Genomic DNA, 229061 nt, shown 5'->3' on the forward strand with positions numbered 1-229061 from the left:
CCCAGCGAGCACCCCAGGACCACAGCGAAGACCTCAGGATTTCAGTCAGAACCCAAGGACCCCAGCGAGCAACCGAGCACCCCAGCAAAGCCCCCAGGAACCCTGGGAGCACCCCAGGACAACAGCGAGCACCCCAGGACCGCAGCGAAGCCCCCAGCATCCCAGCAAAGTCCCCAGGACAACAGCGAGCACCCCAGGAACCCAGCGAAGCCTCCAGGACCACAGTGAAGCACCCAGGATACCAGCGAGTACCCCAGGACCACGGCGAAGCCCCCAGAAACCCAGCAAAGCCCCCAGGACCCCAGCGAGCACCCCAGGACCCCAGCAAAGCCCCCAGGACCCCAGCGAAGCCCCAAGGACATCAGCGAGCACCCCAGCACCTCAGCAAAGACCCCAGCAAAGACCCCAGGACCCCAGCAAAGTCCACAAAACCCCAGCGAAGCACCAGAACCCCAGCGAGAAACCCAGGACCCCAGCAAAACACCCAGGATCCTAGCAAAGCCCTTAAAACCCCTGCAACCACCCAAGGACCCCAGCACAGCTCCCAAAACACCAGTGACCACCCCAGGACCCCAGCAAAGCACCCAGGACCACAGAGAGCACCACAGGACACCAGCGATCACCCCAGCACACCAGCAAAGTACCCAAAACATCAGCAAAGCCCCTTGGACCCCAGCAAAGACCCCAAGACCCCAGCGAGCACCCCAGGACCACAGCGAATTTTCCAGCACCCCGGCGAGAACCCCAGGATCCCAGCAAGCACTGCAGGACACCAATGAAGCCTTCAGGACACCAGCGAAGCCCCCAGCACCCCAGTGAGCACCCCAGGACTCCAGCGAAGCCCCAAGGACCCCAGCAAGCACCCCAGGAGCCCAGCAAAGCCCACAGGATACCAGCGAAGCCCTCAGGAAAACAGCGAGCACCCCAGGACCCCAGCAAAGACCCCAGGACACCAGCAAAGCCCCCAGGACACCAGCGAGCACCCCAGGACACCACTGAAGCCTCCAGTACCCCAACAGAGCCCCCAGGACCCCAGCGAGCACCCCAGGAGTCCAGCGAAGCCTCTAGGACAACAGCGAAGCCCCCAGGACACCAGCGAAGTTTCCAGCACCCCAGCGAGAACCGCCAGGATCCCAGCGAACACCCCAGGACACCAGCGAAGCCACCAGGACCCCAGCGAAGCCACCAGGACCCCAGCGAAGACCCCAGAACCCCAGCGAGCACCCCAGGAACCCAGCGAAGACCCCAGGAAACCAGCGAGCACCCCAGGACCCCAGCGAAGACCCCAGGAAACCAGCGAGCACCCCAGGAAACCAGCGAGCACCCCAGGACCCCAGCGAAGACCCCAGGAAACCAGCGAGCACCCCAGGAACCCAGCGAACCCCCAGGACACCAGCGAGCATCCCAGGACCCCACCAAAGCCCCCAGGACCCCAGCAAAGCCTCCAGGACCCCAGCGAGCACCCCAGCACACCAGCAAAGACCCCAGGACCTCAGCGAAACCTCCAGCACCTTAGCGAGCACCCCAAGACACCAGGGAGAACCCCTGGACCACAGTGAAGCCTTCAGGACACAGGCAAAGCCCCCAGGGTCCCAGGGAGCACCCCAGGACTCCAGCGAAGACCCCAGGACCCCAGCGAGCACCCCAGGACCCCAGCAAAGGTCCCAGCACGCCACCGAGCATCCCAGGACCGCAGCAAAGACCCCAGGACCCCAGCAAAGCCCTCAGGACACCAGCGAGCACCCCAAAACACCAGCGAGCACCCCAGGACACCAGCAAATCCCCCACGACCCCAGTGAGCACTCCAGGATCCCAGCAAAGCCCCCAGGACCCCAGCGAACCCATCAGGACACCAGGGAGCACCCCAGGACACCAGCAAAGCCCCCAGGACCCCAGAGAAACCCCCAGGACCACAGCAATCACCCTAGGACCCCAGCAAAGCCCCAGGACACCAGCGAGCACCCCAGGACCCCAGCGAAGCCACCGGGACCCCACCAAGCACCCCAGCACCCCAGCAAAGCCCCCAGGACCCCAGCGAGGACCCTAGCACCACAGTGAAGACCCCAGGACCCCAGCAAGCACCCCAGGACCCCAGCGAAGCCACCAGGACCCCAGCGAGCACACCAGCACTCCAGCAAAGCCCCCAGGACCCCAGCGACGACCCTAGCACCACAGCGAAGACCCCAGGACACCAGCGAGCACCCCAGGATCCCAGCAAGCCCCCAGGACACCAGCGAAGACCCCAGGACTCCAGCGAAGCCACCAGGACCCCAGCAAGCAACCCAGCACACCACCAAAGCCCCCAGGACCCCAGCGAGGACCCTAGAACCACAGCGAAGACCCCAGGACACCAGCGAGCACCCCAGGACCCCAGCAAAGCCACCGGGACCCCAGCGAGCACCCCAGCACACCAGCAAAGCCCCCAGGACACCAGCGACGACCCTAGCACCACAGTGAAGACCACAGGACACCAGCGAGCATCCCAGGACCCCAGTGAAGCCACCAGGACCCCAGTGAGAACCCCATGACCCCACCAAAGGCCCCAGCACACCACCGAGCACCCCAGGACCCCAGCAAAGACCCCAGGACCCCAGCAAAGCCCTCAGGACACCAGTGAGCACCCCAAAACCCCAGCGAGCACACCAGGACACCACCAAAGTCCCCATAACACCAGCGAAGTTCCCAGGACCCCAGCGAGCACACCAGGACACCAGCAAACCCTCCAGGATCCCAGCGAAACCCCCAGGACCACAGCAATCACCTCAGGACCCCAGCAAAGCCCTCAGGACCCCAGCGAGCACCCCAGGACCCCAGAGAGCACCCCAGCACACCAGCAAAGCCCCCAGGACACCAGCGAGGACCCTAGCACCACAGCGAAGAGCCCAGGACACCAGCAAAGCCACCAGGGCCCCAGCAAGCACCCCAGCACCCCAGCAAAGCCCCCAGGACCCCAGCGAGGACCCTAGCACCACAGTGAAGACCCCAGGACACCAGCGAGCACCCCAGGACCCCAGCGAAGCCACCAGGACCCCAGCGAGCACCCCAGGACCCCAGCAAAGCCCCCAGGACCCCAGCGAGGACCCTAGCACAACAGCGAAGACCCCAGAACCTCAGCGAGCATCCCAGGAACCCAGCGAAGACCCCAGGACCTCAGCGAAACCTCCAGCACCTTAGCGAGCACCCCAGGACCCCAGCAAGAACCCCTGGACCCCAGTGAGGCCTTCAGGACACTGGCGAAGCCCCCAGGACACCAGCGAGCACCCCAGGACTCCAGCGAAGCCACCAGGACCCCAGCGAGCACCCCAAGACCCCAGCAAAGGTCCCAGCACACCACCGAGCACTCCAGGACCTCAGCAAAGAACCCAGGACCCCAGCAAAGCCCTCAGGACACCAGTGAGCACCCCAAAACCCCAGCGAGCACACCAGGACACCACCAAAATCCCCATAACACCAGCGAAGACCACAGGACCCCAGCGAGCACACCAGGACACCAGCGAGCACACCAGGACACCAGCAAATCCCCCACGACCCCAGTGAGCACTCCAGGATCCCAGCGAAGCCCCCAGGACCCCAGCGAAGCCATCAGGACACCAGGGAGCACCCCAGGACACCAGCAAAGCCCCCAGGACCCCAGCGAAACCCCCAGGACCACAGCAATCACCCCAGGACCCCAGCAAAGCCCTCAGGACATCAGCGAGCACCTCAGGACCCCAGCGAGCACACCAGCACACCAGCAAAGCCCCCAGGACCCCAGCGAGGACCCTAGCACCACAGCGAAGACCCCAGGACACCAGCAAGCACCCCAGCACACCAGCAAAGCCCCCAGGACCCCAGCGACGACCCTAGCACCACAGCGAAGACCCCAGGACACCAGCGAGCAACCCAGCACCCCAGCAAAGCCCCCAGGACACCAGCGAGGACCCTAGCACCACAGCGAAGACCCCAGGACACCAGCGAGCACCCCAGGACCCCAGCGAAGCCACCGGGACCCCACCAAGCACCCCAGCACCCCAGCAAAGCCCCCAGGACTCCAGCGAGGACCCTAGCACCACAGTGAAGACCCCAGGACACCAGCGAGCACCCTAGGACCCCAGCGAAACCACCAGGACCCCAGCGAGCACACCAGCACACCACCAAAGCCCCCAGGACCCTACCAAAGGCCCCAGCACACCACCGAGCACCCCAGGACCTCAGCAAAGACCCCAGGACCCCAGCAAAGCCCTCAGGACACCAGTGAGCACTCCAAAACACCAGCGAGCACACCAGGACACCGCCAAAGTCCCCATAACACCAGCGAAGTTCCCAGGACCCCAGCGAGCACACCAGGACACCAGCGAGCACCCCAGGACACCAGCAAACCCTCCAGGATACCAGCGAAACCCCCAGGACCACAGCAATCACCCCAGGACCCCAGCAAAGCCCTCAGGACCCCAGCGAGCACCCCAGGACCCCAGCGAGCACCCCAGCACACCAGCAAAGCCCCCAGGACCCCAGCGAGGACCCTAGCACCACAGTGAAGACCCCAGGACACCAGCAAGCACCCCAGCACACCAGCAAAGCCCCCAGGACACCAGCGAGGACCCTAGCACAACAGCAAAGACCCCAGGACCCCAGCGAGGACCCTAGCACCACAGTGAAGCCCCCAGGACATCAGCGAGTACCCCAGGACAATAGTGAAGCCCCCAGAACCCAAGTAAATCCCCCAGCACACAATCGAATCTCCCAAGACACCAGCGAGCAACCCAGCACCCCAGCAAAGCCCCAAGGACCCCAGCAAAGCCCCCAGGACACCAGCGAAGTTTCCAGCACCCCAGCGAGAATCCCAGGACCCCAGCAAGTACCCCAGGAAGCCAGAAAAGCCTTCAAGACACCAGCGAAGTCCCCAGCACCCCAGTGAGCACCACAGAACTCCAGCGAAGGCCCCAGGACACCAATAAGCACCCCAGGAGCCCAGCAAGCACGCAGGACCCCAGCGAGCCCTCAGGACAACAGCGAGCATCCCAGGACACCAGCAAAGACCCCAGGACACCAGCAAAGCCCTCAGCACACCAGCGAGCAACCCAGGACACCAGCAAAGACCCCAGGACCCCAGCAAAGACCCCCGAACCCCAGCGAGGCCCCCAGGACACCAGCGAGCATCCCAGGACCCCAGCAAAATCCCCAGGACACCAGCGAGTACCCCAGGAACCCAGAAAAACCCCCAAACCCCAGCGAACACCCCAGGACCCCAGCAAAGCCCCCAGGACACCAACAGAGCCGCCAGGACCCCAGCGAAGCCCCCAGGGACCCAACAGAGCCCCCAGGACCCCAGCGAGGACCCCAGGACTCCAACAGAGTCCCCAAGAGAACAACAGAGCCCCCAGGACTTGAGTGAATTTCCCAGGAACACAACAGAGCCCTCAGGACACCACTGAAGACCCCAGTACCCCAACAGAGCCCGCAGGACCACAACAGAGTCCCCAAGAGAACAACAGAGCCCCCAGGACTCAAGTGAATTTCCCAGGAACACAACAGAGCCCTCAGGACACCACTGAAGACCCCAGTACCCCAACAGAGCCCCCAGGACCCCAGCGAGCACCCCAGGACCCCAGAAAAACCCCCAGGACACCAGCGAGCAACCCAGGAACCCAGCAAAGACCCGAGGACCCCAGAGAAGACCGCAGCACGACAGCGAAGCCCCCAGGACACCAGCGAGCACCCCAGGAACCCAGCAAAGCCCCCAGGACACCAGCGAACTTTCCAGCACCCCGGCGTCAACTCCAGGACACCAGCGAGCACCCCAGGACTCCAGTGAAGCCCCCAGGACCCCAGCCAGCACCCGAGGAGCCCAGCAAAGCCCCCAAGACCCCAGCGAAGCCCTCAGGAACCCAGCGAGCACCCCCGGACCCCAGCAAAGACCCCAGGAACCCAGCAAAGCCACCAGGACCGCAGCGAGCACCCCAGCACCCCAGCAAAGTCCCCAAAACCCCAGCGAAGACCCAGGAAACCAGCGAGAAACCCAAGACCCCAGCAAAACCCCCAGGACACCAGCAAACCCCCCAGGACCCCAGCAAATCCCCCAAGACCCCAGCGAGCACCCAGGACCCCAGCAAAGCACTCAAAACCCCAGCAACCACCCCAGGACCCCAAGCACAGCCCCCTGAAACCCCAGCGAGCACCCAGGACCCCAGCAAAGCACCCAGGACCACAGCAGAGCCCCGAGGACCTCAACAGAGCCCGCAGGACACCAGCGAAGCCCCCAGGACCCCAGCCAGCACCCCAGCACACCAGCGAGCATCCCATGACACCAGCGAGCACCCCAGGACCCCAGTGAAGCCCCGAGGACCCCAGAGAAGACTGCAGCACGACAGTGAAGCCCCCAGGACACCAGCGAGCACCCCAGGAACCCAGCAAAGCCCCCAGGACACCAGCGAAATTTCCAGCACCCCGGCAACAACTCCAGGACACCAGCGAGCACCCCAGGACTCCAGCGAAGCCCCCAGGACCCCAGCCAGCACCCGAGGAGCCCAGCAAAGCCCCCAGGACCCCAGCGAAGACCTCAGGACACCAGCGAGCACCCCAGGACCCCAGCAAAGACCCAGGACACGAGCGAGCACCCCAGGACACCAGCGAGCACCCCAGGAACCCAAAAAAGCCCCCAGGAACCCAGCCAAGCCCTCAGAAAACCAGTGAAGTTTCCAGCACCCTGGCGAGAACCCTAGGATCCCAGCGAGCACCCCAGGGACCCAGTGAAGCCTTCAGGACACCAGCGAAGCCCCCAGCACCCCAGCGAGCACCCAAGGACTCCAGCACAGCCCTCAGGACCCCAGCGAGCACCCCAGGACCACAGCGAAGACCTCAGGATTTCAGTCAGAACCCAAGGACCCCAGCGAGCAACCGAGCACCCCAGCAAAGCCCCCAGGAACCCTGGGAGCACCCCAGGACAACAGCGAGCACCCCAGGACCGCAGCGAAGCCCCCAGCATCCCAGCAAAGTCCCCAGGACAACAGCGAGCACCCCAGGAACCCAGCGAAGCCTCCAGGACCACAGTGAAGCACCCAGGATACCAGCGAGTACCCCAGGACCACGGCGAAGCCCCCAGAAACCCAGCAAAGCCCCCAGGACCCCAGCGAGCACCCCAGGACCCCAGCAAAGCCCCCAGGACCCCAGCGAAGCCCCAAGGACATCAGCGAGCACCCCAGCACCTCAGCAAAGACCCCAGCAAAGACCCCAGGACCCCAGCAAAGTCCACAAAACCCCAGCGAAGCACCAGAACCCCAGCGAGAAACCCAGGACCCCAGCAAAACACCCAGGATCCTAGCAAAGCCCTTAAAACCCCTGCAACCACCCAAGGACCCCAGCACAGCTCCCAAAACACCAGTGACCACCCCAGGACCCCAGCAAAGCACCCAGGACCACAGAGAGCACCACAGGACACCAGCGATCACCCCAGCACACCAGCAAAGTACCCAAAACATCAGCAAAGCCCCTTGGACCCCAGCAAAGACCCCAAGACCCCAGCGAGCACCCCAGGACCACAGCGAATTTTCCAGCACCCCGGCGAGAACCCCAGGATCCCAGCAAGCACTGCAGGACACCAATGAAGCCTTCAGGACACCAGCGAAGCCCCCAGCACCCCAGTGAGCACCCCAGGACTCCAGCGAAGCCCCAAGGACCCCAGCAAGCACCCCAGGAGCCCAGCAAAGCCCACAGGATACCAGCGAAGCCCTCAGGAAAACAGCGAGCACCCCAGGACCCCAGCAAAGACCCCAGGACACCAGCAAAGCCCCCAGGACACCAGCGAGCACCCCAGGACACCACTGAAGCCTCCAGTACCCCAACAGAGCCCCCAGGACCCCAGCGAGCACCCCAGGAGTCCAGCGAAGCCTCTAGGACAACAGCGAAGCCCCCAGGACACCAGCGAAGTTTCCAGCACCCCAGCGAGAACCGCCAGGATCCCAGCGAACACCCCAGGACACCAGCGAAGCCACCAGGACCCCAGCGAAGCCACCAGGACCCCAGCGAAGACCCCAGAACCCCAGCGAGCACCCCAGGAACCCAGCGAAGACCCCAGGAAACCAGCGAGCACCCCAGGACCCCAGCGAAGACCCCAGGAAACCAGCGAGCACCCCAGGAAACCAGCGAGCACCCCAGGACCCCAGCGAAGACCCCAGGAAACCAGCGAGCACCCCAGGAACCCAGCGAACCCCCAGGACACCAGCGAGCATCCCAGGACCCCACCAAAGCCCCCAGGACCCCAGCAAAGCCCCCAGGACCCCAGCAAAGCCTCCAGGACCCCAGCGAGCACCCCAGCACACCAGCAAAGACCCCAGGACCTCAGCGAAACCTCCAGCACCTTAGCGAGCACCCCAAGACACCAGGGAGAACCCCTGGACCACAGTGAAGCCTTCAGGACACAGGCAAAGCCCCCAGGGTCCCAGGGAGCACCCCAGGACTCCAGCGAAGACCCCAGGACCCCAGCGAGCACCCCAGGACCCCAGCAAAGGTCCCAGCACGCCACCGAGCATCCCAGGACCGCAGCAAAGACCCCAGGACCCCAGCAAAGCCCTCAGGACACCAGCGAGCACCCCAAAACACCAGCGAGCACCCCAGGACACCAGCAAATCCCCCACGACCCCAGTGAGCACTCCAGGATCCCAGCAAAGCCCCCAGGACCCCAGCGAAGCCATCAGGACACCAGGGAGCACCCCAGGACACCAGCAAAGCCCCCAGGACCCCAGAGAAACCCCCAGGACCACAGCAATCACCCTAGGACCCCAGCAAAGCCCCAGGACACCAGCGAGCACCCCAGGACCCCAGCGAAGCCACCGGGACCCCACCAAGCACCCCAGCACCCCAGCAAAGCCCCCAGGACCCCAGCGAGGACCCTAGCACCACAGTGAAGACCCCAGGACCCCAGCAAGCACCCCAGGACCCCAGCGAAGCCACCAGGACCCCAGCGAGCACACCAGCACTCCAGCAAAGCCCCCAGGACCCCAGCGACGACCCTAGCACCACAGCGAAGACCCCAGGACACCAGCGAGCACCCCAGGATCCCAGCAAGCCCCCAGGACACCAGCGAAGACCCCAGGACTCCAGCGAAGCCACCAGGACCCCAGCAAGCAACCCAGCACACCACCAAAGCCCCCAGGACCCCAGCGAGGACCCTAGAACCACAGCGAAGACCCCAGGACACCAGCGAGCACCCCAGGACCCCAGCAAAGCCACCGGGACCCCAGCGAGCACCCCAGCACACCAGCAAAGCCCCCAGGACACCAGCGACGACCCTAGCACCACAGTGAAGACCACAGGACACCAGCGAGCATCCCAGGACCCCAGTGAAGCCACCAGGACCCCAGTGAGAACCCCATGACCCCACCAAAGGCCCCAGCACACCACCGAGCACCCCAGGACCCCAGCAAAGACCCCAGGACCCCAGCAAAGCCCTCAGGACACCAGTGAGCACCCCAAAACCCCAGCGAGCACACCAGGACACCACCAAAGTCCCCATAACACCAGCGAAGTTCCCAGGACCCCAGCGAGCACACCAGGACACCAGCAAACCCTCCAGGATCCCAGCGAAACCCCCAGGACCACAGCAATCACCTCAGGACCCCAGCAAAGCCCTCAGGACCCCAGCGAGCACCCCAGGACCCCAGAGAGCACCCCAGCACACCAGCAAAGCCCCCAGGACACCAGCGAGGACCCTAGCACCACAGCGAAGAGCCCAGGACACCAGCAAAGCCACCAGGGCCCCAGCAAGCACCCCAGCACCCCAGCAAAGCCCCCAGGACCCCAGCGAGGACCCTAGCACCACAGTGAAGACCCCAGGACACCAGCGAGCACCCCAGGACCCCAGCGAAGCCACCAGGACCCCAGCGAGCACCCCAGGACCCCAGCAAAGCCCCCAGGACCCCAGCGAGGACCCTAGCACAACAGCGAAGACCCCAGAACCTCAGCGAGCATCCCAGGAACCCAGCGAAGACCCCAGGACCTCAGCGAAACCTCCAGCACCTTAGCGAGCACCCCAGGACCCCAGCAAGAACCCCTGGACCCCAGTGAGGCCTTCAGGACACTGGCGAAGCCCCCAGGACACCAGCGAGCACCCCAGGACTCCAGCGAAGCCACCAGGACCCCAGCGAGCACCCCAAGACCCCAGCAAAGGTCCCAGCACACCACCGAGCACTCCAGGACCTCAGCAAAGAACCCAGGACCCCAGCAAAGCCCTCAGGACACCAGTGAGCACCCCAAAACCCCAGCGAGCACACCAGGACACCACCAAAATCCCCATAACACCAGCGAAGACCACAGGACCCCAGCGAGCACACCAGGACACCAGCGAGCACACCAGGACACCAGCAAATCCCCCACGACCCCAGTGAGCACTCCAGGATCCCAGCAAAGCCCCCAGGACCCCAGCGAAGCCATCAGGACACCAGGGAGCACCCCAGGACACCAGCAAAGCCCCCAGGACCCCAGCGAAACCCCCAGGACCACAGCAATCACCCCAGGACCCCAGCAAAGCCCTCAGGACATCAGCGAGCACCTCAGGACCCCAGCGAGCACACCAGCACACCAGCAAAGCCCCCAGGACCCCAGCGAGGACCCTAGCACCACAGCGAAGACCCCAGGACACCAGCAAGCACCCCAGCACACCAGCAAAGCCCCCAGGACCCCAGCGACGACCCTAGCACCACAGCGAAGACCCCAGGACACCAGCGAGCAACCCAGCACCCCAGCAAAGCCCCCAGGACACCAGCGAGGACCCTAGCACCACAGCGAAGACCCCAGGACACCAGCGAGCACCCCAGGACCCCAGCGAAGCCACCGGGACCCCACCAAGCACCCCAGCACCCCAGCAAAGCCCCCAGGACTCCAGCGAGGACCCTAGCACCACAGTGAAGACCCCAGGACACCAGCGAGCACCCTAGGACCCCAGCGAAACCACCAGGACCCCAGCGAGCACACCAGCACACCACCAAAGCCCCCAGGACCCTACCAAAGGCCCCAGCACACCACCGAGCACCCCAGGACCTCAGCAAAGACCCCAGGACCCCAGCAAAGCCCTCAGGACACCAGTGAGCACTCCAAAACACCAGCGAGCACACCAGGACACCGCCAAAGTCCCCATAACACCAGCGAAGTTCCCAGGACCCCAGCGAGCACACCAGGACACCAGCGAGCACCCCAGGACACCAGCAAACCCTCCAGGATACCAGCGAAACCCCCAGGACCACAGCAATCACCCCAGGACCCCAGCAAAGCCCTCAGGACCCCAGCGAGCACCCCAGGACCCCAGCGAGCACCCCAGCACACCAGCAAAGCCCCCAGGACCCCAGCGAGGACCCTAGCACCACAGTGAAGACCCCAGGACACCAGCAAGCACCCCAGCACACCAGCAAAGCCCCCAGGACACCAGCGAGGACCCTAGCACAACAGCAAAGACCCCAGGACCCCAGCGAGGACCCTAGCACCACAGTGAAGACCCCAGGACACCAGCGAGCACCCCAGGACCCCAGCGAGGACCCTAGCACCACAGCGAAGACCCCAGGACACCAGCGAGCACCGCAGGACCACAGCGAAGCCCCCAGGACACCAGCGAGCATCCCAGGACCCCAGCGAAGCCACCAGGACCCCAGTGAGAACCCCAGGACACCAGCAGAACTCCCAGGACCCCAGCAAAACCCCCACGATCCCAGCGAGCACCCCAGGACCCCAGCGAAGCCTCCAGGACCCCAGCGAAGACCCCAGGACCCCAGCGAGCACCCCAGGACCCCAGCGAAGCCCACAGGACACCAGCGAGCACCCCAGGACCCCAGCAAAGCCCCCAGGACCCCAGCAAATCTCCCAGGACCCCAGCGAAGCCTCCAGTACCCCAGCGAGCACCCCAAGAGCCCAGCAAAGCCCCCAGGACATCAGCGAAGCTCCCAGGACCCCAGCAAGCACCCCAAGAGCCCAGCAAAGCCCCCAGGACCCCAGAAAAGACCCCAGGACCCCAGCGAGCACCCCAGGACTCCAGCGAGCACTCCAGGACACCAGCAAAGTCCCCAAAACACCAGCAAAACCCCAGGACCCTAGCAAGTACCCCAGGACCCCAGCAAAGTCCCCAGGACCCCAGCAAGCACCCCAGGACCCCATCACAGCCCCCAAAACCCCATCAAGCACCCCAGGACCCCAGCAAAGCCCCCAGGACTGCTTTAGAGCTTTTTTAGGCATCATTTCATCTCTGCTGCACCAGCCCATTCTGTGATGTGAGAAGTATTTCTACATGACATCTTGTGCAAAGAGCGTCCCAAATACTGCTTAAGCATGTCCGAAATTGTCATTCCTGGCAGTGTGTGAGCAATGCAGCCTGAAACATCTGCCACATGGTCCGCTAGAAAATCACTGCCGTGGTTCATCTGCCGGGGAGGGGAGGTCAACCAACTAGTGAGAGATGCAGCCCGAGTCTGTTGCTGCTGATCTCGGTTATCCAGAGATCAGCTGGACACTGCTACCTGGTACAAGGCTGGAAAAATAGTATGAAGAAGTAGATACAGGTAGTAAGGATGGAAACCCAGATATGAGTGAGGTTAGCTGGAGGCATTGTTTAATAAGTATCGGCCTGTATAAGACTATGTGGGTTTCTAATCTTATTTCAGTAAAATTATTAATGAAGGAGCTACGTGAACAGCTCAAAGGAACTGAATGGAGACAATTGTGGCTACTTCTGAGTCAGCCATTATCTCTATTTTAAGGGTTTCCTAAAAATAGTGTACTAGTCCTATTTTCAGTGCCTAAGAATCTGGGAGATACTAGTTTATTATTTTGCTTGGGAAATAGTGAACAGTAAAATGACATTTCCAAGTGTTACTTTAAATTCAGTCTGCTCAATACATTTCAGCAAGGTGCAATCGAAAATACAGCCAGATCCCTCCAGTTGCATCCCTTATCTGCTGTAGGGGTGTGTATCAACCCAGCTACCCAAATCTTGTCTCTGGGTGGCCTGATGTAGCGTGATGGTCGTTCTCAGACTGCTCCTTGAGGCCCAGCCCCAGGGAATCGAGCCCTGAAGTCTTCATCGGTGCCTGTTTGGTAGGTGGGGGTGGTGCCGCCTCTTGCTGCCTTGGGGCTCCCGTTCATCTCCTTTCCTTTGACCTGTTGCAGAATGATGAAGGTTCAACCCATGAAAAACTAGATTTCAAATTGCACTTCAGTTGTGCTTCATACTTGATCACGACGCCTTGCTATAGGTAAGTGCCATTTAGGGGGCACAACATTGGTGCTTTTGCCGCCCATGTGGAGCTGAGCTTTGGCTGCAGGCCGTCTCTGCAAGATACACAGCATGCTTTTGACTTTGGCTGCTTGTGATTGCTTTGGTTACAGTTCAGTTATCTTGTGTAATGTTTGACTGTTAAAATATGCCCGGCAACATATTTTGAGAGATTCTGAAGAAGGAGCTCTGTGCCCTGTAGGCTGCCAGAGGTCGTGTGGAAGTAGCTCTGGTTGAGGTCTTAGGGTACTCCAGTGGAGTCTGGAGTATGGTTCACTTACTTGCTGTAAATTCATGATCCGAGAGCATGGTAGTACTTAGACTTCTGCATCCTGAGATGTCTCAAGGTCTGCATGGGGCTGGTGTGGCAGATGACACTTGAATTTCTAGTCCGAGTGTTTACTTTCCTTCCTGTTTTGCAGTGATGCGTTTGCCAAGCTCCTAGAGTCTGGAGATCTGCACATGAGCTCTATTAAAGTAGATGGAATTAGCATTTCTTTCCAACATCTACTGGCAAAGATCTGTTTTCATCATCATTTTTCAGGTGAGTCTTCCTTGATGCAGAACCTTCTGTAAAATTCTGTATTCTAAAATTCCTGCTGTGCTTGGCAAATGCAACACTCCATGGCCTCAACAATGACAGAAGCAGGTGAGGTCCAGATGAAATAAATTTGGGAGAGGAGTTTTTTTCCGGTTTTGTAATACATTGGTATCCTCAAAGCATGCAGTGTTCTTCCAAATGAACTCTCCTTCTGTCTCTGTGGCTTTCCGCCAGTCCAGTGAGGCATGTGGCAAGTATCACGGGAGCAGCTTGCTTATAGTTTGGGCTGTAACTGTTCCCCGGAGGGTGTGTTTGATCTTCAGTGCTTCAGCCTGCCTCTTTCCCCAGTGCTTCGTTTCAGTAGAGGGGGGCATGAGCTATTCAAGTTTGGACTTAGTAATTAAAACACAAGTACTAGATGAAGCAAAACAAATGGCTGTTTTGTCGTGCTCTGGTGTATGCATCAGACATAGCCTCACTGAAAGTATTTCTGGGGAAGAGATCTACTTTCTTGTCAGCATTTTTGCCACAAAACATTTGCAGCTTGCTTAAAAGACAAATGACTAACCTCATTATTGTGAAATATCCCAGATAGGAGCTGGGAGGAGCCAGGCACGTACATCGTCTTTAACCATGGCTTCCTTCTCCCTCGCTCAGTAGAAGCGTCTGTTCCCTGAGGCCAGACACAGCAGTAGTTCCTCTTCACGGGAAGCAAAGCTTATTTTAAAAAGTTGTCCCACTAAACGAAAACTCTCGCTTTCTTTATAGTTGTGGAACGTGTTGATTCATGTGCATCCATGTACAGTCGTTCTATCCAAGGCCATCACGTCTGCCTACTGGTAAAAAAGGTGAGAGCATTGTACCGGTCTGAGACAAGACCTGAAAGAAGCTGAATCTGCAGCCTTTCCTGTCTTAACAGAAAGAGGGAAATATCCCTGTCTAAATCATCCAGGGACACCACGGGCCGTTGAATTCCTCTGGCCCATCTAACAGTTTTCCTTGTGCTCCTACTGATCTTGTACCTCCCCATGGGCTTGCTCTTGTCCGGCGCATGCCTGGTGGGTAGTACGAGCCCTGACAGCTTCCCCCAAAGGACTGCTCGGCTCAGCCTGCTTCGTTCCTGTGCAGGCTCCACTGGCTGTTTCCAGTCCCTGAGCTGGGCTGGAAATAAAGCTGTCCCTGCTTAGAAGAGGAGCTAATGGATTTCTTTTTTCTCTTTCTTTCCAAGGGAGAGAATTCTGTACCCATAGATGGAAAATGTAATGATTCCACCCTGCTTATCAACTTGTTGGATGAGATGAAAGAGACATTGTCCAAGTGCTGAATATTCCTTACAAAATACTCCAGCGACAAGAAACACACCTAACGTGTAAAGATGAGCAGACCCACGTGTTAAGTTTCTCCCTCGTACGCATGTACTATCCTGGGGCACGTGCTTTTCAGTTAACTCCACCATTCTTTGCAGTTTAGACATTTTAAGGCTGTATGTTACCTTTTTATTTCAAAACTTTTTACAAACTGTGGTGTTAACCCTTTTTAGCCCAAAGAGATCCTGATGACATGACTGGAGGAGGGAGGGAGGGAGGGGTGAGGCGCTATTTATTCAGCAGCTCGTGACGATCCCGTAAACCTTGCCATCTGCGTGGGACGGTGGACTGAGCAGAACTTTATCAACAGTAGCACAGAGTCTGCCGCTTGTGCTGATTGCCAGGAAAGGCGGACTTGATCCTTAGCCATGGAATATGTCTTCAGGGCTGCTGTAGTCGATGTATATTTCTAGCAGAGGCTGGTGCTGGACCTGAAGGCCTCTGTGTTGTTTTTTTTTAATATGATTTATTATTATTATTATCTCAAGATCTATTGTGATCAGCGTATAAACATCCTCTGTCTCCTTGAGCTAATCCAAATGAGCCCTGTGAGAACTAGGATGGTTCAGTTTCTGTTTGTAGTAGTTGCCTTGAGCCTTAACCTTCTTTTAGTGACAGGTGAAAGAGTAGAGAGTGAATGCATGAAACAGGCTGAAAGGGTTACTCTTTGGTTCTCTGCTTCTGTTGACCACCCGTGCACGTGGAGTCTGTCACGCCTCTCCCCTTGGAGCAGTCTCTGCTGATGTGTTTTGTGAGTCCACTGAAATTTCACATTCCGGAAAAGTTAGGGTGTAGCAAGAAACTGGAAATCCAAAGGGGTCTGTTCCTGCTTTTTTTTTTTATATCATTTTGCTCACCAGCGGAGGTTGACCACTACCAGGTTAGAGAAAGGCCCGCGTGTGTAATCCCTTGCACTCTGAACAGTTTGCAGACACAGCCCGGTCCCCTCCCTCTGTGCTGTGGACTCGGATATGCCGCGCTGTCTCGGTTGTCCCCGTAGCTCCTGGGGCCCTGCCCTCGCAGCAGCGGGTGTGCATTCATCAGCACCAGCGTGGCGGGGTCCCTGCGTGGCGGGGTCTGTGAGTGTCTGGGTCCCTGCAGCAGAGCTCTCCCTGCCCGGTGGGCAGGAGGGTGGGCTTGGGGAGGAGCTGCACACTCTCTCTGCAGGAGGTGACGCTGGGGGGAGGAGAGGGAGAGTCTGCAAAGTGGAGCCCATTCTGCACTATTGAAATTTTGTGGAATCACAGACTGGAAAGGGGCGTCACTGTGTCCTTCAGAGATGCTTAATTGATGTTCTTCCCCCAAATCTCTTGCTTTTGATTCCCCCTCCAGTTCTTTCACTTGCTGTTCCGTACCCAGCAGACTGAGAACGCACTCGAACGGTTTTGCTTTGAGGCACAGGTCAAGAACTGTTTGGTTGCCGTTACCGAAAGGGTCCCCAGCGAGGAGCTGGGTTGCTCTGCACTTCTCCAGCACCGCCACCACTCCGACATGGCCAGCGGGCATTGCCGACCCCGCACTAAAACCCTGCGCAGGGAGCAGGATGAAGCGTTGATCTGATCCTTTGGGTGAACGTCCTATACCGTAAGCCTGTCTTGGGCTCTTTCCACTCTTCCCACGTTAGGGTGTTTTTGCGAAGGTGCTGCCCTGGTTTTATTGCTAGGACCAGCTTTGTCCTCTGACCGCCCTTGTGCGCAGCAGGAGTTTGTCTGCAGCAGGCTTCGCTGCCGGTGAAGCGGTAAGTTTTGGTGTTGGTCAGCCTCCCTTGGTTAGCCAGTTTGTGTATTAGGAACTGAACATATTAAAATTGTCTTAAAGGTTAACGTTCCTCAATTACTGTTTTTTTTAATTCATGGATGAAAACTGTCACTTTAGCATGTAGAGTCTTCTCTTACAGAATCCTGTGCAGTGATTCTAGAATTTTGAAACTGTATGGTGTGTTACATTCACAAATTTATTTGCTATCAACATTCCCTTAAAAAAAAAAAAGAAAATAAGAAAACAACATACCACAAGCTGCTGTAGTGATTTTGTGTCAAGATGATCCAACAAACTTTGAAAACAAAGTTAAATTTTTGGCTTTGTAAATAGTCCTTTTATTAGACCCTTCCAGTTTGTATGGCCCTGCAGACGTGAGGTGGATGCGCCCCAGGTCTAAATGCTCCTGTCTGGCGGAGGTAAGAGGGATCTTGTTCCAGAAGCTCTGGAGGAGGTGAGGGGTCCTTTCTAACCCCACTGCGGGGGGCGGGGGGTTTTATTGACTGGGGACTGGTGTGTGTCAGCGAGGGGAGCTCTGCCAGTCCTGTGTGCCCCCTGCACGTGTGATGGACCCGCTCTGTCAGCGCAGCAGCTCCAAGGCATGACGTACATGAGCAGAAAAGTGTAGTGAGGAAGACTGGAGTGATGCCATTCTTCATCTCTTGTATTTTAAACTGACCTGATTTTTACAGGCACCAAAGCTTTGGTTCCTACACGCTGTGAATAACTAAGTGGTCAGGCTGTTGGGTGTTAATGCTCCTTTGGAAGGCAGCATCGCAAGCAACAGTTGTCATTAACGCAAAAATTGCGGGGAAAAAAGAATTCTGACAACCTCAGTTACAGCTGCATGGTTTTTTTGGATTGCAATTGCAGCTAAAATCTCAGCGGTTGTGAAAATCTGAGCTCTGGTCCTAATGAGATGTCTGGAACCTGAAGGACAGAGATCAGCCACTTCTGTCCTCCTCTCAGCCTGGCATCCAGTACAACTTGTGATGGAAGCACGGTGGTGGCAATATGAGGATGAAGGTCCTGTCACAGCACGAACAGAGACAGTTATTCTTGCTGATGCTCCCGGTCGTTGCCAGTAAGACCAGAACCCGTGAAAATCATCTCTTGGGACAGAAAATACCCACGACTGCGTAGCCAGGAGGTACCAGCTCTGCATGGAGAGGCTCCCGTGGCTTGCGCTGCCTTCCCGAGCGGCCCCGTGGTTGGTAGACAAGCTCCTGCTGTGGAAGGAGGGAGGGAAGGACCAGGTCATTTGTTCCCTGCATGTGGGGCGAGTCCCGTACCCCAACCCTGCGCTGGCCTGCAGGGAGCTGCCCACTTGCTCTGCTGCACGGCGAGGCTGCGCAGACCTGTCGGGATGAAAACGATGACAGACCCCGTCTGTGCCAGCACAGGGGGAAAAACCGAAACCCGGGAAGCACTTGGAGTGAACATGGAGTGGTAACGAGCTTACAGAGCCGCTGGCACTGGGTGCTTCTGGCTTCCAGCAGCCAGACAGGCTCTTGCCCTGCTCTCTGCGCTTCCGTTGTGTCAGAATTCACTGAGCAACTGGACGGAGAAAATCAGTCCTTACCCTAGTGTACTTTTGCCCACAGTATGTTGGGAATAAGCACCTAAAAGAAACAGCGCTCTGCGCCATCCATGCAGGGAAAGGAGAGGGCTGCCGCCGAGGCTGGGGCTGCAGCCGTTCCATGCCGAGCCTTGGGCAGAGCAGCATCTCTTCCTTGGAGGCACCAGCCCTCAGCAGCCACCATGCCGGAGCAGCTTCCCCAGCTCCTCCATGGGCAACAGCCATTCCCTGTGCTGGGGCTGCGGCCGCCGGCTGCCCTCGGGAGCATCCCCTCTGCCGGAGGCCCGGACCAAGGAGCTGAAGCCGTCGCCCCTGGGTGCTGTCCCACGCTCCCGGGCTGGGGGCACTGGGAAGGGCGAGCACCGACCTCCCCATGGTGCCGGCACAGGAACGACGGAGCGCAGGATGCGAGGGGCCGAGGGAACTCCGCGGGCCCTGGGGAACGGCCGTGCTTCGGGCACCGCTTGGCTCTGGGCTTCCCAGGGACTTGGCGCCTGCGTTTGGCTTCCCTTGTTCTGACGTCTGCGAAAATTTCCCTTTGAAGCAGCAGCAGCCACCTTTTCCTCTGCTTCTCCTTTTTATGACTTTAAACTTCGAAGTGTGTGCAGATGGCGTCAAACCGAGCCGGCTTCAACCACGCCGGGGCCAGAGCTGGATCCAGCCGCGAGCTGGCCGGGCTCTGCCTGGCTTCGCCCTCTCCCCGTGGTGCCAAGGCCCCACGCCAGCTCCTGCCCTCGGACAGGCTCCAACCCAGCACTCCTGGGCTGGAAAGGAGGAAAATGCGGGAGTCAGGGCAGCGCTGGAGGGCAGGAGGTTGGGCTGGAGGCAGCCGCAGGGGGGGAAGATGCTCCAGGGAGGATGAGCGCAGGGGTGGGGGTTGTTCACAGCACCCTGGGGCCCCCGGCATGGACGGGGCCCGCGTTCCCAGGCTGCAGGGTCCGGAGCCAGCCCTGCTCCTGACCTTACGCCGGAGCTGCTGCTCCGTGAAACCTGGCTGGACCCGGGCGCTTCCCAACCTGGACTTAATTTTTGCTTCATATTTCTGAGCATTCCAGCTGGTTCCAGAGCCACCTCATCACACTTTTCCCTCCCACTGTCTTGAAAAAAATGCTGGCAAAAGCATCCCCAGCTCCCGGTGCTGCTGTTGCTGCTGGGCTCCGCAGCTGGGCTGCACCAGTTCGAAGGGGTCGTTTAATGCCCCCGAGGGGCCGAGCAGGAGGCGCAGCGGGGGCTGCAGCGCCCGGGCTGGGGTACAGCCACAGTGCCACCGGCTGCGCCTCCTCCCCAGCTCCAGAGCAAGAAAAATAATAAATAAAAAACAATAAAGGAAAGGAAAAAAGCAAAAGGGGAAGGGAAGGAAAAAGGGGAGGAAAAGGGAAGGAAAGGAAAAAGAGAAAGGAAGGGGAAAGAAAAAAGGAAAGGAAAGGGAAGGGAAGGGGAAAGAAAAAGGGAAAGGAAGGGAAGGAAGTGGAAGGAAAAAAGCGGAAGGAAAGGAAAAAAGGGAAGGGGAAGGGAAGGAAAGGAAAAAGGGGAAGGGAAAGAAAGGAAAAAAGGGAGAGGAAGGGGAAAGAAAGGCAAAAAGGGGAAGGAAAGAAGTGAAAGGAAGGGGAAAGAAAAAAGTAAAAGGAAGGGGAAGGGAAATAAAAAAGTAAAAGGAAGTGAAGGAAAAAAGTAAAAGGAAGGAGGTGGAAAGGAAGAGAAGGAAGGAGATCGAAGAAAGTAAAAGAGTAAAATAACACAGAGTAGAGAAGAAAACAGAGTTCCGCAAAAGAGAGCAGAGTTTAAAAACTCCAATCAATAACTGTCCCCGCAGCACCGCCCGCGCTGCCCGCCCCTGCCCGCAGGCCCAGGCCCCCTCCCCGGGCGGAGCCGGCGAGGCGCGGGCGGCCCCTTTAAGAGGAAGTAGGGCCGGCCGCCGGGGCGGGGCCACGCGGGCGAAAGCGCGGCTGGCGGGCGGGGGCGGAGCGCTGCGGCCGCGCGAGGGGAGCCGCCTCTGCCAGGGCCCAGCGGCGACCGGCCAGGTGCGGGGCGCGGAGTGCGGGGCGCGGGTCGGGGGCGGCGGCTCCCACCTCTCTTTTCTTTTTATTTTTATTATTCATGGGGGTTTATCCGCGGGGGGAAGGTGAGGGGCTGCAGGGGGGGGGCGGCGGCGGCTTCCCTGGGCCGCGCCCCGGCTGAGGCCTCTCCATGGGCGGGGGGGTGGGGGTCGAGGCCTGCTGGGACAGCAAAGTCCTCGTCGTGAGGGGAGAGGAACCCGCGCGGAGAGCTGGGGCTGCGCCGGCCGCGCCGTGCCGTGCGGGCTGGGATCCCCGTGAGTTTGTTCCGTCTCTTCTCTCTCCCCACCCCCCCACCCCCCCCCCCCCCGCCTTCTCCGGCTGCGCTGAGAAATGGCTTTGCCGTGGGGAAAGCGTGGGCCGGAGGGTTCAGCCCCCCCCGGTCTGTGAACTCCCTGGGGGGACGGGGCGGGGGATTCTCGGCTTTTTCCCGGCGCTGGGGGGGCTGCCTGGGAGAGCTTGGGCCGCTGGGAAGCCGACTGCCGCCCTGCTCCCCTCGCTGGCTGGGAGCGGGGGAACGCGACGCTTGCGGCAGCTGCCTCCGCGCTGACGGTCTCGACGCCTGCGAAGAAAACTGCTCCAGGACGGACGGACAGACGGACGGACGGAGAGGGCAGGGAGCCGTGTGGGGGAGAGGAGAGAGGGCTTCGGAGTTGTCCAGCGTGCGGCACGGGTGTTGGGAGGAAGCGTCTCTGGCGTGGACTCTGATCTAGCGAAAGGCAGGAGCCCCCTGCTCCTAGCCTGGAGCTGAAGAGCGGCCGCGCTTCCTCGATCTCCGTCCCTGCTTTGTTTAAAACCTCTTCCCGGCTGGGCAGTCTGCTGCCAGGTTGCGGGCCCCGGGGATTTCTGCCAGGAGAAGTAGGGTTTCTCCAGCCACTTGCTTGTCCCAGTCCCCGGGGCTTTGTCCTTGCACTCTGCTTCCTTGCCAAGCTTCCGGCTCGCGTCCAGCTCTGTGTTTATCTGTCGTCGTTTCTTGGACTGTAGATCCCATATTTTAGATTCGCTTTCTGTCTTAGTCACGCACTCGTGCAGTTATCGTGGGCAGGAGGGCGAGCTGGTAACCTTTTAAAATTCCCGGAAAGGGAGGAGAGGAGTGCTCGGTGGTGCGGCAGAAAAAACGGGTGCTGTTGGTTTGCACGGAGAGGCCAAGTCGAGGTGCCGAGCAGGGAGCCGGTTGCTGGTGCCTGGCTCACCGTTCGGGATCTGGGATCACAGAATCCCAGCATGGCAGGGGTTGGCAGGGACCTCTGTGGGTCACTCACCCCAACCCCCTGCCCAAGCAGGGTCACCCAGAGCAGGCTGCACAGCACCGCGTCCAGGCGGGGCTGGAATATCTCCAGAGAAGGAGACTCCACAGCCTCCCTGGGCAGCCTGGACCAGGGCTCCGTCACCCTCAGAGGGAAGAAGTTCTTCCTCGGGTTCAGCTGGAGCTTCCTCTGCTTCAGTTTGTGCCCATTGCCCCTTGTCCTGTCGCTGGGCACCTCTGAACAGAGTCTGGCCCCGTCCTCCTGACCCCCACCCTGCAGATATTTAGAGGCATTTTTCAGGTCCCCTCTCAGCCTTCTCTTCTCCAGGCTGAACAAGCCCAGCTCCCTCAGCCTCTCCTCGTAGGAGAGATGCTCCACTCCCCTCCTCATCCTCGTAGCCCTCCGCTGGACTCTCTCCAGTAGCTCCTCATCTTTCTTGAACTGGGAAGCCCAGAGCTGGACACAGTACTCCCAAGGGTGCTCCTTCCTGTGCTTGCCTCCGTCAGCACCCGCTTACGAACCCTGCAACCTCCCTCCTGTCGTCGCCACGGGGTCTGGATTGCAACCCTGAGCTTGGTCAATGGCATGCCCATAGCGGTCAGAAAATGGTGGCCTGGGCTTCGCGCTGGGCATGGCAGTGGCTGGCAGCAGGCAGCTGCCCGATGGGCTCTGCCAGAGCTGCTTGCATCATGTGGGTCTTCTCCCAGCCCAGTGACTTCATTTAATTAATGACTGAATTTCACAGGGCTTTTCCCTTTATTAGATAAACTAACTTGACTTTAAAATTGGTCTGAATGTGTGGCCTTTCAGGGGTGAAAGAATATACCAATTGACGCCCAGCAGAACTATTTTTGGGTCTTTTATTATGCTGTTTCCTTTTCTTTTGTGTGTGTGGCGATGCGGCTGGGCTCGGCGTTTGCGCGGTGTAGAGGCGTGTGAAAGGCCTGTCCTGCTCCTCAGCGAGCCACGTGCCGGGAAGCGCCGGGGAGAGGCTGTGTCCCCCGTGTCGGTGGAGTTTCTGGCCTGGGAATTTCCACGTTGTGCAGCAGATTGAATACACAGGGGGGACAGCGATCAGCGGGACTTTCTTAAAACTTTGTGGTGAAATACAAAGGGCTCTCTGTTTGGCTAAGCCTTGGGAATTCAACATTTGAAATGTGTGTTTCTGAGCGGCTCTGCGAAGTTCGATGCGAAGGCTGCTACTAAAAGTGGTTTCAGAAAGAAAAACGTAGATATCATCCCACAGAATAAGGAATGTGCCGTGTCGCTCACCCGCCCTGGGGCCTCGCTCCGCTCCTTTGGCTTCGGAGCAGCGTCGGCGAGCGCGGAGGAGAACTGGGGAAGGGTGATGGTGGAGGTGGCACCGGGCTGCTGGGCAGCTGCTCTCCTGTGCAGCAGCGTGGGGCCATCTCGGAAGGAGAAAGCACGGCGGTGGCCTGGATCCGCTCCGCTCTCGGCACACCAAAATGCGGTTCCCATCTTGGGTTTTACAACTGAAAACACACAGCCCCTTCGCCGGGCGGGAACACGATGGCAGAGCTGATGGAGGGGAGCGATTAGCTTTTGGGAGACGGCTGGCAGCGTGGAGGTGCCGCCTCGCCGGGGTTATGGATGGCCGGGCGTGCCTGCCGCAGCCGCGCTCGGCCTCCTCCTCTGCTCCTCGCCGGGCCCGAGGCAAGCGCGGGGACAGACTGATGCTTCTCATATCATAAATCCAAAGAGCAGCCGGAACCCTGGTCCCGCCAAGGCGAGCTGTGCTGGAGGCTGCCGGGCTGGCTCGGAGGCGCAGGGCCCGGCTGTCGTTAGTGCCAGTCCAGCCCCGCTTGCCCGAATTGGTCTGATCCTCGCTCTCCGTGTTGAAAATCTCTCCTTTGATCATAGAAAACCAGGATGGTCTCGTACCGAGAAACCGAGCTAGCGCAGAATGGCCGTGGGAAGGTATTTGTGAAGGGGCAGGGGGGAGTGATGGAAAAAATGTGCATGCGTGTGTCCGCCTGTGCCGGTTCGCTGCTCGGTTCTGAAGCAGCTCGGCCTCTCGGGCGTGCTCTGTAACTTCGGTTTTTGCGTGAAGTGCTCGCTGCATCTGAGACGCAGTGGCTGCTTGGTCAAGCACGATACCTGCTTGATAAATCTGGTATCATGAGATTTATTTTGGCACGAGTGGTTTTGTTGGAAGCCGTCGCCTCAGCGATGGCGCTGGTGGTGAGTAAGGATGCTGAAAACCGTGCGAGGGGAAGGCGGGGGTTCGCTGCTCCCCGCTCGCTTCCGGGGAGCCGTGGGGACAGGGTGACAGGCACGGGCTCGTCACCGAAGGGCTGCCGCTAGCCGCAGCCGCAGAGGGAGCTGGGCTGGGCTCGGTGGGAACACGGAGCAGCCATCCCGTGTTGGCACCGTCTCGCAGGACGGCAGCGCGGCTTCCCGAAAAGGAAACGAGAGCCATCGGTCATTTTGAGAAACGCCTCGCTCGCTGGGGTTTGCCGCAGGGCTTTCGCAGCAGCGAGGCAGTGGGACACGAGCCGCCCCGGCGCTGGGGTCACCGGGGGGGAAGTGGCCGCGCGTCTGAGCCCCCCTGGCCGGCGGGAGACTTCCGGCTGCAGCCGCGCAAGAAACGGGACCTTTTTTTCCCCCTCCTCTTTTGAAAAAGGAAGCTCTTTGCCTCAGCGCCTACGAGCGCTCGTAGGAGTTGCAGAGACGGGTGAGCTGTTGCAGGAGTCATCTGCCGAGGCCAGAAACGCAGGTAGGAGCTTGCTGCTGCGCCGGGTTGGGGATTTCCCCCCCCCTCCCGAGTGTTGTCAAACCCCTGCTCGGTGCTAGCGGGGAGCGCTGGGTGTTGCTGGGAGCAGTCGTGGGACTCTGGAAGAGGGTTTTGGCTGTTCTGCCGCTGCGGGGAGGGTAGGATCCGACAGGAACGCTGCTCGCACCCGGAAAGCCTCGGGACGAGGCAGCAGGCTCCGAGGGGAGTTGGTTCCCCGGGGTGCTGGGGGAGGTGAGTGTCTCTCCTTTTCTCATACCCACTCTGAGCGGTGTGTAGAAGTAACCAGGAGCTGGGGAAGCAACCGGGCTCTGCCCGGAGCCTGGTTTTAAAGTCAGGCAGCGCTGCGTGATCCGCCATTCCCGGCGAGGGAAGAGGGACAGCGGAGCCCTGCCCTGGCTTGCCACCAGCGCTGGGACTGGAGCTGCAGGACAGGGAGAGAGGGGAGAGCAGGAGCTTTCGGGCAGGGCAGGGAGGGCCAGGCCTCGGCAGCCCTGCCCGGGCAGGCAAGTCGCCTCCTGAACCCGCACCACGCCGAGCCGCTCCCCTCGCGTCCTTGGGAATAGCGGAGCAGCTGGAGGTTTGTCCGTGCTCCAGACAGCCTGCCGCGGCGTGGGGCGTTCTGCGGCAGTTGTGGATCTCGGAGGGGTGGCCAAGGTCCTCTCGGAGCACCACTGACATCTGCTGTAATCTTGGCTGGCTGCGAAGGAGGAGTAAGCAATATGTCCTGCACGTCTGCTTGGGGAGGATTTTTTTTCCCCCCTCACCTTTGAAGCTTGCGAATACCGTCCGGGTGCGTTGCACGTCCCATTCCCTAATGGTTCCCAACCAGTCCTTTCTGTCCTGCGTGAAGGCCGTGTCTCAGTGCTGCCCGCGCTGTGACTCCTGCCCGCGGAAGCAGGTGTTGTACGTGTGAGATCGTCTTCGAGCAATGTCAGGGATGCTTTTGGTCCCTCTGCCTTTTTCCCTAGGGCTAAATGTTTCTTTCAGCTCCGTTGCAGTCAAAGCCTGTAATTAAATAGGCTGCATCTGCTTGGGGTCTTAGCTACTCGTTTTGCTAATGCCTTCAGACGGATGCTGCTGTGTCAGGCTCCCCACTTCTCAGGAATGAGCTCTCCGTAGGAAGAGGAAGTTTGTCTGTAGGACGGGTACTGCCTTGATGCCGCAGGAGCCATATTAAAAGCCTCCTCACCCTGTTCAGGTGACGATTTCTTCTGGAAAATGGTCGGTGTTCGCTTCTTGATGCACGTGGCCAAGCCCAGGGGATGTTTGGGTTTTTTTTCCCTGCAGTTTTGCCATTCCGTGTCACCCCCTCCTCATCTCTGTGCCGGGCCCTGCAGCCACGGCCTGACCCCAGCTCGAGAACTCGTCCTTGTCCCGCGGCAGGGCTGGTGCCTGGCTGCAGTCTCGGGCCGGCTCGGATGCGAGCGGAGTCGCTGGAATCGGACAGATCTTACAGAAAATAAGCAGGAACAGAGTCGTACCGCGCTGAGGATGCTGCCAGTCCTCCGGGAGCCGTGTGGAGGGCGACGCTCGTGCTGCTTTATGGTTTGTTTGTTTTAAAGGACGTTTCTTTCTCCATCTCCAGCATAAGGAAATGATTGCGTGCAAATGCATCCCCGGGACTGATTTCCTGCTGGGGATCGCGGCAGGCTCGGCACCTGCTGTCCACATTGTTGGTGGCTTGGAGCAGGTCCTGCTTCGGCTCCGGACGTGGCACCGCGCGGAGCGGGCGCAGTCCCCGGGTGCCTCTGCCTCGGCGTTTTGCTGCAGGATGTGGTCAGGCTGTGACACAGCTCTCGGTAACCAAAGCTGCTGCCTCGTGCCCAGACGTCCCGCCGCGCCGTTTGCTACTTCCCCTAACCACGCCTGTGCTGTGGTCACACGCCTCCTAAGGACACGTTTTCGAGGGTTTTCTTCTTTTCGACTCTCACTCAGGGTCGCAGCAGCTGTTTTAGCGTGTGTGGCAAAAGCACGCGTGCCGTGAATTCACCTTGCAGCCCAGAGTGGATCTCGCTGAGCCGCGTTAAAATCGGGTTTTGGTTTCTCCCGACGCGTGTCGTGGCCCGTGTCGCAGCAGGAGTTTGGACCTCTGCTGTTACAGAGGTTACTGAGCCCGTTCCCGCAGGAAAAGCAGCGCTGGGAGATGTCGAGCCTGCTCTTAGTGGGATGAACTGAAGTGGTTTGAGTTTTCTTCCTTGCCATAATTAAATAAGAAAAACAAGAGGCCTTGGTTTAAATCTTTGTAATCTTTCTCCGGAGAAGAAGTGCTGATTAGCACGCTGCAGCATCCGTCGGAGACGGGCTGAGCTGCGCGAAGGTGGACTTGACCTTGAATTTGGGATTTTCCTGCCAACATTTGAGGGCACAGATTACTTATTTGAACAACACTGTGGCTTCATGTAAACCTAAGCAGATCTCTGCTTGGTGACAGGTGGAAGAAAAGAAGGTTATCAGGAGTAGTCAGCATGGATTCACCAAGGGGAAATCATGCCTGACCAATCTGATAGCTTTCTACGATGACATGACTGGCTGGGTAGACGAAGGGAGAGCTGTGGATGTTATCTACCTTGACTTCAGCAAGGCTTTCGACACAGTCTCCCATGATATCCTCCTGGGGAAGCTGAGGAAGTGTGGGCTGGATGAGTGGTCAGTGAAGTGGATAGAGAACTGGCTGAATGGCAGAACTCAGAGGGTTGTCATCAGCGGCGCTGAGTCTAGTTGGAGGCTGGTGACAAGTGGTGTCCCTCAGGGGTCAGTACTGGGCCCAGTCTTGTTTAACTTCTTCATCAACGACCTGGATGAAGAGTTAGAATGTACCCTCAGCAAGTTTGCTGACGACACCAAACTGGGAGGAGTGGTAGATACACCAGAAGGCTGTGCTGCCATTCAGCGTGACCTGGATAGGCTGGAGAGCTGGGCAGAGAGGAACCTGATGAGGTTCAACAAGGGCAAGTGCAGGGTCCTGCACCTGGGGAGGAACAACCTCATGCACCAGTACAGGCTTGGGGTGGACCTGCTGGAGAGCAGCTCTGCGGAGAGGGACCTGGGTGTCCTGGTGGATGACAGGTTAACTATGAGCCAGCAGTGTGCCCTGGCTGCCAAGAAGGCCAATGGGATCCTGGGGTGCATCAAGAAGAGTGTGGCCAGCAGGACAAGGGAGGTTCTCCTTCCCCTCTACACTGCCCTGGTGAGGCCTCATCTGGAGTACTGTGTCCAGTTCTGGGCTCCCCAGTTCAAGAAGGATGAAGAGCTACTGGAGAGAGTCCAGCGGAGGGCTACAAGGATGGTGAGGGGACTGGAGCATCTCCCCTACGAGGAGAGGTTGAGGGAACTGGGCTTGTTCAGCCTGAAGAAGAGAAGGCTGCGAGGGGACCTTATAAATGCCTACAAATATCTGAAGGGTGGGTGTCAGGAGGATGGGGCCAAGCTCTTTTCAGTGGTGCCCAGTGACAGGACAAGGGGCAATGGGCACAAACTGAGGCACAGGAAGTTCCGTCTGAACATGAGGAGGAACTTCTTCCCTCTGAGGGTGACGGAGCACTGGAACAGGCTGCCCAGGGAGGTTGTGGAGTCTCCTTCTCTGGAGATATTCAAGACCCGCCTGGACAAGGTCCTGTGCAGCCTGCTGTAGGTGGCCCTGCTTCGGCGGGGGGGTTGGACTAGATGACCCACAGAGGTCCCTTCCAACCCCTACTATTCTGTGATTCTGTGATTCTGTGATTTGTTTGCCAGCTTCCTTACAAAGTTATGGAAACTCTTTATTTGCCCGATTAGGTAAGGCGTCAGCTGTACTTAATTTCTGTTACTTGATTTGTTTCTCTGTCCAGCACATGTGAAATAATATTTTTTGGTACACATTCTGCCCTAAACTTCCATCAAAGAGCAGCTCGACACAAATTATACGAGGGGATGGATGTGGGAACAAAGGAGGTATAATTAGCTACAGATAAACAGAGCTGTGCTGCTTGTCAGCATCCTTTCAGATCTTAACTTGTGTCTCACCCTCTTGGAGCTAATTCTTTGCCACAGACTGGAAGAGGAAGGTGAGCTTTCCCTGGTCTCCCAGCTTTCAACCAGCCTTGAAGTCAGCTAAACTGAAGTGAAAAGTATGTTTATGGTCTGTCTGCAGCTGCAGAAGAGGCTGTGGCTGCGCTGAGAGCTGGTGTTATTTCAGGATACTCTCTTTCCAGGTGCCTGAGCTGTGACTTCTTCTTCTTCTTCTTGTTCCCCTCCCCCAGTTTGTGCCCGGTTCCCAGTGCTACGGCAGCGCGCAGCCCCTGCTCGCCAGGCGCTTTCGTTGGTGTGCAGCTGGCCGCGGATCTGAGCTTTGCTGGAGGTTGGTCGTAGCCTCACCTTCTCGGCAGGCTGATTTGCAAAGAGGTGGGGGGGAAGCGGAGGTGAAAAATCTGACCCAGGTAAAACCCAACTTGTAACTCTTTGGTGTGTCGGAGCTGAATGGGGGGGGTCTCCTTGTTTCTGTGGGGTTTGGGTCTCAGCGTGCTGATGTCGGGGTGAGCAGCAGCGATCGCCTGCAGAGGCCACGCTGGGGAGGACTGCGCCCCGACGTCTCGCTCTGCCCCTTCCCGTCGCGCCTCTACCCTCTGGGGCTGGCCCCTCCGGCCCCACGCTGCGCGAGGGAGGCCTTCCAGGGGCAGCTCTTCGTTCTGATCCGCCGCAAGCTGGGCTGCGAAGAGGAGGGGGAGGAAGGAAAGCTGGCGTCGGCTTCCCCCGCTGCTCAGATCTGGGGCAAGGGCCCAGATGGTATCCCAGATCTCTTCCTATGGGATTTAGGCAAGGTTTCCTGTTGAGAGCACTGCTTCTAATCGCTGCCCTTCTGTGCTGCCTTGCAGATCGGGACCAGATGAGCAGAGGGAGGTTTCTGTGAAGATCAGAGCCCCGGGAAGTGGCCCAGCAGCGCCACGTCTCTGGCTGTCATCGCTACAGACCTGGAAAAGCAAGAAGAGAAGCAAAATGTCCCACGCTTTAAAGCAAGTGTTCAATAAAGACAAAACCTTCCAGCCCAAGTGCAAGTTTGAGCCGGGGACTCAGCGGTTCGAGCTGCACAAGAAGGCTCAGGCCTTGCTCAGCGCTGGCCTTGGACTTGAAAGTGGCCATCCAGCTGCTGCCGGGAGAGGAGCAGAACGACTGGGTGGCCGTGCACGTGGTGGACTTCTTCAACCGCATCAACCTGATCTACGGCACCATCAGTGACTATTGCACGGAGCACAGAATCACAGAATAGTAGAAGCAGTCCTGCCCTGTCGTGTCGGGGGGCCCCAAGTACGAGTACCAATGGCAGGACGAGCACGAGTACCGAAAACCCACGGCCCTGTCTGCTCCCCAGTACATGAACCTCCTGATGGACTGGATTGAGGTACAGATCAACAACGAGGACATCTTTCCCAGGAATGTTGGTGAGTTTGGGCTGGGGGGGGCAGAAAGGGGCTGGTGCAGAGCCTTCTGCTTTGAGCTCTTGGGTCCCGTTCCTGGTCCGGGAGATGCCGTTGCACAGGTCACCCACAGAATCACAGAATGGTGGGGGTTGGCAGGGCCCTCTGTGGGTCACCCAGCCCAACCCCCTGCCCAAGCAGGGTCACCCAGAGCAGCTGCACAGCACTGCGTCCAGGCGGGGCTGGAATATCTCCAGAGAAGGAGACTCCACAGCCTCCCTGGGCAGCCTGGGCCAGGGCTCCGTCACCCTCAGAGGGAAGAAGTTCTTCCTCGGGTTCTTCCACTGCTACCTGAGTAGCAGAGCTAGTTCCTTCATGCTGCGCAGAGGCTGGCGGCGTAGTAAGCTCTTCCAAGCACTTGAGAAACTTCAGAGCTCTTGTGGAGTGCTAAAATACCCCGAGCTGTGCCAGATCCCCTGTGGAGTCCTGGATCCCTCGAGGAAAGCCGAGCTGAGCCTAGGCAGCGAAAACAAGAGGCTGCTCTTGGAGAAGTCGGTCTCTGACATGACTCTTGCATCGTTCATGCTAGATGTGGTCTCCTGACGGACGGCTCTTTCGGAGCTGATTGCTAGCTTGGGTTCGAGGCGCGTGCTCGGCATCGGCCTGGTGATGGTGGCCGCGTTTCCATAATTAGCCTCTTCATTATTACAGGCTGGCGTTAGCTGACTCTGTCCTTTCTAGCTCGGGGCTTCCTGGCGTGCCCTCGGCTGTTTGTTGCAGCGGGGTGGGATGCTGACATGTGCGGGGAGGGAGGGGCAGGGTTTGATCTGTTGCCAGGGTGATGGAAAGGAGAATTTGGCCAAAGACACCTAAATCTGCATATCCAGGCGCAGTTTTGTGTACTGGCTTTGGGACAAGGATTGTTGGCTTTTTTGTTTATTTTGTGCTGAGTAAGACATGAGAACTCAGTGTCTAACGCGTGAGGTAAATATGATTGATCCCATCCAGAGCTTTCATCTTCTGGGATGCCAAAGACAAGAGGCAGCAGAGCTCCCTCCCTCCTGCCCCGGCGTTCATCCCGTCGGAGCTCTGATGGGACGAGGTTGGCCTCTGACAGGGACACGTCTGCCGCCTCTGCCACACCGGCGTCCGCGGAGCTCTGCCAGAACGCTGCTGAAACCCGGCGTGAGCGGGCAGAGCGGGGAGCTGGGCCGTAAAGAGCCGGTCCTTCAGACAGCCGCAGCGCTGCAGTCCTCCCCACCTGTTCCTCCAGTCGCCCAAACGGCTGCTGCCTGGCTTTGGCGTTGCTGTTTCCAGCTCCGCTTCTACCAGATTCCTCGCCCTTAAGGCTGACTGACGTGCTGCGGTTCTTGCGGAGCGCTGAAAGGGTCGAACTAATCCCCGCTCCTCCAGAAGCAACCTGTGTGGACTTTAAAGTGTAATATTCTGCAGAGATGGGCAGCTGGCCAGGCCACTCCGCTGCAGGGCCCTGGCTATGCAGATCCTGAAGCGCTGCCACCTTTAAAGGGGACCTTAAAGTCTTTCATTCTTAACCAAAGAGCTAAAGACAGACCAAAATACGAGATAACTGTGAGGAGTGAACAGCACCGAGTCTTGCTTTTGGGAAGTTGCTGCTGGAGTGGAACTCGGTTGTGTCTGGTGTTTGTGTAAACACGACGAGTAGGAGTAGAAGAGAGCTCTGTCAGACTGCAGCAGCTGCTGGGAATCTCCGAGGCTGGTCTCTTGCTTTCGGTCGCTGGCAGCGATCGATGGCGCGCAGCGCTCCGTCGCTTAAGAAATCTGTGCTTTGAAAAATCTGATCCCAATGGAAGGGAAGAAGGAGAGGGGAACTGGGAATTACCAGGGACAGAAGCCCTTTGGCCTCAATCTGTCAGTTTCATCAATTTATTTTAGCCCCGAGGAACTGGTTTTGACTTGGCTGAAGGTTTCTTGTGGTCGTGCCTCCCCTCCCAGGTACTCCCTTCCCCAAGAACTTCCTCCCAGTGGTGAAGAAGATCCTGTCCAGGCTGTTCCGGGTCTTTGTCCACGTCTACATCCACCATTTCGACAGGATCACCCAGATGGGGTCGGAAGCCCACGTCAACACCTGCTACAAGCACTTTTACTACCTCGTGAAAGAGTTCAGTCTCATAGACACCAAGGAGCTGGAACCGCTGGTGAGTGGCTGCCTGAGCTCGGGGCACGCGTTGGTCTGTCAGGGTCCGCAGCCGGTGGGGTGGGCTGGGGCTGGAGGGGTCGCAGAGGTCTCTGGAGCCTCCTCAAAACCAGTTCCCCAAATTCAGGCCATCGGTTGGCCTCGCGGTTTTACTGTCGGGGAACTGGGAGTGGGGACGTGTGAGCGCAGCTGAGCCGGGGCCGGTTGGGCATCGGTTGGGGGAAGCTGACTTGTTCCCCAGCAGCCTCCTTGCGTTTCTAGCAGCTGGCTCGCCGTGGCTGCATGCGCAGAGGGAAGAGTGGAACCTCCATCCCTGCGCTTACTTCCCATGCTGAAGATCAAGGACAACACCACTGCCTTCACAAGGAGTCTGGAGGGTGGGACCAGTTAGGCCTGGGAGGTGGTGATGGTGTTTCTAAAGCCGTGAGCAGCAGAGCTGACGTGCAGAGCCGTTGGGCAGCGGTGCCTGGCCACGGGGGGAGCAGGGACCTGCCCAAACTGGAGCTCTCGGTAGCGTAGAGTCGTAGAATCACTGAGGTTGGAAAAGACCTCGAAGATCAAGTCCAGCTGTCAACCCAACACCCCCATGCCTGCCAAACCATGTCCTGAAGTGCCACGTCTACACGGTTTTGAACCCCTCCAGGGATGGGGACTCCCCCACTGCCCTGGGCAGCCTGGGCCAAGGCCTGACCACTCTTTCAGTGAAGAAATTTCAGGAAAGCAATAAAGCAGTGTCACCACGTGCCTGAGAAGGGCATTTCCGACTACACAAAGGTGAGGCTTTCTCATCTGCACCCTCACCTGGCAGTCTGGATCTTCATTCGTGGTCCCTTGTCTTCTCTGTCCCTTTGGCAGAAGGAAATGACCTCCCGGATGTGCCACTGAGACCAGAGCTTCCTGCGCCCGCCTCGGCGTCTCTCCTGAGGGCTCCGAGTCCCGCTCCTGCGCCGGAGCCGTGATGCAAGCGAAGAACAGAGAGACGCTTTGTTAAAGAAATCTATATATTTTTAATGAGTTTCAATGTAAAACTGTGATGTTGCAGGAATATTTTTTTGAAGATGCTCTAGATAAACTAGTTTTTTTATAGTAATTTCTATTAAAAAGAAAATATATATATTTTGGGCTGCTTGGTGGAAATGCTCGCTGTTTGGGGAGGGAGGAGCCGCCCCGTGCTGCCTCTGCCTCGTCCCCTCTCTGCAGCGGCACCAAGCGAGCCGAGCCGAATGCCTCAAAGAGCCACGCGGTGTGGCTGGTGCTGCCGTGGCAGCAGTGCTTCCCTCCCGACACCCATTTCCCACCCGGGAAGGGAGGTTACCTGGGGACCGGGGAAGAAACGCCAGTGTACGTGGATCCCCTGCGGTGCTGTTTGGTTCCAGCACCTCTTCCACCGGCTGCGAGTCCCGTTTTGGGACAGAGCTGCTTTTGTGCTCGCCCTCCGCTTGGCCTCCTGTCCCCGAGGCTTGGCCCTCCTTGCTTTCCCTCTGAAAGAAGCTGACCTTGGGTTTCTTTGGTGGCGAGGCCAGCGCTGCCACCGCTGATGGCGTCCGAGCCGAGCTGCTCCCTTCGCTCAGCCCAGCGGCGGGGTCCCACGGGGGCTGGGGAGCCGCGCTGGCAGCGTTCGGCCGGGCTCACCTGTGCCTGGGGGGAGCGAGCAGAGGGAAGGCGCTGGGACAGGCGTGGGGAAGCCGCTTCCCCATCTCGTGGTACGCTGACCCTGCTGAGAAGGAACTGGGCCGCTGGCCCTCCGGCCTCGCTTACTGGCGGTGTGGGGGCCATTTTCTGCTTCCCAGCAGGGTACGGAGCCTTCTCCCTCTTCCCGAGCAGCACGGCCCCCCGCAGCCACGCGCGTCTCGTAACCAAAGCTGCAGACCGACGGCCCTGCTGCTGCTCGCGCAAGCGACTCGGCGGCGTGGCGAGGGCTTTGCAGGGCCCCTGAGGTAGGTAGATGGGTCTACCTAGGATCCGGGCAGGAGGGTTTACAGTAGGAGAAAAGGTTTCTATGAACAATGACCAAAACGTACCGCTAACCACTTCTTCCTTACAAAGTTTTTCTGTGTCCTGGAATCTCTGTACGTATGTGACTCTCATTTCTCGTACTGTCGGTTGGACACTCGTACCAATACCACTATAGTTCTCTGAAACAGAACAATAAATTATGTCGTATTTACATAGCACGCCCCGATTGCTGAACGTCTCGTGATTACGCGTTCGCCAGAGGGGTTTTATCAGCAAAATAAACAGGGTGTGTTTGGGCTCCCCGGGAAGGCCTCTGGAGTTGCTAAAAGCTCTTGGGCGAGCGCTCCTGGCCGTGCTGCCCTCGGGTTTGGTTCTTCCTGCTCTGGGGGGCCGGGGCTGCCCCCAGCTCCCCGCGCATTCCTGGGGCCGTGGGGCAGAGCACGTGGGCCTGGAGCACAACCAGCGGGCTGGGGTTGTCCTGATTTGTCTTTCCAATGTCCCTGTACCCAACGGCTGCTTCTCCCAGCCCTAAATCTTGGGTGGATGTGGGCTGGAGAGGTGAACTCGAGTTTCCCTGCTTGCTGTTGGGCTCTTCGCTGCCGAGTAGCCGTGGGGCTGACGGGCTGCACTGGCCAAGGCTCTGCGTTCGGGGTCTGCAGGCTGTTTTCCGGAGGGGGAGAGGAATCCTGGGCTCTGCAGCCGTAGCTCCTGCCTGTCCCGGACCCAGCCGTGCCCTGCCTGCAGCACCAGGCCCTCCCGCTCCCCTGGCGTGGCTGCCGCAGGCTCCCTGCCCAGCCCAGCTGCTGGGCCCCCCCAGCCCCCTCCCGCCCCTCTCCCGGGTTTTCGTGGGTGCAGCTCAGTCGCAGCCCTGTCTCCCCCCGGGCTGGGTGCTGCTGGAGGGTTCGGCGTGGCTGCCCGGTGCTGCGACCCGAGCCCCCCGCGGAGCTGAGACCCAGCGCTGCTGGGGAGGGGGGGCAGCAACCCCCCAGCCCCTGCTGCCCCCGGGAGCGAGCGAGGCAGGATCCTGCACAGGGGCAGGGAAGGGCACAAACCCGCAGGCTGCGAGCGGGCGCTGAGCGGTGCCGGGTCACCGTGTGTCGCTTTTCACCTGCTTTGCTTTTCACGCCAATGTCGAGTGCCATCAGCGCCGCGTCCCATCGGCTGCCACCCCCGGCGCTGCTGGGCGCTGCCTTCCTCTGCCCCTCTTATTCTGGAGCAGAAAGATCTGTCTGCATCCACGCGAGACTGGCTCGGACGAGGGAGGAGGAAGAGAAAAAGCACCTTTGGGGGAGAAGCCGCTGGGCCCAGGGTGCTGCCGCAGCTGAGCCTGTCGTCGCGGCGCGCGGCAGCGCAGGATGTCGCCCAGACGGGTCTGCAGAGCCGCCGCGGCTCGGCCTCGCGCGACTTCGGCCCCTGCCTTTTCCCCTCCGCCGCCCCAGCAGCACCCCGCTTCCGTCTCCCTGCGTGGGGGCTCGTGTGCCCTCGCCCGTGAGCCGAGTCGGAGGCTGCAGCGAGCGCCGGACCCGTCAGCAGTTTCATCGCTGGTCCGCCCAGTGCCAGCGCACCGTGCAGACCGCGGTGTCATGAAGGCTCCGGCCAGACCCCAAAGGAGAACAGACTGGCAGACCTCCCGCGCTGCGGGGCCTGGGTGGAGCGGGTGACGTGCCTGGGGCTCCGGCAGCCTCCCCTCTGCGGGGCTGACCCCTTCCCAAAAAGCACAGATGGCCTCTGCCCCGGCGCCGGAGCGGGCGCGGGCTGGCGGGCTGCGGGGGCTCTGCCGCGGCCGTATGTTCGAGGGGAAACATCTGTTTTCTTTGGCTCAGCGTGGCGTCGCCCGCTGCTCCCGAGGAAAGGATCGCTCGCCCTGTGGCCTCTCCCTGCCGGGCTCCTCCAGCCCCCAAATGTCGCCGAGCTCCGGAGCTTGGGGACCTCAGATCCCATTCGGGTTTGCTTAAAACTGGCTGCTGGTTCCTGAAGCTGGGGAGCAGACCCAGCAGTTGCGCGGGCCCTCAGACACCGGCCCCAGGGGAGCAGGGTCTGGGGGTCTCCTGCGGCATCTGCAGCCGCCTGGCTCCAGCCAGGAATCGCCCCTGGGGTCTGTGCAGGAGCCATGTCCCCACGGCACGAGGACGGCGATGTCCCCAGCCACTGCCACCTCCTTGAGCAGCAGATCCTGCTCGGAGCATCGCTGCGGCTCTGCTGGGACACGGCCTCGTCCTTTCCCCCACCCAGCTCACCGCTGCTCACCGCTGCTCTGGGCACCGTCCCATGGCTGCTCCAGCACCCCAGAGCCATGGCGTGAACCCCCCCCCTCCTGAGGGGCCGCGGGCTGCGCTTCCCCTCCCTGGGAGGTGCTGCCGCATCCCGTCCTCGTCCCCCCTCGCACCTTTGGGGCAGGGGGTGGCACAGGACACGTCCCCGCGCAGCCCTGCCCTCACGCTCGGCTCCCCCCGACCTTGGGAGCCCTGTGGCCGCCTGCTCCTCCGTCCCTCGTCCCTGAGCGGGCAGCCGGCAGCTTTCCAGATTCCCCCTTTGGAGCAGCCCCCTGGCCCCGAGCTGCTGCCCGCCTCCCCCCGGGCAGGGAGCGGGGCTGTGGGTTTGCCCCACTCTGGTTTTGGGCTCTGGGGCTTCGTGGAGGGGGTGACAGCAGATGCTGGGACGAGGGGACGGTCACCAGCACAGCACGCGCTCCCCTCTGCCTCGTGCGGCGTGGCCAGGCCAGCGGCCAGCGGCTCCCCGGACCGTGCCGGGGACCGGGCAGGACCTGGCAGATCTGGGAAGGGGTCGGAGTGGGGAGCGTGTCCACTCCCCGAGGCTCGCAGGCGATACCGGAGGGCGTCCGCTGCTCTGTGCCCCACGCTGTCCCCAACAGAGGGGACAGTCCCTCGCTGCCTTGCCTTACCCAAGCGCTTGGCCAGTAAAAAAAGGGGTCCTCGGGTTCATTTCTGCCCCCTGCGAAGCCAAGAGGGTGCCAGGATGCGGCTGCCGACCCCAGCGTCTCCCAGCCCCTGCCGTGGCTCCGATGCCCTGTGCGGGCAGCGAGGGTGCAGGGGGGGTGGTGCTGGGGGTTTGGGACTTTTTCTGCTCCTGGGAAACCGAGCACTGCGCCAGCCTGGACCCCCCCTCCCAGTGCACCCCCCCACTCCTGGGGTGCCCGCAGCGAGCTGGCCGCAGCGCGTCGGGGATGCTCCTGCGGATTTCGCCCCTTCCCAGGGAATCTGGAGGATGGAGAGGGGCAAAAAAGAGCCCAGGTTGTTTAAAAGCCACCTGGAAATGCTTCTCCCATCTGCTGCCAGCGAGCAAGGTGGGACCCCCGCTGCGGCACGGCGCGAGCCCCCTCACCCCAAGCACCCCAAAAGCGCAGCTCCCGGAGCTCCCGGCCCGTGTTCTGGGGGTGCAGGGGTTTCCCCTCCCGCAGCGACTCGCCCCATCTTCCCCATGGACGCCCGCGCTGAGGCCCCGCTCAGCCCCGCCATTGCCAGCTCCTCGCGCCCTGGGTCTTGGCCGGTGCAGAGCAGTGGAGCCAGGGCCGGTCATGTCCCCACGGGGCTGCTGGGGGCCGGGGGGTGCTCCCCACCACACCGGCGTCTCCCCTCAAAGGTGTTTTGGGGGTGAAACCACCCTGTGCCATGTTTGTGCTCTCCCTCGGGGCCACGCTACCCGGCTGCTTCGGCTGCGGGGTTACGGCTGCTCCCTAACCCCAAGGCACCTGGCTGGGGAAACTGAGGCACGGCACCACACTCCCTGCCCCGTGCGTGGCCGCCCTTCCTTGGGCAGCTCTGCCACGGGGGGCCCTGGGCTAGGAGGAGGCACCCCCAAAATACGAGAAACCCAAGCGGGGTTTGGGGACCGGGGACATGTCCCTGGCGGGGGGGGGAGTGCTGGGATTTGGGGGTGCACTGGCACCCCAGGGCTCTGTGCCCACAGCGGGAGCTGGGCTGCGGTCTGGGGGCTGCCTGGACTCCCCCGGCAGCGTTGGGGCCAGGACGGAGGCCGGGGGATGCGCCGGCGCGTGAACGGGCATGGCCATGCGGCCATGCGTGCCTCGGACGTGTGCGTGTCCCCTGCATCCCCCGTGTCCCCCGTGACCCCCGTGTCCCCCATGTCCCCATCCCATCCCAGCAGCAGACTCAGCGCCGGGAGAGCCAAACCCCGGAGTTTCTCCTGGGCAGGAAATTCCAGGTTTTTTGCAGGGTTTTTCCCGGCCTCCCGCTTCCCGGGGAGCCGAGCGGGTCCTCCCCACACCGGAGAAATCACACGTGGAACAAGGATTGATTTTCTGGTTTTCCCCTTGTGAATGGGAGCAGCGGGGCAGGGAGGGGGAGCCCAGCGCGTCCCCCGTCCCACGCGGAAGCGGGGGTCCCAGCACCGGGGCAGGCCGTGCGCCCCTCGGAGGAGCAGTGAGTGGGCGGGAGGGGCCTTGCTGGCCCCCAGCCCCACAGCAGCCGCCTTCAACTCCCCCGTTTTCCCTCGGCCGGTGTTGGTGCGGGGGGCTCCAGGGGGGACCCCTGGCCCAGTGGCAGCAAGGGGACAGGTGATGCCACGGGGTCACGGCTGCCTGGGGGGTCTTTCATTGTTGGGGTATGCCAGCGAGAAACGGGGGGCACGGTGGGTTTGCTGCTGCCCACCCTGGCCTTGCAGCCCCCAGGATGTGAGAAGGAGGATGAGGAGGAGGAGGACATCACCCTGCTCGCTAGGGACGAGCCCAGGCTTGGCGTGCCAGGGTCAAGGGTGAGATTGACAGCCCAGCTCAAGTGTGTCTGTACCACAGCGAAGTAGCACGTAGCATGGGCAATAAACAGGAGGAGCTGGAAGCCATTATACAGCAGGACGGCTACGACTTGGTCGCCATCACAGAAACGTGGTGGGACAACTGGCATGACTGGCATGCTGTTATGGATGGCTACAGACTCTTTAGGAAAGAGGCCAACAAGGAGAGGTGGTGGAGTTGCTCTATATGTGAGGGAGCAACTGGAATGCATTGAGCTTTGCCTGGGGGCAGACGAATGAGTTGAGAGCTTGTGGGTTAGAATGAAGGGACAGGCTCATAAGGGTGACATCACTGTGGGTGTGTACTACAGGCCACCTGACCAGGAGGAGGAAGTTGCTGAGGCCTTCTACAGGCAGCTGCAAGCAGCCTCACAGTCACAGGCCCTGGTTCTCATGGGGGACTTCAACCACCCTGACATCAGCTGGGAAGACCACACAGCTAGGCAGGTGCAATCCAGGAGGTTCCTACAGAGCATCGATGATAACTTTCTGATGCAAGTGGTGGAGGAACCAACAAGGAAAGGCGCGCTGCTGGACCTTAGTATTAACAAACAAGGAGGGACTGGTGGAGGATGTGAAGGTCGGAGGTAGACTTGGCTGCAGTGACCATGAAATGGTCGAGTTCAGGATCCTGCGTGGAGGAAGCAGGGCGATAAGCAGGATCAAAACCTTGGACCTCAGGGGGGCTGACTTTGGCCTTTTCAAGGAGCTACTGGCAGAAATCCTGTGGGCCAGGGCTCTCGAAGGCAGGGGGGTCCAAGAGTGCTGGTCGCTCTTTAGATGTCACTTCCTCCATGCTCAGGAGTGGTGCATCCCCCTGAGCAGGAAATCTAGCAAAGGAGGCAGGAGACCTGCATGGTTAAACAAGGAGCTTCTAGCAGAGATCAGGTGGAAGAGAAAGGTCCATGGAATGTGGAAAGAGGGGCAGGCCACTTGGGAAGAATACAGGAATGTTGTCAGAGAATGCAGGGATGCGACGAGGAAGGCCAAGGCCCACCTGGAATTGAAGCTGGCAAGGGATGTCAAAAACAACAAGAAAGGCTTCTTCAACTACATCAGCAGCAAAAGAAAGGCTAGGGACAATGTGGGGCCGCTGCTGAATGAGGCGGGTGTCCTGGTGACGGAGGATGCGGAGAAGGCAGAGCTACTGAACGCCTTCTGTGCTTCAGTCTTCAGTGCCAAGGCGGGCCCTCAGGAATCCCAGGGCCCGGAGGTAAGAGAGGAAGCCTACAGAGAGAACGACTTTCCCTTGGTCGAGGAGGACTGTGTGAGGGATCGCTTAAGCGATCTGGACGTCCACATATCCGTGGTCCCCGTTGGAATGCACCCACGAGTGCTGAGGGAGCTGGCGGATGTCATTGCTGAGCCACTCTCCATCATCTTTGAGAGGTCCTGGAGGAAGGAGAGGTGCCCGAGGACTGGAGAAAGGCCAGTGTCACTCCAATCTTCAAAAAGGGCAAGAAGGAGGACCCAGGAAACTACAGGCCGGTCAGCCTCACCTCCATCCCGGGAAAGGTGATGGAGCAGCTTATCCTGGAGGTCATCAACAAGCAAGTGGAGGAAAAGAAGGTTATCAGGAGTAGTCAGCATGGATTCACCAAAGGGAAATCATGCCTGACCAATCTGATAGCTTTCTACGATGACATGACTGGCTGGGTAGATGAGGGGAGAGGCGTGGATGTAGTCTACCTCGACTTCAGCAAGACTTTGGACACGGTCTCCCATCACATCCTCCTAGGGAAGCTCAGGCAGTGTGGGCTGGACGAGTGGTCGGTGAGGTGGATTGAGAACTGGCTGAATGGCAGAGCTCAGGGGGTTGTCATCAGCGGCGCTGAGTCTGGTTGGAGGCCGGTAACCAGTGGTGTGCCCCAGGGGTCAGTACTGGGCCCAGCCTTGTTTAACTTCTTCATCAGTGACCTGGATGAAGAGTTAGAGCGTACCCTCAGCAAGTTTGCTGATGACACCAAACTGGGAGGAGCGGCTGATACACGAGCAGGCTGTGCTGCCATCCAGCGTGACCTGGACAGGCTGGAGGGTTAGGCAGAGAGGAACCTGATGAGGTTCAACAAAGGCAAATGCAGGGTCCTGCACCTGGGGAGGATCAACCCCAGGCATCAGTACAGGCTTGGGGTGGCCCTGCTGGAGAGCAGCTCTGCGGAGAGGGACTGGGAGTGCTGGGGGACGACAGGGTGACCATGAGCCAGCAGCGTGCCCTGGGTGCCAAGAAGGCCAATGGGATCCTGGGGTGCATTAGGAGGACTGTGGCCAGCAGGTCGAGGGAGGTTCTCCTTCCCCTCTACACCCTAGTTAGGCTTCATCTGAAGTACTCTGTCCAGTGCTGGGCTCCTCAGTTCAAGAAAGATGAGGAGCTCCTGGAGAGAGTCCAGTGGAGGGCTACGAGGATGAGGAGGGGACTGGAGCATCTCTCCTACGAGGAGAGGCTGAGGGAGCTGGGCTTGTTCAGCCTGGAGAAGAGAAAGCTGAGAGGGGATCTATAAATGCCAATAAATATCTGCAGGGTAGGGGTCAGGAGGACGGGGCCAGACTCTGTTCAGTGGTGCCCAGCGACAGGACAAGGGGCAACGGGCACAAACTGGAGCAGAGGAAGCTCCAGCTGAACCCGAGGAAGAACTTCTTCCCTCTGAGGGTGACGGAGCCCTGGCCCAGGCTGCCCAGGGAGGCTGTGGAGTCTCCTTCTCTGGAGATATTCCAGCCCCACCTGGACGCGGTGCTGTGCAGCTGCTCTGGGTGACCCTGCTTGGGCAGGGGGTTGGGCTGGGTGACTCACAGAGGGCCCTGGCAACCCCCACTATTCCGTGATTCCATGAGTGTGCAGGGAGCGTGCAGGGAGTGTGCAGAGAGGCCAGGCGTGCACAGGGAGCAACTCGCGAGCGTGGAGCGTGAGCAGTGACCATGCAAGGAGCACGCGGTAACTGTGCATTAAGCGTGCAGTGAGTGTGCAGACAGGCCAGGAGCATGCAGGGAGCTTTCTACAATGGCATGACTGGCTGGTTAGATGGGGGGAGAGCCGTGGATGTTGTCTACCTCGACTTCAGCAAGGCTTTGGACATGGTCTCCTATCACATCCTCCTAGGGAAGCTCAGGCAGTGTGGGCTGGACGAGTGGTCAGTGAGGTGGATTGAGAACTGGCTGAATGGCAGAGCTCAGGGGGTTGTCATCAGCAGCGCTGAGTCTGGTTGGAGGCCGGTAACCAGTGGTGTGCCCCAGGGGTCAGTACTGGGCCCAGCCTTGTTTAACTTCTTCGTCAGTGACCTGGATGAAGAGTTAGAGTGTACCTTAGCAAGTTTGCTGATGACACCAAACTGGGAGGTGTGTTAGATACACGAGCAGGCTGTGCTGCCATCCAGCGTGACCTGGACAGGCTGGAGAGTTGGGCAGAGAGGAACCTGATGAGGTTCAACAAAGGCAAATGCAGGGTCCTGCACCTGGGGAGGAACAACCCCAGGCACCAGTACAGGCTGGGGCGGCCCTGCTGGAGAGCAGCTCTGCGGAGAGGGACTGGGAGTGCTGGGGGACGACAGGGTGACCATGAGCCAGCAGCGTGCCCTGGGTGCCAAGAAGGCCAATGGGATCCTGGGGTGCATTAGGAGGACTGTGGCCAGCAGGTCGAGGGAGGTTCTCCTTCCCCTCTACACCCTAGTTAGGCTTCATCTGAAGTACTCTGTCCAGTGCTGGGCTCCTCAGTTCAAGAAAGATGAGGAGCTCCTGGAGAGAGTCCAGTGGAGGGCTACGAGGATGAGGAGGGGACTGGAGCATCTCTCCTACGAGGAGAGGCTGAGGGAGCTGGGCTTGTTCAGCCTGGAGAAGAGAAAGCTGAGAGGGGATCTATAAATGCCAATAAATATCTGCAGGGTAGGGGTCAGGAGGACGGGGCCAGACTCTGTTCAGTGGTGCCCAGCGACAGGACAAGGGGCAACGGGCACAAACTGGAGCAGAGGAAGCTCCAGCTGAACCCGAGGAAGAACTTCTTCCCTCTGAGGGTGACGGAGCCCTGGCCCAGGCTGCCCAGGGAGGCTGTGGAGTCTCCTTCTCTGGAGATATTCCAGCCCCACCTGGACGCGGTGCTGTGCAGCCTGCTCTGGGTGACCCTGCTTGGGCAGGGGGTTGGGCTGGGTGACTCACAGAGGGCCCTGGCAACCCCCACTATTCCGTGATTCCATGAGTGTGCAGGGAGCGTGCAGGGAGTGTGCAGAGAGGCCAGGCGTGCACAGGGAGCAACTCGCGAGCGTGGAGCGTGAGCAGTGACCATGCAAGGAGCACGCGGTAACTGTGCATTAAGCGTGCAGTGAGTGTGCAGACAGGCCAGGAGCGTGCAGGGAGCTTTCTACAATGGCATGACTGGCTGGTTAGATGGGGGGAGAGCCGTGGATGTTGTCTACCTCGACTTCAGCAAGGCTTTGGACATGGTCTCCTATCACATCCTCCTAGGGAAGCTCAGGCAGTGTGGGCTGGACGAGTGGTCAGTGAGGTGGATTGAGAACTGGCTGAATGGCAGAGCTCAGGGGGTTGTCATCAGCAGCGCTGAGTCTGGTTGGAGGCCGGTAACCAGTGGTGTGCCCCAGGGGTCAGTACTGGGCCCAGCCTTGTTTAACTTCTTCATCAGTGACCTGGATGAAGAGTTAGAGTGTACCCTCAGCAAGTTTGCTGATGACACCAAACTGGGAGGTGTGTTAGATACACGAGCAGGCTGTGCTGCCATCCAGCGTGACCTGGATAGGCTGGAGAGTTGGGCAGAGAGGAACCTGATGAGGTTCAACAAAGGCAAATGCAGGGTCCTGCACCTGGGGAGGAACAACCCCAGGCACCAGTACAGGCTGGGGCGGCCCTGCTGGAGAGCAGCTCTGCGGAGAGGGACTGGGAGTGCTGGGGGACGACAGGGTGACCATGAGCCAGCAGCGTGCCCTGGGTGCCAAGAAGGCCAATGGGATCCTGGGGTGCATTAGGAGGACTGTGGCTAATTGGGGTGCCCTCGTTAGCAGCGCTAATGTGGAGCGGGGCGCTGATTGCCCCGGCTGCGAGGGGGGCGGGATTTGGGGGGGCTGGGGGGGTCGCGACCCCCCTGCTGTGGCCCCACCGGCACTTTGGAGGGGGGAGGCACACCCGGACTGCGGGGAGGGGGGCGGAGCGTTGCGTGGTGCCCGGGAGGGGAGGGGGGGGGATGGCGGCTCTGGAGGGGAGGGGGCGAGCAGCCAATAGGCGACGCGGGCAGTGACGTCATGCGCAGCCATTGGCCGAGGCGCCGCCGCTCGGCGCGTGCGTTCTCAGCCCGGGTCGGCGTCACGCGAGACGTGGGGTGGGGGGAGGGGAGGGGGAACACCCGCGCCGTGACGGGCTCCCACGGTGCCACCCAGTCGGGGGGGGGGCCCGAGGGAGGGGGGTGTGCTGTGACCCCCTGCCGCGCGCAGGCCTCGCGGCTGAGCACCGCCCCGCTCGTGACACGCGTGGGCTGCGGGGGGGGGACCCTGGAAGGTGCCCCTGGTGCTCCCCGCACCCCGCCCGCTGCAGCGCGGGGGGGGCTGGGGGGGTCCCCGCCCCTGGGCGCAGCGCGGGGGGTGGGGTGGGGGTGTGTCCCCGCGGGGGGGCGGTGTCGCGCGGTGGGGGCGGGGCGGGGGAGGGGCGGAGCCGCCACTATAAAGCGGCGGGGGGGGGGCGGTGGTGCGTCCCCTCCCGGCGGTGCGGAGCGATGCGGAGCGGAGCGGGCTGCGGTACCACCGGCAGCGGCGGCTCTGCGGGGCCGGTGAGCGCCGGGGGGGCTCGGGACCGGGGGGGCTCCGTGCCACCGCAGCCCCCTGACACCCGCCCCCCCGGGCTCCTCTCTCCGCAGGTTTCGGCCACCCCCCGGACCCCCTCCGCTGGCTCTGCCCGCTCCTCCGCATCTCTTCCCCCCCTCCCGGTTTATTTTCCTGTTTTTGTTGGTTGCTTGGTTGGGCTTTTTCCTACCCCGCACCCTTCTCTTGTTTCTCCCTCCCCCCCTCTCGCAGCAAGATGGTGCAGAAGAAATCTGAGATCCCCGGTTTCCACCGCTCCTTCAAGGTAAGGGGGTGCTCCTCGCCCCCGTGATGCTCCGGAGGGGTGGGAGGAGGGTGGGGGGTTGGGGTGCGGGTCCGCGGCGGCCGGATCCTGCGTTCTGCAGCGCTCTGCGCCGCATCCCCTGCCCGGAGTGTGGGGGGGCACGGACACACATCAGCGACCTCCCCCCTTCCCCCCCCCTCCCCCCCGAGGAGGGAGGGGAGCGCCGCGCCCGGGGTGCTGCCACCCAACCTGGGCCGCAGGACCCCCCTGTCCCCCCGCCCCGGGGGTAGGGGTGCTCCTCGAGGGGGGGTCAGACACCTTCCCCCCCCCCCCCCCCCCCCCCGCAGCAAGGCTTTGCTCACCCCGCTGCAGCTCCCACGGGTGCCCCCCGTGGGGTGGGCGAGTGGGTGGGCGGCGTGTGTCCCGTCCCCCCCCCCCTCAGCTGCACCCATTCACCGCACGTCTGCGAGCAGGGGGTGGGGGGCTGCCGGGCCCAGCCCGGGACCTGTTGTGCGAGGGCCAGATCCTGGCAGGGGGGGCTGCGGCCGGGGCACCAGGACCCCCGTCCCTCCTGGCCGCTGTCACGCGAGGGGGGTGCGAGGGGGGGGTCTGGGTCCCCCAAACGCTGGCTCTCGTCAGCCGGGCACCTTCGTGGGAGCTTTGTTTAGTTTGGCTCCCGGCGCTGCGAGGGATGCTGGGAGCTCACCCGAAACCTGCCCAGCTTATTTTAGCTGACACCTAATCCTGCTTTGAGGACTTGTGGCTGGGGTTTGGGCCCCCCCTCCATCTCCCCCACCCCGGGTGGTTGGGGACCAGGCCGGGGGGGACACGGGGGACACCTTGGATGCGCTGCTGGAATCGCCGCGCAGCGTCTGCCCTGTGTGTCCCATCCCCCAAACCTTTTGTGCGCCGGTGCTGCGGCAGCGGGCAGGGCCCCCTGTCCCCCGTGTACCCCCCGGTGCCCCCCCCGGGAGGCCTCATCCTGCCCGCGGTGCAGGGACTTGGGCTCGAGCCGCTCATCCCCGGGGAGCGGGGGGCTGGAGGGTGACACCGCACTCCGCAAACCCTGATACTGTCTTTTTTTAGGGGGGGGGGGAAATCTGGCCAAACGCTGCGCAGGAGCGTTTTCAGGCATCAGGAGTGGTGCTTTTTCGGGGGGGGATGCTCCTGGCATCCCCACACCGCGGTGGGGACCCCCTGGCCCCCCGAGAGCCGCCCCGGCAGCAAACAGGCGCTTTCGGGCTGTTTCTGGTGGCGGTGGCCGGGGCTGGCTGCTCCCGTGCCGCGCTGGGGCTGGCAGCCGGCCCGGGCACCGGGGCACCGGGGCGGGTTGGGGAACGCCGCCGGGAGCTGCTGCCTCCACCCAAACAGATTTCCTAACCCTGCGGAGGACGGGGCCCCTTCGCCTCCTGGCCGGGTGCCCCCGGCACTGCCCCATCCCACGGTGGGGTGGCTGGGGGGGGGGCTGAAGGTCCCCATGTCCCCTTTGGGGTGCTGTGGCCGGAGGCGCTGGGTTTGGGGTGAGGAAGGCAGTGGTTCCCACACCCATCACGCATGAGGGGTGCAGGGAGGGTTGGGAGCTGGGCCCGATCCTGCCAGGTCACGGGCATCACGCAGCCACGGGCACGGCGTTCACCGGAGCGGCGCTGAGCGGGCTCTGGCCCCCCATGACCTTGGGGGGAGGCGGGAGGACGCGGTGCGGTGGCTCCGGAGCCCGTCCTGCCCTGTGGCTTTTCTTCCTCCCCCCCTCGCTGTAGTTCAGGTCAGGGTGGAGATTTGGGGCTGGGTTGGTACGCGCAGCCCCAGTCCCTCTCATCATCGCCCGCGTGCTGGCCTGGGGCTGCTGGCGCGGAGGCATGACCCCGCGGCAACATCCCCGGCAGGAGACGTGGTCAAACCCTTCCTTCTCCTCCTCCTCCTCTTCCTCCGGCTCTGCCGCATCCCTCTGGCAGCAGTGCCGTGAGCCGGTGCCCTGCACGAGCAGAGCGTGTGCCAAGGCCAGCGGCGTGCCCGGCTGCGTGCCCGGACCGGGCGGGCGGCGACGGCTGGTCTGGCAGCTGCCGTCTCACTCCTGTTCTTGGCCCCTGCAGGGACAAAACCCCTTTGACCTGGCGTTTGACCTGGAGCTCGACCAGTCCAACGACCCAGAGCCTGTCTTCGAGTGCCCATCCCGTCCTGGTGAGCTGCGGGTGTCCGCCTGGGGGGGTTCCCTCACCCTGGACCCCGGGATGTCGGCCCTCTGCGTTCCCCTGAAGGCGTTGGGGGGCTGCCCCGGGGGTGGCGATGCTGGGGGGAGCGCAGGGTGGCCGGGGGTGACTCACGTCGGTGGCTTTGCTCTGGCGCAGACGTGCCTTTGAGTCAGCCCATCGACATCCCCAACGCCAAGAAAAGGAAGAAGAAGAAGCGCTGTAGAGCCACCGACAGCTTCTCCGGCAGGTTCGAAGGTGAGCGGGGCTGCCCAGGGACCCCAGGGGTCCCCCCCAGGCTGCGGCAGGGCTGGGGCCCTCCTGGTGTCCCCAGGCTCAGGGACAGCCGTGGTGTCCCATGCCGCGGTGGGGTCGGCAGCTCAGGCGTCCTCTCCCCTGCCAGATGTTTACCGGCTGCAGAAGGAGGTGCTGGGAGAAGGGGCCCACAGCAGAGTCCAGTCCTGCGTTAACCTCATCACCAACAAGGAGTACGCAGTGAAGGTAAAGCTCCGCGGCTTGGGGCTGCAGAGCTGGCTCCTGCCCACCCCCTGCCTCAGTTTCCCCTTCTGCCCTCCACATCTTGGGCTCCCTGGCTCTCCTGGGCTGTCCGGAGCTGGCACAGGACGACGGTTTCACGGGGTAAAGGGGATGGAGAGGGGCAGGAGCGGGGCAGGGCCAGGCCACGCAGGTGGCACGCTGTCCTCTGCCACCGCCCAGCTGCAGGACCTTGGTCAACCCCCTTAGCCACGCCCCTCTCCCTGTAAATTAGGGCAGACGCGAGATTAAATTGACGCTTGCACCGCATCTAGGGACTTGGGGCAAGCAGGGGCATGTGGTACGGCAGGGTGGCCAGTCCCCGCTCGCCCCGGGGAGGTCTCCGTGCCCCCACGAGCACTGGAGAGGTTGGGGTGAGCCAGCTGCTTTTGGGGTCAGGGATGGTGGTGCCGCGTCCCTGCACCCCACAGGCTCCAAGTCACGGCGTGGGGGGGCTGGGACAGGCCCTGTGTCCAAACGCAAGGGGCACTTGGCTTCCCCTGTTGCCCTGGGGTGCTTTTGGGTGCTCAGGTGGGGACACTGAGGCAGGGGGAGGGCTGCATGGCGGTTGGGTGCTCAGTGTGCCCCGAAGGGCTGGGGGTCAGTGGGACCACCCAGCTCTCCCCTGCGGGTGGGGACCCCCTGCTCACCCCATGGCATGTCCACCAGGCACCCGCTGTGCCAGCGCCCGGCGGGGCGAAGGGCCGTGCTCCGCTGCCGGGGCGGCTGCGCCGGGGCTCGGCCGCGGAGCTCGTCTTGGCCGCGGGCCCCGGGAGGGAGCGGCTTGGCCCCGCCGCCGGGAACAGCCTGTTCTGCTGCCTTAACCCCTTCGGGCACCCCCTGCCTGCCTCTGCCCGGCCCTGGGGGGTCCCCAGCGCCGGCTGGGTTGGGGCGCGGTGGTTGCCGGCCCCGGTCCCTCCCCGGCAGCGGTGCCTCTCCCTGAGTCTCGTCCGCTTTGCCTTGCAGATCATCGAGAAGCGCCAGGACAACGTCCGCAGCAGGGTCTTCCGGGAGGTGGAGATGCTGTATCAGTGCCAGGGACACAGGTACCGCAGGGCAGCCGCCATCCCTGTCCCCCACTGTGGGCACAGGGCGCGGGCTGAGACCGGGCTGACGCTCGCGACACCCATGGGCGGCAGGCAGGCCGCCCTCCTGCGCGGCTCTCCCTCCGTGTGGCCTCGCCGGGAGCATCCCGAGGCGACGTGGAGCCGCTTGCCATGACGACGGGGGCCGCGGCGGCCGAGTTGGAGCGGTGCCGAGGGGCGAGCCGAGCTGCCGCCGCGGCGTTCGCCATCCCGCCGCGGAGAGCTGCTGAGCGGGGCTGTTTCTGGAGCGGGGCGAGCGAGCCAGGAGGGTCTGCGAGCAATTAGGGAGCGGGGCCCGGCGCTGGAAGCCCCTCTCCCCGCTGGAATGTGGCCGGGGGCCCCAGCCGCGTGGTTTCAGTCGCTGGAAACCCGATGTTCTCCTCTGTTGGCCCTCCCCCGGGGAGCCGTGCGGGGTGGGGGGCTGCGGGGAGGGGGGGACCCCGCGATCTTTTTGGGGGGATGCTGGGCTGACACCGCCGTCCCCGCAGGAACATCCTGGAGCTGATCGAGTTCTTCGAGGAGGAGGACAGGTTTTACTTGGTGGTTGAGAAGATGAGAGGAGGTGAGTGCGGTGCCGGGGTGGGGGGAGCGGGGGCGGCGGAAGCCCCCCCAATACCCACGAGCCCCCACTCTGCTCTCGCCCGGCCGCAGGCTCCATCCTGACCCACATCCAACGGAGATGCCACTTCAACGAGCTGGACGCCAGCATGGTGGTGCGGGACATCGCCAGCGCCCTGCACTTTTTGCACAGCAAAGGTGAGCCGAGCCACCCCGGGGTGCAGCCGTGCCCCCCCCAGCCAGGGGGTGCTGCCCCCCCCCTCCTGCCCGGGGAGCAGGGGCCGGTGCCGGCCGCGGGCGCGCAGGGTCAGGCCCGGCTGCGTCGGGTTTTCGCGGTGCGGAGCCTGCTCCTCCGGTTTGGCCGGGACTCAGGGCCAGCAGCAATTTCTGCCCTTCGCCATGACGCGGGCAGTGATTTGGGGTGGGGAGGGAGGGGTCCCTGCGCTGCCCCCAGACCTTCTGCTGTGGAAATCTTGGGGGGGGGCGCAGGCTTTTCCACTCATCGCCTCTTCTCCCCCCTCCCAGGAATTGCTCACAGGGATTTAAAACCAGAAAATATTATGTGCGAGTGCCCGGACCAGGTGAGTGGGGAGCAGGGGGTGCTGCCGGGGCTGGGGGGGGGCCCTGGGTCCCTGCAGGGGATGCTGCTGCGGCAGGTGGGGCACGAACGCGGGGCTGAGGGTCCCTGGGGGCTTCCGGGGGGGTCACTGGCCACTGCTCCCCCCTCCCCAGGTCTCCCCGGTGAAGATCTGCGACTTCGACCTGGCAAGCGGCATCAAACTCAACGGCGATTGCTCCCCCATTTCTACCCCGGAGCTGCTCACGCCGGTAAGCGTGCAGACCATGGGGCAGGGGGGGTATAATGTCGATGGGGGGGGGGGGGGGGGGGGGTGTGTGTGTGGAATGTCCATGGAGGGGGGAATGTCCCTGGAGGAGCCCCCCCAGGCTTTGGGGCTGTGTGCAGCCCCCCGCTGCTCGTCGCTCCCATTGCTGCGGGACCCCCCCTTGGCGGCGGCGGGCGAGATGCGGTTCCGTAACGCGGGGGGGCCGGGCGGCGCAGGGGGGGCTGGCGCAGAGCCCGGGCTGCCGTGAGCCTTAGCAACAGCCGGCCCCGGCGGAGGCGGCTGCACGGAGGCTGCGCTTTCGGGGAGAAGTGGGTCAGGCGAGGGGCTGGGGGGGCCACCGTGATCCCCCCCCTCCACTCCGGTTGCGGGTGAGAGGGGGCTGGGGCTGCTTGCGTGCGGTGCAGCCCCTGCAGGGTGGGCACCCCGAAAACTTCTGGGGTGCCCCTGCGTTGCAAGGAGCTGTCTCATATTTGGGGGGGGCACACACTAAGCCTGCGCCCCCCCCCCCCCCCCCCCTGCAGAAAGCCCTGCTCCCCTTATCACCAGCAGCAGGGCCCCCCCCGCACAGGGTGTTGCCCTGCACCCCACTGTTTTCGGGGTGCTCACAGCGTTTTTGGGGTGCTTACTTGCTGGGGGGGGCAGAGCCTGGCCAATGTGGGGTGCCCAACAGCAGAGGTGGGGGCCAAAACACCCCCCCCCCTCGTTTCTCCACGTTCCCCCTCCACCAGGGGGAGGACCTGAATTTCTGAGGTGTCCCGAGTTTCCCCGTTCTCAGCAGCGGGGGCAGAGGGGGGTGGGTGCTGCGGTCCCTGCCGGGTGGAAGCCCATGCAGGGTTGCTGCGGGTTGGGCTTGCGTGGGTTTTTTTCTTCTTCTTGCGGTGGCATCAGCTGCCGGGGCCGGCGAGGCCTCTCGTTAGGAGGCCTCTCGTTATGTTACGGGGTGATTATCTGCTGGCTGCAGCTCTGCTCTCCCTTGGTCACGAGGCCGTGCGGGCTGTGGGTCGGGTCACGTGCGCTGGAAAGCCCCAGAGCCCCGGGAGCCGTGGGGGAATCGTGGGGGAACGGGACCGCTGGCTCTCGCCTCGCGTCAGCGTTAACTCCTCCGGCACCGGATCCGGCGCCCGCCGCGGCGGCCCTGCCCGCGTCAGGCAGGGGAACAGGCAGAACCGGCTCCGTCCCCGCCGCCATGTCCTGGGTGATGGGACGGACGCTGCCCCGCTGAGCCAGCCCCCTGGTGGCAGTGCTGGGGGGGGTCCGGGGGGGTGTTGCACCCCTTTAGGGTTTTATTTTTTTCGGGGTGGCAGGGCTGTGACATCCCCCACGTGGCGATGGGAAACCTGGCTGGGATGATCTACCCTGCCAGGTCCAAACCCGGGCAGCGGCCGTGTCTGCACCCTCATTTTGGAGGGGGTAGCCCCTTAGTTCTGGCAGACGCCCCCCCCCCCCATCTCTCAGCTCTGCCCCATCGCTCCCCTGTCCTTTGGGGCTCACCCCCGCCTCTCCCCGCAGTGCGGCTCCGCCGAGTACATGGCCCCGGAGGTGGTGGAAGCTTTCGAGAACGAGGAGGCGTCCATGTACGACAAGCGCTGCGACCTGTGGAGCCTGGGCGTCACCCTGTACATCATGCTGAGCGGGTACCCCCCCTTCGTGGGCCGCTGCGGCTTCAACTGCGGCTGGGACCGTGGCCAGGCGTGCTACATGTGCCAGGTGCATGGCGGACCCCGGCAGTGCCGAAACCCGCCGCTGGTTTGGAGCACCCCTCCCAGCTCAGCCCCTTTTTTATTCCCGCCCCCCCCCCCCCCCCCCCCCCCCAGGATATGCTCTTCGAGAGCATCCAGGAAGGGAAGTACGAGTTTCCCGACAAGGACTGGGCGCACATCTCCTCTGGGGCCAAAGATCTCATTTCCAGGCTGCTGGTGCAAGATGCCAAGAAGCGGCTCAGCGTGGCCCAGGTCCTGGAGCACCCCTGGGTGCAGGGGGTGAGTGCTGCTGCCCCCCCCTCCCCCCCCCCTTCCACTCCCGAATGCTGGGGTGGGGGGACACCCCATTGCAGGGTGCTCGGCTCTGACCCGGCTGCGTTTCGTTGCAGTGTGCCCCGGATAACACCCTGCCGACCCCCATCATCTTGCAGAGGTGAGCGTGGGTGGCCCTGGGGTGGGGGTGGGGGACACATTCCAGCCCCCCAAATCCTGGCTCTTCTCCCCAGTGAGCCGCTCTCGGCTCTGCTCGGCTGCGGCTCTCGCCGTCTGGGCAGCGGTTACAGCACGTGATTCGGGCTGGAGCCGTGTTTTTGGTGCCTGACCCATCTGGCGTGGCACACGAGCGAGGGGACACCCCGATATTTGCCCCCCAACCTCCCTCCAGCCCCCCGCATCTCACCCTGAGCCCCTGCCTCCCCGCAGGAACAGCAGTGCCAAAGAGCTCACCTCCTTTGCCGCAGAGGCCGTCGCCGTCAACCGCCAGCTGACATGGCGCGACAAGGACGAGGAGGAGGCGGAGGAGGAAGCACGGCCCATCATCATCAAAGCTACCTCACGGGCCATGCAGCTCTACGCCCCCTCCGAGTCCAAGCTGGCCAGGCGGCGGCAGAAGAGCAACCTGGTCAAGGCGGTGGCTGCTGGGCAGCACCTGGTAGCCCCCGTGGTCCTGGTGGCTGACCAAGCCTGAGCTGCACCCCTCGGACCTGCTGTACCCGACGTTCCCCCCATCCTCCTTCTTTCTTCCCCCCCCCCCCAAGCCCCCACCGTTTCTGGCTAGTGACAAGATCAGGACTCGTCCCTGCGGCTGGTTTCCAGGGTTTTGCTAATCTTGTAGGTCTGGGGTTGGGAGGGTTTGTTGAAGATGTTTTTTTAAGGTATTAAAACAAGCGTGAGGTTGCTTCACCCAGGACACGCTCAAGGACATCCGACTGACACACGGACTTTTGTTTCCCCGACTCTTGGTTTCTCCTCTGACATTTTTTCCTCCCTCCCTGACACCAAAGGACTCTTTGTATCCGCGGCCGCTTTGCCGAGTTCAGCTCGTTTCATACTGTGAACAAAAGGCCCTCGGTCGCGTTTTCGGCAACGGGAGTTGCGTTTTAACCTCGTCCCTCCCTTCGGAGCTGCGGGTCTTTCTCCGATGTTGGGGTCGATCCCACAAACCCCCCCCTCCCGGGGGTCTGGGAGGCATCTCCCGGGCACAGGGGCCCCCGCTGTGGGGACATCCCTGGCTGCGCTTCGAGGGGCTGCGGCGGGCAGGGAGCAGCTCGGGCCGGGGAGAGACGGTGCCAGCGAGGGAGCAGCTCCCGTCCCACCGAGCCGCCCTCTCTCCTCGGCAGCCTGCTTTCAGAGTAAGCTATTCACCTCTTTTTTTTTTTTTTTTTTTTTTTAATTCTTGGTTTTAAACTGCTAGCTGTGCTTTTCTGCAGGGCATGGAGAAATGTCTTCCTTTCCTCCTGCGCTCCGGCCGGCAGCTCCCCGGGGGTAAGGTCAGAGCCGGGGGGATGCTCAGGCGCCTGGGGCCGTGCTCTTGCGCTGGGTCAGGCGTTGCACCCCTGTTTGTGGAGGGGGGGGCTCACCAGTGGCTCGTGGAGGTGCAGGGCAGGATGAGGTCTCCAGGGTGGCTGGAGCAGCCAGAAAATATTACCCCTGCGGGAATAGCGGGGTGCTCTATGGGAAGGGAAGGACCCCCCTTTAAAGAGCGCTGGGACTCGTTGCAGGGCAGTGTGACCTGGCGTGGCTTTGGGCTGGTCCCGAGGCTGCCGTGGCCGGAGGGTCTGGGGGTGCCGAGGGTGCCGAGTGAGCACTGGGGAGCAGCTTGGGAAGGGCTCGGGATGCGGGGCCGGAGGGTTTGGGGTCGCGGCGGCAGCGCCTGGGCAGTGGAGGGTCGGACAGGTGGCTGGGGAGAGCTGGGCATGCGTGTTCATGTGTGTTCATGCATGTGTGCATGGAGTCACGCTTTCCTCCTCGCAGGGGAGGGCCTGGGGGTGCTGAACTGGGACGAGGCCCTTGGCTGGTTTCTGTGGAGCGGGGCCGGATCCGTCCGGGTGAGCCAGCAGCGCCCGTGCTGGGGGCCGGGCTGGCCTCCAGCTCCTCCGAACCCCCCCTGGCACCACGCCGGAGCGGCAAAGCCCCGCTGCCCGCCGGGTGTCGTGCCACCGAGCTGCGCCTGCCGCCGTCCCCGCGCCTCACCGGGAGGGAGGGTGCCCCTTCGTTAGCGATCTCCTCTCCCTTCCAGCTGAACGCTTTGAGCTTTATACTTTGAAAAAGCAGCCTCGGCCCATCGCGTGCACAGGGGAAGGCTTTGGGAGCTTGCTGTGAGCCGGGGAAGAGACTCCCCCCGGGCCTTCAGCTGAGGACAGTCACTGTCTCTGAAAGCCAAACAAAGTTCTCCTTTTTATTTGAAGACTGCTGACAGCAAAACTATGCAATATCTGTTGTTTTTTGTTTCAGGGAGGTGTGTGTGAGTGAGCTTGGGAGATGGTGATCTCGGGTGTTGATGGAGCTTGGGGCAGGGACCGTCTTTTCTCACCCTTCCTGGCCCTTCTGCTGAGCAGCATCGGTGGGTTGGGAGGGTGCTCCCCCCAAAACCGCCTCTGCCCTCTCCCCTGGGTGCCCCCGGTCCCACCACAGAGGGTGGGGAGGAGCAGGGCAGCGGCAAGGGGAGACCCCCAGCACAGGCACCGCAACACCCCGGAGAAGCCTCCTTTAAAGGCAAAAAAAGAAATCCATCTTGATTGTACATTGTTGCTTTTTATAGCTTATTTTGTCTTATCAGTTGTCGATAATTCCTTATTGTCTTATATTAAGAAATACTTGAATGCTGTACAGTACGCGATGCCTTGAGCTGGTGTTGTGGAAGCTGTTGTTAGTGCTGCACGCCGCAGCCCTTTTTTTAAAAAAGAAAAAAACTCTCGGGAAGGGGATGGCAGGGGGAAGTCTCTCCAGTGTTTTTTTGGCCCCCGTGCTGGTGTTGGCAGACTGAATTTCCCTCTCTTCCCGTGCGCAAGGCCGAGCTCTTCCACAGAGAAATGCGGTACACGCTCTGCTGGCGGCGGGTGCGTGGCTGGGGGGGCCGCGCGCTGAGCCGGAGCTCGTCCCCGTGGGCGCGTTGCCCACGCGTGGGCATCCTCAGCCGCGTCTTTGCGGCGAGGCGGTGGACGTGCCGGCGAGCATCCAAGCTCTTTGCTGGTCGCTCGGCCCAGGCTTGGCTTTGTGTTGCGGCTCGGGGGGCTTCGGTTTTGGACCCGGCGCTCCTGGCGTGGCACTCGGGGTCCGGAGGGGACCTGTGCCGCGGGGCTGGCGAGCTCCTGGCAGCTCCGGCGTGCGGGGCAGGGTCAGCGTCTCTAGAGGAGTTTTAAACGCTTCGAGAGGCGGGGGATCGCCCGGGCCTCCTCGAGCCCTGACGCGCGGTGGTGTTGGGGACCCGTGGGTGCCTTGGCACCGCACCGGCGTGGTTGGGGCGATGCTCGTGCCAGGGCCGGGCGTCCCCTCGTCGCTGCCAGTGCCTCTCTGGGGGGGTTTCCAGACAGATGCTGCCCGGCCCGCGGTCCGGCACCAGCGAACCCCCCTCACCAACGCCCTTCTTCCTCCTCTTCCTCTTTTAAAGCCTTCCCTCCCCCCCATAGAGCATCTGTCTTGGAAACCAACTTCAAAAAGGTGGTGTTGTTTGATTTTGGGTTTTTTTTTTTTAAAGCTGGAAATTTTAAGCGTTTTGGCTTCCTCTCCTTCCCCCCCGCCCTTCCTTCAGCCGACTAACTCGACTTAGAACTGGTTAGAAACGTTTACTGTGAAGCTAACTTTTTTTTATCAAAACAGGAGAAACTTTCTCCACTTTACAATTGATGAAGACTGCCAAAGCTGGTTCGACGAGAGTCCTGTTGACGCACTGTTGGTTTGTAACGTTGGCCTCTGCTCGGGGGCTGGCTGGAAAACAAAAATGAAAACGAAGAAAAAAAAACACACAAAAAAAAAAAAAAAACAAAGAAAAAAAAAACCACCCACAAAAACAAGCACTTTACTGTATGTACCAGGTGACCTGATACAGCTGAACTGAAGTTTTCCTTGATAACAATTGTTGATGCCAGAATTTTGTATTCTGTTTTGTAAGAATTTAATAAAAATGCATTGAGACCTATGGGGTTGGCACGTGGCTGCGGGCAGGCTGGGGGGCACGGGGCCAGTGGTGGCTGTGGAGGGGGGGTAGTGAGCCCCCCAGTCTTCCCACTATCTTGTGCTGGGCCCAAGGGGGCTGGGAGGGCAGGGCTGGAGCTGTGGGGTGCAGCTCCGGCCCTGACTCACTTTTCCCAGGGGGGTGGTGAGATCTGCCACATCCCCAAATGGGCTGGAGGGTGACGGTGCAGCGCCGGGCGCTCTGCCCGCTGCCCTGGTTCCCTTTATCGGGCAGGTTGCAGAGGGGGAAACTGAGGCAAGTGGAAGGTGTGTGGTGGGATGCAGGGGGGGCTGGGGATATGGGAAGCAGCAGGGACTGGAGGCTGGGGATCAGGATCTGGGAGAAGGGCAACAGGAGCCAGGGAAGATCTTGCTAAAGTTACTTTTTTACATATTTTAATTTTGAAGGTATTTCCTGGCCTGGTAAGTAAGTTTTCCAGTCCTGCTGCCCCGCTGGGGGATGGAGCTGTGAGCCTTCTGGATGCCACTGCCACCCCACTCGGTGTTGCGGGCCTGGCAGACATCCCCCCCCCATACGTGGCACCCCAGTTTTGAGGATGGGGCTGCGAGCTCTGTCACGGAGCAGTAGCTGCTGCTCCCAGCTCCACACGCTGGCGAGGGCAGCTCCGAGCCGAGGAGACCCCGCAGCACCCGGCTGCCAAGCAGTCCCTGCTCACTGCTCGAAAAACAGCGCAGCTGCAGCATCTGCACAGGGCGGCTCCAGGCATCTCCTCTCCAGGCTGCTCTGGGGTGGCCCGTGGTGGGACCAGAGCCGAGGTCCTCTGGATGTAGTGGACAAAGCTATTGCTCCCTCCTGTGCCTGGGGTCACCACCTTGTGACCTGGGACATTTTAGGAGCACCCAGCTCTCTCCTCTCCTTTTCTTCTCCCCTGGTGTACCCTGCTCTCCTTTCCATCTTGCACACTGTCTCACCTGTCCTTGTGCCCGCGGCTATCTGCTCCAGAAACCCTTCCTCCCATGGCCCATCCCGCAGACGCTCTGCCTCCCAAGCTGCGGGGCGCGTCCCAGGCAGGCGGCGAGTCAAGGGGAGCTTTGCTGCGGAGGCTGGCTTAGGTTTTAAATTCTGTAAAATTTGATTGTATGGTCCCTCTTTCCCCATGCTCCTGGCTTCACCAGTGCCCGGTAGCTGGAAACCATCTCAGAGCACGGGCAGAGAAGGGCAGCTCCAAAAATAAACCAGCGTTGGGTTAAAATAACCTGTGCTGCTCTGATGCTTGAGCATGGGCCCAAAAATAGGCTCTGCCGCTGGGATAAGGGTGCTATAAATAAGTCTGCGGTGATCTGTACTGGAGAAAAGCCCCGCGGCAGGAGCAGAGGCGATGCCACCCACGCTGGCCCAGTGGCACCACAAGAGCGAAGAGGCCGCTGCAGAGGTGCCAGGGTGGCCCGGGTGCTGTAGCGGGTCAGCCAGGCTTCGGGTGACGTGGTGGCTTGTGTCGGTTCTCGGGATTTAATTGAGCCACCAGGTCATGAGTGGATGCAAGCAGCCGTGGCACCTGGGCGGCCCATGGAGACGCACTTGGCTTCGGCACAGGGCACTGCTGAGGGTGGGTGAGTGCGCAGACGAAGCATCTTCAGTATTTTGGGTCTAAACCGGGCTAAACTGGTGGCAGGAGACAAACTGAATGATTAACCCGTGTTTTCATTCAGCATCTGCTTGGAAAGAAGTCCTGAGGTGAGGAACATCTATTCCCTCAGCCCCAGACTGGTCTCCTAAACGGCCAGTGAGCCCCAAAGCCACGCTGGGCATGTGGAGAGGAAGGCATGAAGGGCTGTTTTGGATAAAAAACAGGTTTTATTTTTCCTTTTCGTGCTTTTAAAATGGATTATGGGACAAGGCAGAGGAAGAAAGGGTCACTGAGCATTTTGCAGTGAATCACCGCGTGTGTCCAGGCACCCGAAACAAACCATTGCGGGCTTTTTGTTTGTTTGTTTTGGTAGACGGTGCCATTTTGGTGCCATTTTGTGGCTGTGCGTAGGCGTGCGGGTTCTCCCTCTGTGGCCTGCTCAGGGAGCGACGTGCAGCCTGGGTCTGGCCCTGCACCCGCACGCTGTGCGGCGGGGTCCGTCCCTCCGTGCCAGGACAAGCCTTGGAGGCACAAGCACCGCAGAGCACGGCCGTCTCCTCCACTGCCTGGAAAATTCCCTGGTGAGTCTTGCGTTTGTGGGCTCAGACGGTGAGGTGTGGCTTTCGGAGAGCCACGGGCCGCAGGTTGGGCTTTCCCACAGGATTTCAGCTCTGGGTGGAATTGCACAGGCCGTGTGAGCGGCGGGTCAGCGGGAGCAGAGCAGCGTCAGGTTTTCCCAAAGCCCGGGAGAACGTCTCCAGCTGCGCCCCTTGCAGATTCCGCTGCTGCCTATGACGGAGCGGGTCACGGGCCTCGCGGTTCTTCTCACCTGTCTGAAGGTTTAAATAAAGGCTCGTCGCTAAAGCACGGGGTTTGGCAAGTCCCACTTTAGCCCTCCTCTGGCTAACACCCAAGATGTGTCTGTCTTTGCCACGCAGTCCTCCTCGGAGCTTCGTTTAGTTTTGGCATAAACCCTTTGAGATGAGCTGCTCAGCCAGGTACGAGCTACCTCCGCATTCCTGTCTTTTGCTTGGAATATGTATTCCAGATCTATTTTTTTTTTGCTTTGCCTCTACAAAGTAAAGCAACACCAGGTGTCCCCTGCCATCAAACCCTGAGCACTCCAGTCCCACCGGTTTCATGCCAGCTGCTCGTAGCTCACCCTTGTGCAACCAAGACCCTTTATTTCCAGACCTGTATTTGGTCGGCTCCCATCTAACACCAGCTGAATCACACCGATTCCTCCACCCAAGGTTATTACTGTGGGTAGGCATTTTATCAGCTTGTGATTACCCGTCTAAAACAGTGCCGCCTTTTGCCGAGTGCTTTATTGGCCAAGAAATCTGTTGGCTATCAGATCCAGAAATAACAGCGCCGTGCCATTTTTAGGAGCGTTTGTTCTCGGATTTATTTTGGGGATGTTAAAGTCTCCCATATGGCACTATTCTTTGACCTTATTTCTTTTGTCTAATATGCTGCTGATCGCTGCTGCTGTGGTCCGGGGACGCTGTAGCAACCACCTTGTCCCATCCCACAGGACCAAGGCGGCAGTGCCCCACGCAGATTTCTGCGCCATTCATATTATCCCCTCTTATTTCTGTAGCTGTGTTTCTTTACACTGGTCCTGAGTTGAGCCTCTGGCTACTGCCACAATACGAATCACCCTTATTTATTTCATCACGTTGTGATAAATGAGGTAGTCCCAAATTGCGTTTCAATTAAAGTATCCAATTTATTAGGCGAATAAAGGCAAGCAAACAGCGCTGGGTGTGCCAGGAGTCCCTGCTCAACCGAGACACACACCGTCCAGTTCCTGTCTCCAGTTTATAGATGGTCTGTTGATACATATTCATAGAGAAGGTTCTGGACTTTCCCATAGGTTCTTGTTGTCCCTAATACATATTCATAGGGAAGTTTCTGGGCTTTACCCATGTGCCCTATGGGCTTCTCTTATGTAACACTATGTAACAACGAAACTGGTTTAAACTGGGAACATAGCATGACAAAATGTTCCAGAACATGTTGGTTTTGTTGATTTTCTAAACAGCATAACTTAGCTCCTATACCAAGGCGTTTGTCAGGCAACTTTGCAAGATACAGAAACACTGTCTATTACCCAGAGCACTGTTTTCTTTCAGTCTGTGGTTATACAAGGATATGCAAGACAGAAAATCACATCTTACCATGCTGTCCTAGCTTTCATAATGACACGAATCAGATGAATGTATTTCACAATCCCCCATTTCCTTTTTCATGGTATTGATTCGTGTTTTTCATTTCCAATCGGGTCAATATTTTGCCGAATTGGTATTAATTTCGGGTCTTCTTTTGTTCTTATTATCATCAGGGAATGGACTCTCTCTTTCCCTGCTTCTGGGTCAACAGGTACCACAGATATCTGCATTCCTTGTATAACTGAATGTATTAATCTAGTAAAACAAGGTATTAAACATGGAATTATTAACAATCCTCCAAATATCCCCAACACAACTATCCCAATTTTAACAAGCCAATCACTGCCCATAAAGTCTCCCCATAATCCTCTTAGATTGATTCCATCCCAAGTTTGAACTGGGACATGTGCAATTTTCTTCATTTCTGTTAGAAGCTCATCTACAGCTTTTCCTTCATCATCAATCTCTAAACAACAATTACTGAGGTTAAACTTTCCACAAACTCCCCCTTCTTGTGCTAACAAATAATCCAAAGCTAAACGATTTTGATACAAAGCAGTTCTCATCTTGGTATTTTGCTTTGCAATTAGTCCAAGTGCATCTCCGGTCTTATTTATAACTATTTCCACTACAGCTTGCAATCTAATTATTCTGTTAAGCATGTATATTGGGGTCCTGTAGCCCCAGGATCCGTCTTCAGCCCACGTAGCTGGATCATAATAGGCAATGATTCTCTCTGGGGGCCATTCGTTATCTTTCCAATTTCCAGTTTGCAGGCTCCGCCTTTGGCACTTTTTCCTTAGCTCATCAGCTTCAGCATACACTGGGACTCCTAGTCGCTCTCCTCGATTTATGGGTAATAGGAAAAAAATGGGTCTTATAGTCCCTAACACACAAGATCCTGCCCAGTTCTCTGGCAAATATGCATAGGCTAGTTTGCCACAGATCCAATCATGTCCTTCAGGAGCTGGCCAACCGTTTGGTACGTTTGCCCCATTGGTCCAATTTTTAAATTGATTATTTGTTTCCAGTGGGCTTCCCCATTTATCCCAGTTATTCCGAGTTTCATTCCATAGGTAACCTCCTTCACACTCCAAGTTACCTACTTGTCTTCCTTTGTCTTTTAGATTTTGCCAACAGCTCCTTCCAATTATACTCGTTTGAAGTACCCATGGTTGTTTCCTATTACCCTTCCCATTGTTTTCCATACTTGGGGATCGCTTATGTTGCTTTCCATAGCTTCCCATGGCCATCGTTCACCTTGACTTGTTCCGCCACAAACATAACAATTAGTTACATTTAATGACTTAGCAATATTTTCAGCAACGTTTATAAATAGATTTTTAGTAACTGTGGGAATCTCGTATTTCACCCCTGTTTCTATTTCATGATAAAAGGAGTTAAATAGCAGTCTATGTTATACTGATTCTTTCGTGTTTCCTTTTATTTCAATATTAATAACTACACCAGGCTCTTCTCCAGGCCCATATATCTTCAGCCCAATTTTAGTTATCTTTCTCTGTTTCCAAATTCCTAAATTTATAAGAGTTAAGTTTACCAGATTGCAGGTACTGGCTGTACAATCACTGCCCGTTTGCACCCTTGTGATCGCAGCTCGTAAATCCCCACACCGACTATCATATCCCCAGCCGGCAGTATCCCAACAGACACAGGACCATCCCCTCCTTCCACATAGGTGCGCCGACTGATGGCTCGCAGTTTGACTTGGTACATAATCAGGGTTTATGTGACATTGACAGCCACCAGGGCAGATGTATTTTGGTTTATCACTATAATACCATTTCCATTCTAGAGGTCCACAGTGAGTATCTGGATCATCATCTGTAATGTCGCATGCATCAAAAACTATCGATACCGATGCACTCAAGTCGTCTATAATCTTACTTGTTCCAACTAATCTACCCTCTTCTGAATTTGTCCTCATTTCTACCCAATATCGGTAAGGGAGTTCTTTTGGATCATAGCATACGGTTCTATTTCCTTCTTTACATAAGGCATATCGGGTTTGGTTATGAATGCAGCTTCCCATTTTCTGGCCTTTACAATCATAGATGGTATGATAAACCAAAGCGTGGGAGCTTACCCATCCCCTTCTAGGAGTCACCATTCATTGGCTGCAGTTGTTTGCTGTAGCCTGCGTTAAGGAACTCACCCCAAGTAGGACTAGAAGAGGTCCAGTAAGGGCCATAGTGATCGGCGGTCACAGCCCAAAGGGGTTGCAGCCCTTGGCAGACCTTTCAAGCTGCAACACCAGTTCCCTATCTGGTCTTGTCCTCTTCCTTAATTTAAGGGGTGTTCTCCTTCTTTCGAGGACTCAAATGAAGGTGACGGTTACCTCCTTCCCAATTCGTATGCTATGTAAAAATTTGGTGTATACTGCGGACAACCTGTTGTTCTCTTTGGGGATTGACTGATCTCTGTTATTGATTCCCCTAATAGGTATGGATTTAAAATCTCCCCGTTTACAAATTTTTACAGGAGTAATTACAATAAGATTCCCACAGGAACTTAACTTATATTCTTTGATGAAGGCCTCTTCAGGTTCGTCTGATGGTTAGCTTGGTTTCTCCTGGTTCGGATGTTATTTTCCACTCCTTCACTGGACCTTTCACTCGTGACACATGTGTCCATCCTTTTTCAGCAGTCCTCACAGCCGTTTCTGTAGTTAATAAAACAAGAAAAGGTCCTTCCCAGAGGGGAGATAAGTTTCCTTCTTTCCATGCTTTTATTAGAACCTTGTCTCCTGGTTCGAGCTGATGAATTGCAAATCCTAAAGGTGGTGTTTGGGCCACCATCCCAATCTCTCTTAATTCTTTTAATCTTTTCCCAATAGTAATTAGGTATTTTTGGATACTATGATCCTCAATTACATTATTCCCTAAAGGCATTCCCTGAGAATACGGCATACCATATAACATTTCATACGGCGATAATCCAGTCTCACTATGTGGTTTAGTTCTTATGTCCAAAAGTGCCAATGGTAAGCATTTTGTCCAAGGCATTTGAGTCTCCATCATTAATTTTGCCAATTGTTGTTTTATTGTTTGATTCATTCTTTCTACTTTCCCTGAGCTCTGTGGGTGCCACGGAGTGTGGTATTCCCACTGAATACCTAATGATCGACATAACAATTTTATTATTTTAGAAGTGTGTGCCCGGATCCTAATCAATGTACTGGATTATTCCATATCTGGGTATCAAGTGTTCTAATAAGATTTTTACCACCATTTGTGCCATAGCTCTTGCTACAGGATAGGCTTCTACCCATTGTGTTAAGTGATCTACTATTACCAATAGATATTTTGTCCTTCCTGCTTCAGGCAATTCGGTGAAATCAGTCTGTACCCTCTCAAAAGGTCTGTAGGCAGTTTTTTTTCTCCCCCCCGTGGCTGCTTGTGGAAACACTTTCTTATTTATCTTCTGGCAAGTTAAGCAACCTCGTGTAATTTGTTTTGCTATTTCAAAAATCCCAATGCAGCCGAATTGTTTAAGAAAATAATCACTTAACGCCTTTGTACCCCAGTGTGTGTGTGCATGCAAACGTTCCAATATTTGCCTGGCACAGGCTTTTGGCAGCATCTCTCGCCCATCGGGCAGTGTCCATTTTCCCTGTTCTAACTTGGCTCCTATCTTCTCTTGTGTGTTCCTCAGGGTAGATCTCTTTCCTTCTCCCTCTCGTTTTTCTTCGCTGGTGTCCCCCTGTATTACATTAATTTTAGCGACCTGAGTCTTCAGGGCTGCCTCCTGGGCTTCTTTATCTGCTAAATTATTTCCTCTGGTTCAGTAATCCAATCCCTTTTGGTGTCCTCTCACATGTACTACTGCTATCTCCTTTGGTTCTCTTAATGCCCTTAATATTCTTGCTATTAATTCCTGATGTATAAGATTCCTCCCTTGAGTGTTGATTAAACCTCTTTCTTCCCAAATTTTCCCAAAGGTGTGGACCACCCCATATGCATACTTAGAATCTGTAAATATAGTCCCGCTTTTCCCCTTTAATAATTCCAGGGCTCTACACAGGACATACAATTCACAAGCCTGAGCTGACCATGATGGACTCAAAGGTCCTGATTCCACTGGTTCTAGGTCCTTATTAATTAGTGCATATCCTGATTTTCTCTTTCTTCCCACTACTCGGGAGGAGCCATCTATAAACAGTGCTTCTCCTTTCCCCAACTCAGTATCCCTTAAATCTGGCCTCCCCTTAGTCTGCATCTCAATTACCTCTGAACAGTTATGTTGTAATTTTTCCAATGGTTCTCCAAACAAAAATTGCGCTGGACTTTGAGCCAAGGTCACCTTCAGTTCTAAGTCAGGGGAGCCAATTAGTATTGCTTCATATTTTAGAATCCGGCTATCCGTTAACCATTTTTCCGCTTTCTGTTATAAAACACCCCTAACATTGTGTGGGGTACACACCTTTACAGGAGCACTGAAGGTAATCCTTCTAGCTTCCTCTATTAATAAGGCTGTAGCGACTAAAGCTTGGAGACAGGCAGGCCACCCTCTGCTCACTGGATCAAGTAATTTAGAACAATACGCCACAGGTTTTTTGATTCCTGCCCAGTCCTGAGTAAGAACTCCACATGCTGTTTGGTTTGATGTGTTCACAAAAAGATAAAAAGGCTTTTCTAGGTCTGGGAGACTTAATACAGGTGCTTGTATTAATGCCTTTTTTATCTCCTCGAATTTCTAATTATCTTCCGTAAACCACTTAAGCTGGTTATTAGTTAATTTTTCATATAGATAGTTCACCTTTTCACTATAGCTTTCAAGCCACGGTCTACAATATCCTAATAACCCCAATATTTGCCGAATTTCCTTTTTAGTTTGTGGAGGTCTTAAGGATAGGATTCCAGATACTTAAGCTGGTTATTAGTTAATTTTTCATATAGAAATTTCACCTTTTCACTATAGCTTTCAAGCCATGGTCTACAATATCCTAATAATCCCAACATTTGCCGAATTTCCTTTTTAGTTTGTGGACGTCTTAAGGATAGGATTCCAGATACCCTGTCAGGATCTAACTTCTTTTTTCCCTGACTCAGCCAATGCCCTAAGTATTTTACCTCCCATTCTACAAACTGTAACTTTGATCGGGACACCTTCAATCCCTTTTCTCCTAGGAAATTTAACAATTGAATAGTGGCTTCCCGAGTTCCCTCTTCAGTTTCCCCTGCTACCAATAAATCATCCACATATTGCAATAATTTTACCTCCCTGGGTAATGTAAAATCTTGTAAAACTTTCTCTAAAGCTTGTCCGAACAGATTTGGTGACTCTGTAAATCCCTGTGGTAGCACAGTCCATCTTGTTTTCGTCCCGTTTCGGGGTCCTCCCACTCAAAGGCAAAATAATCCCTGGATCCCTCGTCCAGAGGACAGGTCCAAAAAGCGTCTTTCAGATCTATGACACTATACCAAGTGTGCCTGGGAGGAATATGACTCAGTAAAGTATAGGGATTTGCCACCACAGGGAACTTAGTGATCGTTCGCTGATTTACAGCTCTTAAATCCTTTATCATCCTATACGACCCATCCGGTTTCTTTACGGGAAGGATAGGTGTATTATGAGGTGACATACATGGTTCCAGAGTCCCTTTTTCCGTAAGCCTATCAACTACCGGTTTGAATCCTTTTCGGCCCTCCATTGGTATAGGGTATTGTTTTACTCTAATTGGACGATGTGGATTATTATTTTAACATTTATGGGGTCCATTTCTATCTTTCCAGTTTCCCCCTCCTCATACCATACTGAAGGGTGAATGGCCTCCTCATCCTCTTGTGTTAAAGAGTATAACTTCATTTGCAGTCTATCTCCTTGGCTCTGAATGCTCAAGTTTAACTTCAAAATTAAATCCCTTCCTAACAAATTGTACTCTGCCTCAGGAAGCAAAAGTAAATCATTAAGGCAAATTTTCTTCTCTGTTTCTACTTCTACATCTCTTAAGACTGGTACTTTAAAAGGCTCTCCTTTTGCTCCTATTACTGACATATAACTTTTCCCTTTTTCAGTTCCTTTTGGAAGTTTTTGAATAGTGGATTTTTCAGCCCCTGTATCCACTAAAAATAAGACTTCCTCTTTATGGGGACCAATTAATAATTTTATCAAGGGCTCCGTTGATGTTGAAGTCCCCAGAAGATATAGCCCCTGACACCCCTAGTCTTCTTTAAATATTTTCTCATCTTGTTCCCCTTTACGGCAGTTTCTCTGAATATGTCCTCTTTTATTACAATAATAACAAACGGGAATTGTGAATCTCTCTCGGTAAGGCTGTCCCCTGGGTGTTTTCCCTATCCCTTTTCCCCCTTTTCTTCGGACGGGGTCTGATTCTTCTGGCTCTGAGGAGAGCTGCGGCTCGCTGGTGTGGGCAGGGGAACACCCGCCATGCTGCTGGCAACGTGGTGCTCCAGGCCCCGTGTCGGCAGCAGCGGCCCGTCGCTCCGAGCTAATTATTCTGAGGAATTGCTGGGCACAAACCGCGGTGTCTTGGGGACAGCGGAGGCTTGGGTCTCTGCTTTAGGGGAAAGGCTGGCTTGCGAGACAGGGACCCCCGCCCCTTCCCCTCCCTGACTGCACCTCTCCAGGGCCCAAATCTCCCTCACTCCTCAACCGCCAGCACCGACCCCTCTTCAACCCCACAATCCTTGCTCTCCCCTCCATGAATTGCCCCCCTCAGAACGATGCTCCTCATGGGATGGCCCCCTCTTCCCCCAAAACTGCCCCTCAGGGATCGCTCCCCTTGACACCCCCTAAAGCGCTCCGCAAGCGGTTGCCCCTTTATCCCCCAGAACTGCCCCTCAGGTCACTGTCCCCCTCACCCCACAAAACTGCTCCTCGGGGATCACCCCCTCATCCCCCAAACTGCCCTTCAGGGATCGACCCTTCCTCAGAGACGGCCCCTCACCCCCCTCAGAGATGGCTCCTCATCCCCCTCCGGGATCGCCCCCTCCTCAGAGATGGCTCCTCATCCCCCTCGGGGAGGGGGGATCGCCCCCTCCCTCAGAGGCGGCCTCGCAGCCCCCTCAGGGCTCAGCCCCTCACCCTCCTCATCCCCCTGAGGCATCGCCCCGCCCGCTCCCGCCCGCCGCCCGCCGCCCGCCGCCCTCTCCCCGCCCCGCCGCTCCCCCCTGGCCCGGCGGGCGGCGGCTCCGCGCCGTGCCCCATGCGCCGCTGCTGCCCCGCTCTCTGCCTCAGCACCAGCAGCAGCAGCAGCAGCAGCCGCCCCGCCGCCGCCATCGCCATCGCCGCCCCCCTCCTGTCCGCCGCCGTGTCCCGCCCGCCGCTCCTGGTGCTGCTGCTGCTGCAGCGCCGCCCCGCGCCGCCCGCTCCCGCGCCTCCGCCGCACAAGATGGCGGCCGGTGGGAGCGGCGGGGGCCCCGGGGGCCTGTCCTCCTCCTGCCCGCAGCCGCCGCCGCCGCCGAGCAACGGAGCCGCCGCTGCCGCCGCCGCCTGCACCAACGGCGCCGCCGCCTCGCCTCCCGGCCTCACCTACAACCAGGGCGGCGCTGCCAACCCGCCGGCGGCGGGGGCTGCGGGGGGCCCGGCGGCGGGGGCGGCGGCGGGGGCCGGGGGGGGGGCGGGCGGCCCCGGCGGGGCCCTGCAGCGGGAGCCGGTCTATAACTGGCAGGCGACGAAGCCGACGGTGCAGGAGCGTTTCGCCTTCCTCTTCAACAACGAGGTGCTCAGCGACGTCCACTTCCTGGTGGGGAAGGGCCGCGGCTCGCAGCGCATCCCGGCGCACAGGTGGGGACCGGGGGGGGCCCCAGGCGTGGGGGGCTGCGGGGGGGGGGGGGGGAGGCTCGGCCAGGCCGGGGGGGTGGCCCGTAGGCCCTGCGGGGGGGGGTTTGGGGGTCCTGGGCCTCGGGAGAGGCCGGGTGCGGGGGTTGCTGTGGGGTGTGGAGGGGGTCCCTGCACCCTCCGGGGGGGGGTATAGGGTTTGGGGCTTCTGTGCCCCCCTCATGGGATGGAGAAAGGGGGGGGTCGGGGGAGCTGCCGGGCTCGGGGGGAGGCGGGGGCGAGCTCGGCCAGCCCCGGGGTCCCCTGGTTTGCTCGTCCAGCGTGGGGGGCGGGTGGCCCTGTTCCTCGGGGGGGAGGGGGTGACCCCGGCCTTCGGAGGGGGGTTCGCCCTGGCCATTGTGGGGTTGACCCCTTTCCTCGGGGGGGCGGCGGGGAGGCTCTGGCCCTCAGGGGATGACCCCGGCCCTCGTGGGGGTGACCCCGGCCCTCGGGGGGTGACCCCGGCCCTCGGCGTGCTCCTGCGTCTCCCCAGCCCTGGGTCGCTGTCGCGCGGTGCCGGCCCGGGTGCCGGGATCCAGCGGAGTGCTTCCCCCGGAGGGTGGGTGCGGCTGGGGGGAACACCCCAAACCCCCGGATCTCTCAGAATCGGTCCTCGTCTTTGCGGGGGAGAGGAGAAACGGTCTGCAAGAGAGCCCGAGCTCCGCCGTCAGATGCGGGGATCGGCGGGAGCACTGGGCATGGAAAGGGAAGGGCGATGATCCGAGACACCAAATTGCTGCCGCAACATTTTCTTTTAAAAATAACCTTTACCCAATCTTTTCTGAAGCCCTATATTTTGGGGGCTAATCCGCCGCTGTAAAACAAAGCGCCGTGATTCTGGAAGAGCTGTGTTGAGAGTGACATCTGGGCGTGAGGTCCCCAGCCGGGGTTGAAGGCCGAGCTGCCATTTGAGAGTCGCAGCACTGAACTGCTCGATCGCTGCGGAGCTGGGGTTTGCCTGCGCCTGGAGAACACAAAACCGATGTGGCCGGTTGTCATTCGGCTGCTCCTTGGGGCAGCTCCGGCGAATCGACGCGTGCCACTCGCAACCCACCGCTCTGGGAAGTGCCTCCGCGGCTGCTCGGCCGCACCGACAGCGGATGAAAGAGCCTTTCGCTCAGAGATGGGTCCTGCTTTAATTGGGGTGGGGGGAGGCTTGGCGTACTGAGAAGAGGTGTTTGGCAAAGGGAGCTTTGCTCCAGACTGTTTCGAACTATTGCTTTCCTCATCCTTGCTCGCTCTCCTGGATTTTTCCCCTTTAGATTTCCCTTTTTCTCTCGCTTTCTGAGGGAAACACACTTGTTCGAGGCTGGTTTGAGCATTTGGGGTGTCAGTTCTGTTCTTTTATAATTTGAAGCTTAATTAGTATTGGAGTAAGCTTGCTCCTGTCCTGAGAACTAGGCTTACTAGGTGGGGAGGGGCAACGTTCAGCCCAGAAATAAATGGAAAATAAATGAAGGTTTTTTTTAATAAAAAAAAAAAACCCAGCCCCAAAGTGATACGCTGCTTAATTGCTCTGAAATCCATCTGGTGCTCTGGGTGGTAAAGATAGAATAGAGTGTGTCATGCCGTGACATCCCACTTACGGATTATATAGATTTTACTAAAAACTTGCCTGTATGATATTACAGTTGGGATATCCTGATGCTTCGTGAAGTACCGTGGTTATTTCAGAAACACAGAGCTTAAAATAAAACCACCCAGACCCCTTCTGTGCTCAGTTCTCCCACAGCAGCCTGACAGCAGAAGATCCTTTGCGCTGGAATTGAGTTGCAAAGCGACCATGAATTTAATTCGAGAGGCACTGCATTGCTTCGGCAACCAGGGGCAGGTGTTGCTGCTTTGGTGCTCGGTGTCTGAAATAGTGCCCAGTTAACAGGTAAGCATTTCTAGTCAGGTTTTATTGTGTTAATTTTCAGACCGGGCCAGGTATACAGCGTGGCTGCAGCAGGAGTGTGTCCTAAACTGGGTTCTTGGACAGCAGTTAGTGGTACCTTGAGGAGTGGTCTGCAATGCCATGCTGTCATCGCTGGTACGGCTGCGTGGTGCGTTAGAAATGGCCAGCTTTGGCAGCGAACCGGTGAGCACAGCTAACCCGAGAGCCGCGGTCCTGCAGGCGCTGGGGGTGGCCGTGCAGCGGCTCCCCGGTTGGGCTCCTCCGGGAAGGAGCCGAGCGGAGGTGGAGTGTTTGTAGGTTGAGGTCGTTAAATTGCATCTATGCCGAGCGATCGCAGGTGATGTCGTCCGCGTGTGGTGGTGCAGGGAGGAGGTTTCTGAGCATGATATAGCTGTAGGTTCAGGTCTCTTTCTAGGAGAATCTGGCAAGTCCAGCAGTCCGTACAAAGCTGTAGGAGCAGACAACAGATAACTCACATGGCAATGAAGAGCAAACACTCATTTTGTGTGTGAAAGCCCTGTTTGTAGAGAAATGGCTTAAGTGGCTGTGCTGGGTTGGACTGAAGGCTCATCTCTGCAAGCATCTGTCCTGTGAAGCATCTGCAGCTCTGAGATCAGATGTTTTCCACCTTCAGGAGGCTCCAGACCCTGCAGAAGTCGCTTGCCCACCCTGGAGCAAGCTCAGTCTCTGAGCCTGGAGCTCATTCCCTCTTGCTGCTGAATCAGCCATGAAGAAGATGGAACAGCCCTAAGTTTTTCTGGTGTCAAGGCTAACAAATGCCGGACCAAGCAGGCTGCCTCGAAGCTTCTCAGTGCCAACATGGCCACGGTCAACGCGCTGATTAGGCCCGGCAGTGAGAGGGAAGGGATGGGGTTTTTTTTGTCCTTTTCCAGTTCTGCTTTGTCGACCACAACATCAGTGAGATTAGAAACCTCTAAACCTCATCAGCCAGGAGCTGCATGGGTGTGATAATTAAGCTTGTTAATTGGCCAGAAAACATGACCCAGAAGGGAACAGGGCAAGCATATGGCGATGCACCCCCGTGTATACTCCAGCCTGGGAGGTCTGCAGCTTCGGGACAGTCTGAGTAGGTTTTTGGCTGCTGTTTCCAGGCCTCTCTCGTCTGAGCTCGTCCTGTCTTTCCTTGGCTGCGTAGTAACTTGCAGTACCTGCAGCGTCGTGTGCCGAGGTGTCCCGCTGCTCGGCTCCCTGGGTTGCATGTGGAGTGCTGTTCCTGGGGGTTTGTGAACCTGCCTCCTGGTCTCTAGTCCTTGCACTGGAAGGATGCAGCCAGCAAACGATCGTCGTTCATTAGCTTCTTGTCACCTATGGTTTCACCGAGCTCCAGCTCATCATCACGTGTTGCTCTGTTCCTGTGCCAGCTCTGCTGGAATCGATATTTTAAGATTTCTCCGCAGCAGAGCAGGCGGAGGAGGGAGGTGGTACGCAGAGGTGGGATAGTGGTGGTTCTCGAGTGGTTTATTTTCTTACTGGGATTACCATAGTGCCTGGAAAGGGAGCAGGACTGCTGGGTATACAGAGAAACTCGGTGACAGGTGGAGACGCCAAGCTGAACAGCAAAGCAGTGAAAATTTGTGGGTAGGAAGCGTAATGAAAGACATTTTCTTGCAGGCCTTCAAAAGCCTTTGGAGTCAACTTTGGATCCTCGTGAAGATGAATTATTAACCCCATGGAAGTTCCTGTGACCCTTATTGCTGAAAGTCAGTTCACTTCGACTCTTCCACGTGCTGAGGGAATGACAAGAAATCAAGCATTGCTTTCTTAGTTCTTTTGCTCCGCTTCTGCTCATTTCTCTGCGTCTTTTCAGTAGTCTGCTTTATTTTGGCCGCTGTGCCGTTATTTGAAAGTAACCCTCTGTTTGAATTCTGAGGAAGGTGGGTTGCTGTGCTGAGCTCAGGGTACCCTTTTGAGAGCTGCACGTTTGCAGCGGGCCGTGCTCCCTGGGGTTAACAGAGAGGTGGTTGCAACAGTGCTTTGGAAAACGGGAGGGGAACACAGAAGCGAGCCCTGCTGCTCCGCTGGGTGGGCGTAGTGGCGGTGTCTCTCCCAGCTGACACCAGCCCCGTTCCTGCCTTCTGCAGACCTGAGCGGTTGGGGAAAACTGGTGGGCTGTGTAGGAGAAAGGAGGCGCATCCCTGCTTTTCCTGGAGTAACTTTAGAATAGCTTGAAGTGTCGTCTTCCTCGTGCTAAAATCAACACTATGAAGAGAGAGGGATTTTCAGTCCCTTTAGGGCTCAGCGGTTTAAAAAAATCAGACTGACTTGTCCCTGAGTGAAATGGAGGCAAAAATTTAAGTTTTTTGTTTTTTAAAGAATACCCATTTGAAATTGCTTCTGAAAGCTGTCTGCTCAGTGATGGTGTATGCTGTGCTGCCTGTCAGAATGAAAATTTGAGAGTGCAGTGACTGTATGTTAATTTTTAGTAGCCAGTAATGCCTCCGATTGGCTCACCACCATCGCTGCTTTTGTACGAACACGGATTTTTGTTCCATCTGGCAATTCTGGTGTTGTGAACAAGGCTTTGTATTTGTTCTTGACATTTTTCTTCAGAATTGTTTGATAGAAATATGCATGCGTGGACTTTTTTGTGGTAACCGCTGTGGTTTGTCCCTCGCTCTCTTAACCAGTCGGAAACAATACAGCCCGGCTCGTCAGCCAGGCAGCCCGTCGCGGCAGGCAGCCGGGCACATCCGCGGCGCTTCGCTCTGTCGTGTCCGTGGAAGGCCTCCTTGGCACGGGAGGGGAGTGAAAAGCGACAAAATGACAAATTTTGTTCGAAAGGAAAAGAAGGCGGCATCTGTGCCAGTTCCTACTGCAGCAAAACCGAACTGAAATGCCGCTTTAGTGGTGGGCTTTGCTTGGGGTCCAGGTGCCGGAGGTTGCTGTCTCGTGCCTTCTGTCTGTAGGGTTTTCTGCCTGTAGTTCTTGATGCTGCTCTGGAGAAGGGTGCATCAAACTGCTGCAGCCAGAGCCCTGGAATTTTCCAGCTTCTTCCTTTTTATAGTTGGTTGGTGAAGTGGTTGCGGTAATCGCTTCTGCAGCCCGGTCTCCTCCGCTTCCCCACGCTGCTGAGCTGTGTGACCTTCGCGGCCTGTGCTGTGTTTAACTTCGGGAGCTGCCTGATGCAGACACCAGGAATGCGGTTGCTTTGCTGGGAAAAACTCGGCTCTGCGTTTTCAAACAACAGAGGTTTAAAAATGGCTTTTCTAAGGCGTAAGGCAGGTACAGCAGCTTAACCATACACCGGCCTCCCAGCAGCGTGGGGCTGTGCCTGCTCCTGAGATGGGAGCTGGTGTTTATCAGTAGGGAAAGCGTCTTGTTTACATGAGAGCGCTGGAATATTATTTTCAGTCTCAGGCCTGGTATGTGGGAATTCTTGCTTCCTAGTTCTTTAGGACCGATAACATGCCGCTTGCTGTTAATTACTATGTAAACTCACAGCAGGGTGAAAAGGGTTTGTGTGCACCGACCGGTGCTAGTTTACTTCGAGTGAGGTTTTCTCTGCCTCCTAGGCTAAGCCCGAAGCCGGTACTGCATGGAAGGAGACGGCAGCATGCCTGGGGAAGGTGCCGGTGTCCGCAGCTCCCGGTGACACTGCAGTTTGCATGTTTGGAGAGCTTGCTCTGCCGTCACCGAAGCTGCCTTCCTGGCATCTGGGGAGGAGGGTGGGCAGTGTGTGGTGACAGGTCTTCCCTAGGTGTGCTCAGTATGTCACTGTGGGGAATTGCACCAAGATTTGGGCTCTGTTCGCTGGAAGAATGTGGATTCCTTAACCTCGCTGTTTCTTAGCTTCTTGACCTCATGAGTGGTCCATAGGCTCCTGTGAGGACTTTGCAAAGCAGCCGCGTATATTCTGTTCCATGATGCACAAAATCTTGTCTTTGGGGAACCATTGCTATGTCCGTACACTGGGACAAGGCTGAAAATGAAGTTGCTTGCAGCCATGGTGTTTCTGCAGTAAACGAACAGACAGCCCGACCCTCCCTGCTGTTGCATAACATTTTTGCTTTTACGCTAGAAACAGTTTGCTCCTGGGGGTGGCCTTGGGGAATAGCAACCAGCCCGGGATTCTTCTGGATTCTGTAAACATGAATTTCATTAACATAAGGGGTTTTTTTTCTTGTTTGTTTTCTTTATGTTAGGTTTGTGCTGGCGGTGGGCAGCGCGGTCTTCGATGCGATGTTTAATGGTGGAATGGCCACAACTTCTACAGAGATCGAGCTGCCTGATGTGGAGCCTGCTGCCTTCCTGGCTCTGCTGAAGTAAGCTGCTTCTGATCTACAGTGCCACTGGAATCAACAGATTATCGTAGGGAAGGGTATCCTTAATGAAAGCAGCGAACCGTTTTGTAGAGTGGAGATTGTTAAGTTTCTAAACATAATGCCTCTGTGTTGATCTGTTCAAGGGCGTTTAAATGCCGGTGTTAAATCCTTCTTTTCCTGGGTAAAAGCCTGGTGTAGCTACTGCACAAAAATGTCTGACTCGCTTTGTGTTTTGGTTTAGCAATGGTTAATGGTTAAAGCAATATGCCCTCCTGCTGCTGATTCGCAGTATGGGCAGTTTGCAGTTTTGTAAATATGTAGTTAGATATAGCTACACCACGCAAATGCAGCAACAGGGAGGTGTTCTGGTTAGCGGTGGGGATAACTGCACCTGCTGGCCCTTGGAGTGAGGTTGATCCTCACCTGGTCGGACTTTGTCTCATAAATTCTTGTTCCCGAATTGATTTGATTTGATCCAAATGCTGTTTGAGAGGAGTGGGGAAAAGTAATCCTCTTAACACTCTGTAAGTTGCAAATACTTGGAGCTCATTTAGGTTATGGGCAAATGAGCAAGTTCTAACAGGTCAGCAAGGGCGTGAAAGCAGTGTCAGCCGTTCTGTGTGGTGTCTCTCCTTGTATGTGTTTTATTCCTCTTTTGGAGCCCTGGTTTTGAATTTACGTTTACAGTGCGTTGTAAGTCTGTGTGCCAGGGGAAGGAGGAGGAAAGGGCTGCAACATCCTATTCACCGATTTCTTTAAGCTCGGCTGGTGCCGTGTAACATCCAGCAGCCATCCTGAATGTATGCTGAGAAGTCATTGTCCCCTTTCTGTGGAATTTCTGTACCCTCCTTCCAGCGGTCTCCAGTCCTGTGCTCTTGACATGTTCCCCGCTTGCTTCCTTTTGGGAACAGTGACTATATATAGCTTTGGCACACTTTTTATTTTACCCTCAAAAAGTCCTTTTTGCATGGCTGTGCTGTCTTAGAAGATTTTAAAATTGATCTTTGCTGGGATGAAAGGCCAGAAATAATAGGGAGCGCCTAGCCCCCTCCCCTTTGGTTCATTTTAAACCAGACACCAGCACGTGGGGAATCCCTCTAATTGGTGTAGGATTCTCTGTCAGCCAGGTAGATCTCTCTGGAGGGCAGAGCTAGTATCTATCTTTAAAACTTGGTGAGGCTAAAATATCGAGTGAGTTGGAGGCAAAGTCATGTTGCTTCCCTGCTGGTGCTGAGATTTCAGCACTTGTATAAACAGTGAGATCTTGGAAGAGAACCATCATCTGAAAAGACCAAGGTGATGAGTTTAGGTGGATTTCAACAGAAACATTTATTTTTTGTGTAGGAGAAATTGTGTGGGGGTTATCACAGTGCCTCTAAAGCTTGCAGTTATGCTGCAGTAGCTGTGCACATGGCCCAGTGATCTCTTGGATGCTTGAATCTAGAACCAAACCGTCGCTTTTAAAATGCTCGGAGCTGAAATGTGCCGAAGGCAGTTTGGGTGGTGTGTTCCAGCAGGATGCTTATCAAGTACGTGGTGTGAACCTTCCTGGAGTCAAACCAGTCTCTCAAAACAGTGAATCTGAAATGGCAGCTGACCCTTACATACGTCTCTGGACTTGGTCCAGGCTGTGACCTAATGCTGTAGGATCAGGGGCTTATCAAGGGACAAAGTGTCCATCCCGAATGTTCAGCAGAAGGTCCCTTCGACACTGGATTGCGATTGTAGGCTGGTGGCCTTTAATAGGTCTGCTGTAATTGCAGAAGAGACCCTTTTTTATTATTATTTTGTTTTTCATGGTAACCCAAAGAACATCCTTTTTTATTATTATTTTCATGGTAACTCAAGGAACATTTTTGATTGTCTGGGGTTATAATCTAAATCTGCTTTTATATTGATACTACGCTTTCTTCACAATTAGAGCCTCTCTTGTTATCCCTCTTGGCATGCACTGTTTGGACTATTGTAAAGATAAATCCTAACATAGTCATTGCAGTAAACAGAACTAGTTGTTTTTAGAGCAACTGTGTTCTTTTAAGCTTGTAATAAAAAGGATTACTTAGTGAAAATAGGACTGGTGAAGGGTTGTGTGCAAAATACATTCGTGAGCCTGTGGCTTGATGCTGGTATTAACAGATGCTGTGGAGCAGCACAGAAGCCCGCTTTCAGCAGCAAAGAGAGTGCTTCCCTTCCTCTGAATCCCCCTGTTTGTGCTTCCCTGAACGGCGTCCTGGCCGCTTTAGCTAGAGGAGCAGGGGCTGCGCTGCTGCCCCGCAGCACGTCCCTCCAGACGGGGACACTGCCTGGCGTGCCCCTGGCAGAGCCCTGCTGCCGCGTGAAGCCCCCAGGAGCATCGCCCACGCGAGCTGTTGCTGTGCCCCCTTTGGAGAAACGCAGGAGAGGAAGTCGCTGGAGTTTCCAAAAGATCCCGTGGAGTAGGAATGCCAAGCCCAGTTCACGCACTGAATATTGCACCTCTGTGCTTTGTGCCTTTCCGATCCTGATGGGCAAATGCTCCACTGGTTAAAGGAAAAACAGTAAACAAAAACTCTACATGGGATTAGGACTAACATCAAGTGTGTAGCGGGTTTTACTGAACTCAGCCTGTCGGTTCCTGTTGTGTCTGATCAGCATGCTTGGGTATGAGGAGGCTCCGTCAGGCTTCCTCTGAAGACCTTTGTTTTTCCGCGCGGTATGAATGTCCTTCCTTGTTTTGGCCTAACAGTGGAGGCTGATGCTTTGCTAGCGGCGTGGCAGTCCTTGTTTTTCATTGCAATTAACTCTTGCTTTGTGCTGGAGCTGTACTGTGTGCTGCACTTTGACATCTGTGTAACGAAATGAAACAGTTCAGTATGGAAGTGAAGAGAGGAGAGGGAGTGGGCGACGGATAGAACACCTCATCCGCAGTGGGTGTGTACGTTGGAGTGCTTCTGATCACTTTTGAATTAGTATGTGAAATGGGACTTCTCTACTGAAGTAGGCAGGCAGGATGGAATTTTTGTCCTTGTTTAGTCTAATTGAACAGCCAAAAATGTTAATTGTAAGGGGTGCGCTTGGCCAGAGACTGTTCTAGCCTAGCGTAAGTGGCAGGCTGAGCAGCCCAGGGGTTGTGGGCTGCTAGGCAGTTCGAGGTGCTGCGGCAGATATTCCAGCTATTTCATTCATTGAAAGTCATACGAGAAAGAGTGTTTGTTTGTTTGTTTGGGTTTTTTTAAAAAGAAAAGAAAAAGCTTCTCCTTGGTAAACCAGAGTCAGTGGAAAGGATGCAAAAACTGTTCTGTCTATCAGATATTGGAAATGGGGCTAGGATGATGGGCAGAAGCACAGACGTGTGTTTTGTGGATTGCAGGCGTTTTTACCCTGTTACCTTACTGGCTTCACCAGACCAATGTTTGTTTGCATGTTTTCAGATTTCTTTATTCAGACGAAGTTCAGATTGGACCAGAGACTGTTATGACAACGCTTTACACAGCTAAAAAATACGCCGTTCCAGCCCTCGAAGCTCACTGTGTGGAGTTCCTTAAAAAAAACCTCCGAGCAGACAACGCATTCATGCTGTTAACACAGGTGAGTTTGCAGCGGTTTGCGTCGAGTCCCTTGAGCCAGATCCATCACAGTAGGAGAACAGAAGTTTTCTGAGTGTCATGGAGTTGGTCATCTAAAATGGAGCAGTTCTCTGTCGTTGTGAAATTCTTCCTTACAGGAGTCTAGTGCTGACGAGCAGGTTCTTAGAAAGAACAATAAAATACAGCAAATGTTGCTGCCGTTTAAGATCTCTTTTCTCTTTTGGTGTGGCAGGCGATTCCTTCCAGAGTTTGAGCTGGGGAAGAAATTTAACAGGGTGGAAAAATTTCATCTGCCAAGAAGAAAAGTGAAATGAGAGGATTTTCGCGTGTTCAGATTTGGGATTGGCGTGCTAAGCTTGCTGCGTCTAGCTGGTCAGACATTCTTTGAAGGGCTTTTTTGCAGTAGTTTCTCTGAAATGGCTATGAAGGACAGAAAATGCAACTTATTTTCATGAGTGCTTTGGTTTATTTTCCTAGGAGAGGAACAGAGTGATCTCTTCCTCAGGCTGTTGCAGCTCACGCTCGTGCTGTACCGATGCAAACCTGGAGTTTCAGTGCAGCTGCGTTCTTGACTCTCTGTGAGGCCGGTTGCGCATCCTTGTGCCCCTCTGTCTGACCTGATCTGTCAGGGTGGGACTCCTCCCTCTTCCATTTGACTCTTCTAAGCTGCAAACTAGAAGACAGCATGTACACCTTCTGCTTATTTTGGAGGAGATCAGACATGGCATGCAGGTTGATGGAATGAGCATCGCTGTCCTTCCCATTTCCTAGCCCCATCTCTTCTTTCTGGGCCCTGACACATCAGTGGCTTCAAGGGGGCTGTCACCTGTGTGTTGCACGGTCTGTAGCACTGCCAGGGACACGTTGTTCTGGGTGGTGTAGGAACAAGAAACAAATAGGCAGTGTGTGTGTGAGTTTTTCCTTTAGGGAATGGGTGTCCTTTTGACTAGCTCTGTGGGAATATTTCTGATCAGCCAGCTCAGGAAAGCTGCTGTGATTTCTGATGTTAAACAAACCTTGCAGAGCAGTTTTCACAGCTGCTGTGACTTGGGAACCAGTGTCCAGCATATCTGGCTGCTGGCTTTTTTCCTCCTTGTCAGGAGTAGAAGTGTCTTTCAGGCTCTGACTGTAGTTATTGCATTGGTAGTGGTGTCTACACCAGCAGTTTTCTTGCAGAAATTGAAACGGTGTTGGCTTGAAGCAGTCGCTGCGAGCTCTTTGCTTGGTTGTTGCGATTAGGCTGGCATTTTATTTGAGTTTAAATGTTTGGATCAAGTTCTCAAAGTAGGTCCACGTTACATTGCTGTTGTACATACTCTTCGCTGCTAGGATTCAGCTACTGCTCCAAAATACCATGTCCCTCTTTACACATCCTCTTTGTAATTTGGCCCTTTACCACATGCCATAAGCGGGCGAGGCGGCCTCTGAGACGTGTTGGGAACCACACTGCACTTCCCGAGGGAAGATTCAGGACTTAAAGATTCTTGCTTGGATGCTGGTAGCCAAATGGGTGCTCCTGGTTGATGCGCAGTAGGACATTTGTAACTCTTCTCCTGCAGCTCTCCCCTGCTTTGGGTTCAGCAGCCTGAGAGATCAGGAGCTGTTACCCAAGAGCTGGGAAGAGAGCGTTCCTGTAGGCTGCAGTTCTGAAGAGGTACCGTACGCTAGCCAACACCTCATGGGGATCAGAGGTGTTGGCTTTTTGGTGGTATTCTTTATTCAGGGATTTTTGCGGCATGCTGTTCTGCTGTAACCTGACTTTGCGGCTTTGGCAAAGTAACGTTTATATTGATGGTGACTTCCTCACAAGTCACAAAGGTCTTTCTTTGGCAGAAGAGGAAGGTGTCTTAGCTTTTCAGATACCAAAACCAAGATACTGCCTGGCACTCTGTCAGCTGCACTGGGGCAGATGGAGACAGGCTTTCCTGGTTCCTTTTGTTTATGGATTACCCGTTATGATTAATTATCAGCAGTGATTCATATCTGGTTTATGTTCACTGTTGCAGTATATCAAGGCTCTGAAATGGTTGAGGCTGGTGTCCTTTGAGAAACTTACCTGTATCTCAGTGACTGGCTGCACGAGGCACCTTGCTTAACGGGTCTGTTCTCAAAACGCTCACGGCTCTGGTCCTTCAGTGTGAAAATCGCCCTCTGTTTTCTGCTTTTATTGCAGCAGATTGACAATTTGTACAGTCATTTACAGACCCGAGATGCATCTTGTCCAAAACATTTCCCAACAGACTTAAGATTGTGGACCTAAGATCGTAGGGCCCCAAATCTCCTTTGCGTGCATCATTGCTGAATCCCGCTGGTCCAGCAGCTATGTCATTGACAGCGTTTCAAGCGACTGCTAAGCTCTGGCAGAAATATCAGTGGCAAATAGCTCTCCTAATTGATTGTGCCTCATAATGAACCGTGATCCTCTTTCATGCCAGACGTACATGCAAATGTTGCTTTGATCAACAAAGAAATAATAGCTTGCCTAAAGCTGCTGTGGAGGAGCAAGTGTAGTGTAAGTCAGTCCTTCATGTGTCGGAAGAGAGCCACTACGGTAGTAAAGTCTGAGTCGGTCACGGCTATGGGACGCCAGGAGTGCGAGGCACTGGCAGTCCTCCAGCCCCAGGCGCAGGTGACAACTGCTGAAGCTTCTGTGGTCCCTGAGAAAAGGGAGAGTTGTTTCAGCTCTCTGCACTTGAGGCCTCGGTGTTGAGGGCTGGCCTTGCTGAGCTCTACAGCCCGTGAGCAAGGGTGAAGCGGATGATGCTCCATAGTGCCGGTATTCCCAACCCAGACCACAATTCTAAACCTTACCTGTGAAAGTGAGTTCCAGTCCAGCGTATTCTTGCGCTAATGTTAGGTGTGATGCTAAGGCAATTCCTTCCTAAACAGCAAAACAAAAGCACTGGAAATAAGAGGTCACCTTAGGGACTTGTGCGTGTTCCCACCTCATTTCTGCTTACGCTAGGCACAGGGTTGGTAATGTGTCTTGGTGGTCCAGCGGGATCTGAAGTGGCAGTGAAATTGTTACAAGTCTGCACTTGAGTTGAGCAGAGACATTCCGAGCAACTCTGCAGGCTGCGTGCAGGCTCGGTTTGGAATAGTAACCTACTTTGGAGGGAATTCTTTAAGGTAACTAGATTAGAGTTGCTGTTTCTGTGCAAAACATGCAAATACACTAAGCAGGCTGTGTGCCCCGCAGGGCTTTGCACGCGGTGTGCCTGCTACGGCGTTTTTGCTAATACGTGAGATCAGTGTGGCTGTGTTCTTGCAGAGTAAGCTGTCTCCGCATATTCCTAGAGCGAGCAGGCCTGGAGTCACTGGGCAAAGCTTTCTTCTAAATATAAAAATGATGTAGGAAAAGTTACCCATGCTCAGCTGACATGGTCAGTATGGCGCTAGAAAGCACTATAGCCACATTAACTGAGGTGATGTTGAAACAAAGACGTGCCTGAAGACGTGCACAGCTACCCCAGAACTGATGCCAAAGGCAGATTTTTCTGGTGTTTGCCTTGTCATGCTTAACTGCTTGTGAAAGACTGCTGCAGCCCAGTGAATTCGTGATGCAGTCAGGCATAGGATTGCTAATGAAGATGGGCTCGAGAGGAGGGGGGAGTCCTTAGTTAGAGTAAACTTTAAAATACCTTTGGTGTTAACAACTGCTTCTTCATTACTAGGCCAGACTTTTTGATGAGCCTCAGCTGGCCAGCCTTTGCCTAGAGAACATCGACAAGAACACATCAGACGCCATCAATGCGGAGGGGTTTACAGACATTGATCTGGGTAAGCTTTTTCCCCTCCTCCCTCTGCGTGCTTTCATAACAAGCTTGCCTCTGAAGTTGTGACAGGTTAATACTTGGCACTTCTCTTTTGTGGCTTTGCTGTTCTGGAGCAGTCTGAACGAGCAGTCTCTGGCACTAAGTGGCTGCAGACAAGGCCTTTGCAAAGGAGCATGCTCGCTTGCAGAAATATCCTGGAATCTGGTTCCTTTGGTGCAGCTGGAGGTTTCTGGGCATGATTCACAGCCTGTTTCCTGTGTTGATGTTGGCAGGTTTTGGGTGGGTGTAACTTGCCGCCTTTTCTGGAGTTGGCGTTGTTCCCTGAGTCTTTGTCAGGTTTTGGAGTTAAAAAGGTGTTGCGTTTTGGGAAGCAACAACTGGCTACTTTAATTATTGTAGGCAGTTTCCAAAGTTGCTGGGCACAGTTAATAAACGTTAAAACTCAGACTTTAACCTTCTTCCAATGAGATGGACTACGGAGGTAAGGCACGGGTAACCTTCTGGCTTTCGTGCTGCTTGCTTCTTCCAGATTTGGTGTGAGGTAAGTTGCAGTTCATTCTGCTGCACTTCCATTAACACACCAATTAAATGGGCACTGTTTGCCACTGCACTGAGTTCCTTGCTTACGGAACGTGGAGCTGTATCTTCCTCCGAGGCTGTGGGCAGCACTTTTGGGAGACGCTGGGTTTTTTTCAGTTGCTTCTCTTTCGCTCCCTTGGCTGTACATAGGGTACTTCTGGCGAGGTAACATCGGGTGGCTTGGGTTAGTGCCTAAAGTTGTCACTGTCTGTCCTGCCTTGCAGACACCCTGGTTGCGGTGCTGGAGAGGGATACCCTGGGGATCCGGGAGGTTCGTTTGTTTAATGCAGTGGTTCGCTGGTCGGAGGCTGAGTGTCAACGGCAGCAACTTCAGGTGATTCCAGAGAACAAGCGGAAAGTACTGGGCAAAGCGCTTTCGCTTATCCGCTTCCCGTTGATGACTATTGAGGAGTTTGCAGCAGGTAACTGAACCGAGGCGTTTCTGGCAACCCTGCTCTTTGCTTTCTCTGAACTACAGGGGATCGAGTGCATGAAAATGGATTTTTCTCTGTGTATCCTGTAGCAATTTAAATTTGAGATTATCCCCCATTCCCGCTGCTCTGCAATATCTACTGTGTAAATGCTGTGTTCATCCGTGATCATTCGCTCTTGTTCTGAAGCCTGCGATGCTCCCTCCGGTAGGAGCGAGTCGGACCGCAGCGGAGCGTTGGCGCTCGCAGTGTGGTGAGGTGGTCGCTGCCTCGCTCAGCGGAAAGCAAAGATACAAACAGGGGTTCACACACATTCCAAGGGTTTAAACTACACAAAGCTGATGGAGTTGCAAATAATGAGTGTTGATTGTAGCCTGCTTCTGAGGAGAAAGAGGATGTTTCTCCCCCTTTGCTGCTGCCTGACATCCAGTGGTGGTATTGGCCGGGTCTTGCTGATGCCGTTCAGGGCAGAGCCCCATAACAGAAAAAAATCTTTCAAAATGTTCTTTGTGCGGCAGGGTTGGCGTTGTTTAGTCTGCCTCAAAGCATTTTTCAAGTTTACATTAAGATCTTGATCTACAAAGATGTCTAAATCATTTAACAGTTTTGACTAAAGGTTTTTGTGTTTTGTTTTCATAGCCTGTTGTCTTTGACTTCGTGCTCTGGGGACTCTCCAGGGACTGCAAACTGGCAGTCGGCTTAGATAGTTCTCATGCTGAAAGACACTGTGGAGCCGTTTTCAAAACTGAAACTTGTTTTAGGCTGCAGTTACGTGTACAAAGAAGCAAAAAGGGTCACCGCACGAGGACAGGCTGAGGGAGCTGGGGCTGTTCAGCCTGGAGAAGAGAAGACTCCGGGGTGACCTTAGAGCAGCTGCCAGTGCCTGGAGGGGCGGACAGGAAGGATGGAGAGGGGCTTTTCACAAGGGTGTGTAGTAATAGGACAAAGGGGAACGGCTCTAAACTAAAAGAGGGCAGATTTAGATTAGATATTAGGAAGAAATTCTTCAATATGAGGGTGGTGAAACACTGGAACAGGCTGCCCAGAGGAGCTGTGGCTGCCCCCTCCCTCGCAGTGCTCAAGGCCAGGCTGGATGGAGCTCTGAGCAACCTGGTCTGGTGGAAGATGTCCCTGCTGATGGCAGGGGGGTTGGAACCAGATGATCTTTAAGGTCCCTTCCAACCCAAACCATTCTGTGATTCTACCACTTCTGTTGCGAATCACTTCTCAAGGCAGGGATGGCGTCAGCTTACGGACAGTTAGTGCACGCATGTAATGATGAAGAGGGGTATTAGTAAGGAGTAAATCTGTGCTTAAAACCTGGTACCCACTTTCTGTTCTGCCTGTCAGAGCTGCGATGTGGCTGTAGGGATGTGAATCCCTTTAGAAACGGCTTGGTCAGGGAGGCGGAGGTGCGTTCACCCGAACTGGGTGACTTTCCTTTGTGTTGGCGCCGGGTGAGACCAGGCACGCTCTGTTCCTCGGCGTCGCTGTGCCCAACAGCAGCTTTGCAGCAGGTCACTGGCTGACGATCCGGCTTGATGGCAGAGAGCCCCCTCCTCCTGGGTAGCGTCACAGCCCTCAGAGTAGTTTGTGTATACCAGGTTTTGCATTTTCCTGTAGATTCTGTTTCCTTCAACCCTTCCTTCAGCTCTCGTGTCAGTCCGTCTCACCAGGAGGAACGTGTTCATTTTGGCATTTTTGGGTTGAAGGCTTTGAGCTGGGAACGTCAGTGCCCCTCCCCATACTGACTGTCACAACTGCTGGTTCGACTTACGTCTTTGGTAGTCATCTTGCTTTGAGAGAAACTCTTTTTAAGTTTTCTCCATCTTCTGTAACCCAAAAGAAATGCCAGACCTGAGAGGCTGCGCTGGTCAGCCATTCCTTAAACAAGGGACGACCTTGGAATTGCTTTGGCGTTGTCATTTCTCGGAGTGACTCTTGGTTTCTTTGGTGAGGAGAGGGAAAGCACTCCCCACCGCCCCCCTCTCCCCGAAGCAGAAACAAACAACAGAAGGCTTTTCCAGGCAGTGGCTTCACCAGTTTATTGTATAATCCGGTGTTGAACGTGGAGTTTTGCATGAAGATGTTTTAGCTGGCAAATGGGTCACTCCCTTCCCTCAGAGCAAGTAATTTGAAACATTTGAGACCTGAATTGCAGCAACGTGGGATAAGTTGAGACATGATCAATGACGGCTAGTTTTTACTGAGCAAAGTATCCATAAGCTCATTTATCCGTTAACAGTCAACTTCCTTAAATTCTTTCATCTCTTCCTGTTGCGGCCTTGGACCACGTTGGTCTGCACAAGGTCGTGCTGGATTTAACCAGCTGCAGGCGTTTTGGACCAACAGGTAGCTGGGCATTTGCTTCCCATGTAATGCTGTTGTGTCTTCAGCGTGCAGCAGTCTTGTTTCTGTTAAAAGCCTCTTGCAAGCAGAGGTGCGGAGCGGCTGTTGACTCTTACGCTAAAAGACTAATTTTTACCCGGTTCCACTTTTGAAAGTATTCAAAGTAGTTTTCCGAGCTGGAGTTTAGCATCGCTTTGGAAAAAACCACCTTGTTGCTGGAGAAAAGCTGAGACGGTGGTGCAGCTCCTGCTGAAATCGCTAGCGTTTTTCCTGAGGTTCTACAGCAAAGGTATTCAAAAAGCCCAAACAAGCCCAGAGCAGGGATTACGCGCCCGAGGGAGGGAGGGAGTCCAGGCAGGGCGTCAGCTGAGCCACCTTTGTCTGGACTTGAAAATACTCCCGTACTTTTCAAAGTTGAGGGTAACCAGCTGACGTTCCCTCCCACTACCCCTCGTGGGCTTCCGCGCTGTCTTAACAGTAATGTTATAAAATACCGCTGCAGATGTATGAAAATCCCTGTCTCTTACCAGGATTACCATCTCCTGAGGGAGTGAGGGAAGGATTAGCTGCATGGTTTGGCTTTGTAAACCAGTCCTGTTAGCCAAATGCGTTTCAGCTCTGCAGAGCTGCGTGCTTAATCGCCGTTTGATGTCCGTGCTCCGTGCGGAGGCTCTGCAGTCCATGACCGGCGTGCAGATAAAAGCCCGGCGGCACATTTCTGTCCGGGGTGTAGCCTCCGGACACGCGGCGAGATCCCACGTGTGGTGTGGGTTTGGCCCACTCGTAGCTCCAAGTCGAGTTTCCCTCCCCGTGTAAATCCCCGAAGGATCCCTTCTGGTTTCCGAAGGCTGACGGCGTCGCTGCTTTCGTGCTCCTCCGCAGGGCCTGCCCAGTCGGGAATCCTCACGGACCGGGAGGTGGTGAGCCTGTTCCTGCACTTCACGGTGAACCCGAAGCCGCGGGTGGAATTCATCGACCGGCCGCGGTGCTGCCTGCGAGGGAAGGAGTGCAGCATCAGCCGATTCCAGCAGGTGGAGAGCCGCTGGGGGTACAGTGGGACTAGTGACAGGATAAGGTCAGCTCCTCTGCTAATTCTGCTGCCGATAGATGCGTGTTTGCTGAGCTTTGAGCCTGCCCTAGACCTAAACCTGCAAGGTTACGTCCTAGACCCCTCCACCGTATAAACCCGAGTGCGAACCCTGAAGGGAGACCCGGGCAAAAGCATCGCCCCATGCGTTAACCCCCGCGTGCAGCTGCAGGCTGCCACTTTCTTTCTGTATTGGCGAAAATTTCCAGCAACTGTGGCCCTCCAGGCCTCCTGGGGGGTTATTTCTCTCCTTTTCAGATGGCTTCCTGCAGCTGTACGGGCACGTAGTGGTTGGAGTCACCCCGCAGCTGGTGGCTTCCCCCTGTGCCCTGGGTGTGTCAGCCAGTCAGTGCTCCGTCGCTCGGTTCCCTGCGCTGTGTGGAGTGCGGACGGGGCTCGCTGAAGCCCCTCAGCCTTGTTTGAGGGAGGGTTTAGGATAAAATGCTTGCTGCGCCTGCTTTTCTGCTAGTGCCTAGTTTGTTTAGACGTCAGCAAAGCGCAGTGGTGGTGGCAGAGACGCGGAGGCGTGGTGTGGCAAACGGTGGTTTGCAAGCCGTGTGGCCACGTGATGAGAGCGAGACAGGAGGTAACTGGAAAGCCTTGGTGATTTCCCGATTTGTCTTTGTTGTGGGTGAAAGGGCGACTCGCACTGATACAGTTCTTTACATTTTTAAGCCTTTTCGTTGATGGTTCTCTTGCATGTCGATAGGGCTGTCGGGTGGATCTTCTGGTCTGCTCATCCCCTTACGGGAGGGCATCACTGGAAGAGTGAAGCCAGCTCCAGATGCTTGCTGCTCTTGGACCTGATGTTCAGAGACCTTTTGGAGCTTGTGCTTGACTTTAGTTCAGACGCTGGCAGCATCGGGGTCAGCCTTCAGCAAGGCTTGTTTCAGCACGGAAGATTTTCCGCTGCTTGTGGAGCAGTGGCTTCCAGCCTGCCGCAGGTGTTTGTGCTTGAAACATGCAGGACTGAAGGGGTTGGTGGACAGGTGAAGAAATTGTGCTGGCAGTTTGGCAGGCACTGAGGCTCTCTGCTACCTGAGAAGATGGAGCTGTAGTGGGGCAGCGGGGTGAATATCCTTCCCCTTGCTGCCTGGCAGCAGGGATTCCTGTGTTCAGGAGCTACTGAACCTTATTTCCTACTCCTGGGTGAGTCTTTGTGGCTGTATCCAGCAAACGCTCAGAAGCACATTAACAATTCCCCTCCAGTGCTCAGCAGTGAAATATCTAACGACACTTTGCTGTTAGCTTGCTGGAAAGGCTGCTGCTGCGGAGAGGGTGGGCACCGTTCCACGCTCTGCAGGCCCCCCTGCCTTTGCCTGGCCGATGGGTTTGGATGCTGCCGTCGTACCGCAACCTCGGGACACTTTCTGAGCCTGGGCTCGGAAGTTCGGTGGTGGGATTGTGCAGCTCGGTATTTCACATGAGCAAACAAAATGATTGCCGGCCCATTAGGACAGCCAAAGATGTGAGCTTACAAATTATGGTTTCTGTAAAGGATTTCAGTTTTTAGTAAGAGTTGCACTTAAATCTGTAGTATGTTTGATTAAATCATAGGCTTAAAATTAAAACGAGTGAAGATATTTGTGTATCATCCTTGTACTAAAGCAATGGAGGGGTGACAGGTTGGTCTGACTTTCCTGATCTGTCTCTGCAGGTTCTCAGTAAACAAAAGGATATTTGTAGTTGGGTTTGGATTATACGGATCCATACATGGGCCAACGGATTACCAAGTAAACATCCAGGTAATTTTCTCTACGACATTGAAAATATTTACTGCTGTAGGGACGAACTTACACATTTTAGTGAATACGCAACAAAATCTGAAGTTAGAAGGGGCTGTGTGTGTTTTCTAGGCAGGGTGGTGGCAGATGTGGTGAAGGCCAGAAGGGGCACTGGGGATAAGAGGGATTATTGCTCTGCACTTGATGCAACCTCCTGCTGCATGCGTCACTGCAGCACCTCCCCGAGTCCGCTCGCAGCCTTCAAAAACACATCTCGCAGAGTCGTGACGCAGTTTGCGAAGCAGCCGTGCGTGTTTTCCCGCACCGAGCAGGCCGGGCCAGTTCTGCCGTGCGGGTGCTGCGGTGACAGTCGGGTGCTGCAGTAGTGCTCGGACCGTCTGCTGCTCCGAGACGCACGACTGCGGTGGAGCAGCCCCGATTCGGCACGGGAAGAGAAGAAACCGTTTGCTGTGTCTGTGGTGAGCCCGTGCAGTGCCGGTGTGCGGCCTCACATCGTCAGTGTCCCGTTTGAGATGAGCAGTAGGACTGAGGAGACCCAGCTGGCTGGAATCTGTCGTGATCTTGTCCAAAGACTGGGGCGCCTTATGGGAATCTTGCGTGCCTTGTTCTGGATGCGCGTACGTAACCCCAGTCTGGATCACTTGAGAAGAACTGTCCCCAGGCAAGTTACCCGGCACAGCACGGCCCACGTGGTGAGCCCAGTCTGCCAGCGCTTCCTCTGCCATCGTCAGGGTCTCCTCCTGGTGCCCCTGGGCTCTTGGAGGAGAAAGCAACCCTCAGCTGGTTTGCTGATGACACCAAACTGGGAGGAGTGGCTGATACACTAGCAGGCTGTGCTGCCATTCAGCAAGACCTGGACAGGCTGGAGAGCTGGGCAGAGAGGAACCTGATGAGGTTCAGCAAGGGAAAGGGCAGGGTCCTGCACCTGGGGAGGAACAACCCCAGGCACCAGTACAGGCTGGGGCGGACCTGCTGGAGAGCAGCTCTGCGGAGAGGGACTGGGAGTGCTGGGGGATGACAGGGTGACCATGAGCCAGCAGCGTGCCCTGGCTGCCAAGAAGGCCAATGGGATCCTGGGATGCATCAAGAGGAGTGTGGCCAGCAGGTCAGGGAGGTTCTCCTCCCCCTCTGCCCTGGTGAGGCCCCATCTGGAGTACTCTGTCCAGTGCTGGGCTCCCCAGTTCAAGAAAGATGAGAAGCTACTGGAGAGAGTCCAGTGGAGGGCTCCGAGGATGAGGAGGGGACTGGAGCAGCTCTCCTACGAGGAGAGGCTGAGGGAGCTGGGCTTGTTCAGCCTGGAGAAGAGAAGGCTGAGAGGGGATCTATAAATGCCAATAAATATCTGCAGGGTGGGTGTCAGGAGGACGGGGCCAGACTCTGTTCAGTGGTGCCCAGCGACAGGACAAGGGGCAACGGGCACAAACTGGAGCAGAGGAAGCTCCAGCTGAACCCGAGGAAGAACTTCTTCCCTCGGAGGGTGACAGAGCCCTGGCCCAGGCTGCCCAGGGAGGCTGTGGAGTCTCCTTCTCTGGAGATATTCCAGCCCCGCCTGGCCGCGGTGCTGTGCAGCTGCTCTGGGTGACCCTGCTTGGGCAGGGGGTTGGGCTGGGGGACCCACAGAGGGCCCTGGCAACCCCAAACATTCTGTGATTCGGTGAAAGGCAAGTGAGGATCGAAGCACAGAACCTCAGCCTGCAGTCCTCTGCCAGGCTTCAGGGTAAGGAGGGATTGTCGTGGGCTGGCCGGGAGCTGAGCCCGCAGGTTTTCGGTGTGGTCACGGCGCTGAAGATGGACAGCAGCGATGGGGTAGTGCAGTCGTAACAGGGCTCAAACTGCTGAGTCTCTCAGATTCAGTCCAGTTCAGGGGGGACGGAGCTGCGCTGGTGCAGGGCAGCCTTCGGCTGACTGTGCGGATTAAAAGTTAATGCCTGTCTTTCAGATCATCCACACGGACAGTAACACGGTCCTGGGCCAGAACGACACGGGGTTCAGCTGTGACGGATCATCAAACACTTTCCGGGTCATGTTCAAGGAGCCTGTTGAGATTTTACCCAACGTCAACTACACAGCATGCGCTACTCTCAAGGTACCGTACTGGGGCGGCGCGGATACAAGGGAGGCTGGTGAAGATGGGGAGAGGTGAAAGCAGGCGTCTTCCGTCCCTGCAGTGCAGCACGGTTCTTGCGCTGCATTTTTCAAAGCCTGTGGTGTCACCTCGCAGGTCTGCTCTGTGGTCCTGCGCCTGGTGGCGGGTGGTGCCTTGAGCCTCAGGTTGCGTCAGGGGAGGTTCAGAGTGGATATCAGGAGAAATTTCTTTCCTGAAAGAGTGGTCAGGTGTTGGACCAGGCTGCGCAGAGCAGTGGGGGAGTCCCCATCCCTGGAGGGGTTCAAACACCGTGTGGATGTGGCACCTGGGGATGTGGTTTAGCAGGCCTGGGGATGTTGGGGTGACGGCTGGACTGGATGACCTTGGAGGTCTGTTCCCACCTCAGTGATTCCACGATTCCGTGATTCACCACCAGCATTCAGAGCTGGTGTTTCACTTGTGCGAGTGCGCGGTAACCAGCAGGCTACGCGGGGGGTGAAGCGGTGGGAGGTTTCTGTGGTGCGTGCGGTTTGAGCTGTCCGTTCTGCGGGGGTGTGGTCCGGAGCCTGCGTGCCGTGGCTGCAGGTTGATGTTTAACTGCTGCGTTCTGGTTAAACGTAGCGCGGAGTTCCGAGAGAGACGGGAACTTTGCTCCAAATACCTGAGGTGCAAGAACCAGACAGAGAGCGGAGGTGCTGAGGTCTCCGGAGCTGATGGCTTCGGGCCAGGCTGCCAGGCCAAACCTCCCGGCCTGCGCCTGGGCAGCGGGGTCCCGCAGGGCTGCGATCCCCGTCGTGATCCGCTTTTGTCTTCTGTGACCATGGCAGGGTCCAGATTCCCACTACGGAACCAAAGGACTGCGCAAAGTAATCCACGAATCGCCGACGACGGGAGCCAAAACCTGCTTTACGTTCTGTTACGCGGCTGGGAACAACAACGGCACTTCAGTGGAGGACGGACAAATCCCAGAGATCATCTTCTACACATAGTGCAGCGGCGGAGCGGGCTCTGGACTCCTCTGTTCTCTTCCCTGTGACCTTCCGAACCGAAATTTCTGGCTGAGTTTGACCACGCCGACTGGAGCCACACTAGCCAAAGGTCTCAGTAAAATCATTTCAAAGCTGATGTTCTGCCTTGTGCTGGTGATTCTGCTGCTGTCCCGTCCCAGACCAGCTGGTGCACCAGTACCAGCGGTGGGCTGGCTGTGGCTCGTCATGTTTCACTTCACTGATTAATCCTATCTAACAACGTGCATTTTTTTTTTCTTTGACTGTAATGAATGTAGATGCTTTTCCACCAGTCGGAAGCATGGAAACGAGTGGCTCTGGTTGTGATTACACTTGCTGCGAGGAGGTAATCCTGCAGCAGGACGCAGCCGAGCGCTGCGTGGCCCGTCCCCGTCTGCTCTAGCTCAGCAGGCGAGGCGAGACGGTTTGCCAGGCCTGCCCGGCAGCTTGGCCAGCCCGGGCCTGGCACCTTCCCTCCCACGCCGTTACGGAAAGTGGCCTTTTCCCTGCGGCCTCGCTGTTCCAGCATTACACGGTCTCGAGGGAGACCTCAAAACCAGAGCACTCCTGGAGAGACTGCGGCGTTTTCGTGCTCTTCTCGCTGATCTGTGACAATCTTCCCCTTGGGCAGCGGGCGACGGAGTCGGGACGGGGCAGCGGCTCTGCCAGGCAGGCTCTTCCCTCCCCGGTGTGCGGGCCGGGGCCTGGCAGCGCTTCGCTCCGGGCGAGGGGCGAGCTCGGCTCAGCCCCGTGCGGCGTTCGGCAGCGGGGTGCCCGTGGGAGTCGTTACCGCACTCACCGAATCCTTGGCAGATCGTGCCGGCGTTCGTCATCGGAGTGGGCGAGGGGCCTTGCCGCAGCTGCCCCCCCGTTCCTGCCACCACGGCCGTTCTCACGCACGTTCCAATGCATCTTCCCTCTGTTTCCGCGCGTTGCCAACCTGCCCCGTCGCAGCCCGCTGCCCGGAGGGAGGAGAGGCTGGGAGTGCGACGGGCGCTTACCTGGTACCGCAGCGGCTGGACGAGGGGTTGTGACACAGCTTGGGAGAAGATTGGAGATTTTCCGTTTGCCTGGGTCTGGTGGCCGTCCGCCTCTTCGGACGGACGCAGGAGGAGGACGCGGAATTCCCAGATGCCCCCTGGCTTTGGGCCGCTGAGCTCGGGGAGCTGGAAGACGGCCCTTTCCTCCCTGTCCAGGGCCGCTTGCTCTTCCCCGTCAGGGCAGCCGCCTGCCCAGCCTCGCCCGCGCTGCCCGCTGGGGAAGACTCCGGCAGCCTTCCTCCCCTCTGCAGAGGAAGCTGGCATGGAAGGGCCACGCAGCCCCGTGGCCGAAGCGCGCGAGGGCCCTGTTGGCCGAGGGTCCCCTTTGCAGCCCCCGCTCTGCTCCAGGCACACGAGGCCATTGTAACTCGCCGGGAAGCAGCTCCCACCTTTGGCTGCTGAAAGTTAAATCCTGGTCGCCCTTCACGGCTGTGGATGAGGAAATGGCGTCTCCTCCTCCTGCTCCCTCCGGCGGGCCCTGGCGTCTCCTTGGCCGCGCCGCAGGAACGCTGTCGGGAACGCCCTGCACCCCGAACCCGTAGCTATTAGAGATGTCCATAGTGTGTTACGTTCTCTAGAGACGTTGTAAGCTGTGTGTGTTGTTGGCCTGCTTCGAGGTAGGATGTTGTCAATATGGCCAGTACTAAAAAAAAAAAAGGAAAAAAAACAAAAAAAAAAAAAGATGGGTCCGTGGCTTCGTTCCTGAACCTGGCTCTGCGCGGCAGGAGCAGCGCTGGGGGACGGGGGGGAGGATGTGGCTGCGCCCAGCGCCTGCTGCCCACCTCGGCCCCGCTGGGGAAGGCGCTGGGAGCTCAGCGGTGGGCGCCGCGGGGGGCTTGCGCCTTCCCCGGGGCCCTTCCCTGGAGGGGGGGAATCGGGGTGTGGAAGCGGCGGAGCGCGAGGGCAGGCTCTGCGCAGGGCGGGCGGCTGCTGGTACCGCTGTGGGGTGGGGGGGTTCTCCCCCAAACCCCCCCAGCGTCCCGGCGGGGAGGGAGAGGCGTCAAACTCTCGGCTCCACCCGAGCACCTTCTGTTCCTAGGGCTGTCCCGTGGTTTGCTGCAGTTCTGCTCCCGGAGGCAGGTGAATGCGGTTCGGTATCGGACCAGGCCTGGTCCTGCCCCACTGCGTCGCCTCCCGCGCAGAGCCGGGCCTGTCGCCGCGCCGCCGCTGAATGTATCCGCTGCTCCCCTTCCGTGTGCACGCTCCGCTTCCGGCCAGCTTTGTGATTTGTAAATAGGAAATCAATAAAGATACGGAGGTTGTCTTTACAAAAGTTTCTTCGTGATTTGAAGAGAGCTGGTGGCCGCCGGCGTGTCAGGGGGAGGGCGGGGGGGGGGCCTGTGCTGAGCTCGTTCCCAGCCCCTCTCCCCCCCGCCTGTCAGCGTAGCAGTTTCTTTAACCTTGATTGAAGGTTTTTGACAATTAAACGTGTGCTAAAAGCGGCCCCAGCCCCGGCCAGGCTCCGTTGGGGTCTTTGGGCGCAGGGACCTTGCTGTGGGGAGCTGCAGGGGTCTGCTTCCCTGGCCCGGCTGCTCCTGGCGTGGAGGGGCTGCGAGGGAGGGAGCGGCAACGGCCGCTGGGCTCTGCCGTGGGGCAGCTCCCGCCGGGCTCGACGCTTCGGTGCGGAGCTGGGGTGCGGAGCGGGTGTCCAAGCCGCCCGGTGACCGAGCTCCTCGGGGCTGCGGGGAGCTGCCAGTCCTCGCCGGCCCGGGCTGGGGACCTCATCAGCGGCACGGGAGGGCTGGGAGCAGCTCCAGGAGGCACCAGGTCCACGAGGCCCGTGCTGTCCTTCCTCCGCCCCGCAGCGCGGCCAAGGGCTCCCCCAGCTCCCGCTCCCCGTCGGGGCTCCGGCTGGGAATCGCTCTCCTCCACAGCCTCTTCCCATCGGGGTTTCACGGGAGCGTCCCGCGGGAGCCCTGGGGAGGGTCGGGCTGGGCCGGAGCCATGGACCCCACTGCTGCGTCCTGGCCACCCCCCGGCCCTTCCTCCCGCGACGCTCAGCAGCGGGGACGGCCACGGAGAGGCCGAGGCAGCTCCCACGCGGGCCGGGAGCCCCGGTCGGTGTCCCCACCCCCAGCGCCACGCAGTCGCGCGCAGACGGATGCGGTTGGGTTTTAAATATTTTTTTTTTAATTTTAATTGTTTTTATTAAAAAAAAAAAAAAGCCCCTAAATTCTATGGCTTCCGGGAAGCGCCGGAGAAGCTGCAGTGCCGTGGCTGCGCCCTGGTTTAAAGCGGTGACTGAACTCGCAGTGGACCCAGCGCAGTGTCCGGACGCTGGGCGGGGGGGCCGGGGGGGGGGGGGGGGTCGCAGCCCAGGGGGCGCAGACGGAGCCCACAGCCGCGTCCCTTCCCTCCGTGGCTCCTCTTCGGCCTCCGCGCGGGCTGGGCTGAGCCGACGCTCAGGGAAGGGGCCACATCCAGCCAAAATTTAAGGCAATTTTAAACATTTTGCCTCGTCTTGGGGGGGACACGAGGCCGAAGGCGGCACAGCAGCCCCTGCCGCGGCCGGGGGGCTCAGCAGCAGCGGGGGCGGGGGGAGGGCCGAAGCCGGGGCCAATCCGGGATTCAGGGGGCAGAGGGGTCTCAGCGCCGTGCCCACCCCAGGGCCCCATTCCGGCTGCAGCCCACGGGTGCCCAGGCGGGGCTGTGGGACACCCCCCACCCCCCCCCCCCCCCCCGCCCCCGGTGATTTGGGGCCACCGGCCTCCCCCCAGAGCTGCTCGGTTGGGAGAAAGGTTTCAAAGCAGCCACAGATGGTCCCAGTCACACACCCCACACCCCCCCCCCCCCCCGCCCCCGAAGCCTCAGCACAGCCTCAGCCCCTCTCTTGGGGCAGAACAACGGGGTTTTGGTAAAGACAAGTGTGCCCCCCCCCCCCCCAGCGTGTCATGATCGATACACAACAGCGCACGGGGTGACGCAGGTGGGGAAGCCGCGGTGCCCGGGGGGGTGAGGGGGCGTGGGGAGGCGGGGGTCTCGCGCTGTCCAGGTGTCTGGGTGGGAGTTACAAAATCTCCAGTCCCCCTGGCGCAGGATCAGGCCCAGCCCTGGCGCACGTGGGCAGATGCCACGTCAGCAGCACCGGCCCACGCCGGCGCCTGCCCGCGTGCGCCGTGTGCCTGCCGGGGTGCCACCGGCCGCGGACCCCCCCCCTGCACCCAGGGCCCTCGGGGGGGCTCCGACCCACGGCGAGCGGTCCGTAAAACCAACACGGCCGATGAAACGCTAACGCTGCCCTGGAAAGCCACTGGCAAGGAGGCTGCTTCGCCGTCCCCCCCCGCTCTGCCGCCACCCGGCTCGGGTCCCTTCAGCGGTGGCCGGGGCAGTTGGGTGCCCACCGTCCCTGTCCCCATGGACCCCCCCCCCAGCGGCACCCAGCACCCCTCCGTGGCTAGCAAAAGTGCATCGGAAAATGAACTGTAAACGCATTCCCCCCCCCCCCAGTGCCCCCCGCCTGCGCCCCAGCACCTCACCGTACCGGAGACCGCACCGCTCGTCACCAAATGGGGCGGGGGGGGACACGGAGCAAGGGGGGGGCCTAAAGGAAGAGCAGAACTCAGTAACACTGCAGATGACGGCCAAAGACTGACGACTCAGCACTCTGCACCGAGACTCACTTTAAATTAACTTAAGAGACAAAGAAGCAACAGAAAAAAAAAAAAAAAAAAAATTTTTCCTCCTTCGCCCCCTGCTCTCGCTTTGTCTTCTGCCGCTTCTGCCAGCGCCGGGGCAGCGGCCGGAGAGTTGATCCCCATTTTCAGCCTGGGTATAGACTCAAAAGCAAGTGACGCCGCGGCTTGGTTTCCGTTGCTTTCTTTTCTTTTTTCCGTTTTTTTTTTTTTTTCTTTTTTCTCTCCTTCTTGACGGACGCAGGAACTTCAGCGAAGTCGGTTCGAGTAAACGGCCACGCGCTGGGCGAGCGGCGGAGGGAAGGAGAAGCAGTTTGGGGAGGCCCCGCTCCCCGCCTGCACGTGGGGCGCTGGGGGAGCCCGTCCGGCTCGGCCCCCCCCGGCTCCGGCCCACCCAAGGGGCCACCGCCGCCGGCTCCGCAGGTCAAGATCCAGCCACGGCCCGGAGGGAGAGGAGCCATCACGCACGCCGCCCCGCCCCGGCAGCTCACTTGCGACGCTTGGTGGTTTTCCTCTTCCTCCTCTTGAAGAAACAGCAGCACCTGGGGACAGGGGGACCCCCCCGTCAGTGCCCAGGCCCCACCACGGACGGGCTCGGCACCCCGTGGTCAGTGCAGAGCCAGTGGCAGGCGGCAACGGAGACCCCTCAGCATCTTGGGGACCCCCGCATGGGCAGAGCTGCTCTGGGAAGGGCCCCCTGTACCTGGCAGGGGCTGGACTGGGAGCACCGCGATGGCCAGGGCAAGTGACAGCTCCCACAGTGAGTGACACCAGCCATGGTAGGCAATGGCAGCCGCGGCCAACACCGGCGGCCGGAGCCAGGGCTGGCGGAGCAGCAACAGCCCCGATCCATGCACACTCCTCCGCGCTGGCTTTGGGGGTCACGTGAGCCCTGGGCACGCTGGGAAGGGACCCCCAGATGTGGGGTGCCCGGGAAGAGCGGCAGCTCCTCGCTCCGGAGATGGGAAACCCACACCCACCCCCCCGGCCCCGCCGAAAGAGGCAGCAGGGGCCCCGTCCTTACTTGGTATCGTCTGTCACCTCCACCTCGGTGGGGGCTGTGATGGGGGCGTTCGAGTGGCCTGCCGTCGGGTCGTCCGTGTTCAGCTCGCCGTTGGTGGAGCTCATCACCTGGGGAGAGGCGAGCGTCAGCGCGGGGGGACACGGCCCAGTCCTCACCCTCGTCCCCCCGCCCCACAGCAGCCCCGGGAGGTGGCACGGCCGCCCCCTGACCTCCCCGGGACGGGACCCTCGCCCAGACAGCGGTGCTCAGCCTCGGCGCTCAGCGCTCCCGAGCAGCCCCATCACACGGAGGGGTTCGGTCCCACTGGCTTTGCTGGGAGGGTCCCGGCTCCTGGGAACCCCTGCAACAACCCCCCGGGAGAGGGGCTTGCTGGCAGCCAGCCCCACCGTGCCCGGCAGACACGTCCCCTCAAAGCTGTCTGCTCCAAGGAGACCCTGCCATGGCCGAGCAGCTGGACACGGCTCCTGCTCCCCAGCCCCAAGCCCCAGCACCAGTGGGACTCGGCCCAGCGCCCGCCCCAGGGGGCTCCTGCCAGCCTGGAGGTGTCCCTGGGCTCCCGCCCACTCACCAGGGCAGCGGGGCCATGTGCGGTGCCATGGCTGGGAGGAGACCCAGGCTACCAAAGCAAGGACAGGGTCAGCAGAGGCAACTGGGACTTGCCTGAACCTCCCCCCTCTCCTGTGCCCGCTGCCCCCAGGCAAAGCCGGGAGCTGCCAGGGCTGCGCAGGCCAAGGGAACGCCAAGCCGCTCGTCCCCGTACCCAGAGTCACAGAGGAGCTGCCATCCAACAGCCACAGTGCCCAGCCGGCACGGCTACATCAAGCTACAGCCCCCCGAAAGGAGCCCGGAGACCCCGGCGCGTCACCAAGACCCCCCTGCAGTGCCGGGCGCAGGCGGGGGCCAAGGGAAGGTGTGCGGAGTGGGAGCAGGGAGCAGCCGCCGCGGCAGGGAGGGGACGCGGTACGGGAGGAGCGGGGCAGAGCACGAGCCTGCCCCACGCTCTGCCCCGGCCCCGTGACGGCAGTGCCGGGAGCCAGGCCCAAGCCCGGGACCGAGCAGCAGCAGAGATTCACCGCGGAGCAGCGAGGAAGGAGCAGCAGCGGCGGGACGGCGGCAGAGCCGGAGGCAGCAGCGCAGGCCCAGCCAGGGACGCGCACCCAGGGCTGCCCCGCCGGCCCACGAGCGGCCGAGGGCAGGCGGCTGCCGGGGCGGCGAGCACGGGGCCGGCAGCGCGAGAGCAGGGCCGAGGCGGGGAGACGAGGCCGAGGACTGCCCAGCGCGAGGGGGGAGAAGCAGGGCTCGAAGCCGTCGCTCCCGTCGAGGAGGAGCAGGGAAATCCCCACTCGGGATCAGGCAGCACCGTCTGGCACCGCGGGGCAGAACCCGATGACCGCCCGGCTGCTCGCGCCACTGCGTGACACGGAGCCAGCGCTTCACCCCCCTCCGGCAGCACCAAGGGAGCCCAGCAGCGAGCCACCAGCATCACGGCCCACGGGCACGGGACAGCGCGGAGAGCGGGGCTGATGGCCCGGCTCTGCGGGCAGGTCGCGTGGCGCAGGTCGGCTCTGGTCCCCCCCGCGCCCGCCCCTGCCCTCGGCGCGTGGTTGCATGTACCTGGACGGACCCCCCGAGCCTGCCGGCTGCCAGGTGAGCTCCCACGGGCTCCTCGGCAGGCTGCCCACCGGCCTGAGGATCCCACACCTCCGTCCCCTCGGGCGGCTGCTCGCGACAGGCAGGAGGAACAGAATGAAAAGAAACAAAAGAAAAGAAAAGAGGAAGAACGGGAAAGAGAAGGGAGAGGTGGAGGGCAGGGGCAGGGAGAAGAGTGGCAAAGGGAGTCGAGAAAATAAGACATGCAAAAGCAAAACCATGACCGGAGCAGCTAGAGTTTGTGGTTGTGGAGGGCACCCGCGCGGCACTGTCCCAGCAGCTCCCAGCGCTGTCCCTGCGGTGACACCGCAGGTCTGCGTCCCCTCTGCCACGTCCGCACGTCCACGCACGCCCAGCAACGCAGCCGGGCTCTGCCCCGCGCCGGCTGGGACAGCAGTGCCGCTCGCTGCCCGGGGAGATGCCGCCGGGGCGAGGCGACGCCACCGGCCGCTCTCCTGCGAGCGCCGCGACCCGAGGCCAACGCGGGGTCTCCGCGGGGCGGCTGCGAGGAAGCGAGCTGTGCTGCTCCTCGAGGGCTCCTCGGCTGACCCCGCGGCCAGAGCCTTGCCCCGGTGAGCACGGCACGGCCCCTCTGCACCCCCGGGCTGGAAGCGGGAGCGTTGCTGTTCCCGCTGCCCTCGGGAAGGGGCCGTGCAACATGGCGTTCCTTGGATGCTGGAGGCAGAGAGCGGAGCTTACTGGGAGCAAGTTCCCAGAACGAGCCAGAGGCGCTTGGAAGTCGTCACCCTCTCCCTGAGGAAGCGCTGCCCAGCCCCCGGCCAGCGAGAGCCAGGGTGCTCGGCCAGGAGCAGCCACGGGGCCGACACGTGGGTGGGGGAGGACAGGGTGCTGCCCGCTCGGCCCCAGCCCCTTTGCCGGTGCTCTGCTCCCCGTGGACGTTCACTTCACGGTGAAGCGCGTGAGGTTGGTGGTCCCACCGCCGCCTTTCCCACACCAGGGTGGGACAGGCCACGGCGCGGCGGGGGGCCGGGCAGCCCAGCCCCTCTCCCCCAGGCAGGGAGCTGCCCGCACAGCTCTGCCCGGCTCCCTGCCCCGCGCTGCTCCCGGCTCAGCCCCACCTGGCCTGCTGGTTCCCAGGCCAAAGCCAGCTTCTGGCTCCAGCTCAGGGCCACATGCTGCCAAGCTGCCCCTCGAAGCCCCCTGAGGCCCAGGCAGCCCCTCCTTTGTCCCGTGTCCCCATCCCACTGATAAAAGCAGCACCGTGAACAGAGCAGCAAGTTTCTCCCACGGGGATGCGGCACTGGGGACACTGTCCTTAGCGCAAGGTGGCTCGGCCTGTGCCGTGCCCACACCAGCCAGTGCCAAACCCTGCAGCTTGCCGGCTGAAGCCCAGGCCTGGCGCTCCCCCGCCATGCTACAGCCGCCCACGGCTGCTTCCCCCCGCTCCTGCCGGGCCGCCTGGCCCCAGGGCCACTGCCCCGGTCCCCCCGCTAGCCACAGACCCAGACCTGCAGGCAGGAAGTCCTCCCGCAGACAGTGCTGGGGAAAAAAGGATGCCCCAGGACCTGCCCCTGTCCAGAGGCCCTGCTGGGCTCTGTGGGGCAGCCGGCCGGGCTGTGCGTGGCCGCGGTGCCGTGCCCCGCCGGGGCGGTGTCGCCGCTCACCTGGTGTTTGGTGTGTGGCTGTGCTTTGTCTCTGTTCGGGGGCTGCACCTGCACCTCGCTGTGCATCGTGCCGATGGGGGTGGGCTGGGGACACAACAAGGACAACATCAGCCACGGCACAGCAGCCCTGCCAGCCGCCCCGCGCCCCCCGATCCAACCTCCGGCCACAGACACAAAACACCACAGGATCAGGGCCTGATCCCAGCCCCTGCCCCCGCCCCACGCTTGGTGAGTGGCTGCAGCCAGCCCTGGAGGGTGCCCAGGGCAGAAAGCGAGGTGCCAACTCGACTGCCTGGTTGGGCTCCGGGAGCCTCAGATTTCTGTCACAGCTTTAATTCACCGGCGTGACAGCCCCAGCTTGGAGCTGGCTGCTGGCGCTTGGTGAGAACTTATGGAGCTGTTCTCTCGGGCACGGATGAGCGTGGCAGGGATGATTGCCAACCTGCATCCTCGCTGGCTGCTGCCGCAGCCCACCCTGGCTCCCCACCACGCTGCCCTGTGCCCCCGGCACTCCCCGGGGCCCAGCACCCTCTGCCCGGCCCCGCTCCCTCGTCGCTTACCAGCGGCTTCCCTGCCCAGTCGTATTCGTAGTCGAACACGTAACCGTTCCTCTCGAACAAGTCTGTGAAGAGCTTCCGCAGGTAGTCGTAGTCCGGCTTCTCGAAGAAATCCAGCCGCCGCACATAGCGCAAGTACGTGGCCATCTCCTCTGCGGGGACAGAGAGGGTCGGTTGGGGCAGGGGGACAAGATGCCAGGCCAGTGGGCTCCAGGGCCAGGGCCAGGCCACACAGAGTGCCCTCACCTGGGAAGTTCTCACAGAGCACCTCCACTGGGGTGGCTCTTTTGGTGTCGCCGATCTTCTGATACCTCTCCTTGAGCGTGTCAGCCTGGTAGAGACAAGGAGCAGGTCAGCACGAGGGCCACGCACGTCCCCAGCAGAGGGGAAGGCACTGGGTGCCATCAGACCACGAATGGTTTCTTGGTCCCCCTTATCCAGGTAACGGCGAGAGCTCATTCCCAGGGAACCTCCCATCTAGGGCAGGTCCAGAGGCCAAACACCAGGGAGAGCAGTTCCAGGACAGCCACTGTGAGAGCAGCCGGGATACCTGCAAAGCAGGGGGACACAGGGCGGGGGACACCTACAGCTGCTCGGCACAGCAAGGGCCTGGCGCAGAGCTCAGAGCAACACCCCCGGCACCGGGCGGGGTGACAACCCTCCAACACCCCGCAGCCACAGCTTTGCCCCGCACACCCAATGCCACCCACGCCAGGGCACAGCCGTGCCCAGGGACCGCAGGAGCTGGCCGTTACCTTGAGGCCTTGCCAAGGGAGGCTCCCGCGGAGGAAGTACATAAACATGTGCCCTAACGCTTCCAGGTCGTCCCTGCGGCTTTGTTCTGCACGGAGACAAAAAGACACACGGGCACATTCCCACTGTGGCTGCGTTCCCTGTCCTTGCCAGACCCTGCAGCACCCCAGTCCCCCGCCTAGAGCCCAGGCTGAAGAGTCTGTCCCCAGCCCCGGCTCTGGCAGAGGGAGCTGGCACCCTGCAGTCCCCTTCCCTCTCCCTTTCGGCCGAGAGGCAGGGCTGGCCTCACACACCTTTCCCAAGGTGGGTGTTGATGCTCATGTAGCGTGCTGTCCCTGTCAGGCTCTTGTGCTCTCGGTAGGGGATGTGTTTTTTGGTCTCAGGGTCAATATACTCTTTGGCCAGGCCAAAATCGATGATGTGGATGGTGTGCTGCCGCTTGCTGCCCGGCCGCCCCACCAGGAAGTTCTCTGGCTTGACGTCTCTGTAGATCAGGCTTTTGGTGTGGACGTACTCCATCCGCGTGATCTGGGGGCAGAAGGAGATGTCAGCACCACGGCAGAGATGGACCCGACTGCAGCCCCCCGCACCCTCCTCCCCTGGGCCTGACTCCGCTCCGATCACCGCGCTCCCCACCAACAACCCTGCTCCCTTCAGCCTGTATGTCACCCTGGGTCAACAGGACGGGCACAAGAGGTCCTCCAGCCCTGGGAGACAACCTCCGCCCGGCCGCATCTCTGACACACAGCGAAACGCTCGGCTGTGCTCGGAGAGGGGCTGCACAGGGGTGAGGGCGAGCCCTCCCGCACCAGGGAGAGGTACGGAGGGAGGCGGTCTGGGATGTGTCAGCAGGTCTGGGATGTGCACTGGCTCACCCCTCCCGTCCCTCCCCTTCCCTGGGGGGTCCCCACGCAGCCCGGCCACCGTCCCCACGCATCGCCCCGCTGCGAGCCACACAGAGCGGCTGGCGAGGCGAGGTGCTGCGCTCACCAGCTGGATCGCGATCATCAGGACGGTCTTGAGCGTGAAGGTCCGATCACACAGATCAAAGAGATCTTCTAGGCTGGGTCCCAGCAGCTCCAACACCATGGCGTTGTACTTCCCACAGGGGCCAAAGTAGTAAACCTGAGGAATTCCTTCTGCAAGAGATGGGAGCAGGGTGCTGTCAGGGGTTTGTGGCAGCGCTGAGCAGCACACAGCCACACCGCCACGGCCGTGCCATCGCTGGAGCTGGGACAGGGGCTGCAGGCGGGGGGATGTCTCTGCACTGCCCTCCCTCCGTGCTGCAGACAGCCCGGCTCTGCTCTTGGCAGGAGGGCGAAGGAGGCAGCTCCATCTGCATCCCTGACGGCTGCGGGGGAGGTGGGGGGGAAAGAACTAAATAAAAAGGGATCAAAGATTAGACGTGGCTCTGTGTAAAATCGGCCTCTCCCAGCCGAGCAGATGGGCAGGAGCTGCTCAGGCCGGGGAGTGAAGTTGCAGAGCTGCATTTAGATTTACGGGCAGCGTCCCTCTCCTAGCTGCCTCGCCCGGCTGGCCGGCTCCCCGCGGCAGCTCAGACCGGCCCCATACCTGCATTGCCGAGCTGCTTGTAGAACCGATACTCCAGATGCAGCTGGGGGGCCCGCGATTTTATGGGTTCCTTGGAGGAGAGAAGGAGAACAGTTAGGGCTGTTGTAGGGAACAGGATGTTAAGGAGGTCTGGGTGTCAGACATCTCCTTCACATGCTGGCAGCAGCCGGACGGAGAGCATTTGGGGTTGAGAAAAACTGGTATAAAATGGAGATGAAGCCTCAGGGGATGACGAGAGAAAACCAGCCCATATGGGAGCCAGATCTCTCTCCCCAGAGAGATCTGGGTGCTGAGGTAGACATTAATGGGAGCAGGTATCAGTGGGGACCACCCTCTCCTGGAGGTCTCCCCGTCGCTGGCACCGGCAGAGCACAGCGCAGGCCGCAGCGAGGTCCTGGAGAAGCAAAGACCCAGCTCTCCTCTCCCCGGGCCCAGCTCACCCAGCCTGCAGCGGCGCACGTTGCTTTGCCTGCTCTCGGTTCCCAGCAGTGAGCACAGCTCCCCTGCGCACCCGCCCGCCCGCCCCACTGGCTCCAGCAGCCCGGGGAGGGGGCAGGATCTCCTTCCCAGCACCACGGAGGGACTCACCAATTTGATAGCTACGTATTCATTCGTGTAGAGGTTCTTTCCTGCAGGGAGAGACAAGAAAAAGGCAACTGAATGCCAGCGAGCCTTTGCATGAACGCCACATCACACCCGAGGGCTCCTGGGCTGCGGAACATCAGAAGGTCCCGAACAGGTTTGGCAGCTCCCGCAACACATCAACAGGCCTGGAGGCAGGAGCAGGAGCGGGAACCCACGGTGGGGAGTGGCCACATGCCTGCTAATTACCCCCAGATGGGGTACGTGGGTTCCTCTGGAATCCAGGCTGCTGCGGCGCTGGGGCCAAGTCTGCTGGGAGGGGGCAGCGTCCCAGTCCAGGCCTGCAGGGATGTGACTGGCCAAGACTGGGACTTGCAGCTTCTCCCAGGGCCGGGGGACGCAGCGAGCCCACGCAGAGGGTGGCAGGGAGGAGCACGGGGGCAGCTCTGAGGCACCGCAGCTGGCAGTGGGTCCAAGACACTGCAGGTAGGTGGAAATCCCTTCCCCAGGGCTGGGCTCACTCCTGGGGATGGCACCTGAGCGTTTGTGTCCACACACACGTGTGTGTGTGTCTGTGTGCACACGTGCGTGGCTCGACCTCATCCTTCAGGATGCTCCCACCCACCCAAGGGTGCAGGGAAGCCAGGAGCAGACCCACAGCACGGCCCAGACTGTACGAGGAGGAGCCAAAGGCACCGATGTGCTGCGGGGACGGCCAGACGACTGCCTCTCAGTGCCCAGGAGAGCTGCAAGGGCACCCATGCCACCACAAAGCCCTGGAAATGACCTCCTAGAGAGCTCAGAGCCTCCACGGGTGTTTTCACAGCCATGTCTACAGAAAGGTTGAACTAACAGTGTCTGTACACCCCCTGCTCACCCCAGAGAGCCAGCAGGGCACAAGGAAGGTGTTGCATAGAATCACAGAATCATTATGGTTGGAAAAGACCTCGAAGATCATCAAGTCCAACTGTCACCCCAACACCACCATGCCTGCTAAACTACGTCCCCAAGTGCCACGTGTACACGTTTTTTGAACCCCACCAGGGATGGGGACTCCACCACTGCCCTGGGAAGCCTGGTCCAATGCTTTACAACTCTTTCAGGAAAGAAATTTCCCTAATATCCGATCTAAACCTCCCCTGACACACCTTGAGGCCGTTTCCTCTCATCCTGTCACTGGTTACTTGGGAGAAGAGACCAACCCCTGCCCTGCTACAATCTCCTTTCAAGTAGTTGTAGAGAGCGAGAAGGTCTCCCCTCAGCCTCCTCTTCTCCAGACTGAACAGCCCCAGCTCCCTCAGCTGCTCCTCAGCAGACTGGTTCTCCAGACCCCTCCCCAGCCTCGCTGCTCTTCTGCATCTGGGCAGCATCAGTACAACCTCTGTCCCGGGTCCACAAAGGCAAAGCTTACAGAGGTTTGCAGAAATATCAGGGTGCCCCTTCTGCCAGAGCCCTTCAGGACACCGGGGAGATGGGAGTTAACCGCAGCAGATTCCCTTCCACGGCACGCAGAGCCAGCAGACACGCGATCCCACCGCCTGCCCTGCGCGTATCTGATGGAGCTGCATCTGTCTCCTCGGATTTTCTCCAAGCGATTTGCTCAGGGAACAAGCTCCTCCTGGCATAAGATTTCATCTGCTCTGACTGCTGCTCTCCACCTGAAGCAGCAATAAATCCTCGCTGGGTGACATCAGAGCCAGCTGCTGAGCGCCAGAGTCGGCAGCAGGATTACAGGAAGAAGGATGAATGGGAGATATTAATGGAGCAGCTCCTCCCAGGGATGGGTTCTTCAGCCAAGGAGGGGCTCAATCCTGCTGCCTCGCTGACCCTCTCCCATCCCAGGGTACCAACACCAAGTCACTTTGTCTCCTGCCTCTGTGAAACCAAATCTCTTCACAGCAACTGGGAAGCAGGTGATTCGGGAGGGAGAAACATCTGGCTAACATAAGCATATGCCGGACCCAGGGTTTTTGGCCCACCACAGACTGACGTCTCCTGGGCAGGAGGTGGGACATCCCCCAGACCCGTGCACAGCTCCAAAGAGCTCAAGGAAACCCTCCGTTCATTGGGAACTTGACCGGGGCAGGGAAGAGAAACCTTGATGGATCCCAGTGCAGGTCCCTTGCCCCCGCTGCGAGCTGTCACCTCCCAATGACTGGACGGGGACAGCAGGCAGCGAGCTGGAAGAGAGCAGGAGCGCGTGCAGGCAGCTTATCTTCCACGCACCAGGACCTCTGTGTTTTGCAAACAGTTGTAGGGGAGAGCAAAACAGCCCCACGCATCGGCTGGGACGCAGGGGCAGACAGAGCCCAGCCAGGCAGGCATGGCCCTACCCACGACAACGGCACAGGGTCCCTACATGCTCCCTGGCTAAGGTGGGCTCCAGCCTCAGGGTCACATCGCTCAGTCCACAAAAATCACTGCTGCCTTCCAGGCAGTCACATGCAGCCAGAAAACTCACTGCTGGATTTTCCCTGAGGTTAGGCTGGGTCTGAAGAGGGAAAAAAACAATATGGCAGGATACCTGCCACAGCGGCACTGCAAAACCAGCCCAGCACAGCCAGCAGGGAGAAGGGAAGGAGGCAGGAGCTGGGCTGTGCTTGGAGAGGTCCATCCTGGCCCTGTTACGTGGCCTCTGTCCTGTCCCCAGCACACTGGCACTCCTGTGGCTCACTGGCACAGAAAGGCACCCACAAAAACACCCTGGGAGTTGGCAGCCCTCTCCCAGCCCAACAGATGAGCCCAAATCGCTTGACACGCTGCATCCCTTCCTGGAACGCTCAGAGGGCCCGGACAAAGCTGCTGGAGAAGATGGGGGAGCAGAGAGAGCATGGACCATCGCTGCTGTCTAAGCACCACAATCCTCTTTCCCTTGCCTGACAAAAAAAGGCACCAAGAGCAGAATGGGCCTATCACGAGGAAAAAAAAAGGCAACAGGAAAGAAAAAGTAACAGAGCAAGGTGGCAAAGCTGTGAGGTCCTTCCCCCGGCAGCCAGCCCACGCCGGGGACCTCCCCACTCCGGGGGCTCCCGGAGCCGCTCTGCCGAGCGCACTCACCAGCGGTGACAACTTTAACACCTAAAATGTGTCGGAGTCCATGGACCGCCCGGGGAGGACCCAAGCAGGCAGCACTGCAGGATTCACAGAGGAAAACGCCCTCTTGAAAGCAAAAAAGAGAGAGAAAAGCAGCAAGATGGATGGCAGAAAGCAAATATTTGTGTTTGCAGAGAGGCCTTTGCCCAGCTCGGCACTGGCAGAGCCTCCGAATCCAGCTGCCAGCACCTGCAAGACACGGCCTGGCCGATCAGAGCCGAGCCAAAGCCACCCATCAAAGCCACCCATCGGAGGAGGCCGCCAGACTCGGGGTCTGTATTGCATTTAAAAGCCAGACGTGGCTTTCTCTTCACCCTGTGCCAACACCCAAAGCGTCCCCCTCCCGCAGGCGCGTCTGGCGGCGGTGGGGTCTGGCACCTGCTCCTGCACATCACCGCGCCGAGGAGCAGCCGGGCTCCCAGCCGGGTCCCCATCCAAGCGGCCACCCCTGTGCCAGCCCCTTGGCCGTGGCACGGTGTGGGGCACAGCACCACACTGAGCGTGCCGGAAGCCTCTGTGCGGTACAGCCCCGATCACACCTCGGCACTGGGACGGGTAACTTGGCTCCTCCGGTCCCCAGGCGACGCAGTCGAGGAGCGCGGGAGAAGGCAGCTCTGTGCGGAGGCAGCTGGGCACTGGCCCAGCACCGCAAGCACCGCAGCCCCGGCGACACAAGCTGCATCAGTCCAGGCAATGACAGTTCCTTGGAGCACTGGGTTTTAATACCATAAAAAAAAGAAAAAAAAAGTTATTTTAGAGTTTGACCTTCCTCTAGAGGAGGCTCTGAAAGCCCAAGAGCAAAACCAAGCGGGAGCCATTGGCAAGGGAGGCGAGAGGAGCAGCTCGCAGGCGGCGCGCGGGCTCTGCTCTCCCACAGCACACCCCAACGCTGCCCGGGAGCCAGCTCGGCACGGGGGGGTCTGCGGTTCCAAGCAGCCAGCCGCCGGTCAGTCCACCCGCACGTGTACGGAGCCGAGGACAGACAGGCGTCACACACCGCGTGCTGACCGCAGCCTGCATTTTCCGAAGGTACCTTCTGTGGCCACCGAGAAGTCACCGGGCAGAAGGCTGCAGGCCAGGGGTGAGGGCCACAGCTCGAGAGCTTGGGAATGTCCCCAGCACTCGCACGTGACCATTCAGCTGGGACACGGCCGCAGCCCAGCCATAGCAGTGACCTGCTGCTGGCTCATACACTGTGCAAAGACCCATCCTCCCATTTTCTTCCTTCCAAAATACTGGGTTTACTTTTAAAAAGTAAGTTAATTTCCAGCTTTTAACTTTGAGGGAACACAGCTGCTGCGTTTCCAAGCTGCCTTTAGAAATGAGCGCACCAGGCTGGGGCAGGGGGTGAGCACAGGAAAGCTCCAAGAGCGCATCTGCAGAAGTTTATTGCAGGAAGAACTGTGGCAGCCACCTCCGCCGGGTCCCCAGCCCTCCCCGCTCCCCGGCTGAGGCTGCGCCGGGGCAGCAGCTCCGGCCTGGCCCCACCAGAGCAGCGGCCTCACGCCAGGCTCGGGAGGGGGCCGTCAGGGAGCTCCTTACCCAGGCAGCCCGGCAGGACAAAGAGCAGCTCCTGGCTCCGAAGCACGGCTCCGGCGCAGCCCTGCAGCAAGCAGAGCCGAGGGAAGGTGGCTTGCATGCCACCCGGCTGCTTTGGGCTCATTTTTTACCTTTCTGGTTAATGTCCGCGATTTCCTCCTCTCCTGGTTACCCCAGCCCACGCCAAAGCAGCACCGAGGAGCTGCTAAGAGGGGCCTGCTCTGACACACCCTGGCTGCGAGCAGTGCGTGCTGGCCTTGCTCCCAGGGGCAGCAGGCTGCAGGCTCCCACCGCTCGGCCGCAGCCCGGTGCCAGGGCACAGGAGCCACCAGCCACGCTCCAGCCAGCCCGCTGCCACCAGCTTCCTCCCACCCTGTGTTCCAAAGGGCAGCACCCAGCCCTGGCACGGACGAGGGCTGGCTGCTGGCAGCAGCCGGGCAGGGGTGCTGCCCAGCCAGGGCAGGGGGGAGCTCCGGGGGCTGCAGGCAGCGGGGGCTGCCCAGGGCTGCCTTTGCAAAGCCGCAGGAGGAGCGGGGCCGGCACTCGCCCATGGCTACAGGCTGGCAGGGGGAGGAATGAGCACTCTGGATGTGCTGGCTGGGGCACAGTGCCCTGCCCAGCCCAGGGTGAAGCACCAGGACAGGGTGACCAGGAGGTAGCAGAACTCACCACATGCACAACCTAAACCTGCCCCTCGCTACCTGCCACATGCCTCCAGCTCGCAGCCCAGCTCTCCAGTCCTGCTCCTGCAGCGAGCAACTGGCCAGCAGCGCTGCCTGACTGGGACGGGGACCGGCACTATGTTTGTGTGTCGCTCAGGATGCCAAGGCCAGCATGAACACGGACGGGGGGGGATCCAAGCATCGCTCCGGCAGCCAGGAACTCCTGCCCAAGTCATTCCCCTTCTGGCTTCCCGCAAATGCCTTATGCCAATTTTTTTCCTTTTTTTTTTTTTTTTTTTTTTTTTTAATTTTATTTTTAAACTAATCACTTCTGATTTGGGACACCTCGGTATCGGGGAGGACGCTTGCCTCGCTGAGGCACCCAGACGGACACATCAGCACCTGCCTCTCCGCGCGGTGGTGAAACTGCGTAAGCTGTTACCTGCTTCAGGAAGACAACCTCATCTTCCTCCACCCCCACCGCTGGGAGCTGCGGGAGGCACCTCCCAGCATGTTTTTGCAAGATCTCCTGGCTTTTTCTATGAAAGGAAACAGTCCAAAGAAGATTTGGGAGCTTTTAAACACTGAGCTACACTTTGGCCTCTGCAATCAGCTTGCCTTGAGGACTGAATACTCCATTCCCAAGGGAAAACGGAGTGTCCAGCAGGCGCTGGGGAGCATCCCTGCTCATGCCACCACTTCACAGCAGGATCCCTCTGGTCCCTTGCCATTCATCTGCAGGTGGAGGAATCCCTACTTTCTGTGAAGTCCTGAAAGCATTCCTGAGCCCTGACGCAGCTCCGAGGCACACCTAAGGAAGAGAGATGCGATGTTAGGAGAAAAGCCACATAGCTGTGGCTTCCACTGCTGTGACGAGATCTTGTGCTCAGGCCTTTACCAGGTTGCAGACGGGTGCTATAGGGTGCAACAGAGCAGGAAAACCACGTGAAGGGACCCGAAGCCTCTCTTGCTGGTGGCAAGGACAAACTCTCGCAGTGAGGATCAACCGCTGTAGAGCCCCAGAGCAAGAGCTCACTGCTTGTCCTTTCAGCCCCAAGCAAACTGAGCCCAACTGCTCCCAGGTGCCTGTAGGGGCTCCGCTCTGAGCAACCCGGAGTGCCAGCTTCACAGATGCTCCTCAGATCCATGCAAGACTCGTGTCCACCTCTGTGCTGTCCCCGAAAAGGGAGAGGGAGTCCAAGGCAGGGGATCACGCCAACCCTCAGTGCTGAGCACACCAGACAAAGCGACAGCCATGGCCCCAGTTGTTTCAGCCTTCTGCCTAGAGCAGGATCTTGGAAGCCAGCTCACCCCAGAAACACGTACCCACTGTGGGATGTTCCCAGAAACACATACCCACTATGGGACGTTCACTGGCAAGCAGAGAAAAGTAGGTGGAAGGACACAGGTAGACCCTGCAGAGCTCAGAGCCCTCCGTCCACCCCCTCCCAGCCAGCCCAGGAGGGAGGCACCGGCTGCAGGAGATGCAGCATCCCCAAGGGGGTCCAGATCCACCCAGGTAGTGAAAGGAGCAGCTGGTGCGGCAAAATCCCTGAACACTTCTCCTTCCACAACACGTGGGTCTGGAGGCAGGACCCGAGCTCTTCACAACACCGGGAGGGACAGACCCTCCGCTGCTGAGCACGGGAACCAGTTGGCTGGATTTGAAACAGAGCGTTTTTCCCGAGCTCTGCAATTAAGCGGCGATCCCATCAGGAGCGCAGGACCAGGACGGTTTAGCCTGGCACCAGCCAGTCTGCCACGCTGGGAAGAGCTAACATTAACTCCCCGCAGACAGGCGGTACAGCGAGGTGGGTAAACTCACCCCACCCTCCGCGCGGGTGCCGGAGCCGGGCCGGCAGCACCTCCCGACAGCCTCCCACCTCCTGCTCCTTTCGCACGCAAACAGCCTGCCGCGACGACCACATTTACTGCAGGTTTAGCTCAGAGCTTCGTTCGAAAAGGCGCTGCTTAAAATATCACAGAGCAACAAGGCCTACGGCTGTCACAGGCCCCCAGCCTGCTCCGGGACCGGCTCTCTTCCCTCTTCCCGGGGCACAATCCCCGTCCCAAAGCCCTCGCAGCCAAGGCCAAGGCTGTGCCTGGCAGAGGCTCCATCGACACATCCACCACGCGTTCCTGGAGACATCCAGGCTGCGCTGCTGGCACAGCGGTGCCTGGCACCCCCAGGCCTCTCCCAGCCGCCTGATGCCAACCGAAGGGTCAACAGCTTGCTGAAAGCCACCTGGGGCACGCTGAGTCTTTGGGAGGGGAGCAACCTACCCACAACCCAAACAAGAGTTTGCCTGAACCGTTTCCAGATCAATCTGGTTCAAAATGGAAAATGATCATGGAAAGCATTTGGGATTTATTCAGCCCTTTCTCTCTCCCCTGCATAAAATTTTAGGAGAGTCTCTGAAAACCAGTCTGAACAGCCAGAGAGTTCACCCAGGATAAAATACAGACTCTCTTCCCCAGACGTTCGCCCCAGCAGAGCGAACACCCCCCAGGCCCCCGCTCTCCGGAGGCACATGGCACAGCGGGAGGGCAGCACGCTGCGCGTGAGCAGGGCGAGATCTGGTGAGCACATAGCAGCAGCTCGTGAAATATTGCTCACTAAGTGTTCCTGGACCGCAGGGGACAGCCAGGCCTACGTGGGCCACCACCATTTCCAACAGACACGACAGAACCATAATGCCATTCCTGACAAACTCGAGAGCCACAGGTGTGGGGAGGAGGTGGGAAACACCTCGGCAATCAGTCCCGCTGGCTGCGATGGGCTTTGGAAGATCAAGCACAGTGTGCAGGGGCTGAGGAACAGGAAAGCCCGTGAAGGAAGCAAGGGCTGCCTGCAACGTGCAATGCTTCAACGGTGTACGGCCGGTCAGCACCCTTGGTGCCGATGGTGACAGGCCTGTGCCAGCTCCTCCTGCCACAGGAGGTGGACGCCAGGGCAATCCTGCACAAGCAGTTACAGCGAGGACAGAAGAAGACCCTTCTCACCTAGACGGAGCTCCCCGAAATTGCCGCATCCAATCTTCTTGCCGACCCGGAAGTTGGGACCCACCATTAAGACTCCCGAGTTGGTTCCAGCACTCCGGCTTCCATGACTGCTCCTTCCTCCGCCTGTCTTGGACATTCTTTTACCTTCCTCCAGCTCCCCTTTCCCTCCTCTCTTATCAAAATCCATAAGTTTGTGATACCCCGGCCTCTCCACGGTTACGCTGCTGCCATACAAATCCCAGAGCTGCCGAAAGTTGAGGGGTGAGGAGAAAAGAAGCAGAGCTCTTCTTGGTTAATACACCATCACGGTGAGCGACAGGAGGGCAGGGCGTGGAGAAGGAGGGACAAGCGGCCACCCACGGGTGCTGGGCTACTGAAATGTTAGTGCTTTCCAAGGTCCCGCCGGGATTGTCATCATCGCCTGTTACATGGAGTTCTTTGGTGGAGAGAACATCCTGCGGGGATGGTCTTCCCAGCGTGGCTCCTCGGTCTCCCAGCTGCGGAAAGGAGAGGGAGAAAATTAGCATGAGGAAACAAGGAGGCAGAGGACAAGAGGGGGTTGTGTGCTCCGTGCCCCTGCCCCCAGCTCCGCAGAGCCCCTCCAACACCCTCCCTGCGTTACAGGGAACTCCCACGACGATGGAGGGTGCTGCAACTGAGGGGTGGGAGAAGCTGGGGTATCACAGAATCACAGAATGTTCGCGGTTGGCAGGGCCCTCTGTGGGTCACCCAGCCCAACCCCCTGCCCAAGCAGGGTCACCCAGAGCAGCTGCACAGCACCGCGTCCAGGTGGGGCTGGAATATCTCCAGAGAAGGAGACTCCACAGCCTCCCTGGGCAGCCTGGGCCAGGGCTCCGTCACCCTCAGAGGGAAGAAGTTCTTCCTTGTGTTGAGACAGAACTTCCTATGCTTCAGTTTGTGCCCATCAGGACCACTGCAGGATGCCCCACGTCGAAGCTGCTGCCATAAATAAATAAATAAAAGTCTGGCCACGGCAGGAGGTGAAACGCTTGATGAGCGTCTCCAGGTGGGAGCCAGCGGAGAGCGACGTGGGGAGAACAACGTCCCCATGGGGAAGGGCTTTTGGTGGCAGGGAGACCTTTGGAGGCACCAGCCAAGGCACTCAGAGCCAGGCTGCCGCTGCTCAGGCCCAAGGATCCCCAAGAGTGGAGGACACATAAACCACTGTGTTACGGGGCAAACCACGCCGTTTCCCATGAAGTGAAAAGAGGATTTTCTCCCCAGGCAGCTGCTTGCCGGGAGGGTCCCTGTGGGCCCAGAGGCCGCGGCCAGCTGAGTCAGAGTGCTTCCCCCCCAGCACCAGCCCCTGCTGCGGCTGGGCCGGGACTTCTGTGCCAGGGCTCCTGCGCCAGGACGCGTGGGAGAGGACCCCGTTTCTGCGCAGCAGCGTGTGTGTGGGGAATGACCACGCTCAGGGCTCCCACCACAGCCCACACAGGCCTGCCGTGCTGGGGTAAAACGGACCCTGGCAAGGAGGAACCCAGGGCCTACTGATACCCCGCTTCCCTCCGTGGCGAGCTCCTGATTGCCGCTGCTTCCTCTGCTCTCGCTAACAAACCTGGATTTTAACTGCAAAGCTCCGAGCGAGGACCAGTGGCCAACAGGGCCACAGCCTGGGCAAAAGGCACCGTGACACCCGCTGACAGTAACAGATGGCTGCGGACGTTCATGCAGCACCTCGCCTACCTCATGTGTGCAGCTCCCAGCGCTTCCCGGTGAGGCTGGCAGTGGTGTAAATCAGGAACCCCCTCAGCCCCTCAGAGCAGGGAGCTCCTTCCCACGTGCACCCCCCAGCTCGTTCCAGGGGGGTTGGACTCAGAGACCTTTCCAGGTCCCTTCCAACCCAAACTGTCCCATGATTCTACAACGGCTCCACACAGGTCCCCTGCCGTGCAGCGGACGGCGTCCACACGGGCACAGCCCAACACCGAGGCCAAACGAGCCCCTCGCTCCCTTCCGCAGGGGTGGGATGACAACTGCTGTCGACCAGCTCCGTGCTCAGGGAATCAGGTTCCCAAGATGGAGCCGTGCTCTCCCTCGCCCGCGACTCCCACCGGAGCTGCCGGGGGGGAGGTCAGGCTCGGTCCCTCCTGGCAGGGACGCTCGCGCGGAGGCAGCCGGAGCGTGCCAGGAGCAGGACAGCCAGGAAGGCAAACACGGGCTGGGAAGCGTGGAGGACCAAGCAGGAGCCGGGTGCGCACTGGGAGGCCACGTGAGACAGACCGACCGAAACACGCACGCACACCCCGCTTCCCCCCAGCGTTCATTTGCTCCCAGCTCAGCCCTTGCTGTGTTTCGAGCGAGCCGAGCTGGGAGGCAGCCCCCACTCCTCCCTGCTCCCCCCTCCAGCCCCGCTCCTCCTCTCACCACCTTCCTCTGCTCCTCTCGGGGCTCCCCTGATGCCCACCGAGCGTGTCCTTGCTACCTGTGGGTTAAACAAGCAAACCCACGCCCCTCCAGTGCTCAGACTGCAGGAAATGAGCACACTGCAAGGCCTGACGCTTGGCCAAACCCCATAAAACTTTTTATTGGCTCTCAATAGCTATTAATAATAAAAAAAGGCTTCTTGTACTAAAGGGTGCGTGGGGGGAAATGGGGGAGGGTCTAGAAGCAACCGAGGGGAAAAGACACCAAAGCTGGAGCCCAGCACAGGGAAGGACCAGCCATGCAAGGGTCCGTGGGCAGGGGAGCTGCTCCCCGGGGCTGCCCCACTCCCAGTCCTCGCCTGGCACCCAACCCTGCCCACAGCACCCCGGCAACATGCCATTGCTCCCCAGAAGCGACCCGAGCTGCCGGCACCGAAGGTGCAGGGTGCTGGCCCAGCTCCTCGGGGCTGCTGTGGGTGCACGATGCCCACTTGTGGGACCTGCCTGCTCAGGTACGGGGGAACAAGGCTTTCACGCGGGCTGGGAACCCCTTCCTTCCTCCGCAGGCTCCGTCCTCCAGGCCAATGCCTCTGGAGCACCCCCAGAGCACAGCAGCCCCAGCACAGGGCAGCCGGGCCCTCCCAGGCCACCCAACACCTGGGGACTCTCCTGCTGCACCCAGCGCATCCTGGACGAGGGAAACTGAGGCACGCAGAGCCTTCCCACCTCCCTGACGGCCACACGGGCAGCCGTGGGCCAGCTCCTGCCCCGACGCTCCCTTTCCCCAGCAGCCAGCGGCCTCCGTCCCATGCCAGCAGGAAGCGGGGTGGGAGCGGCAGCCGAGCAGGGCTTCCCTGCGCTTTGTTCTCCCCCTGCCCCGAGCACATACGGCCGACACGTGATATCCTGCTCATTCTTTGCTCCCCTGATAATTTCCGCCCCGGGTTCGGCACATGGCGGTGCCCTCCTGCCCATCTCACGCTTCTCCCACCTCCGCCGGCCTCGCTCAAGGGCACCGGGGAGCCATTTCCCCTGTGACCTCCCCGCTCCCGGAGCGGGCGGCACGGCACAGCCCTCCCGGGGCGTTTCGGGAGCCACCTTCCCTGGACACGGCTCCTGCCACGCACCAGGGAAGGGAGGCAGCCAGCAACGCACGGGACATGCTGCTTCTTACTCCGTTTTCATTTTGAATCAGATGTTTCTGTTCAGTCCCGGGGGATTTCAGGCCCAGACTGTTCGCACAGAGTCAGGCGGCCGACAGCCAGAGCCCAGGGAGCGCCAGCCCCCGCGCTTGCAATTATTTTTTTTTAAAGAGTTATGGGTCAGTCTCTGCAAGGGAATTTCACACAATGGAGCGAGACAGAGCCCTAACAGAAGGACTGGGAAAAAAAGTTCAAGTCTTAAGTACTGCTTCCTGCAAGCACTGGGAGACCGTGCTGTCTTCCCTCTGCGCAGGCAAACGCAGGCAGCAGCACAGCACGATTCTCCAGGCCAGCCTCAGGAGCAACCCCCCCAAAAGAGCCCAGCTCCAAACCCCCGTTTCACGCTGCTGGGCCAGGGCAACGACCGGCAAGGCCACGGCACCGACCCCGCGCCGGGGCGGCGTGCCAGCTGGCTACCGCGCTGCAACTCCCCCTGTCCCAACGCCGGGCAGGCAGAGCAGCGGGAAGTCACCGCGCCGCGTCCATGTGAGTCAGGCCAGCGCAAACGATGCTCCTCCAAGCCCTGCCCGCAGGCCTCCCCCGTGGATGAGCCACAGGGAGCCGAGGGCTGAATCTATTTTCGCATCTGAAGAACGCCAAGGAGAGGCCACGGCTCTCTGTACCTCGGCACAAAAGCAGGACCCACCTCTCTGTGCAGTGTCAGCGACCGGTCAGGTTTTCCACTCTGTGCCATAAAGAGATCTCTGGCCTTTAAAATTGAGAACAACCTAATTAGAAACAGAAAACTGTGGTGAAATCCCAGGACTCCCACTGCTGCGGAGCGAACAGCCCTGCAAAACCTGCGTCTGTTAAAGCACAGCAGCCTCCGGCTGGGCAAGAGCGACGCAGAGCTGCCCCGTCCTGCCGCCCCAGGGTAGGAGCACCGCGGGGAAAACGCCCCTGCTAAAACCGACGGCACACCGATGCGTTTTGAGCAGGAATCCTCCCCCAGAAGGTCACATCGAGGCAACCAGTCTCAGAAAAGCACCTTCTAGGCTGGATTTGTTGGCCCTGTATCAAATCCGATGCAAGATGAGACTAAGAAAACTTCTTTCGCTCTTTGGAGGGACGAGAAGGGGGGAGGTGGAATAAGAAAAAAAATTAATTGGCCTGAAGTTTGGTAGAAGAAATTCCAAAGCAAGCTGTGGTCTTAAAACAAATAAGCACTGCCCTGCAGTGTTTGCAATGCAAGTGCTCCAAGCCAGGGAATCTGAAAGCGAAATAAACTGCAGACAAGTGCAAGTGACTTCAGCACCTCCCCAAAACAGAACCACAAAAACACTGAAAGTACCATAAAGGGGGCAAAACCACACTCACGCGACCGTCTGAAACCCAAAGAAGGGGTTCATGTTGTTTTTGTTGAAATACTGGGTTCTTTCTATTTGCCATCTGGTTTTGAGCACGCCAGGTCTGCTCCAGCCACATTTACAAGTTTTTCCCTGCAGCCATGAGGGTGAGAAAAAGGGACTGGGGATGAGGGGTCGTTTGTTCGGTTTTTAAAAAAAAAAACACCCACAAGAAAAAACTACAATTCTAGTGCTAGCCCCTTTGTCTCAGACCTGGGACTTGGACTGAAATATCAAGGCTCGGGAAGTTCCTGGCCACATTTGCAAGTATAAAATGCTGAAAAGTTGTATTTTTAACAATTTCTTTCCTGTACAGCGAAACCTCATGGCTGCTGAGTACGTGCACCGTGCCATCTGGGGCACATTGTTCCAGGCCCTTTACACGCACACAGTGTTCCTGCCCGAAAGCGGTTACAATTAAACGGGGCAAGACAAAAGAAGGGAAACAAGAGGAAAAAATAGCGGCCCCGAGCAGAGAAGGGGTTGGTGAAGACCAGGCAGCAGGTCCGTGGCGATTCTCAGAACAGGGTCCAGGTGTCCCAGACCAGCCGGCCCCCCTGGGCGGGTGCGATGCTGCTCCAGCCACAGGACCGAGCCCGGATCTCCGCAAGCCTCTGGGGTGGTTCCTCCACGCCGGTTTCCCCCGTGTACGCTGCGCTTTGCGAGGAAAAGAGAAACGCAGCTGCATCCAGATGAAAGAGAAAGGAAAGCTTCTTGAGAGCACAAAAAAGAAAAAGCCCTTGACACTACGCAGCTCCAAGTGCAGATCACCGCCAATTAAAAGCTAAAAATAATCACAAACACCCTGACGTCCCAAAGGACGACCCATCAGCTGGCTCCCAATGCAAAAATCCAGACCAAAAAGCAACTGGTGGCCTTCCACAGCTGAAACCAAAACGCAACACATTTTAAAAGTTTAGGAGGCAGATGAAGCCTTAGCTTACAAGCAGATCTAGAGTATTTAAGCAAAGCAAGATCCAACATCTTTAAAGCAAGCTGCAGACGGTCCCAGATGATGCCTACAAAGGTTTGTACACAAAATGCATTCCTGTCTTCAGGGCCAGCAGCCAACCCTGCTCATGACGAAGCGGGGAAAAGCTGTGCCGTGACACAGAGGTTCCCCAAAACGAAGAGTCATGGAAAGCCACGGCAGGCTTCCCCCAGGAGACCCCTGTAATGGGTACGGTCAAGCTGGAGGTGGGAGAGCAGGTGCCAGAGGGACCCAGGGCAGGTCCCTCCTCCTGCAGGAGGGCAGGAGAACCAGAGCATCCCCACGCAGGCACCCTCCCAGAGCTCAGCCGGCAGAAAGGCAACGGGCTGCCAGGAGCCTCCAGCTTCCGAGCAGTCTGCAGACGCGTGAGCGTTCCCCGAGCCATGGAGACCAGCCTCTGGGCCCCATCGCAGCGCTGCTGGGGTCCTCTCCATCCGCCCACACCTGACACGAGGCCTCCAGAGACCCAAGATAAGCAGGACAACTCTTGATACAACTCATGCGCATCTCTGGCTAGGGACCTCATCTGGGGTGTGAGCAGCTGCAGAACGAGAACAGATGCTGAAGAGGGGCAAAAAACACCCCCCAACAACCTTATTCCGACCTCATGCTGTGAACTTTAGCAGTATGAAAGGTCCTCCTGAGATGGAGGATTGGGCCCACGCCTGCACCCTCCACGGGGCCACCATTCCCACCAGCGCCTGTGGCCGTGGGGAGCAGAGGCCAACGCAGGCTGGAGGAAGAAGACGGCAGCTTGCAGGCAAAGGCTGTTCCAGCTGCACCAAAGGACAGGAACTGGCCCCGTGAAGCCACCTCCTCCCACCAACTTTGCTCTGGACTAAGAGGAAAGGAAAAACCTTCTGGAGTGTCCCCGTGCAGCAGAGACCCTTCCCATGTTCCTCAGGGCTGCCTGCGGTCCTCCCTCGGGGCTGAAGCTCCTCACTTCTGCTCTTTCCACAGCTGAAAGCTTCGAGGAAAAACCTGCCCATACAGCTGCCACAAACGGGAAATCCAGCGGATTTTCCAAGACGTACAAATAATGCAACTACTTCTCACACTCTGGAAATTTCAAGTTCAGACCGTATTTGTCCAAGCCCACATCTCTTGCTGGACAGCCACCATGACCAGTACAACCAGACAACCTGTACTGGACCAACAGCAAGCACATACACATGCATAAAGACCCAGCTGGACCCACTGTTCTTCAACTGATGTTTAAGAACAAAATGCAAGTGAACTGGAGCCAGACGACCTTTACACTGAGGTGGGAGCATTCACACACCTTCGGGGCCAATTTAACTCCACGGGCTCAAAACTCCTCCCTCCCACAACCGACAGGGAGCTGTAAAGCTGGGGGGTGACTCACTCCCAGCCTCGCAGCAATAGCAGGAACCCGCTCCCCGCTTCCCTCCCCTTTTCCCTCTGCGTGCACACACACACCAGTGCCGCAGGAGAAAGCCCAGTCCGAGACGGCCGTGTCGGACACCACAGTAAGCCTGTTCCAGCTTCTACCTTCAAGAGGTGGCATCGTGCTCCAAAGCATGCTGCTGAGCTCTCTGCAACTCAAGTCTCAACATTTACGAGACAAATCTACACTGGGTGGATTTTTGAGGAAATAAGACAATTGCTAGGAGGAGTTTTTTGTTTATTTATTTTTTAATGAAGAGTCCTTCCAAGATCTGGACTTGGGCTTGCTTGGGTAACAGGGAAGTCGTAAGCTGGAAGCATAAGCTCCTCTCCCCACCTTGTGCTGCTGGGCTCAGGTGATGTGACATGCTCCACACGGATCTCCTGAGCTTCCTCCATCCCTGGACACACACCTTGCTCCCAGCTGGCTGCAGCAGCTCACCATTAGCTCCTTCCCACAGCACATGTGCCAAAGAAGCTTGGATGCAGGTCGGTGGGGTGGGACGTCCCCAGCTGCATCAGCTGCTTCCCCAGGAGGAAGGGGGAGACCTTGCTGTTTGGAGAAAGCCTGTCCTGACCACCACCCAGGGAAGTTTTCTCCATGGGCTAGAAAGGCAGCGGGGCTGTGCAACACCCTGAGCTCACTCCGCCTTCCACCCCCACCAGCCACAGCTCCAGTCACGGGACACCCAAGCAAATCCACTGGGGCAGGAGAACTCTCCTTATGGCAAAGGCAGATTGGCTTGTTCTGGCCCAGTTTCCTCCCAGTCCCTCAAGGAAAGAGGGGATTGAGTGCTCTGACTGAGGAGCTCGAGGCACCCAGCGGAGAAGCGAGGTCTGGGTGCGAGCATCTCGCCTGCCACGGCAGAGGAGCTGTGCCAGCCCAGTCAGGATGGAGGACGGGCTGCACCTCGCAGGGGACAGCCCCTGCGGAGGAGCTGGAACAGCAGGGCAGGGGTGAAGGGGCCTTCATCTGTCCCGGGGAATCCCTCAAAAACCAGGAAGTCCTGAACGCAGCACCAGCAGCGCACCACGCCTGCGTAGGTTCTGCTGATCGCGGCCACAAGAATATCATCCCCTGAGCCCGGCGGGGTCGGGTCAAGCAGAGACGGCGTCCAGGCTTCCTCACAACCTCCAACGCTTTTCCCAGCTTACAGCGAGGCGGGAGCCAGCACAGCTCTGTTTACTCCGTTTCCTCCTTTGTGCGTTCGTGTTGGTGTCAGCACAACAGGAAGCTCTTGTTAAATAGTTTGTTACTTCACTGCTGATGCAGCCAGGCGCACCGTGCAGCGCGTTGAGAGGTGGGGGAGCCTCGCAGCTCAAGTCCAGGGCTGCGACTTGAGAGCTCTCCGCCCTGCCGCCGCCTCGCTGGTGATCTGGGCACGCAGCAGCTTCCTGGCCCTTCACATCCTGTTACACTGGGCTAACTACTCCCCTGCATCTGCCTTGTTCATCTGAGGTCCCCAGGGAGATGCTTGGCTCTTTCTCAGCTTTGGAACAGTGCTGAGAGCTCAGCAACCTTCCCCCAGCCTCCTCTGAGGCATCCTTCAGGGAAAAGGCAAGCACCCAGTAACCAGCTGCAGAAACCCTCCCACCACACAGCAACGCCACGCCGTGAAATCCACCCACCGTACCTGGCCTCCCGCTGCCCATGGGTGAGGTCATCGGCCCACCGGTGCGGAACATCCAAGGGTGACAAATCTACTTTTTGGATCCTCAAGTCAAGCCCGCCAGCCCGCTCGCCCCAGAGAGCGGCCCTCGTCTGCAGCCCTGCAGCCCATGTCCCCGACCGCTTCCTCACGAGCCGCTGCGCCCTTCACCGCACAAACGCGGCCACCGGTTCACGTCTGTGCAGCGCCGTCAGACTGAGTCATCGATTACACGGCAGACGCAGTCCCATCACCATGGTCACTGTACCCGGAGCGTCTGAAGCACCGTTTCCCCTTCGACACGGGAACGGTTGCGGCGGGTCTGCCGCTCCAGCACAGACACAGCACAGCGTGGTTTCACTTTTTGGCCCCCACAATGTTTACAACCACAAAATTTGCAAGTGCAGTTTCTCCAAAACACATTTTTTTCCCCTCATCCAGGTTGTTTTTTGTAAAGAAAAAAAAAGAATAAAGCTGAGGCTAATGTCTTTACCAGAATTTCTTCCAGTGTTCAGGGGAAAAAAGCAAAAAAAAACAACACAAAAACCCCTAAACTGTGGCAGCAAAGCTCTTAATCCAACATGATCCGAGCATCCTTGTTCCAAGCCTCCCCTCCCTTCCTGGCTTCCCAGCTCTTCATGGAGAACACGCTGTGTCCGGGAGGAGAGAGGGCTCCGCATGCCTCGGCCCAGCCCTGGCACCCTCAGCCCCGCCGGTGCCCTCCTGCCTGTGCCGCTCGCTGCGCCCCACGGCCGGGCTCTCGCCATCCCTGCGCAGCCCAGGGGTCAGACACCGCTAACTCTGTTCTCAGCACCGTAATGAAATAAAAACCCCGCTAACAGAGCAAATAACCAGACCCACCACCACCTCCAGGGATACAGTTAACACAGAACTAACGCAAAAAATGACTTCTAGCAAACGAAGCGACGGAGGAGGAATGCGCTGAGCCTCTGCTGGAGATTAAAGCATTTACCACGCGTAGCTGTAACTGCTCCCAGCACAGAGCATCAGCCAGCCCAGGCGCCTCAGCGTTTCACCCTGGTGTCCCTCCGTGGCTCTCAGCCACGTCCAAAAAAACAGCTAAGCTACAAAAACATCAGGATTTAAAAAAAAAAATCATAAAAATAATAATATAATATTTGTCTCCACCCCCAGAGTTAAGCTGTGCTGTGAAGACGACTGATTTTTCTTTCTTGCTTCCTCTTCCAGCTATCGCATCTACTAAGCTTTTCTCTAAACTCAAAGTGTTCTCTTGTTCTGGCTCTTCCCCTCCCCAGGAGATTTTTAGACACTGTACACTCTGGTCAGCTCTTGACCTACAACAGATCAAGCTCCAAAAAATCTCTTCAAAGTTATTTTCTCCCAGCTTCCAAACACAAATATAACTCTTTAATGGATTACTATGACTTTTCAATTTATTTCAAAAAAGTTTGTGCCACATCTTTCCCTCTGTAACAAGAGGAGCAGTTTCGACCCTGCGTCAGAGAACTGCTTCTACTGAACAGGAGTCCCACTCCACAGCTCGGAGGCCTCACCGACACGCGGCTACGCCAAATTCTCGCAACACAAACCCGGCAATGACCGCGTGTGACTGCACCGAGATCTCTCGGGGATACCAGCTGACATATCCACAGCCATCAGCCTGCTTTCAAAGCAACACCTCAGCTGTTCCTCAGACTCCAGCACCGCTAACAGTGCAGCTCGTGCTGGACGGCCCAGCCACCCCAGGCTCTCGTGCGCAGGGAGCTGTATGTGCTCACGAACCTGGAGCACGCACGGTGGCCCCCGGTCCAACTCCAGCCTCGCCAACAGCCCCAAAAGAGCAGGAGTAAAACTGAAATCCGTTCTCTAAACATGATGAAATTAAACAAGCAGTGAAAAAGGGGGGGGAAGACCACCAGTAGCAGCCTTTTCAGTTTCCAAAGGAGCCCAGAAGGCAACGCTCTGAAGAGCTGGCAGGAACTCACGTGAAGCTGTGAATTCCCTACGCTGCTGTGATGTTAAAACAACTGCCGCCTCCTCGAGGGGAGCACGGAAGAGCCGTACAGCCACGCGCCGGAGAACACCCCTGGAACCAGCAGCCAGACGACTCCACCCTGAAGTCTCGACCTCTCTCACCACAGCTCAGCGAGGATGTGGAAAACTCCCTGCCGGGCAGCGGGCGGGCAGGCAGGCAGGGATGCGTGTGTACAGCGTCAGCTTGACTAAGAGGCAGCTTTCTGGCAGCAGTTCAGCAGTAATTATTTTGCACCCAAAAATATCTAATGAGGAAACAGGCCCCTCTTTATCCAACAGGAGTGGGACCGTTTTGATGTGTGTTTGCTCCCTGCTTGCATAAGCAGGAGTGGAAATCAACGTGCTTTGGACAGTCCAAACTCAGAACAACTCAGATCCTCAACGTTTCCGAACGCAAACAAGCTTGCAGAATTAACAGCTATTCTAGGGTAACTCCTAAATCTCTCAGTAAAAGCAGCCACAAAGAAAACTCCACGAAGCATCTCTTCACAGCTGCGAGCTGCTATGCAATTTGCTCCCAGCCAAATGCAGAATTTCACTCTTTTCGTTGGATCTCCGTCCAAAGCAGTTACACCTGGATGGAAAATATTAACTAAGCTTTACCAAGGAGCCGGAAATACCACGATGGAAATCTCAGCAGCAGCACAGGAACCAAGCAAAAAGCTAAAAATATTTCTCTAGGAAAAATAATAATAGTAAATATATAGATGCTAAAATAAGACCAGATCTGAAAACTGGACTGGAACATATCAAAAACAGCTTGAGTCAGACAAATCCAACTGAGAACCAAGTGCCTAAAGTCTATTCACCTGTTTGGGTTCATCAGCCACAAATTTAAACTTCCAACTACAGAAATCGTAAAGTCTACCTGAAAACACAGTGAAGCTTTATTAGACTTGAAGGGAAACAGCTTTTTGGTTGACTTCACAGACCCCACAAAAGGGGTCTGTACCGTGCGCCCGGATTTAGGCTGGATATAAGGAAGAAATTCTTTACAATGAGGGTGGTGAAACACGGGAACGGGTTGCCCAGAGAGGCAGTGGAGGCCCCATCCCTGGAAACATTCAAGCCCAGGTTGGACAGGGCTCTGAGCAACCTGATCTAGTTAGCGGTGTCCCTGCTCGCTGCCAGGGGGTTGGACTAGATGAGCTCTAGGGGTCCCATCCAACCCAAAACTTCCTATGATTCTATGATTCACCCCTTGTGTGACACAGGATTGCACCCGATAAAGCCCCAGGGCAGCCACCTCCTCGTACTCGAGCTGTGTCCACCTCATGAGGCATTCCCATGGTCCCTGCGCCGGATCCGCACCTCATGGCAACAGCGGCAACGCCAAACCACCGCGAGGTGTTGGGAATGCAAAACCCCTGCCCGCAGGAGGGAGTCAGGCAGCAAGAGATACCTGCCTGCCTGCCCAGCCAGCCCTGCCGTCGCACCTCTGGGATGTTACCGGCATCTTCTACCTCTTCTCTACTCCAGCATCCCTCATCCAAGACCACCAGTAGCCATCCTCATGGCTGCTGGGCCAGAAGAAGTTCTGGCACGCTGTTGGCAGACAGCAAGTTCAGCAAACGACCCAACGACAGCTCCAGCCCGCTGCCCCACTGCTCATAGTAGCGTCACTTCGGCGTTCCTGCTCGCAGACGGAGCAATTTCTGTCTGAGTAACTGCAACTTGCTTTCTGGTTACTGTACGAGGGACGCCGCAGGTAACATGTGGGTAACCAGAGCAGTAAACCTGGTTCTGAACAACAACGGAAAAGACACAGGCTTACCTTCGGCCCCTGCGTGAAGTAAATCACCCAAGGCTGTAATTCTGCAGAATCTATCACATCTTAACAGTTCAGCACCAAAAAAAGCCAATTAGGATGTTGAAGTGGTTTCGATTTTACTAACGCAGAGTTAGTACTACTGAAAGAAAGGAAGTTCATCACAAAGCCGAGTCTCTGGCTGAGAGACCTTAAAAGGGCAGCAAAGTCTGACTCCCAGCTCCTCATCCCTTCCCACAGCCCACATGCTCCAGCGGTTTCCACGGGACACACGCAGGCACCCCAGCCAAGATGCTGACGATGCCTCTTAAGCCCCCGCTCAGCACCGCACAAGACGGATTCAATAAGGCACTTCATACCCGGCATCACTTACTTGAACAAGTGGTCTCAGTCGCCAAGCCCCTCGCATGCGCCGGGCTTTGCGGCTCTGCCAGTGGGTTTTCTATTTAAACCAGACAATACATCCACAACGCAGCAAGCTCCAGTTAGACACCGGATACTAATTAAATCCATGCCGCTGCTAGAAGGCAGAGCTGCAAAGGAACCAGCTGCTTTCCAAAAGTCCACAGCAGTTGGCCAGCAAAAACCTGTTTACCAGTCCTGTGCCTTCCCCTTCTCCTGCTCTCCCCTCCACACATTTCCCAAGGTTGACGTCAGAGCAGAACCCGAGTCTTTTCCAACAGTCCCATTCCACCCTGTTCTTGCACCCATTTCAGTGTCACAAGCACGCTTGTCTTGGGAGAGAACCCGCAAAGGTTTCGTTTCTACAGTCAATACCCAATATTGCTATTTGTTCCACTTGTGCCCAGAGCATAAAGCACGAGACTCGGCTGTACAGCCAACATCAACCCCAAGAAACTTCAGCGCACAACAATCCAGCCGGACTTGACTGACGCACTGGGAAAGGTCAACTCCCTAACGCTCAGCTACCACAAAACCTGAGGTTTGTTTTCACGCCTGGTGACTCCTCGCAAAACAGGCTCCCTCTGCAAGCAGGCATCCAACGGACTGTTTGTATCCCAAATCACCGAGCCACGTTTGTGCCCTAGGAAACGGAGAAGCCCAAGGAGAGCTACTGCTCGAACAGCTACTGACCTCTGGAAGACAACTACACAGCCAGAGCCCAAAACATGTTCCGGGACAGTCCTATTCCATATTTCAAACTCTGCCACTGGAAACAGATCCTTTTTAACTATTTTTGCTTCAGCCACAGGGAAAAACCACCTTGACAGCTCAGCCACCCTGTTACTGCCCTGGCACACGACACGGAAAGGGAGGCCGAACAAAGACAGATCCAGACACGCTCCAAGCAACTGCCAGGCCTGCAGCACTGTAAGGACCCAGCCAAAGGGCGACTGACTCGTGAAAGCTGAGCATTGCCTGCAGATGCAGAACGGGAGCAGCACAAGCACGCCTGTAACAGGCATCGCTGTGCCCTCTCCATCCTTCCTCCGGCACCGCAGAAGTTTCGAGAGCAGGTTTAACTTCAGGTAACAACGCTGGTTCAGCGGCACGAGGCAGGTGGCAGCGGCGGGATGCAAAGTCTTTCTGTGAAAGGCATGATCCTACATCTGTCACAAACACAAATCCACTGCCACCACAACCCAGACCATCAGCCTGGTTGTGATGGTACTTGTGCTGGCCCACGCTCCAGGAACAAGGCCGGAAAGAACTGCATTCAGATGTCAGGTTGCAACAACCGTTTCCATTTCACAGCTCACATCTGGGGCTAGAACACCTCCTCCTGTGCTGCTGCACCCTGAAATAAGGTTAAGACCATCTCTACCAGCATGCTACTTCCCCAGCCCTGTCCCTGAATACTCCCTCAAAAGCTAACAGATTTCATAAAAACAAGATAAAGTGCTGCTCGCCTTTCTCTTGATAAGGGATCTTAATGCATATCCGTCACTGTGCACAGGAATGGATGTGAAAGCAGAGCTGCCCTCGGTTTCACAGACAGACAGAACAGAGGAAGGCTCTCTCCCCGCCTCCACTGCAGCCAGAGACGTGCTGCACCTTTGCTTTGCAGCAACAGCCACGGCAGCGGGGAGCTGCCCTGCCTCCTGCCAGGCCACTGGGCAGAGGCTGCAGAACCTGCCCAGCAAAAGAAAAAGGTGTAGGGACAACCTGCCGCAGGAGGACTTTGGCAGCAAACCCAGAGGAACAGCAGGTACAAAACCCGGCAGCAGCAGGAGAGGAAACATCAGAGAAGCTTGCCTACGGCCCGGTAAAACAGAGAGGCGAAACACTGCAGCAGCTGCGAGGCCACGACGTGCCCACCCGAGAGCCAGTCCCGAGCCCACCCGCTCGTCGCCTCTCGGAGCCAGCAGCCGCAGGGACCCGCAGGGACCCGCAGAGCACGGTGTGCCGCCGGCGCCGTTACCACACCTCTCCAGAGCAGGAGAGCAGATGGTCTGGCAAGCGACCGTCCATCTCCCACCCCACTGTGATGGGCTTATTTCCCAGCCCGGCATCAGGGCCGCTTGGCACTGCTTGCTGCTAATAAACTTCGGGGGTTTCCCTCCCTCCCTCAAATTTGCAGTTGTGAATGAGAGCACACACAGGTATTTAAACATTAGTGTGAAGTCAGATGGCTGAAACAGCAAACTCCCAGAGATCTCTGAATCCCAACCGGCGAAGTCAAGCTCTTCCCACCAAAGCAGGGAGATGGGAAGGCATCCTGCTCTCCCAGCCCTGGGACAGCTCAGTGTCACCACAAGGCCAGTGCATCAGCAAAGCCTCGTCACACACGTGACGCTGTGCACAGTGCCATCGCTTCTCCCCGTTCCCCCGAAAGGAAGAGCAGGGTCCACAGCCTCCACTACAGCCGACTGAGCCAGACCCACAGCAAAAAATTCCTCCCGTTTACGCAACTCCAGACCCCTGAGGACAGAAAACGAGCCAGGGCACGACGGTAACAATCCTCACCGCAATGTGAAAACCCCAGGCGATTGAGGGGCTGCTGTGCCACCTGCACCCCTTGCCGACAAGCTGCAGAGCAACTCCCAGCCCACGGCAGGCAGCCCCAGACCCAGACTGGCGGATGACACAACAGCTCCTTGCTCGCTGGTGACACAGCTCCTGTATCAGTTCCCACGGATGGAGAGGTCACAGGCAGCTCTCAGCCAGGCACCGAGGCAGGGAGCGCCCTGCAGCCCTGAGTCGCCCCGGGTTGCAGACTGCTGGACAAACGGGCTCGCTGGTGAAGCGCAGAGCTGCTTTCCCATGCTGCCAGACTGCGGGTGAACTGCTCTCTCACTGCCAGCCCCGGCCTCTCATCCGCCCTCCTCTTCTACAGGAGGTACCACGCCAGTGTCGCGGGCATCGCTCGAGGGGGACGCTGCCCACGGGATGATGCACGCCTTGGCACGGCAGCCGAGGCTCCGGAGAAAGGCCAGGCAGAGGTGTTTTGGTGTGCGTGAGTCAGAGGGTCTGACCACACGGTGGGGCGAGGCTTCCCCTCACGCGCCATGGGAGAGCTCCTCACGGCTCTGCTTACAAAGCACAAGCCAGAGCTGCGTCCCACGGGCCAGGCAGCAGCAGAAGAGGAGCAGAGGACAAGGGAAGACGCAGCCGACCAAGCACCATCTCAGAGGGAGTGCTGTGAAGTGGGGGCAGACGTTCAAGAGCAGAGGAAGAACACGACCCTTTTGAGGATGTCCTCAGAGGTCCCGCCGCCTTGAATCCCACATGTGCTTCCTGCTGGCGTTGCAAGCGATCAGCTGTAGCTAGGATGAGGGGCTCAGCATCTGTTCTCCAAAGGATGACATTTCCCAGCCCCTTACCTATAACAAAAGCCAATTCCTGGATTCGCATGGCTCCCTTCCCTTCCTTTCCCCCCCCAAGCTAAGTGACCCTCTCAAACCTTCCATCCACCTGGAGGAGATTTCCTCCCCGCAGAGGAACTCGACTGAACACCATGGGTCTCCCCACAACACAACCCACTTGAAACTGGTCGGAGCTGGCTCAGCATCACTGAACAACCCAGAGTATCCCCACTTGCTCCCAACTTCCAGCGAGCCCGAGACCAAAGTTTAGCAGAGCACTAGCTCTCAGCACTTGCATTTTCCCTCCCTGCAGCCCCTAAGCAGCCACCGAATGAGCAAAAGCCCTCCCTCCGCTCAGCATCCGCATGGCCGCTGTGCCCCAGGAGCCATCAGGGAAAAGGCTCCCCCAGAGCAGGACAGACAAGGAGCCTGGGGACTGTCACCAGCACGTTGCACCAGCCTGACAATTTCTGTGCCAGGGCACAAACCCGCTCTGACAGTGGGTGATGCTCACCCTTCTCCTGGAAGCCACCATCTCTGGAGGGCAGGACACGCCTGCTGCCCAAACTGGAGTCACACTGCAAGTCCACAGCAGACTTCTCTTCTCTGGACCACAGCTTTCCAAGCAGCCACGCACGACAAAACCCTCTCTTTTGTCATCTGCTCTTCACCATCAGGGCCCAGGCCACCAGGGAGCTCTAGATGATACCAGGAGCGGATATTGCCCTTTCAAAGTTTGTACTTGTCACCCCGACCACATCTGTCATGCTAAGCGGGACGTCCCAGAAGAGACCACATCCACGACTCGGCGCTGACATCCATGCTGCGTGGTTCCCAGGGCTGGGCACACACTTCCTTCCCCCTCACCAGTGCCACCTGGGGCAGGCACCACCTCTTGAGAGCCATCGACCCTCTGTCAGGGGACACAGAGGGACATCAGCAGGCGTTTATCTCCCGCTTCCTCCCTGCCTCTAGCACGATTAGGCTCTTGCCAGGGGGAAAGAAGGGGCTGCCAGCCCTGACACCTGGGGAAGGAGGTCGAGCTGTGCTGCACCACCCAGAAAACTCAGCGCAGAGCCAGGGAGGCGCAGGGAGCACTCCCAAGGGATCCAAAAACTCAGCAGTGCAGCCTAAGCTGGGAGGAGAGGATGCTGGCCATCAGCCAGGCAGCTTGGGACAGCCCCACTGCCCCTATGAGAGACAGGGCAGGGAACTCTGTGCTGCAGAACAATCAGCTCCTGCCAGGAGAACACAAAGCCCACCTGGGTGGCTTTGAAAAACCAGACAGTTTTCCCCAATCACCTTCATCAACACGTCTCACAGGCAATTGCTGTATTACAGATTTGCCTGGCACCTCAATAACAGGGCTTCTTCCCAACTCCGTCTGGGACCACGGCAGGGGAGGAAGCAGCAGAGACGAAAACCACGCAGCGCTGGAGGAATGAAAACCACAGCCGGTTTCATCTCCCACCTCCAAAATTTGGGATAGTTACTCATCCCGCAGGGAACGAGGGCAAGCTGAGCGCTCTGGGGCCTTCAGCTAGAAGGGGTTTCCAGGAGGGGTTTCTAACGAGCCGCTCGCCACCAGTCACACTCTACAGCAGGGAAACAGACCCACCAGGACTCCAGCTCAGCAGATTCGAAGCGTACAGCCAGCTCGGCTGCCAAAGGCTTGCGCACCACAACAGCGAGATGCGTGTGACAGCAGGGTTCCCCTGCTCCTCATCCCATCTGGGGACTGTCACTCTGCAGAGATCCGCCTGGCCTCCTGTCATGTGTATCACTACCAAACCCTTTTCTGTCACCAGGATCTGGGTTGCCATAAGCACTTTTAATAGCAGGATTTTTTTTTTTCCTCTTAACCCATATCCTCTTGACAGAACCAGGTTAAGAAGCAGCTGCACTGGCAGATCTGGGGTAGCCTTTTGCAAGAGAAGGCAGGAAAGAAAGGGGTGCCTGGGTTCAGTTATCTCTTCAACCACCAAACTACAGCTAATTGCAACTTCCCCAACTCCCCCTGGGTCACAGCGAAGGGGGGACAACGGCAGCTCTGCTCTGTCCCAGCCCATTCACTTCGCTCCAGAGCTGCCCCTTCACCCTGGAGAGCCCCGGAGCAGGGTGGGCAGAGGGGGATGTCAATCCCACTGGTGACAAGGGCTGTTTCCATTTCTGGGTTGCAGAGCTGCAGCTCTGCCAAGCCAAGCTGTCCCACATTCAAGCAAACACCATTTCCCCCTCTGCCATCTTCCCCAGGCTGCTCGAAGCCCCACACGTTTCCTCTGCAATGACTGCCAAACCTTAAGAACTGGGGGGGGAAGAAGAGATGGAGGGAAGGGAAAGCTTCCAAGGGGGGTTCACGGGGAAACCTCTCCCCGAAGAGCTGTCAAACTCCTTGTGCTGAGATGCCAGAACCACTTCCCTACTGCAAAGTCACACAGGAGCTGGCTCGCTGCCGCTCCGGCTTACATACGCTGCTCCCAGCTCCCCAGCCCAACGGGGACAGTCACCCAAGAGGGACAGTCTTCCAGGGCCACCAGCAGGACCCACAGCCCAGACCGCAGGGAGGAAAGCGTAGCGCCATGCAATTATTCTTTCCTGCAGACTAACTGGGGCGGAGGGATGCTCTGTGGCACAACAATATCCATCAGCTTACATGCAAACGTCAGCAGCATCTTCAGAGAAGCAACGAGCGATCCATGAGGCATTTATCTTCCCACCCCCCCCATTACAAGAGCAAGCAGCTCAATCCATTACACATTTTTCCTTGCAACCTCTCTCGAAGGTACAGAAGCGACCTGCTTATTTTGCAGATGGGGAAGCAAAGCAGCATGAAACTACCACATCCGTGACCTCACAGAAGAGAAGGGGGGTAGAGAAGGGTGATTCCCAACTAACTGGAGAATAACTGGGACAAATTTCTAAGACCTAGACAAATATCCCAGCCTGCTGGCTCACAGGGAGGGATAAGCTTCAGAACAGAGGGACCAGAGACCTGCATCCCATTCCTTGTCACGTCACAAATTGTTCAAGATCTTCTTCGCTCCTCCATCCCTCACATAGAGGATCAGACTCACAACCCTTTACTAAGCACCATGACAGCTTTGTGGATTAAGGACTCAGTCTGGTTTGCCATCAACCTCCACACCAGCAAGGCACATTCCAAAGGCTGTTTCTCACCTTCCCTCGTTCCCCACCTGTGTGTATTTTGCACAGGATCTGAAGGCCAGGACTGAAACAGGAATGCTACGGCCGAAAAGGTGGCTACAGAGGTGCTGTGGACTGGGATAGGAAACTTTTCCAGGGGTTCGTCCAAAAGACTACACTCTCTCAAACAGGTAGATCTAGTGTGACCTCGCTGGTTCCTCCTTTTACCTTACCTGCTCAAGATCTGCTTCTCTGGGCCCTATACAAAGGACTTTATAAATTAAGTCAGAAGGATCACCCACAGGAAGGAACACGCAGGATACACCCCCGCAGGAGGACCCAATTCATCTTGCTGCTATTAATACCTGGAACATTCTTTGCACGAACACACTGTCCCTTCTCCCTCTTTTCTGGGCTCTCACTTCTCTGATTTGTCCCAGAAACCCCAGCCAACACACGTTCACCCTTCACTAGTACACACTTCCATCCAAAATCCAAACTGTTTGGGGTTTTTTTTGTTTTGTTTTGTTTATGTTTTGAGTTACTCACGTTTCTAGTTCCCATCACCTCTTCCAGTCCCTGCAGACAGGGCACAGCTCCCCTGGCTCCCCCCATTCACCATGCACCCAATTTGTGGGCCTAACCCCCTCAACACTCATCATGGAAACGGGCCAAGACTTCCCACAGCTGCACAGCACTGCTGGGTGCCCCCCCACCTAGCCAGCCCCGTGGGTGCGTGCTCATGGGGGCTGCCAGCCCTGCTCGGGAACACGAACCCCTCTATGGCCTGTCTCCCACCCAGCCCCAATCCTCTCTGAACGCCAGCACCACGCCACTGAACTGGATGGGGCTCTCACCAAAGGCTTTGCTTCCCCAGCGCCAAACCCGTCACTAAACGCCAGAGCCATGCTCCGGCTGGACCTGGCTCTCCTTGGCACGGTTTCAGGCTGGGATCGCGGGCTGCCTGCAAGCCCTGTGCTACACTGGAAGAAGGAAGTTCTCAGCCTTTCAGCGCTGGGCTGAACTCTGCACACGGGCGCCCAGGCAGAGCCTTCCCCTTGGGCTGGCTTGCAAACAGCCGCGTGCCTTCGATTTTGCTTCAAGAGAAAACACGTTCTTTCTGTATCTATGCAAAACTCAGTTAAAGCAGTCAAGGATGGCCAAAAGCATCCACTCCAGAGCACAAGGAGTGTGGGGCAGAGGGTTAGCATTTAGCTAAGGAAGCCTAGACTTCACACCCAGACCCAGAATTACTGACCTGCCCTGTCTGCAGAGAGGGGCTGCCTGACCTGCCCCAGGCCACCGCAGGAGCTGGGAACAGAGGACCAGGCTCCCCTCCATCGCCATGCCCTCACGCACCATGATCAGCCCACGCAGCCTGAGGAGGTGCCAGCAAAACCTGACCTGAATTCTGCTGTACACCACCGGCATCCCAGCACGCAGCTCCACGCAGCCGCTCTCTGCCCAGAAAGGTGGGACAAGCCCAACGCTGCCCGGCAGCAGCAGACACCCTTGCAGGCTCACCGGAGGCCGTGCGAGTGTTTGTGGCATGCTGCGAGAAAGGTGAGACGGGACAGGAGAAGGCACAAGCACCTCGTGGAGCAGGGCCAGGGAATGGGAAATCCTGCCATTAGCAGGATCCACTGCAGAGGATTTCACAGCTCACGAACTCTCACCACCAAAGATCACAGAGAAAGCACAGGCAGCAGAGCATTTCTTTTCCAATAAGCTGCTTTTATCGGGAAGTTTACGCACGCTTCAGCCCGGCTGCTCACACCAGCCCCAGCTGGAAAGCAGCTCCAAACCTGCGCCTTTAAATCCCCTTGGCAGCGGGCGCGCAGGACTGGGGCTGTGCGAGCAGACACACCCTGCGCCTGCTCCAGCGCACAAACATTTCCTCCCAGCCGCTCCCGCGCTGCGGATCAGCCAGAGCAGCCCCGGTACCTGCGAGGGCCACAGCAGAAGGAACACAGGCTGTCTTACACAGACCTGTAAATACAGAGACTTAAACTCATTTCCTGCAATCCCCCCTGCTTCTCCCCCAGCAGTGGATGTTCTTCCCTCAAACGTCTTCCTTAAGGCAAATATTTAGAGTCGAACAGGCATTCCTCATCACAGGCACAAGTTAAATATTCGCCCTAAAACAACAGCAAGTGCCTCTGATTCTGGCTGGAGAAGCATTGCTCTGGACTTTGATTTCTGGCTCTGAACAAAAATAAGAGCAACGCACTAAGCGTTACACTCTTCTCCCAGGAGAAGTCAGATTTTGGGCTCTGGCAGGACCACAGCCAGCAGTGGGAACTGTCCCCTGCTCATGCATCATCACACCTCCGGTGCCTGCTGTCACCAAGCCAAACCTGCTGCAGTGCATCCTCAGCACTGTGCACAGGATTATTTGGAGTCTCATTTCCAGGTCCGTATTTATATATACTCAGAGCGACATTAGAGAAGACCTGCTGGGAACCGTGGGTGCCGTCCAGACTGCAGGGAGGGCATCTGCACATGGTGCCCTCCCCCCTCCACTTGCACCACCTCCATTCTCGAAGGCACCCACCCTTCCACCCAGCCATGCCTGGCAAACTGATCTCTCCGGCTCAGAAGATGCTTTGGGCTGCTCCTGCTACACAGGCAGCCCAGCTCCCTGACGGACGTGCTAGCTCTTGCAAGAAAATATCTCAGGAAGGTAGGAGTCCAAGAAGTCAGCACAATAAACAGGAGAGGGAAGAGTGAGCAGCTAAACAAACCCCATGTAGTGAGGTCAGTACACCTGAAGCATGGCTGCATCAGGGTGCTGGGCCGCTGTGGGCATTTTCTGCACAGAACCGGGGAGCAGAGCTCCTGTCGTGACTCTGCAGACAGCCCCGAGCGGCTGGAGCCCCACAGAGCTGGCCTCGCCTCGCCCCAACGCAGCCCTGCGACGCCGGCCGCTGCCGAGCCCGTTGGCAGACGGGGCTGCTGCACCCCCACGCCGCTCACACCCCTCCCGCCGAAGGCAGGCCTGCCGCTGCGCCTCGCAGCCCAGGCAAAGGAGCCTCTGCCAAAAACCACCTGACACCAGAGCTTGCGCCAGCGCAAGGGGTCTGCCCACCGTTTCTCCACGGCAAAACGCCACAACAGATTTACACAGAGAGCTTTAGCTAGGAAAGGTTACCGCAACACAGCGCAGGTGTGCCTGAACAGCACACTGCACAGTAACTCACGTTCACAGTGTTTATTCTATATCCAGCTAAATTCAGTGTGGTATGCGTTAAATGAGCTTCCCTTTCCCTCTCCTGAACTCGGTGCCTGCAGACCTGGTAAGCCCAAGGCAGCTTTGCCCGGCTCCCCTGCTCCAAGCAGCAGGCCTGGGAGGGAGAAGCGGGGCCTGAGCGGTGGAGAGCTGCTCCCTGGCAACAGCCCCTGCTGTCGCATGAGATGGAGAGCCAGGACGGTCTGCTGTGCTGGAATTCCTCTCTTCGCTCTCTTCCCTGCACCGAAACACCTACTACTTCAGGCTGGAGAATCTGCTGGGGACTCTGACAATCCCTTCTCAGGATTCCCTGACTGGGCAGACATGAAAATAGCACAGCTTTAAAATCAGCTGCAAGTTACCTCAGAGGAGATGCGAAAGCTCCATCCCTCCAAGCAGTTCTTCCTTCCCCAGCCGCCGAAGCCCACTGCACAACAAGCTCCAGCAAGCAGGTTTGTGCAGGAATTCCCAAGGCTCAAGGCAGAGGCTAGCCTGTACCTGTCGGCACCAACACCTCCGGTGCCTCGTCCCATGGCACGCTGACCCCACGCCCACCAGAGGCAACTGCTGCTCCTCAGCTGCCAGCGGTCCCTTCCAACACAGAACGTACCTCCACTCTCAGCGCTCGTTCTCAGTCATGTCCTTAATATTCTCTGTACTTGGAAACACAAAAGCCAGGCTTCAACTCAAACCTGCATCGCCTTCAGGATAAGAGGAATCAGCAGAGCTGGGGGGATTCCAGGAGAGCCTTAGCCTGCCACCCCTCGCCCACACATACAGCGCAGAAGGTGCTGGAAAGCACCATCCTCTCCCTGCATCAAACTGGGGAAACCAGGCAGAGTATAAGCTTCATCACTGCCAACAGCCCACGATAAAAAAAGAAAAGAAACAGGGTTTCTTGCTTTGTTGATTATACATCAGTGCTATCTCAAAAGGAAAAAGCAGGGAGATTTTCCACCTGAAAACACCGGGCGATGACAAGAGTCTGTAGGAATGGAAATTCCGAGTAGTACAAAACCATGACACCTCCGTTCTGGCGTTAAACTGGAATACCACTGCCCGTTCAGAGCCCATCGTTCAGCCCCCGTACCCAGGCAACAGCCACTTCGCGAGACTTTCCAGCCTGCGGACTGGGAGGAGGAACGAATCCCCAGAGACATGGCCATGCTCCCAGGTACCCCCGAACCCCTCCCAGCACCGCTCCTGCGCAGGTCCGCTCCGCTGCAAAGCTCTTCCAAAGGAAAGCTTCACAAAATCCAAGTTCAAGACCAACCTTAGCCCCTGTTTATTAACTTAAGAACATCCCTCTCAGGCTGACAAAGCCTGCGCATCACCTGCCAACTTGCTAATCCACCAAGTGGAAAGCAAAAGCCAGGCCTCCCTCATTAAAACACATTACATAACATTAAATAACAAAGGGCTACAGGACACACTTTGGTCAGTGGACATGTAAAAATGGGTGATTAAAAAAATCAAGGCTTCTTCCCTCCAAACTCTCAGCATCTCAAACATTCTGGGAGCCCAGCAAAGCACCTTATTTCCAAGACCTGACTGCAACAGTGTCTTGGCTCATCTACTGCGCTCGCAGCTTACTGCCACCTCTGCCCCACAGACACCAAACAACCCGCAGTGCTTCCCAGCTCTTTTTCCAAGCACCGTCCCCACCAGACAGCGGCGGGGCTGTGTTCTGCTGCCTGAAGTCTGACGCTGAACAGGAAGCCAAGATCTCAGCCTGCTGCACAGAGAACCTTTCCCGGGCCCGAGGCTCAGCTCCTCTGGACCTCGCAGGACAGGGCTCCAGGCTTCCCCCACACCACCATCTCCGTGCAAGTCTTGTTAGCAGGGGAGATCGTGAGAGCACCCGGTTTTACTGTCACAGGTGAACTAGCCTCCAGACATCGAGACCTTCATTTTCTGCAAGTGAGAATGTTTATGCTGCAGCTTCTTACGCGACACAGGTCTGACTGCAGCGGAGAAGACAGATGTCAGCAGGGCATTGCCTGGAAAATGCAACTGTCGCCAACCTTCCAGCAGAATACAGACTTCACAGGCACTGGGAAGCCTTCCTGGACACACAGTAAACTTCTGTCCATCATCTTTTTGGAATCAAAGAAGCCAATTTAAAGCCTTTCAGGAACTAACTGAATTCCTCTACTCCAGAAGCAAACTCTCCTTACAGTCAGCTGTGAAAGAAATCAGAACACCTTGCTCCATGTAGCATTTTAAAACGCCCTGCAAAGCCTTACGTACAAGTTTCAGCTTACCTGAAGAACCATTTCCTGAACCGCACAGCGTGGGATCACCCCAGTGCTTATCGAGTGTGCCAATCTGCTGCAGCGTTACCGTCACAGCGAGCGGAAGACAGACAGACTTTGTGGTTTTGCACACGCTGCACCTGCACCCAGCGTGCACAGTACCACCTCTCCCTCCCCATCACAGCAGGGCTGGGGGAACGTGCAAGCGGTGCGGAGCACCCTGGGTCAAGACAAGCCTTGAAAGAGCAGAGTGTTTCACCCCAGCTGCCAGAGCCATCGGCAGCTGCTAGCGTAGTAAAGACAAGCAGGAGGTATCCTGGAACATCTCAGCTCAATGGATGCTCTGCAATAAGCTCTTTTTTTAAGCCAGTTATCAGCATAACTTGCAAGGGGTGTGGGGACTGTCCGCTACGAAGGGCTGCGGGCTGTGCAGGGATTTAGGAGAACTCCCCAGGAGATGGAGAGCAGCTAGCGTGAATCTGGGAGCCAGAGAGCCCGAACACTCTGCGTTCAGCTGCCCCAGCAGAAAATCACCTTTACACTTTCCTCACAACTCAGCCCTGCTTCTTCTCTACAGCAATGGCCCCGACACAGACTGCCAGTAGGAAGTATAAACATCCATTCTAATAAAAACACAAAACTATTTATAAGCACACAGATTTTCTAACGGGAAGATAACTTGTTCTCTGGCAGAATCCCGGAGTTGCTGAGAGACCGGGCCCCCTCCTTCCCGTCCTGGCTCGCAGGGTACAGCAGGACCGGAGCAGCCTCCAAGCTGTGCCACGGCTGGGCCCGAGGAAGGAGGCTCAGTTTCACAGCTTCTCACTGCACCCAGGACAAGCCAAGTCTGCCTAGTCAAAGCCCAATTACAGGGCTGCGGGCAGAGCTGTTCCCACAAGCTCTGAGCAAAAAGCCATTGTAAGCACACGAAGGAAGCTCCTACGCTGGCAGCCGAGTCTCTCCCCTCTCAGCAGCACTATGAGGGAAGAGGGTTGGACTCCCAGCATAGCTGGAAGTCACAGGGGTAGCGCAAGACAAACCAGGCCACTGCGTGCTGGAGCCAAACCCCTCGTTAACCTGCCCCACTGAGCGAAAGAAGTGCTTCTCTTCCACAGCCTTGAGATCCGCACCTCTCCTGCCAGTGCCCAGGAAGGAGCCAAAGCACAGCAGGGGCTGCCGCTCACCCGAGGCATCCTCACCATCTCAGATGAGCCTCTAGTTCTGCAGTGCCTCTACCTGAAAAGGGGAGATAAACGGCTTCCTACGCAGCCTGGCTCAGGCGAGGACTGGTCCTTTCAGCAGCCTGTAATGCCCCCAGACCGGCGGCTAAGCACATACCTGGATGGACCAGCCAAAGCAAAGGATTGCTGTTCCAGCACAGCTCATCAGAGCTCCTCTTAGCTAGGAAAACCACAGGGGGGGCCGGGGGCGGGGAGAAGGCTACAGAGCACAATCAGGCCCGAGTCCAGTAAACATGTTTATTGGCAGTTGCTCTCGGACATCGTCTCTTCCAGCCCACTGGGGCTGGAGGGGGTGGGGGGAAAAATACCGATTGTCCGTGAGCACAACCCTCATGTCATTCCCATTGATCCGCTGAGTCACTCCCCTGTTAACAGTTTTGACAACACTCGGACTGCACAGGAGCTCAGAAAGGGAATACAAAACACGAGGCGATGCGAAGCCTCTCCACGTACTGACACCAGCGGAGAGCAGCACTCGCCGGGCAGAATCCAGAAACCTGCTGAACTGCAAGTGCCAACTTCCTCTTCTCCGCTCTCTCTGCTGAAGAGTGCTGCAACAAGAAACCCAGACACAAACCACGCTGCAAGGGCAGGAACACAGAGCTCCATTCAGCGCGCCCAGAGAAACTGCCCAGAAGAAACAGTCTCCCCTGCAAACCACCACCAACTGCACCCCAGTCGTTGTGCTGCAAGTGCAAACCAGAGCAGCAGCTGTTTTCGCAAAGAACCACAGAACTGATTTGTGAGGCCTTACAGATTTGTACGCTAACGAGGAGGAGATCAAATCCCGAGGCAGACTGACATGGGAGGGCAGCCGTCCTTGCAGGCTACGGAGACAACCCCCGCTGGGGGAACTGGGGGCTCCCCAGGTGTGCTTACCCCCACAGATCTGGGAGAAGCTGCCGCCAGGCAGGCAGCAGATCTGCGTTAGACCATCCTCACCTGCAGCACAAGACTACAATCCATCCAGAGGGCCCAACAGGCGCTAAGCAGCGATAAAATCATCATCAAACAACATTCCTATCTGTAACACACCGAATTAAAACAAACCCAACAAATCTTTGGCAAATTCCTCACAGCAGCCAAGCCTACCCCACACCACAGAGGAGGCCTCTCCACTGGATCCCCATGGAGGCCTCCTGCCCTAATTTACAGCAATTCTTTCTCAGACACGCTGGCAAACACCAAACGTTTCCTCCAATCTGTTATATAAGGCCCAATTTTTAAACCTCTGTGGGGGCAGTGGGGAGACAGGGACACGCTGCGTGCGGCAGGCTGACGGGACAGTCCAGCTGGCAGATGAACTTACAGACTCCTCAGAGTTCACTTCCAGATATCCAACCACTTGTTGTACAAAAGGAAAACAAACGAATTAGTTAATGAGGCAACTTCCAAACACGCTGGTGCAAACCACTTGCATGCCTGCAGTCATTTTACACACAGTTCGACCCACATCCCGGTTACCTCTAGCTTGTTTAGAACGGACTAATTTCACGGCAGCTGGAAGGAGGTTTAACAAACCTCATTTTTTAGCTTCAGAAACACACCTAACACGGCAGGTCCCTGTGCTGCCCAGACCACAAGGCGTTCCTCAAACGGAAATACACCCTCCCCAACATCCCCGCAACTTCACGTTATTTGCCCCCGCCCAGGTCCAAGGGCCCCACTCGGTTCCCCTCCGCCAGCCACCAGCGAGGAGCCACAGGCCTCCGGTGCCCAGCCCCACCGGGGAGCTGCCTCTCATCCGCAAAGCTCTGCTCTCGGCTGCCTTGGGAACAGTTAAAGTCAGCTCCTGTCTGGTGGGGGCCGAAGGGGGAGAGTATTTTGCCTCTTTCTCACATTCATCCTCACCCACTTTGCTAAAGAAAGAAAAATCAAAAAAGAAAAAAAAGGAAAAAAGTGCTATTTTAAATACCACCTTCAGCACGGCCCCTTTCCCCAAATAAACACTTCCCAGCCCCTCTGGAGAGAGGAAAGCCACATACAAAGAAGCCAACATCCTGCGAGGCTCCGGCTCCGCCGGGCAGGCCGGGGCAGGGCGCGGGCCCGGGGCACGCCGCCGGGGGAGGCCCGACCCCACCCCCGCCACCCCCCCGGCCTCACAGGGGGCTTGGGGGGGGGTCGCGATCCCGGGTGGAGCCGGCCCCTTCCTCAGGGCCACAAACCGGGCATCGCCGGCAGGAAACGGAGTGAGGCGGCGCTGGGCCTTCAGCCCCCGGCGGGACCCGGCCCAACCCGAGCCCTGCGGCCCCCCCAGCCCCCCGGCGCCGGTCTGACCCCCCATCCCCCGTCCCCCTCACCCGCCCCGGGCCTCCCCCCGCCACCTACCTCGCTCCGCGGCCCCCACAGCCCCTTCAGCCCCACGGCCCACGAAGCCTCCCCCGCGCCCCGGGCCCGGGCCCCGCTGCCCCCGCCTGAGGCGCCGCCCGGCCCGGCCCCCCCCTCCCCCGGCCCCGGCACTGCCCGGTCCCGGCCGGGGCGAAGCGCAGCGGCAGAGCAGCCCGGCGCGGCGGCGGCGGTTACCTCAGCGGCGGGCCCCGCTGCCGCTGCCCCGCGGCCGCCTCCCCATGGCGGCCCCCCCGGCCCGGCTCTCCTCACGCCGCCTCTCGCCTCCCCTCACCACTCCGCGGGCAGCGGCCAGCCAGCGACAACGCTACGCCGCCGGCGTAGGCTCGGCGCGCACCCATGCGCCCCCCGCCACGCCGCCGGCGCAAGCGCCTTTCCTGAATACCAACTCCGAAGCGGAGAGGCCCGGCGGAGCTCAGCGCAAGCGCAGCCGACGGGAGGGTGGTGGCGCAACGGCGTTGGCGTAAAGCGCGTTCGAGAATAGGAGGCTCGAGGCGAGCGATGGGAGGGCGGCTTTGCGACAGCGCGGGGTACTTTACGGTAGCACCACGCTTGGCGGCTACTGGCGGGGCCTGGCTTTAACTCGCTGCTGCCCGGCGGGCGGGGGCGCGGCCCGGCCCGGGGGGGCCCGGTACGTGGCCCAGCTCCGCTGTGGGGATAGGTCCCCTCGATGCCTGCAGTCCCGTGTGCGGCGCAGGCCCAGGTATAGGGCACAGCTCCCCCGTAGGGGCCAGGCCCCGCTGTAGGGTACCCTGTAGGGGCCCAGCCCGCTGCAGGGGGTGAATGGGTGGATGGGGCCCCCGGTATAGGGGCAGCACTGCTTTAGCGACCAGGATCCCGTACAGGGCACCGTCCTCGGGGTGAGGTACAGCCCCACTGCAGGGAGGAGGCCCCGGCATGGGGCCGAGACCCGCTGTAGGGGACAGGCCCCGGTACAACACACGGCCCCGCTGTAGAGCCCTGCCGGGCAACCCCTGGGGAGTGGAGCTGGGTCCAGGGGGTCCCGCAGAGTGGCTGCAGCCCTGGTACTGGTGGGCAAAGCCCTGCAGGCTCCTGCATCACCCCCTGCCCCGTCCCGCGGGAGCAGATGGAAGCCACGGTCTGGGATTTTACAGACCTTGAAGCCTTTTTGGGGACACCAGCCCCGAGCAAAGCTGCTGCTGTCCCTGCTGCCTCGCAGGGGAGGTCACTGGGACGCAATGCCACGCTGGTGGGACCCGCCGGGACAGGGCCCGGGCGGGCACGCAGCCCCCAGTGCCACCTCCAAAAGCCTTTTGCTTGCTTCGGTCTTGGAGTTACTCTGATCAACCATTCGGCCGTCAAAATTCTCTCCCAGTGCTTGCTCGGCGAAGGAGGGCACAGCCGGGAGAATCGGTTCTGGAGGCAGAAGAGCCATCCCTGTCCGGGCCCTTCACACCCCCGTACGATCCTGCTGCTTCTGTTTTCTTCACGGCATGGGGCAGATTCAGCCCAAGAATATTTTCAGGCAATGGGCAAATGAGTTTGTGTGCTTTCAGGGCAGGCTCAGGTCTTCAGCCACCAGCATCACCCCAAATACCCATTTCAGCATTTCCAGCCGCTTGAATCGATTCTCTCCCAGTTCCAGGGAAATGCTCTCCCCTCAGCATTTGCCTAAAGTACTTTTTCCCCCTTAGGTGTTTGCTTCTAAAAGAAAATGCTATGATTTTAGAGAATTAGGAAAATAAAACAAGCTCCTCTGCGCATAAAGCCCAGATGCTGCCGTCCCTGTGCTGCGACACGGTGCTCCTCCTCCTCTTCCCAGCTCAGGAGGGCAGCGAGGGGCCGTGACGTGCGTCCTGCTGCTGGAGAGAATAAAATCGCCCCAAAGTACCCAACGACAGAGCCACCCTTCCTTTATTTTTCTTTTTTTACGATCCCACCACCCCACGCCGCAGAAAGAGGTGATTTCAAGCACTCTGAGAACATGTGAGTTGTTCAGGCGTTTGGCTTGAGAATTTAACCCGTCCTCTGGAGCAGGAGAGGGGGAAAGCAAATAGTTTTGATTTTATGTCAAGGCAAACATCCAGCGGTGACCACGCGGTGCAGCAGGCACGCTCTGCAGAGACCTGTACAGCTCGTGCTGCGGAACCTGCTCAGCACCGGTGAGTTGGTGAGAAAAGCTGGGGAATTTCTGTCGGGAAAGCATCCAGCTACAAACCCTGCCCTGCTCCCGTGGGCATGAGTTAATTAGGGATAATTCACAAGCAGACAGCACAAACTGAACCACTCTCGATGGCGCAGGGGAGAACGAGCTGCTCAGGGGCGGGCAGACAAAACCTTCCTGCCGCGAAACATTCACGTCCAGGCCCTGGGAAACCGAAGAGTGACAGCAACACACCAGGAGCCCGACAAAAGCAGAAGCCAGGCCCCTCGCAGCGTCCTGCCCGATGCAGCAGGATCAGTGAAGAGCTCCCACCCCACCACCGGCACCCTGAAGCTTTTGGGGAGCTCCTCGGGGCGGGGGGGCTGCGCTTGGCTGCACCCCCACCCCCAATGTGCGCCCACATCCCCGACAAACCTCGCCCTGGCCTCCTGCCGAGCCCCGGCTCTCGCGCAGGGAGTGCGGCCGTGGCGAACAACTCCTCGCTCCCAAGCGCCAAGGACCTGCCCTTGCAGCAGCTGGAGCAGGAGCTTAGAGCTGTGACTCGTGCTCAGATTCCGAGGGCCTGGAGCAGGAATTTGAGCGAACACGATTCCACCCTCGTGCTCGGCATGGCACCGGCACGGCAGCGAGCAGTTGCAGGAAACCACTGCCGGCGAAAGCGAGATGCTGACGGCTGGGCAGGGGGTACCTGGCAGAAGGCTTTGGAGATAAGGAAGACGCTGAGGTTAGCAGCTGTCACATTGAGCAGCTGTGGTGAGAACGACTCTTTTAGGATTAAATACCTGCTATGGAGTGGAACTGGGCTATGAAGCCACAGTATGGTAATTTGGGGCGATAAATTCAGCTATGTGTGAAACAGAGCGCTTCAACTCCCCTTCACTGTCAAACAGCCCGTTTACTCCAGGGATAACGATCTCCTCCCAGGCAATAAACCAGAGAAGGCAGAAATCAGCGCTGCAAGGGGCTGGCGCGAGTCTCTGCACTGCTACGGAGAGGCCAGGGAGAAGACCTCGACCCCAGCGCTCGGGAGATGGGACTTTCTCACCACCACCCACACCTCTGCTCTCCATTCCCTTTGTTCAAAAATGAAAATAATGGCAGCACCTCTGCTAAATGCTCATCAGGCCGCTGTAAGAGTACAAACCACAGCGGGCCCCTCTTGCGCCGGTCCCCAGCACAGAGGACGAGCTTCATCCATAAACTTGCTGTTCTTTTAAGTAAAAAACAACATGCGCTGGGAGACTTTGGAGAAAATAAGAGATTTCACCATTTCCCTCTGCCAGATAACTCCGGTTACCTAGGAACAGACACACTTCTCTAACGTGGCCAGTTCTTCTCATCAAGCACAGGATGAGCATTTATTGTCTTGTGACCGAGAAAAAACACAAAACAAAAGCCAGAGCTCCACAAGTGACATGAAACATCGCACACATGCACGCCACGTGATGCCGAACAAAACCGGGAGCCAGGTCCAGGTTAATGGTGTTAAGAGGTCTTAGAAAGCTAATGTAAACATTTAAAAACATACAGAGGAGTCCAGAAAAATAAGCCACGGTAGTTCAGGCAGCGTGTTGAGTCAACTTGCTGGAATTACGGTTTCTGGCATCGAAGAGGATGGAGGGGGATGAGAGATGGCAGATCCCAGCCAGAGAGGTTCGTTTCAGCTCCACAGAGATCTCAGGCAGTGTGTGCTAACGGGGCGCGGGCTCGGGGTCCGGCTCCTACCTGCCCCCTCTCCTTGCTTCAAGCATTTGCAATGTGACTGAAGGGGGTGGGGGTGTTCAAAACAGGCCCTCGGATTAGCCAAGGGGGGGAGGCAAGAGAAGCAGGATGCAGAGTCCCCGTCAACGCTTCTCCTCCTGCTGTCTTTCAGATCTTCAACCCGACACACTAAAGAAGGAGAGACACCAACCGCTTTTGAAAAATCTTGGCAAGAGGCTGAGGATGGCGAGGGGCAGGGCGGGAGGGAGCGTGGTACACGGGTGCGCTGTGTTTCGGCTTCCAAGTACGGCCAACCTCGCGTTCGGCCCCGTTCACCTCCCCTCACTCCCCTGTAGTGCAATCGTATTTCCAGGGAGTTAATCGACAGGCAGTTCTTTTATCACTCTGATGGCAAGCGACAAACACTTAAAATTACACTTGACACAAGACAAAGGCACCTAAAAGCTTGACAATGCGATCAAGTCGTGTTCTGTTAAGAAGGCTTCAAGCGTTCCTACTCACAAGCAATTGCCCACTTGCAAGAAAAAAACCCTCTCGTGCTCGGAGCACGTTCAATATCCCAGACCCAGCACAAGGCTGGTTCTGCAGCAGGGAGCCAGTGTTGCTTGTAAACGGAAATTCAGGGAGGCTCTGCCCTCCGATTCACGTTTGCTTTCGCTTTGGCCCTAGTGCCACAGGTGTCGCGCAGACTCCAAGCTGTATGTCACTTCGCATTACAGTGTGACACAGGAAAAGTTAACAGAGCAAATGGGAAGTGCTGCAGGGGCGACACGGAAGGAAGCGTTCTCCTTCGCAAACTAGTACTTTATTAGTTAAGGCACATGTAGAGACAGTTTTCAAAAGATCACTTGCAAATCAATTCTGCCTAACTAGGACAACCTCCCTGTCCCTTTCCAGGAGCCAGCTCTGTTTTCCAGTTATTCCATATGAATTTGGAGTGACTCCACTTTCACCACCACAGCTCTGGCATCCCATCCGCGGGCCTGCCAAGCCGGGCAGGCTCTGACCCACGGGGTGCCCAACACCTCCCACATCTCCGCAGTGGAGCGCTCCGTCCTTCACTAGCCGAAACTTTCAGAACCAGAGACTTTGAACACTCGCTCTCTATAAAAATATCAGGAACTGACCTCCCAGTTTTGACAGGTTTGAGAAAATTCACAGCAGGCTGTTGAGCGAGAAGGAAAAACTGCAGCCTTTGCTGCTTGTATCGCTGTAGGACACAGGGGAATTGGATGGCTCAGGCTCCAGGAGTCCTGATGTGCATGCACAGAATGGAGATGAATGACGAGATGGATGCTGGCTCTCATGGAAAACAATCCCTCCCAACAGCTTTATCCTCTCTTTAGCTGATTCTTGGAGAAAGGCAATAATCTCTCTCTCCCTGCTCGTACACGGAAGGAAAGTGCTTCTGGCTACAGAGATGCAGACCAGGTCTGCACAGCTAACATCAGTTACAAGCACTAACAAGCTTTCCTTGGTCTACCAGACCCCACTGCGTAATGTTTGGATTTCAGCTACACCAGGAGAAGGCAGAATTAAAGATATTCATGGTAACAGAACTACTGCCAAACCACGCTGGGGCCCCAGCACTGGGATCAGCAGTTATCCTGCATCCAGCTGCTGGCTGGGAGCCCAGACAAAATGGTGTCCCAGCAGTGCAAGGTGTGTCTAGCTACGCATTTCTAGGGTCAGCACAAAACCTGGATGCCATGTAAGTGGAAGTTAGATGGCATAGAGATCTCATGCTACGTACCTGCAAGAGGGTGACCACCACCCAGGTAGCCAGGTGCAAAGCCCAGTGCTAGCCAGCTTCTCAAAAGCTTCCAGTGGGCTTTGAATCAGGCTTTTGGTGAGCAATCATTAACCAAATGAGATGAATCTGCACCTTTGAAGCACAAACTTTTGGCAGCAAGGAAAGCAAGACTTGTAGCATAACAATAGTCCTGGCCAAATGAGGACTCTTGCAGACATCACATCTGAACAACACTCACACACAGCGAGCACCGTTATCTAAAGGATTCTTCACCAGAGAGCACAAGCAAATGAGGTTGTAGATTTTACAAATACCTTCGATATCACTAGTACCAAATAATTTAGGTGTTGCATTTCCCTTAGAGGGAAAAGTTCAACATTATTCACCCAGGAGAGTAAACACCAGTTGCTATTAATGCTCTGATTGCGTTTGTTACAATTACAGATGACTTGGCAGTGTGCTGCGCACGTGATGGAAACTAAACAGGGAGGCAGGAGAAGAAGTAGTCGTGGTAGTGTTCGCTGTTGCAGGGAAGTCAACCTTTTTCACATATGGTCATGAGAGGATTCCCTCAAGCAAGGGCAGTGAACGATTGATTCCTCCGTCTGCAACGAGGCAAATACTGGTAACTCAATGCAAACCAATAAGAAAAAGCTTTCCGATAAGGCCGTGCAGAGCTCCAGAGGTGGGAAGGGCTGACAGCACGCGTCCTCTACAGAGATGAGGAGACAAAAAACAAAGAAGTCCCCAAGATGACTGGAATGCAAATGATCTTTTCAAATAACAATAATAAAAAGACAAGAAAGAAGAGAATCCAGGCAGTTTGCAGCTGTTACTGCTTAAGGCCATTGGTTTCCTGCAGGATAGTTGGGCACTGTGGGATACTCTGGCAGGCTGTTCCCAGAAAAATTGCTGTGCTGGGCCTCCCTGCTGGGAGGGTTTCTCCATGTGCCGCTCTTCCACTCGTCCTGAGCTTTCTGAAAGCTTCCACCAGCCCCTCGGTAGATTTTATGTACCTAATGGATGAGAGAGAGAAGAGGAAAGTCAGCAGCAGGTTCCAGCACCTCTTCCTCAGAAGAGCTATAGTCACTTCGGTACTGCAACGTGGATTTGTTTCTTTCTCTGTAAAGAGCTATGTTTCCACAGAACAAAAGCACTAAAAATGCAGTAATCCAGTGAACAGAGGTGCAAACAGACAACAGCAACGCAAGACTTGAACCCATTTCAGCCACATGTCTGGGAATCGGGTTGGGAATCCTGCAGCAACCAACACAGGCCAGCGGGCTCAAACCTCCCTAAAACTGACACTGCTGCTTCAAAAGGGCTTCTGTCTTCTCTCCTCCTCTCCCATTAGTCTACAGAAGCTTTCCAGGCAGTCCTACCTCCAAATTCTAATTTTCTGCAGAGAACCGAGGACCACTTCCCACTCTGCCGCCCCGTCCCCACTGCAGGCCATCCCAAGACACTTCACCTTTACCATCAATATCCATCTCCATGAGCAATGAAGCTCGCTTCAGGTGATGTGAAGGAACATCGCCACGTGAAATGGTGACAGCATCCAGCCCCAGCTGTCTTGTGTTATCTGGATTTGTCCTCTAGATACTCAGAGACACCAAGTGTCTACACTAGAAAACGTTTAAGCGCAGTGATGGCTTACAGCGGCTGCTAAGCTGCCTGTTTGCATTACTGCGATACGGAGTGCGGAAACTCCAAGTCAGAGAGACATCTGAAGCACCTACCCTTAAAATGCAGATGAGCATTGCGACCGCTGACACTGTAAACATAATGGCAGGAAACAGCATGAACACAGCAGCTGCAACATTGGTGCTGAAGAAAGTAATGGCTGCCATCCATCCGCTGGGAGAAAGAGAGAGAAAGAAACAGTACCATTATAGCTCTTTTTAAAGTGTCCTTATTATCAGAAAAGCTGTTTACTCATACCCAGAAATTACAAGGCAGCTTTAAAGCTCTTGAAAATGAAAAGAACAATGAAGAAAATGGACAGAATTAAACGCAGCTCAGGCAGGTACTTCCCCAGGATCTCACATCTCACTTGCTAGCATCCCTCGCTAACCCAGTCTCAGACCTTTAGGGGACAGCCAGCTGCACAGACTTTGGGAAGAGAAGATTTATTCCCAAGGTGCTCTTGGTAGTGCAGAGGTCATGCATCTAGAGACCAGAACTGGGATAAGAGAACACGAGGGTCTTGTGATTTACACTGCATCTCTGTTCCTTTGATGGCAATAACCAGGTAGGGCAACTAGGGAGCATTAGCAGTTAAGAAAACAAAATGCTACACGGAGTGCTAGGACTTTCTATGATTTGTAGTTTCAGCAGGAATTGCTCTCAAGTCTCTAGAGACAGAAAGTTAAAATGCCAAACAGTTATAACCAGGGACAGACACTAAAACGCTCCCATTTATTTTAAGACAACTCTCACAATACTTGCTCTACAGGCCAACAGTGAGTCATCATGCACTGCTCACCATGTGCTGCAAATGCTTTGAGGGCAATGCTAAGAGAGGATCAGATGAATCCTGAAACTGGCTGGTTAAATCGTAAGAAGAAATGGACGTTGTATGAAGGTGACAAAAACAACAGGCAGGTGAGGATACCCAACTTCTGCCAATACAGCGATTAGAAACAGAACTGTGTACTCCAAGAGCAGATATAACCATGCCACAGAGGAAAACAAAAGCTTCTGCCACCCCACCCGCTACAGACTCCCACCGTTTTCTCAAAAGTTCATGGCAACAGCCCATGGCCTGAAACTCTCTGGCATGGGAGCCGAGCGCTCCGCTGTCAGGCTGTAGGACCATCTGCTTACCAAGCTCCCCATCCAGAGAAACCAATCGCCTGCAGGACTGTGAGAATAAACTGGGCGCCAAAGATGAAGAAAAAGGCCATAAAATTAAACGAGCTGTCCGACCTGTGAAGGAAGAGAGGAAGTTAGAGAGAGACCGGCACCTCGTGCTGCTTCACGCTGCTGTTTGACCCCATCACGTACAAACCCTCGAACGTGGTATCTCAGAAGAGATCCCTCAACAGCTATGTACTTTGCAGGCTACTCCTCTTTCCCCCGCAGTGAAAGCACACGGATCCATGAATCATCAGCGTGTAATCTCTTCCAATAAGCCTGGCTCCTGCAATTGCTCTTACCAAAGTAATTGCATATATGACCACACAGGAGGAGAGGCAGCCTCCTGCAGAACAGACAGCGCCTGAATCGTTTCTCTGACCAAACACCTGAAGTCAGCGCAGCCTGACACCCATGTGTGGAATTATTAGTAAAATTAAGGTTTTACATCTGAAAATTAAGGTTTATATGAAAAACATAGCAGTGTTCACCCATTGAGGAAAAGCATGAAATCCAAAGGAGCTCTGATGATGGGACACAGCTGCAGCAGGCATGCGAGGAATCCACTCACACAGCAACTCCCTGCCATGTACCATAGAGGACAGAACGGAGTGGAGACTCCGTGGCCCTGCTCCATGATGATACAGCAGGAAGAAATGGTTCTCTAGAACTGATAAGCAGCTCAGCTGGCCCCCTGAGCCAACAGGTTTTCAAAACCTTGCCAAAGTGCTACCGTCTCGTGAACTTTGCTCGTTTTAATATCATTTTAATACCAAAACACACCTCCATCCCAAAGGCTACCTGCCTCCGAGGTGTGACCACCCCTCTTCGAGTTTGCGCTCTCGATTTTTCGTAAACTGTACCTTTAAACGTGAAGCGAGAGAATTTTACACCAATCATGATAAAAAGTATGTATAACTACAGTCACTCAAACTCCACCTTAAAGATAGAAAGGATATAAAAATAGCCAGGGAAATGGGGGATTTTCGGAGAAGATGATCTTCGGAGGGAAAGAAGATAACACCGTGAGCAAGTCAAGGGAAACTCCACCTCAGACTGCCTCCGACAGCCGGGATCGGGCGACGGGCTGAGCCTTGCTTCTCCCCACCTTGGGAGAGACTTTAACTAAGCGCTTTTCTCGGGAATAGTTACTCCTTCATGTTTATAGCCAGGCTGTATTATTATTTATAACCTTTTCACGCGTTTCATATTTGCACGTGCTTTCTTGCAGACAGTCACTATCACTGGCAATTCAAAAAAACCCTCTATACCTGTTGCACAAATCAAACTGCCCTGTTTCAGTAGCCAGTTGTCACAGTTTCTCACTGAACGCGACCCAATGCGGCCGTGCCGGTTCATGAGCGCGACTGGACTGAAGGTGCAGACTGCTAGTAGTGTATCCAGAATGGTGGTAGTTTAATATACGTATTAAACGCGACTGGACTGGTAGTGGCAAATTGGACATCACTCAGAATTTAAACCTAGCCACACCAAGCCTCTCACTCCGGTGAAGAGCGTTAGAAAGCAAGGGGGTTTATCTTCTGCCAAATTAACGCAACACCGTGCAGCTCAGCCACCAGCAAGTAGGCACAAGGGGGGCCCAGCACTGGCAGGCAGAGTTTCCCCGTACACTAGAAGTGATCACTGAGCATGAGAATTCCAGCTGGCAATGTCTCAGTGGCTGCTCGTCGTCACGCTTACACACCCACGGTTAATAATCCTGCACTGGAACGTAACAGGAGGAAAAACAGCCACCAGAGAAGCGGGTGGTACCCTGTCTGGGGAAATGCAGAAGCAGCTTTCACGGCTTTGCGGGCTCCCCATCTCCAGGATGTACAGGTTGAGAGGGTCCCAAGTATGTGAGGTCCTTTATTTCATGCAGGTATGACAGACAGCAGAAATATGATCCCCTGACAAGGCGGCTGGCCAGGTACGTTCACGGTCTCTCTGTCATGGGTGCACTGGGGCACAGCACCGTCCCGCCCAGGTTCTGGCTCTGCCACAGAACTGCAGCAGAACATCTTCATCCCATTAAACCAGCTGTGTCCATGAGCCAGCCTTTCACTGTAAGCCCACGCACATCTAAACCCCCCCAAACTATCATTTTTAAAGACACCAATGATTACCGTTCTCTCAGGAACTCAAAGGGCCCATGATTTACAGAACAGATTTAGAAAAAACACTGTGGTTGCTTATGAGGCAGCTTAGTGCAAGGGGGAGTTTACAAAAGAACTCCAGTCACTCTCAGCTCCTGCTCAAACCCTGGAAGTATTTTAATGTATACTACTTTAATTATTATTATTTTAATGTTTATTAGTATTGAAATTCTAGCTCCTACTGCCTAAGGAGGAGATGAGGGAGGCAAGACCCCAGGCTCTGGAGGGAACAGCGCTGTGGACCCTGGCTAGTCTGAGACAAGTGGAAGAGCCCCCAGCCAGGCCCCCGCCACTCCGAGCCGTGTGTGCTGGCACGGTTATCTTTGATCTTTCAAACGATAGCTGCAGAGCTGCCGCGAAAGGAATCTGCCATCCCCGAGTATCCTCATGATCCCACCCTTCAAATAACACCTCAGAGTACAGCAATGTGAAAGAAATACTTGAAACATGGACTGTTCACTGTGGTGCCTATCATAATCCAATTAACAAGGATTAGGCTCGAAGCTGAGCCTTCAAACAGACTCTTGCAACTACGACCCAAAAGGGCTGGAGAAGTCTTCATTTGAAAGGATCCGTGGGAATTAGTGAGGATACACAGAAAAGGTGATTTCTGATCCAGCCTTCTGGTGCAGATTTGCAGCAGCTTTGCCCTAGCGCCAAAGCTCTGCAGCTGATTTCCTTTTGGACGCAGAGGTATGACCAAAGTTTTACGAAGGCAGCCTCACGGTACAGGTTGCCAGTATCGAAGGGCTGCCTCTTCCCAGAACAAGCATAGCAAGTGGGCCTGACCTTGCTTTCTCAAATCACGACTAGCTGCGATCCCACAAGGAACAGTGCTGCCCCACTGCAGCGTTTTTCAACCCTCTTCTACAACTGACGGTGAAGTCAGTGATCTCTGGGCTTGCCAGTCTGTCCCTAGGGCTTATTCCTTTTTTAACTGTAGAAGTCTTTACACAGAGTAACCTCGGGGACCTTTCAGTATTCAGTTGCATAAACACATACAAACAACATTAAAGAAATAATTAGAAACGGTCCTTGCGAAGCCCAGAGGAGGTCAACGGGGAGGAGTAATTTTTCCCAGACTTCAGAATGGAAACTGCTCTTTGAACAGAGCCCTAGCCGGCTCTCAGAGGCCCTCGGGCTGCTGAACTAGGGATGGGGACAAAACCCTAGCCCCAGAGGGCAAGAGTTCAGAGCTGGTATTTTCATGTCTTTGAAAACTTTCAGATGAATCCAACCCAGTGGCCTTCCGTTTCCATCAGAAATAATCCTCTCCTGTACTCCACGATGAAGTCACTGATGTTTTAAGCACCACCAGCGCACTAAATGCCCAGTGTTGTTAGTATACAAAGCGTAAATTCGGAAGAGCATTTACACAACTAATTTAGCATGTGCTAAATAGATAGGACCCCATCTGCCAGCTCTCATCTCTATCAGCTCCTTTTGCTGTTATCCAAACCAACTGATCACAGAATCTGGTGAATAATCAAAACCCAGAGTATTCTGATAATGGGGAACGAGAAAGAACTTCACCTCAGAGTTCAAAACCCTGACTGGTGTCTGGGGCCTGCTGGCGACCTGCAGTGTGACGCTGGGCAAGCCCTTCCCCTCCTCTGTGCCTCCTCTCCCTGCGTCCGGCTGGAAAATGCTCTGGACCTTCACAGCTCCGACAAGCATTATGCATGAATGGCTGAATAATGCCTCGTGAACCAAAGCAAGCATGAACAAATGCAAATGATTATTAATTAAAGTGAAAATGTAGGATGGCTTTAAATATTTGTGGAGTTTCAGAAGAACTCGCTCCAGGGAACTGCTTTTATCTAAAAAGCAAAGCAGCCTAGCTCTTAAATACCTAGAAACAAAAACCAGAAGAGTTCTCAAAAACTAACAACTTAATAGTCTTCCATCAAAATAAGCCTCAATGAAGCTTTACCAAATTAGTATCTGTCTTGATGTTATGCCGATATGAGGGTGCTGCTACGCCTGAGATATTTAAGTAAAATATGAATTTCATCCTCATGGAAGTGGCAAACTACTCGCTGCTGCTCATCTCCAGTCCTAGGCAGGGGAGCCTCAGCCCTACATCCAGTATTTAAAAGTAGCCACGTTCCTCTTTGTTACGAGAGTAAACAAGACATCCAGACATCAAGTCCTTACTCTTTACCCCGACCTCCATCGGGGCTCTCCCCAGTAACACCACCTCTCTCTCCCAGAGGAAACGGACACAAAACCCCCACACGGGCTTCGACCTACCGGAAGGCTTTGTACGCAGGTCGGAACCAGCAGACGTAGCCGCAGGGACTGAAGAGGATGAGCCAGAGGACGGCCAAACCAAAATTGACCCCGTAGCCTCCTCCGATCCACCACGCCAGGCACGCGATTATGTTCACTCCGAGTGTGATGCAGTAAACTGTAAAGAGGGCAGAGGGAAGAACATGAGGCTGTGCAGTTTCACGCCTTCATGCTAAAAGGAACCAAACACCCTGTTTCGGAAGGGTCCATACTGCGGTGGGAAACTCGAGCCCAATAACGCAGCCGCTCCAAGCGAGTCGCAGGTTCCTGCGTCACCCCAGGAGCCGGCAGCACAGACGCAGCCATCTCCGGAGGGAGCGCCGCGGCAGAGGGATGAGGAAAATCTTTCCAGACCTGCCAAAGGATGGACAGCTGGGTAGCAACCGGTGCGACCAATACAAGACTCAGGCCAGTATTATTACGAATTATGAGCAAAGTTCAGTTCTCATTTGTAGCAAAAGCCCTTTATGAGAGGAGAGGGGTGTGTAACACCGCCCTGCACCCAGCCTCAGTATGACTTTGGTCTCCGTGCTTGCTGAGGCTGCCTCAGGAGCTATTACAGAGCCAGCAAAGTGCCTTGCGGACTCTCTCTCTGCTTCCCTGGGCCTCTGAGGAAGCCTGGAAGTTAGCTCCAGGGCTTGTAAGTGCTGCCTTGAGCAAGGGGATGAGCAAACTCCAATCAGGCTGAGAACACAGGACCACAGGGGTGGCCTAAAGGCCCTTTCACATCCCTGTGCACGCCACTCGGATGAAAGGAACAGTTGACGAAGGCCCCCAGAGCGCACCAGTCTGGGCTAAGTAGATGTGCACGAAGTGATGCTGCTCCCCCCTTCCTCTGCAGCTCAGCATCACCGCAGAGCAGGGCTGCACACAGCCTGGCTTTGGCAGGCTGAGTTCAGTCCCCATGCCAGAGGCTCTCCGCTCTCCTCCCTGGGCTCCCCTCAACACCCCAGGGACTCCCTGCAGCTGCCCCTGCATTCCCCCAGGCTCTGCCAGCGTCGATGAGGCTTAGCCCAATTACAAGCTCATATTTTGGAAAACAGGTGGTAACTCTTAAAAAACTTTGCAGTAACCTTTATCAATTAGCACAGAAAAGAGAAATGAGAAGGCAGAGGGCCCAAAGACAGAAGACCCTTCAGTACCGTCTGGTGATGAGCTCACGGCAACACTTCGGACCCTGGTCTCATTTATTCAGTCAAAATTAAATCCCTGAATTTCTCTTCACCCGGGGTAAGTGAACATGCCCTGCCATTCCTTTATTTGCTACGCGTGGTGGCCCTGCAGCACACCTGCACATCCCGGGCTTGGTCCTCTGACGCCCACCGCAGCCCAGTCTCTCCTGACTTCTCTTTCCTCCTCTTGGCACAGAGCCACCTGCCTTCACACAGCCCGGGGCTGCTAAACCACTACAGAGTTGTGTGGTCGTAGAACAGTACTGACAACGCAGTCGGGAGAACTTAGCGTGGAAAGCATCGAACCCAGCTGCTGCTTCGGACATACGTATTACAGGAGAGTTAAAATAAAACATTGTTTTACTACAAAGAAAATTTCTTCTGAGCAGCTAACAACAAGGTTTCATATGCAATGGTTTGGATGGATCTTAGTATTGGGGGAAAGAAAGAATTCTAATTATTTACATTCCATTTATACAGTAATTAGTTGTACTTCTGCAAATTTTTATTTTCAGAAGTAACTTATTCTCCAAAAGTTACTTAATATGAAAAAGCAGCCCAGCAAGCCAAGAACACCTATAAAGTTTTCAGGAACTCCCGGTTCTCCCTGCGCGCCAGGTAGGAGTTTGTTCTCCAGTAGTGGGAGCTCTGGTACAGGTTTCCCCAAATCGCCATCCACCTTCATAAAATGTTCACATCCAATTAAAGCAATGAGCATTCAACCCTTCTAGCAACGACTTTTGTGTTTCGATTTTTAACACCAGCTTTTTCTCGTTCACCGCCTTCCCTCCACACGCGTTTCTCTCTCCATCCCATCCCAAGAAGTCGGCAGGACCCCAGAAGAAAGCGTGCTGCAGATGGAAGTTCGAAAGCCCTGGTGAAAAGGCCAGGTCTCCTCGGCCGTGCCTAGACCAGTTGCCCAAAGGGCTGGCACCGTTCCAGCCTGCCATTAACTGGAATGAGGGACTCTTTGTTTTGGGAGAGTCGCAGACAAAGGCTGCTTTACAGCAAGCAACATTTAACCAGTTCGTCTGGAGGGACAAGCAGTTTCTTCAGGCAAGAAAATTACAGAGCTCATTTCAGCAGCTCTAAATAACGAAAGAACAATGGAGTGATAGATTATGCTATTACTTATGCACACAAATCTCTCTCATACACACATCCTATGCATCTGGAAGAAAAGCCGTGCCACCAAATGCGTATCTGGCAGAAAACAAGCTTTCCTTCAGTGAGAAGGGTAAATAGGATGACAAGCATTTGGGGAAAAAAAGATAAGCAAGGCAAAAAGATTTTTAATCTTCCAAAGCATTCCCTGTGGTTTTCTAGGCCTGCTACACCGTTTTTCATCCGCTTTCATTCCTTGGAGAAGAATGGTCAATTCTCATTACTGGCTTTCGAACGGCTAAGCCGCGACAGCCTGAGCCCAGAGCCAGGAGGGCTGCTCATAGGGAGTATCAGCACATCACCAGCTGTGACCCAGGGGATCAGCACCCTTCTCCAGCAGCACCGGGAACGTCTGGCGGGCTGCGCCAGCTAAGCAAGGGACAGCGCATGACTAGAAGACACCGCTTCGATTGGGAAATCTCTGGACAGCACAAATGAGGGGGAATTTTAGCCTTCCTACAGCGAGGTGGGGAGACAGCTAGCGAGCAAACGAGCCACATTTATTTTCTTGCCTAAAATTCTCCTATTCATTTTAGTTTAGGTGAATTGGAAATTACTTTAAGAGGGTTATTTTGGGGAGTAAAACATCACTTGGCATTAGTAAAGGTATCAAATGTGGTTTGCTTTTTTCCTCCTCAAATTTACTAACAGACTTTTCTAGCACTGATACTCTCTCCTTTCTTCAACGGCAGCTCTGTGGAAAAGACTCAATGCAAGACAGCTCAAAATTTGAGCATAAAGTTATATTACAGTATTCTAAGAGGAATTTTCTCATCAATTAATTGCAGTCAAAACTTTACAGCACATAAGTCATTGAGATCTACAGTGTTTTAATGCACAAATACGTTTTCCCAGCACAGGTTTCTTATTTGACTTACAGATCCATACGTGGTAGATTCTCTTCACCAGAAACTGATAATCGACGGGAATTTCATCAGCAAAATTCTGGTAGAAACACGGTTTCAGAGGGATAAACTTGGGGAGCGGTGGGAAGTTATTCACCTTCTCTGCAACGCAGAACACAGGCGTTAGTGGAATGCAGAAACATTCTCATACGGCTGAGCAAGTGTAAGACCCTCCGCACCTTCCCCATACACACCCGGGGAACCCCGGGTCGAGGGGACTCGCAAGAATTGAGAGAGAAACCATCGTCTGCTCTGGCCATTCATGGTACTCAGCGCGTCCATCCTCACCCCGGACACCAAACACCTTGCCCTCCTCGCTCGGCAGCGGAGGTGGCATTTAAACCAGCACATGTAAGGCTTGGAGCGAGGGCTAGAAACAAGCTAATAAGCCACGCATGGCTCCGATACCTTTACACATCCGTGTAAAGTTGAGCAAAAGGCACTGCAAGGCAAAAAAAAAAAAGTTAAAATAAGCTCCAGGATGAGGTTCCCCAGGAAGGGGGCAGAGGCCAGCAACATCTGGGGGAAACAGGCTGCGCAGAGGTTTTTAGTTAAAACCTCTCAGAAAACCAGAGCAGGAGGAGAGGCTGGCGATCCTCCAGACAAGCAGATGTACTTTCAGACACAAGCTCCGTGCTGGCAGGCTTGCTGGCGCACGGATCGGGCCTTCGGACCTGCAGCAGACATGTCCCTGTGACAGTAAGGAAGGGTGCCTTCGGAAAGCATCCCTCAAACTGGAATTCAGTACTTGGACGTCATCCAGGTCAGGGAAGGCAAATTAGACATCAGAGATGATTTTGGTGTGACAAGACTCATGAACGTACCCTTTTCTCCTCAAAAGTCAGGTTTTTCCTACAAGGTTAAGCCCCAGAAAAAAAGAAAAAAAAACAAAAAAACCCCAGCCTTTGCATTCATAATCAATAAATCAGCAAATGCCGACAAAAGCAATATGGTGAAGAAAACCTTACCTTGGGAAGAAATTATGTTTTAAATTCAAGTAATAAAATGCTAAATCCTCTGCATGTAAGCTGCTGTCAGCTGCCAGACACACGCGCAGATTTGCCCGCGTATCTGTGTGTGCCTGGATGTGCGTTTCTACATGTTTGGAAATGTTTGCTCTTGCCTCCCAGTGCTGATTAAAGTTTGATTCCAGGGCATTGTGACTAATTGTCTCTAGTCTACTTCAGCCCCAGTAAACAGAATTAAAAACAACCAGAGGAAGAGATGAAGAATGTCCTGGGAAAACCTCCAAATGGCACAGAAGACAGAGGAAACGTCTGAACAAGAACTGTCAGCACAAGAGTTCCCCTTCTCCTGCCATTACCTCCATGTGGGAAGACATTTCGCAGGAGCAGCATCTCAGCTTCGTTTGAAGGTTGGCAGGGAAGGGCCTAAAGCTGTAAGCCATGCTTTGGGAAAGAAAAGGCTTTACTTCATGGAAAGGCAAGGCATCTTTTCATGCAGAAAACACGGTGAGGATAACGCCCGCTGTGAGTATATCAGAATTAAATATGGAATAATGTCTGAAGTCACCAACCAAACTTGACTTTTCAGTAGACTTTTCCTTATAAAAACAAATGTTAAGTCTTCTGCCCCTCCTCACCCATCTCCTCTAAATGCATTTTTTGCATTAATTCAGATGCCCTCTAAAGCTGTTATTAGTTATTGGTTAACACCTCCTGCTGACCCCACCACAGGCAGTGCTCATGTCCCACGGCTGCTTTCAAAGTCCATAGGAATTTGGACTCCTTAGCACTAATTTTCTGTTTGCTATAAACACCGAATGGGCTTTCTGCCGGACAGTCTGTCTCAGCAGGCTACGACAGGACGTAACAATGCTGGATCAAAGGAAAGGAAGGGGGCACAGCTTTTAAAGCTAAACCTCTCTAGGGAAGTCAGTAAGAGCAAGATTCACTGCACACAGTAAAAGCAGATTCTCTAACAATCTTATTTTCTTTTGTATTTGAGGGATAAGGAAAATTTTGTTCTGTCCCTCTCCAACAGCTGAAGCTGCAGCTAGTTGCTTTGGTGCTGCTCTCTTCCATCTTCTCTCTCCTGCAGTACAGATCTGTCATGGGCAGTAGAGCTGCTGCCAGCCTCTAGCGCAGAAGTCCCCAAATGGCGAGGCCAAAACCAACTGGCCTGCTGGGCACCAGCCACTGCAGTTTGTCATTTTTCAAGCTCACAAAGTGCTCCAAGTACTTCTACAATTGTTTGCTAGGTACACAAAAATGGGGATTACACCTCTTCTCTGTTGCTGCCCAGCTGCAAACAGCCAGACAACCGCTTTTTCCCATGCAGAGACCCTGTAGTTTTCAACTGTTCTGGGTTACTTCCAAGAATAGGCAAAAGAAATCAAATGAAAACATCCCCTTTCATGTCTGACTGCACAGCTTGGAGTGCTGCAGCACTCCCACCAAGGCTAGGACCAATACATTAGATCAGCAAGCACCAGCCGGGCTTTCAAAGGCCAAACTGTATCGTTGATGAGCAGCAGACATATGCCAGTCCCGGACTTTTTATTATCTTAAAAAAGTTGGGAGGAATTTTGCTACTAATTTCACTACAAGTAAAATTAAGATGTATTAATATCAACAGTACAGCTAGGAACGCTGTGGAAAGCCATTTAGCCTCTGTAAGGAAGGAATTATTCTCATGTACTTTTTTGTGAATAAATTTCATCCTCATAAAACTTTCAAACAAGCCACACCTGAGCCTTTATTGCCCAAACAGGAACCTCAGCTGACAAATCCACAGTGGATACAGCGTCAAAGTGAATGTGACCAAGGCAAGCAGAGAGAAATAGCTGCAGAGCTTCAGGGATCGCTAAGATCTCAGGAAGGGACGCACGTCGCATGCCTGATGTGTTACAGCCAGCACAGCGTACCAAAAAACGTTCCCTGAAACCATTCTCCTCCATACACTGCCGAATTTCGAGGTGCTCTTACCTGCCATTTCTGCTAGGAGCGTTCCCTGGTGACGTTTCAGACAGACAGCAACGGATCTATCGGAGAAAGACAGTCAGGTCAGCACCCGTCACCACCCAGCACCCAAAGCATCTCCTGGAATCGTGAGTGTCTCCGGTACAGCGTCTGACAGATTCACACCACGAACTACTTGTCCCCAAGCGCCCAACGTAAGCACGCTGGAACCTCACAGAAAGGATCACCACTGCTCCTTGTATGTTGTCTTGGTTTCGGCTGCCACCGGCAACAAAAGCGCCACGCGGCCGCCCCTCCCCCTGCCGGCGTGCGGAGGAGAATGAAAAAGAAAATAGGCAGAAACCGGCGGGTGGGGGTAAGGGCAGTTTAACAGAACAGCAAACAGAGGGAACAGCAACAACAACGGCACAGATAAGGAGAAAACACGACAACGAACCGCTCGACCCAGACAGCTGCTCTCCCGGACAGGACCAGCGCCGAGCCTCCCCGAGCCGAGAGTGAGTTCCCCCGCACCGGAACCCAGCGTGATGTCACAGGGTATGGAACACCGGTATGGAACACCGGTATGGAACACCGGTATGGAACACCTGGCTCTGTTTGGCCAGGTGGGGTCAGCCCCCACCCCCTCCTGGAGTCCAGTGAAAATTAACCCTGTCCTGGCCAAACCCAGGACATATGTATAAAGCTCCACCTGGTAGCACCTAATTCAGCACAACCCCACTGTCAACCGCTTTTCAGGCTTGTACCATTCAGCAGCGAACAAATGTGCTCTCAGCGGTACCTGGCAAAGGCTGAGGATGCACAGAGAGCCACGGCCAGAACACGCGTACCTTCCAGCTGCAGCCAGACAGCAAGCTGGGACAGCCAGCTCTGGCTGGGACCCAGCAAAGCGCATACGTCGAAAGAGAAATTTGTACGAGCTCACCAGACTTCACGCTTCATTTAGGTGTTGAGATGATTTGTTGGCTCCTGGCTCTCTGTGGACCTTCCCAACTCCTGAAACAAACAGATAATCACTGCTAGCTGGGATGTAAACTGCTGTTAAAAAAAAAACCAAATCAACTGGTACAGAAAACCCAACATCCCTCATTATTTTAATAATTCTGCACAACCCTGCTTAAAATGCAGATTCATTCTTCCTGGTACCGCCACTGAACAGGACGGTAATTCTGGAAGAATCAAATCCTGCAAAGTTTACTCAGCGTCAGCCGTGTTGCGGATTTTGGCAGCACTGATCGCACAGAAAAAAGCTGCAGAGGTGTGTGCTGCGCTTTGATTCTACCCCTTCTTCGTTAAGGATAAAACCACCGTGTGTCCCTACCTGCAAACCCCAGAATGGAAGCACAGAGTACCACAAAACAACCCTCTAAAGCAGCACCACAGGGTCTGACGAGTTATCGAGAACAAAGGAAGCGTAGACTACAAACTGCCCCTACAAACACAACAAACACCGCTGCCAGCACCGACAGCACCCGCAGCACCGAGGTCGGAACAGCCGCGCTGTATCCAAAGCCCTCGGGATTTACAGCAGCCCATTTCCCTTATCTGCACCTCCGTGCTGTCCTCCCGTGTGCCTCCTGTACGGTCTGGAGGTCGCAGAGCTCACACCGGTGCAATTATTTTGTTGGGATTGCATTTACTTTCCTTTTTAATTGAGCTATGCTAGCGCAGTCCTTGGTGGAGACAACGGCACTCTGATAAGAAGTGGGACCTGTACGGGCAGCCGATTCTTCTGTACGTAGAGACACAGTTATACACAAGCTTAACTATGTCCACACAGAGAAGAACATATTATTTCGCCTGTACCAGTCTAAAGAAAGCACCAGAGCGGGCAGGAAAGCTGTGTCACTCGTGAGCTGCTCCAGGCTGGGACTCCCTGGTCGAAGGCTCGCACACGGGGGCCCATCGCTGCTCAAGTCACAATGCAGACAGCACCCAGGGTCTGACAGGCAGGTTATAGCTTATGATTCAGAAATGGAAGCGTTTTGCTTTGCCTTTTTTAAATGTGTGAATAGAAAATAAAATATGAAGACAGTTAAGAATACAATTAAAACGTCACCCCACCCATTCACTGAGATCCATAAGCTTGAGGGGAAGAACCAATGACACACGAACACCAGTCACGCTAAAGCACTTGGAGAAAAGAATCTTTCACTGAACAATGAGCAAACAAGTAAGGTCCTTCCTCAGAAGAGGATTATTTAGTTCATGTACTTCAGTGCCAGTGTCTTCCAACTGCAGAGGGGTGGGAGGTGTCAGTCTGTTCGCTGGAAAAGGGACCAGAAGGAAAGACCGAGGGACGTTTTCCTGGCTTGATGGGGACATCGTGGCCAAACAGCAGCTCTTGGGTGCCCTCCCTTCTCAAGGAGACAACTGTGGTGCTGCTGAGTGGCTTTAACTTGAATAAGTAAATAAAAAACCAGAGAAAGCAGCATTCTGGTGATCCACTCCCTTCTCATCTTACCGAGTTGTTCTCATTTACCTGCCCATTTCCCAATAAATCTTAGCCACGGCTTAATGCTTTGACGACAGAGCACATTATCACGTAAAGGAGCCACGACAAACTACTGCATATTCCTCTCTTCAGCAAGCTGTGCTTTTATGAGTAACCTCACAGCAGTTCCTGGGACAACAACTGTAATTTCCCTATGGAAAGATGCATTTTGGAACCGCAAAGCAGCATTAAGAATACATCTTTCTGGAAGGACAAGCGCATCCAACCAAGTTTTACCCTGAATAATCAGTTCCTGAAATGCACTGACCTTCCATCGGTCCGGCTGCACCGAGACTCCAGCCCGGCTCCCGGTGAAAGGCAAGGGAGCTTCCCCCCACGGACACCTACGGCAGCAAGCTCAAACCTCTCGCGGGCAGCACGGCCTCAGACTCCAGGATCCAACCCAATGACACTTCTGTTCCGTGCTCCAGGATACCCTTGCACAGGAGTCGCTGTGTTCACACCTCCCCAGCTCACCACTGAATTTGGGCAGGATCTCTGCCAACCCTTAGCTGCAGGGTCTCGGGAGAAGAGGCCTTAGGCATACAGTCAGGGAAAAATCTTGTGTCTAATCAGGGATGAGGTTGCTCAGCTCGGATGGCCAGTGGCTAAAACTCCTTTAAGGGGAGAATTTCGCTGTGCAGCCTAAACATCCTCCAGTCAAGCTCCAGCCGTGAGATCCTGGCATAAGTAAACAGATATGCACTAAATACAGACAAACAGGTACCTAAACAGCTATCATCCAACCACACGTGAATTTATGCAAGATAACAACACATAAAATAAGCTCTCTGTTCACTGCAACATTTTTGGTTTAATTGGGAATAGACAAAACCCAACTTCCTCTACTCCACCGCAGAGATCTCCTCATATATAATCCACTATTTGCGGAGGGAGAAAAAAACCACACACACTAAGGAAACCACGGCGTGAAGTGAGCTTCCTTTTTCCACTGTGCTCCTCCACGGCCAGTGAACGACTCCAAAGTTTGCAGTCCAACGCACACGAGTCACAAGAGCCCGCCGGAGACAGTCGGAGCTTTTCCTCACCAGTGTGTCAGAGACAAAAAAACACCCTGCGTCATTTTAGGAGATGGCATTTTCCTTTTAAACCAAGACACGGATGCAAGCAGCACTGTTTTTCTAGGCGGACAACAACATGGTTACTCCAAATGTGACTTCAGCGTGAAACACGTCTCACCATCTCAGATCAGGGACAGATCTGTGAGGGAATACCCACAGCAATCTGCTTGAGGCACTTTATATGACTGCACGTACGTTACTGTTTAGCACCCTTGTTCACTCTGCCTATATTGCAGTACATAATTTTAAACGTTTCAGTTATTTCTCCCTACTTCCTTCTCCAAAAAGAGAGAAGGGGGGTGGGGGAAATAAAGGACAAGCCAAAAGAGGAGCGCTGACAGGGAGGTGGGAGAGCTGCTTTGCCATAAACCCACCTGGTGACCTGGGGCAAGCCCACACGACCAGATTCACAGGACCCCAGCTCCCCTCGTGCCGTCTGCAGACGTCCCAGCCAAACCCAGAAAAAGCCCGGCATCCTAAGCTTTCCATCCATCAAAATTTACCAGCTTCTGAAGTCTTGCTTTTGGATATTTTCTGTACTGCTTCTGTATTTTCATTCCAATACGATGACTGTAGCGAGGCCAAGAGCTTCTACGCAGAGCTGTGCTCAAGGGTTTAATCCAGAGCACTTTGCCGAAAGCAAATCGAGGGGCAGGATCCGAACGTAACACCACCAGCAGAAGAACTTGCCAACACTCCCTCGTCAGACAACGATTTAATCACTAGAGCACAAGCGGAATGAGAAGACCTGGGCACAACACACATCTCCTGAAAGCGGCTCAGGCTCACCCCTCCGGGGAGGGCTGTCCCCAGAGACCAGGCTTTCGGAAGCCACTTCACGCTGCAGGTCGGCAGACCCCAGACATTTCTGAAGAGCAAACGGCCTAAAAGCCAGGGCACCCCCAGCGATCCGGGAGACGCGGATTTGAAGCCACCTGGCTCGGCAGGGAACCAGCGCAGCCTCCAGTGTTCCCGAGGCAAGCGATTGCCTTGCTCCTACAAAAGCAAGTGGTGACTCTAGACTGTTTATAAGAGGAAGGAGCTGGTTTTGAGTCTCATTCAAATGCCCAACTCTATCAGGAACTTCCCAGAGAGCCCAAGGCAGCAGAGGTCACTCTGCAAGGCACCAGAACGCTTGGCTCAGCTTTCTGATCCTAGATTTGTCTAGCTGATATCGTTTGTATTTGTGTTTCCCCTCCCGGCCGCACGCAGCCAGCCCTCGCAGAGGGGGACACTGCCCCTTCAGCGGCGCCAGCGCAGCGCTTGCAGTGCTGTGCTTTAGATTAGGCGACAAAAACGGCCAAAAGGTAATTCCAAAGGCTGCCCAGCATGACCAGTGAGAACGGGGAAACTGCTTACGGCAGCACTGCTGCTGAGAAAATGCACAAGCATTAATAAAGTTCGCAAGCGTTAGCCTCCTCCCACGCCAGTCCGACAGAGCTACCGGAGCCTCCTGGGGACGCCTGGCTGTGCAGGGCATTTCACTGCCCCCTCTCCCCCTCGTCTCCCACCCCAGAGCTGCTGAGAAAGCACCATCAGAAGCAAATCCTCTCAGGTCTCTCCCAGCCCGTTTACACAGCCACATCCACTGCCTCAGCAGATGGGCAGAAGCCTTAATTTAGGTCCTACAGAACTTGCAGCAGACAAATATTGACTTTGGTATGACCGCTTCCAGAAGTAAAGCTCAACCACACAGGGGGCAGAACCGCAGAAGGCTCCGGAGGAAGACAGAAAGCCCAGACACACGCGTGTTCAGGGCCCGGGCCTACTCCACTGCTTGGCACCTGGTGGGACAGGCCTCACGTAGAAGACCCGGGCTGCCGACAGCAGCAACAACATGACTCAGCCTAGAATAACACCATAAAGCAGACAAATTAACCCGTCAATTATCTGCTTAATTTCTGAGCCGCTGCTCTTTTCGTGGCAGGGTCAGAGTTCCTCGAGCTGGTTCATGCTCATGAAGAGCCGAGACCAGAGTGGAGGAAACAAAACTACGACGCCCATGTGCTGTCTCTATCGAGGGCAGCACAGCAAGGAGCCACTGCCACAACGGAAAGCTTCCCCTCGCAGCCCCCGCAGGACTACTCACAGGACTCCCCCCCCGCCCCGGGAGCAGCCCTGCAGCTGGCCTGTGCTCGCCCGGCCCCAGTCCTGCGCTCCCGCGGGAACCCCCGAGCCCCACAGAATCACAGAAAGGTCAGGGCTGGAAGGGACCTCTGGAGGTCACCCAGCCCAACCCCCTGCCCAAGCAGGGTCACCCAGAGCTGGCTGCACAGCACCACGGCCAGGCGGGGCTGGAATATCTCCAGAGAAGGAGACTCCACAGCCTCCCTGGGCAGCCTGGGCCAGGGCTCCGGCACCCTCAGAGGGAAGAAGTTCTTCCTCGGGTTCAGCTGGAGCTTCCTCTGCTCCAGTTTGTGCCCGTTGCCCCTTGTCCTGTTGCTGGGCACCACTGGACAGAGTCTGGCCCCGTCCTTCTGACCCCCATCCTGCAGAGATTTAGAGGCATTTCTAAGGTCCCCTCTCAGCCTTCTCTTCTCCAGGCTGAACAAGCCCAGCTCCCTCAGCCTCTCCTCGTAGGAGAGATGCTCCAGTCCCCTCCTCATCCTCGTAGCCCTCCACTGGACTCTCTCCAGTAGCTCCTCATCTTTCTTGAACTGGGGAGCCCAGCACTGGACACAGCACTGCAGATGGGGCCTCCCCAGGGCAGAGCAGGGGGAAGGAGACCCTCCCTCGACCTGCTGCCCACACTCCTCCTAATGCACCCCAGGATCCCATCGGCCCTCCTGGCACCCAGGGCACGCTGCTGGCTCATGGTCACCCTGTCGTCCCCCAGCACTCCCAGGTCCCCGGCAGGACCCAGCCCCGAGAGGCAAACCCACCGGCTGGGGAGGGGATGAGGAGAGCCCCCCCGCCGGGGCCGTCCCCGGTTCCCCTCCCCCCCCCCGCTGCCCCACTGCCGGTGTCCCCGGGGCTGCCCCCCCCACCGGCCACGGGCAGGCCCCGCTGCAGCCCGGGGCCGAGGGAGCTCCGTCACTCCGCGCGGGCCGGGCCCGCTGCACCGCCACTCCCCGAGGCCTCCCGCCTTCGCTCCCTCACGACCCCCCCCATTCCACCCCAACCCCAAGGCTGTCCCCCAGCCCCGACCCGGCGCTCACCGTGCCCCTCAAGCCGCCGCGCCCAACCTCCTGCTCCCCCGAGCCCGCCGCGGAGCACGCCGGGAACGCGAGTCCGGCCAATGCCCGCCGCCGCGGCGCTGCCGGCCGAGCGGACTACACTTCCCAGCGTGTCCCGCGCCGCGCCCCCTCCCCGCTTTTCACGTGAGCGGCCAGCCGGCTGCGGGGCGTGGGCTGAGGCGCGGCTGGGGGCGCTACGGGGGCCGAGAAGGACAGAAGGGTCAGGGGGCGGGGGCGCGGCCTGGTCCCGGCGCTGAGGGGCGGGCGAGCCTCCGCGGTGGCGCCGGGGCTGGGGAGGGGCCGCCATGGGCAGGGAGGCCCGGGGGGAGCGGGCCTGGCCCCGGGGGTACCGCGGCATCGAGCCGCCGGCTCTGGCCAGGCTCCAGCTCCGGGGCCGGTTCCGCCCGGTTGCTCGGCGGGAGCCGGGGCTGCGCGGTCACCGCCTGCGTGAGCTGTCGGTAAACGCTGATTCCGCTGAGGCGCCGGGCAGGTGACCCGCGGTCCGTCCGTCCGTCCGTCCAAGCACCGCATCGCCCCGGCCCCCCGGTGCGGGCAGCGAGCCCCCCCCCAGCGCCAGCGGCCGGGTTCTTCTCCCCCTCTACACTGCCCTGGTGAGGCCCCATCTGCAGCGCTGTGTCCAGTGCTGGGCTCCCCAGTTCAAGAGAGATGAGGAGCTGCTGGAGAGAGTCCAGCGGAGGGCTACGAGGATGAGGAGGGGACTGGAGCATCTCCCCTACGAGGAGAGGCTGAGGGAGCTGGGCTTGTTCAGCCTGGAGAAGAGAAGGCTGAGAGGGGACCTTAGAAATGCCTCTAAATCTCTGCAGGATGGGGGTCAGAAGGACGGGGCCAGACTCTGTCCAGTGGTGCCCAGCAACAGGACAAGGGGCAACGGGCACAAACTGGAGCAGAGGAAGCTCCAGCTGAACCCGAGGAAGAACTTCTTCCCTCTGAGGGTGCCGGAGCCCTGGCCCAGGCTGCCCAGGGAGGCTGTGGAGTCTCCTTCTCTGGAGATATTCCAGCCCCGCCTGGACACGGTGCTGTGCAGCTGCTCTGGGTGACCCTGCTTGGGCAGGGGGTTGGGCTGGGGGACCCACAGAGGGCCCTGCCAACCCCCACCATTCTGGGATTCTGGGCCGGCTGAGCACCCCCAGACCGGTTCCCGAGCTCCGTCCTGAGGTACGGGAACAAACCCTCTGCTCACGGAGCGTTACCGAGCCGGGTGCGAGGGGACCGCTCCTGCCCTGCACACCCCGTCACGCAGCACCCACTACTTACTGCAAAGTGTGTCCAATGAGGCGGGATGATTGCAATTAGTTCTGGGAATAGGAATGATTGTTATAATTATTTCTAGGGGTTCATTATCATACTCCGGCCCTCTTCAGCGCCTGCGCAGTGTCGTCTGGTGGTCGCCTGTGGAGGTCTGCTGGATGAAGGCTCGCAGTCCTCCTTGCTGTGTGCTCTTCACCTTTGGCTCAGAATTCCCGAGCTGTCTGTGCTGGCGGAGCCCCAAACCACAGAGCAAGCTCCAGCTGGAGGGATGCTGCCTATCGACAGCAAATGTCTGGTCACCGGGCCTTGTGCGTCCCCGCTCCCCTCCGGCCATCTCGCAGCGGTCTCTCTGATTTCCGCCTGAACTCGCGGCCGCCCTCGCCAGCAAACCAGCAGCGGGCACCCCTCGCCCCGCCACGGCTGCAGAGCGATGGCACAAAATAAAGCTAAAGCCGTCGCAAAATCAAACAAAACACCAATTTCCCACATCAGTCGGACTGCGTGAGGCCCCTCGGCACGCGGACCGCACTGTCCCCAGCGCCGTGGCCGTGCTGTTCGTCTGGCCCCGTACCAGCCCTGTTCTGCTTTCGAAAACCCCATTCCCGGCGGTGACAGCGGCGGCTGCGCTGCCGGCTCCGCGCTGGGGGATTCTCGCTCGCCCCTCTGACACCTCGCCCAGCAAAGGCCGAGCCCTTCGCACCCGCCGTCTGCAAGATTTCCCTAAAACGCCGTCCCTGGGGCTCGGCTCGCGGCGGGCTGCCCGGCTTGGCTGGGGGTTGCTGCCCGGTGTGGGCAGAGCCGCCGGCTGCTGGCTTCACCAGCTGGGCAAATAATTTTGGGGGGGGGGGGGAGGCCAGGCCTGCTGCCGCCATCCATCTGGGAGTGGCGCAGATGTGCAGGGAATATTTTAGCTACAAACCAGTAGAGGTCACTCCCCCCCAGTAAACCCAGTGCTACTGGGGATGTTGGGCCACCAGTAAGAGGGAGGGATGGGGGGCAGGTGGGGTGTGCAGCGGGGCAGCAGAGCCCAGGGGCAGCGGGTGCCAGGGCCCCCTCGCACCGGCAGCTCCTGGGGCCGTCCCGTCCCGTCCCGCCGCGTCTCCCTGGCAGCGTTGGGGCGTCCGGGGGCCGCGGGATCCCACCGGCTGCGGGTGCCAGCGCTGCTCTCCACAGCTCCCAGCGTCTCCCCCGGCACCGAAAGGCCGCTTTTCCATGAATGTGTTTTGTCTGCAGAGCAGTTCTTTGCACAGAATTTTTTACCTGATTTCTCATGCTTTCATTTTTTTTTATTCCTAAAAGAAATGCAGAAACATGATTTTTGTGGGAAAGGAGGCCTTTGTAAAAATGAAAACCTAACAAACCTGCCAGTGTGCGGCAGCTCGGCGAGGCCATGACTGCTGCCGCGGCTCCGGCATCCCTGCGTGCTCCCGCTCCGCTTCCCCGCAGTCCCGGCCGCCCCAGCTCCGCTCCCTCCCGCTCCAAACGGGACGAGGACCCTTCCCCACCTCTCTGCGAGCCGTGCCCTCTTTGTGGCTGTTCCCAGCTCTCCGCAGCAGCCAGGATTTATCCATAGAATCATCACAGAATCGTTAAGGTTGGAAAAGACCTCCAAGGTCATCGAGTCCAGCCGCCAATCCACCGCCACCACGCCTGCCAAACCATGTCCCCAAGTGCCACGTCCACACGGGTTTTGACCACCAGATTTCCAGGGATAGATGGACTCCAAGTGGGGACCACGGAGGAGGACACGTGCCACCTCCCGGGAGCGGCTGGGCAGCCGGTGACACCAGCCCCTGGGGTTTACGGACCCCGCGGGTGCAAGGATCCCTCACCATCGTTTCGCTCTGCTCTGCAGCTCCCGGACAGCTCGGCTGCCGCCGCCGCGGGACGCAGCTGCTGTGGAGCTGCCCGGGGTGCAGGGAGCGAGCAACCGGGCGAGGTTTTTCAGGGGAAGCAGAGGGAAACGAGGATGGGATTTGCACACTTAACGCCCAGGGATACCTCCAAACCGTCTGCGCCGGGATGGAGAGGAATCCTTGCAGCTGAGTCCTTCACTGTTATGGTATCCAGGGCCTGTAGAATCATAGAATCATAGAATCATAGGATGGTTTGGGCTGGAAGGGACCTTAAAGATCATCCCATTCCAAGCTCCCTGCCATGGGCAGGGCCCCCTTCCACCAGCCCAGGGTGCTCCCAGCCCTGTCCAACCTGGCCTTGAGCACTGCCAGAGAGGGGGCAGCCACAGCTCCTCTGGGCAGCCTGGGCCAGGGCCTCACCACCCTCATGGGGAAGAATTTCCTCCTAATATCCAGTCTAAATCTGCCCTCTTTTAGTTTAGAGCCAGGACTGCGTACTGTCTGAAAACGAATCCCCGTGCTCCCCGCACCGATGCGTCCCCGGTGCGGTCGCTGCCCACAGCAGGTGGTGGCTGACCCGCGCGTTCCCCGACGAAGCCCCTTCCCAGATCTCGGGATCCTTCCCAGCCCGGTCCCGGCCGTGTCCCAGTAATCCCTCACAACATCCCCAACCCAGCCTCGTGTCCGAACCCCCGCGGGGTCGGGGCTTCCGGAACAGCTCGGTCCCGCTGCAGGAAGGAAAGGTTTTCCCATGACTTTGCAGGGTTCGCTTCCAGCCTCCCCCTCTGCTAAAATCTGGACTCACAGTTGCTATTTCCAACGTGATTATGTTTTTTTTTAACCTTGTAAAACAGACTTTATTTTTTTTCCTGTAAATTTTGTGCGATATACATCTATATGCCTATAGAATACACCTCAATAAAAAGGTTTTCGTCCATACATTATATTACTTTTTATTTAATGTCATGAAAAATTCAGACAACGCTTTTGTCCTTAAATAAACATTTCTCCCTCCCCTGCCCTCCCTTCCTAGCTGACCGGTCCAAAAGAGGAAATTTTATTTAGTTATTTTCTTTTCTTTAAAAAAATAGAAATTACAATCTTACAAGACAGAACATTCAATGAGAACAGAAGCATGTTCCTACATCTAAAAAGTAAAACATTTCCAGTAAACCTGTCGGTATCTACAGGTGTGTGGAGGGTGGTCAATGGAAAAAAATGTTTTCCATTTCTTCCTTTCATTCATGTAGATAAAAAATAACATAAAACCGACTGAAACTTTATATATTTTTCTCTTTTTGCACCAACATTCACAAGAATATATATTATATATATTTTTTTATCCATTTTTATACACAGTGTGAGGGTTCTGGAGGTGGAAATGCACACTCAGCTAAACTGCCAGAGCAAACAAACACAAAATTCATCTTCATCTGGAAAAGAGCAATCCCTCGCGGCTGAGGCCGCCCCGCTCGAGGCAACCGCTGCCGGGGTCCCTTTGCAAACAAAGCATCAAAACGTCTCGCGGCCGGCGGGACGGAAACGGCGACGCCGAGGACCACGCATCGAAGCGCTTCGGGGGGCTCGGGGCTCCCGAGCGTCACCTCCGCCGGCCCCACGCAGCTGCGGCGCAGGGCAGCGTGGAAATCTCCCTTGTGCGGGCATTTCTACCCGGGCTTGTTCGTTCGCCCCTGCCCTGCCAGCTTGACGCCCGGCTCTGCCAAGCCGCTGTCTCTCGGTGGCACCGGGGCAGCGCGAGGGACCTTGGCACGGCCGCCGCTGCCCCGCGGATCCGGGCGAGCCGAGAGCAGAGGCCGCAGCGGCAGAGGTGCCGTGGGGGTGCGGCGCGCCCCTGCCATCCCTTTCGACGCGCGCTGCCCATCCCAGGCAAGAAATCACTTCATCGACATCGAATCGTTTATCGCCTCCCAAGAAATCACTTCATCGACATCGAATCGTTTATCGCCTCCCAAGAAATCACTTCATCGACAAGTTGGTTCCCTTAAAGAGAACTTCAAAGTGCAGGTTCCCGCGGTTCGGCAGGTTGAGTTACACACATTTAATACTTCCAGTCTTCCCTAGACTCCCATGGAGGGGGGTTTATTGCTCAGAATCCAAAATCTCTCCCATGAGATGGACGCTGTCTCGTAAGCCAGAAAAACGCAACCGGTGACGAGGGCTCGGTCTTTTCCTGACTTAAGGTGCTTTCTTGGTTTCTTTGCCGGAAGAAATGAAAATGGGGACGCTGACCGTTGGTGCACGTTGGCTGACGAACACCGGGGACGTGAAGAAGGCTGTGTGCTTGTTTTTTGCCCCACAAACATTTTAAAATGCCGGCAGCTGTTTCGTCCGAGAAGGGGAGTGCTGCTGCCCCGCAGAAACGGAGGGCGAAGCCTCCTCCACAAAGCAGATTTCGTTTTCTCGAGTGCTTTTCCCCCGCAGAGAGGAGCCGGCAAGCAAACGGTTCTTCAAAGAAAGGCACAACCCTCTAGATGAAAAAGGCAGTACTGACTTCTCGCTCCTCACGAGCTTTTAGGATCCGAGAGGGCAGGAAACAAGCACGGCGCATCCCCGCCCCGGCGAACGCTGCGCCAGAGAACGACGCATTGGCACTCGACATGGCGTGGGGCTGCAGGAGGGGCGGCAGCCTTCCCCGGAGACCCGGCCTCTAACGCCATCGGGGAGAAACCGGGCTGACACGGCCCGACGTGCTCCGAGCAGCAGTCCAGACGGCGGTGAGCAAAACCAGAAAGCCCACGACTGTACGTGGCGGACGGCGGCTGCCAGGGAATAGCACAGTCCCAAATTTTTCTCTGCCTTATACCGAAGCAGAAATCCCGTCGGCTTCCTGGCGAGCCTTCCCTGGTTGAGGCTGGTCCACGGTCTTCCCTAGGAGGTCTTTTAACCGAAAGCATGGATATCCCCTACCTTCGCTAGGAAAGCTGCTCGTTTAGTTGGAGGGGTGCAGTTATGGAACCGAAGGTCTTCGGCTGACGCTCGGGGATGATCCGAGCTGCCAGAGGATGGGGTTGGACACACGAGAAAGCAACACAAAGCAGGAAGGGGCTCGGGGTTTTAGCCCTTCGCCAGCAGAAACTGGGGCTGCCTCGGAGCAGGTTTTTCCCTTGTAGCTTTTGGCATTCGCTGCAGGAGGAGCAGGAATAGGGACGGAAAAACCACCCGCAGAGCCTGGCCGTAGAGTCCCTCCTGTGGCCCCGCCGGCTGCGGGCGATCGCAGCATCACCCCACAGACCCATCCCTTCTTCACCTTTGGAGCCTCCCAAGCTCAGAGCAGCAGGTCCCAACCACACCGCGCCCTCCGGGGAAGCAACAAGGACCTTTCGCTTCCCCCTGACCCCGACAGGCAGCTTCTCCCCCTAAAAAGCTCCCAGGTCGTGCTAAATAGAGAACAAACCACAGAATAACAGTTCTAAAGAGCTCCTTGGGGGGAAAAGCCTGGGTGTGACTCCACCTGTGACAGCAGCCGCGGCGATGCTCCCGGCAGTCCCGGCGCGGGAAGGGGGGACCCGGCAGTGGGACCAGCTGTGGGCTGGGCAAAGGCCACAAAACCTCCTCGGGGTGCTGAGCCATGGGACAGATTTAACGGTCTTGGTAAGAAAAGCACACGCGACAGCCAGCACCCGAAGAGCCACTGCCTGCGATGACGCGCGGGGCCGGGCACCCAGCCCCGGCAGCTGCACCCACAGTCGGGAGCTGGGATTTGGCCAAGGTCGCAAGGGCAAAGCCCCTCTTCGAGAAGCGCTCAGGATGCGGAAAGGCGGCCCGAGGCGGGTGGACCTGCCGATCCGGCTCCGAAAAGCCAGGCAGTCGGCCAGCTGGATGGGGAGTTCGGCGGGCATTTGGGAAAACGCCGCGACGGAGGGCACGGAGACCCTGCAAAGCTTCTCCCCGCCGCGCTGGGCATCCTTTCCCTCAAATCAGCCTCCTCCACGGGAAAATCCTGTGCTGATTCTCCCCCCAGCCACAGCCGGGTCTTTCTTGGCCGAGCTCTTGAGGTCACCCCATGCCCCGTGGGCGAAGGAATAAAGCAAAGGCTCTGCCTTCGCCCCCTCCTTGGCTCCAGCCGGGAGCCCAAAGCTGCCCCCACCGGCCTGGCTCACCCCTATCCGGCCGAGTCTGCATCGCCCCTTCTTTATCCCATGCCTTGCGTTTGGGTAGAAACAATAAAATAAAAACAATAATTAAAAAAAAAAAAAAATTAACAATCGGAGACGGAGAGTGCAGCCGGGACGGCAGGAACGGCCGTGCTGCGAGCGCGGTGGCGTGTGCGTGGCGTGCGCTCCCCGGGAGCCGCGCGCTGCGGGGAGCAGTCAGTCCCTTACCCCTGCCAGGAGCATCTCCTGTCCCGAGCGGAGATTTCACATTCATTTCACTGGTATGGCAAAGTCCGTTGGTTTTTTTCCTTCAAGGTGCTTTACATTCAAGAGCTATTGCAATCCACGGCGAGGAAACGGGGCTGGGGAGACACCCCAGCCCCCCAGGTTCTCTTGAGTTTGATTATTTGATTTAAATAAACTGCCCCAAACCTCTAAAGTTTAGTTCATCTCCAGATTTTGGGGAACTCGAAGGGGGCCGGCGGCTGGAGCCTTAGCTCTCCCGTGGGTCGCTGTACTGCAGCTCCGAGTTGAAGACCTCCTTATAGAGGGGTGGGAAGTTCATGGCGGTCTCTGGGTGCAGGAGACGGAAAAATTCCAGCTTGTCCAAGTGCAGGTTGCAAATGGTCTTCATCAAGGGCAGCTTGGAAACCATCTGCGGGGAAAGCAGGAGCCAGAGCTGGTGAGCACGAGATTCCCAGCCAGCATCACTCACGTCACCAATGCCCCTCCCTTGGGGACAAGCGGGGGGGTTTGGGGACCTGGACAGGCTGGAGAGTTGGGCAGAGAGGAACCTGATGAGGTTCAACAAGGGCAAGGGCAGGGTCCTGCACCTGGGGAGGAACAACCCCAGGCACCAGTACAGGCTGGAGAGCAGCTCTGAGGAGAGGGACTGGGAGTGCTGGGGGATGACAGGGTGACCATGAGCCAGCAGCGTGCCCTGGGTGCCCAGAAGGCCAATGGGATCCTGGGGTGCACTAGGAGGAGTGTGGGCAGCAGGTCAGGGAGGGTCTCCTCCCCCTCTGCTCTGCCCTGGTGAGGCCCCATCTGCAGCGCTGTGTCCAGTGCTGGGCTCCCCAGTTCAACAAAGATGAGGAGCTACTGGAGAGAGTCCAGCGCAGGGCTGCGAGGATGAGGAGGGGACTGGAGCATCTCTCCTAAGAGGAGAGGCTGAGGGACCTGGGCTTGTTCAGCCTGGAGAAGAGAAGGCTGAGAGGGGACCTTAGAAATGCCTCTAAATATCTGCAGGGTGGGGGTCAGGAGGACGGGGCCAGACTCTGCTCAGTGGTGCCCAGTGACAGGACAAGGGGCAACGGGCACAAACTGGAGCAGAGGAAGCTCCAGCTGAACCCGAGGAAGAACTTCTTCCCTCTGAGGGTGACGGAGCCCTGGCCCAGGCTGCCCAGGGAGGCTGTGGAGTCTCCTTCTCTGGAGATATTCCAGCCCCGCCTGGCCGCGGTGCTGTGCAGCTGCTCTGGGTGACCCTGCTTGGGCAGGGGGTTGGGCTGGGGGACCCCCAGAGGGCCCTGCCAACCCCGAACATTCTGTGATTCTGTGAAAGTGTTCCTAAAACAGCTCCTTTTGCCCCAAACGCCCGCTGCCTGACGCGCTGCCGGGTTCAGCAGCACGGGGCTGCCTCTGCCTGCACCACAACGGAGATGCACGGCCCTGGGAAGGAGAAATTCTCCTCCTCCTTCAGTAGGTCCCAGGGCTCGCCCCCCAAAAACACCCGCGCCTGGATGCCAAGCTCTGGCGCAGCCACGTCCACCGGTTCAGACGTCTTCCCCACGGCACCCGCACCGCGCCCCGGCCGGGTTCCCCATGCCGCACGCGAGCAACACCACTACCTTCGAGAGCTTGTCCTCGGCAGAGTGCTTCTTCTGGATCTCATGCTGCAGGGCCACGTAGATCTTGTCCTGGAGCTTCTGCACCTTCTTGGACTCCGTCAGCCACGGGCGATCTACAGGAGACGGCCATCGGCCGCGTCAGTGCCGCCACGGGGGTCTCCCCCAGCATGCTGCCGTGGCCTCTCGCTCTTTTAACCCCTCCTGCTCTCCGGGGTGGTTTTGGGGACGGTGGCAGGGCCAGGCAGCCCCTCTCCACCCCCCACCCCACTGCGGGGGCTCCTCCTCGCACCGAGGAGTTCTGGCAGGGGCATTTTGTGCACCTGCAGATGCATTTTTACCCCAACCTCCCTTCCCGAGAATAACTTCAATCACCCAGCAGCGCTCAGATTTACGGGTCAGCTCTCCCCAGCTTTGGCATGAGACCTCCCCCCCCCCTCCCAGTCCCGGCTGCCACGTCCCCCCCCCCAGCCCCCCGTACCCGGGGAGAGCAGGACGGCGGCGGTGAAGAGGGCGAGCTCCTCATCCGAGAGCTGCAGGCGGCACAGGGTCCTCCCCAGCTCGAAGACGGCGCCGACGAGGTCGTCGCAGCCTGATGGGGGGACGGCGGGGGAGGAAGGGGCCGTCACGGCTCTGCACTGCCCAGCGGCACCCCTACACCCCCACCCCAGCAGCACCCCTACACCCCCACCCCAGCGGCACCCCTACACCCCCACCCCAGCTGCACCCCCACACCCCCACCCCAGCGGCACCCCTACACCCCCACCCCAGCTGCACCCAGGGCTCGGAAAGCTTTTGGGAGACAGGAAGGGTGAAGGGGGGGTCCCCAGCAGGGGATGCCCGGCATCGCTGGGCTCTGGGTGGGGGTGGAAAGCGGGTCCTGACCACAGCGCACACCAACCCGACCCCACCGGGAGCAGCAGCAAACGCAGGAGGGTCTCCCCCCGCCCCGGCCCCCCGGGATTTAGCCCAGCTGCAAACCCCAGCCCCATCGGCGAGTCGAGAGCCCCGAGAGAGGCGCGGCGAAGCGGCGCTTACCGAGCGCCTTGAACATCTGCGCGCCACCGAACTTCCCCTCGAAGAGGACGGTGCTGTTCAGGGGGTTGAAGGCGCGGACCATGCGGATCAGGAGCACCTCGAGGCAGCCTGACGCAGGCAGCGAGCGCAGCGCAGGGCAGGGCAGGGGGGTTCCATCAGCCCAGGACCAAACGTCAGAAAGAGGGAAAACCCCCGGTGCGGTTTGAAGCCCAGATCGTTTGTTCCCAAGAGCAGAGAGGTTATTCCGATAAATCCAATTTGGGTTTCGAGGTTGGTGTTTTGGGTTTTTTTTTTAGGTTTCCAATTGCGACCACAGTATTTCACCAGAAGCAAATATTATCCAGGCATTTGCAGCCGGACCCGGAGATCGATCGAGGTCATGGTGGAGCACCGAGAGAGGAGAGGGTGAAACAAAATAGGGAGAAAATGGAAGGAAGAAATGAAAGAACGAGTTAAACTCCAGCGCGCCAGGCAGGGCCAGCTCTGGCTTCGGGGTACAGCGCCCTGCCAGGCCGCTGGCACACATCCCCTGCGCAGGGTGAGGCTCTCAGCTCCCCACCCCAAAAGTTTAGAAACTAGGCAGTTTTTCCACTTTTTTTGGTATTTTGGGACTTCTGTGCATTCATCTCCCTCGCCTGGGCACGGTGTCACCGGCTCGCGCAGACGGACGGGGGGGGGACAGGGGCGTTTGCTGCCGTCGTCCTCTTCTTCCCAGTCTCTCACTGGGCAACCCTTTCTTCTCCTCCCTCCCTGCTCCCCTTGGGGCTTGGCACCCCTTTTCAAGAGGGAAAACCCGCCGTGCTCATTTCCATCCCGGTTTGTGGGTGACGTTTGATTGAGGGCGACCACGGAGAAAAGCCTCTGCCCAGGGCAGCCGCTCCCCGCATCTCTACACCATCGCCCTTGAACCTGACCTTCGACTCCTTCCAGCCCGGTACCCGTCCCCGAGCACCGATGCCGAGCCCGGGGGCAACGGGAGCAGCGAGGGAGGGGAGATCCCAAAGGGAATCTCTTCTCAGCCAAGAGAAAAGATGGGATTTGCCTCTGGCACGGCGGCTGCTGCTCAGGTGTCAGGGACGCGAGGGTGACAGCGGGGATGCGAGGGGGCCGGCGGGGTCCCCTGCTCTCACCGGCTTTCAGGAGGATGATCTGGTCGTTCTGGCAGAGCTCCATGAAGCCGTCGATGCGCTTGGCAAACTCCACCACGTACTGGATGGCGTTGGAGATCTGCAGCGAGCACTGCTGCCACATGGCCTCGCAGCTCTGCCGACACAGCGGGGACGTCCCTTAGGGCTCGCCGCCACCCTGTCACCCGGGGCTTGCTGCCAGCATGTCACCCTGGCTCTGCTGTCCCCCCCGTCCCCACTGCACGGGGCGGGGAAGGGACCCGGGTGCCATGCCACCCCCTCCCCCCATCCCTCCCAACTGGGCTTCACACAGCTCCCAAAGCACCAAAAGACCCTCCTCATCCTCCTCGCCTTCCTTGGCTGCAGCACCGGGGGACAGCGGTGGCCCTTGCCGAGGGCTGCGGTGGCTCTGGCTGTGACGGGGAGCCGGAGGGGGCCGTGGCGGCGGCACTCACCTTGCTCTGCAAGGCGCGGACCTCCTCGGGGGAGTAGAGGCTCCACGCCAGGCGCTTGAGCTCCTCCGTCGTGTACTGGCACGTCTCCAGGTGCGACTTCACCACGTTCTGGGCCACCCGGTCTGCAAGGCAAGGGCAGCAGGCGATGAGCCCCCCAGGGACCCCGCCGGTCCCGGGGTCCCCGCACCCCAACACCGTCCCCTCCCGGGTGTCCTGGGGGGCTGCAGGGGCAGAGGGGCTCCCACGCGATGTCACAGGGGTCTGAGGACAGACGGGGTGTCAGGGGTTGTCCCCAGGGCAGAGGGGGGACGCTCCGCATGACCTTGGGTGCACCGAGCTCTGTCAGTGCTCAGCCTGGAGGAGGGGATGGGCTTGGGGCTGCTCCGAGAGCCGAGGCTGGGTCGGTCCCTCGCCGTGAATGTGCCCGGCGCCACACGAGCACCCAGGGCTGGATGCGCCCTGCAAAGCGCCCGGTGCTGCACCGAGCCCCATTCCCAGGGCTGCGCGCCCCGCGTGTGCCTGGCGTCGCGCCGGGACCGCGCCCACACTCACCGAGCTCGAGGACGGAGATCTCGGCAGAGAGCTGGCCGCCCTCCAGCGCGCCGTGCGCGAACAGGGCCGGCTCCAGCATCAGCTCGTAGACGGACTCCTGCTTGATGAGCGTGGCATCTGCCACGTCCAGGCTGGACTGGTCAGGCGAGGGCTGCGCCGAGGCGAGCAGGTCAAGGTTGTAGTAGGTGCTGCTGCCGTCGGGGGTGAGGGGAAAGTCGAAGAGGAGCCCGTCCGACAGCGTGGAGATGTCGTCCAGGTCCGAGAGCCCGCTGCTGACGCTGGTGGTGTAGACGCGGCTCAGGGGCTCGGGTTCCTCCTTGGTGCCGCCGCTCTGCTCCTGGCTCTGCTGGTGCTTCTGCACCTCGGCGTAGAGGCTGTCCCGCTGCTTCTTCGACATGCGGCCAAACTTCACCGCTGCCCGGGGAGGAGACACCGGCGGCGTCAGGGCAGCTTCGCCCCCGCAGAGCGGCAGCGACCACCGCCCGCCTGCCCCGGGAAGGGTCCCGGCTCCCGGGGGAGCACGAGGTTTGGGGGTCTGTGACCCCTGAGCAGGGCAGGAGCCCCAGCGGACGCACCCCCCGCCCCAGACCGCCCCGGGTTGAACGAAACAGCATTGATTTAAGTTTTCCTGTGGAAAATGCAAAAGCATCTCTTGCTCCCCAAACCCCTCACGGGGGAAGCAGCTCTGGCCCTGACAGCCCACCTCGCCCCGAGGGGCAGCCGAGCCCCTGGGGACCCCGGGCAGGACTCACCGTCGCGGGACATGCCCAGCGCCAGGCATTTCTGCAGGCGGCAGTGCTGGCAGCGGTTGCGGTTGGTGCGGTCGATCAGGCAGTTCCTCTGCCGGGAGCAGGAGTAGCTGGCGTTGTTCTGCTGGCTCCTCCGGAAAAATCCCTGCGCGGGACGGGGAGGCGTTGGGAAAGCGCCCGGCGGGACGCCAGCCCCTGCAGCCGCCCGCCCCGCCGGTGCCCGTCCCCGGGCGTCCCCGGGCTCACCTTGCAGCCTTCGCAGGTGATAACGCCGTAGTGGATCCCCGAGGACTTGTCTCCGCAGATCTTGCACGGGATCACTTCGATTTGGGCTGCGGCGGAGGAGGGAAAAGGGGGGAAAAACCACGGTGGTTAACGACGGGCTGAACCGAACGAGGGAGGTGGCCCTCCCCCCGCAACAGCCAGAGCCCTGCTTGGCAGCTGGGGAAACTGAGGCACGAGAGCTGGACCCGCCGGCAGCTCAGCCCTTCCGGCAGACCCCGCAAGGATGCTTGTGCCTCAGAGGGGACCCCAAAAAGGCCCACACAGGGAGCGGGATACCCCCACCCGCTCCCCCATCCTCTCCATCACCAGGAGCCGGGTAGAAGAGCCCTCCGAGCTCCGAAAGCACAGCATGTTTGCGCCTCAGCCCACCCAAGACCCCGTTTTGGGCTCATTCCCTTTATTTTTCACCCGGTGCGTGCACGCTGCGGGGTGGCACCACAGACAGGGACATCCTTGGCACAGGGACCATCCCCGTCCCTGCAGCCACGGACGCTCTCCTGCCGGGGGTCCGGCCCAAGCAGAGGGTCCGGGGGCCCCCTGCCAGCAGCTCCTTTGAAACCCAGGACCAATATAGCCATCACCAGCTCAAGGTCCCAGTCCCCTTCCCCCCGCAAATCCGCTTCCCTCCCCGCTTCTGCTTCGCTGGCACTGAGCTGCTAATAGGCTTCGTCCTCCTCATTTTCCAGCTGCCCCAGATCTGCGCTGGCTCTGCAGAGGGGGGGACGCGGGGCACCCCCGGGACTCGTACGTGCCTCCCGGCATCTCTGCACCCTCTAATCCCCGCGCCGGCCCCCGCGGCCCCCGGCCGGGCTCAGCCTGGCGTCGCTCTCAAGGGTGCTGGGCAGCCGCCGCCGTGCCAAAATAACCCCGGCAGCCAGATTATGGTTATTTCAAATCTCCTGGGCCTGCGCAAATCCCCGGCTCGGGTAATTCCCTTCTGCCTCTCTCCTCCCCCGGGAGCGACCGGTTCTGGTCGAGGGACATTCTGGGGGTTGCTGCCAGCGGGGGCCACCTCTGTGGGTGACAGCCCTGCTGCGGTCGGCACCCCGGGGTCCCTCGCTGCTCTGGGGTCTGTGCGAGGTGCAGTGGGGCAGCCAGGCTGCCGTTGGACCCCCAGGGATGCCAGTGGCCCCCTGGCACTGCCATCGGTCCCCCGGGGATGCTACTGGTCCCCCGGGGCTGCCGTCAGTCCCTGCCAGCCATACGTCCCCCTCCTCCATCCACTGACTCGCTGCTCAGCTCCTGCCCTAAAGGCATCAGGCAATTTTGGGGTTCACCCCCCTTCCCGGGGCCTCTCCCCGGGCTGTGGGTCGTTGCCCCCCTCACCACGGGAGCCACATCCCACCCTGCCCCTCCCCAGCACCTCTGATGTAGTTTTGGGCCTGGGACAGCAGGACGGCCCTCCAGGGTGGGCAGGGAGGGGGCAGGGCTGGCGAGGGCACCCTCCAGTCCCAGCCCCTCCGCGCTGGCATCGCAGCCCCGGGGTCACCCCTTCGGTGGGGGGACGGAGGCAGGGCCACGTGCGGCCACCCCCGTCTTGCCAGCGGGCTCCGACGACCGAGACACCCCCGATTCCCCGGCTCCCACCGCCGCCTTCACCCGTGCCCCACAAAACCGTGGGGACCCCTCCCCACCCCGACACCCTGTCCCTGTCACTGGGGGACTGGACGGGACAGAGGTGGGGGCACGGTGGGGGGCACAGGGAGGCGATGCCACCCCCGGCAGGAAGCAGCGTCGCTTCGTTATGCAACGTAATTGCAGGCGCCGGCAGCAGCGGGGTGATGCATCGCCGGGGCGCCGCGCCCTCACGCCCGCGGCCGATACTCCCGGCTCCCCGCAATTACCGGCACCGCGCGCGCCGCAGAGCACCGAACTGAGCGCGGCCCTCGCGCCTGCCGTCTCCCACCGAGCGGAGCCCGAGGGTGCCGCTCCGCTCGCCCCACGGGGCCCCCAGAGCCGGTCACCGGCTCCCAGCGGTGCCATGGCTTCATGCGATGCCGATGGCCAAATCCCAGCCCCACACCCCCAGGCGGAGGGGACCCCCCCACCCCGAGACCCCCGCAGCCGGCACGGGCAGGGCTACGGGTATGTGGGGACGAAGCTCTCCTGGCTCCTCCAGAGCCAACCATCACCCTGGGATGCTGCCAAGGAGAAGCCCCAGCCGCTTGCCGTGTGCCCACAGCCTCTTGGGGCTCTAATTAGCATCCTGCTAATTACACGGCTGTGCCCGCCGCCAGCACCTGACCCGCTCGTAAGACGTTCGCCCCAAATAACTGACGTGAAGATACGGCCGTAACCCTGGCATGATGGCAATTACAGCCCAGAACAGCGTTTAATTGCTGCGCTGTTCGTAAGCCCCGGCTGAATCACCGCCACGGCTCCCTCGGCATCCCCTCGTGCCGCGGCCACGTCTCCCCCGGGACCCCCGGACACCCCCCTGGAGCAAATCCAGCAGGACGGGGAGGGATGTGGGTGCTGGGGTAGCTGCAGCGGCACCCCACATCCCCCAGATCCCCCCGCGATCGAGGGGAAACATCACAGCAGACCACACACCCTGGGCATGCCCCCCCGCTGTGCCTCAGTTTCCCCACCAGTGTGGTGGGCTCCTCCTCCTCTCACCACAACCCTGCGAGCATCAAAGCTCGGCAGCGAACCCCCCCTCCCCAGGGTCACCGGTGCTAAAGTAGGGAGCAGGGGAAAAAAAAAAAAAAGGGTTAAAAAAAATAAATTATAATCTCCAGCCGGCAATTAAAATGTCCCGGTCGCGGTATTTGCTCTCCTCCCACTGTAAATACTTCTTGCCCAACTCCCGGCCCGCTGCCACCGGACGGCCCTTGTGTAAGCGGCATCGCGGCATCGTCCGGCCCCGGGGCTCGGCCATGCCGGCAGCGGTTGGCCCCGGTGCGGCCGTTGGCCCCGGTGCGGCCGTCGGTCCCGGTGCGGCCGTCGGTCCCCGGTGCGGCGGTTGGCCCCGGTGCGGCGGTTGGCCCCGGTGCGGCCGTCGGTCCCCGGTGCGGCCGTCGGTCCCCGGTGCGGCCGTCGGTCCCCGGTGCGGCGCTGCGCGTGGCCCCGTGGCTGGAGCCCTCCTGTCCCACTGACACACTTTCCGCCCCACGCGCTTGTGTAACGCCGCAGCCGTTAACCCTTCCCGCGGCAGCACCCCGACCTCTGGTCGCTGGGGACGGGGCCTTCGGGGCGATACCTGGAGCTGGGGACAGGCATTTGCCACCCCGAGACACGGCTCCATCCCGGCACGGTCCCCAGGGCGCAGGTCCCCCGTCACTCCCCGGACCCGGCTGTGGGTGCCCCCTCCAGCCCGGCACCGCTTCCCCCGAACCAGGCAAGCGGCTCCGGTGGTTTCGGCAGAGCCAGAGCCGCCCTCCCCGGAGCAAGGCTCAACCTTCCTCCCGTGCCGGCACACCCTCCTCTCCATCGCCTCCACCCCAAGGCCGGGCATCCCTCTTGCACCCCAAAACCAGGCAGGTCCTGCAGGATGCGGCCGCGGGGGTCCGGATCCTCCCTCTGTGGCACGGGGGCTGTGGGTGGCCCCATCCTCCTCCTCCTCCTCCTCCCCTCGGTGCCGGGGGGTGGGGGATCGCCGCAAAAGCCACAGCACCCCACTGAGCCCCAGGAACCTCTGCTGCTGCCGGAGGCTTTTTGGGGGTACCCCCCCACACACACCTGCTAGATGGGGACTGGGTGCCCCTGGCTGAGCGGTGAAGACCCCTGAGGGGGAGGGTGTGTTTTGGGGGGGCACTGGAAGGTCTCTACAAAGCTCTCGGTGCAGACCCCCCACACACACCCTGCAACCCATGGGGCTGGGGTCAGGACACGGCCACCCCCTCCCCTGGGGGTCCCTCGGGAGCAGACCCACCCAGGCTCCGGGTGTTTCGGGGGTGGCTCCGTGTCCCCGCGGCCGTTCCTGCCGGGACGAGAGCTGGGGCAGGCGGCTTCCCCGGTGCCCTGGCTCATGACCCAGCCAACCCGCTGGGAAAGTCGGTCTGTGCCCGTCCCGCTGCCGCAATCGATGCCACAGGGTGGGCACTGCCAGTAACGAGCAGCAGCCCCGCAGCCCCCCAGCACCCCTCCAGCCCCAGCCTGGGCACAGGGGTGCTCCGAGGCCCCATCTGCAGCGCTGTGTCCAGTGCTGGGCTCCCCAGTTCAACAAAGATGAGGAGCTACTGGAGAGAGTCCAGCGCAGGGCTGCGAGGATGAGGAGGGGACTGGAGCATCTCTCCTAGGAGGAGAGGCTGAGGGAGCTGGGCTTGTTCAGCCTGGAGAAGAGAAGGCTCAGAGGGGACCTTAGAAATGCCTCTAAATATCTGCAGGGTGGGGGTCAGGAGGATGGGGCCAGACTCTGTTCAGTGGTGCCCAGTGACAGGACAAGGGGCAACGGGCACAAACTGGAGCAGAGGAAGCTCCAGCTGAACCCGAGGAAGAACTTCTTCCCTCTGAGGGTGCCGGAGCCCTGGCCCAGGCTGCCCAGGGAGGCTGTGGAGTCTCCTTCTCTGGAGATATTCCAGCCGCGCCTGGACGCGGTGCTGTGCAGCCTGCTCTGGGTGACCCTGCTTGGGCAGGGGGTTGGGCTGGGGGACCCCCAGAGGGCCCTGCCAACCCCTGCCATGCTGGGATGCTGGGATTCTGTGATGCTCTGCCACCGCCACCCTCTCCGCTTCGGCTCAGCATCCCCTCAGCGCACCCAGAGCAGGGAGAGGAGGATGGGTCCGGATCGCGCAGGGACCCATGGGGACACACAGGGACACACGACGCTGTCTCATCCCCCCTCATCCCTGCCCCAAAACTCAGCTCCGCTCCCTCATCCCCCGTGGCAGCCTCTGACCCCAGGGCCTGGAGCGGCTCTTGCCCCCGGGAGCCATGGCACTTCTCCGCAGCAAGCGGCCACCGCTGGATCTTGGGAAGGCGGCCGGGGGGGGCAGCCGGCAGAGGAGGGATAAAGGAGTCAATAAAGGGAATGATGGCCCCTTTACATCCGCCGTTGGTCTGGCTCTTCAACAGGCTCCGACACTGCAGCGCCCCGGGGTCCCCCAGCACCCCGGCATTTCGGCTGCTGGCAAATCCCATCCCCACCCACGGACCTCGTGGGTCACCCCAGATGGGCCGGGGCCAGGCGAGGCCGGGGTGGTCTGCAGCACGCGGCCGGCACGGCTCCAGCGTCACGTCCCAGGCACCGGCTCCAGGGGCACCGGCAGCTCTAGGGCTGTGCGGGAAACCGATCGGCTCAATACAGAAAATTTAAATTTCACAACTCCAGCTCCGTGCAGGGCTGTGATGCTGGAGGTGGGAACCGGTTTCTTAATCGATTAGCAGAGACGCCCTGGAAACTCTGGGACAGAACAGGGCTCAGCCGCTCTCCCCCTGCCCCGGGGTGCCTCCCAGCCACCTTCGCTCGTGGCCACGTGGCCAGCGGCTTCACAGCCACCCCGACCCCTGGCAAGGTGCTGTTTTTTCCCCATCCTGTGGTGCAGTACGTGCCCCTGGCTTGGAGATCGTGGTGAGCAGGGGTGTTCAGCCACAAGCAGCGACGGGCGGGTGGGCAACGAGGTTCCCCATGGCCTCGGCTGCTCTGGTTCACTGGCTCCGGTGCCGTGTGGCACGGGACGCAGCCCTTCGCACTTTGGCAAAGGGGACCTGCCACCGGCCGGGGTGGGGAGAAACTGTGGCAGGAGAACCCCTGCGGCTAAATCAGAGGGGAATTATCTCCGTGGGGCTAAATAAAGGCAGTGAGAGCGGCTCTGCTCACCACATCCAATAAACCGGGCGCGATTTAGACATTAGCAGCTCCGTAAATAGCTGCCGCCGAGTTCAAAGTTAAACGTGACAGGGAGGAGGGACGGGCAGGGCAGGCAGGATGGGCAGGGGATGCTGCCAGCACGGCCCCAGCCGGGCTGCGGGGTTAAACCCCCTGCCACCCGCGGGGACAGGGACCGACGTCCCCCCACCAATGCGCCTTCCCCCTCCAGGTGCTGCCGCTCGCCGGGGTTATCGGGGTCGAGGATCCCAAATCCTGGCTGGGTCCTTCGGGTCCCCACGCTGCCGGCGGTCGCCTTTCTCCTCCAACTTTATTTGTAGGAGGTGAAGGGCACGGCCATCCATCCCCATCCTCATCCTCGTCCCGCGGTACCCGGGACGGGCGCAGCCGTCGTGCGGCAGGGCTGGTGGGTGCTGGCCGTCCGCGCCCGCGCCAACGTGCGCACGCCGCCGAAACGGGCAGGGAAGCTCCTCCTCCGCCCTCTCTGATTTTTCCAATGACAGATTTAGGTCACTAGGACAAGTCGGCAAGGCTGCCGAGCCACCGCACGCTCCTCGCCACGCCGCTTGCAAAACAAGCGAGCAGGAGGGCTGGAAACCCTATAGGATTATACAAGGCAAAGCCTCGCGCCCGGCCGCAGCGCGGGGAAGGACAGGAGCGAGGAGCTGCTGTGGCCCCCTGGGGAATGGGGCAGGGCGGTGGCGGTTTTGGGGGAGAAAAGGGAGATTGAATCAATTCAGCGTCGCCATGCGGCACTCGGGCTTCGGCAAGAGATGGGGACACTGCGCCGGGCAGGACTGCGGGAAAAACGCCCCACGGGGGGAAAATGATGTGATATCAGGGGGGTGGGGGGTTGGCCCTTAATTAGGGCCAATGCACAGTAATTGGGGGCAGGGGGGGAGGAGGGAAAAAATTTTAAAAAAAAAGGAAAAGTTTACCCAGGTGCTAATTAAGCCTGGTGCTGGCTGTGCAAGCGCTATGTAAGAGCCAGGCAGTGTTATTAATTAGGCGGGCGTTAATGCTTCCCTCCGCACTAATAAAGGTGAAATCCCGGGATGTCACGGGGCGGGAAGGGGACGCGGGGGACTCGCCTCGCCATCACCCGCTCCCGGCCCCGCCATTACACAAGAGTGCGGCGGGTGGGAGAGCCGCAGCACCCGCGGCCGCGCCGGGGAGGGAGGAGAGGCGAACTGCGGAGCTCGAGGACGTACGTCCCTGTGCGTACACCCAAACCCCCCCTAAAGACGTGCACCCCCAAAACACACCTAAAGATGTCACCCCAGTAGGGCACCTAACGACGCGCACCCCACAACTTCGAGACCTGGCGAGGGCGAAGGGCGCGGGCGCTGCAGGCAATGATGGAAAACTGCTTTAAAGGGGGGGTAAAAATCCCCCCCTCCGGGGTGTCAGGTCCCAGCAGCTCCGCCGGGGACAGGCAAGGGGACAGCTGGGTCCGGCCACTGCTGCGTCACCATCGCTGGGCCCCAGCGCATTGTCCCGCCAGAGCCTTCCTCCCTCCATCCTCCTCCTCCCAGCCAGAGGGATGAAAAGTAGGGATCGCCTTCAGGAAGGGACAAAATCAGGCAGGCGCTGGCGTGCCTCGGCCCCTTCGCTGGACGAGGGGCACCCGAAATCACGGCTGGTCCCTCGCCTGCCCCCGCAGCAGCCTCCCCCCGGAGCCCCCGGAGCCGTGGGGAGCAGGAAAAGGGGGGAAAACCCCCCCCACCATAAATCCAGCCCTGGTGGGAGCAACATATTGAGGAGGAGATTAAGGGGTTTAGTGCGAGGAAAAGCTTAAGAGCGGGTCTAAGCCGGCGTCGGAGAGCGGAGCAAAATAAACAAGAATTTTATTCCTAAGGAAGGGGGGAGCTGGAGGAGCCAGACCGAGCCCGGCGGGGCTGATGCCGGGCCCCCCCCCGTGTCACCGGGCTGATGCCGGGTCCCCCCCCCCCGACCCTGTCCCTCTCCGGCGGGGCTGATGCCGCGTCCCCCCGCGGCCCCGGCCGGGCTGATGCTGGGTGTCCCCCCCCGTCCCTCTCCGGCGGGGCTGATGCCGGTGCCCCCCCCCGTGTCACCGGGCTGATGCCGGGTCCCTCCCCCCTCCTCGTCCCTCTCCGGTCAGACTGATGCTGGGTGTCCCCCGCGTCCCCGACCGGGCTGATGCTGGTCCCCCCGGTGTCACCGGCCGGGCTGCCGCCGGGTCCCCCCCCCCGTCCCCCACCGGCGACAACTTTTGCCGCTGCTCCCCCCGCAGCCGGTGGGTCCCCCCGCTCCCCCCGGACTCACCTCGCATCGTGGCCGGCGGCGGTCAGGAGCGCGTCGGGGGGCTCATGGAGGGGGGGGGGGGGGTCGGTGCGGCGGAGCGGGCGGGAGCGGCGGCACCGGGGGGCACCGGGCGGCACCGGGGGGCACCGGGCAGCTCTGGCACCTGCCCCTCCAGCGCCGCTGACCCACTTCTGCCCGAGCATGCGGCCGTTCACATGACGAGCCCGCCCCGCCCCGCCCCTCCAAATCGGTTTCACTTCCAGCCCCACCTCCTGCCCTTCCTCCTCCTCCTCCTCCTCCCCCCAATCCCCCCCAGCCCCGCCGTGCCGGTGCTCGGCGCTGCAGACGGGCGCTGCCCGGCGGGGCCGGGGGCTGCTCGCCCCCCCGGGGCGGGGGCCGGGGGCCGGGGGGTTGCTCGGCGCTGCCCCCCGCTGCTGCCCGCCCCGGGGGGGCTGTGCCGCTGCCCGGCCCCGTCCCGGCTCGCCCAGGCACGGGGCTGGCGGGGTGTCCCGCTGCATCCCCGCGCCCGGCTTCCCCCCGCCCCGGGAGCCCCCCTTGGCCCAGGGGTGCCGACCCCCACGCAGGACAGGCTGCAGGGACCGCGCAGAAGGTGCAGACACCCAGCGCTGGGTGCGGGGTGGGGAGCGCAGGGACCCCAAAGCGGCCCCGAGCTGTGCACCCAGCGGGGTGCGGATGCTGAGGGGCGAGGGGACGTCCCGGCCGGGGGTCTGCGGTGCGGGAAGGGCACGGTGGAAGTCGGGGGAAGCTTTGGAGGTGGCAGGGAGCCATCCCCATCCCGTCCTTCACGCCGCGACACACACGGAGGGCATTGGGGCCCGGGGTCGTATCCTGGATAACGGAGCGCTCCAACGCGCTGCTGTGACAAACACAAAGAGGTGATGGTGCTGGACCACGCAACGAAACCTCGCGGTGCAGTGCCAGAGGCGTCGGCACGGGGCAGAGCCCCATGGCTGGGGTTTGCGGTGTGACTCTTGCACCGGGTCACCAGAGTCCCCACGGTGCCACATCCCCGGGGGGGAGGCGGTTGGTCCGTGTTGTCACCGGGCTCGGGCTGAGGGAGCTGGGCTTGTTCAGCCTGGAGAAGAGAAGGCTCAGAGGGGACCTGAGAAATGCCTCTAAATTTCTGCAGGGTGGGGGTCAGGAGGATGGGGCCAGACTCTGTTCAGTGGTGCCCAGCGACAGGACAAGGGGCACCGGGCACAAACTGGAGCAGAGGAAGCTCCAGCTGAACCCGAGGAAGAACTTCTTCCCTCTGAGGGTGACGGAGCCCTGGCCCAGGCTGCCCAGGGAGGCTGTGGAGTCTCCTTCTCTGGAGATATTCCAGCCCCGCCTGGCCGCGGTGCTGTGCAGCCTGCTCTGGGTGACCCTGCTTGGGCAGGGGGTTGGGCTGGGTGACCCCCAGAGGGCCCTGCCGACCCCCACCATTCTGTGATTCTGTGACCCACAGAGGGCCCTGCCAACCCCCACCATTCTGTGACTTTGTGTGAGGGATGCAGTGCTCAGCAGCGCAAAGGGATGCCTGGGACCCGGGGACAGTGGCACTGGCCTGGAGACCGACTGCGTGCAGAGATGGCATCTACCACGGGCACAAGCATGGCATCACCACGGACATGGACGCAGCATCCACCATGGGCACAGCACAGGTGTGGATGTGGCATCAGCCATGGGCACGAGCAAGGCGTCAGCTGCGGCCATGGGCATGGCGTGGTCATGGCCACCAGGTTAGCCATGGCATGGGCAAGGCCACTACATCAGCCATGTCATGGCGTGGGCATGGCCACCACATCAGCCATGGGCATGGTGGTGGCATCCACCGCAGGCACGGATGCAGCCGCCACCGCCGTCAAGCATGTGGCATCGCTGTCTCCTCCCCAGACTTCCCCCTGCCCTGGCAGATGGGCTCTTCGGGGGGCACCACGGCCCCTGAGCCCTTAAATCAAACCACTTGAGCCCAGCTGAAGGCAGCCATTTCACCCCACGCCCGTCGCAAGGCCCGCAGCTGAGCCGGGAGCACGGGGACGCTGCTGGGGCGGTGGCAGAGGGGCTGTCCCCCGGCTCCCGGCACCGTCCCCCCTCAGCGGTGCGGGCGAGTGGCAGTGGGAGACGGACGGGGGGGGCTGAGCTGTGGTGGCACTTCGTGTGCTCCCACCCGTGGTGGGAGCTGTGGTGGCACTTCGTGTGCTCCCGTGTGCTCCGGCGCGGGAGCAGCTGGGCCGGGGAGGGGGACGCCGGCGGCCGGGTGGGGGGCGGAGGGTGCCCCGCCGCGCTCCAGTGCCGCTGTCTGACACGATTTCGCTGATGGCGATTTGGAACGGGTTCGCTGCTCTCGTCGGTCGGATTCGCTCCTTCCTCCCGGTTTTCCTCCCTCCTCCCCGCCGCGTTCCGCATGGATGGGCACGCAGATGGGACGTGGGGTGACATCTCGCCTTGGTCTTCACTGGCTCCGCTTCCAGCGGGGCTTCTGCAAGAGCAGCCCCTGAAATCCCACCCCAGCACACATCTCGCTCAGCCCGGGCTGGGGGTAGCCCCCGTGCCAGGAGCGTGCGCGGCGTGAGGCCGCTGCCCGTCCCCAGAGGTCACAGGCGCTGCCCCAAGGAGGTCAGCCTCATTAGCCCCATTTCACAGATGGAGAAACTGAGACCGGGAGCAACGCGGTGACTCTTTGGGGCATGCAGGGTCCGGCCCCGGCGAACTCGCCCCTCCCAAAAGGCGGTCACCGGCTCGTCCGGCGCGGCCCCGATTGCCGCTGCTGGGACAGTCGTGGTCGAATTGTGCTGGCGCGAGAGCAAAAATAGTCCCGGAGTGCTTCGGCGCAACCCAAAAGTATGAGGTTACATAAGCAGCACCACACCTGCCGTGAGCAACGCCAGACCCACGCACCCGCTCCCCGCCACCCTGTCCTTAACCCTTTGCGCACCGCAGCCGACGTCCGACACCGGCAGGTGCTGGTGTGGCCCGGGGAATGTCCTGGGTGGAAAGGAGATGCTGCAGGGCTGTAGGAGCGGGGATGGGACTCGGCCCTATGGTTTTTGGGGCCGCAGGGCTGGAGGTGGAGAGGTTACGCTGGAGCAGGACTCCCTTTTATCTTGACCGGGGCCTCATCCCGTGGACTTGGCTAGGTTTAAACTGGGGTCCTGGTCCTGGTCCCAGCAAATCCAGAATCAAGGTGGAGCCAGTTCACCAGTGGTGACAGCGGAGTCCTTGGCGGAACATTTGCTCCCGAGAGAGGAGCGGCCTCGCCTGCCCTTGCCCAGGGCTGTTTCGGATGCGGCAGCACTGGAAATCACTGAACCCGCCCTAAAAACCATTCCCGTGTCGCTCCGCTCGCAGCCGGTGGGTGCAGACACCGACCCTGGCATCGACCGGCGCCGCTCCCAGCGATGGGGAAGCAGCGGGGCCGGAGGGGCCGGAGCTGCCGTTGGTGCCTGGGTGCTGTCACAGCCAGGCTCGGTGCCGGGGAGCTGCACCCGCCTGGGCGATGCCAGGGAACGGGTCCAGTGGGGCTGGGTCCATTGCAGGTGGCACCCGCAGCCCTGGTAGCGGTGGTGTGGGGAGGGGACAGCCGCCGGGAACAGGGGAGAAGAGAAAGCTCTGCCACTCCACCACCATCCAGCCCTTCTCCTTCGCCTCCTCCCTGGCCCGGCCTCGCCGCCGGCTTGTTGTGGTCCGGGCCAAGACAGATGCTGGGGCGCTGCCAGCCCGTGGCTGCGTCGATGCGGCAACCGCCAGCGCGGTTCTGCAGCCGCGATCGGCCCGGTCGGCCCCTGGCTGGCCTGGAGGCGAGCAGGAATTCGGGATGACACCACCGCACCTTAATCACTGTTTGCTCTCGCTCGCGCCCCACCCAGCGAGAGGGGAACCTCTCCGCCCGCCCGGCTGGCATCACCCCGTCCCGCACCCGCAGCCCTGCACCCAGCCTCGGAGACCACCGAGCCCCCGTCGGGGCTGTGCCCGGCTGCCCCGTGCTCGCCGAGCCCCGGCACGGTCAGCTGGCAGAGCTGGCTCTGCGGTGGCTCTGACATGGGTGCTGCCAGCTCGCTTCGCCTCCCCGTGACTCGGTTTCCCGTCGGGAATGGCTGACCTGCCCGGCGGGGAGCAGGTCACGGGGTGAACCCGCTACCAGTGGCCGCGGTGTCGGTGCCCCCAGACCTCGTCCTCGGGTGCCGCTGTGGGGCCGTGCCCGGTGGCAGCCCCCAGCTCCAGGGCCAGGCGGGGGTTCTGTCCCCTGGTGCCAGGCTCTGGGCTGGCTGCGGGAAGCAGGGACGGGGTGGCTGCCGGGGAGCCGTGGGCACTTGGAACCACCGAGCCTTAACGTGGCCCCCACAGCTGCAGGGTTAATGCCACACAGACCCCCTCCATGGCACCAGTGCCACCCTTCCTGCCAAGACCACGGCTGAAGCGCTGCAGCAGCGCAGGACAAGGGTCCCTCCGCTGCGCCGGGTGGGGTCGGTGCCCTCGGACCGCAGGGACCAGACGTGGCTTTGCCACCTGTGCCAGCCCCCGGCAGCTGGCCGGATCCGGCACGGCGCTGGGCACGTGGCCCTGCCGGAGTGGCGTGAGTCACTGCCCCGCGGCGCTCGTTGTGCAAAGGCTGGCACGGGGCTGCGGTGTGGGGCTGTGGTGTGGGGCTGTGGAGTGGGGTCATGGTGTGGGGCTGTGGTATGGGGCTGTGGTGTGGGGCTGTGGAGTGGGGTCATGGTGTGGGGTGATGGTGTGGGTCCATGGCATGTGGGGCTGTGGTGTGGGGCCATGACGTGGGGCTGTGGCGTGGGGTCATGGCATGGGGCCGTGGTGTGGGGCCACGGTGTGGGGCTGTGGTGTGGGGCTGTGGTGTGGGGTGATGGTGTGGGTTCATGGCATGGGGCTGTGGTGTGGGGCTGCGGCGTATCGCCATGGCGTGGGGCTGTGGTGTGGGGTCAAGGTGTGGGGTTCTGGTGTGTGGCCGTGGTATGGGGCTGGAGCATGGGGTTGTGGTGTGGGGTCACGGTGTGGGGCTGTGGCGTGTGGCTGTGGCGTGGGGTCATGGTGTGTGGTCATGGTGTGGGGCTGTGCCATGGGGCCATGGTGTGGGGTCATGGCATGTGGTCACGGTGCAGGGCCGTGGCGTGGGGCAGTGGCGCAGGGTGGGTGCTGCCCGGGCACACGGGGCGGGTGGCGGGTGCAAAGCAGACCGCGGAGCAGGGGCAAGCCGGCAGCAGCGGGGTGTGCCACCAAGCCCCGCAGCCCGCGCGGCTCTCGCTGTCCCCAGCCGGGGCCGGGGGCTGCGTGGGGCCGGGGGGCCGCAGGGCCTGGTGTACCCGGGGCCCCCGCGCTGGCCTGACCCGCTCACGTAACGCCTGCCCGCCGCTTATGCAATAGCCGTGCCGCGCAGCCATGGGGCCAACTGCCGCCGCGGCAATTACCCGGCCCTTCGTCAGGGATAACGAGGTTAATTGGAACCGCGGCCGCCAGAGCTGCTGGCAGGCTGGGGAAGGGGCATTCGCTCTCACCCTGCCCCCCGAGGGGGGCCCCAAGCAGTCGGTGGGTGCTGAGCGTTCGTTAGGGGCTGAGGGGGGGGACATGGGGGGCTGGACCCCACTGGTCCCCGGCTGTGGGTGCCCCTGGGCTGGGACCAAGCATCCCCTCACTGCCTGGCTGGAGATGGGCATCCCCTGTCCCCATCCCCACCGCCGTCCCCGTCCCCATCGCTGTCCCCGTCCCCGCACGCCCGCGGCGCAGCGATGCTCGAAGTAGGTCAGTGGGCCGAGGTACCGGGCGACCACGGGCGGCCGCAGCATCCGCCCCAGGGGCTTCGCTCCGGGGAAGCTCGGCCTCTGCCGCCGGCCTCCCGAGCCGTCCGCCGAGCCCCAAGCCCTGCTGGGGTCCAGCGTCCCCGGGGAGGGGGGCAGGCGGCATCCCCCAAGGCCGAGCTGCAGAGCCCTGGCACAGCTCGCCACACAAATGATGCCCAAATAACAACAGCTTTTGAAGGAGGGGACACCCCCCGTCCCCCCTCCCTCCCCGCTGCTGCAGGGGGCTCAGCCCGGGGCCGTGGGGGTGCAGAGGGGCTCCCCGGGCTGCTCCCCCCGGCTCTCGCCCCCGGCTCGGGCACCGTCCCGCGCACCACGCGGCGCTGCCGAAATCTCCAGCGTGATAATTAGGAGATAAACAGGAGCGAGGAAAGGGGCAGATTTCATATTCCGCCCTGGTCCCCCCGAGACAGATAAAAGCGGAGCGGGGGGACGCGTGGGGCCTTTTTTTCCCCATTTGTTTCTGCTGAATCAAACATTTTTCCTCCTGCTCAGAAGATTTCCCTGCTCCCCCCGCCCCCCCCCCCCGCTCCCGCCTTAATGAGGTTTTGCTGTAAAAGTCTCCGAGACTCCGCCGTGGCCTTGAGTTAATCTCCAGGCACCTTCAAAGCCGGGTTGTTCCTGCCCACCCCCCCCAGTCCCACCCCCCTCGCCTCCATCTTTTTGAACTTCCCAACCACAAAATTGCCAAGTTTCATGTGATGCCGCTTCTCCCGCGCCCGGCGGCGAGCGAGGGGGGACCTGGGGCACACAGCGGGGGGGGGACACGGTCCCCAGGGCTGGGGCAGGGATGTGGCATGGGGACTCCCTGGGGCTGCCCCTCCAGGCAGAAAACCAGCCTGCCTTTGGGGAGGGGGCTCCAAACTGGGGTGAAAAGAGGATATTTTAGGATTTTTTTTCACCCCGAACTAGGATATTGTGGAAATATTGCAAAAAATACAGCGCTTGGCTCAGCCAAGGCAGTGGCCAGACCGCTCTTTGTCACCAACAGTGAGGGCTCTGGGGACTGGTGACACTGGGACAGCATCTGACTGGCTGGGTGCGGGGTGGTCCTCGAAGCACCCACCCATCTCTGGGGGTTCTGGGCACCCTCACCCTGCCCATTGCCTGCGTGGTCTCTCAGCCCTGACCACAGGGGTCCAAAACCCCTGGTAGGGGAGAAGCGGGACCCGCCAGCACCCGAATTGCTCGAGCACGGGGTGCTGCACCCCTGAGCCGTCGGCCGCTGCTCCGGTTCCTTTGCCCGCTGTGCCTGTACCTGGGCGTCCCGCTCCAGAGCCGATCTGGAGGCTTTAGCACCAGTTAATCCCAGCAATCCCTTAATTCCAGGGACCGAAATAGGAAAGATCAGTAGGTCAGTGGGAAAAGCTCTTGGCCAAAGTTAACACGTTAATGCGGAGAGAGAGCGAGAGAAAGAGCAGGGGAGAGGAAAGAGCCCGGGGATCCGCCCTGGCTTCTCCGCTGCCCGGGCTCGGGGCACCCCGCATCCCGCCGGGAAGCTGTTCCGGGGATGCCGACCAGCGACAGGCCGGGGACTCTTGGCCGCTCCCGCTCCGACGCGGTTCGGGGAGGGAAGGGAGGTTTTTCCTCTCTCACCCAAACAACCCAACCCCAGCGCTCGCGTCCCCGAGAAGATTTCGCTGCGGTTTAAATCCCGGCCTCCAGAGGCGAAAGGTTGCGTATTAGCACGCTGCACCGCTGAGCGTCTCTAATTGGGGCTTGGCAGGCTCCTGCCTCGGCCCCGTAAGCACCTTTTTGGCTGCTGCTCTGGAAAAAGCCGTGCCGGAGGACTTAGCTTTTAATACAGCCAAAGCCCAGGTGAGCCACCCACCGCTGCCCGCGTCGCCCGCCCGGTGCCGAACGGGCCGGTCCCAGCCCCGGCTGCGGGTCCCAGCCCTGGCCCCAGCCCCACGGGTCTTTGCCGGGTGGGCACAGGCAGGACCCCCCAGCCCCGCAGTGCCAGTCCCGGTGCAGCCCGCTGAGGACCAGCCCAGCGCCTTTCCCCGCGCCCCCGGCTGCCTTCCCGTGGGCCAGGTGCTTTGGGGCAATAATATCGCTACGGGAGCAGTTTCCTTAAACCCAGCTCTGTTACCGCAAGCAGCTTAGCACCAGAAACTCTCTTCCTCTCTGGGCTTTTAATACGATCCCGGCTTAGCCAAGCCCCGGGCTTAGCCACTGCCCCTGAAGTGCAAGTGAGGGGAGGAGAATTAAATAATATGAAAGCAGAAAACAAAGGGATCTGCTCGATTTCAGCGGCTGGAGGAGAGGGGTCGGGTGGCCCAGCCCTGCCCGGGCGAGCTGCTGGGGTTCCCTGCGGAGGGGGACACTCGGCCGGGTGACACAGGGTGCGGCCCCCCCGGGACGCCTCGTTTTTGTGGGTCAGTGGGTCAGGGATGCTCTGGTGCTTTCTGCCGTTGCTCCTGCTGCCGGGGAGCGGAGGGAGCCCGGCTCGGAGTCACGCACGTGCTTAAACGTGCCCTGAACACCTTGCTGTGCTTTTTGGGGGCAAATATTCCCATTTTCCAGAGTTTTCCCATCTTGGGCTCTGCTGGGACTGGCGAGCGGCTTCGGGGAACTCAGTGCCCTTTGCAGAGGCAGCATCACACCAAGGAACTCACCAAGAACCCACCCTTCCCACCCACCGCCCCGGTGCCCGGGCGCTTCCCAGCTGCCGGGCAGAGCCCACTCCCCGTGCCGTGCCCACTGGTTCTGGGTTCTGGCTGGCGGGGCTGGCTCCCATCGCCGGCACCGGCGCTCACCTTGGACTCCGCTCCCGGCACGGCCCGGCAGCCGGCGGGGTTGCTGGGGAGACGGGCTGGTTTATTCACCGTCAGGGCTGCGATAAGGAGTGTGAAAGGGGAGGCGAAGCACATGGTGTCCAATGTGCCTGACCCACTTTTCCACCGCCCGAGCATCGCTCGCCCTCGGCTATTGGGTTGCAGCGGTGGAGGCACAGGGAGCGTGGCCGTGCTGCTTGCCGGAGCCACCGTGCCACGAGGGTTTGGGGTGTCCTTGCTTCTGAACCCCGTTTTCTCTGGGCTGCATGGGAGTGGAGGAAAAGCATCCCTGGGCACCGTGGGTGCATCACGGCTGGATGCTGAGAGACCGCAACGGGGATGAAAACTCATGTCAAAGCTCGCTGCGGCGGACTCCTCGCGCCCGTCCTTGGCCGCGGTCCCCTCCACGGCGCGTCCCCCGCCGGCGCTGGCACAGTGGCCCAGATCTGCCATTCCGCATGGCTTCCCCGGCTCTCCCCGGGGCCGGGCGCCGGCAGGCAGGGCGCTCGCTCGGCGCCTCGCACGGCCGCCCGCTAATGCGACATGACTCTTCCATTAGAGACGAGATGCCGGCAAAGAGCTTTTCGGTGTAGGAATTAACTCCTTCTCCCACCCCGGAGCTCCCCGACCCGGAGCGTCAGCTCCGTCTCCGTCACTCGCGTGGCCTGGGGTCTGCGGGGTGGAGGGGTTCCGCCTGTCGTCACCCCCAGCCTGGTGATGGGCTCCCTGTGGGACCTGGCTAAGCCCTTGCATGTGCATCTCCCATCCTCCTGCTCTGAGGGTGCTCATCGCAGTGCTGGAAGGTGCCGGAGCGGGGCTCCATGAGCCCCCCGGGTGGCAGGAGGGGCCCCAGCCCAGCCAGCCCCAGCCCCAGCTGGAGCTTCAGCCGCTTCCCTTATCGATCTCCTCCCCTGCTGTTAATTAGCAGCTCCAATTTAGCCTGCTCAGAGCCACAGCTCCCTGCAAAGCGCCTGTCTCAGCTTTGGCCGTCCTCCCCGCAGGGCCCTGGGTCTGCTGGCGAGAGGACGGGACCCAAATGGGGAGCCCGGGGAGCTGGGGACAGTTTGGGGTGAGCGTCTCGGCCGGGGGTTGCTCCCCGAGCGGGGGGACCGGGGACGTGGTGGGGATCCATGGTGGGGGGCTGGCACGTGGCCCTCCCAAGGGCACGAATGTCCCAGCCCAGAGGTGTCAGCATCTCACACCCGATGTGACGCTGTGGTTTGGGGACGGCAGTGGTGGCTCTGCGGTGGCAGCCGGCTCTGGCAGCGGAGGAGCTGGGAGTCGGAACACAGCGCAGGATCCACCCTCCGGGACCACCCCCTGCCCCAAGGACAGAGCTGTCCCTCATGCCCCTGCTCCCCTGGAGCCGTTCAGGGGAGGTGACAGCAGTCCTCGGTCCCCTGCTCCAAGGACAGGCCCCAGCGTCCTTCCAGAGAGCGGAGGCAAAGCTGATCCTGCCTGGTGCTGGCCCCTGAGGTGCTGAGCCCAGGGGGGTCACCCATGCCCGGCCTCCTCCTGCGTCCCCGTTTGCCGGAGGAAACGATGGGTGAGGGCATCCCTTGGCCACCCCTCCAGCAGAGCGCTTGGGGCTGGGCTCTGTCCCTTGGTGGGGGTCAGGATCCCACCTGTGTCCTGTTCTTCTGCCAGGAGCGGCTGCTCGGCAGCCACCACAGCCCAGCACTAAGCCTACAGCACCAGGGCCGCATCCTGCTCCCTGCCAGGCTCCAGCCAGGCGGGTTCCCCTGAGCACAGCCGCAACTGGGGCCGCCATCGGCGCTTGCCCGAAAGCCAGGAGGACGGGCTCGGCTCCTGGAGAAAGATTTGGCCCTGGGAGGCGGCCATGAGTCCCTGCAAAATGCCCGGAGGGATGGCTCATCCCCAGGGGAAAGCGGGGAAACCGAGGCACAGAGCGAGGCACGGACGTGCACAATGCCGGGCCCTACCCAGGCAGGGACGGAGGCTCTGGGGCATCTCCTGAGCCAGGTGGGTGCTTGAGCCCCATCAGGCTGCGGCGTCCCTGTCCCTGCCGTGGGACCAGGGGGCTCTGCTGCCCAGCCAGCCCCCCAGCAGCCCCCCAAAGCTGCAGGGAAGGGGCAGGGAGCTGCTCGGGGAAGGTCTCCGGCCAAGGGGGCTGCAGGAGAGGGGGCTGTGCTGGAGCAGCGTGTCCTCGCCATCACCTCCCCCTTTGCTGCCATGTCACCGGATGGCTGTGGGGTCTGGGGACCTCGTGCCCATCTGGGCTGACTCGATTCGGCTCAGGATCCTGTGTAACCCCCCCAGCTCACCGTGGGGATGCACCAACGGAGAGCTGCCCTGGATCCCAGCCACCTGTGCCACCGCGTGTCCCTGGGAGAGGGTCTTCCAGCCTGGGGAGCAGCCCTGCAATGGCCAAGGAGCACAGGATGGGGGACGGCTGCTGTCCCCATCTCTCACGGTGGCCCCAGGACAGCTCAGCCTGGGGAGGGGGGGAACTCCAGGCCACCCACATGGTGCTTTGGGTCCCGGGGTGGGGGGCATCCGCCGAAGGCAGTTTGGGAGGTTGTGCTGGAGACCCCCAGCCCTGCACCCGGGGTCTCCCGTTCACCCCTGGGGCAGAGAGATGCCCAGAAGGACACGTCTGCTCCTGGGGCAGGGGCTGAGACACCCCCGGGTGATTTTTGTGGCACTCTTTGGCTGCAAATCAGGGTGTCACCACCCTTTTTCCACACTGGACGGCTCAGCGTTCGCAGCAGGGTGGGGATGCGGCGGCAGCGGAGGAAACCCTCCCCGAAACCCCATCACGGAGCCACCCATGAAATATTCAGGCCGTTCAGAGCGATTCCCGCCTCGTCGAAAGCGCCATGAATATTGCAGGTGAACATTAAAGTTTCACAGCTGCCACGCTCTGGTGAAGCCCCACGGACACTGGTCCCGCAGAAAGCCCCTCCGCCAGGACGTGTCCTGCCTTCGCTAGGCTCCAGCGACCCGTTTCCCTCTGGTTTATCCCCAAAACAGGTGGCGGTGATGAGCTGGGTCCCTGAAGCACTCCAAGAGCAAACTGACTCGGAGGTCCCCGCCGGGTCCTTGGGAAGGAGCAGCACAGCTCAAGGCAGAGCCGCAGGAGGGTGTGAGGCCCTGTGGAACCGAGGACAAGCAGACGTCGTGGCCACCCCTCCCCAAAGCTCGGCCGTGCTCCCTGCTGCCCCGATGGCAGCGCGGCCTCGCTCCTCCGCAGCCCTGAGCGACGTCTGTTCCGGGTGCGGGAAGAGGTTTGCAGCTCCCTGAGCATCTCAGAGGGTTTCATCCTCCATGTCATGAGCTTTCCAGGTCAGTCCCCACTAGAAGCGACCATTCCCTTCTCCTCCACCGGCTCTCATAACTCCGCTCTTCCCGTGTTTATATAACAGCGACGTCTCCCGCGGACCGGGGAGAGAATTGGCCGGGGAGAAATAATGAGGATAATTCAAGTCATTTGGGAAGATGAGGTTTGCGAGGTGCCCAGCGTCTTCCACCTTTTACATGTTGTCTCTAATCATCCGCAATCTCGGATGGCCATTGATGGAGCTCGTTGCTGTGGTGACGGATGAATAGCCCTGGGATTGTACCATGCCAAAAAAGTGCCGTCCTTCCATCAAAACAACAACAACAACAAAAATATCATTTTGTTCAGGAAATTAAGCAGTTTGCAACCAAATAGCAGTGTCTGAAAGGGCTCCCGCATCCGTTCTTTCCTCCCGGCTCCGGCGGCTGCGTTGGGTTTGTCAGGAACATGCCCAGAACCCCGGAGCGTCCTTTGTGTGCGCCGGACAAGGAGAAGGTGGTAATTGCAAGGGGGTTTCTAACCCACTGAGCCTATTAAAAGGATTTTATGCCCCCCCTACACCTCTCTTCTTCCCCAGAAGTGTGTCACGCAGGCAGGGAGCGCGGGGCATAACCACTAGGTTAATGTGTTAGCTGTGCAAGGCTGGACCAGGGCCGGGGCCGGGCGCGGGGGGAGAGGGAAGCGGCGATGGCCGGCGGCTGGGGCAGGGGCTCGGGGCTCGGGTTCTGCTCATCCCCTGGGGAAGGGGCGATGCTCAGCGGTGAGAGCCGTCACGGGGGTCCCGAGCTGCGGGAGGAGGGTGGCTGGCGGGGTGGGGGGCACAGGGCTCTCGCCGTTGTCAGCCTCTGTGGTTTTCCTTTTCGTTCCCTCCCAGGCACGTAGATGTTCTCCTTCTTCCCTCACCGCTCCGGAGGCGTCTCCTGGGGCTGCTGCTGGGGACGCTGGTCTCGAACTGTGCCTTCAGATAGCGGGTACACAGCCCTCGGGGACAAGGCTGGGACGGGGCTGATTTAGGGTCTGCTCAGCCAGGGACTGATCCTGGCTTTGGGTTTGCTGACCCTCCCGATGCTGGAAACCACACGCAAAGCCCCCGCCACACCGCAAAGCCCACGCTGCGGGGATTCTCCGTGCGTGATCCACTGCGCTGCGCCCTGGCACGTATTCTGAGCTGGGGGTCTGGTCCCTGCTGGCATCTTCGGTGCTCCCAGACGCTGCCCGCCAGCGGTGGGATGGAAATGGTGTCAATCTGAGCTGCGTGACCCCGACACTCATCCTGCCGGAGTGTAAGAACCGAAATATCTGTAGGGCAAGCGCCCAGCTGGCAGCTTGGAAGAGCCCTGGGTGCAGCAGGGTTGGACCCAGCCCCTGCATGCTGGGGCGGCAGGGGGGAGGAGGGAGAAGGAGGGATGGGCATATGGAGAGAAAACATTTTATGGAGGACCCTGAGGATGAGAAATGGGCAAAGCTCCCGCGGCTCCGGCTCCTCTTTGGGCGAGAGCCCCGGGCAGCGCTTTGCCAGCCGTCCTCAGAGCCCCGCACCCTCCCCGGGCTCGGCCAGAGCCAGATGGACGCACATCTTGGCTGCACAGCAAAAGGAGGCAGCGAAGCGGGCTGGGGAGATTAACTCCGCGGGGAAAACAAGCTCAGCAGACGCCGGCGAGCCGAGGACGCCTGCGCGGCTGCGCGTGTGTGCTTGCATGCACACGCGTGTGCTACGAGCGTCCGCGGGCACGCATGGGCGGACGCTCAGCGCCTGCGTGCATACGGTCGGCCGAGCCGGTGAGCCAGCGTCTGGCCTCGGAGGGGCGAGCAGGGTATTGGAAATGTGTCCTCATCCTTCAATTGCGCTGCTTTGAGAACAGTGCTAATTGGCTAGAAATCAATACTGTTTTGCTCCTGTTTCTCCCAGCCTGGCCCTCCCCGCACGCCTTGCTCCCTTTAGCGGAGTGACATTTAAGTGCGCTGCCACGGTCGTTAGATAACCCAGGGGGAGAGCTGCTGAGGAGGGGGCCGCGGCCGGGCAGCGGGCAGAGACGGAGGCAGCTCCGCTCTCCGCTGCGGCGGCTCAAGGGCAGCTGGAGACGATGCTCCGGCAGCGCATCCCGGTGCTGTGGGTGACCGCGGCGGTTCTGGGGACGAAGGGAGAACTGAGCAGGGACGGGACAAACCAAGGCTGCGTCAGCCGGCCGGGAGCTCCCTCCGGATTTGGCTCCGAAAATCGTGCCAGAGCATCAAGGGAAAATGCGTATTTATAGCCGCGTTCCTCAGCCTGCGCTGCTCGCTGCAGCCCCCACCGCCCTCGTGCCCCCGGCGAGGTGCCCCCCACTCCCGCCGTGCTGCCCCAGCCGCGGGGGTCTCGGAGCCCGCGAGGTCACACAGCTCCCGATCTCCTGACAACCCCCCTCGCAGAGCAGCCCCTGTGCTTCACCCCCCCCCACCAGGGCTGCAAGGGGCTCTGCCCCCCGAAGAGCCGCCCTGGCCCCCCTCCTGCTGGGCTCTGTGAGGATGAAGGGCCCGGGGAGCTGGACGCAGCGCTGGAGGAGGCACGGAGAGCGTGGGGGGGCTCGGAGCACCCCAGACTGGTGTTGGTGGTCCAAAAGCCCCTGGTCTGCCTTAGCCAAGTGACCCTCGCTAGCTTAATGACCCTTGTTAGCCAAGTGACCCTCGTTAGCCGGGTGACCCTCGTTAGCTCCAGTGCCAAAGGGACCCACTCTGGTCTGCAGGGCTGGCAGTAGGCGAGGGATGCCCGGGAGGGTGAAGGGTGCTTGGTTGGGGGGGGTCCACGGGTCCGGGGGGCTGTGTGGGTGCCCACCCTTCCGTGGGGGGCTGGTGCCACCTGGTGGCCACGGCCCGGGGTGGGGGGTCCTGCCGGTGGGAGCTCCCCAGCCCCTCCGCTGAGTTGATTTCCCACCCCGGCCAGCGCAAATAAATCAGATTTCACCCACGGGTGCCTGCGGGCAGCCAGAGCCAACGCCGAGAGCAGAGCTCGGCCTGCGCCTCGCCACAGCCCGAAGCCGAGCGGCAGCCCCGCTCCGACAGCTGCCTTCCGGCCCACGCATAGAGCTTTTCGCAGCCCCCCAGGCTGGGGAGATGGGGAGGGGGGGGAGGCACCCAAGCAGGGCTCGCTGGTGGTTTCCCGTGGGTTTTGCTCGTGGGTGTTTCTCAAGGTCCAGCGCGGGTGGGCAATGGGTGCTTTCTCCCGCAGTGATCCGACCCGGCACCCAGCGATCGCCAGCCCCGGGCCCGGAGGCGAATCAGCCCCATGACAAGCTGGGGCACGACAGCACCCGAGCAAAGCTTTGGTTAAAAACAAAAAACCCACTGTCCAGGGCCCGGAGCAGAGCAGCAGGAACGGTTTGCAGCTGGGAAGCCCTTCCAGCCGGAGACCCCCGGAGCATCCCAGCCTCCCGTTCCATTCGGGATGGCCAGGTTGGCCCCTGGGGTCAGCAGTGCCACCCCGGGTGTCTCGGGGCTGTGGGGCACCCGTTGGGGGGGAGGCTGGGAACGAGCCTGTGCTCGGGTCGATTCGTTCTGTGTGGCAGCAGAAACACATGAGGGGCACTGCCGCCCCCCAGCTACCCCCCTACAGATGGGGGACAGCCCCCCCACAGATGGGGGGGATACATGGCCACCCCAAGAGCTGGAGGTGGGTGTTCCCGGCCCCTCTCCTATAGCTGGGGCAGGGCCAGCTGTGTCCTGGTCCCTATAGCTGGGGGGGGACGAGTGCTGTCCACCCTCTCCTCCCAGGGACGTCCCCAGTCCTCTCCCCCCCAGCCGGGGTCCAGCCGCTGTCTCAGCCCCCGCAGCTGGGGAGGACGGTCCCAGCTCCCTCCCTGTAGACAAGGAATGTCCCAGCCTGTATAGGGGGGGCTCCCAGACCCCCTCTCTGTGGTGGGGTCTGGCTGTGTCCCATCCCTTACACCCACAGGGGGGTCTCAGCCCCCCAGCTGTGGCCAGGGCACACCTATAGCCCAGAGGAAGACAAATCCCTCCCCTATAGCCAGGGCACACCTACACCCCAGCCCCTATAGCCGGGGGGTCACAGCCCCCTCCCCTACAGCCGGGGCCCGCCTCCCCCCCCATCGCCAGGCCTCCCCGGCCGCCTGCGGGCGGCGGCCCCGTCCCGTCCCCCCGTCCCGGGCCCTCCCCGGGGGAGGGCGCTCGGGGGCCGCGGTCCCGCCGGCAGCGCCCGCCATGTTTCCCGGCAGCCCGCCCTGCCCGCCGCCCGCCTGAGCCTCCCGCCGGCCGGCCCGGCCCGGCCCGGCCTGGCCCGGGGGCCGCCCGCCTCCGCCGCCGGTGAGTGGGGCCCGGCGCGGCCCAGAGGCCCGGCCCGGCCCGGCCCGCCCGCCGCCGCGCAGGCCGCAAAGCCTCGGCCTCGATTTCCACCGCGGGCGGGGAGAGGGGCGCGGGGCCCGGGCGCGGCGGGGGGGGGGGGGGGGGTGAGGCGCGGGGAGACATCGCCCCCCGGGGCGGGGCTGGGGCGGCGGGGCCGGGGGGTGCCGGGGGGGGGTCCCCGGCCTGGCCGCGCTCGGGGCGCGGGGGCAGGGCGGCGGCAGAAGGAGCGGTTCGCTTTCTCGTTTCAGCGGGTTTGGCCGCGGGGCTCTGGGTCGCGACAGGGCGGCTGGCGAAGGCCGCTGCCCAGGGAGAGCCGGGCTCGGCCGGAGTCGCAGCCGTCGTCACCTTCTCTCTCCAGGGACGCCCGGAATCAGAAGCAACTCCTGAAAATTCGCCCCAGTGGTTACCGTCCGGCTGCCTCCGCGGGGATCCAGCCCGCCGGGCCCGGCGTGGAGCGGCTCCCTTGGCTGCTGGAGCCGAAGGAGAGGCCGGTGGGGGCCGGGAAGGACTCCTGGTCTGGTGATGGGAACGCGGGTCTGAGCTCCGCGAGGGCAGAGCGGAGATTCGTATCACCCAGCTGAGGACAAGGAGGAAGAAACCAGAGCTGATCCGCTTCCATCCCACTGGAGTGCTCCTGGGAGGGTAAGTATTTCATGTTCCCGTTGTTTTATTCCCTCGGTGGAATTTTATAGGAACGTGAAAGAACGCGGCAGAGTTAGCTGTGAGGTGGTGGGTACGCTGTGTGTCCCACAAAGGGGATCGCTGCCGGGGGCTCTGGTAGCAACGCCGCGTCTTTGGGCCTGAGCTGGAGCCACCTGCACGGCCGCGGTCCCGCGAATGTCCTCTCCGCTTGTCTTCCGTCGAAGACGGCGGCACGGTTTGGCCGTGTGAATGCTACACAGCGTGTGGCTGGAAGGGGGCAGTTCCTGGGTTTGGAGGTAACTGCGTGCAATCCAGAGAGAAATTATTAAGATTAATTTTTAAAGTAGGTTTCACTCGGTCCGCTGTTTCCCCTGAGAAGGTGTTCCAGAATTACATCCTACTGCTGGAAAGAAAGGTGATTCTCATTTCCAGCCTAACTATGCTAATGTTCCCCTTATCCACCAGCAGGTCGGGAAATGCATGACTGTCAGAACTGAGAGTCAGCGGGTTCTTTTTGCATCCTTTACATCATCTTCCTAAGAACTAAAAAAGTAAAACCGGCTTGAAATGAAAACAAACGCGGCTGAGCGCGAAATGTGGCTGATGGGGCTGGCCGCTGGAGTGGCGTTCTTTGTTTCGGTGGCTGCAGGAGTCATCAGTCACGCTGCGATGGCACGTCCTGTTACCGTTGGAGAGCGTTCAGGTCTTGCGTGCGTGTCTGTCACCGGGAGTTCAGGGTCCCTCGTGGTGCCAGGCGTGCCGGGAGCCGGCTCCTGTCGGCGTTCCAGCCTGGCTCTGGGCAGCCTCCTGGCAGCGGAGCTCCGGGTGGCTCAAGGCCCCGGCGCCTGGATCCTGTGGCTGTTTACGAGCCCTGGGTGTCCCTTGCTCAGGGTGCTCGGCTCGCGTTGTTGTGCACGTGCAGGAACCGGACTCTCTCGGGATCCTTTGTGCTCCTTCCTGATCAGCTGCGGCGTGCAGTGAACGAGCGCTCCGGCCCTAACAGCTGTCTCGTTTTTATTCCTGTTCGTAGCCTAGGGCCTCGGAGGAGAGAGGATGGCTCAGGAGACAAACCAAACCCAGGTGCCCCTGTTGTGTACCACAGGCTGTGGATTTTACGGCAGCCCCCGGACCAACGGGATGTGCTCCGTTTGCTATAAGGAGTTTCTACAGAGACAGCAGAGCAGTGACCGGATAAGTCCCCCAGGTAGAGGATTTTGTCTGAGAAATAAATTTTAAATGCAAATTGTGTTTAAGCAGCCAGGACAGAGAATGGTGCTGGTACTGGCCGCCAGCAGATTTACTCCCTCCTGGGAAACTCGTGTCTTTCCCTTTTCGTGTAGACTCGAGCCTCTAACTCAAAGACCCGAGCCTTTGAGCGCTGCTGTTCCCTGCAGGGGGGTCAGTTGGCTCCTTCCCAGTCCCAGCTGTTGGTGAAGCCCCATCCCAGTCAGCACCTTCCAGTAAACTGTAAAACTTCACTTGCGCTGACAGTGGCCCGAATTTCCAGCTGTTACCTGCTCCCTGAGTTACGTGCTGACTGCTGGGAACCACGACCGATCCCTCAAGTGGAATTTAATTTGGAAACAATTTGGCTTTTTAGGTTTGCATAATTTTCTCCTCCTCACAGGGCTGACAACCAAAAGCAATGCAATGAAAGGTTTGTTTCTTGCAGCTGAACAGAGCTGACATGCCACCGAGCTGGGAGGCAGTCAGGGGCACAGAAGGGGTGCTCGTTCCATCCTTAGCAGGATTTTCTTTTGCTGGGAGTTTGTACAGATGCTGCACTGTACTTTGCAATACCGGTGAGAAACGCCTTCTGGAGATCTTTCACAGTTTTGTTCCCGAGTGTAAAAGTGGCTTTCCTTGAATTACCCACCCAAAATATATATTGGGAGCACAGCTCTTCCTGACAAAGGGTTTTTCTAAAGACCCTGGCTTAGATCCTTGGCTGACACAAACCCACATGTTTCTACCGAAGCCAGTTCCTTGCAGCAGATGAGGAGCTGGTTCTTACGCTTTGGAGAAGTTGCAGAGTAACGTTGAGTTCAAGGTATGTTGGTAACTGCAGCACTGTCGTTTATCCTGGTGGGAGAATGTTTATGTTGATGCGGAGTTTGCTTTGCAATGTTGACGAAAAGAAGGGGAATCAAAGAATGATGGGTGACTGAAGTCAGATTTTACCAGATGTTAAAAAACCACACGGTAATGGAAGGCATTTGGCACGTAACTCCTGTGAAGAAACCCTTGTCCCTCAAAAGGGAGCTTGCAGATCACGAGGAGCTGAGCAGATCTCTGTGAAGGAGCCTGCAGTCCACAGGAAGATGAGCAGCTAATTTCAGAGAGGTGTTATAATCCTGATGCAAGGAGTCATCCCTGATGACATAGCTGCACTGGTCCTGGTGCAGTCCAGCCAGCCCTGAGGTGTGGTCCTCGCAGAGACCTATGCACAGATTTATGTTCCTGCTCATGGCAGGGGGGTTGGAACCAGGTGATCTTTAAGGTCCCTTCCAACCCAAACCATTCTATGGTTCCATGATTTGGAGGGGAGAGTGCAAGAACAGGGGATGTGGGAGTGATCCCAACCGCCCTCCCAGCTCCTGCTAGGGAGCAGGAGGTTAAAGCCTGCTGAAAGCGCTCATCCCGCTTTCTCCTTTCTGTCAAGCACCCAAGGTACCTGCTGACATTTTTAAGAGTTTACCAAGACTGTGATCTTGTCTCGTAGCGCCCAGTGGTCCCAACAGCAGCCCCATGGCTTCGGATTCGATTGCAGGGCAGCATGCGGAGGGAGACTCCACGCCTGAGGATGTGAAAGCCAGGTAGGGGCATGGAGGGAGATCTACAGCCATGTGAAAAACCAGCCCTGGGACACAAGGGAGAGGCTCTTGTCCTGCGTATGTTTGTTGTGACCCTGGTTTGTCTGGAACTTTGAGATGTCCCTGATGATAGCTGATGTGTGGAGTCAGGTATCAGAGGGTCAGCAGTAAATTAAAACCTGTAGTAAACTAAGTGGCATCTTGGTTCTCTCAGAGCCAGCACAGCTTGTCTGTCACCAGCTCCGTTAGACTGTTGGCTTTCAACTCGGTGAAAACACCTGGTGATGATCCAGTCTAGAAGCTGTGAAAACAGGACTGGGACCTCGGTCACGTTTGAAAGGAAGGGAGATACTGCTGCATTGAGCTCTACCATTGCGTTGCAGTCCTGACTCATAGCTCTGTTTCCCTGTCCCTGGGCTGGTTTGGATGGGCTGTTGCCTTGGCTTTGTGATATAATTGAGTGGAAAAGGAAATTGAGATCATCACAGATTCATTCCATTTGTGTCTGTAAAGAACTCTGATCCCAAATCTCAAGGGGAGTTGGCCTGCTGTACTCCTGAGCTACCTCCGAGTATAATGAAATTAACTTCATGGGCTGAAGATCTCTCCCACATAACTGTTCATCAAAAGGAAATACTTGTGTTTTCTCCATGGTTGGTTTGTTTGTTTGTTTGTTGCAAATGCTCCCAGTGCTCAGACTCCCGTGACCCATCAGATGACGGCCATGAGCATATCCAGAGAAGAAAACAGCGGTGAGACAGAAGAACTCATCAAGACAGAAGAAGCCTCATCAGCATCTTCCTCATCAGGTAGATGGTTTGGCCTTTGCACGAGTCTGAATGACGCTGATCTCGCAAGTCGGTGTGAGCAGCAAGTACAATACTGGCCAGTAACTCCAGGGGACGGTTGTTACCTCCCGGCAGGAAAGGTACACCTAGCAAGAGAGCTAAGGAGAAAACAGTTTGTTTCTGAAACAGGGAGGAGAGAGAATGCTGTGCCTCAGGGCAGGCCGACAGAGATTGTTCTGTGGGCTGAGGGCTGAGTAGCTGCCAGCCCTCGACTCGCTGGCAGGAGGATAATCTTCCATGACGCCTATCCTAGTGAATGGCAGAAAGCCCGGAGCGTCCCACAGCCTGCTGCACGGCTGTTGTTGGCGGCAGTTCCCTGCCGTCTCTCGAGGGGGGAGAGGAGACGGATCCAGTGTAGTCTTGGGAGAGAGGAGCAGTGTTTGTGGCCGTGCCCAGGGGCAGCTGCTGGCCTGGCTGGTGTCATCCCGTGATGGGAGGCATACCCGCCCCTCGGAGGGGAGCGTGAACGCTGTCGCTTGGTTTGCAAAGTGGAGGTGACAGAGGAGCACGGTTGTCGTTGCCCAGCGGGGTACGTCCTCCAGGTGATGAGTTACAGGGTGAGCTGTTGTGTTGCAGCCAAGCCGTAACCAAGTGACGCTGCGTTGGAGATACCCTCCTTTCTTTCAACTGACAGGCTGCTTGCATTCAAAGCTAAAAAAACCCCAAGAGCTGCTGGTTGCTAAAGAACCAGGCCTTAGTCGCTGCGCGTGAGTGTGCATTTTGGATTTGGCAATCCCTGGCCGGCAAGCCCAGGAGACAATTTACAACAGGCAGGTGAGAGACCATTTGGTGGAAGAGAGCCTTGGAAGAGCCTGCCTCTTGCTTCTGATTGTGGGGTTTTCAGAAGGTTGTTTAGGGTCAGATCCACAAAGCTATCTCTGCCTCTGACTGTTTGTCTCCTTAACCTGGTTTTCAGAGTGGTGTGCGCTGCAGGTGTGTAGCTGCTAGCAGTTGGAGCTCCTCCCTCCTGTTGGCTTCTCTAACCTGCTTAGGTACCGTAGGAAATCCTGCTAAGCACCAGTGACCTTTAACAATCTGGCTTTCAGAGCTCAGTTTTCCTTTTGGTAGATTAGAGACAGTGATGAGTATCTGTGTAAAGCATTCTGAGACCTACATACAAGGAACACTTACATAAGAGTCAGCGAAAATAATTAGTAGTACTTACAAGGGGTTAACTTTTATTTTTTCTCCCTGCAAAGATTAACTCCAGGCTCAGCTGTGCAGTTGAGTTACTGTACATCAGCTAAGCTGCAGTGACTATCCGGATGACGGTTAACCTATGGCAAGCACCAGGTAGTTCTGCTCGGTGTTACCTCGTCTCAGGAGGAGCTGAACGGCATCACGTTACCGTACGTGTGCCTTAGCTAAACTGTAATATTTCCTTGGTGTTTCTGAGCCTTGGATTTAAGGAATTTGAAACAGAGAAGACATGATGCTGCGGGAGATGTAGATCTCTGTGGAACAAGGCAAATCTCCCAGTCTGGGGTATGTCAGCCAGGACAACGTGCACACAGAGGTGTCTGGCACAGACCTAGCATCAGTAGGGCCTCAAGCGGCTTCTCTAATAAAATGAATGTGTGGCTTGGTTTATCAAGAAGGGTAGCAAAACTCTTGCCTCTGCTTCAGGTACCGTGCTTGAAATATCCCAGAACACAGCTGAGAGCAAGACAGCTTCAGAAAAGCCGAAACAGAAGAAGAATCGCTGCTTCACTTGCCGGAAGAAGATAGGGCTAACTGGTAAGACCCTGGCTGTGGGGGAAACTTGCCTGTGGCCTAGCTAGTCTGGTTTCATGGCCCTGCGAACAGATGTCCTGGGTGCAGAGGGTCAGCGTGGGTCAGTGGTTGGAGGTACCCCTCCAAGAAGTGCTTTACATCCGTGAGATGTGGTGCTGCAGGGGAGGTGGGAGGGGAGCTCCGCCCTGTGAACAGCGCTGTCCGAGGCGGCAGCCTGGGGAATCTGCCGCTCGCTGTCGGGCTCCCTGCCAGCGCTTGGATTCTGGAACTGGATGGAGCACTGCCTCTTGGGTTATTTCTGCCACTTGGCAAAAGCTGCTTGTAGAAGCAAGGGCAGTGCTTGCTGTGGATCTAATTCTGCTCCTGTTCAGGTCAGCGGTAAAGCTTCCATCATAGTGACATGAACGGAGTTGGACCCAAACTGAAACTCCCACTCCAAGACTCATCCCGTTTGTGAATGCTACTTGACTTCTGCTGTTTGCTTCCCGAGAGCAGGATGGCTCTTGGTGTTCAGCCTGTAAAGCTGAAGAGAGAGAGGTGCTGAGATAGTGTCAGGTGACTGGTATTGATGGGAAAACTGGCCCTGGAAAGGCAATTCACGAAGCAGTTAACTTGGCTGTGGTTTGTTAAGAAAAACATCGTTCCCCTGAATTGACTCTGCCATTTAGTTGTTTCCCTGGAAAAAGTTAAACTCTAGAGCCGTGCAGGTCTCGCTATTCTAGTGGAGCGCTCGCCTCTTGAGCCTCCTCAGTGCGTTCAGCAGCCGGGACTGCACACACACTTGTGTTTTTATCGACGCAAGCTGCTTTGGCCGAGTCTGGCCTGGGAGGTTTGCCCAGCGCCTGGCACTGTGGAGCCCGAGCTTGCCTGGATATTTGAGGGCCCTGTCATAGGATAAATGTGGGTTTATAGGCCTGGGGCTGCGCGGGGTACTCTGTGCATAGCCTGCAGACCTGCAGGGAGGGTTGTTTTCCTGGATGAGTGTTTCCCTGAGAGCTTCAAACTGTGAGAAGTTGCCTCTCCTGTAGGAATCAACTTGCAGAGAACTCCTGTGAATTCAGGGCATTTAGGATAAAATGAGTTTTCTCAAACAGGAGTAAACTGGCACCTCGTAGCAAGGTGTTTGTGGTCTTTACAGCCTGTAGTTGGAAAGATGTGAAAGGCAAGAGCGTGAGTCACTGTCAGTGGGACGCTGTTCTGCAGCAAACCCCCTCCCTGCTCCGTGCCTCAGTTTCCCAGTGTGCTGTGATAACGGTGGCACTTCTGAACAGCATTATCTCCAACGGAAGTGACTAAATTATCAATTGTGAAGCCTAAATAGTTTGAAAATGATCCTAACGAGGTGAAGGTTTTGCTGCTTGCTGGCTTACTGCTGGTCAGTCCAGGTGCTGCTGCGTGATGCCTGGGGAGCCATGCTGGCTCGGAGCGCTGGGCTCTAGCTCAGGCTGCCTGCTCGCTGCCTGGGGAGCCTGGTCTGGATTAGCAATCTGGCACTCTGCGGTCCCTAGCATGTCCCTTGTCCCCGGGGAACGCGGAGAGCAGCTGCTCTGGGAGCGTTTCCCACTGCTGTGACAGCTGGGGCCGGCCAGAGCGCGCGTGCACTCATGGGAGCAGCTAAGCCAGAGGAAAGCCAAGAGCCAGCCGCGGTCTTCCTCCACACTAAGACTCCCTTTTGCCTGTCGGGGACAGTGGTCCCCTCCTTCATCCGACCCTCCTTCTGCATTCGTGGAGCTTCCTGGCCCAGCAGGAAAGAGTGGAGGCCCTGCTGCCTTCCCGTCCGGCTGGACGGGGGCTAACGCGGCCTTGTCTCTCTGCTCTTCTTCCCTTCAGGCTTCGACTGCCGCTGCGGGAACCTGTTCTGTGCCATCCACCGGTACTCCGACATGCACGCCTGCCCCTACGACTACAAGGCAGAAGCTGCCGAGAAGATCCGCAAGGAGAACCCCATCGTTGTTGCTGAGAAGATCCAGAAGTTGTGAAGGGGGCTGAGCAGCTCGAACTGCAACCAGGTGGCCTGGTGCTCCTCCCCTTCCTCCCAGCCTTCCTCCTCTTCCTCCCAGCCCCATCGGTGATGCGATGGTGATCTCCAGCAGCACACACGAACCAGCACCCGGACGTGGGGACTCCTCACACCTCTTTGGCAGACAGTTGATGTTCCTTCTCTCCCTTCCTGCCTGTCCGACAGCCACAGCTCAGCTGCTCCATCCTCAGCCAGCTTCCCAAGGGAGCAGGGACCGTCCTGCCCCACCACCCCCATGCTGAGACCTTTGGACTTTTTTTACGCCGGGGCGGATCGCGCGGCGCGGGCAGCAGGGCTCGGCCGGGCAGCCCTTCCCTTCAGGCGGCAGCTCCGAGTCCTGTGAACTGCCCGGGACTTGCAACTGGAGCCTGTGAGCTGCCACTGGACTTTGTTCCCTCTGCCCTTCCGTCTCTTTGTGGTGGGCGTAAAACCAGGAGCTGGGGAATCCCAGCAGCAAGGTTGCCCTCTGCTCCCCGAGAGGTGTTCGGTCTCGGATGCAGAAAAGAGGATTCTGTAGTTTTAACGCCCCAAATACCCCTCCTGTCCCTTTGAGACGCTGTTGTTGACGCACCGCGATAGTTACGCAGCAGAGCACTGGCACAGTAAAGTTATTTTGTGGCTTGAAGCGACGTAGACGTGCTCCGGCCGCAGGTCAGGACCTTTAGGACAGCACCGCTCGCTGCCACGGGCGGGGAGCCGGCCTGCCGGGCTTGTGGCATCCAGGACGTGGCTGGGCTGTGGGGCTCCCGTGCTTCACCGTCCCCCAAGTAACTGCCGGCTGCTTCCTGAGCGAGGTTTGTGGTAACACAGCAGCGCTTGCGCCTCTCCTCTGCTCCTTGCCTTCTGCCTTACACGGTTCTTTCTCATCAGGGTTGCGCATGGAGCTCAGATCTCCAAATCTCCGCTTCCATTCCTGTCCCTGCACGCAGACAGGCAGCGGGGATCCTTTCCATGTGGGCCTGGCTGCTGCTCGGTGAGAGCCTTGCTCCCCTCTGAGCACGTTGGCTCGGGCAGCCCGCCCAACCGCCCTGCTCTCCCACCTCGCTGCGTCCCCAGGAGACACTCCAAAAGCCGGACAGAGGGGTCTGGGACACAGGGAAAGGCACATGGAGGGCTGCAGGGCATGTGGGATGTCACGAGGAGGGTCCTGGGGTGCCCAGGATCGCAGGCGGTGGCTTTCGGAAAAGTCCAGGGAGAGCTCTGGGCCCACGCTAAGACTCTTAGAGGTCTTGGGGGTGCTGGAAGACTCGAGGAGGGCTCCAGGGTGCAAGGAAAGACAAAAGGAGAGCTTTGGGGTACACTGAAGGCATGCAGAGGACTTGAGCACCCTAAAAGGCACCCAGAGGGCTTTGAGACACCCACCCACCCATGGAGGGCTCTGGGGTGCAGGGAAAGCCAAGTTCTGGGCTCGGCAGCACTCCAGAAAAAAACGTGGAGGGCTCGGGTACGCAGCGCGAGGCAGGCGGCGGCTTCTGGGGTGCACCGCAAGCCGAAGCCGTCTCCCCACCACGCAGGGTCTGCGCCCACCCCGGGGGAGCTCTGCTCCCTGGAACGCTGGGAGCGGGGCCACGGCCACGGGGCTCTCAGCGTCTCACGAACAAGAGAACCCGAATGAGCCCCGGGGGAGAAGCGGCAGCCTCTGCCCCACTGCTGGCCCTCCCACGCTTCAGAAGCGTTTCCCTCCGCATCGGCTCGTACAAGGGCAGCAGAGAGCGGAGCTGCGGGGGCCGAGCCAGCAGCCAGGGGAGATCACAGCAGCTCCTTCCAAGTGCTGGTTTGCTTCCCCATTTGTGGCAGTTCTGGCCCGGTGTTTGCAGGGGACATCGTTCCGAAGGTTTCATTTTCCCTATGTGACTGCAGCCAAAGCAGTGTGCGCCCTGCTACTGGTGTACGGCGTTGCCAGGAGGATTCAGACCTCTGAAAATGATGCAAATCCCCCACCAGCGCAGAGCAGAGGTGAGGCCGGCTCTTGCCAGCCCTTTCCTCAGGTTTTTGCTTCTGGGCAATGTCGGCGTCACGGCTGGAGCACGCGAGCGGCGGCACGTTTTAGTGCCGGGCCGTAAGCGCGGTGCTGGTGGTGCGTGACGAGGCTGGGTTTCACCATCGAGGTTTTGACTGAGAATGAGCTGTCGCTCTCAGGGGAAGAAGACATGGAAAAACTGCAAGCACGCCTCGCCTTGCGTTCGCACGAAGGTTGCGGGCCCCTGGGGAGGGAGAAGCGGCTCCCGTGGCTGCAACGGGAAAGCCCACGCGGCGAAAGGGGCGGCTGCCTGCTTCTCCGCCACCTACCTTTTCCCTTTGATTCCCTTCGTGAAGTGTAAATATTAATACAGTCTGGTTTGCTCGGATGCTGTGGCTGCTTCGTTACGGGCGGGGATGGGTCAGGCGTCGGTGCTGGCTCTTCTTGGTGGGGGGGGGGGTCTCCGCAGCTCAGTTTCCCCGTGGGCAGCCAGTACGCAGGCTGTGGCTTGGGGTTTTATCCAGCACCTCGAGGCCCTGAGGAAGCAGATTCTGCCTTGGTGGGCGAGCTGCTTTCTCCACCACGGGGAGGGTGAGCTGGCGTGAGGGGGGTTTGGGCCCGGGCCTAGGACCCGGGTGGTCCTAGGCCCGGGCCCAAACTCCCCCGTGTTCATTTTGTGGTGCGCTCGGCATCTGGATTTGGGCGGGGGGAAGCATCCTGGCCACGCCTGGCCTCATCCCCGCCGTCCCTCGGTGCTGCTACCCCGGCAGCCATGAGGTAAAGGCATCCCCCCCCCTTCCCCCTCCGCCCGGGCAGGCCGCGCCGTTCCCTTGGCAACGAGGGCGGGGCGACAGCGCCACTTCCGGGCGAGGAGAGGGCGGGGTCAGGGCCGTGCAGCGCCGCCCTCGTCTCGGAGGCCCCCGCAGCGGCAGCCGGTAGCCCCGAACGCGAGGGGGGGGGGGGCCGGGCCACGGCGGAGCATGTGCAGGTATGGGGGGAGGGGGGGGAGCGGGGAGAGGCACGAGTGGGTGCGGGGGGAGGCGGGGGAACGGGTCCTGCGGCGGGGAGGGGGGTCTCAGCCCGGTCAGTGGGGGGGAGGGTCCCATGCCTGTCAGTGGGGGGGGAGGCCCACAGCAGTGGAGGGGGGCCCACGCAGGGCTGGGTGGATGAGTGTGGGGCCCACAGTGATCGTGGGGGGGAGGTCTTACGGCCCCACACCGCTCAGAGGGGGGAGTGAGGCCCACAGCGGTCAGTGGGGGGGTGCCCACGCCGGTCACTGCGGGGGGGGGCACCCACGGGTAAGCGTGTGTGGGGTTGGGGGGTCCCCTGGCCTGTTAGTGGGGGGGACCCACGCTGGTCACTGGGGGGGGTCACCCACGGGTCAGTGTGTGTATTGAGGGGGCCCACGCGGGTCAGTGTGTGTGTGGGACCACCCCCCACCAGCCCGTGGGGGGGGGGAGGGGGACGCCCACGCTGGTCAGTGTGTGTGGGGGGGTCCCCTGCCTGTCAGTGGGGGGGGAGGCCCACAGCAGTGGGGGGGTCCATGCAGGGCCAGGGGGATGTGTGTGGGGCCCACAGTGATCATTGGGGGGGGTCCTCAGCGGTCCATGTGTGTTTGGGGAGATCCCACAGCCCCACACCGCTCAGAGGGGGGAGTGAGGCCCACAGCAGTTAGTGGGGGGGGGGCCCACGCTGGTCACTTGGGGGGGGTCACCTATGGGTCAGCGTGTGTGTTGTGGGGGCCCACAGCGGTCGTGGAGGGCCCACACAGGTCAGTGTGTGTGTGGGACCCCCCCACCAGCCCGTTGGGGGGGGATGTCCACGCCAGTCAGCACGTGTGGGGTGGGGGGTCCCATGCCTGTCCGTGGGGTGGGAGGCCCACGCTGGTCCCCCGTGGGGGGTCCCCCACGGGTCAGTGAGTGCGAGTGTCCCACTCGGCTCTGTGGGTGGGTGCCCTGTGGATCCCCCATGCTGGCTGGGGGGCGTTGGGGGGGGTCAGCGCACGCGTGGTGTGGATCCGGCCCCCCACGCCAGGCATGCACCAAGCGGCCGTGGGGTCCGGGGTGGGGGGCTGTGGCGTGGGTCTGGCCCCTGGGCAGGCAGGGGTCCCTGCCCACGGGGGTGCGGGTCCCCACGGGTGCTGGGGTTTGGCCCGGCGCGAGCGTGACACACGGCACGAGCGTGACACGACGCCTGCGCCGCGGGCAGCTGCCTGCCCCTGCCTGCGTGCCCCGCGCCCCGACATGCCGGCGCGGTGCGTGCCCACCGGACACCCTCGTCCGCCGCGGGTGCGCGTGGGCCCGCCGCCACGCCGGGAGCCAAACCGGGGCACGCCGGGGCTGCCGTGTGCCGGCCGCGACGCCGGCGTGGGCACCAGCCCGAGGGGAGCCGGACCCAGGCCGGGACCCCGGAGCGCAGGCGCTGCAGCGGGGCCGGGGCGCAGGGCGTCCCTTCGCTCCCAATATTCCGGCATATTTGGGTGCCGTGTGCTGTCCCCTCCGGCTGGGCGGGAGGCCTCCCCCCTCCACCCTTTCCTCCCCTTTCCCAGCCCTTCGGAAGCAGATGGAGCGAATTCCTCGGGGTGTGGGCTGGTTTGACATTCCTCAGCGAGAGCCTGTGCCCAAACTTGCAAAAAATAGTTGCTTTTTTTTTTTCTCTCCCTCCCCCCTCCCCTTTTTCTTCGGTTCTCCCACCGCCCGCCTGCGCCGGTGTCCGGGGGGGGTTCCGCAGGGGCCGTAGCCTTTGTATCCCCCGCCGTGGGGCTGTTGTGGGGTGTGGGGGGCAGTGGGGGTGCGATCCTGCGCCCGCCAGCCTTCCCCCCCCCCCAGCGTGGGGGCTGCGGGGGCTGGAGGGGCTGAGGGAGGCTCGGTTTGGGCGGGAGCGTAGGGGCTGTGGGCGGTGGGTGTGTGGCGGGGGGGATGCGCTGTGCCCCTCGGCTCGGGGGGATGCGGTGGGTGCGCTCGCCGGCGCGCGGCTGTGCGGGAGGGGTGCGTGGGTGTCCCCAGGGTCACGCGTGTCCTGGGCAGGGGGGTGCCCGGTGCAGAGCCCTCACTGCTGCCTGCCCTGCCCGCAGGCCACCGCTGCTGCCCACAGACGGACAAATGGCGGCCGCCCCAGCCCCGACCGGTGCCCCAGCCCGCGCGGGACTGCCGGCGGCCGTGCCCAGGGCCGGCTGAGGACGGGGCCTCTCCGGGTCGACGTCGTTCCCGGCTCTTCTCCGATTTGGATCCTCCCTCGCTCCCGGCGCGGCTGCCTTTCGCCTCGCCGCCGTCATGAACGGGCTGTCCATCAGCCAGCTCTGCTGCCTCTTCTGCTGCCCTCCCTGCCCCAGCCGCATCGCTGCCAAGCTGGCCTTCCTGCCCCCGGAGCCCACCTACGCCGTGGTCCCCGAGCCGGAGCCCGTGGGCAGCACCAGCACCGGCTCCCTGCGCGGCGGGGCCGCGGGGCGGTGGAAGCTGCACTTGAAGGACCGGGCGGATTTCCAGTATTCCCAGCGGGAGCTGGACAACATCGAGGTGTTCGTCACCAAAAGCAGCCGAGGGAACCGCATCGGCTGCATGTACGTCCGCTGCGTGCCGGGCGCCAGGTAAGTCGCCCGTGGACGCGCCGGCCGGGCGCTGCTGCCGGTGGTTTGAGCCCGGCTGGCTCAACGCTGGGCTGGTGCAGTGCTGGGGGGTGCGGGGCTGTCCTGCCCCCTCCTCTCCCGACCCGGCGCCGTGCTGGAGGCTCTGGCCGCGCCGCGGGGACTGGGAGTCGTCCCGCGGGGCTCCCGGGACCAGTCTGGCTTGTGGCTGCGGCTGGGAACGGGGCTGAACACGGAGCGGAGGCGAAGCCGGCGGCGATGGGGATGTGGGGGTTCCCTCGGCTGTCCCGCAGATTTCCCCTGCCGTCACGCTGGTGACGTAACGCGCCGGTTGGGAGCCCGGCGTCTGCGCGAGGCTCGCGGTGAGTGCCGGGGGGGTCTGCACCGGCCGCTTGCCCTCGGTCCCCGGCCCCGCGGTGACCACGGGGATGGGCGAGAGCCTGTGCCGGCCTGGAGACACCTGCGGCAAACCGGCTCTGCCCGTTTGGTCGAATTCACTTCTGATTCTTCGAGGCAAAGAGCGATCGGAGCGAGAGCCAGGGGGGGTTTAGGAACAACCCGCTACCGGTGACCCCTAGCAGTCCGTAAACTGGGAAGCTGGAGAGGGGCAGCCCTGGGTGCAGGTTGGAGACCCCCACCCAGCTGCTGGTGGCTGGGCACAAGGGGATGGCGCGGGGACAGGAGGGGGCCCGGCAGCGGCTCCCTGAGCCGGTGGCACGGCGTGGGGGTTCAGGTCCTAAAGCCTGCAGCACCCCAGCTGACCCCGCACGCCGGTGTCCTGCTGCGAGCCCCGAGGAATGGCTTGGGGTGACGCAGCCCGGATCTGCCTCCAACTCGCCGAGGGCTTCAACCCACCGGGTGCTTTGGGACAAGGGGGGTGGCTTGGAGCGCTGCCTTGCCGGAGGCCTCTGCGCACTGCCCGGTGGGGACGTCCGCCCCGTCCCTGCTTGCATCGCAGGTCCCCAGAGAGAGGAATGTCAGTGGGGCTGCAGGAGCCGTCGGTGGGGCTGCAGGAGCCGTCAGTGGGGCTGCAGGAGCCGTCGGTGGGGTTGCAGGAGCCGTCGGTGGGGCTGCAGGAGCCGTCAGTGGGGCTGCAGGAGCCCTCGGTGGGGCTGCAGGAGCCGTCGGTGGGGCTGCAGGAGTTGTCGGTGGGGCTGCAGGAGCCGTCGGTGGGATCGCTCTGCCTGCACGTCTGCTGCCCGCACCCTGCCCCGGCGAGGCTCGGCGCTGGCCACACTCTGGCTGCTCAGCACAGGCTGTGGGGCTGGAGGGAAGGGCTCGAGCTGGGGGGGATCCGGACCCCCCAACCCCCCTTGGGGTCACTGTCTGTGCTCCCACCGCTCGTCCTGCCACCGCCTTCCTGCTGGGGCTTGCTGGGGTGTCCAGGCTGGGACCTGGGGGTTCAACCTGGCCGCAGACCTCTGGGACCAACTGGGGGGGCTCAGCAGGGAGTGGGTCCGGCTCCCTCCCTCCGGCAGAGGAGCCAAGCTTCCATCAATGCGCTATTAGTGTTAATTTTTATGATTAACATTGTTTTTCCCCAAATGGTGGAAATTTCTTGCGCCTTGTCACTCCCACAATTCACTTCTCTCCCGGCGGCTGGTGTCGTGCCAGACTCAGGAGAGACAGAAATCCGCTGTCAGAATTCTTACTTCAAATCCCCATTGGGCAAAAGGCCCCAAATCGTGAGCTTTTTACCAAAAATAGACTCAAAAACTTGAACAGAATCATCCTGCCTTCGGGCTGCCGGTGTCTGCGGGGAGCGAGCCCCGGGCGCCGGGGAGGGTCTGGGGGTCTCGGGGGTTGGGCCGGGGGTGTCGCGAGGACCTGCCTTGGTGGCCAGAGGGGTGTTGGCCCTTCGCATCCTGGGGTTTGGCTTTGGGCTGCCGAAGCGGACGTCCCGATGCCCAGGCACATCCGTCCCCGAGCCGCTGGCGGGGCCGGGCAGCGTGTTGGCACCGCGGCGGAGTCCCCAGTTAACCGTGCCCGTCTCTGCCCGGTGCTGCAGGTACACGGTGCTCTTCTCGCACGGCAACGCAGTGGACCTGGGGCAGATGAGCAGCTTCTACATCGGGCTGGGCACCCGCATCAACTGCAACATCTTCTCCTACGACTACTCGGGCTACGGCGTGAGCACGGGCAAGCCCTCAGAGAGGAACCTCTACTCCGACATCGACGCCGCGTGGCAGGCGCTGCGGACGCGGTGAGCGGGGCGCCGGGCAGGGGGAAGGGAGGACATCCAGGAAAACCCTGCCGGCCGGCAGTCTGGAAAACAGGAAATCTCCCAGAGAGGGAGCCCGGGCCGCTCGGAACGGGAAGGGGCGGCCGGAAAGCAGCTTTGAGGGGAGCAGGCCGGGGGACCCGGAGGGGCAGGGGTGCTGCGGGGGTATGACCTTGCTTGGGGGTGCTGGCACGAGCTCTGCTCCCCGTCTTGCTGTTCCCAAGCTCTCCCCTGGCTGTGCCCAGCCCCGTGATGGGCTCTGCCTCCTCTGCCCTGCCTGCAGCCAGGCCTGGCTCCCAGCATCGCCCGGGAGCTGGGGGCTGCCCCGCGCAGCTGTGATCCGGGGCCGCAAACCCCTCTGTAACCCGGCTCCTGGCAGGGGTGAGCCTGGACCCCCCCCCAGCTCATCTGGCTGCTCCCTGCTCCTGCCGGGGTGCAGGGCAGCTGCTCTGGGCCCAGTTGTGAGGAGCTGGGGGAAGGCTGGGGGGACTGAGCCCCCATTCCCCCCCACCCCATCCCAGGAAGCCTTGCAGGGTGCCATGGTCAGAGCAGGGTGACCCCCTGGGCTGCATCTCCTGGTAAGGAGACTTGTGCTTGGGTGCTGATGTGCCCTCTCCCTTCTCCTCTCCCTTCTCCTCTCCCTTCTCCTCTCCCTCTTCCTCTCCTCTCCTCTCCCAGGTATGGGATCAGCCCGGAGAACATCATTTTATATGGACAAAGCATCGGCACGGTGCCCACGGTTGATCTGGCCTCCCGCTACGAGTGCGCTGCCATCGTGCTTCACTCCCCGCTCACCTCTGGCATGAGAGTCGCCTTCCCTGAGACCAAGAAGACCTACTGGTTCGATGCCTTCCCCAAGTGAGTGGCCCTGAGGAGAGGGGCCGGGGACAGGGGTCAGCTCTGGAGGGGCAGTGCCCAGACCAGCTCTGTCCTGGCCGTGAACAGGGGTCGTGGTGAAAACCCTGGGCCTGTTTCCCACGATAGACTTAAACCCATTGGGATCCTCCTGCCTCGCATTCAGTCCCCTCCGGGGGATTGCAGCCCTCCCCAGGGTCACCATGCCCCCTCCTGAGGGCCGTGCCATGCGTGCACCCCGCGTCGCCGGGTGGCATCGCCTCCTGGCCGTCCTGTCCCGGTGTCTTTGCCCGCCAGCTCTGGGGCTGTCACGCCGGCCCCTTGTCGGGTATCACAAGCCCCGGGGGGTCCTCGGGACACGTCTCTCCCCCCGGGGAGAGGGCAGGGACAGTGGCGCAGCAAGGCAGTGCTGAGGGGGAGTGAGCTCTTGCTTCTCCTCTCCCTTGCAGCCAGGCCGGCGGGGCCCGAGGGACGGTCCCCGAGCAGGAAGCCGTGGCTGGGAGCCACCAGCCCACGCTCTGCATCCCCGTGGCCTCGCTCGGCCTTCAGGGCCGGGCTGAGAACAGCCGTGCTTCCACTGCTCAACGCCGGCACGGCTGACCCCGGCGTGGGGAGGGCCTGGGCTCATGCTGTCCTGCTGTGGTTTCCATCAGCCCTGCCTGGGTCCCATGGGGCTGTTGTCACTGCTCTCTGGTCCTCGTCTGTCACGCTGCAGGGGAAGCTTTTCCTGGAGCACATCCTTGGCAGAAGCTCCATGTCCCCGTGCTCTGCTCTCATCAAAGAGCATTTCCTGGTCCCTTTCCCCGAGGGGATGTGTTCTGGGGGGGCAGGAGGAATGGGGGTGCCTTGATCCCTGTACTTACTCCCCTCTCTTCTCTCTCCCCCGCTCGCCTTCTCGGCAGCATTGAGAAGATCTCCAAAATCACCTCTCCCGTCCTCATCATCCACGGCACAGAGGACGAAGTCATCGACTTCTCCCACGGCCTCGCGCTCTTCGAACGCTGCCCCAAGGCCGTGGAGCCGCTGTGGGTGGATGGGGCCGGGCACAATGACATTGAACTCTACAGCCAGTACCTCGAGCGCCTTCGGAAATTCATCTCCCAGGAGCTGGCCAGCCAACGCAACTAGCCCCGGGGCGGGGGGGACGGGCAAGGGGTTTCTGCCTGTTTCTCCAGTTCTCCCAGTGCCCCTCCCCAGTCCTTGCTGCTGGAGGTGCAATGAGTTCGTACAGCCTCAGCTCCAGCCTCAGGAGAGGGCAGGAGGCCCTGGAGCGGATGGAGCGTTTCCTCTGGGACATGAACACAACTCTCCTCCCTCCTGGTGTCAGCCCCGGCGCCGCTGGCACCATCGGCCGGGCTGGCGAGAGACGCCGGCTCCCTCCTTCCCCAGAAAGATGGGAGCCCGCCCTCTTGATGGCGAATCGTCAGCTTCAGCCGTGTCCTCGTCCCCTCTCCTAAAACAGCGAACTCTGGAACTCCTCCCGGCCGCCCTGCTGCTCTGACGATAGCAATAAGGCGAGTTGGAGGGGGGCTGGGGGCCCGGCCCCCTCCCCAGCGTCGCTGCGGGGCGGGATGGAGGAAGCGGCCATTCCTGCTCCCGACGGGAGCTTCCCCGGGATCGGCGCTGGTGGCAGTGGGGTGCCTGGTGTTCACCCCACAGCCGGGGCAGAGCCGTGTCCCCGAGGGGGGTTTGGGGACGCGTGGAGGAGGTGCCCCCTGCCCCGCACCCCCTCCAGTCTGGCCCTGCTCTGCCTGCCCAGAGCAGCCCCTGTCTTCAGGTCATCCCAGGGAAACCTCCTCTGGAGCGCTCGCTTGCAGTGCGGGGAAGCGGGGCGAGGAAACCAGGCACCCAATAAAGAGCAGAGGTTTAACGTTTTACCGGTCTGTGCACTTTCCTCAGGTGGGGCTGTCCCCCTGTGACCCAGTCAGGGGGACTAGGACCAGCCCCCACCCCACTGTGACCCAACCGGGGGGACTGGGACCAGCCCCCACCCCACCGTGACCCAACCGGGGGGACTGGGACCAGCCCCCACCCCACCGTGACCCAACCGGGGGGAGTGGGACCAGCCCCCACCCCACCGTGACCCAACCAGGGGGGACTGGAACCAGCTCCCACCCCGCTGTGACCCAACCGGGGGGACTGGGACCAGCTCCCACCCCGCTGTGACCCAACCGGGGGGACTGGGACCAGCCCCCACCCCGCTGTGACCCAACCGGGGGGGACTGGAACCAGCTCCCACCCCGCTGTGACCCAACCGGGGGGACTGGGACCAGCCCCCACCCCGCTGTGACCCAACCGGGGGGACTGGGACCAGCCCCCACCCCGCTGTGACCCAACCGGGGTGACTGGAACCAGCCCCCACCCCGCTGTAACCCAACCGGGGGGACTGGGACCAGCCCCCACCCCGCTGTGACCCAAACCGGGGGGACTGGAACCAGCTCCCACCCCACCGTGACCCAACCGGGGGGAGTGGGACCAGCCCCCACCCCGCTGTGACCCAACCGGGGGGACTGGGACCAGCCCCCACCCCGCTGTGACCCAACCGGGGTGACTGGAACCAGCCCCCACCCCGCTGTGACCCAACCGGGGGGGACTGGAACCAGCTCCCACCCCGCTGTGACCCAACCGGGGTGACTGGAACCAGCTCCCACCCCGCTGTGACCCAACCGGGGGGACTGGGACCAGCCCCCACCCCGCTGTGACCCAACCGGGGGGGACTGGAACCAGCCCCCACCCCGCTGTGACCCAAACCGGGGGGACTGGAACCAGCTCCCACCCCGCTGTGACCCAACCGGGGGGGACTGGAACCAGCCCCCACCCTGCTGTGACCCAACTGGGGGGACTGGGACCAGTCCCAGCCCCTGTGGGATCCAGCCCCTCGCCTTTCCCGATGCCCGGCTGAATGGCGCTTGGCCAGATCCCCCACGCTTGTCACCCTCCTCCGGGGCCCGGGCAGCCCCCCGGTGCCCGCAGATGGGGAAGGGGCCGCTGGCCCCCCAGGACCACGCTGCAGGGCTGGTCTCTTCCAATCCAGCCGTGGGGACAGCGGGACCCGTTCCCCTGCCAGCTCCGGTGCCGTTCCATTCGGGGATCCCATGGGATGGCGGGCGCAGAGGTGGAGGACGGCCGCAGCCTCCCTCGAGCGTGGCATGGGCAGGGGGCCCATCCTGCAGCGTGGTCCTGTGCCAGCAGCGGGGCCCCGGGGGGAGCAGATCTCTTTGACCTGCTTCGTGCCCAGCTGTGCCCCTGGCATCGCGGGGACCTCTGCCATGCCGGGGCTGTGCTGGCCGCGGAGGCGGGCGCTGGGGCACCCCGCTGTGCCCTCCCACCCGCAGACGGGGTGTTTGGCCCCCCAGAAAAGGCCAAACGCTCAGGTTTGTGCTTTTTGGGTCAGCTCCTGCCCTGACCCCCCACCCCCCCACCAGCAAGAGCTGTTCAAAGCGTCCGTGTGTCTTCCTGCGCATCGCTCGCCCCGACCCAAACAGCAAAGCACCCAAAGCACCGCTCTGCCCCTTCCCGTGCCCGCAGGGACCCCTGTGGAGCTCCCAGGCCCCGGTTCCCCCCCCGTGTCCCCGTCACCCTCCCATTGCGAGGCCGGGGGGCCCAGCCCGCTCATGTGAGGAGCGATAATCTCCTTAGGCGGCTCTCGGAGGGGCTCAGGGGCCTCGTGGTGGGGCCTCGCCGCGGCCCCATGCTCGGAGCACTCGAATGCACCTATTGTTTGGGGCTGGGAGCCGTGGGGGGGGCCGAGGCGGGGGGCACGGGACCCCCTGCGCCCCACACATCGCTCACCTCCCCCTGGGACCCAGGCAGGGTCCTCCAACGGGGCAGGCAGGACCCTTGGTGCTGGGACCCCGCAGCAGCTAAAAGAGGCTTTGGGTGTTGGGGCTCTGGGGGGGCTCCCCGCCTTTTCCAGGGGGGTTTTGGGGTCTGGGAGCCGGGATATCTGGCTTCTCCCCGAGCATCCCCCCAGCCCTCCCTTCCCCAGCGGCTGGGTGGTTTCACAGCCTTTAGCTCCCGCACGTGCTGGAAGCCAAAGTCAGCGAGGTCGCCCAGCCCGGCTGCCCCCCGGCCCCGATCAGCGGGGCTGGAGCAGCCCGTGGCTCCCTGATCCCGGCACAGAGCCGGGTTGTTTGCACCGAGGGTATTTTTATCCTCTTACTGCTGCCCGTTTCCTGTCGGGCTGCGGATGCTTCCGAGCGGCTCTGCGTCGCCGGCGGGACGGCTCGGGGTTGGGTGTCTGAGGATGGCGGGGCGGCTCGAGTTTGGGTTTATTGTGTCTCAGTTTAAAAAAAACCAACCAAAAAAACAGGCAAAAGGACAGAAAAGTTCAGCCTGATCCCCCGAGGTGGGGGGTGTGAGGTCCTGGTGAGCCGGACGTCGCCGGCTGCTGCCCCCATGACGGCTGTGATCTGTCGCCGTTCGGGATCGGGGCTGTCTGGGTCAGGGTCCTGCGCTGCTCCTGGCCCGAGGGGGCTCAGGCTCCATCCTCCCCCCAGGCACGGGCAGCTGGAGCGACGATGGCGGGCGGGAGAAGCACCAACCCCTGTGTGAGCCGCAGGCTCCCCAAAATGCATGAGCCAGACCCGCCCCGGGGGTGCTGGGCGCAGTGTCCCCCACCAGTGGGGCCGTACTGGGCCGGGAGCCACCGGGACAGCCCGTCTGTCCCCACCGCTGGTGCCGTGGTCTGGGTGCACCGGGAGGCGGAAGGACAGGGGCTGGGTTGGGGACGTCCGCGTGTGCCGATGGCCGCGAAAGGGGACGACGCACGGGACGTCTCAGGGACCCCACGCGAGGAGCCCTCGGCAGAGGCGCGATCCCGCTGCACGGGGGACGTCGGGCTCACCGGGTGACCGGCCAAGAGGGCTTTAAGTCTCTTTTGGGGCATAAATGAGGCTTTTGATGGCCGGGGCCTGTGCGCCGCGGTCATAAGACCCCGCTCACGGCCGAGCTCAGTCATGGGATCCAGGAAACTGAATTAAAGCGTCTTAAGGAGCTTTTTTCCGAGCTCTGCTCCGGTTTTTCACGTGCTTGTCATATGAACAGAGACGGTATAAAAGGGCAGAGGGGAAGGATCCCACCCATGGTCGGGCTGGGGAGAGGGGAGGGCGCCGGAGGAGGGGTGCCAGGGCAAGGGGCTCCGCACGGCGCCGGCGAAGATGGAGGGAAGGGGACAGGAAAGGAGGAGGAGAGGAGCGGATGCGCTGGCAGCAGCCCCCGGCTCTGCCGCGCCAGGTGAGCGGGGCAGCGACCCGGGGCCGGCGGGGGATGGCTGGGGCCGGTGGCAGATCTGGGGGGGGTAGAGCCCATCTGACCCCGACCCCCCAAACGCTGCGAGCATCCCGGGGTGCCCGCGGCTGCGCCCGGACACCTGGCGAGAGATGGCGAGCGTGGCGTCGCGTCACGGGGACGAGGGGGCAGGGGGTCACCCACCACCCCGCGCTGCCGGCTGGGGGGACAGGGTGGTGGGTGGCCCCCGGGGTGACCCGTGCTCGCTGGGGTGCCTGGATCTGGGCGAGCAGCCATGGGACAGACCCACCCAGCTCCGCGCTGCGCACATACGTGTGCACACACCTGTGCCCCCCCCGCTCCCCACCCCCTCGGGTTCGCACACGCGAGCCCACGCGTTCCCCTACAACCCCCCCGGCAAACGGCAGCGCTGCCGGAGCACACGGCCCCCCTCGAGCGCCCGACGCCACCCGAACCGTCCCAGGGGAGAAGCCGCGCTGGGAGATCGGTGGGCTGGAGGTCACCTCCCGCAGATGGTGGGGACCCCCCCCCCAGCTCCCCCGGGCTCCTTCCCTCACCTCTCTCCTCCGTCTGCAGGAGCGTTCGGCCGGAGGAGTGCGGGGCCGCGGCCCCCTGCCCCCTGTGAGCTTCCCTTTGTCATCCTATGCCTGAGCGATGCCTGGAGGCTGGGACGGCGAAGGGAGGCCCACGGGCTGCCACAGCCCCGCGGCGACGGCGCCTGGACGGCACGCGCGGGACCCCCGACCCGGGGCCCGAGGCCTGAGGGGGCTGGAGCATCATCTTGGGGGGCTGGCACATCTCCCTGGGGGGCTTGGACCACCCCTGGGGGGCTGGAGCATCCCCTCGGGGGTCAGAAGCACCCTTGGGGGGCTGGAGCATCATCTTGGGGGCTGGAGCACCCTTGGGGGGCTGGAGCAAACCCTTGGGGGGCTGGCACACCTTGGAGGGCCAGGAACACCCTTGGGGGGCTGGAGCATCATCTTGGGGGCTGGAGCACCCTTGGGGGGCTGGAGCATCCCCTTGGGGGGCTGGCACATCTCCCTGGGGGGCTTGGAGCACCCTTGGGGGGCTGGAGCATCCCCTTGGGGGGCTGGCACATCTCCCTGGGGGGCTTGGAGCACCCTTGGAGGGCTGGAGCATCCCCTTGGGGGGCTGGCACATCTCCCTGGGGGGCTTGGAGCACCCTTGGAGGGCTGGAGCATCCCCTTGGGGGGCTGGCACATCTCCCTGGGGGGCTTGGAGCACCCTTGGAGGGCTGGAGCATCCCCTTGGGGGGCTGGCACATCTCCCTGCGGGGCTTGGAGCACCCTTGGAGGGCTGGAGCATCCCCTTGGGGGGCTGGCACATCTCCCTGGGGGGCTTGGAGCACCCTTGGAGGGCTGGAGCATCCCCTTGGGGGGCTGGCACATCTCCCTGGGGGGCTTGGAGCACCCTTGGAGGGCTGGAGCATCCCCTTGGGGGGCTGGCACATCTCCCTGGGGGGCTTGGAGCACCCTTGGAGGGCTGGAGCATCCCCTTGGGGGGCTGGCACATCTCCCTGGGGGGCTTGGAGCACCCTTGAGGGGCTGGAGCATCCCCTTGGGGGGTCAGAAAAACCCTTGGGGGTTCAGAGCATCCCCTTGGGGGGCTGGCGCATCCCCTTGGGCATCAAGAGCACCCTTGGGGGGTTGGCACATTGCCCCTAGGGTGGCCGACCCCTGGTGGGTTGGGGCTGGGCAGCATGGGGTGCAGCAGCCAGGCCATTGCCCCAGGATGAGGATGGGGTTATGGGGTGGCACAGAGCACCCCTGGCTGGGGGGGGTTGAGGGCGGAGCTGGATGCTGCAGCAGGGCTGAGGAGGGGTCTCCCGTGGGGGATGTGGACCACGGTGGGATGCCTGCAGGGTGCTACCAGGACGGGGGTGCCAGGTATGACCTCGCGCACCGATCAGCCCATCCCTGCGGAGACACGACCCTGCGGGAGGACATTTTAGCAGCTCTGGGGGAGGCCGGGGTCTCCCATCGCCCCGTTTCTTTCTCCAACTTCGCAACCTCCCGGCTGGCGCCTGGTGCTGGGGCCGTGCTGGGACGACGGGAATGTTCCTGCGCGGATGCAGAGAAAACCTGTAACCCCCACCGCGGGGAGCAGAAACTTGCCCCGGGAGGTGCTTTTTTATAGTGATGAAACTTAACAAGCAGCGAGCAGGGGTCTGCGAGGAGGGAGTCTCCCACTACACGAGCGTCTCTGGCTGGTTTCCATTTTTTTGGCTCTTTTCCCCCCAAAAACTCAAACCAATTCACCCGGCTACTGATTTATGGCGCGGTGGGAATTGGCTGCTGGGAGGCAGGGACCCACTCCCCGCGGCTTCGCCTGTGGCTGAGCCCGGAGCTGGTGGGTGGGGGTACGGCTTTGGGGACACCCCTAAGCCTCAGCCACCCCAGCGCTGGATCCGGCCTCCTGCCCTGGGGTGCAAACCGGGAGCATCCCCCGTGACTGGGTCTGGAGCCATGGTTTTGGGTCGCATCCTCTGTTCAGTGCCTGCTGTGTCACCCAGTGCGGCGTGAGGTGTCCCCGGGGCAGGGAGCGGGTCCCTGCTGTCACCCGGGCTGCAGTGGGGATGACTTTGGCCCAGATGTGGTGGCAAAAACACGGAAGGACACGCACCTCCCGGGAGCGAGGGCTGTGCCGGCGCACGTCCCTCCATGCTGCCCCTTGTCCCACATGGGGACCTGGGATGCTGTGACAACCCTCCCACGTCACCTAAAATGGTCCCAAGGTTGTTCCCCTCCTTAACTTAAATGGGGGCATTCGGCTGTTGGGTCGTGCTGGGAGGGAGAGCGAGCTTCAGCCGGGCGTCCCGGGGACAAGCGGCAGGGGACATCCCCTCGTTTCTCTGCAGAGGAGCCAGGGGTTTTTTTTGGGGGGGAAGATGAAGTTGGTCTTGGGGATCCATTCGTCGAGCTGGGAGGCTGCGGTGGGGAGGTCAGGTCCTCGGTGGGGTTGGAGGGATGCGTTTGGGGTGCTGAGCTGGGAGTTGGGGGGACTTGGCCCCACCAGGACAGGTGAACTTGGGAGTGCCTGTTCTCAGAGAGGCTCCCTCGGTGTGTGCAGGGACCCTTGGGACCTTCCCCAGTGCTCTAACTGGGAGCTGAGTGGGCATCCCAGTTAACCAAGCTGCCCCTTCCCACGTGGAGAAGCGGGAGCCAAGATCAGCCTGAATCGATTTCGAGCAGTTTTCCCATGTGGGGTCCTAAAGGTCTGGACAAAAATGAATGCTTTATTTTGTATTATTTTATTTTATTTTATTTTATTTTATTTTATTTTATTTTATTTTATTTTATCTTATTTTACCAGCTTGTGAGATGAGTAAGCATGGGTCGAGAATTATAAGGAAGGGAAACGTTATTCTGCATGTGTCTGTGTGCGTGGTGTTTCAACAGTCCTCTCTACTCCAGCTGAAGTTATATAAAATAGATTTATCTATACCATAAAATTAAACATGCGTTCTCTTTCTGGGGAAAGAATAGCTTGCTCGCTCTGCTAGCACTCGTGGGAGGCAGGGAGCTGGCTGGCAGGAGCGTGGGTGGGGATGCTCGGCGTGAGCCCTCCGGGTACCGCGTGAAGCACCTTGTGTCGGCGGCACGTTTCTGCGGAGGGAAGGCTGCGGATCTCCTGGCGCTTCCTGCTTTTTCAAAGCTTTTTA

The 229061-nt window shown here is 59.0% G+C and overlaps 7 protein-coding genes, 1 long non-coding RNA gene and 1 pseudogene across 14 annotated transcripts; 6 read left to right on the plus strand and 3 right to left on the minus strand.

Moving 5' to 3' along the window:
• Window positions 1–20441: 20441 nt before the first annotated feature.
• LOC142364566 (MOB kinase activator 3A-like) lies at window positions 20442–34267 on the plus strand (annotated as a pseudogene).
• Window positions 34268–44501: 10234 nt separating this feature from the next.
• On the plus strand, window positions 44502–56175 carry MKNK2 (MAPK interacting serine/threonine kinase 2). Of its 4 annotated transcripts, none has more exons than XR_012766283.1 (15): window positions 44502–44582; window positions 44670–44878; window positions 46948–47035; window positions 47203–47301; window positions 47447–47544; window positions 48544–48623; window positions 49151–49224; window positions 49314–49418; window positions 49746–49801; window positions 49953–50048; window positions 51575–51772; window positions 51880–52044; window positions 52155–52198; window positions 52468–53396; window positions 53475–55957. XR_012766283.1 is itself a non-coding variant. In XM_075444136.1 (14 exons), the coding sequence occupies exons 2-14, from the start codon at window positions 44831–44833 to the stop codon at window positions 56099–56101; spliced, it is 1389 nt and encodes a 462-aa protein (XP_075300251.1). In that variant the 5' UTR covers window positions 44502–44582; window positions 44670–44830; the 3' UTR covers window positions 56102–56175. The 4 variants fall into 4 exon arrangements, 2 of the variants coding, with proteins under 2 accessions (XP_075300251.1, XP_075300250.1); XR_012766284.1 differs by having other exon boundaries at window positions 52468–54607; window positions 55864–55947; XM_075444136.1 differs by lacking the exon at window positions 52468–53396 and having other exon boundaries at window positions 55864–56175.
• A 1374-nt stretch (window positions 56176–57549) lies between these two features.
• Window positions 57550–58651, plus strand: LOC142364483 (uncharacterized). Its single transcript, XR_012766282.1, has 3 exons — window positions 57550–57789; window positions 57889–58387; window positions 58468–58651. It is a non-coding gene; the product is annotated as an uncharacterized LOC142364483 (long non-coding RNA).
• Window positions 58652–67141: 8490 nt separating this feature from the next.
• BTBD2 (BTB domain containing 2) lies at window positions 67142–92899 on the plus strand. Of its 2 annotated transcripts, XM_075444062.1 has the most exons (9): window positions 67152–67747; window positions 73841–73960; window positions 77371–77527; window positions 81201–81306; window positions 82106–82303; window positions 85544–85736; window positions 87406–87493; window positions 89433–89579; window positions 90407–92899. In XM_075444062.1, the coding sequence occupies exons 1-9, from the start codon at window positions 67167–67169 to the stop codon at window positions 90566–90568; spliced, it is 1752 nt and encodes a 583-aa protein (XP_075300177.1). In that variant the 5' UTR covers window positions 67152–67166; the 3' UTR covers window positions 90569–92899. The 2 variants fall into 2 exon arrangements, with proteins under 2 accessions (XP_075300178.1, XP_075300177.1); XM_075444063.1 differs by lacking the exon at window positions 90407–92899 and having other exon boundaries at window positions 67142–67747; window positions 85544–85692; window positions 89433–89544.
• A 2745-nt stretch (window positions 92900–95644) lies between these two features.
• CSNK1G2 (casein kinase 1 gamma 2) lies at window positions 95645–140454 on the minus strand. Of its 2 annotated transcripts, XM_075444016.1 has the most exons (13): window positions 140244–140454; window positions 111319–111815; window positions 103028–103068; window positions 102440–102509; window positions 101858–102006; window positions 101161–101395; window positions 100870–100955; window positions 100361–100445; window positions 100118–100266; window positions 99558–99641; window positions 97897–98001; window positions 96283–96389; window positions 95645–95800 (listed from the first exon to the last, which is right to left on the minus strand). In XM_075444016.1, exons 2-13 carry the CDS (start codon window positions 111503–111505, stop codon window positions 95746–95748), a joined length of 1353 nt encoding a protein of 450 aa, XP_075300131.1. In that variant the 5' UTR covers window positions 111506–111815; window positions 140244–140454; the 3' UTR covers window positions 95645–95745. The 2 variants fall into 2 exon arrangements, with proteins under 2 accessions (XP_075300131.1, XP_075300132.1); XM_075444017.1 differs by lacking the exon at window positions 97897–98001 and having other exon boundaries at window positions 140244–140452.
• A 3062-nt stretch (window positions 140455–143516) lies between these two features.
• Window positions 143517–165959, minus strand: SCAMP4 (secretory carrier membrane protein 4). 2 transcript variants are annotated; one of them, XM_075444357.1, is made up of 8 exons: window positions 165888–165959; window positions 160079–160149; window positions 159160–159215; window positions 156185–156313; window positions 152932–153088; window positions 148493–148594; window positions 147406–147523; window positions 143517–146682 (listed from the first exon to the last, which is right to left on the minus strand). In XM_075444357.1, the coding sequence occupies exons 3-8, from the start codon at window positions 159164–159166 to the stop codon at window positions 146506–146508; spliced, it is 690 nt and encodes a 229-aa protein (XP_075300472.1). In that variant the 5' UTR covers window positions 159167–159215; window positions 160079–160149; window positions 165888–165959; the 3' UTR covers window positions 143517–146505. The 2 variants fall into 2 exon arrangements, with proteins under 2 accessions (XP_075300472.1, XP_075300473.1); XM_075444358.1 differs by lacking the exon at window positions 165888–165959 and adding an exon at window positions 163104–163299.
• A 4105-nt stretch (window positions 165960–170064) lies between these two features.
• LOC104330395 (nuclear receptor ROR-beta) lies at window positions 170065–187440 on the minus strand. Its single transcript, XM_075444392.1, has 10 exons — window positions 187252–187440; window positions 179157–179242; window positions 178914–179055; window positions 178162–178575; window positions 177610–177731; window positions 177158–177290; window positions 176028–176135; window positions 175471–175581; window positions 174993–175105; window positions 170065–173800 (listed from the first exon to the last, which is right to left on the minus strand). The coding sequence occupies exons 1-10, from the start codon at window positions 187256–187258 to the stop codon at window positions 173639–173641; spliced, it is 1398 nt and encodes a 465-aa protein (XP_075300507.1). The 5' UTR covers window positions 187259–187440; the 3' UTR covers window positions 170065–173638.
• A 15901-nt stretch (window positions 187441–203341) lies between these two features.
• LOC104328315 (AN1-type zinc finger protein 5-like) lies at window positions 203342–212135 on the plus strand. The gene is made up of 7 exons (XM_075444118.1): window positions 203342–203414; window positions 203812–204095; window positions 205126–205299; window positions 206818–206911; window positions 207599–207717; window positions 209383–209493; window positions 211321–212135. The coding sequence occupies exons 3-7, from the start codon at window positions 205149–205151 to the stop codon at window positions 211467–211469; spliced, it is 624 nt and encodes a 207-aa protein (XP_075300233.1). The 5' UTR covers window positions 203342–203414; window positions 203812–204095; window positions 205126–205148; the 3' UTR covers window positions 211470–212135.
• A 2210-nt stretch (window positions 212136–214345) lies between these two features.
• On the plus strand, window positions 214346–222004 carry ABHD17A (abhydrolase domain containing 17A, depalmitoylase). Its single transcript, XM_075444403.1, has 5 exons — window positions 214346–214458; window positions 216544–217056; window positions 219062–219256; window positions 219953–220132; window positions 221032–222004. Exons 2-5 carry the CDS (start codon window positions 216743–216745, stop codon window positions 221255–221257), a joined length of 915 nt encoding a protein of 304 aa, XP_075300518.1. The 5' UTR covers window positions 214346–214458; window positions 216544–216742; the 3' UTR covers window positions 221258–222004.
• Window positions 222005–229061: the final 7057 nt, after the last annotated feature.

Source organism: Opisthocomus hoazin, chromosome 27 (assembly GCF_030867145.1).
Source record: "Opisthocomus hoazin isolate bOpiHoa1 chromosome 27, bOpiHoa1.hap1, whole genome shotgun sequence".
Lineage (NCBI taxonomy): Eukaryota > Metazoa > Chordata > Aves > Opisthocomiformes > Opisthocomidae > Opisthocomus > Opisthocomus hoazin.

Coding starts and splice junctions, on each gene's coding strand:
- MKNK2 (XM_075444135.1), top strand. CDS start 44,831: ATGGTGCAGAAGAAATCTGAGATCCCCGGTTTCCACCGCTCCTTCAAG. Junction 49,225..49,313: donor GGTTGAGAAGATGAGAGGAG/GTGAGTGCGGTG, acceptor GCCCGGCCGCAG/GCTCCATCCTGACCCACATC. Junction 50,049..51,574: donor CCCCGGAGCTGCTCACGCCG/GTAAGCGTGCAG, acceptor CTCTCCCCGCAG/TGCGGCTCCGCCGAGTACAT.
- ABHD17A (XM_075444403.1), top strand. CDS start 216,743: ATGAACGGGCTGTCCATCAGCCAGCTCTGCTGCCTCTTCTGCTGCCCT. Junction 219,257..219,952: donor TGGCAGGCGCTGCGGACGCG/GTGAGCGGGGCG, acceptor CTCCTCTCCCAG/GTATGGGATCAGCCCGGAGA. Junction 220,133..221,031: donor TGGTTCGATGCCTTCCCCAA/GTGAGTGGCCCT, acceptor CCTTCTCGGCAG/CATTGAGAAGATCTCCAAAA.
- SCAMP4 (XM_075444357.1), bottom strand. Junction 153,089..156,184: donor AATCTACCACGTATGGATCT/GTAAGTCAAATA, acceptor CCCTCTTTACAG/TTTACTGCATCACACTCGGA. Junction 146,683..147,405: donor TGCTCATCTGCATTTTAAGG/GTAGGTGCTTCA, acceptor CTCATCCATTAG/GTACATAAAATCTACCGAGG.
- LOC104328315 (XM_075444118.1), top strand. CDS start 205,149: ATGGCTCAGGAGACAAACCAAACCCAGGTGCCCCTGTTGTGTACCACA. Junction 205,300..206,817: donor TGACCGGATAAGTCCCCCAG/GTAGAGGATTTT, acceptor CTTGTCTCGTAG/CGCCCAGTGGTCCCAACAGC. Junction 207,718..209,382: donor ATCAGCATCTTCCTCATCAG/GTAGATGGTTTG, acceptor CCTCTGCTTCAG/GTACCGTGCTTGAAATATCC.
- CSNK1G2 (XM_075444016.1), bottom strand. CDS start 111,505: ATGGATTTTGATAAGAGAGGAGGGAAAGGGGAGCTGGAGGAAGGTAAA. Junction 103,069..111,318: donor TTTCGGGGAGCTCCGTCTAG/GTGAGAAGGGTC, acceptor CTCTCCCTGCAG/GAAAGAACCTCTACACGAAT. Junction 99,642..100,117: donor ACTGGGCAGGGAAGCCGCTG/GTAAGCGACGAG, acceptor TTGTGTCCCCAG/CCCACCCCCATCGGCACGAT.
- BTBD2 (XM_075444062.1), top strand. CDS start 67,167: ATGCGCCGCTGCTGCCCCGCTCTCTGCCTCAGCACCAGCAGCAGCAGC. Junction 73,961..77,370: donor GCCTTCCTGGCTCTGCTGAA/GTAAGCTGCTTC, acceptor GCATGTTTTCAG/ATTTCTTTATTCAGACGAAG. Junction 89,580..90,406: donor CAGCATGCGCTACTCTCAAG/GTACCGTACTGG, acceptor TGACCATGGCAG/GGTCCAGATTCCCACTACGG.
- LOC104330395 (XM_075444392.1), bottom strand. Junction 176,136..177,157: donor GATCATCCTCCTGAAAGCCG/GTGAGAGCAGGG, acceptor TGCCTGCGTCAG/GCTGCCTCGAGGTGCTCCTG. Junction 175,106..175,470: donor CGCCGTCCTGCTCTCCCCGG/GTACGGGGGGCT, acceptor CGTCTCCTGTAG/ATCGCCCGTGGCTGACGGAG.